At 40.6% G+C, this 266203-nt stretch overlaps 2 protein-coding genes across 2 annotated transcripts; both read left to right on the forward strand.

The window, feature by feature from the left end:
• The first annotated feature begins 68132 nt into the window (after positions 1-68132).
• On the forward strand, positions 68133-206062 carry MARK1 (microtubule affinity regulating kinase 1). The gene is made up of 18 exons (XM_052653441.1): positions 68133-68240; positions 144398-144601; positions 145851-145904; positions 159677-159725; positions 160821-160886; positions 164603-164673; positions 169224-169280; positions 176804-177040; positions 177128-177247; positions 182440-182539; positions 183580-183692; positions 186622-186775; positions 187083-187276; positions 190742-190842; positions 192260-192424; positions 194861-195112; positions 201317-201361; positions 205507-206062. Exons 1-18 carry the CDS (start codon positions 68190-68192, stop codon positions 205859-205861), a joined length of 2388 nt encoding a protein of 795 aa, XP_052509401.1. The 5' UTR covers positions 68133-68189; the 3' UTR covers positions 205862-206062.
• Positions 206063-223318: 17256 nt separating this feature from the next.
• Positions 223319-234496, forward strand: C16H1orf115 (chromosome 16 C1orf115 homolog). The gene is made up of 2 exons (XM_052653799.1): positions 223319-223668; positions 232079-234496. Exons 1-2 carry the CDS (start codon positions 223372-223374, stop codon positions 232196-232198), a joined length of 417 nt encoding a protein of 138 aa, XP_052509759.1. The 5' UTR covers positions 223319-223371; the 3' UTR covers positions 232199-234496.
• Positions 234497-266203: the final 31707 nt, after the last annotated feature.

The raw sequence follows: 266203 nt of genomic DNA on the forward strand, positions 1-266203 counted from the left end.
ACACGTGCAGAAATACACCCCACTTATGAATGAAGTGATCTTTTTGTGGTTAGCAATGCGTCTGTCTCAATGCAGAGAATTTGTTTCAGAGCTGAAAGAAATCAGATTGAGCCAATCAAAGCACAGAACGTCGTGTGCTGGTAAAGTTCCGAGAATAATTTCTTGAAGTTACAAATACAAGCAAACAGTGAGTTTGGCTATTGACATTAATGAATTTACCATCATAAAGATGTGTTTTAACTTGATTTCAACGGCTTTTCAGCCTAGAGTCAAGTGCTAAGGACTGGAAGGCTACTATTTTCCATGATGCCAGCATTTGAAAAGATACACTGTTATCAAAAGAGAGGGACAAAGAAAAGAGAAGAAATTCTAAAATAAATAAACAAAAGCGACAAGTTGCGGGTCAGAAAACTGAGAACCCAGTACACTGGAAATAATTTTGAGATTCCACATCTGATCAGTTGAATGTATAGATGTACAGGCAGGAGGAAGTGGCAGGCAGTGCACAGTATGTGCTACGTGAGGGCGGGCCAGTCCAGTGCCCCCAGGTCATGCTGGGCAAAGGTGCTGAGGGCAGGGCAGCAGTTGTCTGAAAGTTGCACGGTAAAAGGTTGACCCTGGGCTTCCTAACACAAGGACGTTGCTTCTTGAGTTTGTATATTCTTTTGCTTATATGGTCATTGCTGTCTAAGTCACACACCTGTGGATGACACTTTGGGATGATTTAAGGCAATGGCAACCCACTCCAGTACTCTTGCCTGGAAAATCCCATGGACAGAGGAGCCTGGTAGGCTGCAGTCCATGGGGTCGCTAAGAGCCGGACACGACTGAGCGACTTCACTTTCACTTTTCACTTGCATGCATTGGAGAAGGAAATGGCAACCCACTCCAGTGTTCTTGCCTGGAGAGTCCCAGGGACGGGGGAGCCTGGTGGGCTGCCGTCTATGGGGTCGCATAGAGTCGGACATGACTGAAGCGACTTAGCAGCAGCAGCAGCAGTCCCATGTCCCATTTCCTTCTTGGGATAATCCACTAGCTACCCTCCACAAAAAAGCAATGCATAAACATATATCTGGCTGGTTCTTTTCTGCAGCCAAAGTGGCATGGCTGCTCTACTGTGACATGGCACCCCCAATTCCCCCAATTGCTGAAGGGGTTTCCACCAGTCAATTCTCAGAGACCAGTCGGCTGTCCTACAGCTCAACTCAGTATCAGAGATAGTGTCAGATCCCACATCTTTTGTCTCTTTTTCAGAATATTTATTTATTTATTTTGGGGGGCTGTGCTGGGTCTTTGTTGCTGGGCACAGGCTTTCTCTAGCTGCAGAGAGTGGTGGCTACTCTTCGTGCACTGGCTTCTAATTGTGGTGGCTTCTCTTGGAGCAGAGCACCGGCTCTAGGTGCCTGGGTGGTTGTGGTGCATGGGCTTCCTGGCCCCGCAGCATGTGGGTTCTTCCCAGACCAGGGATCGAATCCGTGTCCCTTGCATTGGCAGGTGGATTCTTAACCGCTGGACCACCAGGGAGGTCCCAGATCCCACAGTTTAAGAGTTCAGTCCTACAAGACTGTCCCCCATCCTCACTTCAGATGCTACTTGTAAGTCTAGGCTATCACCTCTATTCAAGATCCACAGGCTATAGATCAGAGTTCCATGACCACCCCCTACCCCCTAACACCCTCCTCCAGCTTCTTGGAGCATTAATTTGCTACAGTGGCGCAGAACTCAGAGAAACATTTTATTTACTAGATTCACCAGATTATTATAAAAGGGTATCACTCAAGTGCAGCTAGATGGAAGAAATGCATAAGCATAGGGAAAATGTATGGGGGCTTCCATGCCCTTCCTTTTGCCATTGTCCTCCAATTTCCTCATGTTCACCAACCCAGAAGCTCTCCACAAACCTGACCTTCTTGGGGTTTTGTGGGTGCTTCATTACATAGGCACAACTGATTAAATCATTGGCCATTGGCGATGGATTTACCCTCCAGCCCCTCTTCGCTCTCTGGAGGTTAGCGGTTGGTACTGAAAGTCCCAACCCTTTAATCACATAGTTGGTTCTGTTCACATTCAGCTCCCACCCTTTTATACAGTCTCAGAGTAGTCTCATTAACTTAATAAAAGAATCTTTGCACTCTCTTCAGTTAGGTTATTCCAAAGATTTTAGGAGGTCTGTGCCAAAATTTGGGACAAAGACCAGATACATTTATTATAAATCACATATTACAACTACACACACCATCATATAGATACCCTCTGACCTCTCCCTTGCCCTAACCCTACTTTTTTCAGCCCCATCTAAGCAGTTGGAACTTGAGGGAGATTTGGGATGGGAAAAAACTGCTTGCCTAAAATTGCCCGAAGTCATCTCTCCTTAATGACAGCAGCAGAGGGATGCTGTCCTACAAGCTAGCATGGTGACCCAGAAAGTTTGAGAAAATGCATATTTTTACCTGCACAGGGTGATGAGAAAGCGTCATCACACTTAAAACAGAATTAGAAGTAGGTCCATACTCAACAAACACCTAGGGAATAAATTAATATGTGGATTTGTGTGTATATGTGTATGAAAGAGAAAAGAAAGAAAGGATTTAAACATTTGTTTCTTATAGAAGGATCTGTTCTGGACTACAAAGTATTTCATCGAATTATGAAACAGTCTCCTGATTGAGTAAAATGGGTCACAAGTAATTGTTCTTCATCATACCCACCCCCGACATATGCCCCAATATACAAATAGGCAGGCCCATACCATCTAATTTTTTTTAATACTTACTGCCTTTAAAAAATGCTGCTGCTGCTGCTGCTAAGTCGCTTCAGTTGTGTCCGACTCTGTGCGATCCCAGACACGGCAGCCCACCAGGCTCCCCCGTCCCTGGGACTCTCCAGGCAAGAACACTGGAGTGGGTTGCCATTTCCTTCTCCAATGCATGCAAGTGAAAAGTGAAAGTGAAGTCGCTCAGTCGTGTCCGACTCTCAGCGACCCCATGGACTGCAGCCTACCAGGCTCCTCCGTCCATGGGATAAAATGTAAATACATTCTTATTGTAAATGATTCAAATATTATAAAATAAAAAAATAAAGGGATGGAAATGTGAATATCTTGTGCTTTCCAATCTGATTCATTACCTAGAGGAGAAAATGTCAACATTTTGGTGAACAACCTTCTCGTCTTTTAAAAGAGATGCTCACAGACATATATATATATTACACACTACACAAATTCGATCTTGGCTGGTTGTGTTACACACATGTGATCATAATATATAGACAAACCATTCCTCAACTTCCTTTTTCACCTAACAGTAGGTCTTGTAGAGCTCTATACATCATTGCATGAGGCTCTTTCTACCTCCTTCTAATGACTACCAGTATTTAATATTATGGACACAATATACAGTGTAACACCACATCCCTATATAACTGATATTGAACATCTTGTGAACATATCTGAGTACATTTTTAGGGTGGGAAAATTGCTGAATCAGAGGTTATATGCTTTTTAAAAAATTTGTTCTTCCAGATTCCTCCCCACCCCCCACATATTTTATATTATGTACTGGGTGCTTAGTCACTCAGTCGTGTGCGACTCTTTCCGAGCTCAGGGACTGTAACCCGCCTGCCTCCTCTGTCCATGGGGATTCTCCAGGCAAGAATACTTGTGTGGGTTGCCATGCCCTACTCCAGGAAATCTTTCCAATCCAGGGACGAACCCAGGTCTCTTGCATTGCAGGCAGATTCTTTACCATCTGGACTACCCATATATGTATTATATATATTAACCCATATATCTTATGCATTAGTTCCTGGTTAAATATTTGATACTTCCATTTATTTTAATTTTTAACAATCTAATAGGCAAAAATTGGTATCAGTTCAGTTCAGTCGCTCAGTCGTGTCCGACTCTTTGCGACCCCATGAATCACAGCACGCCAGGCCTCCCTGTCCATCACCAATTCCTGGAGTTCACTCAGACTCACGTCCACGGAGTCAGTGATGCCATCCAGCCATCTCATCCTCTGTTGTCCCCTTCTCCTCCTGCCCCCAATCCCTCCCAGCATCAGAGTCTTTTCCAATGAGTCAACTCTTCACATGAGGTGGCCAAAGTACTGGAGTTTCAGCTTTAGCATCATTCCTTTGAAAGAAATCCCAGGGCTGATCTTCAGAATGGACTGGTTGGATCTGCTTGCAGTCCAAGGGACTCTCAAGAGTCTTCTCCAACACCACAGTTCAAAAGCATCAATTCTTCAGTGCTCCGCTTTCTTCACAGTCCAACTCTCACATCCATACATGACCATGCCTTGACTAGACGGACCTTAGTTGGCAAAGTAATGTCTCTGCTTTTGAATATGCTATCTAGGTTGGTCATAGCTTTTCTTCCAAGGAGTAAGTGTCTTTTAATTTCATGGCTGCAATCACCAACTGCAGTGATTTTGGAGCTGCAAAAAAAAAGTCTGACACTGTTTCCACTGTTTCTCCATCTGTTTGCCATGAAGTGATGGGACCAGATGCCATGATCCTCGTTTTCTGAATGCTGAGCTTTAAGCCAACTTTTTCACTCTCCTCTTTCACTTTCATCAAGAGGCTTTTTAGTTCCTCTTCACTTTCTGCCATAAGGGTGGTGTCATCTGCATATCTGAGGTTATTGATATTTCTCCCAGCAATCTTGACTCCAGCTTGTGCTTCTTCCAGCCCAGCATTTCTCATAATGTACTCTAAGCAGGGTGACAATGTGCAGCTTTGACATACTCCTTTTCCTATTTGGAACCAGTCTGTTGTTCCATGTTCAGTTCTAACTGTTGCTTCCTGACCTGCATATAGGTTCCTCAAGAGGCAGGTCAGGTGGTTTGGTATTTCCATCTCTTTCAGAATTTTCCACTGTTTGTTGTGATCCACACAGTCAAAGGCTTTGGCATAGTCAAGAAAGCAGAAGTAGATGTTTTTCTGGAACTTTCTTGCTTTTTCCATGATCCAGCGGATGTTGGCAATTTGATCTCTGGTTCCTCTGCCTTTTCTAAAACCAGCTTGAACATCAGGAAGTTCACGGTTCACGTATTGCTGAAGCCTGGCTTGGAGAATTTTGAGCATTACTTTACTAGCGTGTGAGATGAGTGCAATTGTGCGGTAGTCTGAGCATTCTCTGGCATTGCCTTTCTTTGGGACTGGAATGAAAATTGACCTTTTCCAGTCCTGTGGCCACTGCTGAGTTTTCCAAATTTGCAGGCATATTGAGTGCAGCACTTTCACAGCATCATCTTTCAGGATTTGAAATAGCTCCACTGGAATTCCATCACCTCCACTAGCTTTGCTCATAGTGATGCTTTCTAAGGCCCACTTGACTTCACATTCCAGAATGTCTGGCTCTATGTGAATGATCACACCATCATGATTATCTGGGTGGTGAAGATCTTTTTTGTACAGTTCTTCTGTGTATTCTTGCCACCTCTTCTTAATATCTTCTGCTTCTGTTAGGTCCATACCATTTCTGTCCTTTATCAAGCCTATCTTTGCATGAAATATTATTTTAATTTGTATATTTCAGATGACCACAAATTTAAATATATTTCATTACTTATCATTTATCTTCTGTAAATTTTTAAAATATCTTTTGCCTTCTTTTAAATAGATTTTTTTGAGATTTCCTTATTAATTTGTAGGAATTCAATATATACTAGGAGCTTCCCTGATAGCTCAGTTGATAAAAATCTGCCTGCTGTGCAGGAGACCCTGGTTCGATTCCTGGGTCAGGAAGATCCTCTGGAGAAGGGATAGGCTGCCCACTCCAGTATTCTTGGGCTTCCCTTGTGGCTCAGCTGGTAAAGAATCTGCCTGCAATGTGAGAGACCTGGGTTTGATCCTTGGGTTGGAAAGATCCCCTGGAGAAGGGGAGGCTACCCACTCGAGTATTCTGGCCTGGAGAATTCCATGGACTATTATAATCTGCAGGGTCACAGAGTTGGACACCATTGAGTGCTTTCACTTTCACTTTCAATATACTCTAGATGCTAATTATTAGTCCTTTAAACATGTAGCAATGTTTTCTCCCTGTCATGTAAGAATTTTACTCATGGCGTCTTTTGCTGTACTAAAATTTTTAATCAGACAAATTTACCAGTATTTTCCTTTATGGTTTTTCTGGCCTTTTTTTTTTTTTTTTTTTTTCCAGAAATTACTTCCTTATCCTAAAGTTGGAGAAATATTCTACAATGTTTTGTTCTGACATACATTTTAAGAATAACTCTGAATTTATCTGGAGTTTATTCCAGTAAGTGGTACTTAGATATGAAGATTAGTTACAAATATATCAATAGTTATTTCACTCAACATAATTTGACAAACTCTCCATTTTCCCAGTTTAAATGTCACTTTTATTATAAACTAAGTTGTTATTTACACCTGGCTTTGTGTTTGGTCATTGGTTAAGAATTATATGTTACAAGAAAATTTAGCACATAACATTCAACACTGGAAAATGAATTCCGCCCCCACCCCCCGGCCCCAACCAAAATTCCAAGAGACTTTTAAGAAACATGTAGAGAAAGTACAGATACACAAAATTTTAAATGATAAAGGGGAAATAACCACATTAAAAGAAACATTAAAGATGACTGAGATATATGCAAATGATTTGGAAACCTAGATTAAAATGAATAACTTTCTAGAAAATTTCCAAATTTACCGTAAATGATTCTAGAAGAGTTAGAAAATCTAAACAATCAGATTTTTGTAGAAGAAATGAGAAAGTTGTCAAAGAGCTACACCCTCACAAAAGCAACAGGGCCAGATAGTATTATAGGTGAATTTGATAAGACCACTAAGAATATTAGTAGAAACTCTCTCTTACTAGTAAGTCTAAAATTGTACATTTCTATATGCATGTATTTTATTTGGTAACTATTCAAAGAGATTGCCTGTTCAGTACTCATCAGTTAGGTTTCATTGTTACTTCTGTGTAAGGGGAAAAAAAATTGTACAAATTATCTTGTAAACTAAAAACAAAAAAAAAAATACTGAGCCAAAGTTACCTTCTGTAGGACTTCGCTTCAGCCCTGCTTCTCCACTCCCCAAAACACTTTTTACAAATACCCTCATCTGGAGAGCCCAACCCAGGACAGACACATGTTCTGTTATGGTCTAGTGCCCTTTCTATCTTTTGTTCGTTTTGTTTCCAGTTGTTTACTTGCATTCAGTGGTTGCAGTGAAGGGTTCCATGGGGATATGAACAGTGCACTGAGAGAATGTGGTTTTACCACATCTGTATACTATATACTTTAAACCAGTATATATACTGGTATACATACCAGGGCTTCCCTGGTGGCTCAGATGGTAAAGAATCTGCCTGCAGTGTGAGAGACCTAGGTTCGATCCCTGGGTCAGGAAGATCCCCTGGAGAAGGGAATGGCAACCCACTCCAGTATTCTTGCCTGGAGAATTCCATGGACAGAGGAGCCTGGCAGGCTATAGTCCATGGGACCGCAAAGAGTCAGACACAGCTGAGTGACTTTCATGTTATACTTCCCATGGTATAATTCTACGCACAATAGGAACCAGACTTTTTACTGATTTTTTTTCAACTGATTCTTAAAAACTGATACCAGATAGTCTCAGACTAAATGAAAAACCAACTTCCCTGGTGGTCCAGTGGTTAACACCTTGCCTTTCAATGCACCAGGTGTGGGTTCAATCCCTGGTCAAAGAGCTTAAGATCCCATATGCCTCATGGCCAAAAAATCCCATAAAGCAGAAGCAACATTGTAACAAAGATGGCCTAAAAAAAAATCTTTTTTTTAAGAAAGCAAACTCTCTCAGTAATGAAATATTTTAAAAACAAGATGCTCAGAAAATCTGCATATTTAACATGCAAAGGATATTACTCACAATTGTTAGAATTTTAATGTTATTTTCTGAATATAAAAATATTTTAGACTGATTTATAAAGATCAGAGAAAATTTAGGTTGATATGGATATTGTATGAAATTATTATATGGGTATTGAACAACTCAATATTGGGTATTGACATTTTAAAGTTGAAGTTGCTCTTAAGTATTAACTAGTGAACTAGTGAATAATTAAAATGTTGTTAGAATGAATTCAAGGCCAATTAGTTTGCTTGCAGACCAAAGATCCTAAGAATTCTGCTACTGTCAATAAGGGCAATTGATACACTTTTATTTGCATACTAAAGAAAAGTAGTGTGGATACCAAAATGTACATTTTCTAGAATATGGCAGTTTAGGCTTTCTTGCCTAAACTGGAAATGTGATACTAACAAATGAATCAATAATGGAAGTGCAGGAAAATTATGGCATAGTAATAATATCTGACATTTATTTGTATATGCTTTATTGCTTTTCAAATAAATTTCATAGCTCTTTTATTGGGATTACTGGACCTAAAACCTATTTAGACAGTTTATGCAGGCTATCATTTCCTTCACTTTGAATGGATTGATTTAGGAATTTCAAACAACCAGTCTGACATTTTTGTACTAAATTAACTGCTTTCTTGACCAAACACTGACTTAATTTTAAACTGTTGTCCTGGTGAAAGGCAGATGTTTCCTGAGACAGTTTTGGTCAGTTTATGCCAGTTCAGAACATGAATCTGAACATGACTATGTGTGGTACATATGTCTAACTCTGCATAGTAGGAAGACTTGGAGCAGAGGCAGGCCTAGTGTTAGGAGCTCTCCAACACCCATCAGGGGACTTGCATCTCCTTTACTCCTATTCTTTGTGTCCTTTTGCTCTACGATCTGTTGTTGTTAATATTCATTTATATGGCTGCTTCGGGTCTTAATTGTGACATGTGTGATCTAGTTCCCTGACCAGGAATAGAACCCAGGCCCTCTGTACAGGAGAATGGAGTTTCAGCCACTGGGCCACCAGGGAAGTCCCTCCATGATCTGGTTTTATACTCCTGCTCTCTTAACTGGTTTTCCCAGCCCTAGTTCTGCCTTTCTTCTCCCAGTTCCATTTATTGCTGATAGCAACAAACTCCATTCATGTCTTATGATAGGGTCTTTGAATTAAAAAACAAAAAAAAACAAACTATAGTCAAACAGTATCATCAGGAAGGTAATAAAATATGCAGGTGTCCTTTGGTTAAATGAGTCCAAAGCCCACAAGTGATGTTAAAATTTCTGTAGAAAAAAAGAGGAGGAAGAGAAAGAAATCTAGGAAGTTTTACATACATTTAAAACTAGACTTTCTCTTAGCAAATTGGAGAAGTTAGTTGAGGAGATTTTGCAGACAATGCAAGCTCCCAAATATTTCAATTTGAAATATTATGATGCATAAGAAAAATATTTGTTCTGCTGAGATTAAAAGGTTAATTTAAAAAATTTTTACTTTACACTTCCGTACTTTATAGAAAGTACATAACCTCTTACTGTCTACTCCATTCTCCTCCCAGACCTTTAGCCCACTTCACCAGTCTTCCAATGAAATACTGAGCAGCAAAACCTCTTGGAGAGACTCCTTCACTGGTGATGTGAGGCGGGAAAATTTGCTTTCCTTTCCCTGCGGAGGCATGGGGCAGCCAAATGTACATATTTTATTTTAAGGCTCCAAGAAGCATCTTCGTCAAATAACTGCTCACATGGATTTCTAACTGGAAAGAGTAGCTACTTCTCAGAGCCAAGTAAAGATTTTGTTCAACAGCTACATGTCCAGGGTGAAGGTGCTCAAGAGATCCTTTTTTCTCTTTGTGACAGGGGAATATCAAAGTCATTCATTGGAACACAGACTATGACATGCAAGAAACAACAGCGATCAGTTTCCTTCTTTGCCCTGAAGACACCTACAGGCTTGTCCAAGTACATGTAAGAGATACCACCCAGACTCACAGTTTGTAACTTGTCCCATTTATAACAACAATGGAATCTCACTGGATTCATCTTTTGGTTTGTGTTGCATTTTGACAAATCACTCAGAAGGTTGCCAAAGATAATCATCTCCCTTGAGGAATTAAATATTTTGTATCTTTGCTTTCTTCCCAAATGGAACCTGTGGATCATTAGGATCTGGTGTAATGTTTTTTCTTAACTCACATTCTGGCATCAAACTTACCCCCACATTACCCCATTAAACTTACCCCATATCAATAGAAAAGGTTTTTACCAGTTGTTTTCATGTTGGTATTGAGTTCCCCTCATTAATGTTTAGTTCTTTTGCCCCTTTTGAAGCCTCATCACTTATGAGTCTGTACCATGATAGGATGTCAGCCACTGTTAGATTATGTCTGGACAGGACAGTCAAACTGGCCAAGGTAAATTCAATATTCAGTCACTTAAGTGGATGATGGTGTGCTTGGCAACCTGCTGGACTGTGCAGTTGTTTGCTTCAGATTTTGCTGTTGAGACAGACCAAGAAGCCTTGTCAGCCATGTCATGATCTTTCAGACATGGTAGGAAATTGTTCATCATCGGAGAAAAGAAATTTCAAATGCTATTAAAGCAAATGGGCTGTTTCAGAATGTTCTTACATCAGTTCATATAGACACACCATCCTAAATTATAATAACATCTCTCATGACGGTGTGTACTGACTCAAGTGTCAGACATGAATCAACTGAATGTTTTTCATACATAAATTCAGTGAGCCCTTAAAAGACCCTATAAAATAGGTACCATTGTTATCTTTACTTTACAAATGGGAAAACTGAGACAGATATTAAGTAGTTTATCCAAAATCACACAGCTATTAAGTGGAAGGGTCAGGATTTGAATGATTCTTGGTACCACTTTTTGTAAATACTCATCTCAACATCTCAAAGTGAAATTATCGTCAAAATAGTCTCCTTAACACTTTTGGAGAAGGAAATGGCAACCCATTCCAGTATTTTTGCTGGGGAAATCCCATGGACAGAGGAGCCTGGTGGGTTACAGTCCAGAGGGTCACAAAAGAGTCGGACACGACTTAGCAACTAAACAACTAATGTACGCCTATAAAGAAAAGTTATGCGGTCCAGGTAATGGGGTCAGTTCTTCATTTTACCCATGTGTGTAGCTACAGATTCATTTTCTGGGTGCTGAGTTGTCTGTCTTTTCTATGCTGAACAGTACAGACACACTGGCTGATCTAGGAATCCTTCTATCATCAGAAGTGTCCTAAATGGAGTGTTATCTATAAAAACATTGATCACTATGCTGTACACCTGAAATTATATGATGCTGTAAATCAACTATAATTCAATTTTTTTTAAAGTATCTTTTCTAGTGGGAAGTCACAGCTTTCAGAAGACAAGTCTAACTTTTATAGGCTGTTCATATAGATAACCTCTGTTGCTGATCCCAATTGCTTGAAGCACAGAAGGTTACAAACATGTCCTGTAGGGAATTCCCTGGTGGTCCAGTGGTTAAGAATCCATCTGCCAATGGAGAGGACGTGGGTTCAATCCATGGTCTAGGAATATCCCACATGCCGCAGAGCAACAGAGCCAGTGCACCCCAACACCTGAGCATGTGTACCTGAGTCAAACCACGGACAGGAAGAGTAGGCCCTGCTCCCCATAACTAGAGAAAGCCCGGTGTGCAGCAAGGAAGACCCAGTACAGCCAAAAATAAATAAACAAATATTTTAAAATGTCCTGTACTATTTATCATACTTCTCTCACTTCTGCTGGTAAATCCACTGTTTTACTTACCACTCAGGACTGCATTTTGTCCTTGCAGGAATTACGTTTGAGTGGTTCATAGCAATTCATCCCCTGAAGAGTTAGCTTCCTTATCTATGAAACGGGTATAGAAATGTAGACCTTTGCATGTTGTCGCAAAAAAAAGATCAACAGACATCTAATCCTTTTAATAAGATTTAAGGTATGCACAGCATTCCATAGCTGACTGATCCAGAATTTCAACAAATGCCTTCACAAATGGAAATCCATTACTTACATGGTTAATCTTCACAGCAGAATTTCCTGGCTTTGATTACTGCAATCAATTCAGCCCCATTTAGGAATATTGCCTTCTTCCTGAGGTGATTTTCATATTGTCTATTTGTGTTTTCTCCACCAATACCCATTTTGGAATTTCAGGCAAAAAGAATTACGTACCCACTTCTCTCTGTACCCCGCTCACTAGAGTGTAAACTCTATGAGGCCCAGAAGTTTTGTTTAATTTGTTCATTAGGTTATCACAAACATCTGGCATATAGTAGGTGCTCAAGAATAAATATACAAATGTACATATCCAGATTTTAGAAGGAATCAAACTATTTTAGCTATTAGCCTTTGAAGTCACAAGCTTCTGGGTTAGAATTTCAGCTCAGTTTACCAATTGAGGAAGCCAGAGTAAATTCTTAGGCTCTTTGAAATCAATTTCCTCGTTTGAAACTTGGGGATGATACCTAATTCACAGGGCAAGTATGAGGATTAGAGGGTCATGCAGGCAAAGTACCTGGCTGAAGCCCCAGCCCCTGGGAGGGCTCAGGAAGGGTCAGCTTCCACCCATCAGCAATCTCAAAGCTCTTCTCAGTTATTAATGTGTAATAGGCTGGTGTTTGAAAAGGAAATGGCAACCCACTCCAGTACTCTTGCCTGGAAAATACCATGGACGGAGGAGCCTGGTAGGCTACAGCCCTTGGGGTTGCGAAGAATTGGACATGACTGAGCGACTTCATTTTCACTTTTCACTTTCATGCATTGGAGAAGGAAATGGCAACCCACTCCAGTGTTCTTGCTTGGAGAATCCCAGGGATAGCAGAACCTGGTGGGCTGCCGTCCATGGGGTCGCACAGAGTCGGACACGACTGAAGCGACTTAGCAGCAGCAGCAGGCTGGTGTAGTTTGTCTTATTTTGTCTATGAGGGAGAAAGAGACATGGTTTACTAATGGCCATTTAGTTACAGTTACATCTTGCTTCCCTCACTCTCTGGGATGCCCAGGGATGAGTCGGAATTTAGAATATACTTTGGGAGCTGAGGCAGGTGGTTTTGTAAAGACTGTTAAATAGTTTCTTGTGTCTTTGGAGTAATTTTCAGTGTTAAAGAAGGAAACATGGCTTATCAGCCTATGACTTGAGCTTCTACCCATCTGGGAGGGGGCAGGACCATTGCACGTTGAAAGACTCGAGAAGGAGAGCTGGTGACTGCATGCTCAATGCCTTTAGTACATGATTTACAGCCCACTGCACTGATCGGGATAATTTCCATTGCAACTTTCCTTTGGAATTCCTCGGGCTTGGAAGCAGCAGCTTCAGAGGCTCCTTAAAGAAAACTGAGCCTGTCCTTTTGCGGACAGTGTGTTTGGCAGGTTAGATTTGATGGCTGGGTGGCTGACTCCAGGTAAACACATCCCCGTCGTGGCCCAGCTTGCCCAGTCTTCCTGCTCCTGGCTATAGGGGATGCGGGGCACAGAGGAGGCCGGAGAGGAAGGACTGGTTCATATGTTTGCAAGATCATCTTACAGGTTCCAGAGTAGCGTCCTAGCCCCAGCTAAAGAGAAGCACGGATGTGCTGCCTAGTAAACTCCTCCTGAGATGGGGTTGGGGGAGGGGAAGCAGAAAGACAGAGAACTGTCTGGAGTAATGATTCCTAGGCAAGCTGGCTTTGGTTGTCACCAGCATCATCCTTGCACTGGCAGCACAAGTGCAGAGAAGGAGCATACTGCTGAGTCTTGGCCGAATGCTTTCCATTACTCAGTTTCACAAAACATGGCTCTAGATGCAGGTGTTTGGTGGGAAACTCTCTTAGTTGATCACTTCCATACCGTTAAGTCTCCACTGTAGTATTAACTGCACAGTCATCTGTTTAAGCGGCTCCTGTTTTTAACTGTGACATGTCTCAAGCAAGATGCTCTAAGAGCACATTGAATAAAGATATTCAACAATTATGACCAGGACAGTGAGGGTGACTTGATTCTTCCATTCCATCATGATTCAGGTAGAATTGGCCAAAGCTGGCACCTCAAGAACAGCGTGGTGGGACGTCCCTCGTGGTCCAGTGGCCAAGACACTGCGTTCCCAGGGGATCTGGGCTTGATCCCTGGTCAGGAAACTAGATCCCACATGATACAACTAAGTGTTCTCCTGCCACAGCTGAAGAGTCCACATGCCACAAGTAAGACTTGGTGCAACCTAATAAACTAAAAAAAAGAAAGAAAGTATGGTGAGCAGATGGAAGACGTCAAGACCAGAGAGGGGTGGGGTCGACTGACCACACAGAGATGGAGCGATCCATGCAGAAAATGCGGAAGAAAAGAGAAGCGCAGGCAAGTACAAGATGTGGACAAGTATTCATATCAGCAGAGGGCCATTCACAGGGGAGGAGAGGCAACCAGAGCTCAGAACATCAGGTTCTAGACTTTTACTTCCTTCACTGCAAGATCCCAGCCCAAAGCAGGGGTCTGAGAGACAGAGAGTGACAGAGACTGAGATGGTATCAGGACCCCAGCATGCCTCAGGCGGGGCTCAAAGCCCACAGCCAGGTAGAGCTGGACTGTGGGCTCTGGGAGGCAGGACCTTCTTTTCTTTACATCTGCATCCAGAAGGAAGGACACTGCCTGATATGAACAAGTACCTAATAAATATTTGTTGAGTGAACAAACAAAAGAAAACAAAGCAAAAGGCAAGCCAAGACATTCAGATTGAGTTAATACTGGGCTGGGCAGGCAGGCCGGAATTGTTTAGAAGTGCAGATGCTTAGGATACAAAGATCATAGGTCTCTTCCAAGGCAGCTGTAGGAATTAAGTGTAAACCCCACTAATGGGTGGACTAAGGTTGAAGGACTATGCCTTGTCGATGACAGACTGACTCAGGAACCACCAGGGTCAAAGCATTTGGTTAGAGGGCTGACAGAGGTTGATATCTACAGGTGAGCCTTGCAGGTGATCTCCCTGAAGCAGGTTTTATTCCCTTATATGACATCCTGTATGCAGATCAAGAAGCAACAGTTAGAGCCGGACATGGAACAACAGACTGGTTCAAAACTGGGAAAGGAGTACGTCAAGGCTATATATTGTCACCCTGCTTATTTAACTTATATGCAGAGAACATCATGTGAAATGCCAGGCTGGATGAAGCACAAGCTGGAATCAAGATTGCCGGGAGAAATATCAATAATCTCAGATATGCCGATGACACAACAATAATGGCAGAAAGCAAAGAGGAACTAAAGAGCCTCTTGATGAAAGTGAAAGAGGAGAGTGAAAAAGCTGGCTTAAAACTCAAGATTAAAAAAAAAAAAAGAAGATCATGGCATCTGGTCCCATCTCTTCATGATAAGTAGATGGGGAAACAATGGAAACAGTGGCAGACTATTTTCTTGGGCTCCAGAATCACTACAAATGGTGACTACAGCCATGAAATAAAAAGATGCTTGTTCCTTGGAAGAAAAGCTATGACCAACCTAGACAGCATTTTAAAAAACAGAGACATTACTTTGCCAACAAAGGTCGATCCAGTCAAAGCTATGGTTTTTCCAGTAGTCATGTATGGATGTGAAAGTTGTACCATAAAGAAGGCTGAGAACCAAAGAACTGATGCTTTTGAATTGTGGTGTTGGAGAAAACTCTTGAGAGTCCCTTGGACTGCAAAGAGATCAAAGCAGTCAATCCCGAAAGAAATCAACCCTGAATATTTATTGGAAGGACTGATACTAAAGCTGAAACCCTAATACTCTGGCCACCTGATGCAAAGAACCAACACTTTGGAAAATACTCTGATGCTGGGAAAGATTGAAGACAGGAGGAGAAGGGGACTACAGAGGATGAGATGGTTGGATGGCATCACTGGCTCAATAAACATGAGTTTGAGCAGGCTCTGGGAGATGGTGAAGGACAGGGAAGCCTGGTGTGCTGTAGTCCATGGGGTTGCAAAGAGTTGGACATGACCGAGCAACTGATCAACAATGTGACTTCCTTCTGTGAGTCTGTCATTGAGGACCCAGGAATTCAGACTACCCACAGCAGGACAGATTTAGAGAACTGGAAGGCTGGTAGGGGTTCTGAAGGCTATTTAAAACAGACAAGGAAATTGGGACCAAAAGGAAATTAATGACTTGGTGGACAGATTCCAAAATATTTTCTCTTTCACTCTGTTTGGTTTTCATACTTATGGTTTGTGCTTTGGTCTGTGCCCATAAGAGATTGTAATCTCCCCCAAGGAAGATATTTTTATAGCATCATTGTCCCAAGTACACATGGTATAAAAAATGATGGGCAAGCAGTTTCAAATACAGCTGTTGACTGATAGAATGAGTGAGCAAATTTTGTAAAAAAAAAAAATTTTTTTAAAGAAACAAGTGAGGGGGCTTCCCTGGTGGCTCAGTAGTAAAGAATCTGTCTGCCAATGCGGGGGACACGTGTTCGATCCCTGATCCAGGAAGATCCTACATGCTGTAGAGCAACTAGGCCAACGTGCCACAACTGTTAGTGACACAGTTGTGGCATCATTAGAGCCCATGCTTGGCAACAAGAGAAGCCATCTCAATGAGAAACCCACGCACACCACAACTAGAGAAAAGCCCACGCAGCAAGAAGACCCAGCACAGCCAAAAATAAATAAAAAGACACGGGACTTCTGTTGAAATTCAGATTCCCTGCATAATGAAAAATCTGTAAAGAGCTCAATGTAGCTGCTTTTCCTCTCATGCATCTCCAATCTTCAGGATTCAGATGGTAATACCACCTCTGGTTTAGGGCCTGATAATAGAAACAGTGGAGATGAGCTGGTCCTAGGTTTTCCTGGTGGTTCAGCTGGTAAAGAATCTGCCTGCAATGCGGGAGACCTGGGTTCGATCCCTGGGTTGGGGAGATCCCCTGCAGAAGGGAAAGGCCACCTACTTCAGTATTCTGGCCTGGAGAATTCCACGGGCTCTATAGTCCATGGAGTCTCAAAGGGTCGGACACAACTGAGCGACTTTCACTTTCACTTTGTGATTTTATTAATTCAATTTTGAAAATTATAGGCACAACTTAAAAATTTAGAGTGTGCCCTCAATATTCTTTTTAGCCATATGTTTATCATGCATAAATGAAAACTGATATTTTACAAATGACACATCCTGGTCAACTTTTGTTATTTTTAACAACCTTATTTTATAAGTTAGCCTTTTACATTTATCTAATAGTACATTAAAATACATTAGGAATCATTAGGTCATTTGGAGTTTAAAAACAAAACAAACCAAAACCAAGTTCACAGATACAGAGAACAGACTGGTGGTTGCCAGAGGGGAGGGGCTTTGGGGATGGGTGAGATGAATGAAGGGGGATTAAAGTTACAGACTTTCATTGATAAATAAATCACAGGGATGTAATGCACAGCATGGTGACAATAGTCAATAATACTATTTGAAACTTGCTAAGAGAGTCAATATTATAAGTCCTCATCACAATAAAAGTTTTTTTGGTAACTAGGTATGGTGACAGAGGATAACTAGACTTATTGTGATCATTTCACAATGTATACAAATATCATTATGTTGTACACCAGAAACTAAAGCAATTTTATGCCAATTATACCTCAATTTTAAAAAAGAAAGATGTAATTCCAGTGTTGTTGCTTAGTCGCTAAGTCATGTCTGCCTTTTCTGCAACCCCATGAACTGTAGCCCATCAGACTCTTCTGTCCATGGAATTTCCCAGGCAAGATTACTGGGGGGGGGGGGTTGTCATTTCCTTCTCCAGTGGGTCCTTCCAACCTGGGGATCGAACCCACATCTCCTGCATCATTGGCAGGCAGTTCTTTACCACCAAGCCACCAGGGAAGCCCCCAGCATTGATGGGAGGCAATAAAATTGAAAATCTCAAATTATTCTTTAAAATAGTTAGTTCTTTCAAAGTGAAAACTCTGTGATCGGGAAAGAAAGATTGGAACAGGGAAGAGGGGAGAGTGAATAGAGGGACTGGACTGACATATACACATGCTGCTGTGTATAAAATGGATAACTAATAAGAACCTACTGTATAGCACAGGGAACTTGACTCAAGATTCTCTAATGGTCTATATGGGAGAAGAATCTTAAAAAAGAGTAGGTATATGTATATCTGTATATATATATATGTATATAAAACAGAATCATTTTGCTGTACAGTTGAAATTGACACAGCACTGTAAATCAACTATACTTCAACAAAATTTTTTTTAAAACAAGGAAGAAAGTCTAGAACAGTGGTCATACTGGCTAATGTTCTTTAGCACACTGGTTTGAAAGCAAAGGTGCATATCCTGAGGAGTCCTCTAAAAACAAATATCCAGGAATTCCCTTGCTGTCCAAAGGTTAGGACTCTGTGCTCTCACTACCGAGGGCCTGGGCTCAATCCCTGGCCGGGGAACTAAGATTCCATAAGCCACACAGCCAATATAAAATAAAATAAAAAACATATATCCAGACCCAACTCTAAACAAGATTCAAAGATGGGACTCAAACATTTTTATTTTGAAAAATCTCCCAAGGATTTTGATGTACACTCTGATTAACAAACAGCACTAGAAGAAAAAACCAAGTTAACAAATTCTTTAGTGACTGCCCCAAGGAAAATGATATTTCCTCTGAAAATTCTGAATTTCTCTTTCAATTTCCTCTTTCATGTTTGAAGTCTCTCCATCCACTCTCACCACCCTCCACCACTACTGGTACCCAGATTATTCAGCTTCAACCCCTTCACACTGCTCTCATGGAGGGTCTCTTAAAGTCATTCACACTATGATGTAGATAACTGATAAGGCTTAGTACTTCATCCATTGACAGAAGCGGGGTCTCTGGACCTTGGCACTGCTGACGTGCTAGGCTGGGTAACTCTCTGCTGTAGGGGCCATCCTGGGTCTTGTAGGAAGTTTAGCAGTATCACCCGCATAATCTACTCACAAGATGACAGTATCACCCTCCCAGGTTATAACAATCAAAAGTGTCTCCCCACATTGCCAAATATCCCCTGGAGGGAAAACTTGCCCTGCCTTGAGAATCACTGAACTAGAAAACAACCCCAAATGTGTATCAGGAGGAGCTAAGGTGCTTTGTGCACAAAGATAGACCCTGTAGAAATTGAGAAATGGAGAAGATCATTATGGCTAAGAAATCTGGAGAACTTTATGTAAGAGGCAGAACCTAAGGGCCTGGATTAAGACACAGAGAATATTATTGTCTCCACGCACCCATCTGACCTCTATTTGTAGAGTGATTTGAGTTTTAACGATGATCAAAGGATGAGAAGGACTCTAATTACGGCATGTTAGGCCTGAGCTAATTCATGGCTGGAGTATTTGAAGAACTGGAGAGAGACTTTCCCTGTACTCACCCCATCCTGGCACTCTCCCAGAGGTAAAAATGGGCCTTGGGAATACTACTCAGCCATGATAAGAATGAAATAATGCCGTGTCATGGATGGGCCTAGAAATTCTCATGCTAAGCAAAGTCAGTCAGAAAGAGAAAGACAAATACCCGAGGATATCACTTACGCGTGGACTCTAAAACAGGACGCAGATGAACTCAGCTATGAAACAGACTCATGAGAACAGACTGGCGGTTGCCAAAGTGTAGGGGAGGCAGGCGGAGGAGGGAAGGACTGGGAGTTTGAGATTAGCAGACGCAAATTAGTATATACAGAATCGGTAACCGACAAGGTCCTACTGTATAGCACAGGTAACTGTATTCAATATCTTGTGATAAAATGTAATGGAAAAGAATACGATAAGGAATGTATATATACATATAAATGAGTCACTTTGCTGTACAGCAGACATTAACTCAACACTGTAAATCAACTCTACTTCGGTAAAAATGTTAAATAATAGCCCCGAGGAAGCAAACTCCGGTCAGAGAGAGTCTGGGAAGCTGGAGACAGTCCAGGTAAATTCCAGAAGTCAGGTCACTAAAGAGCTGCTCACTTCCGAGGGCCGTCACAACCCTCCAGTGCCCTGCGACACTGGGCTGAAGCCAGCCCCGGGCCCCCTAGGAGGGCTTTCCAGTAGACGCAGTCACCATTCAGAAGGAGTGTTGCTGTTGGCTGTGAAACAATAAAAAAGAATTACACAAAGGGTGCGGCGCCAGCAGGCCCAAGAGGCCTCGGTGAGGAGACATTTCTGAAGTCTGAAGGTGTGTGTGGGGGCTGTGTAAACGCCCTGGTTAATTTTTAACCTCCCCAAGGATGAGTACTGAATCAGAGGACAGCATTTCTAGCATTTCTATGGTGTCAGGCAATATTCCTATTGAGGCCAGGGTGCCACCTGACAGGCACCAGGTGAGTAATGCCCTGGGCAGTGGCACCACTGTACCCTAAGTCACCTCCCCCCCATGGCCCAGTTTAAATTACACCAGGATCCAAGGTTTCACACTGGTCCTGGCTGACGTGTTCCTTCCAGCTACCTTTCCATTGTTCCACCTTCCTCTTCTTGCAGCATTCAGGAGACTACCATTTCACATTGTTAACTCATTGCCATGGTTTCCATTCAATGAGCGGTGATGTCACAGCGATGAGAACTAGAGCTCTCTCTCTCCTCTGATTACAGCCTGCTACCGTTCCCTTGTCACATGCCCTACAATTCGGTTAATGCTCACAGCAATCAGTTCTCTTTTACATGGGTTCTGTCTTTCACTGGCCGTGTGATTTCCTGCTGATCACAGGGCAGGGGCTGAGCGGAGATGAAAACTGGGATGGGCAGGATCCATGGGTGGCATCCAGGTGCAGGCTCCGTGCCTTATCACAGAGACAGCCTCAGGCACGAGCAGTAAAAATGAAGGAATGGAAGATTACAAAGTCTGCAGCTCTTAAAAGTTTTATTTTTACATCAATAGCAAACTTTTCAAATCAAGGTGAGTGAAAAGATACCCACTCCAGTATTTGTGCCTGGAGCATCCCACGGACAGAGGAGCCTGGCAGGCTGCAGTCCATAGGTCGCAAAGAGTTGGACACGACTGAAGCGACTGAACAAAAAGATGTAAAAACTATCCGGCATCCCACCACATAGAGCTAAGCATTGTCAACATTTTCACTCTCATCCTAGACTTTATTCATACATATGGGTAGCAGGGAAGAGAGCCCATGAATGGAGACTGGGGATGTGGTAATCTCCTCACCTTAAACCTGATACAAAGGACTTCCAGGGTGGTCCAGGGGCTAAGACTCCGAGGTCCCAATGCAGGGGACCTGGGTTTGATCCCCGGTCAGGGAATGCCACATGGCATAACTAAGACCTGTCAAATAAATAAAGAAATAAAATATTTTAAAAATAAACAAAAGAACTGATAAAGATGCATGTTTTTTCTTGCCCATATGCATGGGGATCCCAGCGTTCTGGATGAAGGAAGAGGGAAGGGATTACACATGTCAATTAGGGGGAAAGAGATGAGGTTCTCCTGGGTTCTATGGAGTGGTTTGGAGGCACTGTGAATAAAAAGGGTTAGATGTAATCAGATCTTGAAGGAGCTAATTCTCAGGACAGCCTGGGACTCAGACCAAAAGCAGCCTTGGGGCCTCATTGGCAAAGAAGGACACAGAATACAGGGGACTCCCTCTCTCCCTGAGTCCACTGCAGACCACTGAGCAGCCTTGAGGTTCACACCTTCTGTAAACAACCGTGTGCTCAGGCATATCTGACCCTTTTGAGACCCATGGACTATTATAGCCCACCAGACTCCTCTGTCCATAGGATTTCCTAGGCAAGAATACTGGAGCAGGTTGCCATTTTCTGCTCCAGGGGATCTTCCCAACCCAGAGATCAAACCCGTGTCTCCTATATTGTAGGCAGATTCTTTACCACTAGTGCCACATGGGAAGCCACAGGCCTTCTGCGCCACTGGAAGGAATTGCCTTTGGGAGGTCTCCTCTGGGATGTCTCGCAGGTCCCTCTAACTCAACAAGCCCCAGCATGAACTCTTACCTACTCCCTTTCTCTTGCTGTGTTCCCAGCCTGTGATTGTCAGCACCATCATCTGCCAGTTGTTCAAGTCACACCCTTGGGAGTGATCTTAGCCTTTGTTCTCTCCCTCGCCCTCCATAATCCACCAACCATCAGGGCCTACTGAATCCATCTACACGCCAATTGTCTCTTGAATCTGTTCCTGCTGCCTCTGTTCTAGTCCAGGACGACGTCATCTCGTTACCTGTATGGCTCTGTAGTTTCCTAGAAGCTATGCAGGCTTTGGTCTCAGTCCCCCTCCACCCTTCCTCCCCGGGGCTGTCAGAGTGAACCTTCTAACGCAAAGATAGAGCCCTGTCTCTCTGCTGCTCACACGATGCCAGCAACACTTCATCCTCGATGGAGCCTGCCATCCCAGGGTCTACATAGCCAGGCCTGATTGTCAGTCTTGTAACTGTGCCTCACCCTTCATGCTTTTGTAACATCAAACCATGCGAAACTCTGCAAATACATGTGTTTTCTTTTTCCCCTCCTTCTCTCTCATCTGCACGTTGCTCAGCTTATCTTCCTAAAAGCTACTCTTTTTACAATTCTCATTTCTAGGGTTTCTTACCTTTTAAAGGATCTCTGGCCCCTCCAGGGAGATTTAAGTATCTCTTCTCCTGTGTTCTTATTGTAGTTTGTTCATAAATTCATTTTAGTCCCTTTACATTCTTCTATTATGGAGGGTTAGCAAACCCATGTCTCCATTAATTTGTAAGCTCCCTTTAGAAGAGGGACATGACTTTTGATCTTGAAGTCCTAGCATTTAGCAACATGATTAGCACCCATGAGGTGCTCAGTAAATGTTCAAGACACAGATGAATGAATGGATGGATAAACAAATGACAAACAACCTCCAACTCTAAAACTAAACAATAAGCCCAAACCTTTGCCCCGTCTGTGAACTGTTCTCTGGGTGTAGATTATCGTACATCAGCATAAAGCAGGTTCTACCCACTCCTGTTTCCACAACAGGAGGTTAAGACATGGAAATTGGAGGCACAGGCTTTGGAGTGAGACCACCTTGAGTTCAAATCTGCCTTCTCTCATTTATTAGCCGAGTGACAGTTACGCTACGTGAGCTTCTCTTTTCTACTAATTGCATAGCCTTACAGTCTTCCTCCTCTCCCTTCCCACTGTGCAGTCCAACTCCTTATTTGGTTGATGCTCCCAAAACATGCCAGACTTTCTCTTTCTTTCTGTTAAATGGGGGTATTATGGCATCCTTTATAGGACTGTTGGGGGGATGAAAGGATATATTTTATAAAAAGAGTTCAACATAATACCTGACAGGTAGGAATTGCTCAATAAGTGATGGTTGTTATTTCTATTATTTTTTCAGTCTTATTTCATTACTGTGTTATCCAACCACTGAAATAATTGCTCTTAACCTTTTTAGTGTCAAAGACTCTCTTAGTCTTTGATGTCAAAGAGTCTTTGCACATGAACACAAATTTTACATATAATTTCAAGAGTGTCAAGAAACTCTGCAAACAGTTCCTTGAATCCACACTGGGACTCCTGTCACTAGAAGGTGGAAAAGTAAACCAGATCTACTATTCTAACTGTATTCTGCTTTAAAAAATCTGAAACATAGCTGTAAACTGTCAATAACTGAGTGAAAGACAAGAGATAAACTTAATTTCTTAATACTTCTGGCAAAATGCCATCAGACTAAGGTAATTATTTGCAGAAAAAACTTGACAGGTTTCAAAAATGCAGCTAGGAACTTCTCCTAACTTTCTAGTGGACCCTATCTGCCGCTCTGGGCACTGGTTAGTGGTTCTCCTAACAGGTTCCAAGATGAATAAATCAATGAGGATTCATTAGCCGTGTGTGTGTGCTGAGTTGCTTCACTGTGTCTGTCTCTATGCAACCCCATGGACTGTAGCCCACCAGGCTCCTCTGTTCTTGGGATTCTCCAGACAAGAATACTGAAGCGAGTTGCCCTGCCTTCCTCCAGGGGATCTTTCTGACCCAGGGATCAAACCTGCATCTCTTATGTCTCCTGCATTGGCAGGCAGTTTCTTTACTATTAGGACCACTTGGGAAGCCCCTCATTAGCCATGAAAATGAAAGTATTAGCCGCTCAGTCATGTCCGACTCTTTGCAACCCCATGGACTGTAGCCCACCAGGCTCCTCTGTCCACGGAGTTAGCACTATCAAATAATTCAATAAAGGAAAATTTTTAAATTAATTAAAATTTAGAAATACTAAGCATAGTTCTGGGTCTCATCATGTCAGCTGGAAATCATCCACCATCAGTGTCTGGAAATGACGTGGACAACATGGCAATCAAAACCTGATCAGTGCTTGTCTTTCTAATAGAACTTATCAGGCCCCAACTTGTTTTATGTCAATAGGGGAATACAGAGTTTTTCCTTTTAGATAAATTATAACCTTTTACAATAAATGAAATGTACTAGGATCCCTCTTGATTTAAAGGATTATGATGATCAAATGTATAAAAAGTTAAGAATCCTTCTCTTTATTAGCAATTACCCAGTAATTTTAATATGTTATGTGTTTATATTTTATCATTTAGGATATTTTAGTAACAAAATATGGCCATACAGCATTGAGGTCATCTGTAAAGCACCTAATTTTTCTTTCTACTTTGGGAAAACACCACATTTGAACTAATCCTCTTTTGGGCTGGAACCAGTATTTTAGTGAAGCTTGAAATTGCTCAACTAGGATTGGCAGCTATGCCAGCCCACATACAGAATTTTCTAGGTAACCATCATAACTCCAAAGAGGATGTCAGCATCGCGAGGAATAAACATCTGTTGTGTGACCTGAAAGTAACAAGGTAAAGGTTCAACCCTCCTGTCATTCTTGGGCACTTTGGTGGAGACCACTTATTCCTCTCCAGTGTCCATTCTCTTCTCTCTCTTTAACAGGAAACTTCCTCTCAAGCTCTGACAGGCACATGGCTGACCAACAGAAAACTACATTTCTCAGCCTCCTCATAGCTATGGCCATGGGCCCCAGGTCCCACCCATGAGATGTGAGTAGGAGGGACCAGTGCAACTTCTCTGATGTAGCACATCCTTAAGATAAATTTGATTCCATCCTTATCTCCTCTTTTTCATTCCCAGGAATTAGATTAAGGATGAAGTATAAACCAGTTGTGACCATCAGACTAGAACAGCACCTTGCAGGAAGATTGAGCAACAGGAGAAAAGAAGCCTGGGTCCTTGGTCCTTGGAGAGGCACAACCTTGGACTGACTGGTCTATAACAAGAGAGAGAGAGAAAGAGAGCACTCAGTTTCTAGCCTTTAAGACACTGTATATGCACCTGTTTGTTGTAGCAGCCTAGCTTGTACCCTAATTGAGCTACACACCCCTTCAGAATGATACACGGCTTGCTAGGTATGTGCTAAGCTCGTGATCTCTGTACACTTTTGTGCAAACCCCGTCAGTTGAACATGGACTCTCTTCTAGCCAATAGCATCTGGCAAATATGATGGATGTCCATGATTATGTTTCAAAAAATGATTACTTCTCTAACAGATTTTTGCTGGTTTTGATGATGCAAGCTGCCAGGTTGAAGAGGGACATGGAACTGAAGGAACAGCCAGCAAGAAACTGAGAACGTAGGTCCAACAGCCCACAGTGGCCTCAATTCTGCCAACAACCCTAGGGGATGGGAAATAGATTCTTAAGACCGTAAGACAGCTACTCCCAGCTGACACCTGATTGTTGTCTGTGAAAGGGTCTGTAGTATTAGAACTAGGTAAGCCACGCTCAGATTTCTGACCCACAGGGACTCTGAGATAATAAGTGTGTATTGTTTTAAGCTTTGTGTTAATTTGTTATGCAGTAATAGTATAATATGCCACACACATAATTTTACTTCCACACAGTGCTACATCACAGACACGGTGTATTGACATCAGAATATTAGTTCTAAAATATCAGAGGAAGTGAGCCAGATACTCATAGGGCAAAGAGTGCAGTCACTGAGTTCTCAGGTGTGACCCTCTGCTTTGGGGTCCACAGACTTCATTTATTCATAAGCCCAGAGTTGTTCAGGCTCAGGGGACCTTAGCTGGCTAAACAACTCTCCAAAGACTTCTATCTAAATCAGAATGCTAATTTGTTAATTTACCTCGAGGAAGAAGACTTTCATATAGATCAGATAAATTATATCTTTATAAATTGGAGCTTTTTGAGGCTCAGTTAAATTGAAGAAAGTAGGGAAAACCGCTAGACCATTCAGGTATGACCGAAATCAAATCCCTTATGATTATACAGTGGAAGTGACAAATAGATTCAAGGGATTAGATCTGATAGACAAAGTGCCTGAAGGAAGAACTATGGACAGAGGTTTGTAACATTGTACAGGAGGCAGTGATCAAGACCATCCACAAGAAAAAGAAATGTAAAAAGGCAAAATGGTTGTCTGGTGAGGCCTTACAAATAGCTGAGAAAAGAAGAGAAGCTAAAGGCAAAGGAGAAAAAGATATACCCATTTGAATGCAGAGTTCCAAAGAACAGCAAGGAGAGATAAGAAAGCCTTCCTCAGAGATCAATGCAAAGAAATAGAGGAAAACAATAGAATGGGAAAGGCTGGAGATCTCTTCAAGAAAATTAGAGATACCAAGGGAACATTTTATGCGGAAAGGGGCACAATTAAGGACATAAACGGTATGGACCTAATAGAAGCAGAAGATATTAAGAAGAGGTGGCAAGAATATACTGAAGAACTATGCAAAAAAGATCTTCATGACCCAAATAACCACGATGGTGTGATCACTCATCTAGAGTCAGACATCTTGGAATGTGAAGTCAAGTGGGCCTTAGGAAGCATCACTACGAACAAAGCTAGTGGAGGTGATGGAATTCTAGTAGAGCTATTTCAAATCCTGAAAGATGATGCTGTCTAAGTGCAGCAATCAATACACCAACAAATTTGGAAAACTCAGCAGTGGCCATGGGACTGGAATATGTCAGTTTTCATGCCAATCCCTAAGAAAGGCAATGCCAAAGAATGTTCAAACTACTGCACAATTGCACTCATGTTACATGCTAGTAAAGTAATGCTCAAAATTCTTCAGGGCACCCTACTCCAGTACTCTTGCCTGGAAAATCCTATGGACGGAGGAGCCTGGTAGGCTGCAGTCCATGGGGTCGCGAAGAGTTGGACACGACTGAGTGACTTCACTTTCACTTTTCACTTTCGTGCATTGGAGAAGGAAATGGCAACCCACTCCAGTGTTCTTGCCTGGAGAATCCCAGGGACGGGGGAGCCTGGTGGGCTGCTGTCTATAGGGTAGCACAGAGTCGGACATGACTGAAGCGACTTAGCAGCAGCAGCAGCAGCAGCAGGCTTCAGCAGTAGGTGAATTGTGAACTTCTGGATGTTCAAGCTGGATTTAGAAGAGGCAGAGGAACCAGAGATCATATTGCCAACATCCGCTGGATCACAGAAAAAGCAACAGAATTCCAGAAAAACATCTGCTTCATTGACTATGCTAAAGACTTTGACTGTTGATCACAACAAACTGTGGAAAATTCTTCAAGAGATGGGAATACCAGACCACCTGATCTGCCTCCTAAGAAATCTGTATGCAAGTCAAGAAGAAACATAACTGGACATAGAACAACAGACTGATTCCAAATCAGGAAAGGAGTACTTCAAGGCTATATATTGTCACCCTGCTTATTTAACTTCTGTGCAGAGTACGCCATGTGAAATGCTGGGCTGGAAGAAGCACACGCTGGAATCAAGATTGCCGGGAGAAATATCAGTAACCTCAGATATGCAGATGACACCACCCTTATGACAGAAAGTGAAGAACTAAAGAGCCTCTTGATAAAAGTGAAAGAGGAGAGGGAAAAAGTTGGCTTAAAATTCAACATTCAGAAAACTAAGATCATGGCATCTGGTCCCATCACTTCAGGGCAAAAAAATGGGGAAACAATGGAAACAGTGAAAGACTTTATTTTCTTGGGCTCCAAAATCACTGCAGATGGTGGCTGCAGTCATGAAATTAAAAGAGGCTTGCTCCTCAGAAGAAAACCTATGACCAACCTAGATACCATATTAAAAAGCAGAGACATTACTTTGCTGACCAGATCCGTATAGTCAAAGCTACCGGATTTTCTGTAGTCATGTATGGATGTGACAGTTGGACCATAAAGAAGGCTGAGCACTGAAAAACTGATGCTTTTGAACTGTGTTGTTGGAGAAGACTCTTGAGAGTCCCTTGGACAGCAAGGAGATCAAGCCAGTGATTCCTAAAGGAAATTGGTCCTGAATATTCATTGGAAGGACTGATGATGAAGCTGAAGCTGAAGCTCCAATACTTTATTGCAAAGAGCCGACCCATTTGGAAAGACCCTGATGCTGGGAAATATTGAGGGCAAGAGGAGAAGAAGGTGACAGAAGATGAGATGATTGGATGGCATCACCGACCTGATCAACATGAGGTTGGCAATCTCCAGGAGCTGATGATGGACAGGGAAGCAGTTCATGGGATCACAAAGAGTTGGACAAGACTGATCAACGAACTGAACTTAATGCCTTCTTTTCCATTTGTCTTTTACCAAGAAAACTGCACTTGCACACATATATACATATAAATGTATAGACAGATGATAGAATGATAGATACGGATATACATGATAGGTAAATACAGTTATAAATAGATGATAAATATAGATAGATAATCTTATACATTTCTACTTTCAGACCACACTTCTGATATCAATCGTGATGCTATTGATTAGGTCACAGCTTGCTTTCACAATCAGCCATGCCTTGATTAGATTTCTAGATCTGGTTAAACCTGCTTAGTTATCTGAACGTCCAGATGAGCCTAGAGCTTCCCATCTCAGTCTCCTCCTCAGGGTTGAGTCTTGCTCAGCCAAAAATGACTTTTCATTCACTTTCCTTTGGCATTCTGGGCCAAAACGATCAAACTCTGGCTGCCCAAACCATCCGTCTGTGGCACCGTGAGTGCCTAGGCTTTCTACTTGCTCCCACCTACTGCTCATAGACAATGACTCTTTAACCCATTGTCACAGGCACCTCTTGCGTCCCACCTCACATTCTCTCTGCCCACCTTTTTCCTCCAGTACTGCTGTGCCAATCAGCTTCAGGCAGCTGGAAGGCTGATGGCGTATTGCCTCAGCTGCACTTTGTTGTCTTTTGACTTCTACCTGGGGCATCTTAGAAGCTTTAGCACAGGACACCTGCATCAACTTGCTTGGCACTCACACTAGCGCTGCCTCAGTGATGGGAAGTTTCAGCCACCCAGCATAACACTTGATGAAGGGGAGAAGACACCAGTGGATAAATTCTAAGGTTTATTCCATTTGGCTTCTCAGAAGATTTTGAGGGCAGGACTGAGTCCCCCCTCACTCACAGTGGTGCTCATTGCTTGCCGTCCCCATTATCCCATCCTATTTCTTAGGATTGCTTCTAAAATCAGTCAACTACAGGCAAGCTCAACTAACTCAGGCTCCACTTTCTGGGGGAAACCCTGGCTGAGACTCACTCTGAGGCTCATTCCACCTGGGCTCTCCCTCTCTGATGCTCACTTACTGACTTCCCTGTCAGTGCACCCGTGATGTCTTTGGCCTGGGGCTCTTCCCCTCCATTGCCAATATTGCCATTGTGCAACACAACAAAGGTGACCCAACCACCACCCAAGTGTTACATATTGCTTTGACCTTCTTTTCTTAAATGGAAATCAATCCTGAATATTCATTAGAAGGACTGATGCAGAAGCTGAAGCTCCAATACTTTGGCCACCTGGTGCTGGGAAAGATTCTAAAGCAGGAGGAGAAGGGGATGACAGAGGATGAGATGGCTGGATGGTACCACTGATTCAATGGACATGAATTTGAGTATCAGGAGATAGTGAAGGACAGGGAAGCCTAGTGTACTGCGGTCCATGGGGTCGCAGAGTCAGACACAACTGAGCAACTGAACTACAACTAACTCTGCATATCCACTGGAAACTGACATAATCCTCCATGGTTCCATTTCCCATTTTTATGCATACACATTCCCCTCTTTGTCCTGTTTCTTCATTTTAAGCCCCATTCTCCAATCTTGAAACTTCATGAAGTTTCTGGTTCACTGACCACTTTTTTATTGTCTTTGAGCTTCATTCCTTCTCTCTTCATTCTAGACTTTATGCTTCATTGCTTCAACTGCTTCCAGGAGGGCCCTTGACCTTTCTGCTCCTGTATATTTTGCTTTCTGGAACTTATTATGATCCAAATTATCCAATGATCCCATTCAAAATCGAGCAGTTGAACCCTGCTGCATAAATTCACACCATCAAGCAGAATGGTGCCACTCTAGACATGGTCTCCAAGCTCAGATGGACGCTCCTCATTCCCCCACCCTGAGTATGTGTCCTGCTTCCAAGCTCTGCATGTACATGAGACACACACATTTGACATATACCTGTTATATGTCAGGTGTTGCATTAAGGATGGAATTTTGAATACAAATATGGTCCCCATCCTTCCTGAAACTTATATTGTACTTAAATCATTATACTGTACTTGCTGACTCCCTCATTAGGCTCACCTCATTTTATTTATATTTTGGTTTCACAGTGTATGAGATATAGGAGGTGTTCTATATATTTTTGTTGTATAAATAAACAAATGAATGAAAAAGATAACTACTGCAGATAATTAAGACTACCTAGAATATCCAAATTTTCCTATTCAACAGTCAAAGGGCTATCTGTTCTCAGAGTGACTATAAGATGCATGAGAAGAAAAACAGCATCATTTGATTTGACTTCTCTACCTCAAAAATTTATTGCCAGTCTCCATTTAGATATCAAGTTTTAAAAAATTTGTCAAGTTGTTTAGGACAAATGCTGTCCAAGATAGTACCCTTCCCCTTATATAGTCGCGTGGGTGTCCCTGTCCTTGTCAGTTAAACTTGTATCTTTTGGTCTCTGCCTCCCTGTCTTTCTTTGTTTTGTTTTTTTAAATTCAATTATTTGGTTGCAATAGATCTTGGTTGTGGCATGCAGGATCTTTAATTGTAGCATGCAAACTCTTAGTTGCAGCATGAGGGATCTAGTTCACTGACTAGTCATTGAACCTGGGCTCCTGCACTGGGAGTGTAGAGTCTTAGCCACTGGACCACCAGGGAAGCTCCTTCCCTGTCTTTCTGAGGGTCTTTTCTGGTTAGCTGATCTCTGTCTGCTCTGGACATTAATTCCTGTGCTGGGGTGGGGAATGCCTGAATATTTAGAAACCATCTAGGTTACCATCTCATTGCCTGTTGGTCAGGGGAGATCTCCTTGGACAAAGAGGTCAATAAGTCAGGGAGGAAGACATGGCAATGGAAAGGGGCTTGAGACCGAGAAAGTGACCGTGAGCAAGAAAAAGCTCCTTCAAGGCTATAATTCAAAAAGATACATGCACACCTCTGTTCCGAGCAGCGGTCTTCACAATAGGCAAGACATGGAACTGTCCATCAACAGATAAATGGATAAGAAGATGTGGTACATATATACAATGGGACATTGCTGCTGCTGCTCAGTTGCTTCAGTCGTGTCCAACTCTGTGCGACCCCATAGACGGCCTCCCACCAGGCTCCCCCTTCCCTGGGATTCTCCAGGCAACAACACTGGAGTGGGTTGCCGTTTCCTTCTGCAATGCATGAAAGTGAAAGTGAGGTTGCTCAGTCGTGTCTGACTCTTCACGACCCCATGGACTGCAGCCTACCAGGCTCCTCCGTCCATGGGATTTTCCAGGCAAGAGTACTGGAGAGGGGTATTACTCGATCATAAAAAAGAATGAAATAATGCCATTTGTAGCAACATGGATAGACCCAGACTTTATTATACTAAGTGAAGTAAGTCAGAATGAGAAAGACAAATACCATATGATATCACTTATAAGGGGAATCTATAATCTGACACAAATGAATTTATCTACAGAACAGAAACAGACTCACAGACATGGAGAACAGGTTTGTGGTTGACAAAGGGTGGGAGGGATGGATTGGAAGTTTGAACTTAGCAGATTAGCAGATACAAACTATTGTATATAGAATAGATAAACAACAAGGTCCTACTACATAGCACAGGGAACTATATTCAATATTCTGTAACAAACTATAATGGAAAAGAATACTTAAAAGAATAGGTGTATACATGTGTGTGTGTATATATATATATATATAAAACTAAATCACTTCACTGTACATCTAAAACTAACATAAAGTTGTAAATCAACTAAATTTCAATAAAATAAAAATTTAAAAACCAAATGAAAAAGAACAAGTTTCTCTTCTTTGAACTCCAAACTCATATCCAGAATGCTTTTATTTCAGAGTCTTTTTACCTAATTACTACAGTGATGTGGTAATTGAGCACATGGTCCCAGAAATCCTGGGGGAATAGTAATAATCAGGCAATAGGAGAAAGGGAGAAAGGGCAAAGAGAAACCATCTTCCCTGATGTGAAGCATCACCTCCCCAGTGAGCCTGACCCAGCCGCTCACGTTTAACTCCATGCCTCATGTTTAGGTTCTGATAATGCCTTCTACATCTCTTCTTATCACAGGAATCTTTAGCACTGTTTTTTGCACGTTTCCTGAATGGTGGGCACTCTGGAGAGATATTTTCTTATGTAACCCCAAGATGTGGCTATTCCTGGTTATCCAGCTAGTCCTATGTTTAATTGTTCTCACCTCCAAAGAGCATAATATTCAGTTTAAGGAAAAGAATTTCGAAACCAATTTGTAACATACCAGCCTTTTTGCTACTACTTTGAAGGTTGCTCAAGATATCTCAGAAAAAATTCTTAACATGAAATTAATTTCTTTTGTATCAAGAAAATGCATGTATTTTGATAATACTGGTCAAACCATAGAAGGAAAGGTGGGTGTAAACACAGCACTCTGCTTTTTGAACACCCCATCAAAGTATATTATTTTCACTTACCGTCATACTTAATAGCTGTCAATCTTGTAATCAGCATATGAAAGAAAAATCCTGTGAATATAAAGCCTATAAAGAATAGTTCAAGTAGCAAACCACAAAGAGAGGAAAAAAAACCCCCGAAAGCTACAGTTAGTAAATGCAAGTTAATGTCTTATCTACAAATGCATTCTTCAGTTTTCAGAATTTACAGGAGGGTATTCAGAGATGAGAAATAATTATCTAAAAGGCAGGAACAAATTTAGAAGTCTTTGGAAGTAAATATTTCTACGAAATGGGTACAAATTAAAGTATTAGCTATTGGATACATTTTCTTATATATAGGTCAATTTTGCTGATTGATTAATTATTGATTTCATAGCTTATATTTATACCTTCTAGTCAAGGCTATGGTTTTTCCAGTAGTCATATATGGATGTGAGAGTCGGACTGTGAAGAAAGCTGAGTGCCAAAGAATTGATGCTTTTGAACTGTGGTGTTGGAGAAGACTCTTGAGAGTCCCTTGGACTGCAAGGAGATCCAACCAGTTCATTCTGAAGGAGATCAGTCCTGGGTGTTCTTTGGAAGGAATGATGCTAAAGCTGAAACTCTAGTACTTTGGCCACCTCATGCGAAGAGTTGACTCATTGGAAAAGACTCTGATGCTGGGAGGGATTGGGGGCAGGAGGAGAAGGGGATGACAGAGGATGAGATGGCTGGATGGCATCACCGACTCGATGGACAAGTCAGGAGTTGGTGAAGGACAGAGAGGCCTGGTGTGCTGCAGTTCACGGGGTCGCAAAGAGTCTGACACAACTGAGTGACTGAACTGAACTCCAGGAATTGGTGAAGGACAGGGAGGCCTGGCGTGCTGTGGTTCATGGGATCGCAAAGAGTCGGACATGACCAAGCAACTCAACTGAACTAAACTGAAAACAAAAATAATACAGTTGTCATTGTGTCTGATCTGAAATTACACACTAGATTTCAATTCATTCCACTAGCAAAAATAAAATGTGAAGGGTAAAAAAAAAAAATTAATATCCCAAAGTAAAAAAAAAAGATAATGCATGTATTTTTGTTAAAGACTCCAGCATCTTTTGGACTCGACCTAGCCTGCCCCACTCAGAGCCCACGTCAGAGTCAAAATGAGCCCTTTTCCTGACACGCTTCAAGCTGCCCAAGCTTCCTTTGCTTGCTCACCTGGGTACTTGCTGTTACCTTTGCTCAACAGCCCCTCCTCCTCCCCTCCCCACCTCTTTTCTATTTGTTGTGGATAAATGGTCAGGGGGGTGTCGACAGCTGGTCCATTTCACGCTGTACTTCCCCTGTCACCTACCACATTATATTCAAGTCGTTTGTTTAATTACTCATCTCTGTCACTAGACTACAGACTTCTCGACCACATCCACCTTGGTTCTTTTCATAGCCCCAGCTCCATATCTGACTCAGGGTAAATGTACAACTAATGCTTAGTGAATGAATGAACTTTTCAGCCACTCCTTCTCCAAGTGACTTATCCTTCTGAGCAAACAACTTTACCCAGGTTTTGCCCAGACCCTCCTGTCTAACCTGGATTTCAGGATGCCACTTCCCACTGGACATCATACTGTAAATTTTCCCAGACCACTGAGACATCAAAAGCCCTTTCAAATTCGAATATATTGATAGGTCAAGAGATGTAATGCAGGCTTGTAATGGGGTTTATATTCATATCATAAAATGACTGATAGAACAATTGCTATAATAAATGAGTAAAATAGGATCTGTGTTTATTTTAACTTGACGTGACAACAAAAAACATTTCTACATATTCCTACATGGATTTCTAAGGAGGGTGTTTTGTTTACCATGTAGGGTACTGGTAGGCAGGTCTAGAAGAGCTAGAGGGGTGTACCAGCAGAGGAAAGAGGAAGAAGCAGATGGAGAAACAGAGACAAGAAGACAGTCCTGGGAAGAGATGTTCCAGGGGACGTCTCATAATGAAGCTATCCATAATGCGAAGGAAACATCTCCTTGGTCTCCACCGTGAAAGCTTCAGTAAAGTCTACCTTGCACATTCATGCTCTGTTGAGTAGGTTTCCAACTGTGGAAATTGGGAGTGCTGTCCATAATGGCACAGGACAAACACAGAGGATGCTGAGCAGACAGGCCACTTTCTGTGTGCCCACTGGAAGGCCACCCCAGCACAGTGACATAGCTAAAAGGAACACATTAATAAACCTGGCTTCATCATGATTACTGTTGAAGGTTACCTTGAGGGGATAGCAAAAGAGAGGATTATATTGCAAAGCAAAGAGAAAAACTAGAACGTTTTTGTCCATCCTTCTCAATACAAAAGCACCGCTATTTAGGAATGCTGCCTCCAGCTTTCTTCTCTGTCTTTAAAAGTTCTGATGACCTCTCTCTGTCTCTAAATTTCTGTGTCGTTCTTTTTTTGTATGATCTTTTTCTAAGAATTCACTGACCTTATGGTTTCTACCACCTTTTTATCCCATCGATACAACAAAGGTACAAGGAACTAAACATTAACCATGGGATTTTCTTCAGAAGGTTTGACAAGGGCAAGAGTATGTCAAATTACATATTTTGTTACTTACATAAAATTGTCACAAAAATATTTTAAAAATGAAATACATTAAGAACAATGTATTGGACAATGAACAACGGAAACATTTAAGAACCTATTTTACATGTCAATATAAAATGTGAAATTAAAACTACACACTTTTTCAGTGAAAAATAGTGTTTTGTTTTTAATTGTTGTTTTTTCATAAGTTGCCTTAATTGTAAGAATATTGTTGACTCAAATCCAAATGTGAAGTGCAGCATTAAATCTTTTTACTGCAAAATTTCCATGTTGTGCAGACATGTTTTGGAGAAAGGCATTGCACATTTTGCAAAATCTTGGTATTCTTGACTCAGATTATTCCAGAAAAATTCATTGTTTTATTTCAGACAACTTGATTCCAGGCATTTTTAGAAAGAAAAAGTATAACCTTCATTTTGATATGCTCTTACTTTTGATTATTTGATTGTGGCACAGTCTGAGAAGCTCAAGACTCTCTTTTTTGTTTGAGAACATCCTTCCCTTCAGCACGGATCTGTGGAGAATGAGTTTGTGTAATATAAATATTTAATATATAAGAAACATTAAATATTAATTAATGTTGAAAGTGTAAAACAAGATCCATAGCATACATCATCATTGAATAAACAGCATGTATCAACCTGGAATCAGTGGCGCTTCAGCTTTGCATCAACATAGAGGGTGTACATTTTACATTCTTGTATCAAGTGTTAATCTTTCAAGGAAAATTTTCTTGAGTAAGGCAGATAATACGTCGTGTCATTATATAAAAGTATATTTTGCATTTCCCTAAGAACATCTAGATGAAAAATAATCATTAGCATTGGTTCAATTTACTTTGTTTTCCAGAGTATAGTTAATGTCTTGAGACATAACAGTGTTTCAGGGAACTTAGTTTGGGGAATGTGTCTATGGCAGGTCAACTCTAAGAGGGACGCCAATGACCCCTGCCTCCTGGGATTCATACTCTTGTGTAATCCCCTCCCCTTAAGTGTGGTAGGACTTGTGACTCACTTTTTTTTTTTTTAATTTTGGCTGTGTTGAGTCCTTGGTGCGGTGTCTAGGCTTCTCCAGTCACGGCTCGCAGGCTTTTTCACCTAGTGGCGTGTCAGATCTTAGTTGCCCAACCAGGAATCAAACCCATGCTCCCTGCACTGCAAGGTGAATTCTTAACTGTTGGGCCACCAGGGAAGTGTTGTGGCTTACTTCTATCCAGCAGAGAATAACAAAGGTGATGGGATGCTACTTCTATGATTAGGTTACACGTGACCGTGACTTCAGTCTTTCGAGCAGAATCTCTTTCTTGCTGGCTTTAATGAAGAAAGCTGACATATTAAAGAAGCCCAGATGACAAGGGATGAGGACAGTGGACTTGGCCTGAGCTAATAAGCAACTAAATCCTACCAACAACCACGTGGGCTTAGAAGCACATCCTTCCCCAGTAGAGCCTTCATATAAACTCAGCTCTAGTAGGCATCTCAATCAATCTCAGAGTGAGGGATTCAGAATCAGAGGACCCAGGCAAGCTGTGCCTGAATTGTCAGCCCATGAGAATTCAACCCTGAGATAGTAGATGTGTGTTGTCTTAAGCCACTAAGGTTGTGGTTATCTGTTACACAGTTATACTTAACAAATACACTGCCTTGACATGAGATCTGAGTTTGAATTTAAATACTAATGCTGAGAATGTTTCACTTTTTATTAGGAATGTATGTCAGGGGTTTCCAAGCAAAATCTGAATTATAGGTAAGTTATTTTCCTTTTTTTTAAATTTTTGAGCAAATACTGAATTTTTGGGATGACATAAACTGATAAATTATGGCCATATAATGATCTTGCTTTCAGTTCAGTTCAGTTCAGTTGCTCAGTTGCGTCCGACTCTTTGCGACCCCATGGACTGCAGCAAGCCAAGCTTCCCTGTTCATCACCAACTCCCGGAGCCTACTCAAACTCACGTCCATCACATCGATGATGCCATCCAACCATCATAGCCTCTGTCTACCCTTTTCCTTCTGCCTTCAATCTTTCCCAGCATCAGAGTCTTATCAAATGAGTCGGTTCTTCACATCAGGTGGCCAAAGTATTGGAGTTTCAGCTTCAGCATCAGTCCTTCCAATGAATATTCAGGAATGATTTCCTTTAGGATGGACTGGTTAGATCTCCTTGCTGTCCAAAGGACTCTCAAGAGTATTCTCCAACACCACAGTTCAAAAGCATCAGTTCTTTGGTGCTCATCTCTCTTTATAATCAAACACTAACATCCATACATGACTGCTGGAAAAACCATAGCTTTGACTAGACGGACATTTATTGGCAAAGTAATGTCTCTGTTTTTTAATATGCTGTCTAGGTTGGTCATAACTTTTCTTCCAAGGAGCAAGTGTCTTTTAATTTCATGGCTGCGGTCACTATCTGCAGTGATTCGGGAGCCCAAGAAAATAAAGTCTCTGTTTCCATTGTTTCCTCATCTATTTGCCATGAAGTGATGGGACCGGATGCCATGATCTTAGTTTTCTGAATGTTGAGTTTTAAGCCAACTTTTTCACTCTCTTCTTTCACTTTCACCAAGAGGCTCTTTATTTTTTGCTTTCTGCCATAAGGGTGGTGTCGTCTGCGTATCTGAGGTTATTGATATTTCTCCCAGCAATCTTGATTCCAGTTTGTGCTTCATCCAGCCTGGCATTTCACATGATGTACCCTAAGTGGATTAATAAAATACTAATCCTCAAAGATTGACCACAGGAGAATGACCAGCTCTTCTCTGGACTTTTAAAGGCACTGGATTTTTTTTTTCCCCTGTCTCCTCTGGCCTTTTCCAGGCAAGTCCCTTTCAAACAGCGTTGGTGCAATCTCCAATTTCTACTTAGCTCTGAAGCTAGACAAAGGCAACAGCAACTAGTATTTATCAAGACTATACAGGAGCCAGGCACTGTACTATATGCACTACCATGATTTATCCATTTAATGCTCATAGCTATCCCATGAAACAAATGCCACATCCATCTCCATTTTACAGATGTGAAGACTGAGATATATGAAATTAAATGACTGCTAGTCCTCATTCCTGTCCTGGTTGCCTCTGTCCTGGATCACTTCTTAATCAAAACTGAGAATGTCTTCCTGGGTGATGAATGATAACTAACCTGGGGTGAATATCACACTCTCGTGGGGTTTCAAGTACACTGAATCAGAGACTATGCAGTGAAAAGGGTATTTTGAAAATTCTCCCTACCTAAGCTGAATAATCACCCTCAGAGCTTCTTGTCCCATAGATATGGGACTAGAAGTCAGCAGTCCGAGGCTGACCATGACCACGTGGATTTCAACCAAACCGTCAGCCATAGTTTGTAGAAAGAAAAGCAAAGGTGAGATGAATTAGAAGATTGGGATTGATATATATACATTAATATGTATAAAATGGATAACTAATGAGAACCTACTGGATAGCTCAGGGAACCTTCTCAGTGCTCTTTGGTGACCTAAATGGGAAGGAAATCCAGGAAAGAAGGAATGCACACACACACACACACACACACACACACACACCTGTACACATATATATATATTCGCATAGCTGGTTCACTTTGCTGTAAGCAGAAACCTAACACCACATTGTAAAGCAACTATACTCCAAGAAAAATTATTATTTTTTTAAAAAGTCAATTAAAAAAATGTAGAAAAGGTACCTCGCAGACTTGTCAAATTGTACCAATGTATAAAAAGAGCCTGCTGTTCTGTTGAGTGGTCACATCATTTTAGCTACTTCCAACATAGACTAACACCTCCATAGGGACTTCCACCCATTTGGGAGGAGCTGTGCTTCTGGGAGGTGCTGCCCGCTCCCTCCCTTCCCTTTGTGGGGAATGATGGAGCCACACCCCTGGGGATTGGAGGAAGGGGACTTTCCCGTTCTTTTCTTCCATCAACTCGGGTTTTGACACAGTCTAAATTCCACTCATTCCTCCTGTCTTTCAAGTAATGTTGTACATATTATTGGGTATCAATGTTTCACTGCCATTTCGGGGAGCCACTGCCTTGAAATTAGAGTCAATATTAATAAATCCAAGTCCACAAAGTGTTCCAGACTCCTGTAAGTGTGTATGTAGGGCTGAGGTGGAGATAGCTTGAAAATATGAAAGGAAAAGCTGCTGACATCTTTTCTTGACTTGACCCCTGCCTAATCATCTCACCTTCTCTAACTGTATCAGAAGTTTCAGAATTACTGACCAAGGTGGGAAGACCATCCTTATGAAAGCAAGGGACAGATTTTCTTTCAAAAGACCTGTACTCTTTGCATATAGTGTATCTTTATCTCATAATGCATAGCAGGAGCACACAGGCACGTTTGCCCTAGCCCTAATCCTTTAAGGTGGAGAAGGCAATGGCACCCCACTCCAGTACTCTTGCCTGGAAAATCCCATGGACAGAGGAGCCTGGTGGGCTGCAGTCCATGGGGTCGCTAGGAGTCGGACACGACTGAGCGACTTCACTTTCACTTCTCACTTTCATGCATTGGAGAAGGAAATGGCAACCCACTCTAGTGTTCTTGCCTGGAGAATCCCAGGGACAGGGGAGCCTGGTGGGCTGCCGTCTGTGGGGTCGCACAGAGTCGGACACGACTGAAGCGGCTTAGCAGCAGCAGCAGCAGCAGTCCTTTAAGGTGGAGCTTCATCTAGCACCACGTAGTCTGTGCCCACCTAGGCCCTCACCAAGGCCACTGGTGTATTTACAACAGTGTTCTTGTGTGGTTATACTTGCCGCAGGTTCTTCACTTTGAATCCTTTGCAGGACTTTCTATAGTGTCACGACATACTTGGTTTTTCCCTAAAGAATTTATTTTCTTGTTTTTCCAGAGAAGCATAAGAACTCTCCTACTGAATACCAAGAATGTATATTAGAATTTTTAATTTTGAGAAGAAAGTTTCTCTCTCTCTCTCTCTCTGTCTTGATTCGGAATCTAGACCTGAAAAAGTGGGCTGCTTCTCTGTCTAGTTTTTTATCACTGCATTGGAACGCTTGGATGTGTACATAAAAACTCAGGTCATATTGATGATAAACATAAGTAATGTGCAAAGAAAAATCTACTAACAGATGTATCAATATAAAATGATATCCTGTATTTCTACAGTTCACTTCCTTGATATGCTAGGGTGTTGATAAATATTAGCAGATTTTCTCTATCTTCCAAGGTAATTGGAAAAAACTGCATTTGTGGTGGAGGCTAGATAAAGTCTCTGTTGAGTCACATACCTGCCATTTAAGAGTGACATTTTGAATAGCTTTCTCACAGGTATGATCTGGTTTCTAGTTCTTTTGATTGGAGAAGAAGAGATTGATGTCGCAGGGTAGGGATGCCATATTTTGGGAACACTTGGGGTATTTTGATGCCCTGAAAGTTAATCCTTCTCACAAAACTGCCTCTGTTATTGGCTAATATCTGTAATACAGAGCACTTTCTTCTTGCTCTGTTATGATGTCACATGTGGTTCTATAGGATCATAAAATTGGTTTAAATGCAATTATTTCAAGACTATTTAATGGACATTTATTATTTAACAGTGCCTTTAGGGTCACTTGCAGTCAGGAAGGAGAAGCTACCTTCTAGAACCTCTCTACTCTGCTAAGAAACATACATTCATTATTGAAAATACCCGCTAATGACTTGGGCTTATTTGTTAATTTAGGAGATTTATTTCTTGATGAAACAGGGGTGCAGCTATTTGGCTATCTTAATGGGGTGGCAAAGAGCCTTTTAAAGAGAAACATTCACTCTCATTACAGCACTGTTCCTAAAAAGCTAGAAGCTGCTATTTAGCGGTGTTCCCAGACGTTCTCCCCATATGAATTCATCATTCAAGCCACCCTCCTCAAGGTTATTATCCCACTCAGGCAGAGACTGCTATTATAGAAAGTCAGAGAGCTTTCTCCTATTCACTAGTGACCTCTAAGACGTCTTCACCAATTATCATTTCGATTCTAGTCTCTGCTAAGCCACTGCCGGTAAAATCTATAACAGTTGTTTGAACATCTTCTGCCCGTGATCCTTCATCCCAGGATAGCAGCTGGCCTGTCTCTGAATTGACAGCAGTTCAGCCCTCCCAGCTGTTAGGAGGTCCCAGGGAGCATTTATAACATCAGCCTTCAGATGTCTGTGGAGCTGAGGGCAGCTCTGTGTTCTCTCCTGTGGCTTCTCTTGTATAGAAGCAGGGCTTGGCACAGGAGAGAGAAAGGAAGGTGGCATCAAATGACATTTTAGATTTTTGGAGCTGGAGGGGCTCTTGGAGTTTATTTAGGCAATCTTCCTTATTTGTTGTCGTTTAGTCGCTAAGTCACGTCCAGCTCTTTTGCAACCCCAAGGACTGTAGCCCACCAGACTCCTCTGTCTCTGGAATTCTTCAGCCAAGAATACTGGAGTGGGTTGCCATTTCCTTCTCCAGGGCATCTTCCCAACCCAGGGGTCAAACCCAGGTCTCCCGCATTGCAGGCAGATTCTTTACTGTCTGAGCCATCCGGGAAGCTGCCCGATGAGTAAAGGAAACCAAATATTGGCTTCCTCTGTTGGCAGGCAGATTCTTTGCCATTCACCACCTGGGAAGCCCATATTCCTTATTTGTCTTTATCTTAACATGGAAACATGGCATGAAAATGTTTCTGCTGCTGGCAGCAGTGGGACATCCAATCACGGATTTCACCAAAAGCACAGACCATTAGAAGGAGGAGGGACCTAGGATATTTACACCCCACCCCCCTGCCCCCCAGGAAAGAACAGGGAGAGAAGTGATGTGAAATCTGCACAGCCCAGCACTGGACATTGGATATGAGACAGTGTTCTGGCTTCCACTGCTCCTAGCTTGGGAGAGGAAAACAGAGCAGTCAGCCAGTCCCTCTTCTGACCATGGTAATAAATGCTACTATAGAAGCCTGCACTTTGCAGAGAACAAGGTGGAGGGCATTTTAATGTGCTTGTGCAGCAGGCCTTCAAATGCTTCTTGTAGGAGGTAAGGCTAGAGCTCATTTTGAAGAATGTTAGAATCAGCTGCTCTGAGGGTAGAAAACCTGACTTCTGCATCCAGCAATGTCCCTCCTGTGACCTTGGACTAAAATCTCATGATAGGAAATGCATGTGGCCCAAAAACCTTATGTAAGAGCACAGAGAAAAGCAAGGCCATATTCCTTTCTTAACTGTTCTGTCTTTGGGCCTCGTAGTAGGTGAGAAGACTCGGAGAGGAAGTCTTCATTATGGGGCTTGTCCACAACACCGGGCCCTGGGAATCTGGTGACATTTTGTGTGTGTGTGTGTGTGTGTGTGTTTGAAGTGACAAGTGGAAACAATTGCTCTCTGAGGTCTTCCACCCAGAAAGCCATAAAGGTTTGCAAGTTGAGGGTTTCTCTGATTGCACTGGGCTCTTGCACAGGCTACTGCTGTTCACACTTTGGACACATGTGAGATTGCTTCTTCCAGTAGCTCTTTAACAGCAAGGTCAGGTCCTTTGTTCAGACTTAAAGGCTCTATCTTGTTATGGCATATTTACTAATTCATTATTTATATGTACTGTCTTCTTTGTGCCGTGTACTAGACTAGAAACTACTATACCAAAATGACACGATCACAGCCCCTAAGACACATGCGGTTCAGTAGGTGAGACTAACAGAAAACCCATGGTTACAAGACACTGGAATAAATCCTGTGACGGTCTCCAGTATTGGCAGGTGGGTTCTTTACCACTAGCACCACCTGGAAAGCCCTCCCTTCCTGTATATTCCTTTTATCAAAGAATGAGGCCATCATCAATTCTAGTGGTCCCTGAGCTTCTTAGTTAGAGAAGACTCTTGAGAGTTCCTTGGGCTGCAAGGAGATCCAACCAGCCAATATTAAAGGAAAGGGATTCCCTGATGGCTCAGAGGGTAGAGAATCTGCCTGAAATGTAGGAGACCTGAGTTTGATCACTGGGTTGGGAAGATCGCCTGGAGAAGAAAATGGCAACCCACTCCAGTATTCTTGCCTGGAGAATTCCATGGATGAGAGGAACCTGGCAAGCTACAGTCCACGGGGTCTCAAAGAGGTCGGACACGACTGAGCAACTTCACTTTCACTTTTCTAGGTGCTCCGTTGCTTCAGTTGAGTCTGACTCTTTGTGACCCATGGACTGTTGCCCACCAGGCTCCTCTGTCTATGGGATTCTCCAGGCAAGAATACTGGGGTGGGTTTCCATTACCTTCGCACTTTCCTATATCAAGTGTTATTTTGTTTAGATGTCTTCCCTGACTTTCTGCCCCTTAGGGTTGGGAGCCATTCTGTACGTGCTCATGGAGATGATTCCTCTGCTCTTCCCGCCAGAATCTTGTAATGCTGTGCCGTGATCGTCTGCTTCTTGAGTTGTCCGCCTCCCTCACTAGGAGGCAAACTGGGCGAGTAGGGCCGTGTGTACTTTGTTTGCCGTTACTATCTTTAGAGCATAGCAGAAGCTCTTGCACTCAGTAGGCATTCAGTGAACACTTGTGGATTGAATTAAGCCTTTTCAACAACTCAGATTCCTACCTCTTTTATTCCCTCCATGCATCTGCCTCGACTGCTGCCTAGCCTCTCACTGTCTCCCATATAGGTTATGGTAAAGCTTCCATCCCTCAACACCCCACCATTCTCACCTTCCCCATCATCATATGAACCAATGACAGATACTTATGCCTATGCTCTTGTGATAGCTTTCTTGAAAGGAGTTTGCTCTTTGTTGCCAATTCGATTAAATTCAAAGTCCATTCATCATTTCAAGACTTCGATGTTCCAGGCTGACATAAACATACAAACTAAGGTGACTTTTATTCCCAAATATAAACTCCTATCTTCAGACAAGCTGATTTTCTTACTCATCTTCCATGCTGCTGCTGCTGCTAAGTAACTTCAGTCGTGTCTGACTCTGTGTGACCCCATAGACGGCAGCCCACCAGGCTCCCTCGTCCCTGGGATTCTCCAGGCAAGAATACTGGAGTGGGTTGACATTTCCTTCTCTAATGCGTGAAAGTGAAGTCGCTCAGTTGTGTCTGACTCTTTGTGACCCCATGGACTACAGCCTACCAGGCTCCTCCATCCATGGGATTTTCCAGGCAAGAGTACTGGAGTGGGTTGCCATTGCCTTCTCCCCTCATCTTCCACACATCCAATCAAATTGCCAACATCCATTAGATCATTGAAAAAGCAAGAGAATTCCAGAAAAACATTTACTTCTGCTTTATTGACTATACCAAAGCTTTTGACTGTGTGGATCACAACAAACTGTGGAAAATTCTGAAAGAAATGGGAATACCAGACCACCAAAAATCTGTATGCAGGTCAAGAAGCAACAGTTAGAACTGAACATGGAACAATGCACTGTTTCCAAATCGGGAAAGCAGTATATCAAGGCTGCATATTGTCACCCTGCTTATTTAACTTATATGCAGAGCACATCATGAGAAATACTAGACTGGATGAAGCACATGCTGGAATCAAGATTGCCAGAAGAAATATCAATAACCTCAGATATGCAGATGACACCACCCCTATGACAGAAAGTGAAGAAAAACTAAAGAGCCTCTTGATGAAAGTGAAAGAGGAGGGTGAAAAAGCTTCCTTAAAACTCAACATTCAGAAAGCGAAGATCATGGCATCTGGTCCCAGCACTTCATGGCAAATAGATGAGGAAACAATGGAAACAATGACAGACTTTATTTTCTTGGGCTCCAAAATCACTGCAGATGGTGACTGCAGCCATGAAATTAAAAGATGCTTGCTCCTTGGAAGAAAAGTTATGACCAACCTAGACAGCATATTAAAAAACAGAGACATTACTTTCCCAACAAAAGTCTGTTTAGTCAAAGCTATGGTTTTTCCAGTGGTCATGTATGGATGTGAGAGTTGGACTATAAAGAAAGCTGAGGACCGAAGAATTGATGCTTTTGAACTGTGGTGTTGGAGAAGACTCTTGAGAGTCCCTTGGACTGCAAGGAGATCCAACCAGTCCATCCTAAAGGAAATCATTCCTGAATATTCATTGGAAGGACTGATGCTGATGCTGAAACTCCAGTATTTTGGCTACCTGATGCGAAGAGCTGACTCATTGGAAAAGACCCTGATGCTGGGAAAGATTGAAGGCGGGAGGAGAAGAGGATGACAGAGGATGAAATGATTGGATGGCACTCAGTGGACATGAGTTTGAGTAAATTCCAGGAATTGGTGATGGACAGGGAAGCCTGGCATGCTGCAGGCCATGGGGTCACAAAGAGTCAGACACAACTGAGCAACTGAACTGAACTGAACTTCCATATGTGCTGGACTCAAGCTTACCTTGTTCATGCCTTGTGTGTGCTTTCTCAGTCACTCAGTTGTGTCAGACTCTTTGCTACCCCATGGACTGTAGTCCATCAAGTTCCTTTGTCCATCTTTTCCAGGTAAGAATTCTGGAGTGGGTTGCCATTTCTTCCTCCAGGAGATCTTCCCAACCCAGAGACTGAACTTGTGTCTCCTTCGTTGACAGGCAGATTCTTCACCACTGAGCAACCTGGGAAGCCCTCTACTTTGTGATTTCCCCCAACTGTCTTTTCTTGTCTCCTTTCTATCTTTGTAAACTATTTCCATCCTCCAGAGTTCAATCCCAGGCCCACCTACAAGCAGCCTTCCTTCAGTCATTTGTGCACATATTAATCTTATAACTGTGTAACTATCTCTGAAATTTATAGCCAGTTATACAATGTCAGTACCCTCCAATATGTTTCTAATTTCATAGACAATTCTCTCAACTTGATTTTAAGATGCTTGAAAAATTATGCCTTGAAACAGTGTGCCAGAGCCTGACCTAACATGTAATTGATTGACATACTATTCTTCAGTCTGTGGACTGACTGATATATCAGAGTAGTCCTAGATATCAAGACATCCTCTAAAGTCACACAAGAAATTCTCCAGGCCAGAATACTGGAGTGGGTAGCCTATTCCTTCTCCAGTGGATCTTCCCAACCCAGGAATCGAACTGGGGTCTCCTGCATTGCAGGCAGAGTCTTTACCAACTGAGCTATTAGGGAAGCCCTGCTTAAATTTTAAGTACTTTCAAATTGTGTTACTTTGTTACCCAATGACATAAGTAGAAGTCCTACACATCTCAACTCCATCCCAGGAAAAAATATCTTTTTTCCTCTGTCATTCAGCGTATTCTTTTTTTAAAAAAAATTGATGTATAGTTAATTTATGATGCTGTGTTAGCTTCAAGTGTACAGCAAAGTGATTCAGTTATCCATATATATCTATTCTTTTTTGGCGTTCTTTTCCATTATAAGTTATGACAAGATATTGAATATAGTTCCCTGTGCTGTACAGTAGGTCCTTATTGTTTATCTATTTTCTATAGTAGTGTATGTATGTATTTACCCCAAATTCCTAATTTATCTTCCCTCCAGGCAAATATTTCTTAATGGAAATACAAGAATTGCAAATCATGACATTTGGATTAAGCCTCAAGAATTAAACAGCATTTAATCGTTGCAGTCACTGGGGTAACCAGAGCCTTACTTGGCAACCTGAACAAGCAGCAAGGAAGAGGAGGCGGAAATGCTCAAGGCAGGTTTTACTGTGTGCCCTCCACCCTCTATGTCTATGGAAATGGAGGATGGACTTATTTTATGCTGATAGGGCATTTAAAAAGAATAAATCACAGTTCCTGCCCTCTAGAAACTTGAATTCAGTAGGGTCAATAGAGGAGCACATGCATAAGTATAATACGAACAATGTGTATTATGTGTGAAAGGTGTATGTAGGAATAAGCTGGAGAGAAACCCGAGGTCTTGGGATGGGGTACTGCAACAAAATGGAAAGTCTGAAAGAGAAGCCATTCTGAGGAACCAAGAGGCAAACTTTGGTTTCAAGCCCATTTGAGATAGAAATATACTTAAATTTCCTTGGAGCTAGGTCAGAAATGAATGACCTTGGTGGGAGTGTCATTTGGGGAGTCAGGAGCAGAGAGATAATGACAGAAGCATGTGGCTAAGTCACCCAGAGGTTACGAGTGAGTTTTTCTACATGTTATTTCTTCATCTCTAAACCTATGTTAACCATACTTGATTTCTACTTCACATAAAGTTCTGAGAATTAGATCTTGAAAGTGCTTTACTGAACTTGTACTGACAGATCAAGGGGGTGGGCTTTCATCTTGCTGCTGCGAAGTTCCTGGAGACGAGGGGACAAGAGGTTGCTTTTCCCTCACACTCCCAGGTGCTACGGCTGAAGGGACCACTGTGATCCCTCCTTCCCCACGTCTAAGATGTGCCTGAAATGAGCCTGTGGTCTGTTGGGCTGGCCAAAATGTTAGTTCAGGTTTGCCATAATATCTTACGGAAAACTCAAATGAACTTTTTGTAACCCAATACATGCCCAGTGGTTCTTCTTTCAAACCACCTAACTACAGAACAAATCACCCTGACTAAGAAATTTCCAATCAACTCATATCAGCATTGTAATAGTTACCTTAAGCTCATAACCTACCTCCAGGAAGGTCACCCTGAGGTGCTTGCCCACCAGCAGATTTCTAGTAAGCAGCTCTTGTGTGGAAAAGGCCTGGGAATATGCATTTTAAGTCACTGCCCAGGTGATTCTTATATATACACAGGTCTGAGAACTAAATCTCTATATCTGCAACTTTTAACCCATTTTGGCCCCACCGTGTAAGAAATATATTTTACAAGATCTCATACACACATATGATAAAAGTGTCAGGAAAGAGTCATGAAATAGTGTAAACCCTGAGTACATGTGAGGCTGGTGATGATGACTGGTGATTATTTCTTTCATTCTAATTCATTTTTTAATGTCCATAGTGACTCATGGTACAGATCACAACTTACACTTTGGAAAATATGGTGTCTAGAAGGAGAGGAAATATTATATAAGGCTTGAGGTTAATACTGTAGAAAATCATTTACGATTGCTTAAGTTAGAGGTTTTAACTTTTTTTAATGCAGCTCTTGTAATCTGATTAACACAAAGTCTTCATTTTATAGCAAAAGTCACAAGCACACATACTTTCTCATATCTTTTCAGTGAGTTTTTGGATCTTCCTCTGTCTCAGAACTCTAGATAAACAACCGTTCATTTAACTGCAGCTCTATCAGAAGCGAGAGTAAAGAGTGGGCAACCTCCTGTTATGATGTCATGGTGGGGAGGGCTTGAAGGTCTTTTCATCTTACAGTCAAGAGACTGCTACCCATTGGCAGTTCTTTTTTTTTTTTTTATGATTATCTGATATCACAGGAATGTAGTCATTACAGAAAAATGCTGCCAGAGGATAAGAATGGCTGATGGGAAAAATCTTTTTTTTTTTTTTTTTGAGAAGAGGTCATTACCAAATGCCAGAATACTAGAGTGGGTAGCTGTTCCCTCCTCCAGGTGATCTTCCCAACCCAGGGATCAAACCCAGGTCTCCCGCATTGCCGGTGCATTCTTTTCCAGCTGAGCCACAAGGGAAGCCCAAGAATACTGAAGTGGGTAACCTATCCCTTCTCCAGTGGATCTTCCCAACCCAAGAATCGAACCAGGGTCTGCTGCATTGCAAGTGGATTCTGTAACAACTGAGCTATGAGGAAAGTGAAAGGAAAGTGAAGTTGCTCAGTCATGTCCGACTCCTTGTGACCCCATGGACTGTAGCCTACTACGCTCCTCCATCCATGGGATTTTCCAGGCAAGAGTACTGGAGGGGGTTGCCATTTCCTCTCCAGAGGCTCTTCCTGACCCACGGATCGAACCCAGGTCCCTTACACTGTAGGCAGACACTTTACCATCTGAGCCACTAGGGAAGCCCACCAAAGGTGGCAGAGGTCATTAATACAAAGGGCAGGAAGGAGGAGGACTTCGCAGAGTCTGACTCTCTTGAGCCCCTCTGGCTCTGGGTCAGGAATTAGGATGTGGAAGATCTAGCTTTAGACTGTGACTAAGCACCTTCGTGGCATGTCTCAGGAATCCCCAAGGTAGCCCAGCAATGGTATGTGACTTTGGAGTTGTTTGGGCAAGCCTAGAATATTTAGCTTTCTTTCCAAGAAGGCTATGTAATAAGGAAGAGTCAATTTTTACTCTTCCATGCTTGATCTTTTTCTTTGTCCACTTTTGTTATTATAATCACACATAAAGGCCTGCCTCAGAGAATCCAGCCCCTCTGCCTGACTATTAAGCTAAAGTGCCTTTGTTCAGAACACTGTTCTGCTGTAGATGGCAAGAAGGAAGAAAGTAACACATTCCTTGTATGATGCTTGCCATTCTAGGAGATACTTGCAAGATTAAATGAGTTTTTACTTTGTTTCCTCACCTCCCCACGTTTCTGATCCATAAAAGAACATGGCATCCAGATCCTAGGAAGATAGTTAATTTGAGACATTAGTCTCAGTCAGCTGGCTTTATGAATAATGTTATATTCCTTGCCTCAACACTTTGTCCCTCAGATTTATTGGCCTCTCGTGCAGCAAGCAGGGTGAGCTTGGACTTGGTAATAGCTATTTAATTAAGGAATGACTCAGATGTATCTCTGCACTTGAAATGGAGACAAAAGCTGAGAAGATGCTCTACCTCCCAGCACTAACTGAAAACTCCTCTGGGCATAGTCATGCTTCAGTGTTAAGAAGAGTTTCTGGGAGGGCACAGGACAGAGTAGAGGAAAGAGAGTTTGGGAAGTGCCAACTGAAAAAAAAGCACAACCTAAAAGTTGAGAGTTATGTTCTATATGGTGCACTTCCTGAGGACTTCAAGCCCAGGACACAGCATCTCAGATAATGCTGAGAAAGCCATTCTGAAGAGGCAAGGAGGGATGTCAGGATATATAGAAGTATTTGCAGTGAAAGACCAGGTAGTCAGTGCATCAAAGGATTACTGTTAATAAAACCTGAAAATTCAAGTTAAAAGAATTTAGCACTTTTCTACATACTGAAAGATACAAAGTCTGGACTCACTGAAATCATTCGTTTGATATGCACCTCAGCTATGGAGCAGCCGGGATCCTGTGTTTTCTCATCCTGAGTCTCCTCTGGGTACACTGTTGGGAGGTGGCTGCCATGGCTGATTGCTAGGTGGGGGAGAGAATCCTGCTTCCATCCTGAGTTCCCTCAGGGCAGAGGGCCAGCTGTAATGTGATGGCTTGATGGCCACAACACTCTTTATTTACTGATATGGCAGGCAATATTTCAGTTCTCAGGAGGGTGCTTTAGAGCAGTGCTCCTCAAAACACAGTCGTTCCCCTCACCAGTGCCACACCCAGAAGAATTCATCGTCTCTCAGCAACACGCTAAGTACATGTTGAGAATGCTTAGAAACATCTAGAATTGTACAGTGATTTTATGTCTGTGGGGTCTAATAATAAATTTAACCTTTCATTGCGTATGTCTAATTTTAAAATATTAGTATTTCTCTGAATAACATGTATTTTTACAAAAGTATCAGCTGGGACAGATTTGAAATTGGGATGAAGGAGGGAACAGAACAGGCTCTATCTTGAAAGCAGGACTCCATCTTGGGCCAGACTGTGGACTTCGAGCTATATGCCCAGTATCGATGGAAATGACATACCAACTGGAAAACCAGGCCCCTGGAAGGCAGAGCCTCAGGGCTCTCCATTGCCTAAAAAAATACCCTAATTATCTGTGTAACTGAATAGGATCATACATTCTATTAAGCTTATTGGGGTATGACCACAGGCCTATTGATAATTGTCCACTGTTAACTTCCTAACAGGCCTATCACGAGTTAACTTTGATTGTATCTTTCTTTTTCCTTTGTTCAGACTAGTTTCATGGAATTTGGGGAGGTGGGTTTGGGCACTTACACTTAGGGTATATAAGGTTTTCACAAAAACTGATCGGGGTCCTTGGCTAAGAGAAGACTCTGCTTTGGGCAAGCTGGTGTAATAAATTGCAGTCCACTATCTGCCTCGTCCTTCTGAGTGAGTTTGTTTCCCGGAAGTGTGGCTACAACAGGGGGCGAGGGAAACCTGGCCCTTGAGTGTAATTCGTTTGAAAAGCACTGTTCTAGAGCAGTAAGACCCAAGTTCAGAAGCCTAGCAGAATGATGCAGAGACCAGAGCAATGAACGCCTCTCTCAGAACCGGGCCTCGTCTCCATGAATGTGATTTCCAGTGGCACTTTGGTCGTCATCTGAGAGGGCTGAGGTGGATGAGGAGTGCTCTATTCTGGGAACATGACGTCATGGAGATTTTGAATTTTTACCATAAATAGAAGGGAGTGAGTACTTTAAAGCCTATGTGTGCATGTTTGGGTGGGTGTGTGTAATTTTTCTACTGTACCTCACGGGAGAAGGAAATGGAAACCCACTCCAGAATTCTTACCTAGAGAATCCCAGGGATGGGGGAGCCTGGTGGGCTGCCGTCTTTGGGGTCGCACAGAGTCGGACACGACTGAAGCGACTTAGCAGCAGCAGCAGCAGCAGCAGGGCTTTGAACATATTTTAAAAGCATTTATTATGAAGTGAAAATGGCTCTCTCCATTTAATAGATAGCAAAACTGAGACCCAGGGAACAAAGAGTTACACAGTTATATTATCTGTGTAACTGAATAGGATCATACATTCAGTGTGGCACACTGAAACCAGAAATCAGACCAAGAGTTCCGATCGTTCCATCCATCTGGTATGGCTTAACATCCAGACCCCACTTTTTCCCCAGAGGAGATTCTGGGGAGTCAGGACAGTGTTCATGTATTGTTTATCATTTAAAGTTCTTGCTATCACAAAGAAATGGTCTATAAAAATAACAGGCAGCAGAGCAAAGCAAACATTTCTTCAGTAATGCATGAAGCTATCTTAGTGAAATGAGTTTCCACATGTCGAACTGCAAAATAGTCTTGCAGTACAAATAGTTATGGTCTTATTTGGGGAAAGAATGTCAGAAAACACACAATAATACATTTCAATTTTAAATTGAAATTCTATTTACTCAAGGAAAGAGAGAGTTTTGTGATTTTTCTTTTTTTGGGTCTAATAGACCCAAGGGAGTAAGTTCTGTTAGAATTCAGAGCAGCCCAAAGACAAGGAGGATTGAACAGTCCCCCTGGGACAAAACTGTTAAGGAATTAAAAAGAGCAAGCAATGGTTCCCAGCATTATTTTAAAGCTGGCTCAGTAAAAGCTCATGGTTCTATTCAGGGAAAGACTGACTTTCACGTATAAGCACACAGAGTTGAGTCCTTAAATATTTTTGCACATGAATGATTTTTCCGGACTGCTGAAAACTCTGTGGCTGTCCAACAAATCTGCTTGTCATCTCCTGTCCCCAGCATGCTCATTCTTGTCTCCGTGCTGTTGCCCATCACTTGCTCTTCAGAGAATGCCTGATTCACACCTCTTCTCCTATATTGGTCTTTTTGTCTTTTAAAATGCAGCTTAAAGCTCTGCTCCCCAGAAAGGCATTTTTCATGAGCCCCATGTAACTCTGACCCACTTAGTTGTTTCCTCATGGCCCTGACAGGTGCCTTGTGTACTATCTTCCTATGCAGTTATTTTCCTTTATAGTTGCTTCTGTTGTTGTGGTGTGTGTGTGTGTGTGTGTTCAGATCCTGGTGGTAGATCAGGGTGAGTGGAGATGAGAGTAGAGCTCCTTGAGAGTAGGGACAATTCCTTCTGCTGGCATCTGGGCACAGTGGAGTCTGGCATATTCTGTGACAGCGTGCATGACTCTGGAGAAGTCCCATAGGGCTCCTGTGGAGATTAAACAAAATAATAAATGGAAACTGCCGGGTGTTCAGTAGGTTGTTAAATAATAGGAGCCTTCTATTTCTGTAGATTCTAGTCTACAAGGCACACTATGGGAGCTCTCACTTCCTGATGACTGGTTGTTTTGTTGCTGTTGTGGTTTGCTTACTAGAAATGGCCCGCATTTACTCTCCTGGGCTGGATAGATGGTCATTTAGTCTGACACTGGCATTTAGGACACACCTAGTCTTCCATTTATGGCTTATCCTTTGAGGCAAGTGGTTATGAATTTAGTGACGCTTGCTGGACTGAGGTCATTGCCTGGTTTCCCCGTATTCCAGGAGCAGAGCTAATAATAGTAATTAATAATAATAATAATGATAATAATGTAAAGCACTATAGAATTTAAAGAGTCTTTCATTCAATTAAAAGAAGAGGAAGAAGAAACAATAAATAACATTACTGAGAGGCAATTATGGTGTTTAGAACTACTTAATGTATCTTATTGGAGAAGATGATGGCACCCCACTCCAGTACTCTTGCCTGGAAAATCCCATGGAGGGAGGAGCCTGGTGGGCTGCAGTCCATGGGGTCGCTAGGAGTCAGACACGACTGAGCGACTTCACTTTCACTTTTCACTTTCAGGCATTGAAGAAGGCAATGGCAAGCCACTCCAGTGTTCTTGCCTGGAGAATCCCAGACAGAGGAGCCTGGAGGGCTGCTGTCTATGGGTTCGCACAGAGTTGGACACGACTGAAGTGACTTAGCATTTAGCATTAGCAATGTATCTATGTGTATTAATTTGCTTAATCCTCAGAACAACTTGGCAAGAAGGACTGGCTGTATGAACTGTGGGCTCAGGGCAAGTCCCTCATTTAAAAATTATTCAGAATTTCAAGACGGTGGGAGCAAAGTATTAACTTATGCTCAGGTTCAAGCCCAGGTCCTCATGAGTAGGGCCCCGTGTGACTGCAAGGGGTGTGTGCCCGCAAAGCCAGCCCAGCCTACATGAAAGTTATTGTTATTCTTACTTCTGGCAATTTATATCTTTTAGTCCAATTGACAAAGAGGACTGAAAGTTTCCTCAGTCTTCTGAGAGTCAGCCCACCCTGCCTGCCCTTTCTTCATTGTACCAGTTCCAGACATTTTCTCAAACATCCACCTACTGTAACTGCTAGACAGGAGTTCACATCCACAACCTTTGCCCTGTGGGAGCCTGTCTATTCATAAGTGTGTGCCAATTGAATGCACTTGGAGTTATTGACGCTTGATAGTTGCCTACTCCCACTAACAGTATAGATCTCACAGGCTTTGAAAACAAACTTACAGTTACCAAAGCGGAAAGATGGTGGGGGAGGATAAACTAGGAGTTTGGGATTAACATATACACACCGCTGGGTTTCCCTGGTAGGTGAGCTGGTAAAGAATCCGCCTGCAATGCAGGAGACCTGGTTTGATTTCTAGGTTGGTAAAATCCCCTGGAGGAGAACACGGCAACCCACTCCAGTATTCTTTCCTGGAGAATCCTCATGGACAGAGGAGCCTGGAAGGCTACAGCCCATGGGGTTGCAGAGTCAGACACGACTGAGTGACTAACCACAGCACAGCACATACTACTATACACAGACTGCTGCTGCTGCTGCTAAGTCTTTTCAGTCGTGTCCGACTCTGTGCGACCCCATAGACGGCAGCCCACCAGGCTCCCCCGTCTCTGGGATTCTCCAGGCAAGAGTACTGGAATGGGGTGCCATTGCCTTCTCCTATATATAGACTGCTGCTGCTGCTGCTGCTAAATCACTTCAGTCGTGTCCGACTCTGTGCGACCCCACAGACGGCAGCGCACCAGGCTCCCCTGTCCCTGGGATTCTCCAGGCAAGAACACTGGAGTGGGTTGCCACTGCCTTCTCCAATGCATGAAAGTGAAAAGTGAAAATGAAGTCGCTCAGTTGTGTCCGACTCCTAGCGACCCCATGGACTGCAGCCCACCAGGCTCCTCCCTCCATGGGATTTTCCAGGCAAGAGTGCTGGAGTGGGGTCCTAAATCAACAAGATAATCAACAAAGACCTACTGTATAGCACAGGGAACTCTACTTGATATTCTGTAATAATCTATATGGGAAAAGAATCTGAAAAAGAATGGTTATATGTATATGTATACAGCTTCCCTGGTGGCTCAGACAGTAAAGAATCTGCCTGCAATGCAGGACACTTGGGTTCGTATAACTGAATCACTTTACTGTACATCTGAAACTAACACAACATTGTAAATCAAGAATACTCTGAGATAGAATAAAAATTAAAAAAAAAATCTAATGCCTTTAACTATATAATTAGTGAACAAGCTCTCTCACAACCATCACCTAGGCACCTCCTCTCTCCATCTCTACACATAGGCTTAAAACTCAACATTAAAACACTAAGATCATGGCCTCCCATCCCATCACTTCATGGCAAATAGATGGGGAAAGAATGACACTTTATTTTCTTGGACTCCAAAATCACTGCAGATGGTGACAGCAGGAATGAAATTAAAAGATGCTTGCTCCTTGGAAGAAAAGCTATGACCAACCTAGACAGCATATTACAAAGCAGAGATATTACTTTGCTGACAAAAGTCCGTCTAGTCAAGGCTATTGTTTTTCCACTGGTCATGTATGGATATGACATTTGAACTATAAAGAAAGCTGAGTGACAAAGAATTGATGCTTTTGAACTGCGGTGTTGGAGAAGACTCTTGGGAGTCCCTTGGACTGCAAGGAGATCAAAATAGCCAATCCTGAAGCAGTGAGTGAAAGTCACTCAGTTGTGTTTGACACTTTGTGACCCCTTGGCCTATACAGTCCATGGAATTCTCCAGGCCAGAAAATTGATTTGGGTAGCCTTTCCCTTCTCCAAGGGATCTTCCCAACCCAGTGATCAAACCCAGTTATCCTGTGTTGCAGGTGGATTCTTTACCAACTGAGCCACAAGGGAAAACCAATGGAAATTACTCCTGAGTATTCATTGGAAGGATGGATGCTAAAGCTGAAACTCCAATACTTTGGCCACCTGATGCGAAGAGCTGACTCATTAGAAAAGACCCTGATGCTGAAAAAGATTGAAGGCAGGAGGAGAAGGGGACAACAGAAGATGAGATGATTGGATGGTATCGCCGACTCGATGGACATCAGTTTGAGCAGGTTCCGGGAGTTGATAATGGACAGTGAACCCTGCTGTGCTGCAGTCCATGGGGTCACAAAGAGCTGGACGTTATTGAGAGACTGAACTGAACTGAACTGAATCCTCTCCATAATCACACCCCCTCATACACAAACACATACTCTCCAGGCTGTAAGTTACATCTTTTTATTATTTCTTTCCTAATTCTTGTTTGCTCTTGGTTTTCATTCTAATCTGATATCATCCATGTAAGAACATCAAAGAAGCTACATAATACAGTTTTGGCCTGGATCCTGCCTGTAGGGCCAGACTTGCTTTTACTTTACGTGTAAGAAAGTAAACTCAGCTCTTCACATATATTCCTGTCCCTAACACTTACCTCCATGTCTCAGCTGCACTGATGTTCTCATTTTCAGAAGGCTAACAGTGGTTTTTAGGGTGAGTATAACGGAAGGTAAATGAGAGAGATGGGTGTGGGAGTCAGTAATCCTCAGGTAGATGCCTAGGTGTACAAGCAAGAGACTCAGAAATGAATGAAAAGAGGGCTTGATTTGGGGCTGGAGGATCCAGGTTTTCAGATGTTGGTTGTGAAATGTATGCTACCAGGCAGTCATTTGACCTTTGGAGACTTGGTTTCTCCTTTGGGGAATGAACTAAGAATTTTTGTCTGCTTATCAGACTTTCAGTGTGGATTACATGAGATAATGCAAAGAAACAAGTTTAGGAAATACACAGAAACATTGGGTTATTCTATTTTTATTGAGATATAGTTGACATATAATATTAGTTTCAGGTATATACCATAATGATATGATATTTGTATACATTGAGAAATGATAACCACAATAAATCTAGCTAACATCTATCACTTTACAGAGTTACAAAAAAATTTTTAACTTCTACTCTTTTAGTAACTATGATATATGTGATTATCATATTATTAATGTAGTATTATTGACTACAGTCACCATTCTGTACTTACTTTCCCATGACTTATTTAGTTTTAGCTGGGAGCTGGGAGTTTGTAACTTTTGACCACTTTTATCTACTTTTCCCTCTGTCACCCCTCGCCTCTGGCAACAATCAATCTGTTCTCTGTGTATGTGAAGTTTTTTCTTTTTTAAGATTTCACATGTAAGTGAGATCATATGATATTTGTCTTTCTCTGTCTGACTTTTTTCACGTAACATAGTGCCCTCAAGGTCCATTCATGTTATTGTAACTGGCAAGTTTCCATTCTTTTTAATGGCTGGATAATATTGCATTATATGTATATTCCCACAGTTTCTTTATCCATTCATCCATTGGTGGGCACTTAGATTGTTTTCATGTTTTGGCTATTGTAAATACTGCTGCAATAAGTATGGGGGTACATATATTTTTAATTCAAATATAATTGCTTTGTTGTATTCGTTTCTGCCATACAATTAAGTAAATCAGCTATATGTATACATATATCCCCTCTCTTTTGGACCTCCTTCCCACCCCACCCCACCCCTCTAGGTCATCACAGAGCACTAAGTTGAGCTTCCTGTGCTTTATAGCAGCTTCCACTATCTATCTATTTTACACATGGTAGTGTATTATATCGGCTTCCCTGGTGGCTCAGACGGTAAATCATCTGCCTGCAAAGCGGGAGACCTGGGTTCGATCCCTGGGTCAGGAAGATCCCCTGGAGAAGGAAATGGCAACCCACTCCAGTACTCTTGCCTGAAAAATTCCATGGACTGAGGAGCCTGGTAGGCTACAGTCCACAGGATCGCAAAGAGTCGGACACGAATGAGCAAATTCACTTCACTTCACTTCAGTGTAATATATATACACACACACATATATATGTCAGTTAGTGTTTTCACTTTGATGTATATACAGAAGTGAAACTGCTGGATCATGCGGTAGTTCTGGTTTTGATTTTATGGGGTATCTCCATACTGTTTTCCATAATTGTCACCAAATTTACATTCCCACCAACAGTGCACAGGTTTCCTTTTCTTCATACCCTCACCAGCGCTTGTGATTTCTTGTCTTTCGATAATAATCATCCTAACAGGTGTGAGGTGATATCTTGTGATTTTGATGAGCATTTCCCTGATGGTTAGTGGTGCTGAGTACCTTTTTGCATGTTTCTTGGCCATCTGTAAACACTGCCTCTCATACCCATTGGGCACTTAGCAATTAACACTGTATTTTGTTATTCGACTTCTCACGTCATTCTATCAAGTGTTCATGTTCCTTAACTTTATGAGCCACATAACCACAAGGGAGCCTGGTGGGCTGCCGTCTATGGGGTCACACAGAGTCGGACACGACTGAAGCGACTTAGCAGCAGCAGCAGCAACCACAAGCAGAAGTGATTCTGAAAACCATGATAAAACAATAAGAACATGTCTTTAAATAGTCACTTTTAAAGGTTCTATACTTATTCCAACAGGCTGTTATCTTTCAATGCTTTAAACACTTCTTTAAAACATGATCCAGCTTGAAGAATACAAGAAAATATTTTTCAAACATTATATTTCTAATGTTTGATCAAATGTGAGATTATCCAATTGAATCACCCATACTATGCGATGGAGTTTGTTCTGAATGACTCTTCATTAAAATAAACCCTTGAAAGATGGTGACTTACCACCACTGAGAATACATAATAGCTTGTGTCACAGGCTCCAGAGGCAATTACAAAAGAGGGGTTCCTAGTGTGTGACATCACAGCACTATAGACTTCTTCAGAGTGACCACTTGGAAAGCTCAACTCAGTTTATGCTATGTAAGTCTTGCTATATTCATGTAAAAATTATTTTTAACATGTCAGTGTCAGACTTTGGCATATCTCCTCTTAGCATGTATAGCACAGAGCATATAGTAGACATTAACACTCGGTAATGTGCAATGGATTTGTAGCATGGTGTTAAGGTGGAACTAAGATTTAATATGAGATAAGGAGGCAGCAAGAATGACTAAAAATATTACAAAGGAAATACATCTTTTTCACATAAAAGTAAACTTGGATTCTAACCATGGTAGTCTTCTAAGATGCATATTTCGTGGTTGTGATGCCTTTAAAAAGAGGCGTTTATAACTTTAGGAATTCGGATACTTGTTTGAGAACTAGAAAAGAAAGATACTGGCAAAGAGTGGGAAAATTTCATCCGGATCCTTGGCAACTGACCTATTAAGCAATGGAAGGGCCTAAGGGGTGACTATGAAGAGATAGTTTGAAAAGATTGAGGGAAACCTAAACGGGTTCCCTCATGTTAGAGTGGAAATATACCAAGGTTGTCTGCAAGAAATCTAGGATCTGAAAACATATGTTTAAATTCAGAGAAGTTATAAAACTGATGATTCATTTCTCCAATCATTGTTGAGTTATCCCCATATTCTAGGCATTGGAAAAAAAAAACACCCACAGAGCCTCCTTATCATCATTACTGTAAGAGGCTGCATAGGAAAATAGAATGTTCCATTAAAATGAGTAGTGGGGCTTTTTTTCTTAGGACTGACAGGAAATTTCCAAAACCATTTCTTTATCTGAAAAAAATTCTGCTAAAATGGTTATAAATGCAGATTCCTATCTATTATATAATTCTTGTTGAACTAAAACACTGACAGTTTATCTAGGGCTAATAGAAAAAGGAAAAAAAAACAACACTACCAGTGATTGAAGATAAAGCAGTCCCTAATGATGAAATGTGGTAAATATGCTGGTGTCACAATAATAAAGGATAATATTACAAAATGTAGATCAAATACAAGCCACCTGGCCATGAAGCCATCTTTATTATGATTTTAAAGTACCCACGCTACTTGTGGAACCAGTTGAAGCCATTTATACAAAAGCTTACTGGAGAAAGGCCAAAGTATTAAGAGAGAAAGCAATTACCTTTGGATTGAAGAAAAGATCTAACTACTGCAATTCATTACTTAAGAAAATAAATTAGACCTGGGAGCTTATGTTTGTTAAAAGCGCAAAATAACCAATGCATAGTTTCAGAAAATGTTATTTGTTTTATGGAAGCCTCTGCTTTTGAACTGTCTAGACACTGGAAGTGCCTAGCCAAATGTTAACTTCCTGTGGATGGGGTCTTTTGTCTATTTTATCTACTGCTCTTTCTGAAGAGCTTAATATAGTGCCTGGCATTAGCAGGGCTCAATATTTTTTAATGAATGAATGAATCAATGAAAGAAACGCGAAGTAACAAGTGGTGTCCATATTTAGGTAGGAAGGAAAGAAAATCATCAAAGTGTAAGTAACGTAACATTTAATATGGCAAAAACAGTTTGAAGGGATTGAGTAAATTAAGTAGAGTTTATGGAAAGAAGCTACAAAACTGATATTTCTATACTCAGAAAATAAGTATAAGAATTTAAAGGAACCATTCATCCAGTATACTATCCGTGAAGTCGGCTAATCAAATTACAGGTTGCTTAAATGGATGTTGAATTGCATTATGTGTCAGTTTGTAGTTGTAAAGGCCAAGTGAAAGATGACCAAACTCTTGTTTTTGGGTGGCTACCATTAGACTTTGAAAGATTGTTTAGCTTCCTATGTGACATTACAAAACTACAGTTTGAAAGGTACAATAGTGTGGGTGTATCCACACCTGTATGAGTCTATACATAACCAATGTCCCTTTACTTGAAGATGATGCTATTAAGGCCGATTTTCATCTGTGTTTTTTTTTTTTTTTTTGATGTTGCTAAAGACTCATGCATCACTCACCTCCAGTAGTCATTTTGCTCTTCCAATTTGCACGGCCAAGTGATACTGTGGCGCTCAGTCTGTTGTTTTTGCTTAGAAAGAGCCACCTGATTGCTGATGACTCCTCCCTGGAGTCGCTTTGCCAGCTTTATTGCTTTCAGCACTTCGTCATTGTGTTATTCCACTTCTAATTTTTCAGCCTACATTTAAGTACTTCCTCCTAAGACTTACTGTTAGCATACCTTGGTTTATGAAGATACTCATTCAAAAGATTGTTTTATTGAAGTATCAGTGAGCAGCAACTCTTCTGTATGGATAAAAATGAATGATTACAGTAAAATCACAAAGTACTAAAATTAGCAGCACTGCACTAAAATCACAAAATGCTGAAATTAGCAGCACTGCACTAAGCAACTGCTCTACAGGAGACAGAACAGTCTCTTCGCTACACAATCAGTAACATTTATTTAGGAAGATATTTTGTATACTGTGTGAATTCGGGTGTTCCTGAAGTCCCTGGTTGTAAACTTGAACGATTCTGCTGTAACATCTTTTCAATTCCCATGTAATGCTTCTTATAAACTCAGAAGAATGTGGAAGTGCTAGAAAATTTACAACAGGAGACAATTCAGTAAAAGTCATTCAGGAAATTGAGTATCTACTAATTTCTAGACACTGCTGCTAGGCGTTGGGTGAAAATTTAAATAGGACATTTTCCCCTCCTTGACTCAGCTCACAGTTGGGTGGGGGACCAGTCAGGTACACACAGCTCAAATGGACCAACAGAAGACTGGGCAAGGTATAGACACTGGGTCGACAGTCATGTCTGACTCTTTGCAACCCCGTGGACTATAGGCTGCCAGGCTCCTCTGTCCACGGAATTCTCCAGGCAAGAATGCTGGAGTGGATTGCCATTCCCTTCTCCAGGGGATCTTCTTGACCCAGGGATCAAGCCCAAGTCTCCTGCATTGCAGGCAGATTCTTTACCATCTGAGCCACCAGGGAAGCCCAGAGATAGTGGGCCTGGGGGAGATTAATTAACTCTGTGGTATGGGGAGGTGTCAGGGAAGCCTTCCAAAAGATGGTTTTTAAAAATCAACTTGAATTCCATCAGGCAGAAAAGAGGGGAGAACATTCCAAAAAGCGAGAACAGATGACAAAGGTGCAGAGGAATAAAGCAATATGCCACATGTGGGGAATTCCAAACAGTGAAATATTGCTGAGCCTAGAGTCCTTGTGGGGAACGGAAGGAGAGTAAATGTCACCTTGACAGTAATTGTGTTTGCAACGTGCAGAGTGGCCAACCTAAATAACAAAGACAGTTTATGAGATAAAATATATCTTTTCTTTGAGACCCTTTTCCATTTCAGTGATTCACCATTTTGAGTCGTGATTGTTGACATGCAATAAAAACTTACCTTGTTAACCATAGGAGAGCAATCAGGATCCAGTTTATTTTATGAAAGGAACTAACCATGTTTCTCTTTAGCTGGGATAACTCTTGGGTGTTTTACAAAACCTCCCATATTTTAGTTTCCTTGTTGTGGATTAAATGAGAGATTGGAGACAGCTTTGTAGCCTATTGAAACAAAGTATGCCCTCAACAAACAGTTATTGATTGACTGGTCAAGTCTATCAGACACTGGATACATTAAAAGCACATGATAAACAATGTACAGTTTCTGAATTTGTTATAAGTTCTGCTGAATCTGTCACATTTGATAAATTGTTTATAAATGACTATTATCTGTGAACATTTGTATGAATTCACCATGTTTTTTATTTAGCTCTGTAAAAAGAATATTATAATGCTGCTACTACTGCTAAGTCACTTCGGTCATGTCCGACTGTGCAACCCCACAGATGGCAGCCCACGAGGCTCCCCCGTCCCTGGGATTCTCCAGGCAAGAACACTGGAGTGGGTTGCCATTTCCTTCTCCAATGCATGAAAGTGAAAAGTGGAAGTGAAGTCGCTCAGTCGTGTCCGATCCTCAGCGACCCCACGGACTGCAGCCTTCCAGGCTCCTCTGTCCATGGGATTTTCCAGGCAAGAGTACTGGAGTGAGGTGCCATTGCCTTCTCCGATTATAATGCTAACTACCAGTAACTATTAGTTGAAGAATACATCCTTTGAGCAGTTCAGTGCTTGGGATGCGGTAGAGTAGCACTTAATAAGTGTTTGTTGAGTCAAAGAACAAATTATTAACAGCTTCTAATCAAGGCCTTTGATTCTTCAGCAATTAAATCTCTTTATTCTCATTTTTTACTTTATGGAGAAATGCTGACCAATATGATTTAAGTCACATACATAATTTTATATTTTTCAGTATCCACACTTGAAAAAGTAAAAGGAAACAGCTAAAATTAATTTTAATAATGTATTTTATTTAACCCATGCCAATATATTATGATTTTGATATATAATCAATATAAAATCTATTAAAGTGATACCTTACACTTTTTTCTCCTAAGTATTTAAAAATCAGCATGCATTTTATATTCAGAGCACATCTCAATCCAGATGATAAATTTTCTAAATTTATTTAAATCTGTATTTAGATTTCAGAATATTTGTAGTTGCAAAGATAGATTCATGTACCCAAGTTTTACCCAACATAATTAAAAATTTTCCAATAACCGAATCAAATATCAGTTTTCAAATTATTTGAAGTGATATCAAAAGAAAAAGTCAGTTCCTCACTCACAGGGGCAACCAGTCAAGAGCTCAGTAGCTGCCTGTAGTTAGTACCGGCTTTATACAACAGTGTAGTTCTAGAGAATTCTGCTCCAAGCTGGAAGACAGTGCTTATTCAGCACATTTCAGTGTGGGTTTAGCACCTCATATATATTTTAAGTTTTTCTTCTGTTTTTGCATTGTTTCATTTTTTTTTTTTCTGAAAGCTGTATTACCCTAGCACCCTAGAGGTTAGAAATCTCTATATTAAGCATGCCCCATTTAGTTAATAATCCTAAGGAAAATTACTAAAAGCCTTGACATTCCTTTGGTCATTTCTTCATAGTCACTAGCACAAGAAGCTATATATAGTGATACACAAAAAATTTGCTCATGAGCAGTCTCACTCTCAAGGACTATGGCTAAACAGTTTTCATTCAATCACAGCACTGCCTCATGCCATTTTAAGGGCGCGGGGTGAGCTCACATTGCAGCACACACTCAACTTTGTAGTTGTTTTTCAGTCACTAAGTCACGTCCAACTCTGTGACCCCATGGACTGCATGCAGCACATCAGCCTTCTCTGTCTAACACTATCGCTGGGAGTTTCCTCAAATTTATGTCCATTGAGTTGGTGATGCCATCCAACCATCTTATCCTCTGTCATCCCCTTCTCCTCCTGCCCTCAATCTTTCCCAGCATCAGGGTCTTTTCCAATGAGTCAGCTCTTTGCATCCGGTGGCCAAAGTATTGGAGCTTCAGCGTCAGCATCAGTTCTTCCAATGAATATTCAGGACTGATTTCCTTTAGGATTGTCTGGTTTGATCTCCTTGCAGTCCAAGGGACTCTCAAGAATCTTATCCAACACCACAGTTCAAAAACATCAGTTCTATTGTGCTCAGCCTTCTTTATGGTCCAACTCTCACATCTGTACATGACTACTGGAAAAACCATAGCTTTGACTATACAGACTTTTGTCAGGAAAGTGATGTCTTTTAAAAGACACAATGACTTTTTTCTAACCCAAGTAAAGTGAGATTTATGTACCAAGCCTAAAATTGTGGGTATGAATAGGATTGTTTGAATGCCATTTTTGGATAGAGTTGTTTCTAGCCTATTTTGTTAACCATAATTACGGATTTGAGTTATCCATCTAGTAACAACTATCTTTGAATATAGTTCCATTGCTATAAAGACATCTTTATGGGTTGATTAAAAAAATAAGTATCCCTCATTATAGTATGTAATATTCAGTAAGTTTCAACATGTGAGCACAGTGTAGCAAATATAGCTAGGGGATTTACTGAAGACTTTTAAAACAGTTTTTTAATTTAAAAAAATTTTTATTGAAGTATAGTTGTTTACACTGTGGTGTTCATTTCTGCTGTACAATGAAGTGAATCAGCCATATGGATACATATATCCCTTTCCTCTTGAACCTCCCTCCCCTCTCCATCCCATCCACCTAGGTCATTACAGAGCACCAAGCTGAGTTCCCTGTACTATACAGCATGTCCCCACTAAGTAGCACACATGGCAACGCACATATGTCCATCCCAATCTCCCAGTCCATCCCCCCACCCTTGCTCACACATCCATTCTCCACATCTGCATCTCCATTCCTGCACCTAGGTTCATCTGTACCATTTCCCAAGATTCCACATGCATGCATTAATATACGATATTTGTTTTTCTTTTTCTGACTTACTTCACTCTGTATGACAGACTCCAGGTCCATCCCTGTCTCTATGAATGACTCAATCTCATTCCTTTTTACGGCTGAGTAATAGTCCATTGGAAGGAAGATGTAGCATATACAATGGAATATTACCCAAGACTTTGAATGTGTACGTCAAAATTTTAGAAGCTATTAGGCCAGAATCCTGGGCGCTCCTTTGAGCTCTGTCTCTAATTAGCTATCGTATCTCAGAGGTATAATGACCTTACAGGGTCAAGGGAGGGCTGTTGATCTTTTGACCACTGCAAGATTGAACTGTACCATATTATCTTTTTTTCTGTACACCATTAACCTGGTGCATCCATGATTTTGAATAAGCCAGTTGAGTGGAAGTTTGTAAAATGGGAAGAAATATGCCTGTCTGGGTCACCATATGGATAGATAACATGTGAGTGGACACTGAAAAAACAACATCCAAGCTACCAGTTCAAGGACTGATTCATAGTCCAATGGGGTTGAACACCCTTTCACAGATGCTTGTTTCCTCTCATGTTAACAGGGTACTGTTGCCACATAAGTTACTCTTGAGTGGCTGCACCGTGGATTGTAGCAGTAACTGTAGTTGATCAGAAAAGCACAAGCTTCTATCTTGGCAACTTCAGTACATCTTGATGATTCAGGACCTCTGCAGAAGGCCTGAGAAAGCTTGGCATTCCTAATTGCACACCGATTTTTTAGTATGCAGCCTTGTAGTTCTGAAGCCTGAATTCTGTTTGAGGTGATGAACACTTAAGGGATCTTGTGACTTTTTTTTTTACTGGCTTTGTGAAATTGAGATGTGTCTACAAATAAAATGTTAAAGAAATAAATACATAGACGATGGTCTAGAAGCAAATTTATATGCTGGGTGAGATTTTTTTCCTCAGAGGACCTCCGTGTCTGCTATTTTTAAGTCTTTTGTACCATGTTTTAAGGGTCAAGTGTTAGGTTTTCAGAAACAACCTTTAATGAGTCAGGGTAAAAGCCATCTGGTGCAAATGGATGAACTTCAGGAGAAAGGAGGAATTTCCCATCATCTTAAGATTCCCATTGGGTTTGAGAAAGTAGCTCATAAACTGGATTTATCCCCTTCTATTTCCTGCTCCTTTTATCTTCCAGTTATGAAAGAATGTGAAAAAGACATACTGGAAAGACGAGGAATAGGGAAACGGTATGGTTTTTGTCCTAGAGGCTGAGTGTGCAAAATGTAAGCTTTCAAATTAGGTAGAAAGAAGTAACATTGCTTTTTAGGGGGCTAATGGGCCGTGGGTAACGCGTTACAGAGGTGGGTCTGCAGGATGTAAGACGTGGCAGGTGGGTGGCAGGGTGATAAAACCACCTGGAGGAGGTAGGACAGGACAAATTAGAGCCAGCTCTCCGCCCTCCCTAAACAAGCTCGCCTAAGTGACACTTCCTTGCGTCCCAGGAAGTGACGATCAGCCAGAGTAGACGTCCTGACTCCCGGGTCTCAGCCACTCCGGGGTGCCGCGGTGGGCGCCTGGCGACCTCTCCCGCCGGCCGGGTTCCCTAGGAGGCCATCCTGTCCCGGCACATCGGCGAGCCGTCTGGCCGGAGCCCATCGCACAGCGTCCCGGAGCACCGCCTCCGAGGCTGCTGGCGCTTTTAGGGGGACTTTTATGCCCTCTTCCCAACTATTAGGCTGACCCTGAACCCAACGGCTCCCGGGAGAGGGGGACCGACAGGGCTCGGGGGAGGACAGAAACCGAGAAAGCTGGGGAACCGTGAAGGAGGAGATGAATTTAAGAACAGGAGAAGTCCCGAGATAGCAGATAGGATCCAGCATAGGATCGTACCCATTCTCTCCGCCCTCCCCGCTCCCCGCCCCCCCCCCCTCCAATGAAACGGACAAAAAAGGACCACTCAATTGCATCAGCGCCCTCTCACCTCCCCACCCCCGCCGCCCCGGCAAAACCCAAACACTAATCAAAAATTAAATCCACCAGAAGCTCTGACAGACTACCGTACTCCGCGGGTGGGAGCGAGAAACAAAAATAAACACGGGGACAGACGGGCGATGGAGCGCGGAAGGAGGAGGAGGAGGCGGCCCCGCATCCCTAATGAGGGAATGAATGGAGAGGCCCCCCTCGGCTGGCGCCCGCCCACCCGGCGGCGGCCGCCAAGTGCCTCTGGGCGCAGCGTGCCGCGCCCGCCGCTCCTCGCGCAGCCGGCTCGGGCCGCTCCTCCCGGTTCAGGCGCGGCGGCGGCGGCGGCGGCGGAGACCGCGCGGGACTCTGAGTCTCGGCTGGCGCGCCGAGGGCGCGGGGGCGCCGCCGCGCGGGGCCCCGGGCGCGTGGCTGCGGCTCGGCCGGGCGGCGCCGCTCACCTGAGGCGGGGCGTGGGGGCGCGGCGCGGGCGGCGCTGTCAGGGCCGCGGCTCCCGGCTGCCGGCCGCGCTCGGCGGGACGAGCCGGGCAGAGATTTGCGGCGCCGCTTCGCCTTCGGCCATGGCCCGGAGAGCCTAGCGGGGCCCGGACCCCGCCCCCCCCGCCCTCACCGCCCCTCTCCGGCTCCCGCCCCGCCTCCCAGCCTCGGCGTCGCGTCCAGCCGGCCTCGCCGCCCGGCCCGCGCCGGGCAACCGCCCTCGCCCGGAGCCCTCCCTCGCCCCGGCCCGCGTCCCCCCGGCGGCGCCGCCGCGGGAAGCGGCTCCCCCTCCTCTTCCTCCGCGTCCTCTGTCCCCCCCCCCCCCCCCCCGCCGTTCGCCCGCCGCGGCCGCTTGTTGCACCGCCCGCGGCCTGCGGGAGCCGCTCTCCCCGGCCCGGCCCCGGCTTCGCGCGAAGCGGCCGCAACCCCTGCCTCTCGCCCCCGGGGCCCGCAGCAAGCCCGGGCCCGGCCCGGCCCGCGAGACCCCGGCCCGACCCCGCCGCCCGCACAAAATGTCGGCCCGGACGCCATTGCCGACGGTGAACGAGCGGGACACGGAGAACGTGAGTAGCCGGAGCCTCCCCGGCAGCGGTGGGGCCGGGCGCTGCCCCCCGACCGCCGCTTCACCTTCCGCGTGGGCCGCCCGGGGTCCTCAGGGCGGCCACCCGCCGCAGGGTCTCCACCCGGAGCCCGGCGTGACCCTCGCCCCCCGACTCAGCCCCTGTCCCCCTTTCCAGCCCCATTTCGCTGCTTTCCTCTGAAGGGCGAGGGTTGGGGGGCGCCGTCGGTGGCGCCCTCCCCGCGGAGGTGGTCCTCCGGGAGAAGGATGGGGGTGATGGAGGGCAGAGGGGCACAAGGAGATGGCAGAGTGGGCATCCCGGAGGGCTTTATTTCCACTCAGCATTCCGTATTCCCCACCCGAATGTTTGCTTTATGATCACAGACGAGCCGGCCGACTGCCTCTTCTCCCCTTGCTTTTCTGGCTCTTTCGGTCCTTTGCACCCCACCCCCCTGCATTGCCCCATGACTTTGCTTTTTATCACATTAGGTCCACAGTTGGGTCTTGGGCACCCAAGGGGAACGGTCGGGGATGGAAGGGACGAGAAGGGGAGTAGACGGGTGTGTGTGTGTGTGTGTGTGTGTGTGTGTGTGTGTGTGTGTGTTGGGGTGTGAGCTTATACTGCTGTGTGATACTCTTCCATAGAAATGAGTGGAAGAATTTCACCACCCGCTTCTGTGGGCCCAGGGTGACGGCAAAATGTTTAAAAGCCCAGTGAAGCCAACGGCTTTTACTTCTCTTCCTCGAGTCAGTGGTGATAATTCAGGGCAGGTTTTACTTTAAATACCTCTTCTTCTCCTCCTCCTCGGAGTGTCACAAGGTGCATTTCTTTGAAGGAAGGATTTTCTGTGCCTTTGATCAAATTGCCCTCAGGAGTTTTCATCTCGCTGCCGTTGTCCCCGGTGTTTAAACTTCTGAAAACCGAAAGAACCAAATCAGTTGTATTTCCATGTTCTGAAAAGTACAATTGTGTGTGAATGCATGAGTTCCTTTGTGGCAAAGGGTTTAAAAAAAAAATTTTCTTTTTTTTTAAAAAATTCTTCATGACCTGTAAAGAGGGCCTTGGCTGATTTTACTGACCGGTTTTGAGTACCCCTTAGAGGGGTACTAAGTTTTGGTCTGCTGTCCAATCTCTGTCAAGTCAACTCCGTGACTCTCCAGCTCTTGGTTGGAGAGGCTTCATAGGGTTGGTAAAATAAAATAATGAAGGGCTTTGGCATTCTTAGACAAAAGATACAAGAGAGAAGACATACAAACTCACCGCCAGAGTGTTGGAGGGAGGTATATAAACAGTTTATTTAATCTTGGAGCATAGAGGAACGCAGAAACTTGATAGAAGGGAGACCAAATTCTGGTAAGAGGCTGTCAAAGATCCAAGAAATTTCAGAGATGCTTATGTGCTGTTTAGTGTCCTGCGTTTCAGATGGTAAAGATACAGTGCAAGGCTGCTGACACCGTAAATTATAACTTAGTTTACAACATAACTGTTTTTTAAAAGCCTGTTTTTAAAAATATAATTGATACATCATTTTGGTTGAGAGATTGAAGAAGATGACGGGAGAAGACGCAAAATTGGGTTAAAGCTGATCTTAAAGCCAAGGTGGTACAGGATTTTTCTAATAGAAAATCTTCAAAAAACGGTGTCATTCAGTATGAATGAAAAGTAGGCAAATGATGACCTTTGCTTTTATGAGCAAAACACTGTGTTTTTAACCTAATATAGGTGGGAAAATACATTGTTCTTATTTTCTTTTGGATTGTGACTAGTACATCTTTTTCCAGAGTCTCATGTCTGCTTTATACAGACATGAGATAGCATTATACAAATATCTATCAGGGAATAGTACAAAATGCAGCATCACATGTAAACCACAAAAAGGGGGGAGTTCAGTTAAGCAATAGCAGTGTACTACATTTTGCTTCTGAAAATGAACATGCTGTGTAAACTCATCTGCTCTGTTTCTGGACATCATTTTTCTAAGTTGCTTTTATGATCTTGTCCCTTGTTGTTGGTTCTGTTGTGCATAACTATACTCTCTTAGGCTGTCTTTACCCACATCCTGATTTTCTCCTGATAGCCGTGGAAGGTATCTGTTGTACTATAGCTGTTAATTTATCAGCAAGTATGCACTCAGTTTTGTTTTTGAGCTACAAGGGGTGCGGAGGTAGTATTAACATTTAAGACGAGGCCTCTCCCCTCCAGGAACTTAAGAAGGAAGGTAAATAGAGTCCCAGAGAAATAATGTACAGTAGAAAGCTGTGTGTAAATATGGCTGAATTGTTTTATAGGTGCTATAGGTTTTTAATCAGCGGGATCACCAGTGATGGCTATTGAATCACCATTTGTGTCTGTCTATTCTCTGGTTGGTAGTAAATGTCATTACTCGTTCTTGGTTACTTGTCATCAGTGAGATAAAGCAACGAATCTACTTGTTAGCTAATATACAAAGACCAGTATAGTAATCAAAATGAACATTTGTTTGTAGCTGTTTTCAGTGAAATTGGCATTAAAAAAAAATTGTGAAAAATTTACATTCGCGTGACTATCAAATGCTGGTAAGCCTTTTGGAATATTAAGGACCTAACTAAACACCTTTTATGATTGCTAAAAATAGTTTAAACAAAATAATTAAAGAACCTTTGAACTTATTTGCACTTGTTATAAACATTTTAGTTATACATGAATGGATTTGGTATCTTTGGGAACATGTAATATCTACCCTTCACTAATATATATTGAGGGTATATAAGTAAACATTAATATTACATATAAAACAATTCAGAAGACCGATGTTACAGCACTGTAACATTAGTAGTAAATATTCTCCTCTTTACTACTAGTGTATAGTAGAATGAGAAAGAATTGCTTTTCTTTGAGAACGTTCTGTGTGTTTTTTCAGGAGTATTTTCTTAGATGAAGGGTTTGTATGTGCATTGTTAATAGGCCTCAAATGGCTAAATACAATAGAACAACTGATGATTAACTTTAAAGGCAATGAGTACTTCCTAGTGAAGAAGAAAACATGTTGAATATTGTAGAAATAATTTCTGCAAAATGTGTTTGATTTTAGGTTGTAAATAAGTCCAGAAAGAGAATGGGTATTTGAATGGATATTTCCTTATTTTACCTCTGTTAGATTATACTTGGATAATTGCAGCATGGATATAGAGAATATATTGCCATTACTCTTTTGTGCTTTTAAATGAAACAATTTTTTTTCATGTTTTAGGAAACAATTTTTCTACACAAATTTTCTAAACAATTTTCCTGCAATATGTTTTAGGAAACAATTTTTTTTTTCATGTTTTAGGAAAACTAATTTTGCTGATTGTTATGGATCCAAAGTGTCCCAGCTAGCTTTCTGTTGTGAAATTTTGATCAGTACGAAGGAAATTAACTTGATTCCTTCTTGGGATCTTGTAAAATGGACTTTGGATAAATTTATCTTGAAACTTTTAATAACAAAACTCTTAATGATGATTCTTTTCAAAAATCCGAAGTTCACTGTGGTGACCATAATGGCACTATTAAGGTGGACACCGGTAGTTTGCCTAATGGGAATAATTGTTGATTATGTGAAAAGGCATGAGAGAAGCATGCTTTTGCCACTACTGATGGGTTTTATCAGTACCATGTGCGTACATCACGTGTCACGGGACCTATCAAATTGCCTTCTAGTTGCTAATTTACTTTGTCTCCTTTGTTGTGTATCTCCAGTGCCAGCACAATGACTGGCAGTAATATATAAGAGAGCAGTCCTGTAATACTCCCCGTTTGAATTTTTTCCTTTGTCATCAAAATATGTTAGTGACAGTGGGAAGGGGACATACTACGAAGCCCTCAGAGAGCGAAGTGACCTGCCCAAGGTCATAACCCTTCTCTGATGTCTTCTACCGTTGCGGCGCTCATGCTGTTGCTTCTTCAGGTTTTTGTTTTGTTTCTGTCTCAGAGATTTTAAAAGAACATTCATGATGATATGAGATAATTAGAGGAAGAACAGGGTATGCCATGCTTATCTGATTCCTGAACCTTTGCTCAAAGAAGGCTTTGTTGTTTTCCCTTTGTCCCGAACTTTCTTTAAGAAGACTTTTGAAATGACTGTAGCCAACGTTGCTGTCCGCTGTAACTGAACATCTGTGTATGTATAGTCCATACCATTGGTTTCCAGAGTGGGTATGCAGGACCATCCCTTGTGAGAAAAAAAATGTCTTTGCCTTCTATCATCTTCCTCCTGACCTGAATGCTATTATTAACTCCCCGCCTTCTCTCCCTCCCCTCCTCCTCTAAATCTTAGGTTGTTTAGAATCAGCCACATATTTTAAAATGACTATTTCTTTGCCATTTCTTTTCCATCTTGGGTTTTCCTTTGGAGGTCATTTTCCCTTTTGTTTATAGATATCTTTTGGTGATATTATCATAAACTTTTTTTTAATATAAAAATATATTTTGCCTGTTTCTTGAAAGACAGCCTTGCTCAGTCTCCAATTCTGAGTTGCTTTTCCATTGTCTACTTATTACCATTGCTTCTGTTAAGAAGTCATCTGCCAGTATGTTGGTGTCTTTTCTCTCCCTCTTTTTTTAAGATTCTCTTTTTCTTAAGTGTCATACTTTCACTACAGTGTATTTAAGTATAGATTTCTTTTCTTCCTATTTGCATCTCCTGTCTTTGAATTCCTATTTTTTTTAAATTAAAAACTAGGATACTTATCAACTATTATTTTTTTTAAACATGGCCTTGCTTCTGATCTCCTTAGAATTTTATTTTGGTACTCTGATTAGATTATGGTGGACCTTAGCTCTTCCATGTCTTAACTAGTTTTTATTTTTTCAATTGAAATACAGTTGATTTATAGCATTGTGTTAGCTTCAGGTGTATACCAGAGTGATTCAGTCATGTATGTATGTACGTATGTGACACGCACACACATATATTTTCCAGGTCCTTTTACATGACAGATTATTGTTACCTGTGCTATACAGTAAGTCCTTGTTGTTTAGCTGTTTTGTATATGTATCTGTTAGTCCCAGACTCCTAATTTATCTCTCCCTTCCCTGCTTTCTCCTTTGGTAACTATAAGTTTGTTTTCTGTGTCTGTGAATCTGTTTCTGTTTTGTAATAACTTTGCTTATATCATTTTTTTAGATTCCATGTGTAAATGATACCATATGACACTTGTCTTTCTCTCTGACTTCTTCACTTGGGGTGATAATCTCTAGGTTCATCCACGTTGCTGCTGCAGATGGCATTATTTTATTCTTCTTTTATGCCTGAGTAATATTCCATTGTGCATATATACTCCATCTTCTCTAGCCATTCATTTGTTGATTGCTGTTTAGGTTTTCTTCCATGTCTTGGCTGTTGTGAAAATTGGGCTACATGTATCTTTTCAAATTAAAGTTTGCATCTTCTTTGGATATATACCCAAGAGTGGGATTGCTGGATCATGTGGTAACTCTGTTTTTAGTTTTTTTTCTGTAGTTAATCTTTATTGAAGTATAGTTACTTCACAGTGTTATTAATAGTTTCTGCTATACAGCAAGGTAAATCAGCTATACATATATATCCCCTCTTTTTTGGATTTCCTTCCCATTTAGGTCACCACAGAGCACTGAGCAGAGTTCCCTGAGCTGTATAGTAGATTCTCAATTATCAGTTTTACACATAGTGTGTGTGTATATATATACACACGCACACATATATACACGTCAAACCCAACCTAGAACTTCATACCACTCCCCATCCCCGCCTTGGTAGCCATATGTTTGTTCTTTACATCAATGTCTCTATTCCTGTTTTGCAAATAAGTCCCTCTGTGTCCTTTTTCTAGATTCCATATGTAAGTGATAGTATATGGTTTTGTGTTTATCTTTCTGACTCACTTCATTCTGTATGACAGTCTCTAGGTCCATCCGTGTCTCTGCAGATGGCACAGTTTCATTCCATTTTATGACTGAGTAGTATTCCACTGTGTATATGTACCACATCTTCCTTATCCATTTCTGTATTGATGGGTGTTTAGGTTGCTTCCATATCCTAGCTATTGTAAATAGTGCTGCAGTGAAAAGTGAGGCACATGTATCTTTTCAAATTATGGTTTTCTGTGGATGTATGCCCAGGAGTGGGATTGCTGGATCATCAGTCAGTCAGGTCAGTTGCCCAGTCATGTCCGACTCTTTGCGACCCCATGGGCCGCAGCATGCCAGGCCTCCCTGTCCATTACCAACTCCTGGAGTCCACCCAATCTCATGTCTATTGAGTTGGTGATGCCATCCAACCATCTCATCCTCCGTTATCCCCTTCTGCCCTCAATCTTTCCCAGCATCTGGGTCTTTAAAAGTGAGTCAGCCCTTTGCATCAGGTGGCCAGAGTATTGGAGTTTTAGCTTCAACATCAGCCCTTCCAATGAACACTCAGGACTTTTTTGCCTCTGAATGGACTGGTTGGACCTCCTTGCAGTCCAAGGGACTCTCAAGAGTCTTCTCCAACACCACGGTTCAAAGGCATCAATTCTTCGGCACTCCACTTTCTTTTAGTCCCACTCTCATGTGTGTACACCACCACCGGAAAAACCACAGCCTTGACTAGATGGACTTTTGTTGACAAAGTAATGTCTCTGTTTTTTAATATGCTGTCTAGGTTGGTCATAACTTTGCCTCCAAGGAGTAAGCGTCTTTTAATTTCATGGCTGCAGTCACCGTTTGCAGTGATTTGGAGCATATGATATTCTTTTTAGTTTTTTTTAAGAATCTTCATACTGTTCTCCATACTGGCTATACCCATTTATATTCCTTTTAAATCACAGTTTCAGTTTCATTACTTGAGATTGATTTGTTCGTGTTTCTGTGTCTTCCTGGTTCCATCTTGGAAAGCTGCACCTTGCTAGACATTTTCGTTTCCTCTAGGTCCTGCCTTTTGTTGGCGTGTAGTTGCCTTTAGTAGTCTCTCACGCTCCTTTGTATTTCTGTGGTGTCAGATGTAGTGTCTTCTTTTTCATTTCTAATTGATGGCTTGTGTCCTCTTCCTTTTTTTCCTCCATGAGTCTAGCTAAAGGTTTATCAGCTTTATCTTCTCAAAGAGCCAGATTTTAGTTTCATGGATCTTTTCTATTATTTTCTTTGTGTCTCATTTATTTCTACTCTTTTCTTTCTCATTTCTTTCTTTCTACTGACTCTGGGCTTTGTTCTTTCTCTAGTTGCTTTGGGTGTAAGGTTTGTTATTTGAGGTTTTTATTGGTTTCTGAGATGCTTTATTTCCTTTTGATTTCCTCAGTGATCTGTTGATTGTTTAGCAGCGTATTGTTAGCCTCCACATGTTTGTATTGCAGTTTTTTTCCCTCATAGTTGATTTCCGGTCTCATAATGCAGTCGGAAGAGATGCTTGATAGAATTTCAATTTTCTTAAATTTACCGAGGCTTGTTTTGTAGCCTAACAGGTGATCTGCTTTAGGTCTGTTGGGTCATTTAAGGCCAGTGTTTCCTTATTGATTTTCTATCTAGATGATCCATTAATGTCAGTGGGGTTTTAAAGTCCCCTACTATTACTGTGTTACAGTTGATTTCTCCCTTTGTGTCATTTAATATTTGCTCAAAGTATTTAGATTCTCCTACGTTGAGTGCATATATTTACGATGATTATATCTTCATGTTTGATTGACCCCTTGATCATTGCGTAGTGTCCGTATTTGTCTCTTATAATAGTCTCTATTTTAAAGTCTAGTTTGTCTGATGTAAGCATTGCTACCCTAGCTTTCGTTAAATTTCCATTTGCATGGAATGCCTTTTTTATCCTTTCATTTTCATTCTGAGTGTCTTTATATCTGAAGTGAGTCTCTTGTAGACAGCATATAAACAGGTCTTGTTTTTGTTTCCATTTAGCTATTCTATTTCTTTTGATTGGAACATTTAGTCCATTTAAATTTAAGACAGTTATTGATGTGTGTTCTTACTGCCATTTTGTCACTTGTTTTGGGTTGTTTTTATAGCTCTTTCCCCCACTTTCTTTTTTTTTTTTTTTGTGATTTGATGACACAAAATAGATATACACATTTTGTGTATATTTAAATTTTTTTGGTTCGTGGTTACCATGAGGTTTTCATCTAGCTATACACACACACACACACGCACACACACACACGATTGTTTTAATTTGCTGGTCTCTTAATTGTAAATGCAGTTTTAAAACTCTGCCTTTGTACTCCTTCCCTCACAGTTACTTTTTTTGATATCATAATGGGTATGTGTATATATATAGTTATTTTCTGGATTAACTTCTTATTGTGAATATAGATGGCTTTACTGCTTTCATATTTTAAACTTCCTACTAGTTTGTGTGTGGATGATTTCCAACCTTTATATTTGCCCTACTGATGAGCTTTTTCGTTTTTGTGATTTTCATGTTCCTAGTTGTGGCCTTTTCTTTTCTTGCCTGGAGAAATTCCTTTAACATTTGTTGTAAAGGTGGTTTGGTCGTGCTAAACTCTGAGCTTTTGCTCATCTGTAAAGCGTTTAGTCTCTCCATCAAATCTGAACAAGAGCCTTGTTAGGTAGAGTAGTTTTGGTTGTGGGCTTTCCCTTTTCACTGCTTTAGATATATTGTGTCGCTCACTCCTGGCTGCAGGGTTTCTGCTGAGAAGCCAGCTGATAGCTTTATGGGGGTTCCCTTGTATATTGTTTGTTGCTTTTCCCTTGTTGCTTTTAGTACTCTTTTTCTTTAATTTTTGTCATTTTAACTACTATGTGTCTTTGTGTGTTCCTCTTTGGGTTAATCCCCTATGAAACTCTGTGCCTTGTGGACTTGGGTATATGTTTCTTTTCCAAGGCTAGCAAAGTTTTCAGCTATGCTGTTTTCGGATAAATTCTCTGCCCCTTTTTCTCTTCTCTTCTGGGACCCCTATAATGTAAATATTGGTGTGCTTGATGTTGTCCTGGAAGTCCCTTGAACTATCCTCATTTCTTTTCATTCTTTCTACTTTTTTTCTCTTCAGCATCAGTGACTTCCCCTACTCTGTCTTAATAGCTCGCTAATCTGCTCCTCTGTATCATTCAGCTTACTGTTGATTCTCTTTACTATATTTTTCATTTCTGTTACCGTGTTTTCCATTGCTGTTTGGTTGTTCTTTATGTTTTATAACTCTTTGTTAAAAACGTCTAACTTCGCTCTGTGCATCCATTCTTTCCTGAGTTCTCTGATCATTTTTATGATCACTATCCTGAACACCTTCTTGGGTAGATTACTTACCTCTAATTCACGTAGTAGTTCTGGTTTTATCTTGTTCCTTTGTCAAGAGTTTTATCTCGTTCTTCTGTCACCACATTTTGCCTAAGTTATATTTTATTTATTTTTTTTGTATCTGGTGGGTTGGCTACATTTTTCAGTCTTGGAGAAGTGGCCTTTTGTTGAAGCCTTCCTGTGCGTCCCAGGAATGAAGTCCTCATCACCTAAGCTGTGTGCTCTAGGAGTTCCTCCTATGAGGGCTGCATGGATCCTTCTGTTGTTGTGGGCTGTATGGGCAGTCTCATAGTGTTGGTTGGTTCCCAGTCCAGTAGTTTGCTAGGCCCTGCCTCGTGGAAAGGCTGCTGGCTGCAGGTTAGCGGCACTGTCGTGAAGTGGCTGTTTGTGGAATCCCTAGGTTCCCCAGAGCTTATACTGGCTCATTGCTGAACAGAGTTGTAATCCAGAAGATTCTGGGGCAGTTGCTTGCCCACTGGTGGGTGAAGCCAGGTTCTGGGGTTGATGCTGGACTGCTGGCAGACAGCATTGGACCCTGGAGTCTGGTTGCAGGGCCTAGGGATCCCAGAGGTGGTGTCCGGTCACTCGTTGAGGGTCTGGTTCCTGACTGAGTTGGATATAAGGTCAGGGTGTCCTGAACTTGGCCTGCTAATGGGTGGGGCGGTGGTCCAACTGGTCTCCGGTCAGGGTCTGGACTGCTGTGGGCAGGCTGGACCTATAGGCTGTTGGATTATAGTTTTCTTAAATCTAGTGTCTGTCCCCGGGTTGGTGAGGCTGCTCCAGAGGCTAAAGCAGGCTTCCTGGAGTTAGGATGTGAGATTTGGGAACTGGTGGGTGGATCTGGTCCTGGGTCCTCTGGTGGACAGGGCCATGTCTTGAGCTGTGCTTATAGCTGTTGTGGGCTCAGGAGGTCCTTTTAGTAGTCTGTCTGCTGTTGGGTGGGGCTGTGTTCCTTGCCAGTTAGTTACTTAGAGGCCTTCCAGCACTGATGCCTACAGGCTGTTGGGAGTGGGGGCAAGCCTTGGTACTAATGAGTTAGAGGGAGGATCTTATAATCACCTGCCAGCACAAACATTCATGAGGTAAAAGCCATCCCTAGTGTGAGCTGCAGCTACCCTCTGCCTCCCTGGGAGACTCTCCAAGGTCAGCAAGTAGGTCTAGTTCAGGCTTCTATCAAGTAACTGCTTTTGTCCTGGGTCCTGAAGTGTGTGAAATTTTGTCTGTGCCCTTTAATGGTGAATTCTCTACTTCCCCCAGTCCTGTGGGGCTCCTAAAATTATGCCCTGCTGGCCTTCAAAGCCAAATTCTCTGGGGGCTTGTCTTCTTGGTTGTGAGACCGGGGGCTGGGGAGCATGATATGTGACACAGACCTCTAACTCCTATGGGAGAACTTCTGCAATGATTCTTGTTTGTGGGTCACCCATCTGGGAGTATGGGACTTAACTAGGTTTCGAGTCCATAGACCCTACCTGTCTTGTTGCGTTTCCTTCTTTATGCCTTTAATTGTAGATTTTCTGGTGGGTTTCTGATCTTTTTCACTGGTGGTTGTTGTGCAGATCATTGTGATCTTGGTGTGTTCTTAAGACGAGTAGAGCTTGGGGTCTTTCTGCTCTGCCATCTTGGCCCAGCTGAACTCATGCAGTATTATTCTGTGACTGATTTAGAATAGTGTCCTCTAAGTGCATCCATGTTGTGGCATAGAACAGAATTCCCTTCCATTTTATGGTTGAAAATACTCCATTGAATGTGTATTGCACATTTTCTTTATACACTTAGATACTGATGGACGTTTGGGTTGTTTTCATATCTTGGCTATTGTGAGTAATGCTGCAAATATCTCTTTGAGATACTAATTCCAATTCTTTTGAATAAATATCTAGAAGTGAGACTGCTGGGTCATGTGTTAGTTCTATTTTTAACTTTTTGAGGCATGTCTACACTGTTTTCTGCACCATTTTACAGTCGCTCTAACAGGGCACAAGGGTTCCAGTTTCTTCACATCCTTGTCATTACTTGTTATTTTCTTTTTTTTAAGAATCAAGTTTAAAACATTATTTATTTCTTATTTATTATTTTGCTGCTCTGAGTCTTTGTTGCTCTGTGCCACTTTCTGTAGCCGTGGTAAGTGGGGGCTTCTCACTAGTTGCAGTGCACAGGCTTCTCATTGTGGTGGCTTCTCTTGCTGTAGAATGTGGGCTCTAGAGCATGGGAGCTTCAGGAGTTATAGCACATGGGCTCACCTGACCCATGGCAGGTGGAATCTTCCCAGACCAAGGACAGAACTTGTGTTCCCTGCATGGCAGACAGTGGCATTCCCATTGGACCACCAGGGAAGTCCTGGTATTGGTTTTTGATAAACACATTCTAACACATGAAGTTATTCCTCATTGTGGTTTTGACATGCATTTTCCTGATGGCATTTTCCTAATCCTAATGATTAGTGATGTCAAGCATCTTTTCATATACCCATTGGCTATTTATACATCTTTGGAGAAATATCTACTCAAAAAAAATCACTTTTTTTTTTTTTTTGGCTGTGGTAGCAGTTTCTGAAATATTTTGGCTGTTAACCCCTTTTCACATATGTGGTTTGCAGATCTTTCCTTTCATTCCATAGGCTGCCTTTTCACTCAGTTGATTGTTTCCTTTGCTGTACAGAAGCTTTTTAATTTGATGTAGTCCCATTTACTTATTTTTTTATTTAGCAGTCCCACTTACTTATCTGTATTTATTTTTCTTGCCTAATTGCTTTGGCCAGGACTTTCAGTACAGTAGCCCTCTATATCTGCAGGTCCTGCACCTACAGGTTTAATCAGTTGTAGATTAAGAATATTTTAAAAATAAAATTACAGATTTTCATAAAGCAAAAGTTGAATTTGCTGTGCATTGAGCTATTTGTGTAGTTTTTATATACATTGTGCTATTATGGTACTTAATAATAATCTAGAGATGATAAAAGTATATGGAAGAATGTGTGTAGGTTCTATACAAATGCTCTGCCTTTCATGTAAGGGACTTTAGCATCTGGATTTTGGTAGCCTTGGAGGGAGGGGTCCTGGAAGCTATTTCCCAAGCATACTGAGAGACAAGTGTATGGTGTTGAATATAAGAGGCAAGAGTGGGTATCATGCCTTATTCCTAATTTTAGAGGACTTTCACTGAGTGTGATGTTAACTGTGGACATTTCATATGTGGCTTTTATTTGTTGTTGTTTAGTCAGTCAGTCAGGTCTGACTCTTATGACTCTGTGAACGGTAGTCCTCCAGGCTGCTTTGTCCATGGCATTTTCTGGGCAAGATTACTGGGGTGGGTTGCCATTTCCTCCTCCATGGGATCTTCCCAACCCAGGGATTGACCCCACGTCTCCTGCTTCACAAGTGCATTCTTTACCCCTGAGCCACCAGGTAATGTTGAGGTAATTTTCCTGTTCCTAGAGAGTTTTTATCATGAAAGGAGTTTGAATTTTGTCAAATGCCTTTTCTGCATCAGTAGAGATGATCATGTGTTTTTATCCTTTGTCCTGTGTGATGTATTACACTGATTATCATATGTTGACTCATCTTTGTATCTTGGGGATAAATCCAACTTAGTCATAGTGTGTGATCTTTTAATAGGCTTTTAAATTTGATTTGCTAATATGTTGCTTAGGACTTTTGCATTTATATTCATCAGGGTTCTTGGCCTTTAATTCCCCTTTATTGTAGTGTCTTTTTCTGGCTTTGGTGTTGGTGTTGTGCTGGTCTCACACAATGAGTTAGGAGGCATTTCCCTCTCTTCAGTTTTCGGATGAGTTTGAGAAGGAGGGTATAAGTTGTTTATGTGTTTTACGGAATTCACCAGAAAAGCCATCTGGTACCAGGCTTTTCTTTGTTGGCAGATTTTTGGTTACTGATTCACTCTTCTTTGTAGTTACCTATGTCCCTAGACTTTGTTTCATTATGATTCAGTCTTGGTAGATTTTGTTTGTAGGGATTTCTTCATTTCCTCTAGGTTATTGTTGGTGTGTAATTGTTCATAACAGTCTTTTATGTTCCTTTATATTTCTGTGGTATCCGTTGAATGGTCTTCTTTTTCATTTCTAATTTTATTTTCGTCTTCTCTCTTTTTTAGTTAGCCAAGGTTAAAAAAAAAGTCATTGGTTGATCTTTGCAAAAAGTTGTTTGTTGACTTCTCTATTTTTTTTTAATTCTCTATTTCATTTATTTCTACTATTCTTTTAGTTTTAATTTCTTTCTGCTAGCTTTGGGCTTAGGTTTCTTTCTTTTAGTTCTTTGAAATATAGTTTGATTATATACATATATATTTAAATCCAGGGATTTATTGCTATAAATGCCCCTCTTAGTACTGTTATTTCTGTGTCCCATACATTTTTATATGTTTTATTTGCCTCAAGATATATTTCTAATTTCCTCTTTGATTTCCTTCTTGATCTATTGGTTGTTCAAGACTGTTAATTTCCACATACATGTGAGTGTTCCATTTTTTTCTTCCTGCTATTAATTTATAATTTTATACCATCAATTTGGAGAAGATATTTGGTAGGATTTTAATATTCTTCTATTTGTTAAGACTCATTTTGTCACCTGGAGGCATACATGTGCTTTTGAGAAGAATGTGTATTCTGCTGCTGAGTAAAATGTTCTGTCTATTTCCCTTAGCTTCCTCTAGTGTATAGTGTTGTCCTCTTTTGTTTCTTTCTTGATCTTCTGTTGGGGTTGCATCCATTATTGAAAGAAAGGTGGTAAAATTACTGTGTTGCTGTGTATTTCTCCCCTCATTTCTGTCAGTGTTTGCTTTGTATTTAAGTGCTCTGAAGTTGAGTCTATAAATAATTGTTACATCTTCCTGGTGAATTGACCTTTTCATCATTATATAATGTCCTTCTGTGTCTCTTGTGACAGTTTTTGACTTAAGGTTATTTTGTCTGATATAAGTATGGCCACCCCTGCTGGTTACCGTTTACGTGGTTATCTTCTGTCATGCTTTTACTTTAAGCATATGTGTGTCCTAAAGTCTAAGTTGAGGCTCCTTTAGTCAGCATCTATTGGGAATTTGTTGTTGTTGTTTTTTTAATCCTTTCAGCCACTCTGACTTGATCAGGGAGTTTAATCTATTTATCTCTAAAGTAGTCATTGATAGGGAAGACTTTGCTGTTGCTATTCTGTTGTGTTTTGTCTTATTTTTCTTTTTTTGGTCTCAACATCTCTTGCTGTCTCTATATGTATTTTGTTTTATTTTTTGTAGTGACATGCTTTATTCCTTTCTATTTTTCTGTGTGTGTTTATCTTCTGTGTTTTCTTTGTGGTTACCATGGGACTTCCCTAAAATACTTCATAGTTGTAGCAGTCTGTTTTAAATTGATAACTTCAATTTCATACAAAAATTCTGCACTTTTATTTCTCCCACCTCAATGCTTTATACTATTGATTGTGCAGATTGGGTCTTTTTATATTGTGTGTCCAGTAACATACATTTATAGTTAGTTTTTTAACATACTTCTTTTTTAATGTATCAGAATTAAAGTGTGTTATGCACCATCATTACAGTATTACAGAAGTTTGTATTTATCTATGTATTTCCCTTTACTGACAGACTATATTTTTATATGCTTTCCTGTTACTATTTATTTCAGTTGGTGGAAAATAGCAGTACAGTGTGTTGGTTTCTGCTGTACAGTAACATGAATCTGTCTTATTATATATACATATCCCCTCCTTCTTGAGCCTGCCTTCGTGCCCCTTGTCCCACTCCTCTGGGTCATCACAAAACACCGGGCTAGACTCCCTGCGTTATTTAGTAACTTTCCACTCTCTGTCTGTTTTACACATGGTATTGTATATTTGTCAGTGATACTTTCTCAGTTCATCCCACCCTCTCCTTTCCCCACTGTCCCCTTTCCACAAGTCCATTCTCTGCCGGGTTCATCAGTACCATTGTTCTAGATTCCATGTATGTGCATTTGTGTATGATATTTCTCCTGTTCCTATTTAGTGTCTTTTTAATTTGAATGATTTACCTTAACATTTATTGTAAGAGAGGTCTATAATAGCAAATGAAACAACTGACAAACAACTAATCTCAAAAATATACAAGCAACTCATACAGCTCAATTCCAGAAAAATAAACGACCCTATCAGAAAATGGGCCAAAGAACTAAATAGACATTTCTCCAAAGAAGACATACGGATGGCTAACAGACACATGAAAAGATGCTCAACATCACTCATTATCAGAGAAATGCAAATCAAGACCACAGTGAGGTACCATTTCACACCAGTCAGAATGGCTGCGATCCAAAAGTCTACAAGCAATAAATGCTGGAGAGGGTGTGGAGAAACGGGAAGCCTCTTACACTGTTGGTGGGAATGCAAACTAGTACAGCCACTATGGAGAACAGTGTGGCGATTCCTTAAAAAACTGGAAATAGAACTACCTTATGACCCAACAATCCCACTGCTGGGCATACACACCGAGGAAACCAGAATTCAAAGAGACACGTGTACCCCAGTGTTCATCGCAGCACTGTTTATAATAGCCAGGACATGGAAGCAACCTAGATGTCCATCAGCAGATGAATGGATAAGAAAGCTGTGGTACATATACACAATGGAGTATTACTCAGCCATTCAAAAGAATACATTTGAATCAGTCCTAATGAGGTGGATGAAACTGGAGTCGATTATACAGAGTGAAGTAAGCCAGAAAGAAAAACACCAATACAGTATACTGACACATATATATGGAATTTGGAAAGATGGTAACGATAACCCTGTATGCAAGACAGCGAAAGAGACACAGATGTGTAGAACAGTCTTTTGGACTCTGTGGGAGAGGGAGAGGGAGAGGGAGGGATGATTTGGGAGAATGGCATTGAAACATGTATAATATCATGTAAGAAACGAATTGCTGGTCTAGGTTCGATGCAGGATACAGGATGCTTGGGGCTGGTGCACTGGGATGACCCGGAGAGATGGTATGGGGAGGGAGGTGGGAGAGGGGTTCAGGATTGGGAACTCATGTACACCCGTGGCAGATTCATGTTGATGTATGGCAACACCAATACAGTATTGTAAAGTAAAATAAAGTAAAATAAAAAATAAAGAGAGGTCTAGTGGTGATAAACTCTCTTAGCGTTTATCTTTGAAAATTTGTCTTTCCTTCATTTTGAAGGACAGTTCTAGATACAGCATTCTTAGTTGGCCGGTGGTGGTTCTTTTTCCCCTTTCACCTGTTTGAACGTGTGACTGCTTTCTCCCCCCTTGTCTGCCAGTTTCCTACTGGGAGATCTACTGCTAGGTTTTGGGGGATTCATTTGTGTGTGGCAAGTCCCTTTTTTCATACTGCTTTAAAACTTCTCTCTGTGACTTTTGAGAATTTGATTATAATGTGTCTTGGTGTGGACATCTTTGGGTTTACCATATTTGGGGTCCATGCTCTTTAAATTCTCTTGGGTTTCTTGAATCTGGATATCTGTTTCCTTCTCCATATTTAGGGATTTTTCTTCCTTTAAATTACACTTTGTTCGTTCTCATCTTCTGGGACTCCCATAGTGTAGATGTGTGTGTATTCTCAGTTCCTCAGTCGTGTCTGGCTCTTTCTGCCCCATGGAGCCCACCAGGCTCCTCTGGCCATGGGATTTTTCAGGCAAGAATACTGGAGTGGGTTGCCATTTCCTCCTCTGCTGGATATTCCCAACTCAGGGGTCAAACCTGTGTGTCCTGCATCTCCTGCATTGCTGGGTGGAATTTTTACCACTGAGCCGCATAATCTAGATATTGGTCCTTATAAATACCATAGGCATCCCATTTTTACTTTAGACTTTCTTCACTCTGTTTTATTTGTTGTTGTTGTTGTTATTTTGTTTTGTTGCTTAGTCGCTAAGTCATGTCCAAATCTTTTTCGAGTCTGTGGACTGCAGTCCTCCAGGCTCCTTTGTCCATGCTATTTCCCAGGCAAGAATGGTGGAGTAGGTTGCCATTTCCTTCTCCAGGGAATCTTCCTGACCCAGGGATCAAACCCATGTCTCCTGCATTGCAGGCAGATTCTTTCCCACTGAGCTACCAGGGAACTTATTTTGACTAGATAATTGCAAGCAACCTGTCTTCAAGTTTGCTTATTCTTTATTTTGCTTGATCAAGGATGGGTGAACCTCTTTACTGAGGTTTTCAGTTTAGTTATTGCATTCTTCAGCTGCAGAACTTCTGTCTGATTCTATATCTTTGTTGGAATTGTTATTTTCTTTGTGCACCATTTTCATAAGCTCATTGAGCATCTTTATGCCAGTTATTTTGAACCCTTTGTCAGGTAGTACATTAACTGTTTCTTTAGGCTTGATTTCTAGAGAATTGCTTTCTTTCCTTGATTGGGTCATGGTGTTTTTTGTTTGTTTTCTTAATTTTCTTTTCATGTTCCTTGTAGTTTTGTGTTATTCACACGATTTAAAAATGGCTACCTCTCCTAATCGTTCCGTACTGCCTTGATACAAGGAAGGAGTTTCGCTGTTCACCTCAGCTGGAGGTTCTCAGAGCTCTCAAATCTTTTCTGTAGTTGTCGTTTTCACTTGTCTGGGTAGACTCCTGATTAGAGAAATTTTAGGATTTTTTTTTTTTTTTTTTTTTTTTTAGGGTGGCAGCTTGCAATCTTTTGCTCCCTCTGGTGTCTGTTTGCTGTACCGTGGTTTCTCTGAAGCAGCACAACACACCGAAAGTCTTTTTGTTCTCAGCGGCCACTTGGCATCTAGCATATGCCAACTCTCACCAGCACCTGAGTAGAGCTGGATGGAAACCAGTCCCTTGGGCGATCCTCTGAAAAGCCAGAGTGTTGGATGCATGCTCCACTCTTCTCTTTCCCTATCTGTTGAATTTTTAGTTTTGTTAATTCATCTTTTCTTCTCTACCAGTTCTGAGGTTTTCTCTTAGGTCAGTCTGGCTTTTTAAATATTCTTTTCATCTTTGCTTACTTTTGTGATTTAATCTACATTTTCTTAAACATCTGATACATAGTTCCTTACATTCTGTATCTGGATATTCCACTGTCTCAAGTCCCTGGGGATTTAGTGCTCTTGTTTGTGTCTACTTATTGTGACTTTTTTCTTCTGTATTTGCTGATCTTTGCTGATGAACTCGTATTTGCCTCATTTTTGTCTGTGTGAAAGAAAGTTGGGAGACTAAATTGAGGATGATTTCCTGTGCAGAGGGTTTGTGTTTGTGTTTGCCCCTCATGGGAGCCCCTACTGACCTGGTACACTTCAGTCTCCTAATAGGGATCCTGGCTCAATGAGGGTGTTTTAGGTTCAGCTCTCTCTCCTGGTAGGGGGTCCAAGGCTGAGTATTTGACCCTGCTGCTGCTGCTAAGTCACTTCAGTCCTGTCCGACTCTGTGCAACCCCGTAGACGGCAGCCCACCAGGCTCCCCTGTCCCTGGGATTCTCCAGGCAAGAACACTGGAGTGTGTTGCCATTTAGGGCAATGGCAGTGCTGGCTTTTGTGGTAGCTTTTAGCTGAAGTTTGTTTTTTATATATTTGTTTGTTTTGTTCTTTTCTTAGATGTTTCTCTTACTCCGTTCAAGCTCAACAATGCATTTTAAAAAGTGTGCTTTATCTTGGAGGACCCACTACAGTATCTTGCCTATTATACTGCAGAAAGGCTGGAATAAGTTTTTTGAAAATGGGAGTTCAGAAATTTTTATACTCCTATAATTTATTACCCTAAACTGTATGTATCTGAAATACTCATATCTGTATACTTTAAACTGTGGACAGTTTTCCAAGCTGTTTATAAGTCTTGTAGATTAAAAAAAAAACATCTTAGTAGACTGTGGAAGCCATTTGTTACAATTATTAAAATAGTTACTTTTCAAGAACAGCTGATTGCCATCAGGTAGGTGTCTCCTAAATTACTTTTATAAAATTTTTTCACATAATTGGTAGATGAATAGAAATGTGGACTTTATAAATGACTAAATGTAACCAGAAATGAGCTGCTTTTATTTGTATGGGGTACTTTTTAAAAATCTATGATAGCCATTGAAATTAAATATTGACATAAGCTTAACTTATAATCAGTCCTTCAATCTCTGTATCACCAGTTGTTAAACCAAAATTTTAAAAATCAGGAAACATGTTTATACTGCATAATATTAGTAATAGTTTATTAATTACTATAAAATTTGCTCTACACTAAAGTTTTAGTGTATTTCCAAGAACCTTTCACCTGTTTTATGTTATGTTTTTTATGTACAAGCTCTGTTAGTAAAGTAATACGTATATAATTTGTGTCGGTATTCTTAAAGTGGTCTGTGCCTAAAGATTTTAAAGATTGGGCACTTGATCTAAATTTTGAAGGCCATTCTGTATCATAAAGGTTAAGATTGTTCTACAGTTCCTCTGTGTATAAATTTTATCTTCCTAACTCAACTGAAGGTTTTCTGAGGTTAGTGATTACTTCCAAATTACTTGTGTATGTTGTATGTTACCTACCATAGTATTTGGCACATTTTTGGTCCTCAGCATTTTGATAAGTCAGGGTTATTTTTTCTCAAATATAGTGAGTTTACAGACCAGCCGGGGTGACCATTTCAAATTCTCGTTCCCTAACCCCTGCTCTCTCCCAGTCATTATTCTTAACTCAGTTTCTCTAGGGTAGAGCCCAAGTAATTCTGATACTGATATCTACCACCTAGACTTTGCAAAACACTGAGTTAACGATGATGAGGATGTTGATGGTTACTGTGTAATAAGTCCCATCTTTTGACTAAAGTGGAAGGAAAATTACCTTTGGTTACTAAAGCAAGTGGGATAAGAGACATGATGAATCAGCCCTTTTGGTAGGTGATGACAGCAGTAGAAAATACTGGAATCATCTTGCTTGAAAATAATAAGGTACAAGTGTGGCGTTTGTAGGTGGAAGGTGGAAGGAGGGGACAATGAGGAATTTGTGTGCCTCCTATCTCCTAGCTTTATGTGGTTAACTGTTTGGGAGGGAAGGTGCCAACATCCAGGAGTCACCTGCACAGTGCCTTTGATTGTGGGCTGCCTCTTTCTTCTGAGGAAGTACTAGTTAATATTGTTTTGGCTTCTGTGAGTTTAGTTCAGGCTGTAAACAAGTTAGAAGCTGAGAAACTGACCAAAATCTTAATGAACTACCTGTAAGGTAAATAGTGTCAGGTTTATTTTGAAACTTTAAAGCATGACTACCTTTCCTTTGGGCTTCCCAGGTAGCATGATGGTAAAGAATCTGCCTTGCCGGTGCAGGAGATGCAGGAGACACAGGTTTGATCCCTGGGTCGGGACAGTCACCCAGAGTAGGAAATGGCAACCCACTCCAGTATTCTTGCCTGGAAATTCCATGGACAGATGTGCCTGGTGGGCTACCGTCCATGGGGTTGCAAAGAGCTGGACGTGACTGAGTGACTGAGCATGCGGTATCAAGCACCTTCCCTTTGGGGGCCAACAGTGCTGCTTCGACAGTTCCAAAAGAAGGTTTTCTTTATTTCCTTTACTGTTTATTTCAGCTCAGCAGTAGACAAGCGAGATGCAAAGGCAAATGAAACCTGCTCCCTGCTCTGAAGGGACTCAGAGCCTGGAGAGAGAGTCATAGAGACAAACAAGTGCAGTAGGAAGTTACAGCTCCTGTCGTCTGAGTGGTCAGAACACAGACTGAAGGAGGGTGGGGGAAGGCAGGAGGCAGCGCTTAAGAAAAGTTAGTAGCCTTTGAACTAAGGCTCGAAGGTAAGTCATCCTTTGCTAACAGCCGGCTCTGTGGAAAATTGAGTTGGTGGGAGGAAGAGAATATTGGGCTGAAGGAGCATTATGCTTGTGGAGTCAGTGGAGGCAAACAGTAGCCCGGGAATGGCTGCATTTAGTGAGGGCCCTGCAGCCTGCGGCAGCAGGAAGTGGTCCTGGGGACACTGGTGGCCCTTGGGTGATGCATGTAAAGGGTCAACATGATTAGATTTGTATTCTGGGCATGCTGGCATGTTTTAGAAACATTCCAGTTTCTAAATTGTGTGCCCTGCTTTCTCATGGCTCATGAAAGAGCTTTTAATAGGGGACTTACAAAAATTTTATAATAGGAGACTTAATTTAGCCTATTGGGAGAAGAGTTTGGTAAAGGAGAAATGCCAGTCCATCTTGGTCCTTGATCAAACTTCAGTTAGGCTCCTCTGAGCCTTCTTTTCAACTCGGCCTCCCTGTCTGTCCTGTCCTTGCAGAGCCTGCACAGTCCAGTCTCAGCAGAGTTCAGCGACGTCAGTTAAGTGAGAGAATCCCCAACTCTTGCTATCTGACCACCCTGGATATCTAATCAAGTTTCTCATCCCCTATCTTTGATGTCCAAGTTCTTGACGTGTAAGAATCCTGTTAGGCTAGTTTGGCAAGAATCCCCCTACCCTTGATGTTTCCTTGTAGTAATTTTTTTTGCCAGTGACACCCTCCCTGTGCCCCTTGGCTGTAAATCCCCAGGTGTCTTTGCTGCATTCAGAGGTGATGTCCCTTCCCTGTTGTAATATCCCTGTGCAGTCATCTTCAGTAGACTCTTCCTGCTGTTATAACAAGTATCAAGATAGTTATTTCTTTGACGCTGGTTAAGAAAAGACTCACATTTTATAGTGAAATCCCATACATATTTCACTATGGTAGTAGGTATTGAGAATAAGGTTAAAGAAGCCCAGAGTTGCCTTAAAGAAATGAGTAGGTCAGAAAGCAGAGCCTCTCTAGACTTAGGGCAAAAGAATGGCTTAGGACAAGGATTTAGCAAATGCTTGAGGTAAGTAACTCATTATCTGTTCCTGACACCCTGTCTTTGTGATTTTAATTAGTAGTGAATAGAGTTGACCTAAAGGGGAACATTATTTAGCTTCTAATGAGTCACTAGCTAGTTATCTTGGGTAAGTAACTTACCCCTTCTGTTGGCACTCATTGGTATACCAGGAAGATCCCCTGGAGGAGGGCATGGCAACCCATTCCAGTATTCTTGCCTGGGAAATCCCATGGGCAGAGGAGCCTGGTGGGGTTTCCAAGAGCCGGACATGACTTAGCGACTGAGCAGGCACATGAATTTTGGTAGTTCCCTTTTCTACAGAAATTATTTGTTGACTGAATAGCACTGCTAAGTCGTGCCATTGGTTCTTCTGGCCACTCTAGATTCTCTCTATTTACTGCTTAAATACCAAAGCTAGAGGGAAAGAAGTTCTGTGACAGTGGCCCCGTGTTTAAACATGGGGATTGATTCTTCAGTAAGTTCTTAAAGACCAGTGGCCAAAAAACATGCGAAGGAGGAAAGCCTTGAAAAGGCTGCTGCCACCTTGGTTGAGTAGTTTCACCTTTTTCTTCTACCTTCCCTTCCTCTCCAGGAGGGGTAGAACCAAGGAGGGACGAGTGTATCAGGCAGGAGACTGTGCCGCCTCCTCTGGTGGAGCTGAGTATCACGCCGTGGACTCTCCCTTGTGCGCCCTTAAAGGACAGCCCTGTCACACTGTGCTGAGATTTCGTCAGGTTTGTTCTGTGTGCAGTGCTGCAAACTCCTGGAGGCTGAGATCCCTGCTCCTGACTGCCGTATCAGTCAGGCAGTGGTGCTGGTATCGTTGGCTTTCAGAACCTTTTGGAATTGTTGCTGTGTCATATTAAATAGCAAGAATACGTCAGTAAAATACACCCTCTCCAGAAGTCCTTTGGCACACAGTCCTGTACACCTAGTAGCTACTTGATGGCACTCTGGAAAATGTTGAAGTATTTTAAGAATCTGAGGTGGTGCTATGTAGATAAGGTATTTGCCTTTTAAATTCTGGTCATTTTTAAAAGAAACTTCTGAGGTGTTTTGAAGATTATTTCCCCCTACCCCTCATGTTCGTGTTCATAAGTCATCAGTTAAAATTTTGCTATAATTTAAAAGATTTATTCAGAAAGTGTATTGACGTTTAAGTTGATATGATTATTAGCTGATTATATTCAGGAAAATTATGGAATTTTGTTAGCTTAGTAAATATATCTAAACTGAAAGTCTCAGACTAAAGCATTGACTACTGGAGTATTTTAATGTTTTAAAGAACAAACATCCATTGTCATTTCTGACATGAATTTGCCATATGATTTTTGTACTTGGGGGACTTGAAAGAACTAGAAAGTTTCTAAAACAGTATACCATATTTTTAGATATAATTTAGGCCCATGTTTTCTTGTATCCCCTGGTGACTCAGTTGGGTCAGCTTGTAAAGTCTTCTGGCAAGTTATAGTGAAAGCCCTCCCAGGGGAGTGTCCTGAGGTTTTGGGGAGTGTCTCAGGGAGGAGTGTCTCTAGAAATAAGACACAGGCTAACCACCCCCTGTCCACCTCCTGAAGAGGGGAAATCACCCTCTGTATACCCCAGCTCAGATACAAAAGCAATGTCACTCCAGAGTTTAGGGCATGTTCAAATCCAAGCTTTGCCGTTTACTAGCTCCGTGACCTTGGGAAGACACTTCATTTCTTTATGTTTCAGGCTCCTCATCTGTAAAATAGAGCGACAGTGGTGACCGTCTTCCCAGGCTGTTGTGAGGGTGGAATGATTGGGTGTGTATCGTGCCCTTGGAAGGGTGCCGAGCGTCTAGTAGCAGCTGTGTGATGTGGCCGCCGCCGCCACTGTTGCATTGGGATAAAGGAAGTGAGCACGCCAGCGTTTTAAGTGCTCGCCTTAGAACTGCGGGATCATACGTGATTTCAACTAGGATTTCTGTATTTTAGGTCGTGGATTTATTCCTTTTTATACCAAAAAGGTAGTAATTGTGGTACATTTAATACATTAAATTTACAGTGTGAAGGATAATGTTCTGGCTCATTGAAATGCTTCTATTAAGTATAAGAAAGCCAGATGGAAGTCTGAATTGTGTGCAGGTGGCTGGTAAACAAGGAATTGGAGCAGGGCACAGAGGAGGATAGGCGTGTGCTGACATCAGTGTTCTCAGTGGCAGTGGACGTACCTGTGATACTTGTAATGCCTAAGAGCATACATTTTGTAGACAGGACATCCTTGGGGTGGCTTATTCCCAGCCAAGTCATTTATGAGGTGTTGCATGGCATCTCCAACTCGGTGGACTTGAGTTTGAGCAAAATCTGGAGATGGTGAAGGACAGGGAAGCCTGGCGTGCTGCAGTCCATGGAGTTGCAGAGTTGGACATGACTTAGCAACTGAACAACAAAGGTGTATAATATTAGGCATATTTCCTTATCTGTAAAATGAATAAAATGCTTACCTGTTGGTTAGATTGTCATGTTTAAGTTATTAGATGCACATTACATACTTGTAAATAGTTAGGTGTTCACTAATGGTACCAAAGAAACAAAACCAAGGTGACAAGAAGATTCACAGTTGCCCATTAGAATGTATTCTTTCTTCTACCCCACAGTGTTGAAGATACACAATGAAACTTAATGGTGTTTGGGCTTCCCTTTTCCCCACGCTTACCATTTTCTTCATGTCAATCCACTCATTCTGCAGACTGAGTGCAAATATACTCACATTGATTACTGCTTTAAACATGCTAATGGAATCTCTCTCTCGAGACTGCATTGATTTTACTGAATCCAAATTTAAAGGCAGGTTTTAAGTCAGGCATTTACAAGTTGAAGATAATTTTGATAGTTTGACATCATGTATGCTGGAATATAATGTTCTTCCATTGTCTTTTTTGACTTGTGATACTTATATTTCGCCCCTTAGAAATGATGGATAATGGCTTGATGAGCAAGATTTTGGTGAAGTTCTGAGACGTTCTTCTCATTCTGTGTTGTCTTCCTTCTCTTTTAAGGAAATAATATTTATCTTTCTAAAAATAATGCTTGATAGCTAGTTTTCTCTTCAAAGGAATTAATTTCACCTTTGTGAAGTTTACATAATAGTGACTTAAATTAGGAATATATTTCCATGTTTGACTGCTTTTCACAAGTAAGACCATGCCAATCTTACCTATATTAAGTATATTTAGTTCATCTGAATTCAATCTGGGAAGCAGGATCCTATGATGATACAAATTAAGACTTTTGCTGCTGCTGCTGCTGCTGCTGCTGCTGCTAAGTCACTTCAGTCGTGTCTGACTCTGTGCGACCCCATAGACGGCAGCCCACCAGGCTGCCCCGTCCCTGGGATTCTCCAGGCAAAAACCTGGAGTGGGTTGCCATTTCCTTCTCCAACGCAGGAAAGTGAAAAGTGAGAGTGAAGTCGTTCAGTTGTGTCCGACTCTTAGCGACCCCATGGAGTACAGCCTACCAGGGCTCCTCTGTCTGTGGGATTTTCCAGGCAAGAGTACTGGAGTGGGTTGGCATTGCCTTCTCCAAGGCTTTTGCTATGGCATTAAAATTACGGAGTTGTGAGAACTGGCTAAGTGTTTTATATATGGTTGCTGCTTTGGAGTCTGGTATTAAGAGGCTGAAATTACAAGGCTTTCCAGTCAGGAAGGAAAGACGAATGTGAAAGTAGGGAACAAGACATACTGGTGTCTCTGAGGACAGACTAGAGCTTGTGTCTGTCCTTCCAGCCTCTAAGGAGGGTGGCCTGCAGGGAGCTGACGCCCTTCGTGTAGAGCTGCACAGCCACCTGGCTCAGTACTCAGAGCAGCTGAAGCACGTGGCCCTGTGGGGCTGAAGGAGCTGCGAAAGCCTGGCTGCTGCTGCATGCCTGCAGTCAGGGCAGCAGATTCTCTCGCAGCTGTGTCTGGCCCTGCAGGGACCTTCAGAGCAAATAAATGTGCCAGTATTAACCCAGATCATGGCTCAGTGAGTAAAGAATCCGCCTGCAATGCAGGACATACAGGAGACGTGAGTTTGATCCCTAGGTTGGGAAGATCCCCTGGAGAAGGAAATGGCAACCCACTCCAGTATTCTTGCCTGGGAAATCCCATGGATAGAGGAGCCAGGTGGGCTACAGTGTAAACGGTTATAGTCGGACATGACTTAGCAGCTAAACACTAGGAACACTAACCCAGGACCATAGAGGGAAGGGAATTCTGGGAAATATAATGAGCCTAGCTAAGTTCACATACCAGAAGCCACCACAGCCTGTCCCACGTCACCTTGGACTTGCCTTTTAAGTATGGGGTGTGGCCACACCAATCTTATCATAGTTAACTTCCAAATAAAGATAATAGCAAATTATGCTTTTGCTTAATATGACACAGCTCTCATAGGTAGACCAAAAACACATTAACTCTCTCCTTAAAAGAAGATAGACATGAAGTACCTTTATCCCTCTTTGGGTAATATTCACTTCTCTTCTGAGTCACATTCTCCTTTTATACCTTGTAACTTCAATATTCATATAAAAAGCTAGGGGAATGGAGAAGGGGAATAAAAAGGAAGAAATAGTTGGTTGATATATAGGCAGATATATTTATAGTAAAATAAGGAAGAAATATTCATAAGTATTACAGTCCTTGTTTTATAGCTAGTCACGTGGAGATAGGTGGTGTTTATAATTACTTTCTTCTACTACTAATTCCATATTCCCTTTGCCCTCAGTAAACACTTCAGTTGATTACAATTTCTTGCCTGATGAGGTAACCCAGGACTTCATTTCTGAAGAATCTGGGCCATCAGAAGCCTTACTTGTATTGGGTTATTGTAATTTTCCATTGACTTAATCTCAGGACATGAGAGTAATAAGAGGTGCCCCAGAGGAGCTTCTGCGTTTGGATATACTCCTCTTTAAAGCCTTTGCATAATAGCAACCCAGTTTCCCCTTGGTAGTCAGGATCAGTCGCCCTAGCTAGTATAATAACCTCCTTCTTTGCCTACTGATTCACTGCCATGAAGCAGTCTCAACTTGCAGTTTAATGGATCATTACTACGACATCTGGTGGAAGCATTCCTCCCTTAGGTGCTAAGACTTCTCTGGTAGCAGAACCCAAAGTTGTAGAGACGAGAAAGAAAAAATTCACAGGTGGATCACTAAGGGTAATCAAAAGAAGAGCTCCTCCCATTTCTGTCTCTTGATTCCTGGACCTATGAATTCTGACTATGGAATAAATAGCACCATATAATAGTCACTGATTCAGAGTACATATTGCATCCTGGAAGATGTTACTCTAGCTCTACAAAGTGTCACCCATCTGGCATCATAACAGAATCTTTAAAAAAGGCCATTCCACTGGTTTATCAAGCCAGCTGCTTCAGGATATTGGGAACATAATAAGACCAGTGAGTTCTTCAAACTTGAGCTCATTGTCTTGCTTCATTTGCTATAAAACAAGTTCTTTTCTTAGAAGCAGTGCTGTGTGGAATACCATGATGGCAAAAAATAGATTCTGTAAACCTCCTCATGGAGGTTTTGGCATAAGCATTGTGGACAAGGAAGGCAAATTCGTATCTACAACAAATATTTATTCTAATGAGAGCAAAGCACTGCTCCCTTCTATGATGTAAGTATAATCGTATAGCATATGATAATCAACCATATAATGAACCTGCTACCAGGCTACCCTGACTTGCTCCTTCTGGGAATTGTGGTGTCATTTGAGGACCTCAGTGTTATTCTTTGCACTTGGCAGGTTAGCCTTGGTGAATGTTAGTCTATGTTGCCAGGAAGATGGGTGACTAGAGAAAGAGGCTGACTGATACCAATCACATGAGTGATCCTTGGTGAGCTTTCACATGGTACAACTCTCCACATGCTGTGCTCATTTAGGGGGATCTATTAGCATACTTCTTCCTTGTCATTAATTTTCAAATCATGTTCCTTCCAGGTCCTTGATCATTCAGCCAAATAACGAGCACCAATGTGCGAATCTCTGTAGAATCTACACTCTTTCTAGGCAGAGGAAGCAGCCAGGTTCCCTGCTTAAAGTTCCACCCATGGGGAATTTTCTTTTTGCTACTCTTCCTTCAGTGCCATCACAAAGTGGGGCTGGAGTGCTACATCTGCGCACTTTTGGGTGGCGGCAGAATATTGTGCAGGAATGAGTGTGAACTAGGTGCGGATTTATTTTTCTTCCTCTATCAGGTGGCCATAGGAAGTGTCCCGTGAGACCATAGGTGTGGGTTTACGATAAATGTAGAGAATAAGCAGGGAATCTGGAGTATGGGCCAGGGACACGTCAGCCATGTGGATGCGGCTTGTGTATTCAGTGTCCACTCAAGCCTTATCTGTATACACCACTTGGATCTGATAGTGGAATGTTGCTGTACATGCCCAAATTTTCGGCTTGATGGGTTGGACAATACCCAAGTCATAATGGAAAACTCATGTTGAATGATCAACTATTCAGTCTCTCCTGGGGCTCAGTATCAAGTCAGAAGCAGTTTTCCCAAAAGAGAATCGTTATTTGCCAAGGGTGGCATAGTTTTGCTTCAAAGCCTTTAAAGTCTGCGCCGTGATCCACATGTAGGGGCCTGCCAAACGCCCAGTACTTGACCTCGCTTGGCCACAGATGCTTCTTGCACCAGTGAGTCTTCTGAGTTCCAGTGGCAGGGCAGCTTGACAAGAGCCTTGTATCTCCTACAAAGTCCTGCTTTTCTGGCCCCAGTACACAACTGGCAAGCTTTTGGATTGCCTGTAATGAAAATGAAGTATATGTGTTGCCTTCATTCTATGTCCATGGCTTCCCTTTCTTAAAATTTGGGGAGGCCAGGTGCAGCAATTTGTTCTTTACCCTGAAGAAGATATCTTGACACATCCCAGATGATTAAACTGTTAGAAGTTTCACTGAGGAGACAGGCCCTTGGATTTTTGTGGAATTTTTTTTCTCTGGCATACACATACCTTAATCAAAGTATCAGAGTAGTTAATTCCTGCTCACCAGATCCAGTCAGCATGACCTCATCGATGTAACAGACCAGTGAGATATCCTTTGGAAAGAAAGATAAGGTCCCTGTGGACTAGATCAGTGGTTCTCAATTGTGGACAGTTGGCAAAGGACATTTGGCCATGCCTGCAGACATTTTTGGTTGTCACAAGTGTGTGTGTGTGTGTGTGTGTGTGTGTGTGTGTGTGTGTGTGTGTGTGTGTGTGTGGCGGGGGGAGCTGCTAGTCATTTAGTGAGTAGGTGATGCACAGGACAGTCCCCTACAGCAAAAAATGACCTGGCCCCAAATGTCTATAGTGCCAAGGCTGAGAAAGTGTGGACTAGATTACAAGATAAGGCTGGAGGTTTGAAATATCTCCAAAGTAGCATAGTGAGTGGAGTAACAAACTGCTTCAGATATTCTAAGATGTATAGAGAAAAAAGCATTCATCAGCTCAGTAGCTGCACACTCAGTACCAGAGGGTATGTTGATTTGATTCAGCAGGGAAATCACTTCTGGAATAGCAGTTGGAATTGGAATTACCAACTAATTAAGTTTTGATAACTTAGTCATTTTTCAGAATGTATCTGTGTTTTGCTGAGACCAAATAACTGAGTTGAAGGAAGATGGGGTGGGAATGGATGTGTTGGGGGATTACTATCCCTGCATCTCTGTGCTGTCACTAATCTCTGCAGTCCCTCAAGGAGCCAGGATTGCTTTGGTTTACTGTTTTGGTAAGATCGCATAATTCTAATAATTTCCACCTGCCCTTCCTCTGTCTAATAGCCTTCATATTAATTCGCAGGCCTGGGAGCCAGTGTTTAGGTTCTGGCAGGTGCTGAGTTTGTGTATTCCAACTGTGTATCCCAGAACTGGGGAAATAACCACAGGACCCATCTGGGGAACCAGTGGTTCCACTGTGAAGTGAGCCCAGTTCTAAAGGTCATTGATCATCTGATTTCCTTAAGCCCCAGCTCTGACTGGGAGAACACGGTGGAGTTTTAGGTTTTGAGGAGTTATTGTTAATTTGGAGACAGTTTTTTTTTTTTTTTAACTCCACATCACCAGTGCATAGTCATACTAGTAAACTGACACAGCTCCATTTGGGGGGAAGCTAGGAGGAGGATTTACAGTATGCATTTGGGGATAAGTAATATTTTCTTTCTTCCAGACCTATCTTTCCCTTGGATCGAGGGGCTTTAGGTCTTGAAAGTACTCAAGTCTGGGAATTGTTTGAAAGCAGTAACTATGTTAATTCAAGTCACAATGTGAGCTACAAAAGCACCTGACTTAGAACCAGAATGTAACACTTCTGCTTTACAAATCTTGTACAAGTTTCTAATGGCCAATAATAACTCAGAAACATAGAGCGAAGGAAATTTGTGGGAAACATCACAGCTTAGTTAAAATGATGGCACAAAACCATCACAAGTTGAATACAGAAAAGCTGTTATTACTGATATTGACCTTGAGCTGACATATGTTGCTTATATATAGTGATATCTATTGCTGCCTCAGTTTATTTGCCTATTTGGAATAGCTGACATTAGGGCTATTGAGGGTGGCTGTGTATAAGTCCAGAGGTACCATTGACATGGACTGGAATGTGAAAGTTGTGCCCTGACTTTGTGCAGCGCAGCACCCTGGCCAGAGTTAGTGTGTGGCTTTGTGTGTGACCGACAAAGCTACTGATGGTTTGAACTTTTTTTGATCAGAATGTTGATTGGTGATAGCTTTTGATAGATTGTGGCTTTTGATGACTATACTTGCAAGGAAGTGAGAGTATACAGTTTATTTAGAAAACACATAAGAGATGTTTTACTCTATAAATTTTGGGCAGTATTCAGAATGGTAGTTTTGGCAAGTGAGATGCTTCTGAAAAAGTTTCCCCCCTTCTAAAACATGGCTGAAAATTTAAATATTTTAGTATATGTTTACTTAGAACAATTTGGTATGTATATTCAATATTCAACTTTGTGGTGTGTTTTAGCTCTCATTAGTGAATAAGCATCTAATGATCAAGTGAAAACCAGGCATTTAAGTTATAGTTAAGTAAAAGGATGATGGGTAGTTGTTTAAGTTAATATTTGCAAACACAAATACACAGATTTTTGGGGGTACAGTTTAGTGAATTTTTATAAAAGTATAAACCAGCTCAATCAAGATAAAGAACATTTCCATTATTCCAGAAATTTCACTTCAGCCTTTTTCTAATCAGCACACTCCCCTCTTTATTACTATAGATTTGGTTTACTTGTTCCAGAACTTAAGTGAATCAAACAGTGATTCTTTTTTTGTTTCCCAGGTTTCCTTATTTCATTCATCTGTGAGATCTATCCATGTTGTGTGTATATCAGCCAGTAATTAATTTTCATTGCAAAATAGTATTCTTTTGTATGAAACTACCACTATGTGTTCATCCATTCCACTGTTGACAAACATTTGGATTGTTTCCACTTGGGGTTATTAAAAACAAAGCTGTTATGAACATTTTTGTACACATCTTTTTTTAACTTTTATTTCTTCTGGGGAAAAACATAGGATTGGAACTGTTGAATTGTAGCAAAGGTATATTTTTAACTTTTTAAGAAATTGACAAGATATTTTCCAAAGTGATTGTACCATTTTACACTCTTACCAGCAAAGTGTGAGTTCTGATGATTTTTCACCAACATTTGATGTTGTCAGTTTTTATTTTAGGCATTCTGGTGGATGTTTAGTGGAATTTCCTTATGATTTTCAGTTTACAATTCATTACTAATGATGATGTATACTTTTTTAGTGTTCTTACTGTCCACTTGTATATATTCTTTTATGATGTGTATGTGCAAGTCTTTTGATTATTTAAAAAACTGGGTCAATTGTGTTTTTGTTCTTGATTTATAGGAGTTTTTAAAAAATAATGTATTTGTTATGCTCCGAGCCCGTATCTCTGAACTGACCAAGAGAGAGAGCAAGTCCATCACGGTAATGCAAGGGCAAGAAGGGAGTTTATCTCTAGCGCGCTAGGGCCCAAGTCTCATCCCACACAAGGGAATCCGACAAAAGCCCCGAATAAAGGAGTATGGCGGCTTATATACAGGCAGTTCTTTGTCTCAGTTACAGGAGTAGCTGGCGTTACATGATTGGCCAGGCAGGATGAGCGCATATCCTGTCTTTTTTTGGTAAACATGACTCAGGTCTTAGAGCCCGTCGTTTGGTCCCTAACAGTATTCTGTAGAAGTTCTTTGTCAGAAAATATGTCTAAAATTCAAAGGGGGATTGTTGGAGATAAAAATTTGGGAGTCATGTGGTATAGCTAATATTGAAAGTCACATGACAGTAAATTCACCTAGGGAAAATGTGTAGAAAATGAAGAAAGAAAGTGTTAGTCTCTCAGTCGTGTCTGACTCTTTGTGACCCCATGGACTGTAGCCGACCAGGCTCCTCTGTCCATGGAATTCTCCAGGCAAGTATTCTGGGGTAGGTTGTCATTTCTTCTTCCAGGGGATTTTCTAGAAGCCAGGTCTCCTTCATTGCAAGCAGATTCTTTACCATCTGAGCTACCAAGGAAGCCCATAAAAGTGTATATGGGGAGTACCAATTCTCTTGGTAGAAGGAATTGACATGGTTCCTTCCTTCTTGCTACAAAAACATGAATTGGCTTAAATATAACTTTTTAAGTGTGTTTATTACTGAGCTTTAAAGGAGGAAGGAATGAAAATAAAAGCCGAAAGGAAAGCACAAATTGACAGCATGGCAGCCCTTAAAGTGTACACATTGTGAAATGTGATTCCAGCACTGTTATGTGGATAGGAGATAGAACACAAACAAAGAAAGTCACTAAACCACAAGGGAAGAAACAAAATAGTTTTTGTTTAGTAAATGAATTAATATATATTTGAATAGTAAATGAACAGATAAAATCTACAAAAACAATTGGAAAACAAGTAAAAAGATGGCACATATTTGTTACTAATTACTTTAAATGTTACTGGATTAAGTGCTCCAAACAAAAGACATAGTGTGACTGATTGGATGAAAAAACAATAAACTTCAGTATGCTTCCTGCAAGTGATCTACTTTAGGCCAAATACATAAACAGGCTGAAAATGATGGGATGGAAAATGTGACTTCATGCAAACAGAAGTGACAAGAAAGCAGGGATAGCAATGCTCATATCAGACAAAATAGACTTTAAAACAAAGGCTATAACAAAAGACAAAGAAGGACTTTATATAATGATAAAAGAGTCAATGCAAGAGGATATTACACTTACATATATGCACCCAGTACATAGCACCTAAATATATAAAGCAAATACTAACAGACATAAAAGGAAAAGCTGACAATAATACAAAATAGTGAGATTTTGACATCCCACTTACACCAAGGGAGAGATCATCCAGGCAGAAAACTGGTAGGAAATGGTGATCTTAAATGACGCAATGGACCAGTTGGACTTGATAGATATCTATAGGATATAATATCCCAAATCAGCAGAATATAAATTCTTTTCAAGTGCACATGGATGAGTTTTCTAGGGTAGATCACATGCTAGGCCACAAAGCAAATCTCAACAAATTTAAGAGGATAGAAATTAGATGAAGCATTTTTTCCAACCACAGCAGGATGAAACCACAAATCGATTACAGTTAAAGGAAAATGAGAGAAGCACAAACACATGGAGACTGAACAGCACGTTACTAAAAAAGTAAAGAAATCAAGAAGGAAGTCAGAAATATCTCAAGATAAATGACTTGACTTGAAGACACAGCACTCCAAATCTATGGGATACAGCAAAAGCAGTTCTAAGAGGGAAATTTATAGTGATATCGGTCTTCCTAAAAAACAAGAAAAAAATCCCAAACGACCTAAGCTACTACCTAAAGGAATTAGAAAAAGAAGAATTAAAACCCAAAGTCAGCAGAAGGGAGGCAATAATAAATCAAAGAGGGAAAAAAATTAGGTAGAGATTAAAAAAAGAAAAAAAAAAGCAGGAAACATCAGTGAAACCAAGAGTTGATTTTTTGAAAAGATAAACAAAATTAATAAACCTTTAGCCAGGCTAATCAAGAATGAAAGATAGGGGACCCAAGTAAACATAATAAGAAATAAGAGAGGAAAGCTAACAACTGATACCACAGAGAAACAAAATATAAGAGAATACTATGAACAGTTATATGCCAATAAGCTGGACAACCTAGAAGAAATGTACACATTTCTAGAAACATACAGCTTGCCAAGACTGAATCAAGAAGAAACAGACAATTTGAAGAGAATGATCACTACTAGTAAAATAGAATTTGTAATTTAAAAAAAAAAACAAAACTACCAGCTAACTAAGGTCCATGACTGGATGGTTCATTGGAAAATTCTCCCAAATGTATAAGGAAGAGTTAATACCAAACCTTCTCAAAATATTCCAAAATCTCTGAAGAGGAGGAAATATTCCCAAATTGATTTTATGAGACCACCATTACTTGATACCAAAACCAGACAAAAACACTACAAAGAAAGAAAATTATAGGCCATTGATACAAAAAATACAGAATATTAGTTCACCAATGTGCAAAAAAGTATCATATGCCATGATCTAGGTGGCTTTACTCCAGAGATGCAAGGATAGTTCAGTATTTGCAAGTCATAAGTGTGATGCACCATTAACAAAAGGAATGGTAAAAAGCCACATGATCCTCTCTCAATAGATGCAGAAAAACCATTTGACAAAATTCAACATCCATTTATGATAAAAAAAAAAAACTTGCATCAAAGTGGGTATAGAGGGAACATATTTCAACATAATAAAGGCCACAGCCAACGTCATACTCAACAGTAAAAAGCTGAAAGCTTTTCCTGTAAATTCAGGAGCAAGATGGGGATTCTCACTCTTGCCAGTTCTATTTAAATGGTATTGGAAGTACTCGCTACAGCAGTCACACAAGGGGAGGAAAAAAAGGGAAGAAGTAAAATTCACTATTTGCAATGACATGATAATTATATACAGAAAACTCTAAAAGTCTCTATCCCAAAACTGTTAGAACTAATAAGTGAATTCAGGAAAGTTGGAGGATGCAATATTGATATACAGAAATATGCTGCTTTTCTATACACTAGTAGCAAGCTATCAAAAAGAGAAAGTAGAGAACAATCCTGTTTAAAAATCACATCAAAAAGAATAAAATACCTAGGAATAAGCTTAACCAAGGAGATGAAAGACTTATCTTCTGGGAAGTATGAAACATTCATAAAGGTAATTGAAGATGATACAAAGAAGTGGAAAGATATCCCATGCTTTTGAATTATAAGAATTAATATTGTTAAAGTGACCACACTACTCAAAGCAATTTGCAGATTTAATGCAGTCTCTGTAAAAGTACCCATGACATTTTTCACAGAACTAAACAGATAATCTTAGAATTCATATGGAACCACAAAGAACATGAATTGCTAAAGCAGTCTTGAGAAAAAAGAGCAAAGTTGGAGGTACCACCCTCTCGGATTTCAAGCTATACTATAAAGCTACAGTAATCAAAACAGCTTGGTACTGGCACAGAACCAGACTTAGAGATCAATGGAACTAAACCCATACACCTATGTTAATCTATGACAAAGGAGACAAGAGTATACAATGGCAAATATGGAATCTCTTCAATAAGTGTTGCTGGGAATACAGGACAGCTACATGTGAAAGATCAGAACATCACCTCCCACTCTGTATAAAAGTAAACTCAAAATGGATTAAAGACCTAACTATGCAACCTGAAACTATAAAGCTCCTGGAAGGAAAGATAGTAACAGCATTCTGTGACATAAATTATAGCACTTTTATTTGGATATGGCTCCCAAAGGAAAAGAACAAAGTAAACAAATGAGGCCTAATTAAACTTAAGAGCTTTTGCATAGCAAAGGAAACCACCAATAAAAAGGACAGTCTGTTGGATGGGAAAAAATATTTGTTCTTGATATGGCTAATAGGTCAAAATATATAAATAGCTGATACAACTCAATATCTCAAAAGCAAACTAATTATAAAATGGGCAAAAGACCTGAGTAGACATTTTTCCAAAGAAGAATACACATGGCTAACAGGCACATGAAAAGATGTTTAACATTGCTAATTGTTAGAGTAATGCAAATCAAAACAATGAATTATCACCTCACCTCACACCTGTCAGAGTGATTTTTATCAAAAAGCCAGCAAATAATAAATGTTGGAGAGGATGTAGAGAAAAGAAAACCCTTGTACACTGAATGGTGGGAATGTAAATTGATGTAGCCACTTTGGAACAGTATGGAGATTAGTCAAAAAAACTAAAAATAGAGCTACAGTATGACCCAGTAATTCCATTCCTGTATGTATATCCAGAAAAAAAGAAAATACTAATTCAAAAAAAGACATATACACCAGTGTTCATAGCAGCGCTATTTACAATAGCCAAGATATAGAAGCAACCTTAGTGTCTATCAAGAGATGACTGAATAAAGAAAATGTGGCATATATGTATGCGATGTTACTCAGCCTTAGAAAAGAAGGAAATTCTCTTTGCCACAGCATGGTTAGACCTTGAGAATATTACAGTTCATGAAATAAGTCAAACAGACAAAGACAAGTACTATGTGATGTCACTTACATATGAAATCTAAAATATGATACAAACACATGTATTTAGGGAAACAGAAATAGACTCCCAGAAAATGAGCTAGTGGTTACTGGAGGGAAGAGGAAAGGGGGAGGGCAAATTAGGAATGGGGGTTATAAGGTACAAGTACTACATATAAAATAGATACGCAACAAGGATATATTGTATAGTGCAGGGATTTATAGCTATTATGTTATAATAACTTTTAATGGAGTGTAATGTGTAAAAATACTGAATCACTTTGCTGTACACCTGAAACTATATAGTATTGTAAATCAGCTACACTTCAGTTTAAATAAGCAGCAAAATATACCTAATTGAAAATAGCCTTGAAGACTCAAATATACATCTGAGGAGATGATTTAGAGTGGAACGTGAAGAAATGGACATTGAGAGTACTGAAGAGTGATTAACAAATATGGAGCATAGAATGAAAAAGTACACTGTACCTTTAGTAGACATTTGAGAAGGAGATAAAGAAATCCTTGAGAAGCTGTTTTTGAAAAGACGATGGTTGAGAGTGATCCACAGTTGAGGACATAACGTGTCTTCAGATTGGTACACACTGAATACCTAGCAGAAAAGAGAAATCCATACCCAGTGGAATTGTTAACTCAAAATAGAAAATCTGAATAGCAGTCAAGAGGAAACATGATTTCTGAAGTTGTGACTTAGATGAACAGTAAGTTTTTCGTTAGCAGTAGTAAATATATAAAATTGATATAATCTCTTTAATATGACAGAATAACTATAAACCACAAATTATCTTCTTAGATGGTCCTTTAAGAGCAAGGACAAAATAAAGGTACTTTCAGACAAATAAAGACAGATTTTTCTACCCATATATTTTGACTGGCACAAAACCTGATGTAGAGATAAATGGAACAGACTAGAGCCCCCAGAAATAAAAACATGCTTGTATGTTAATCTGTGACAGTTAATCTGTGACAAAGGAGACAATGTACAATGGCGAAAATGGAATCTCTTCAATAAGTGGTGCTGGGAATACTGGACAGCTACATGAGAAAGATCAGAACATCACCTCCTAATCTATATAAAAATAAACTAAAAATGGGGTAAAGACCTAACTATGACCTGAAATTATAAAACTCCTAGAAAAGAACATAGGCACAGCACTCAATACAAGAAGAGGATATTACACTTACTAACATATATGCACCCAGTACACAAGCACCTGAATATATAAAGCAAATACCTACAGACATAAAGGGGGAAACTGACAATACTACAATAATAGTGAGACTTTAACATCACACATACATCAAGGGGGAGAGATCATCCAGGCAGAAAACTGGTAGGAAAACAGTGATCTTAAATGATGCAATGGACCAGTTGGGCTTGATAGATATCTATAGGATATAACATCCCATATCAGCAGAATACAAATTCTTTTCAAGTGCACATGGATGAGTTCTCTAGGGTAGATCACACACTAGTCCACAAAGCGTATCTCAACAGATTTAAGAGAAGTATGTTGTCTTTCTCAACAAATGTAAGAAATTACAATAAGCAAAGAATTTCAGGTTGATCAATATAAACATGGACTATAACACTAACAAAGGGTAATTGTTTCTTTTAGGATGCTGGGGAAAAATGAACAAAAATGCTAGATAAGAATACCAGGGGAATCATTGGAGTGAAAACTTCTGAGACCTTGGTTTACTGGGGAGGAGGATGTAAAATGGATTGTTTAAAAATTTAAGGCATATTGTGCATTTTAAATTTTAAATAAAAGAAATGGAATGTATACTAGCTTGTAGTGGGAAGGAAAATTAAACTAAATCCAGTAGAAGGAAGAAAAAGAAAAAAATTGATAGAATGATCATAGGATAGATATAAGGGGATTAAGCTCCCCATTAAAAATATATATATATATATATTTCTCTTCTTGTATAAAAAGTAATAAAGCCTAACTCCAGCCATTAAAAAGTAAAAAAATTTAAAGTTTAATGTGAATAAAATGTTGAAAAAGGTAATTAAACTGGCAAATTAAGATTAATATCAGATGAACCTCATGGCTCAAATGGTAAATAATCCACCTACAATGCAGGAGACCTGGCTTTGATCCCTGGGTCAGGAAGATCCCCTGGAGAAGGGAATGGCTACCCAGTCCAGTATTCTTGCCTGGAGAATTCCATGGACGGAGAATCCTGACAGGATACAGCTCATGGGGTCTCAAGAGTCCAGCATGACGGTGACTGAGCATGCCCACATGAACATAGGCTGCTCTCAGCTGGAAGCGATGTTGTAAGAATAATAAGAAAATAATAAAATAAGTAAAATTAAAAAATAAAGATAAGGAATATTGGAACAAGTAAAGTAAGTTTTATTCATGGACATGTACAGAATGTATACTCAAAACAGAATATGCTGTTTTTGAACATATGTAGAGTAGTTCAGCTAAAGTACAGTTAAGATGTAAATTTGCTGCTCTGAATACACATAATAGAAAACAAGGGACTAAGAATTAATTTAAAAAAAAACCCTGATGTAAGTTGAATTTTACAACTTAAATTTAACAGGTAAACATAAGGAACGTAGAAGGAAGAAAATAATGAAAATTAGAGCAGGTGATAAGGAAATGGAAAAACAAAAACAGGAAACATCGGTGACACCAAAAGCTGGTTCTTTGAAAAGAAGAATAGAATATGTTTAGGACGGGGCCGTGGTACATGAGAAGAGGAACAAAGGGCACTGAAGTAACTGTTAGTAGGTTAGGCAGAAAATCTGGAGCTGTGTTGCAGAAGCCAAGAGAAGAAAGAGCAGGCAGCTGTGTCAAATGCAACTGTTGGGTTTTTCTACACAGAAGTGCCTGGTATCCTTCACAAAACTAGTCCCAGTGAAATGGTGGAGACAATTCTGCTTGGAGTGGGTTGAAGCAAAGATTGGGAAGTGACAACAGTAATTTACCAGCAGTCACCAAAGCTTCTTTTGATAACTATTTTTATGTGTAGAGAGGGCTTCCCTGGTGGCTTAGATAGTAAAGAGCCTGCCTGTAATGCAGGAGATCTGGGTTTGATCCCTGGGTCACGAAGATCCCCGGGAGAAGGGAATGACTACCCATTCTAGTATTTTTGATGGAGAATTCCATGGACAGAGGAGCTTGATGGCTACAATCCATGGGACTGCAAAGAGTCAGACACAACTGAATGACTTAACATTTTTATGTATAGGAAGTAGAGTTAGAAGGGGCATATAGTTACAGGACAGTTCCCTCTTTTAAAATGAGATACAGGAGTATGTTTATGTGATATTGGACAGTCCGTTTGAAAACTGAGGACTCAGGTGAACAAGAGTAAGTTTAGGAACAAAACCCCTGAAAAGGTAACATTAAATGGAAGGTGAGTTGGTTTTCTGGTAACAGCAAGGACATTTCACAGAAGTTGTGGATAGGTCGTAGTTTTGATGTGGGTAGAACACTGAGTAGCTCTCTAATTGTTTCTGTATTATTAATGAACTATAAAACAAAACATCCTTTGGCAAGTGAGGATGTAAGAGGAGGGAGGAGAAAGTGTGAAATGAGGGTTTTAAAGGGTAAAATTAGTGTTCTCAAAGTATAAAGGATTGTCAGATGATGTTGAGTCCTCATTTGGGATTTGTAGCCAAAAATGTAAGTGAATCGGGTACCCCACTTGTAAATGTGTCTCTTAACGATGTTGAACGATGTTGAGCGGGTATTGAGTTGGAGCATGATTGAGTTTTACAGCAATGAGGGTTTGCCGTGCAAATGTGAAAGAGGTACTGAAAAGCAGAGGAGTCAAGGAATTTTGTAAAGGAGCAGTTACAGTAGAGAATCATAGCGTATTGCCTGGGCGAGGAGATACATGAAGACATGGCTGGGATGTATGGTGGTGAATGAGGAAGGGTCAGTGGACTAGAAGTTTTGAGGTTGAAGAAAACTGAATATTCCAGTGCAAGACTATTTGAATATTCTGGGGACAAGAGCTAATTATTTCAAATCGATGCTCTAAATGCTCTCAACACATCTATTACAAGACTTACTTAGGATACATGAAAAATTAAAATGTCACAAAGTTCAAGAATATAGTTTGATTATAGTGTTTATATCAGTGCATCATAAGATTTAAGAATTTTCTGGGAAGGTCCATGCCATTCTACTCTTAGACACATAAATGATGAGGAAAATTGTGTTTATATTGTTTATAAATTGTCTATAAGTTGTTTATAAATTGAGTTATAATTTCGATCTGCTCAAATAGTATAGACAGTGGTGTTGTTCATTTGCTAAATTGTGTCCAGCTTTTTGCAACCCAATGAATTGCAGCATGCCAGGTTTCCTTGTCCTTCACTATTGCCCAGAGTCTACTGAAACTCATGTCCATTGAGTTGGTGAGGTTTTCTAACCATCTCATCCTCTGCCACTTTTCTTTTTGGCTTCAATCTTTCCCAGCATCAGGGTCTTTTCCAGTGAGTCTGCACTTCATATCAAGTGGCCAAAGTATTGGAGCTTCAACTTTAGCATCAGTCCTTCCAATGAATAGTCAGGTTTGATTTCCTTTAGGATTGACTGGTTTGATCTCCTTGCAGTTCAAGGGACTCTAAAAAGAGTCTTTTCCAGCACCCCAGTTCGAAAGCATCAATTCTCTGGCACTCAACCTTCTTTGTGGTTCAACTTTCACATCCATACATGACTACTGGAAAAACCATAGCTTTAACTGTATATACCTTTGTCTGCAAAGTGATGTCTTCGCTTTTTAATCCGCTGTCTAGGTTTATCATAGCTTTCCTTTCAAGGAGCAAGTATCTTTCAGTTTCATGGCTGCAGTCACCATCTGCAGTGATTTTCCATTTTTTCCCCCTCTATTTGCCCTGAAAATATAGAAGGTATGTGCTGTGTGTGCCAAGTTGCTTCATTTGTGTCCAGCTCTTTGTGACCCTATGGACTGTAGCCCACCAGGCTCCTCTATCCATGGGATTCCCCAGGCAAGAGTACTATAGTGGGTTGCCATTCCCTTTTCCATGGGATCATCCTGACCCAGGGATGGAACCTGTGTCTCTTACGTCTCTTGCATTGGCAGTGGATTGGTTCTTTACCATTAGTGTCACCTGGGAAGTCCCTAGACAGACTATAGGCAATGGTTATTGACAAATGGTTAAAGAAAATTGGGCTTGGATGAGTGAAGAGCCAATGTGTTAACAAATAAAAGATCGAGTATTCTGCATTTGGAGTTTGGCCAGGCAGCTGTTAACTGTGTTCTGTTTACTTCTAAATGTTCTAGATTTCAGAATTTCACTGATAATTTTTTTTAAATAAGCGAAAATAAGAACTTTTTTATTTGTCAAGTAAGTGGTAAAAAACTCACCATGAATTACCAACATAATTACTTAAAAGAAGGGACAGCTAACTATAAGTAAAAGGCAGAGCTTCAAAATAGAGAATAGCCCTTCTAAGAGAGAGCATTTGGCAGTCTTACACCAACAATGTGTATTCATTCACATACATATGCAAATATGCAGTCCTTAGTTTGCTGAGGACCTGTGTAAACTTCCATCTGTTGGGGAGTATTTCAGAAACACTTGCCTTGCTCATTTGAGAATCTCGGCAGTAACCTAGTTTGTCTCTTGGTGATACTGTTATCAACAAAAACGGTAGTTAAGGGAGAAGTTTAGCATAATGAATTAAGGAATTTGAAGTTCCACATTCGAATCATCTGATGATTTCCATTAAACGGTTGGGACCTTTACAGACTCCCACTTTGCCCAATCCAATTACTTTCTGCACAAATCCCTACCTTCTCCTCATACTGCATTTAAGCAGGCCAGAGATAGGTGCAAAACTAAAGTATACATTTCTTGACTGGGTAGGACTGTCTTTCATTGCTGTATCTATGGAATGCAGGTCATAGCATATTGCTCAATAAATGAGATGAATTTCAGTGAAATAATCTTCTCCAAGGGCAACACCTAATAGTGGAAGGAAAAAGTCCTTTCAAGCTATAAATTAGTATAATTCTTGGTTTTGCAAAGACTGTGAGGATAATTATTTCAAGATATAACACCAAAGCCTGAATTATTTACCTGAATTCATTACCTAGATATGCTTACAACGTACATCTCCCATTGTTGTGTGTTATTCATCCATTGACTCAACAGATATTTATCAAGTTTCTACTTGTGTGTATTGTGCACTGCTTCTAGGCACCAGGGCTGTGGAAGTAAGACAGACGAGATTTTTTTTTAATACTTTTAATGGGGAGGTCATATGAAAACAAGTAGCTTTTAAAATAATTTTAGACAGTAGTAAGTGATATGAAGGTAATAATGGAGAGTTAAAGAATGGGGAGAAACTGGTGGGAGAATCTCAGACATGGTGGTTGGAGAAGGCCCTCAGTGCTGGTGCGAGATGGTTGAACATAGCGCTTTGAAACAGGTGCTGGTATCACCCTGCTTCCCAGGGCAAGTCACTTGCCCAAGGTTGCACAGCTGTTAAGTCCCAGGGCCAGGATTCAAGCCAGGCAGCCCCACTCCAGACCCATTTCCCTTAATCACTATGCTGGAGTTTGTGGACCTGAATTATCAATCATGTTTTCCGTGGAAATATTTTGTTTGAACTCAGCCATTTTTTTGCTTTAAAAACTGATAACCCACTTTCTCCAGACTTACTGCTCTCCTCCTTCGCGCACCGTCTTCCTTTGGGCCATTTCATTGTAAATCAGCACTTCTGTTTGAGGACAGCAGTAGAAAAGAGAAGGGCTGCCAAATGAAAATGGATTACATGCTTATTCATTAAAAACATTAGTTTGCTGAGGGACAGAGTAGAAACTATTGCATTAAATGGCTTTTAAGTGGCCTATGGATTTAATTTCTCTCTGTTCTCTGTAATTTTAATTTAATACAAGTGCTTTAGAGTCTTTTGGTTTATGATTCTTTGGCCTGTAACTTCTTTTTGTGGAGTAGAGTTTGAAACTCTGTTTAACTGAAGGCTGTGTGTAATCTAACGAGGATCAGAGACTGCATGGAGGAAGCCCCGTCTCAGGTCTTACATTTTTGGATGTTTACTTGTTCATTTCACACATGAAAGTAGGCCAGGTATCTTGTACAAGATATTTTGCTGGATGAGAGAGAAGCCTATCAGCATCTCCTTGGAGATGTACAATTAATTATTTAATTATAGTGATAATTGCTAGAAAGGTGAAAGACCAGATGTATATGCAAATTATTTCCTATATATATTTTCTGAATAGGTCTCATGTGGTACAAGAGGGATGAAAGAAGATTTACTGAATTATAGCTCAGGTGGCCCGAGAGAAATTGTCTGATGCTGGGAAACAGCTCTAGTGGGTAGAAAAATGGTACCCTGTGTATACCTGTTACTAATTAATTGCTGTCTCATATCAAAACTGTTTGTATTAGTTTTTCCCACTAACTTCTTATATTTAGAGTCATTTCTTATAATCATGGGGGCTTCCCAGGTGGCTCAGTGGTAAAGAATCTGCCTGCCAAGCAGGAGACCTGGGTTCGATCCCTGCACTGGGAAGATCCCCTGGAGAAGGGACTGGCAACCCATTCCAGTATTCTAGCCTGAAGGATTCCATGGACTGTATGGGTTCACAAAGAGTTGGATATGACTGAGCGACTTTCACTTCACTTCACTTATAGTCATGTTCCTTCAGCAATTGTAGGTTCTCAGTTAATGAATAAAAGTTATGACCAACCTAGATAGCATATACCAAAGCAGAGACATTACTTTGCTGACTAAGGTCCATCTAGTCAAGGCTATGGGTTTTCCTGTGGTCATGTATGGATGTGAGAGTTGGACTGTGAAGAAGGCTGAGTGCCAAAGAATTGATGCTTTTGAACTGTGGTGTTGGAGAAGACTCTTGAGAGACCCTTGGACTGCAAGGAGATCCAACCAGTCCATTCTGAAGGAGATCAGCCCTGGGATTTCTTTGGAAGGACTGATGCTAAAGCTGAAACTCCAGTACTTTGGCCACCTCAAGTGAAGAGTTGACTCATTGGAAAAGACTCTGATGCTGGGAGGGATTGGGGGCAGGAGGAGAAGGGGACGACAGAGGATGAGATGGCTGGATGGCATCACGGACTCGATGGACGTGTCTGAGTGAACTCCAGGAGTTGGTGATGGACAGGGAGGCCTGGCGTGCAGTGATTCATGGGGTCGCAAAGAGTCGGACATGACTGAGCAACTGAACTGAAACTAAACAATGTAATGTTGTGGTTTACAGATTTCGTTCTGTCATACTGTTTTTTCATCTAGAAGTCATACTATTTTTTTTCATTTTTAAGAAAGTTTATTCAAATTCTAAAGGGGGAATCCTCCAAAATAATTTCTTCTTTATTTTCTTTATTCTCATTCTCTTCTTTACAAGATTACCTATCTTTTTTTCTCTTTCTGTGTGTTTTGAGGGAGGAACATTCCTTATTATAATTCAGGCCGGTACAAAGATAACCTATTTTATGTAAAAGGATATAAAATTCCAAGTATGTACCATTCTATTTTATATCTCAGTAAGACATTGTTTACAGCAGTTCTTGAATAGAATAGTAGATGTGAAAAATGACTGGAATTTAAAGGAGAAATTAAATTACTACATTTTAATCACATCTGTCAGATATTTTCCCATTCCTCTCTAACTGAGCATTTAAACTGTAAAATAGATGATCAGTTTTCTTAGCCGTGACCATCCCTTGGAGCCTGTGAATATCTTTGATTAGCTAATGACTGATTTCCAGTGGTGCCACAATAGAGAAGTTATTCTGGGAGCCACCAAAATTCTGATGATGAAGTTGAGAGTGCTACTTTGATACCCCCTTTGGTAAACTGGTCCATGATCTCAGTTTGTTGACGTTTTCCTCAGGGTTTTGTAGGTATAGAAGGAAATGCTGGAAGATGAAAGTGTGCTCTTACTTGCATTATTCTGTGAGGGCTGGGTGCATGGGGAGACCTTGGTCTTGTGTCTACTGCAGAGAGGGGTGTTTGGAGCAACAGATTATACTGGGAGTGGGTGGAGGGAAGGCCTCCCCAGCCCAGAAGCTCCAGTCAAGGGAACTGCCCAGGTCTTGGTGGCCAGTGAGCAGTAAAAATGGGATTTCTCCTTGTCCACACCCTTAAGAATTCTCATTCTTTGCTCTCTTCCTCTCTCTGTCTTGTTTTTAACTATTGGCAAGACTGGACAATCATAGGCATCTGGCAGAGCCTGCCCTGCAGATGAATGAGAGCTGATAAGGACGTGTGTTCTCTCTAAGTGCTCACCTCTGAAAGGGTTCAGAAGGACTGCTTTTGCTATTTTCAGATACAATTAATGTTGGGATAGGAGGAACATTTAGGGAGGTAACGTAGCCTTCTAGTGAAGAGCATAGGCGTTAGTGTAAGCTGGGCCTGGCCTTGAATCCTACAGCTGCCATTTGCTAGGTGTGTGGGCCACTGGCAGTTTGTTTTGCTTGCTAAGTTTCTAGTTTCTTATTTATAAAGTGGGTAATGTAATCCACTTCTCAAGTTTACCCTAAGGATTAAATAAAATCATGTCTAATTAAGCACTCATCACAGAGGACATGGTCAATATTGAATAAATGATGGCTACTGTTTCTATTATTGAACTGGTATTGGGCTTCCCTGGTGGTTCAGACGGTAAAGTGTCTGTCTACAATGTGGGAGACCTGGGTTTGATCCCTGGGTCAGGAAGATCCCCTGGAGAAGGAAATGGCAGTCCCCTCCAGTACTTTTGCCTGGAAAATCCCATGGACAGAGGAGCTTGGTAGGCTATAGTCCATGGGGTCGCAAAGAGTCAGACGCAACTGAGCAACTTCACTAGTGATGTTATTCCTATTTTCAGGGATTATGAGTAGATGCCAGTGTATTCTGGTCATAGTAGAGTTAGGACAGAAAGAGTGAGGAGCAGCCAGAGGAGAGAACCACCATTGAAAACATAAATATAAGCTGTTTATTCTTCATTGGTCTGTTAATGGGTAATCTTGAGCACACCATTTCACAATAGCTCTAACCACTAGCATCTTCTAGTCTGGATCTTCATCTGTACACCAAACTAGTTGTGCTTAAAACTGTTACTGATCAAGCACATTACTCCTTGTGAACCATTGCTAGGGATTTATTTTATTTCATTTTGAAAGAGGAAGTGATACAAGTATTATATTGATAAATACACTGTGCTTGCCATGCTCAGTAAATATGGTATTTAGTTTGATGTAGTCCAGTTTGTTTCTTTTTGCTTTGTTGCCTTTGCTTTTGATATCAGATCCTAAAATTGAAGGTAAAAACATCAACATGTAGGAGGTATTCAGTTAATTTTTAGTGAATATTCAGGCAGAATTTACCTTGCTTGTCACTAATAGAAACTAACTTTCTCAATAGTCTTTTTACTTAAATATTTTTTATGACAGGTGATGCATTCGAATGGGTGAAAATTTTTTAAAGTTCAAAAAAGTATGCCTTTTGCTAGTCTAGTCCCTCGCCATCATAAGTTTTTTCTGGGGATATTTTATTAATATGAGCAAATACACATCTCCTCCCACCAGACTTTACACATGGGGCAGCCCTTGATTTGTTTTAAGACTATATCCTGGAGGTTATCCCATATCACTACATGAAGGTCTGCTTTAAAAAATTGCTTCATACTCTACCAAATGGATATGTTTAACCATGTTTCCTACTGATGGCTATTTAAGTTGTTTCTGGCTTTCTGTTACTATAAATGTTATGTTGTAGTGAATAAGTCTGTCTTATAAATGTCACTTCACGTTTTTCACATTTGGGAGTTTATTTGTATGCTAAGTTTTTTTGAGTAGTAGAGGATTGTTACCTCATAGAGAAAGTTTATAAGCAGCCTCTTAACAGGGCATAATGAATATTTGTGCTTTACCTGAGAGGAAAGGAAGGATAGTTAGGGCTGCTGCTGCTGCTGAGTCGCTTCAGTCGTGTCCGACTCTGTGCGACCCCATAGACAGCAGCCCACCAGGCTCCCCCGTCCCTGGGATTCTCCAGGCAAGAACACTGGAGTGGGTTGCCATTTCCTTCTCCAATGTGTGAAAGTGAAAAGTGAAAGTGAAGTCGGTCAGTTAGGGTAGGCTCTTGTAAAGTAAGCCTTTTAATATTGAATGCTTCTTTAGGCCTCTTCAGAAACCTGAATAGCTGCCTAAAAGCTAGAATTGTTGGCTCTGGTGTTTCCTCCTATTTTAAAACAACTCTTACAAAGACTGTATTTTTTGATATCAGAAACACTGAAAGATATTTTTTCCATTTTAGTATATGACAAGGTCATTACAGCATGTTCCAGTGTTGATTATATGCCAGACAACATGTTAAATGCTTTGTTTCATGTAATTCTCATTAAAAACCCTTTGAGGTATAGGTAATGCTGCCATTTTATAGATGACTCAGCTGAGGCTTAGTGAAGTGACTTCCCAAAGGTCACAGAGCTGCTAAGTGGTGTAACGGCACTTAGATCCTAGGTCTGTCTAGTTTTGAAGCTTATTTTCTTAATGCCCATATGACTCTTACTTTCTCTCAATTTGTATTTACCTGGTGTTTTGGTACATTCTGTTACTTTTAACTTTTTTTACTCCATTTGTGTTAAAAGTGTCTCTTACAGGCAGCATAGAGGTGAATTTAGGCGTACCCCTGGAGAATCCCATGGACAAAGGAGTCTGGTAGGCTACAGTCCATGGATTCACAGAGTTGGACACGATTGAGTAACCAACACTCCCCCAGTGTAAAAGTCTTTCTTTTGAATAATTTTAAATAACCCACTTAATGCTCCGATGATAGGATAGATTTAGCTTTGTTAAATTATTTTGTTTGAACCTTTTTAGTGCCGCTTGATGTTGTACATTGTCCGGCACTTTAGATACAATATTGAATAAACTAGACAAATACCTCTCTTACAGTGGGTGGTGGTGGGTGGAGGGAAAGCTGATACATTAATAAGTAAGTACAGCAGGGGAAGTGTGGTATCAGATAGATCTGAATGAGCCTCACTGAGAGGGTGAGATTTGGGGAAAGATTGCTAAGGAAGTTGACCAGACAGGTATCTGAGAGAAGAATGTTCCAGGCAAAGGGAATAGGTAGACCAAAGGTCATCCTATACAGGTGTGCCCCCATGCTTGAGGAGCAGCTGTGAGCCCACATTGGCTGAGCAAGGGGAGTGGAAAAGGTGGGATGGTAGCAAGTGAATTCAGAGAGGTAATAGGGGCCAGAATTTGTGGGCCTGTTATAAGGACTTGGAGTTTTACTCTTGAGTAGAATGGGGTACATTTAGAAACAGTGACCTGTTAGGAAGCTAATGCAGTAATCTAGGTAGCTTCAAACTTGAGTGGTTGCAGTAGGGATGGTGGGAGTAGCTGGATTCTGGATATATTTTAAGGTAGAACCAATAGGATTTCCTGACAGAGTGAATGTAGGATGAGAGAGTTGGAGAGGGTTGGAAGGGTCCAAGCTAAGATGACCCTAGAATTTTGGGTCTGAGCGCCAGAAAGGGTGGATTTGTCTTCACTGAGATGAAGAAGGCTGTGTTGGGGCAGGTTTTGTATGGGGGATGGAGATCAATTTGGGACAAGCTGAGGCTGGGGTACCAATAAACATCTATATGGATATGTTGAGGTGGCAGTCTAGTTGGAAGAGATAAAGGGAGATAGAAATTTAGGAGCTGTCTGCATATACAAGTTATTTCAAGCTATGAGGCTGAATAGGATCACCAAGGGAGTTAGTATAGTATGGACAGAGAAGACAGGAATACTAAGATCTGAATTCCTGGAGCTTTCAGTATTAGGAAGTGGAGAAGAAGGGAAGCAAACAGCAAACTCTGAAAAGGTGCAGTCAGGCAGGAGGAATACGTGAAAGCCAAGTAAAGAAGGAACTTAAGGGAAGGAAGGAGGGATCAGCTCATTCAAGAGGTGTGTGAGTCAAGATCTTTTCTCTCTGTTCAAGTCTCTGGTTTTCATCTCACTCCCCTTCCCCTCTTCATTGGATTTTTCTTGTGTGAGAGGTGGTCTAGAATAGTGGTTAAGAATGTGACTCCTGGAGGTACACTCCCTGGGTTTCACTCTCAGCTCTGCTTTGTCATAGACAGCTGAGCAGCACTGGGAGCCTGATCAGACTGGCTCCTGTGTCCTTTTGACACAACTTCATTTTAATAATTGCCAGCTTTTTTGCTTCTGGCACAAGATGTCTGGGGTTTATCTTGTAAATCTCCTGCCCGCCCCACCCAGACCTGGAATCAGCCAATTTTTTTTAATGAGAGTGCCATTGTAACTCAGTTATCTGTGTTATCAGGAAGTAGGCATTTTGCTAAAGTAAAAAAGCATGAGTTCATACTGATATTAGCACTTCAAATTTAATATTACATGATTTTACATTGATTTTATGATGACATTTTAAAATAACATGAATACATAATTACTTACATGCTTTATATATGCATATGTTCATATATAAAATAGTCTCCAAAAAATATCACTATTAATCAGACTACTAAATGGTATTTAACTGTTCTTTGCCTAAAAATGTTATTCCACTAAGAACATAGTAAAAATAGAGTTCTAAAGTCCTTAAATTCATGTTTTTCATTTTGTTTGCTTTACCAGTTTGATATATCGTTAAGTTCATTTGTTTTGTTTTAAATATTTCAAGATTACTTTTTAGTTTTAGTTTTGATTTTGTTTGTTCAGTGTTTAAAATATTCACGTGGTTTCTAAATTGAAGCTGTGTAACAAGGTATATTCAGCACTGTCTTACTTCCTCTCATTCTTGTTCCCTCCCTCCCCTATAGGTAACCATTTTCATTAATTTTCAGTTTATCTTAGTGTTCTTTTGCAAATATAAGCAAATGTGTATATATGTTATAGAGAAGGATTTATTAAAGTGTTCGGTGTTTTTTTTTCCCCCCTTCCTGTGTCTTAGAGTAATTCTTCATGATTTCTTCACAGTTCCCCCCCAACCTCCCCAGCCCGCCTTCCTCCAGTGTCTAAGCATAGGGACAGTGCAGGAATCTTTTACTTAATAGTTCATCCTCCAAATGGGGAATTTTATCTAAACTTGCTGGTTGCCTAAGAATGATGTATGTGGATTCTCCTTGACTTATTTCCCCTTTAGTATAAGTAGGACTTGGGCTGACAGCTGGGTTTAAGTATGCATGGGTTCATATTCTCTTTTCAGCTCTTAGTAGCTTGAGAGAGGTGATGAGTGGTGAGGGGATTAAGATTGTGGTGCAGGCTGGGGCAAGCGGTGTCAGGTAACCTCAGTTAAGGTGTATTTTTTTTAGACAGTTCTACTGAATTTTAAGGGTTTTAGAGTCACATCTAACCTGTAAGGAATACTCCTTCGATATTGGTCCTGAATGAGCAGATTTAAAACTCTTTTTGCTAGTGAGGAAGCTGAGTTGGAGAAAGTTAAAATAATCATACCACATGGTTCTTTTCAATATCAACTACTACACCTGCCATTTCTTCTGTGGTCTGCCTATGCATCTGATCATCAGCCCTCCTAGTTCGAGATTATTAATAAGGCCCTTCTGAAACTATTCACTTACCGTTTTTTAATCTGAAGTTTGAGGAATGGGGTTGTGGTTACATTAGTATACTCTAACTTGGTTCTTTCATATTTTCTACCAAAGGGTTATACTGAAGAAATTATACAAAGTACTGTCACTTACCATTTGCCCCCAAAAGCTTTACTTCAAATTATAATTTTAAAAAATGTCTCTAACTACATTTATAGTTTATTGCACCTGAGTTTTAAATCCCAATAATGGAATTTGTTATTGGATTGAATTGAGGTAAGTTATTCAACCAGTTAACTGGATGGCATCACCGACTTGATGGATGTGAGTCTGAGTGAACTCCAGGAGTTGGTGATGGACACGAAGGCCTGGCGTGCTGCAATTCATGGGGTCGCAAAGAGTCAAACACGACTGAGCGACTGAACTGAACTAAACTGAACATATGGTACCTAGTGGACATTCAGTAAATGCTGGTTCCCCCATCCCTGGCGCATTCTCTTAGATAAAGTGGTCCCTCTATTTTTTTCCTGATACCCTAGTTCCTACCTGAAGTAAGAACTACTTACATTTAGGTCACGTGTGTAATCTCCTAGAGATCTTCTTTTCTTATCAAAGCTTGGGGATGGTTGTACATGGGTACACACACATACAAAAACAGACCTACCATACGTACATGCATAACCAGTTCCCTATTGATTAACATTGATGCTTGTTTTAGCTTTTACTGTTACAGAAAGTGCTGCGATACATTACTTTGTATGCTGTCTTCTTTCTGACTCATTAGTGATCATGTGTATAGAATAAATTATTAGAAGATTTCTAGTCTAATTGTAAGAATTTCTTTGCTAGGTGTGACCAAGTTCCTTTTATATAGTCTGTATTAGTTTTCATTCATCTGTGCTATATGAGTGTGCCTATTTCTACTATAGCTTTAGCAGCTAATGCTGTCAAAGTCTAATCTGAGAAATGAGGAATAGTGTTTCATTGTAGCTTAACAAATTTGTATTTGACTTGTTATGATTGCTATATGAAAAATATTAATACATTAAAAAATGATGTATTTGTCCTTTCCATGAACTGTTTGTACCTATCCTTTGTTTATTTTTATTTTTTCTTTGAATTTTTTTTTTTTAATGATTTGCCAGAGGTTTTAGTATTTAAAAAATGAACCATTTGCCTGCCACATGACAAATATCTTCTTGGTTTATTATTTCTCTTTTTACTCAGGTTTGAGGAGAGGGTTTTTTTTTAAATTTTAGATTAATTTTTTATTGAGGTAATTTTGGTTTATAACATGTAAGTTTCATGTGTACAGTGTTCACTTCTGTATAGCATACATGTGCTCACCACTAAAAGTTTAGTTTCTGTCTGTCACCATACAGTTGATCCCCTTTACCCACTTTCCCCTCTCCTTCCCATCCTACCCCTCTGGTAACAGCTACTCTGTTCTCTGAGTATTTGTTTTTGTTTGGTTCTGTTTGTTCATTTGTTTTATTTTTTATATTTCACATTTAAATGAAAATCACACTGTATTTATCTTTCAATTTCACGATACTCTCAAGATCCATCCATGTTGCCACAAAGGGCAAGATTTCAGTCTTTTCTATGACTGAACACTTATCCCACTGCATATACGTATACCGCAGTTTCTTTATCCATTCATCTACTGATGGACTCTTAGAGTGTTTCCATGTCTTGGCTCTTATAAATAATCCTGTTACAAACATGGGCGTGCCCATATCTTTTTGAGTTAGTGTTTTTGTTTCTTTGGATATATTCCCAGGAGTGGGATTGCTGGATCATGTAATACCATTTTTAATTTTTTTTAAGCCATCTCCGTGTTTTCCACAGTACCTGCACCAGTTTACATCCCCACCAATAGGGTTCAAAGGTTCCCTGTTCTCCACATCCCTATCAGTGCTTGCTATTTCTTGCCTCTTTGGTAATAGCCATCTTGGCAGACATGAGGTGCCAGTTCATTGTGTTGATTTGCATTTTCCTAATAATTAGTGACTTTGACCATCTTTCCAAGTGCCTGTTGACAATCCATATTTCTTCTTTGGAAAACTGTTCAACTCCTCTGCCCATTTTTTAATGGGGTTGTTTTTGTGTGTATGGTTTCTTTGTGTATTTTGGATATAACCCATTATTGAATATATTGTTTGCAGATATTTTCTCCCATTCACTAGGTTGTCTTTTGTTTTGTGGGTGGTTTCCTTTGCTGTTCAGAAGGTTTTAGTTTGATGTAATCCTCACTTGTTTATTTTTGCTTTCATCTCCCTTGCCTGAGGAGGTATATCTAGAAACATATTGCTAAGACCAGGGTCAAAGAACATACTGCCTATATTTTCTTTAGGAGTACTATGGTTTCAGGTCTTAAATTCAAGTTTTTAATCCATTTTGAGTTGATTTTTGTGTATGGTGTACAATAATGGGCTAGTTTCATTTTCTTTGCATGTGGCTCTCCGATTTTCCCAGCTCCGCTTATTGCAGAGACTGTCCTTACTCTATGTTCTTTGCTTCTTTGTCATAAATTAATTGTCCATATATGTGTGGGTTTATTTCTGGTTTCTCTTCTGTTACTTTGATCTGCGTATTTATTTTTCTGCCAACACCAACTGTTTTGATTACTATGACTTTGTAATATAGTGTGAGATCAGGCAGTGCAGTACCTCCAACTTTGTTCTTTTTCTTAGGTTTGCTTTGGCTATCTGGGGTCTTTAGAGGTTCCATATAGATTTTAGAACATTTTGTACTAGTTATGTGAAAAATGTCCTTGGAATTTTGATAGGAATTTCACTGAATCTGTAGATTGCTTTCAGTAGCATAGGCATTTTAACAGTGTTAATTTGTCCAATCTGCAAATGCAGAATATCTTTTTTTTTTAGTAGTAGCTTTATTTATTTTTCTTAATATATATATTTTATTGAAGTATAGTTGACTTACAGACTTTCAGGTGCACAGCATGGTAAGTCAGTTATACACATACACGTATATTATTTTTGAAATGATTTTCCATCATAGATTATCACAAGATATTGACTATAGTTCCCTGTGCTATACAGTAAACCTTTGTTGCTTGAGGCATTTCTATTTTTTAATTAGGAATGTAGCATTCTATTCATACTAAGTCAAACAAGTGAAATCAAAATGTCATAAATTTTTTAGTTAGGCAAAAATTCATGTTTTCTAGAATATATACATTATATATATCATTTATGTATATATGGGAAATACCCTGGTGGCTCAGATGGTAAAGTGTCTGCCTGCAATGTAGGAGACCTGGGTTTGATCCCTGGGTCGGGAAGATCCTCTGGAGAAGGAAATGGCAACCCATTCCAGTACTCTTGCCTGGAAAATTCCATGGACAGAGGAGCCTGGTAGGCTACAGTCCATGGGATCACAAAGAGTCGGACACGACTCAGCAAATTCACTGTGTATATGTATACAAAAGCATTTCTACTACACTTGATAAGAGCTTAAGAAAACATAAAAAAAAAGAGATGGAGAAATTGGAAAACATAAACTAAATGAAATGGGAGCACTGATTATGAAGTGGAAAAAGTGAAACAAACTAGATAGAAGTAAAAGATCGTTATATAGTCCAGTTTTTAAATATGAATATTCTTTAGACACATAGTTTGAAGCTCCAGACGAGAAAAGCATTACCTAAGCATTTGTATTTTTCAAAAAATTTCAAGATAATTCTGTTACACATCTGGATTTTAAAAAGTGATTACAAGTTTTTCTATTAAATTGTAGCTTTGGTGATACAGAGTTCTATTATTTTTCTGCTGACCAGTCACGGTACAATGGCATTAAGTGAGTAATACTTGCATAATCACGATAGTAATAGATGTTTATCAGTTTTCACAATCAATAACCAGGCAAAAAATAAAAGATAATTATAATTGCAAGCTATAATGTGAACATGATTAACCTAACAATATAAAATAATTATATACTGTTCGGTGGAGTGGTCAAGCAGAGTGATGTGGTAAGTAGAAGTGCATGCACGCACATGTTTTCATTTGCCCAGCCAGTCTGTGTCTTTTGGTTGGTGATAATCTGTTTCCATTTAAGGTAATTATTGATATATATGATCCTATTACCATTTTCTTACTTGTTTGGGGTTTATTTTCTGTAGGTCTTTTCCTTTTCATGTGTTTCCTGCCTGGAGAAGTTCCTTTAGTATTTGTCATAAAGCTGGTTTGATGGTGCTGAATTTTCTTAACTTTCACCTGTCTGGAAAGCTTTTGATTTCTCCATCTGAATGAGACTATTATTGCTGGATAGAGTATTCTTGGTTGAAGGTTCTTTCCTTTCATCACTTAAAATGTATCATGCCATTCCCTTCTGGCTTGTAGAGTTTCTGTTGAGAAATCAGCTGATTGCCTGATGGGAGTTCCCTTGTATGTTATTTGTCATTTTTCCCTTGTTGCTTTCAGTATTTTATCTTTTTGTCTTTAATTTTGGTCAGTTTGATGACTGTGTCTTGGTGTGTTCCTCCTTGGGTTTATCCTACTTGGGACTCTGTACTTCCTGGACTTGGTTGACTATTTCCTTTCCCATGTTCAGGAAAATTTCCGCTATTACCTCTTCAAACATTTTTTCCAGCCCTTTCTCTCTCTCTTCTCCTTCTGGGACCCTTATAATGAGAATGTGTTTAATGTTGTCCCAGAGATCTCTTAGACTGTCTTCATTTCTTTTCATTCTTTTTTAATATTCTGTTCTGTGCCAGTGATTTCCACTAGTCTGCCCTCCAGGTCATTTATCTGTTCTTCTGCCTCAGTTATTCTGCTGTTGATTCCTTCTAGAGTATTATTCATCTCTGTTTGTTTGTTCTTTAGTTTTTGTAGGTCATTGGTAAACATTTGTTGCATCTTTTCCATTTTTTTCCTGAGATCCTGAATCATCTTCACGATCATTATTGTAAATTCTTTTTCTGGAAGGTGGCCTATCTCCACTTCATTTTGTTGTTTTTCTGTGGTTTTATCTTGTCCCTTCACCTGGGACATAACTTTCTGCTTTTTCATCCTGATTAACTTTCTATAATGTGATTTTTGTTTTAACCTATGGGAATGTGCTTCTTTTTGCTTCTTCTGTTTGCCCCCTGATAGATGAGGCTAAGAGGCTTGTGTAAGCTAACTTATGGAAGGGACTGGTGGTGGGAAAACTGGGTCTTGCTCTGGTGAGCAGGGCCTTGCTTGGTGAAACTTTAATCCAATTATCTGCTGATGGGTGGGGTTGTGCTCCCTCCCTGGGAGTTGTTTGGCCTGAGGTGACCCAGCCCTGGGCTCTATAGTCTCTATGGCAGGATTAATGGTGAGCTCCAAGAGCCAGGGGGGACCTTCCCCACCTGCTGCTGCCAGCGTCCCAGTCTCTGTGGTGAGACCCTGCCGGCCCGTGCCTCCACAGCAGGCTCCCCAGCTCTAGCAGGTAGTTTTAATTCAGTCTTTGTGGGGTCGCTGCTTCTATCCTCTGCGTCTTGGTGAGTGCAAGATTTTGTTTGTGCCTTCCAAGACCACTTGGCTTCCCTGGTGGCTCAGACAGTAAAGAATCTGCCTATAATGCAGGAGACCCAGGTTCAATCCCTGGGTCAGGAAGATCCCCTGGAGAAGGAAATGGCAACCCACTCCAGTATTCTTGCCTGGAGAATTCCATGGACAGAGAAGCCTGACAGGCTACATAGTCCATGGGGTCACAAAGAGTTGGACATGACTGAGCAACAAACACACACAAAAAAACCAGAGTTTTTCCAAGAGAATGCGCTGGTCATAGCAAATATCCTATTCCAACAACACAAGAAACAGCTCTACATGTGAACATTACCAGATGGTCAATACCGAAATCAGATTGATTATATTTGCAGCTGAAGGTGGAGATGCTCTATAGAGTAGCAAAAACAAGACCAGGAGCTCACTGTGGCTCAGATCATGAACTCCTTATCGCAAAATTCAGAATTAAATTGAAGAAAGTAGGGAAAACCACTGGCCCATTCTGGTATAAGCTAAATCAGATCCTTTATGATTGATTACCCAGTAGAAGTGACAAATAGATTCAAGGGATTAGATCTGGTAGAGTGCCTGAAGAACTAGGGACAGAGGTTCATAACATGGTATAGGAGGTAGTAATCAAAACCATCCCTAAGAAAAAAAGAAATGCAAAAAGGCAAAATGGTTGTCTGAGGAGGCCTTACAAATAGCTGAGAAAAGAAGAGAAGCAGAAGGCAAAGGAGAAAAGGAAAGATATACCCATCTAAATGCAGAATTCTGAGAATAGCAAGGAGAGATAAGAAAGCCTTCCTTAGTGAACAGTACAAAGAAATAAAGGAAAACAATAGAATGGGAAAGACTAGAGATCTCTTCAAGAAAATTAGAGATACCAAGAGAACTTTTCATGCAAAGATGGGTACAGTAAAGGACAGAAACCTTATGGACCTAAGAGAAGCAGAAGATATTAAGAAGAGGTGACAAGAAAACATAGAAGAACCATAGAAAAAAAAATCTTAATGACCCAGATAACCACAATGGTGTGATGACTCCCCTAGAGCCAGACATCCTGGAGTATGAAGTCAAATGGGCTTTAGGAAGTATCATTAATTACAAACAAAGCTAGTAGAGATGATGGAATTCCAGTTGAGCTATTTCAAATCCTAAAAGACGATGCTGTGAAAGTGCTGCACCTAGTATATCAGCATATTTGGAAAACTCAGCAGTGGCCCCAGGACTGGAAAAGTTCAGCTTTCATTCCAATCCCAAAGAAGGGCAATGCCAAAGAATATTCAAACTTCCACACAATTGCAGTCATTTCACATGCTAGCTTCAACAGTACATGAAGTGAGAAATTCCAGACGTACAAGCTGGATTTAGAAAAGGCAGAGGAACCAGAGATGGGGGGAAAAAGGAAGCAAAGGAATTCCAGAAAAACATCTGTTTCATCCAGTGTGCTAAAGCCTTTCACTGTGTGGATCACAACAAGCTGTTGAGGACTCTTAAAGAGCTGGGAATACCAGAACATCCTATTCCCTCCTGAGAAATGTGTATGCAGGTCAAGAAGCAACAGTTAGAACCAGACATGGAATAACACACTGGTTCCAAATAAGGTGTAGGTCAAGGCTGTACATTGTCACCTTGCTTATTTAACTTATATGCAGAATACGTCATGTGAAATGGTGGACTGGATGAAGCACAAGCTGGAATCAAGATTGCTGGGAGAATTATCAAACCTCAGACATGCAGATGATACCACCCATATGGCAGAAAACAAAGAGGAACTATAGAGCCTCTTGATGAAAGTGAAAGAGGAGAGTGAAAAAGCTGGCTTAAAACTCAACATTCAGAAAACAAAGATCATGGCATCTGGTCCCATCACTTCACGGCAGATAGATGGGGAAAGAGTGGAAACAGTGACAGACTTTATTTTCTTGGGCTCCAAAATCACTGCAGATGGTGACTGCAGCCATAAAATTAAAAATTGCTTGCTGCTTAGAAGAAAAGCTGTGACGAAACTAGACAGCATATTAAAAAGCAGAGGCATGACTTTGCTGACAAAGATCTGTCTAATCAAAGCTATGGTTTTTCCAGTAGTCGTGTATGGATGTGAGAGTTGGACCATAAAGAAAGCTGAGCACCAAAGAATTGATACTTTTGAACTGTGGTGTTGGAGAAGACTCTTGAGAGTCCCTTGGACTGCAAGGAGATCCAGCCAGTCCATCCTAAAGGAAATCAGTTCTGAATATTTCATGGGAAGGACTGATGCTGAAGCTGAAGCTCCAATACTTTGGCCACCTGATGTGAAGAACTGACTCATTTGAAAAGACTCTGATGCTGGGAAAGATTGAAGACAGGAAGAGAAAGGAATGTCAGAGGATGAAATGGTTGAATAACATCACTGACTCAGTGAACATGAATTTGAGTAAGCTCCAGGAGTTGGTGATGGACAGGGAAGCCTGGTGTGCTGTAGTCCACAGGTTCGCAAAGAGTCGGACATGACTGAGTGACTGAACTGAACTGAACATTGATGTTGGCATCTCGTAACTTCTTTGGATTTTAATCTGTTCCTTAGATAAAATTCTGTAAACATTTTGTCACTTTTATTTTGTCATTCATGGGTCACCATTTAATTGTAATGATTTTCTGGTTGTTAGTAAGTCATGATTCTATAAAATAAAACCTTCTGGAACAATCCAGAAATAAGTGGGAAAATGTTTCTTTGTATCTTCTGTATCCAAGTGAGTTATGATTTATAGAAATCAAAGAAAAATTAGCCATAATAATTTAGAAAGTGTATCACCTACACACCTATCTGAAAAAAAATTCACCAACTAGAAAAAGTGAACCAAAGAAAGGGAATTGTAGGATGTAAGCAACTACCATGAATAATGTAACCAGTAGTGATTATAGGTAATAATTTAAAATAATTTCTAATAGTGAAGCTATTATGTTTAATGCAGTTCTCTAAAACATTTTAAAAAATGGAATAGGCACATGTTAGAAAAAGAATGAAAATATGCAAAATAGTTCTCGGTGATGCCTTCTTTTACAAGGCATTCTATACTTACAGCATCTGGTTATTGTCCTTCCAGTTGCCGCTGCTAAGTCGCTTCAGTCATGTCTGACTCTGTGCGACCCCATAGATGGCAGCCCACCAGGCTCCCCCGTCCCTGGGATTCTCCAGGCAAGGACACTGGAGTGGGTTGCCCTTGCCTTCTCCGGTCCTTCAGTTATCACCAGCCTAATCACCTGGGTTTCTGGCTGCAAGTACTTGGCCATCTAGTGGTTTTCTTAGCTAGTCTCGCTGCCTTTCTTCTCTCATCTCGCTGGGCCCTCTGCTGAATTGGCTACTACTCCCTATCCAACAGTGTTTGTTTGTTTGTTTTTGTCTTCTGTTTCTTCTTTATCCAGCTTAGATTTTTGACCCATCATCTCAGTAACTTGCCAGTAACCTGTCTTGTCTTGCCACTTTCTCTTTGGTGGTACTTGTTTGAAAAACTCCAGGCCAGAGTTAACTCATTTATCTGCTTCCTCCGTAATCTGTCTGTGGGCCGTTGAATATTGCTGAAAAAAAAAAGACGACAAAACTAGACAGATTAGAGCCATGATACATTCATGATCATCGACATCAAGGAGTCTGTCAGTATTGCTCAGCAGCCCTACCAGGTTGCTTTGGTTAATTCATTTTTCGTTTTTCTAAACGGAGTATTTCCAGTCTTTTTTTACTCTCTGCAAACCTCTCTTCACTCTTAGAAGGTGACCTTATCTCCAACCACCCAGAGAAAGGAAGAGCTATCAGATTTGAACTCCCTCAGCTTCCTACCATCAAATGTATGCACCTTGCTACATCTAGATCTAACTTCTCTTCCTTTTTACTTTTTACAGAAGAAGTGATGTCTTTCTTCCTGCATTAAGGGCAATGTCTCCATCTGTGCCCTGAATCTTCTCACTGTCCATCTCGCTGGGAACTTTCCTTATCTTTTCCGTCTCTTGTCTCATCAGTGCCTCCCTCTCCACTGGATCCTTCCTTTGGGATTTAAACATGCTCAGGTCTCCTCCATCATAGAACAAGCAAATGAACAATAATGTCCTTTATTTCCACACCTTTTTTTCTGCTCCAGTTGTCCTCCTGCCTCTGATTCATAGACAGACTTAGCGTCATTAACTCCCCTAGCAGCCTCCATTCCTCACTTTCTACCTTCTGCCAGCTCACTGCACTTTGACTTTTACCCATAAATTTTAGAAAAGTAAAACAAACAAAAGCCTCTGTATGATATCATCTATTTATCTAGCATTCTAGAAAAGTTAAGAGTATAGTATTAGAAAGCAGATCAGTGAGAGGAGGGCGTTGACAGCAAAGGGGCACGGGGACCTTTTTATTTTGATGTGATGGTTTACATATTTGTTACTGTGTTTCATGACTTTCCATGTTTGTCACAACTCCTATGCTTAAATTTGGTGAATTTCATTGTGTGTTACTTATTCCACAATGAAGCTGACAGAAAGAACACTACTTGGTTTCTAATGATGAACTTCTTGAATTAGCAATGAAAGCATTTTATTTAGAAACATTTAAGCCAATTTTAGAAGAAAAAGCAAAAAGAGAAGGTTCTGGGGAGCAGGCTTGACATCTTAAAGGGTGGTACAGGGGACTGATATTTTTTGTTCACAGCCTGTTAGAGTTAGTTGACATTTTTGACCATATGCATGTATCATTTTGTTTGCATGCTCACTTGCGCCCGACCCTGCAACTCATGGACTGTAGCCCTCCAGGCTTCTCTATCTGTGAAATTTTCTAGGCAAGAATACTGGACCAGGTTGCCATTTCCTTCTCCAGGGAAATCTTCCCGACCCATATATTGAACCCATATCTCTTACATCTCCTGCATTGGCAGTTGGATTCTTTACCAGATGAGCTACTGGTGAAGCATCATGTATCATTTTAGTGAAAATTGACTTTTAAAATTTAGGGCAATGCGTTGCTAGAAATAACTGTAGAAAGACAATGGGCACGGAACTCAGCTAAGTAGAGGGGTTTGGAATAGAAGCTCTGATATGGTGTATGGCTTTTCCTGGGAGGAAATGCATAAACTGAATATGAAAGGATGAGTTCAGAGTTCACCAAATGACTCAGAATCTAACTGATTGTTAAGGATGTTTTCTCTCTTGTAACTTTGTTGAACTCAGGTAGTACTTCCAGAAGATATTTTATTATTTACTTGAATTTTCTAGGTTTGTATTCAGGTCAACAGTGGAGAAATGATACAAGTAAATCTTTCTGCTTTGTTTTTCTTCTTCAAAAGCATTACTGGTCTATCTAGCACTACTATAATGTTGAGTTTTTCATGAGATCTTGTCTTGTTTGTGTTTTTATGGATTATCACTCAGAGCTACTCTGTTTTTCAAATTGAAGTGGTAAGTTGTAATGTTTTTCTTATATAGAATTAAGTTTGCCTTTTTAGGTCAGTACAGTCAATATAATAATAATGATGAAGTTTGACATATTGCTAGAATTACCAAAGTGTGACACAGAGACACAATATGAGCAAATACTGTGAGGAAAAAAATGGTGTCAGTAGACTTACTCAATGCAAAGTTACCACAAAGCTTCAATTAAAAAGAAAACAACAACACAGCATCCATGAAGCACAGTAAAGCAGAGCACAGTGAAACAAGGCATGCCTGTAAACTGTATTGGCCACATTTCTTTATTAGCATCGTATATTTGAGGTGTTTAAAAATCAAACCCACTTCTGGTTCCTAAAAAAAGATCAGATCAGAGATCTCTTATAGTAAGAAAGTTTGTAAAATTACACAGTTACTTGTTTCAGACAGGCAGGGTCACTATGCTGTGCAGCTTTTGCCCCCTGGGTTCATGCAGTGCATAGCTTGGTAGCTATTGGAAAGTTTTGGTGATAATTTGTTTTAATAACTATTTTGTCATCTTTGTTGGACTTCATTTTTGTGGTTTATCTTTCTAAAAATTGATACATGACTGTCTTGTAAGATCTGTTGTCATCTCATTGCAATAATGAGATGTATAAAAGAGATGTACATCTTTAATGTATAAGATAAAATTGAGTTTTTAAATTTATATTTTAGGTGAGATATTTAAACTGTAACATGTTTAGTGGGTCTATTCATGCAACACTCACTATTTGAATGATAAAGAAATGTAAACGAAACCATGTAAACGAAACCGTGCTTGGTGACTTTGAAGCTCACAGTTTAAAAGGAGATAGTTTCCAAAGAAAAGGCAATTGTATCGTAAAGTAGTAATTGTTGTATAGAAGAATGTACAGGCATATCTCTCTCATTGTACTTTGCTTTATTTTGCTTCACAGATAATGTGTGTTTTTTACAAATAGAAGGTTTATGGCAACTCTTGAATCAAACAAAACCGATGGCATCATTTTTCCAGTAGCATTTGCTTACGTCCTTTCTCTCTTTCACATTTTGTTAATTTTTGAGCTCTTTCAAACCCTTCACCAGCGAAAAGATTGAGACTTGCTAAAAGTTCGGAGGATGCTGGCTTGCTTCATTGCAGTGCTTTATTATAAAACCACTGCTTTTACTGAAGCAACTCACCATTGTGCTATTTAAAAAGAAATTTCATCTTGAAACACTGAAATTGTGGAATGAGGGAGGCGTCATTATATGATAATACAATAAAGGAAGCATACCATTTGAGAGGATTTTTCTGACAATTAAATTCATTTATTGCCTGATCCTTGTGAAATAGGCATCGTCATTATTAATGATATTTTCCGTCATGCTTTTGTACGACATGTAGCTGTTCTTTAAGTCGTTCTTTGATAAGCGACAGTTGTTAATATCTATACGCAGTTTTCCAGGAAGGTAATTTGATACTTAAAGCTTAAAAAATCTGGAGTAGGGTTCTTGCCTTGGAGACTGTGATTCATGTGCTTTAAGAAATCTGTAATCTACCTCAAATTAATAGTGTGTTCAGACCTTCCTTACTCATACTGGGTTTTGAGTAAAGTTCTTTAAACTGTTGAGAGAGTGTTGTTAAAATCTCCAGTCATAGTTGTGGATTTGTGTATTTTTTCCCTTTGCTGTTAGTTTCTGTTCACTGAAACTCAGTTATCAGGCACATACATATTTAGGATAGTTATGTCTTCCTCAGAGTTGATCCTTTTATCATTATCAACTGTGTGTCTTTATTTTGTTAGTACTGCTTGTTTTGAAGTCTTACTTTGCCTGACATTATTATAGCTTCTTTAGCTCTCTTTTGCTTATTACTGTTTGCATTAGTATTTCTTTTCTCATAGTTTTACTTTCAGCCTATCTGTATATTCATAATTAAAGTACATCTTTTAATTTGAAAGCTCATTTAATCCTGTCTTTGAATTGAAATTCTTGTTTACATTAAATATAATTATTAATGTTTGGTAAGGCTTTAATTTTTTTCTTTTGTTTTTCTTTTAGTTTCATTTTGTTGTTTTCTTTGGTGGTGTTCCTCTCTTCTTTTGTTCTTCTCAACTTTTGAATCAATCAGTTAATTTTTAGTATTCCATTTAAGAAATAATTTTATTTATTTATTTTATTGCAGAGCAGGCTTCTCTGTAGTTGCAGTGAGTAGGGACTCCTCTTCTTTGCAGTGTGTGGGCTTCTCATTGCAGTGGCTGCTCTTGTTGCCAAGCACAGGCTCTAGAGCTCGTGGGCTTCAGTGGTTGCAGTCCCCTGACTCTGGAGCACAGGATCAATAGTCGTGATGTGTGGGCTTCGTGGCATGTGGGATCTTTCTGGACCAGGGATCGAACCTCTGTCTTCTGTATTGGCAGGTGGATTCTTTACCACTGAGCCACCAGGGAACCCCTAGTATTTCATTCTAATTCCTCTGTTGACTTACCTATGCTTCTGTATCTTTTCCAGTGCCTTTTCTCCCCATTGGTTGTTTTAGAGATTACAGAATGCACCCATGTATTACTTCAGTCTACATAGGGTGATTTTGCAACAGTTCAGATAAAATTAACTCTTAAAAGAACCTTTTAATTCCGCTGATCTTTGTGTTTTTTTTTTCACATATATTACTTCTTATAAACTCCACAATATGGTGTTACACCTTTTTTGCTTTATATAGTCATATTTCTTTTAAAGAAAGATGGCAAAATATGTATTATTTATATTTCTCATTTATTTACCATTTCCAGAGCTCTCTTTTCCTTTCTGTAGGTTTAGATTACTATCTATGGTCACTTTATTTTAGCTGGAAAAATTATCCTTAGCTTTTCATATAACATATATCTTCTGGCAGCAAATTCTTTCAGTTCTCGTTCATCTAAAAATATCTTTATTTTGTCTTCATCTTTTATTACAATTTTTATTCAAGTATTATTGATTTACAATAATTGTCTTGTTTTAAAGAATATTTTCACTGGGTAAAGTATTTGGGGTTGCATTTATGTTTTTTCTGCAGTACATCAAAAATCTTTCGTTGTCACCCGATGGCCATTGTTTCTGATAAGAAGTGAGCTACCATTTGTATTGTCACTCCTTTGTATGTATTGTGTTGTTTTCCCCTAACTCCTCTTAAGGTTCCTCACCCCACTTCACCCAGCTATACATAATTTTTTAGTACTTAGACTTTGTGATGTAGCTCCTTTTGTTTTTCTTCAAACTTATCTGGCTTGGGGTTCATAGTTTGGGGGAATTATATGACCATATTGCTTCTAGTAATTTTTCTCCCTTCTTTCCTTCTTATTCCTTCTCTAGTACCGCATTTACACATGTGTTAGTGTGTGTTATTGACCCACAGATCATAGGGCTGTCTGCTTTTTGTTTAATCTTCCTAGTTCTTTAGATTGACTAATTGATACTCAGTTCTTGCAGATTGGCTAATTTTTATTCATCTGTCTACAAGTTTGTTGACCCTTTCTCTTTTGCAGTCTGCTATACACCTGCCCAGTGAATTGAGTTTTTTAAAAAGTATCATACTACTCAGTTTTGGAATTTCCATTTACTTCTTTCTAACTATAGTTTCCATTTCTCTGCTGATATTTCCCATGTTTGTTTCTTCTAATCATATTATCCTTTACTTCTAGAAACAGTTATCATAACTGCTTTAAAGTTCTTGCCTGTTGAGTACAACTTCTAGAACATCTTGGTGTCTATTTCTATTGACTGCTGTTTCTCTTGACAGTCTCATTTTTTGTTCCATCATGTATTTAGTATATTTTGATTGTATATAGGACATTGTTGATAGTACTAAACAGAGTCTCTGGATTTATTTATCTTCCTCTGAAAAGTGTTGATTTGACAGGAAGTTAATTTGGCTTAACTCAGACTTCAAATTCAGCCTTTCCAGTAGCATGCAATAGGCAAATCTATAGTTTCCCTAACCTTGTATCTGTCTCCTTCTGACACGTTATTTGGAGTTTCTCTTGCTGACGTTTGGTTTAGGGCTCAGCAAGGGACCTGTAGTTTGTGTGAGGACTTTAGAGTTTTATTCTCCATAACTTTATTTTCATCAGAGTTTCCTTTTTCACTCTTAGATCAATTCTTTTTTTTAGCTATCAGCTCCATCCTCTGACTCCTTAAGTCAGTAAGACTGTTGCGTTGCTTGAATTTCAGTCACTGGGAGCTTGGTGGATCAGAGTTTGCCCCAGGTGGAAACTAAAAATTTCACCCTATGTGGTTCCGTTTTTACAAAGATCAGTCTCCTTCCAGTTTTTGGCTTCTTTCTGTGGCTCTTCAGGGCCACCAAACAATTGTTTTCAATATTTTGTCTGGAGATTGTATTCTTATTTACTAGTAGATTAGTCAGATACAACTATTTATCCATTATTAGAACCATAACTTCCCTACTTTTTTCTTTTAATGATTTTGAGAAATAGAAATTTGGCTATTGTTTCTAAATTGTTGTGGCCTGTATTGGTGTTAACTGACTGACGAATAGTTATGGTGTGCAAAGTGGCATGTTCTAGAGTCCTGGGAAGTGAGCTGTGACATCCCCAGCTTCAGGTCTAATATATGATATATAGCTTCTCAGGAATATTCTTTCTTTATCATGTATTTGTCATTTGATTGATTCATATATTCATTTATTCATTCATTACCTAATAGGTTAGCCAAGCTACACCATCTTTTGCCTTCTAAATCTGACTCTGTATGGTCCAGTGTGCAGGGGCTCTATATCCATAACTTTAACAGTTTGAATTCCAGTAGTATTCAGTTGGACAACTGAATTTTCAACATGTAGGCCTTTGCAAAAGATCCTCCATTTAATATACCATTTTCCTAGGTACCTTTTTTCTTTGACTTTCCAAAGTATACTCTCACCTTGGGGGTTTTTCTTTTTATTCATTTCACTGCCTCAAATGCTCTTCTCCTGTTTATCTAGCTCATTGCCATCTGTTGGGTCCAGCTCAAACATCATTTATTACATCTAGTCCATTAGTAGCATTCACCCCAATTCCCTCCCTAGACGTTTTTGTCACATCTCCTCATTTTATTTCCGTTTTACTCCATATTACCAAGTATAGTTATTTTATTTTGGCTCTTTGCATAGTCTTGTCTTCTTTCACTCGAATACAAATTTATCCTTCAGAATTTTTTTTCAGGCTACCAATAGACTTCAAAAAAAAATTCCCCCTTTTTTTTTTTTTTTTAAACTTAGCCTAAGTTGGTTTCTGTTGCTTAGAGACAAGAAACCTGACTGTACGGAAACTAGTACAGTTTCTACACAGTCAGGTTACAGGCAACCTGACTGCCTGCAACCAGAAGTCATTGCAGGCAACAAACACTCAGGGAAATGGCAGAAATTTGGGATTGGTTTTCTGGCCTAGGAGATGGGTCTTTTTTTTGTTTGTTTGTTTCTTTGGTTATGACCAACCTAGACAGCATATTAAAAAGCAGAGACATTACTTTGCCAACAAAGGTCCATCTAGTCAAGGCTGTGGTTTTACCAGTGGTCATGTATGGATGTGAGAATTGGACTATATTGAAAGCTGAGCGCTGAAGAATTGATGCTTTTGAACTGTGGTATTGGAGAAGACTCTTGAGAGTCCCTTAGACTGGAAGGAGATCCAACCAGTCCATCCTAAAGGAGATCAGTCCTGGGTGTTCATTGGAAGGACTGATGTTGAAGCTGAAACTTGAATACTTTGGCCACCTGATGCAAAGAGCTGACTTCGTTGGAAAGGACCCTAACGCTGGGAAAGACTGAGGGCAGGAGGAGAAGGGGATGACAGAGGATGAGATGGTTGGATAGCATCATCGACTCGATGGACGTGGGTTTGGGTGCACTCTGGGAGTTGGTGATGGAAAGGGAGGCCTGGCGTGCTGTGGGTTCATAGGGTTGCCAAGGGTCGGACACGACTGAGCGAATGAACTGAACTGAATCAATAAGCACTTGTATGGTTCTTCAGTTCAGTTCAGTTCAGTCGCTCAGTTGTGTCCGACTCTTTGTGACCCCATGAATCGCAGCACACCAGGCCTCCCTGTCCATCACCAACTGCGGAGTTCACTCACACTCACGTCCGTCGAGTCAGTGATTCCATCCAGCCATCTCATCCTCTGTCATCCCCTTCTCCTCCTGCCACCAATCCCTCCCAGCATCAGAGTCTTTTCCAATGAGTCAACTCTTCGCATGAGGTGGCCAAAGTACTGGAGCTTCAGCTTTAGCATCATTCCTTCCAAAGAAATCCCAGGGCTGATCTCCTTCAGAATAGACTGGTTGGATCTCCTTGCAGCCCAAGGGATTCTCAAGAGTCTTCTCCAATACCACAGTTCAAAGGCATCAATTCTTCGGCGTTCAGCCTTCTTCACAGTCCAACTCTCACATCCATACATGACCACTGGAAAAACCATAGCCTTGACTAGACGGACCTTAGTCAGCAAAGTAATGTCTCTGCTTTTGAATATGCTGTCTAGGTTGGTCATAACTTTTCTTCCAAGGAGTAAGTATGGTTCTTACTATGTGCTATTCTGAGCACCTTTACAAAAATAATTTTATGTAATCCTCAGAATAGCTATGAGGTAGGAAAATCCCATGGATGGAGGAGCCTGGTAGTTTGCAGTCCATGGAGTCGCTGGGAGTCAGACGCAACTGAGCGACTTCACTTTCACTTTTCACTTTCATGCATTGGAGAAGGAAATGGCAACCCACTCCAGTGTTCTTGCCTGGAGAATTCCAGGGACGGGGGAGCCTGGTGGGCTGCCGTCTATGGGGTTGCACAGAGTCGGACACAACTGAAGTGACTTAGCAGCAGCAACAGCAGCAGACTTTATTATTAGTTCCTTTAATAGACGAGGAAACATGCACATAAAGATTAAACAACTTGCCCAAGGATGCATAGCTAGTGAGTAGAAAAATTTCATTTCATTGGGTATTGAAAGCAGGGAAGATTCTATTATTATTCAGGAATTCTAAGTCTGATAATCCATGGGATTAGTTCCTTGAAGAGCTAATGAAATTGCTGCCTGTAATTACTTTGAATACACTACATCTCATACCAGATTTAGGTTCATGTTGCCGCTGCTGCAGAAAAATGAAGGAATTCAATGTCTACTGGATTGAGTGGACAACTTGAAGAAAGAAAATAAAATCTGAATTTGTATTTTCAGCTAAAGATGAGGGACTAGAATTTATAGCCATTATATTATTGAGCTTGCATAATATCTTGTACCTATCAGCCTTATGGTTGAGACAGTTCTTAATTAAACTTAACTATGACCTCAGCCCGATGAGGGCATGGCAGCCCAGTCCAGTATTCTTGCCTGAAGAATCCCGATGGACAGAAGAGCCTGCCAGGCTGCAGTCCATGGGATCAGAGAGTTGGACACGACTGAGTGACTAAGCACAGCACAGCATGACTTCAGCCCATGCTGGATAAACATTTTTTTCTAGGCTTCTTGTTTGAGAGTTAATATATTGATCAGCGTGGAGTGAGATCAGTTATCTCAAATTACTCTGCAGAAAGTTCCTTTAGGGAAAGATTCTGCTGCTGAGTGGTGCTATGGCAGTCCTGAGGAAAAATGGGGGTTTGAGGGGAGGGATATTTGTTTGGGTGGGTGTTTTATAATTAGAATCATAATATAAAAAATGTGCTTTATATTCCATTGTAATTTCTAATTTGAGACTCCTCTAAATGCATTCTGAGAGAGTTGGATGGCTCCTAAAAAGGGTCATACTTAATGTGGAAAGTTAGGAGATCTCATTTTTAAAAAGGATTTTGGAGAATATATTACCTTTTCCAATTCTAGGAGTGGGAAAAGAAAGAATAGTATTTTTGTAAGAGCCTTCTGTCCCCTCCTCTCCTAAGTAGACACTGCCATACCTATATTTTCCTAGAATCTCCTTTTCTGTTGGTAGGATTGGCCAGAAGCAGTTAAGTTCTGCCTTTCATACCATGACGTTTTACAGTAGGGGTTGGCTAGCTGCATCCTATAGGCCAAATGCAGCCTTTGGGTGTGTTTTTATATGGCCCTGAGCTAAGAAAGTTTCTTTAAAAATGAGTACCCAACAGGGACAGTGGAGTCTGCAAAACGTGAAATATTTATTGTCTAGCTTTTTATAAAAAACTTTGCTGACCTCTGTGTCTCACCATACTTGTTGAGGATATACAGAACAGTCAAGAATGCTGCCCCTAAATATTGATAGGTTACCTGATCGAGAGTTTCTCCTTCAGTTCAGTTCAGTTCAGTCGCTCAGTCGTGTCCGATTCTTTGCAACCCCGTGAATTGCAGCACGCCAGGCCTCCCTGTCCATCACCAGCTCCCAGAGTTCACTCAGACTCACGTCCATCGAGTCAGTGATGCCATCCAGCCATCTCATCCTCTGTCGTCCCCTTCTCCTCCTGCCCCCAATCCCTCCCAGCATCAGAGTCTTTTCCAGTGAATCAACTCTTTGCATGAGGGGGCCAAAGTACTGGAGTTTCAGCTTTAGCATCACTCCTTCCAAAGAACACCCAGGGCTGATCTCCTTTAGAATGGACTGGTTGGATCTCCTTGCAGTCCAAGGGACTCTCAAGAGTCTTCTCCAACACCACAGTTGAAAAGTATCAATTCTTCAGCGCTCAGCTCTCTTCACAGTCTAACTCTCACATCCATACATGACCACTGGGAAAACCATAGCCTTGACTAGATGGACCATTGTTGGCAAAGTAATGTCTCTGCTTTTAAATATGCTGTCTAGGTTGGTCATAACTTTCCTTCCAAGGAGTAAGCATCTTTTAATTTCATGGCTGCAATCACCATCTGCAGTGAGTTTCTCCTTAGGGAATTGATTATACTGCCCTCTCTTTTGTTGTTTGTAGCTTAGCTAAAAGTTGAACATGTCTGATAAGAATCTCCTAATTATTCATTTTTCCTTTATGACCTCTTAATTAGAAAGTAGTGATTGCTCTTGTGTATCAGCTATTGTATTGCTCTGTAACAAGTCATCCCAACACCCAGTGGTTCAAACTCACAAGCATATGTTGTTTCTTAATGAGTCACCGGGTTGTCTGGGGATCAGTTGAGTTAATCTGACCTCAGCTGGGAGTGGCTCTGCCCAGTGTGTTTCTCATCTTCCTTCTGCTTTCAGCCTGGACACACCCTTCTCATGGGGATGGCAGAAATGTGAGAGAGTAAGTTGAAACACAGCAGGGCCTCTTGATGACTAGTATGGGACTGGCTTATACCACCATTTTGAACTCATTCTATTGGCCAAAGCAAATCATATGACCGGATGCCCAAAGAGTGTAAAACTATATTCTGCCCTCAGCAGGAGGACATTGGAAAGTTACATGGCAAAGGATGTGAAAATTTGGAGCTAATAATTCAGTCTATCAGTTTGATTTATAGTCAGAATATGCTCTGCAACCAGCATTGAGATATAACTCAAATATCTTAACTCATTCTGCTGTTAAGAGATCTGGACAGCAAGACATCATTCCTCATAAGTCATCCCGAGTATAGGTGTCAGGAGCACAGGGACCATAAGTTTCTTTACTTGGCTGCTTTGTATTGTCTTTGTTTGTGCCTAACACCATATTCAGTATTGACCATTTCGTGATGTCCATGTGTAGAGTCTTCTTTTGTGTTGTTGGAGGAGGGTGTTTGCTATGACCAGTGTGTTCTCTTGGCAAAACTATATTAGCCTTTGCCCTGCTTCATTCTGTATTCCGAGGACAAATTTGCCTGTTACTCCAGGTGTTTCTTGACTTCTTACTTTTGCATTCCAGTCCCCTATAATAATGAAAAGGATTTTCTTTTGGATGTTAGTTCTAGAAGATCTTGTAGGTCTTCATAGAACCATTCAACTTCAGCTTCTTCAGCATTACAAGTCAGGGCATAGACTTGGATTACTGGATATTGAATAGTTTGCCTTGGAAATGAACAGAGATATATCATTTTTGAGATTGCATTGCCAAATTCAGACTTAAATTGAAGAAAGTAGGGAAAACCACTAGACCATTCAGGTATGACCTAAATCTAACCCCTTATGATTATACAATGGAAGTGACAAATAGATTCAAGGGACTAGATCTGATAGACTGCCTGAAGAATTATGGACAGAGGTTTGTGACATTGTAGAGGAGGCAGTGGTCAAGACCATCCCCAAGAAAAAGAAAAGCAAAAAGGCAAGATGGTTGTCTGAGGAGGCCTTACAAATTAGCTGTGAATAGAAGAGAAGCAAAAGGCAAAGGAGAAAAGGAAGGATTTACCCATTTGAATGCAGAGTTCCAAAGAATAGCAAGGAGAGATAAGAAAGCCTTCCTCAGTGATGAATGCAAAGAAATAGAGGAAAACAATAGAATGGGAAAGACTAGAGATCTCTTCAAGAAAATGTGAGATACCAAGGGAACATTTCATGTAAAGATGGGCACAATAAAGGACAGAAATGGTATGGACCTAACAGAAGCAGAATATACTGAGAAGAGGTGACAAGAATACACAGAAGAACTGTACAAAAAGATCTTCATGACACAGATAACCACGATGATGTGATCACTCACCTAGAAGCCAGACATCCTGGAATGAGAAGTCAATTGGGCCATAGGAAGCATCACTACAAACAAAACTACTGGCGGTGATAGAATTCCATTTGAGCTGTTTCAAATCCTCAAAGATGATGCTGTGAAAGTGCTGCCCTCAGTATGTCAGCAAATTTGGAAAACTCAGCAGTGGCCACAAGACTAGAAGATAATCAGTTTTCATTCCAATCCCAAAGAAAGGCACTGCCAAAGAATGCTCAGACTGCCGCACAATTGCACTCATCTCACATGCCAGCAAAGTAATACCCCAAATTCTCCAAGCCAGGCTTCAATAGTATATGAACCGTGAACCGCCAGATGTTCAAGCTGGTTTTAGAAAAAGCAAAGGAACCAGAGATCAAATTGCCAACATCCGATGGATCATCAGAAAAGCAAGAGATTTCCAGAAAAACATCTATTTCTGCTTTATTGACTATCCCAAAGCCTTTGACTGCTTGGATCACAACAAACTGTGGAGAATTCTGAAAGAGATGGGCATACCAGACCACCTGACCTGCCTGGTGAGAAATCTGTATGCAGGTCAAAAGCAGCAGTTAGAATTGGACATGGAACAACAGATTGGTTTCAAATAGGAAAAGGAGTACGTCAAGGCTGTATATTGTTACCCTGCTTGTTTAACTTATATGCATAGTACATCATAAGAAATGCTGGACTGGATGAAACACAAGCTGGAATCAAGATTCCTGGGAGAAATATCAGTAACCTCAGATATGCTGATGACACCACACTTATGGCAGAAAGCGAAAAAGAACTAAAGAGTCTCTTGATGAAATTGAAAGAGGAGAATGAAAAAGTTGGCTTAAAACTCAACATTCAGAAAACTAAGATCATGGCATCTGGTTCCATCACTTCATGACAAGTAGATTGGGAAACAGTAGAAACAGTGAGAGACTTAATGTTTTGGGGCTCCAAAATCACTGCAGGTGGTGACTGCAGCCATGAAATTCAGACACTTGCTCCTGGGAAGAAAAGTTATGACCAACCTAGATAGCATATTGAAAAGCAGAGACGTTACTTTGCCAATCAAGGGTCATCTAGTCAAAGCTTTGGTTTTTCCAGTAGTCATGTATGGATGTGAGAGTTGGACTGTGAAGAAAGCTGAGTGCCGAAAAATTGATGCTTTTGAACTGTGGTGTTGGAGAAGACTCTTGAGAGTCCCTTGGACTGCAAGGAGATCCAACCAGTCCGTCCTAAAGGAAATCAGTCCTGAATATTCATTCAAAGGACTGATGCTACAGCTGAGACTCTAATCCTGTGGCCAGCTGATATGAAGAACTGATTTGATTTGAAAAGACCCTGATGCTGGAAAAGATTGAAGGCGATAGGAAGAGGGGATGACAGAGGATAAGATGGTTGGATGGCATCACCAACTCGATGGACATGAGTTTGACAGGCGTTGGTGATGGACAGAGAAGCCTGGCATGGTGCAGTCCATGGGGTCGCAAAGAGTTGGACACGACTGAGCACACACTAACTAACTATCCATATTAATTTCTGGAGTTTAGGGAGATTTAAGTCTAACAATGAAAATTAACCATAGACCAATACTTAAGAAGATGGTGTGATAGTCCAATAGTAGAAGTTTTTCCTGGATATAAAAATAGCAACAGAAAAGAGGGGTAATCAGTTCTGCTTTGTGAAAGACATAGAACACTTTGTTGACGAGGAGATAAAACTGAATTTTGAACGATAGAGAAGTCCATAGTCCCATTGGACAAGTTCAGGTAGAGAAGTACTATTTGTAGTAATTATTATAATGATCTATTGACTCTGAGAAAATGATTATAATTAAAATCTCTTGTTTATGCTCAGATAATAGAAACGTCGCTAAGAATCGGTGAGTAACTTTGTGATTACTGCCTAATTATATTATTTATTGCAGTAGTTTTCAAATTTGCCTGCATCAGAATCACCTGGAGGACTGGCTTACTGGGTTCCTCCCCCAGAGTGTTCTGTTCCGTAGTTCTGGAACCGGGTCAGAGAATTTGCATTTCTAGCATGTTCCCAGATGATGCTGATGTTGCTGGTCTGAGGACAGCACTTTGAGAACTGTTGGTTTATTGAACTTTTCCTATATATCTGGCACTCTGCAGTGTGGTAAGTGTATAAAAGTGGAAAGAAAACCTGTCTCCTCACGTTGCTCACGGTAAGGTGGCAGACACAAAGAAGTGAGTGTATGACCGTGCAGTAGATCGAATCACATGGGAGTACAGTTTGCTGTGAAAATACCCCAGGGTGACTCTTAACTCAAAATGGCTGCAAATGTGTGTGCAACACAGAAAATCCTTTAATCCTGAGCCAAGTTTTTTAAAAATATCAAAAGTAAAAACAAACAGAAAAATGATCTTGAGTCCTGCTTTGCATGAAATTAGTAAATGGTGTCATCTTCAAAGTTGCCTTTAAGAAATTTCTGATCAAAATTTTTTAGACATGCTTTTGGTGGTATAGGTTGGACAACATATGTCTGAATTACTTTGCAGATAAAAGCTGCCCCTTCCTTTCTTTTGTTAATTTGTTGTACTCATCTTCAGCTATTTTTAAGATGTCAGATAATGATGTTATGTTTGTCATGAATAATTCTACATTTTTACAGAAAATGCTACAAATTTTATTTACTTCAGAAAGCAGACAAAACTAGCCAAGAGCAGGGACACTCAGAGCTGGGCAAACAGGGTTCCTTAGGCAGCCTTACCTGGGACTTGAGGTGCTGAGCCCCAGGATAACACAGTCGGTTACTGTGATTGTGAGACGCTGAGACAAAGTGACGTCTCTGCCTTGAAAAGGGCACGATTTTAATGTGGGGAAGAAGGCAGTGGGTATAAGGTCATGGATCCAGAAGGGCTATCGATGGCTCCTCCTTGGGCATGGGAAACTGGGTGAGGGGCTGAGGAGTTGATTAAAGGTACCTGTCGTGGGAAACGGCTGGTTAGTTGGCCAAAGTTAGGTGCCCAGCAAATGAAAGAGTGACCAGGACGAGTAGCTGGACTGGTTTAGAGAAACAGAGCTGTACTCGTGAAGTTGTCTTGGTGCTGAAGACATTCTGCCATTGTAATGAAGCAATCTGGATCTGGATTGTCACTGCAGCCTACAGGGGTAACACCCTTAGGAGAGTAATGATCTGTGGGGCTCCTGGCTATCTAACCATTTATGTCTTTTTAAAAGCAAAAGCATATGTCTAAAGCTATGCAGAACATTTCATTTTAAGTGATTATATTCCCCCTGGCAAAGGGAACTAAAGTCAAGTAGAAATTGCAAACAGAATGCCTAGAAATGGTGTAGTGCAATCTGTTTTCATTAGAGATGCATTTTTTTGCCCTCTTTATCTTTAATTGAAGAATAATTACAATACTGTGCTGGTTTCTGCCATACATCAACATGTATCAGCCATAGGTTTACATATGTTCCCTCTGTTTGGAGCCTCCCTCCCACCTCCTAACCTATCCTACCCCTCCAGGTTAGAGAGGAATTATCAATGAAAATTGTTTGTAGTGTTATTTGAACTGTCCTTTAATTATATAGTTTAATTAATGATGAAATCTTCTAACCTTTTTCTTAGCATACATCTGTGGATGGATATACTGAACCCCATATCCAGCCAACCAAATCAAGTAGCAGACAGAACATCCCTCGGTGTAGAAACTCCATTACGTCAGCAACAGACGAACAGCCTCACATTGGAAATTACCGTTTACAAAAGACAATAGGGAAGGGAAATTTTGCCAAAGTGAAATTGGCAAGACATGTTCTAACCGGCAGAGAGGTAAGTTTTCACGATGCCTTTTAATAGTTACTTGGACCTCTCCAGAGTCTTACTAAAAAACGCTTTCCTATAGCTGATTCTGGAAATAAATTAACAGTTGTAATATAGTAAACACTGGGGTATGTGTGAATGAAATGTACATAGGTAGCACAGAAAAACTGTCCTTACGTATTAGCATCTCTTATAAATCAGATGTGCTGCACATGAGGATTTCTTAGCCTTCTGTCTTTTTATTGTATGGGTTCCATAAACATTTCAGATTACCCTTGCTATCCAACCCCAGGAACAGGGCTAGGATAACTTCTTATTAATTACTGCTTAAGCTGTACTGTATATAGGAATAGAAATCTGAGGTTGTACACGTGAAACTTACATAGTGTTAAAAGCCACTGTTACCTGAATAAAAAATAAATCTAAAAAACCACTACTTGAAGTAAATTAGGTATAAATGTATAGGAAATTAGCCACTAATTTTTCATCTATTTAGAGATTACATTGAGCAAATGTTACAGATGTTTTTCTCAGATAATAAGAGAATCAGGTTTCTAAAATCCTGTGTGTTTCAAAGTAGGTATATTTACATAGTAAAATATATGTTTTAATAATAATATATTTAATAATTTATATATTAAAGACTCAAAATAGTTAAACATCTAACACTCTACATTAAATGATTGGATCCAATTAGGACATCATGAAAAATCTGTCATAAAACATTTTTGCTAAGTTTCCATTTTGTTTTATACATAATATTACTGTCACTTATGGTTAAATTTAGTCTTCTCTGTCTGTTTTGACCCCAGGAGCTATTAGGACACAGGCTATATTAGACAAAGACTTAGAGGACATTTAAACCTGTTTTGTTAGTTTGCTGTAAGTTTGGGTGTCCAGTCTCTCTCCCCACGTATTACTTAACTTACTAAAAGTTTGTAAGCCTCTCCTGATAATTATGACTTATCAAGATCATGAGTCAAATATTAAGGTACAAATGATTTTTACTTTAAAAGGGGAACCTTGGAAGAACTTTAACAAAGGTGTAATTTCACTGACTCAGAATGAAATAGGTTACAGACTTGGGCCAATAGAATATATTCTAAGGCTGTCTAGTTATCAAAACTTTACCATCCAATTATGTTAACCCCCAGTATAGCTATAACTAGTTAGGATGAAACAAAAGATGTTTTCTTTATAAATTTTATTCTTTAAGATATGTATTCGCAAATTAAAATTTAATGATTCTCTTTTTCAGGTTGCTGTGAAAATAATAGACAAAACTCAGCTAAATCCTACTAGTCTACAAAAGGTATTTAATTATTTTCATAGTAAGTAATTATAATGTGAGTTTATAATGAATATATGACACTCTGTAGAATCAGTTATTCTAAATTTCCCACTAGGTACAATTCTACATTTCATCAGTATATGAAGAAAAGACTTGATATCAACATAATATTTACATTTGTTAATATTTAAGTATTAATCAAATGTTTGAAAAATATCTACTCAAATGCATTTACTGTGTCAAAGGAACTTACGTCTTTTAATACAGTAGGATAAAACTTTTTGTATCAGATATTTTGAAGTACTTAGGATTCTGCTTCAGTCTAATCAACTTATGAGATACTGTTGTCAGTAGGTGGCTTTCCTATTGCTTCAGTTGCTTCTCTTCCTTCCTCCACAAAAACTGCAGTAGATTACTGTAGAAGTTACTGTAAGCTAACTTAGAGTAGAAGTTACTCTAAGCTAACTTATAGTAGAAGATACGAACATTTCTTCAAAGGGTGAACATAAAACAGCATAGGGACCAAAAAAAGCAAGTAGGATGGGAATTGACCTGGTAAATTTAGTAGAGCTGGTTTGTGTTGCTTCATTAATTATTTATTTGGGAAAACTTTCTCAGATACACATTTTAGTACTTTAAAAATGAAGCAAATATTTTAGCGTTTGTGCCATATATGTTGTTTATATATAGCTCACTGTGTAATATATAAGATATATATGTATGATTATGTATAAAGTACATTATTATTTTTATGAGAATATAATGGGATCGTGGTCATATATGTAAGTGTGGTGTAAATAACTGGATTTCTAAAACAGAATTCTATAAGAAAGTTTTAGTGTGGTATGTATAACTATACCTGCTGTGATTCTAACATTAAATGAAAAATTTGGGTCAGTGATAATCAAGACTTCCCACTTGTTTCAGTACCAGATAACTCAGTTTATTTTATATATTTCTACTTCAGAGATTTAATTCTGTCTTTTTACTTACTGAGAATCCTTTTAAATTTCCCAACCAGTATAGCTTTTCATAGTATGGGTATTTCTCATCTGTGTGAACATGATAGGTTTGCTAGATTTTTTTTTTTTTCTCTGTGAGTGTGAGATGATATATACCTTGTTGGATATTTTTTGGGAGAAACTTCCAGTACCTGTCTCTCAGCTAATCATGACTTAGTGGTATGAGTTATAAAAAGGCATCTTCCTTGGGCAGACAGATTATCCAAAGATGCTGTTTCTTCCTGTATTAGAGCCACAGTGGGGCAAATTTTTACCCACCCTTCTCCTGGGAGTCCCTTTAAAACACAGAGACTGCATAACAGCCCAGAGGCCCTGTTCATGGCCCAGCTAGCCTTTTCTCTTTTCCAAGGTTAATCTGTGTGATCTTCTGGTAAATTAAGGGATTTTGAGTGACATGTAGAACTAGTCCAGGCCTGTTGTGCTTGTTGGATGCAGGGCAGTGTGACCCCCACTCTGTTTCCCAGAGGGGCCCAGAGAAAGTTGTGGAACGAAAGTCACGCTTGTTGAAACATGCAGACATGCAGATGTGAAGCTGGAATGTTATTCAGATAAAAAATATACTTGGTGATGTAATTTCTGTTCTAGATTCTGCTACATTCGGCTAATCTTGCTGATAAAAGGTTGCTTTTCCAAACAGGCATATAAAAAATGATGGCAATTTTGTTTTCTTATATCTATGAAAATAAAAGCAAAGATTGAAATTTACTAAATGTAGCCAGTACACCATGTGTATTTTGTTGTTTTCAGAATAATTTTTATTTATGTTCATAGCTTCGCTTTTTGTTAAAAGATTTAGAAAAGAACAGATCAAGGTTTGCATAGTTTTCATGCATTGTAGAATATTCAGCATTTGGCCTTACTCATTGAATGCTAGGAGCATCTCATATGCCAGCCAGTCATATCTAAGAAATAAATATATAAAACATGAAATTAAAAGTAATCATTTTTTTCCCCTTAGCACTGATAGTCAAGTAATAGTAAAAAACAGCAAAATGACTTTCCATGCCTTAGGTGTCCTGCTTAAAAGGCAGATTATGACAGCACATATTTGCAGTAAGGATTCATTTTAATCTCATCTCAACCCAAAAGTATTTGGTTAAGTCTTGTTCTGAACTTGATCTGAATTTAAGCTGGTCCTTCTTGTTTATTCTTTTTTGTATAGCATATTAAAAGGGAATATTACTTTCCCTTGCCAACATTAGTGATAGATGAAAGTAATCTAAATTTGATACCCCAGTTCTTCCAAACTTCTGAAATATAGACTTCTTAAAAACAGTTTGGTCTTTGGAATTGTTAGCATCTTTAGTTTCAACATTGCTCACATAATATGCCTGTGTTATTTGTATTCAGTTCAGTTCAGTCACTCAGTCGTGTCCGACTCTTTGCAACCCCATGAATCACAGCACGCCAGGCCTCCTGTCCATCACCAACTCCTGGAGTTCACTCAAACTCACGTCCATTGAGTTGGTGATGCCGTCCAGCCATCTCATCCTCTGTCTTCCCCTTTTCCTTCTGCCCCCAATCCCTCCCAGCATCAGAGTCTTTTCCAATGAGTCAGCACTTCGCATCAGGTGGCCAAAGTATTGGAATTTCAGCTTTAGCATCAGTCCTTCCAATGAACACCCAGGGCAAATCTCCTTTAGAATGGACTGGTTGGATCTCCTTGCAGTCCAAGGGACTCTCTTCTCCAACACCATAGTTGAAAGGCATCAATTCTTTGGTGCTCAGCTTTCTTCAGAGTCCAACTCTCACATCCATACATGACCACTGGAAAAATCAAAGCCTTGACTAAACGGACCTTTGTTGGCAAAGCAATGTCTCTGCTTTTCAATATGCTATCTATGTTGGTCATAACTTTCCTTCCAAGGAGTAAGCGTCTTTTAATTTCATGGCTGCAGTCACCATCTGCAGTGATTTTACATATTTTAAATTAATGGAATCCAGTTTAATACATTTTCATAGTTTAAGACTGTTTAGCATAGATGTTATATTTACTTTTTCCTCTTTGTAGCATGACTCCCACCTCACATATTAGTGGTTTTTTAGAGTAGGGTCTATGAGCTATACTAGTGACTGGGGATCTTTTAAGCAGCCTATTACTGATGGAGAAAAAGCAGAATGATGAAGCAGTTTTATTCATAGTTCACTTACTTGAAATGTAAGATTAGTTGTTGTTTTCTCTGAAATTCCACCAAGTTTGAAACTTGGACATATTAATTTATACACAGATTGACAAAGTTTGTGTTAGTTTGTCTCAGCTCACAATCATCAGGGTGCAGTTTATCTTTTGTATATTACTTATTAATTTGTATCTTTTATTATTTTACTGTGTTGCATTGTATTTCAAAATCAGAAAAATAGCACAGTGGTTCAGAAGTCATCTGCTGAGTAGTAAAACCTGCAATGAAAACAGAAATAAGACTACTGAAGCTCATTAATAATGAGAAGTGCTGCATCCCAGTTACATAGAATAGGAATCCTTATGACAGTGATTTTGCACAAGCAGGGCAAGTATAAAAAGTTTCGATAATTGACATCTAGTAGTTAGACTTATTGAATGAATAATTCATTTACTGCTAGTGTGTTATCTGTTGTGTAAAAACATTGTCAAATGGTAACAATCCTGAAAGATGATGCTCTGAAAATGCTGCACTCAATATGCCAGCAAATTTGGAAAACTCACCAGTGCCCATGGGACTGGAAAAGGTCAGTCTTCATTCCAATCCCAAAGAAAGGCAATGCCAAAGAATGCTCAAACTACCGCACAATTGCACTCATCTCACACGCTAGTAAAGTAATGCCCAAAAACTCCAAGCCAGGCTTCAGCAATACATGAACTGTGAACTTCCGGATGTTCAAGCTGGTTTTAGAAAAGCCAGAGGAACCAGAGATCAAATTTCCAACATCCGCTGGATCATGGAAAAAGCAAGAGAGTTCCAGAAAAACATCTATTTCTGCTTTATTGACTATGCCAAAGCCTTTGACTGTGTGGATCACAATAAACTGTGGAAAATTCTGAAAGAGATGGGAATACCAGACCACCTGACCTGCCTCTTGAGAAACCTGTATGCAGGTCAGGAAGCAACAGTTAGAACTGGACGTGGAACAACAGACTGGTTCCAAATAGGAAAAGGAGTGCGTCAAGGCTGTATATTGTCACCCTGCTTATTTAACTTCTTGCAAAGTACATCATGAGAAACGCTGGACTGGAAGAAGCAGAAGCTGGAATCAAGATTGCCGGAAGAAATATCAATAACCTCAGATATGCAGATGACATCACCCTTATGGCAGAAAGTGAAGAACTAAAAAGCCTCTTGATGAAAGTGAAAGAGGAGAGTGAAAAAGTTGGCTTAAAGCTCAACATTCAGACAACTAAGATCATGGCATCTGGTCCCATCACTTCATGGGAAATAGATGGGGAAACAGTGGAAACAGTATCAGACTTTATTTTTGGGGGCTCCAAAATCACTGCAAATAGTGACTGCGGCCATGAAATTAAAAGACGCTTACTCCTTGGAAGAAAAGTTATGACTAACCTAGATAGCATATTGAAAAGCAGAGACATTACTTTGCCAACGAAGGTCCATCTAAGTCAAGGCTTTGGTTTTTCCTGTGGTCATGTATGGAGGTGAGAGTTGGACTGTGAAGAGAGCTGAGCGCTGAAGAATTGATGCTTTTAAAGTGTGGTGGTGAAGACTCCTGAGAGTCCCTTGGACTACAAGGAGATCCAACCAGTTCATTCTAAAGGAGATCAGCCCTGGGTGTTCTTTGGAAGGAATGATGCTAAAGCTGAAACTCCAGTACTTTGGCCACCTCATGCAAAGAGTTGACTCATTGGAAAAGACTCTGATGCTGGGAGGGATTGGGGGCAGGAGGAAAAGGGGACGACAGAGGATGAGATGGCTGGATGGCATCACCAACTCGATGCACGTGAGTTTGAGTGAACTCCGGGAGTTGGTGATGGACAGCGAGGCCTGGCGTGCTGCGATTTGTGGGGTCACAAAGAGTCGGACATGACTGAGCGACTGAACTGAACTGAACTGAAGCCATTTATACTTCAGTGCGTTTTCAGATGAAGCCCAGAGACCTCTCTGGTAAGGTAGTTACGTTTTCCAGAATATCTTCACAATCATCTGTATCATGTTGAGGAATTTGGTCAGTAAAAGTAGAGAGGAAGACAGAATCTTGGAAGCAATTCAGAATTACATTTCTTTTAACAAATAAAAAGACCGAACTTGTAAAGGCAATCCTGTAATTATTGACAAATATTTTGGATCAAGAAGAAAGCAGAAGCTCCTTGGCAATATTCCTTACCAAATCTCCCTGTTGAACATAGGTTGAAAACCAGTTACTCTCACATATGCTTGCTCTCTCACATGTTTCACTTTGTAGCTTCAAAAACCACTTACGCGCTGAGTACTTCTTGTGTACAATTCTTTTCATGTGTGTAGATGATTTGAAGGAAGAGTCTTGACCAGTTCTTTCGTGGATAAATGAAAACCTAAGTCATAAGAGAAGAATTAGCACTTAGTAAGCTGGCACCCCACTCCAGTAACTCTTGCCTGGAGAATCGCATGGACGGAGGAGCCTGGTAGGCTGCAGTCCATGGGGTCGCGAAGAGTTGAACACGACTGAGCGACTTCACTTTCACTTTTCACTTTCACCCATTGGAGAAGGAAATGGCAACCCACTCCAGCGTTCTTGCCTGGAGAGTCCCAGGGATAGCAGAACCTGGCGGGCTGCCGTCTATGGGGTCGCACAGAGTCGGACATGACTGAAGCGACTTAGCAGCAGCAGCAGCAGCAAGCTGGTTGTAGACTGCAAAAGTTGTCTTTGAATCATTACTGAATTTATATATATAAGTTCACACACCTACAAGGAGTGATACTGCTGTGTGAATATATAGGATACACACAAGTCACTCACTGCTTCATTCTCCATGAAATTTTTGGTTGGTAGCATATCTCTGACCTTGATTTGATATTAAAGGAATGCTGGAAACAGGGACTCTCATAAAATCTCGGCTATTGGGAGATGTCTGTGTAGCACACAGTGTGGAGAATTGAGAATTGTATCTTTCACACGGAAATATGTTGAATTTGAGGGAGCAGGTGTTCAAAGAAGTTTCTTTTTAAATTTATTTTTAATTGAAGGATAATTACTTTACAATATTATGTTAGTTTCTAAACAAGTTTCTTTTAAAAGGTGATACCAATAAAGTTAATGTCTAACTAAAATATCAACAGTTTAAATGTTGAGGATAACCAGATTTTCTGGAGAATTGCTCTTGTTTAATCGCTCGCTAGGTTGTATCTAACTCTTTTGCAACCCCATGGATGGCTTCTCTGTCCGTGGAATTTCCTACCAAGAATACTGGAGTGGGTTGCCATTTCCTTCTCCGGGGGATCTTCCCGATCCAGGGATCAGACCCACGTCTCCTGCCTTGCAGGCAGATTCTTAACTGCTGAACCACTGGGGCAGCTCCTTTTTGGAAAGACCAAACTGTATTTCAGGCAGTTCACTGACCAAAACTCTGACTTTTCTAAACCCTGTTTTAGCCCTCAGTTATTGGACAAAGAGTTCAATAACATAGGGAGGTTTAACATACAAATGTTACATCCAAATATGAAGACTACTTTCCAGAGTAAGCACATCCAAAGAGTATATTAAGAACCATTTGCTATTATCCTTCAGATTGAAATTTCTAGTCTTTTGACTTTTTAGTGTGATTATATCAATAGCCTAGAATCTGTCTGAGAGTTGTGCATAATCTTCTTAAAGAACTGCTTTTATAAGGTTGGATGCACTAATTAATCTGAATGTCTTTGACATACCTCCCAGTATTTCCTTCATTTCTTTCACTGGTCAATCTGTTGTTATAATTTAGGATTTTTTAAATTTAGTAGAAATAAGGGGAAAAAAAAAGTAAAGCTATAAATGGAAACTGCCTTATGATTAAAGCTGCTTGACAATGTATTGAGTCCCATACATGTGTTAATTAATTAATTCTTAATATAGCAAATATGTATTGAGTGAAGATTATATTTCCCCTTATGTTTTCTTCTGTGTTTTTGGCTCCCCCTTTTCTCTTTCCTTTAAATGGAGTCATATTCCTTTTTGTTGGCTGCTCAGTGTTGGAGTTTCACAAGGCATGGCCCTAGAACTCTCAATGTTCTCTTCCAAGGCTGTGTCAAGGGTTACTCTGGTTTAAATGATCACCTATAAGCAAACACAGATTTATTTCTTCAACTCAGAACCCCTCCTACATGTGCTTGTAATCCTTCAAAGATAACCCAAACTTATATCCAAAGCTGAACTCATGACCTCCCCCCACCTGCTCAGTATGTTGCCCGCCTGTTGCTCTTCCAGTGTCCTGTCTCAATGAGTGACACTGTCCCCAAGTTGTGCAGGCCAGAATCCTCAGAACTATCCTTGGCTCCTCCCTCTCCCTTCCTCACCATCTCAGTCCTTGAATTGTTCTGATTTTATTTCTTACATGTCTTTCTCGTCCCGATCTTCTGGACACCACTGCTCTTATCTCTTCCTTGGACTACACCCTAGCTTTCCAACCAGTTTTTCTGCACTTTGCATCCCCCACCCAACACTCCCTGCCCCCAACACACACACACTCACTCACTCACTCACACACGTATATATCCTTTAAAAAGTCATCAAGGATGCAGAGCCTGTCTGATTATATTGTCTGTCTATTTAAACTTTCAAACGGCATTCCATTTTTTGTAGTCTGGAAATCAACTTCATTAGCATGGTGTTCAGATCCTTCCTTCTCTTTTCAACTCATGGTCCCCCAACTCTCCCCAGCTTCTCCCTACTCTCCTCATCCCCTCCTCCTCCAATTCCACTGCCTTTCTTTCATCTGGTCCTATTCATACTGTTTCAGCCATCAGGCCTTTGCAGCTTTTCACCCCACCCTGTTCTTAAGCTTTTACCATTCCCTCTGAGCTTCCCTGATAGCTCAGTTGGTAAAGAATCTGCCTGCAATGCAGGATACCCTAGTTTGATTTCTGGGTCAGGAAGATCCTCTGGAGAAAGGATAGGCTACCCACTTCAGTATTCTTGGGCTTCCCTTGTGACTCAGCCGGTAAGGAATCTGCCTGCAGTGTTGGAGACCTGGGTTTGATCCCTCGGTTGGGAAGATCCCCTGGAGAAGGGAAAGGCTACCCACTCCAATATTCTGTTCTGGAGAATTCCGTGGACTACAGTCCATGGGATTGCAAACAGTCGGATACAACTGAGCGATTATCACTTCACTTCATTTAATTCTTGCTCACTTCTCACATTTCAGCCTTAAGAGTAATTTCTTCAGGGAAACCTTTCCTATCTCCACAACAGGTGTTAAATCCCCCTGCCCTTCTTAAAGTTAAGCACCCAGAACCAAGAGTTATCCATAAACCATCTCTTTAGTTTTGCTTGAATAGTACTATTTGGATTTTGCTTTTGATGCTTGTATTTCTGCTTCTGATTCTGAAGACCTCTTTTCTAATTTCTCAGTCTTTTTTGGCTGAAAAGTGTACATCTATTTCTGTATTCTCAAGAACTATGTAATATTTTCACAGTTATTTTAAGAGTCATACTCCTGGCTTTTCTAAGTTGGGAAGTTTGTTGATATAGTACACTAGTCTATTTTTAATTTTTGGATGGAGACTTCAAAACATCTTTCCCATTTTAAAAAAGTTGCTTTCTCATGATATTTATTTATTGGACTGAAATGTTTCATTTCTGATCTTTTTTTATAAGATAAAACTAGAGATACAGTTGAAGCCCTGTGTGTCACTTCTTGGTTCTATTCCTGTCTTTCTACCTAGAAATAACTTCTATTCTGAATTTGGTCTTTCTTATTCCCATTCATTTGTTTAAAAATTTTCACATGTGCATCTTTACATAAAATACTATATGTTATTTATTTTTAAGCTTTTTATTCTTCTGCAACTTACTTTTTTCCATTTAGCATTGTCTTACAGTTTTATTGCTGTTAGTATGTCTAGCCTAGTTCATTTATTTTCACTATTATTATATGCCATTGTACAAGTAAGCCAGTTTACCCGTTCTCTCAGTAGGCATCTACTAGTTAGCCCAGCTTTCTGTTTGTATTTAGACTGTTCCTGTGGCTTTAGCGTTTCTTTTCTTTTCTAGTTAGCCTTTTGTTTTTGCTGTTGCAGACAATGCAGCAGTGTTTATTGTTGTGTGCCTCTTTTTCTAAAGAAGTATAGAAGGGTATATATCTCTCCAAGTAGAATTGCAAGGTTGAAGGGCATGCATATCCTCAACTTTATTAAATAATGTCAAATTGCTCTTAAGTGGCTGCACCAATATCTACTTCTGCTAACTTTGTATGAGATTTACTTTTGCTCCACATTGTTGTCAACACTTTATATTATCAGATTTCTTAATTTTTGCCAATCTTGTAGAAGGGATTTTGTTTTGATTTTCATGATTTCTGCCTAGTGAGATTGGACACTTTTTCAAAGTTAGTCTATTTAATGTTTAGTATCTTCTCTCTGAAATTATTTGATTTGATATCTCAAACAATTGTATTTACTTAACAGCAACTTGAGCCCACAGTTGTATGCATATAAGCCCTTGGGAAAGACTGTAGCACTATAAAATTAGTACCAGTTCATTTAAAAAAAAATTATCATTCATATATGAAGGTAAAATTTAGGCAAAGTGCCAGAGCCTATTATTTTGCATTTAATAATTGATGACAAGTTGTCAAGTTTAGAAGTAATACTAAGCATTTTGTGTTTTTTTGTTATAAATCATCTAATATATACTAATTTAAGTATATTCAGATTTCTTTTTCTGAACTGTTTCATGGAGAGAAGTTAGCCTGAGTTTTAATACTGGTACTAGCAATAACTTCATAAAATATTTGATGTCCTAATAATAATGTCTGAAGTAAAAGAGGAATGAAATGGTAATGCTAGAAATTAAAAAGCTGAGAGTTTAATCTGTAGGGTTCTGTTAATATAGGCAAATTGTATATAAAATCCCTCAATGACTGGTGTCTCTGAGAAGGTATATACAAAGCCCTTTCTCTTAGAATGGAACACCACCTACAGGGTACAGCAGCACCCACCCTTCACATTACTAAGCCAGTAAACTGTTAGAAAGATACAGTTGAATTTTTATAAGGTTTGAGGTGAAGGCAAAGACGGGCTTCTGCCCTTCCTCAAACCCAAATCAGAGCAAAATACTTGAAAGGCCAAGAAAGCTGTGTTAAAAGGCACAAGAAGATATGAATGTCAGCCTCCTCTTATGAGCCCAGCATACTGTGACTCTGACGACAGCCTAGAAGAGCTCTCCTTGGGGGGAACACGATTGCCCACTGCCTTTGTCAATTTCTCCATGGCCAGAGTACTTCTCTATCTGCCCAAGAACACGGAGATGATGATGAAGTCCTTAACATTGACAGGTCCCGGGACAGCACAGTGAGCAGGTCTGGTAGAGATGATGATGGGAATTTGACTGGTCCCTGACTATGATGCTTTGAGAATAAATAGGATGAGCATTGTCTTAGCCATGTCCACTTGACTACTAATAAATAGAATAGACTTTTCCACCATCAAAAAGTAATAATAAGCAGAAGGAATGGAAGAGGTCGGAAGGAACAGAGTAGTTGAGAGAAGAAATAAATAAGGCAAATATGTATTGATTTACACTAATGGGGTTTTGCCTAATCCTGATCCTTACCTCTAACCAGGAAGGACTGAACTGAAAAGTGAATACCTCTCCACAGAACTGAGGCTTGTTCACTAACTTCAGTTATCTAAAACAGTCAAGAATCAAGGAGGAAACCACAAAAGCCTCTGAACAACTAGAACAACTGTCACAAAGTCCAGACAGTGAAGTCCCTGCCCTTCAGTCATAGAAGACCCATCCATCTCAAGCCTTTGCTCAGCACTTACTTCTGTAATTCAACAGTCTTAAAACCCTGGCCTTAATTCCCAGCCAACAGAAAAGTCGAAGCAATAGTTTGAAAGGTATTAGTGAATCCAGAGCTCTCCTGCTAAATTTGTATATGTTAGGAACATCATGATGTCACAGTTTCAAGAGGAAAAATAGGACTAGAAATTAGAATCAGAAACTGAAATTGTAATGTGGGACTATTTAATATGTTCACGAACTTCTGTTTTTTCCCTGGTTAATTCTCATGTGCATTTTAATCACACTGAAATTTTTAAAGGTAGGGAAGCTCATATAAATGCTGATCTAAAACAATGGCAAACTTTTGTTGTCCTTACCTGGCCTGCATATATGATGCTTAGTTCGCTCAGTCGTGTCTGACTCTTGGCAACTTCATGGACTGTATAGCCTACCGGAGTCCTCTGTTCATGGCGTTTTGCAGGCAAGAGTACTGGTTGTTGTTGTTCAGTCACTCTGTTGTGTCTGACTCTTTGAGACCCCGTGTACTGCAGCATGCTAGGGCTTCCCGTCCTTCACTGTCTCCTGGAGTTTGTTCAAACTCATGTCCATTGAGTCAGCGATGCCATCCAACCATCTCATCCTCTGTCACTCCCTTCTCCTCCCACCTCAATCTTGCCCAGCATCAGGGTCTCTTCCAGTGAGTTAGTTCTTCACGCCAGGTGGCCAAAGTATTGGTGCTTCTGCTTCAGCATCAGTCCTTTCAATGAACACCCAGGACAGATCTCTTTTAGGATGGACTGGTTGGATCTCCTTGCAGTCCAAGGGACTCTCAAGAGTCTTCTTCAGTACCACCATTCAAAAGCATCAGTTTTTCAGTGCTCAGCCTTCATTATGGTCCAACTCTCACATCTGTACATGACTACTGGAAAAACCATAGTTTTGACTAGTGGGTTGCCATTTCCTTCTCTGGGGGTCTTCCCAACCCAGGGATTGAACCCACATCTCCTGTGTCTCATGTAATACACAGGCGTGCAGTGATTTTTACATTTCTCCATCTCCTTCTTAACTTGGTCTAAATGTTCAGCTCTCCTTTCTGCCTCACCTCTCTCCCCCTTTACTAAGGAAGAGCAAGCATGGATAAGATTAGCATCTTTGCTAATAAGGATGTGTTCTGGGTGAGAAAATCACATATGTGTAAGGAACTCACTGTCTCTCCCCCTTCTGCTCCCTTTGACTCAAGTGACTGGTGCAGTTGTCCAGTCTCTCTTCTGTGCAGCCAACTGGAATATTAGACTTTAAGAAGGGATTATGGCGAGTCATGAAGAAGAGACGACATAAGCCTTTACTGAATCCATGTGCGACTCCTGTTCAGTTGACCCAAATTCTCTAGGTTTGGAAGGTTAATGACAAATCTAGCTGACAATTTAAGTGTTTCTTTAAGAATAAGGGTGATTGGCAGGGCACGATTCTGGCACTTCATTGTTCCAAGTCAATTAACCACTTAAAACCCCCATCATCACTTCTTCCAGCAGCGGCTGCTCTTCTTCTGTCCATAGCTGCCTGTCACTTTAAGCCAGCACATACCCAGCTTATACACACATTTATGCTGTTGCTTGTTTTTGCTTTTTTCCTCACTCCTTGTCAAAAACTATTAAAGGATAAAATAGATAACCAACAAGGACTGACTGTATAGTACAGGGAACTGTGCTCAATATCTTGTAATAACCTATAATGGAAAAGAGTCTAAAAATGAACATATATGGAGATATATATATATATATATATATATATATATATATAACTTAATCACTTTGCTGTATACCTGAAACTAAATTAACCATATTTGTAAATTAACCATATTTCAATAAATTTAAAAAGAAATCCACCTGAAGAAGAGGAAACTGTGCATAGAACAATATATTCTAGACATCTTTGAGATGTAGGAACCTGATGGCTGTAGATTATTGCTTTAACTAGAGTAAATTAAAACAACAGATACCACTTCACACCCATTGCATTGCATGTGTGTGCTCAGGCATGTCCACCTCTGCGACCCTATGAGCTATAACCTGGCAGGCTCCTCTGTCCATGGGATTTCCCAGGCAAGAATACTGGAGTGAGTTGCCGTTTCCTTCTCCAGGGGATCTTCCTGACCCAGAGATCAAACCCAAGTCTCCTGCATCTCCTGCATTGCAGGTGGATTCTTGACCTTTTGAGCCATTGGGGCTTCCTGCACACCTATAAAATGGTGAAAATCCAGAACAGTGACAACACTGAATGGTGGCCAGGATGTGAAACAACAGGGACTCTCAACTGCTGATGGGAATGCAAAATGGTGCAGCCACTTTGGAGGGTAGTTTGCTGGATTCTTAGAAAACTAAACCTCTTCCACTATACCATTCAGCAATCGTCCTCTTTGATATTTACCCAAGTGAATTGAAAATTTATGTCCACACAAAAGCTTAATGGTTTATATACCTTTATTCTTAATTGCTTATAGTGTGATCAACCAGTAGAGATAACTAAAGAGTCAGGCCCCCCACCTCCTAAGAACGTCGTTTTTGGATAAAAGTTACAAGAATGTACGTTTAGTTTCATTTCCGTAGTATTTTTCTTTTATTCCTAGTAATGAGTATTTGAATGTTTTTTTATTGTATATGGTATATTCACACACACACACAGAACCATTTGAGTTCAATTAGTTAACATTGTCCTGGAAACCAAGTCTTAGTAGAATTGGAATTGTGAAATAAATCTCTTATTTAACCACTATTAAATCCTATAGTGTCTTACAAGAAGATAAATTTCTTCAAATAGATGTTTTGATTGGTTCTCTGTTGAGTGTTCTCTTTTAGCAGAAATGTTTCCTGTTTCCTTTCACAGTTGTTTCGAGAAGTACGAATAATGAAGATATTGAATCACCCTAACATAGGTATGAAATTTATATTTCACAATTAATGATAAAATATTTTCCTTAAATACTGTTGAGGCTATTTGAAATGATACAGTTTTAAGGATGTTCTGTATAAAAAGAAGAAAAGTGAAAACCTAAGTGATAATCTCAGAAAGTGTTACTTTGGGTATAAATATCATAAAGAAGTTAACTAAAGGCTACAAATTGTATTTTTCTACTACCTTGCTCTCTTCTACTCTTCACTAAAATAATACATATGACTTAGAGTTGCTGTATACAGGTGTTTCTTGTATCTCCTTACTAAATCTCTCTAAAGGTTGCATGCCATTTAGATATGGATAAGAAATAATTCCAGATATTTTGGCAATATGGACTTGGGTTTGTTCATAGTCCATAGGCAAAATAACTAGTTTGAATTTTAAAGAAAATAAAGATTTTATTTCAATTTTAGTGAACTTATTTCCATAAGTTTTATTTCCCCCCCATATTTACAGATAAATTTATTTGTAAATTAATTTACACATATTACTCAAAGTCATTGGATTATAAGAAGTAAAAAGCAATTCTTCTTTTAATCTGTTTATTCTTGAAGTGTGTTTCTTGCACACTAAAAAATCTTATGTTTGTTAGAGATACAAGTGCAATTCCCTATGGTATATAATTTCAACTACAGAAGTCTGATAATCTGGTAGATTTTAATCAGAAACTTAAAATATCACATAATTATAAAATTTTTATTTCTGTACCAAAGATTATTTAACATTCTCGATTGAATCATTATGATAATAGTTATCTTTTTAAGCGTTCACTAAATTTTATTATTCTAATAAATTTTTTTTATTTTAAGATTTTCCTTTTTATTACCTTATTCTAATTTGAAAGGGGATAAGGTTTTTAATCCTAGAAACTTAAATCTCTTTTGACCCAGCAGTTGGTTCCAAATCATTTTGTGATAGATCTACCATGGTAGTAATAATCCTTGGGAAAAGTTAAAACTTTAAATTGTAAGTAGTAATTTTTAGTAAATGCTCAACTTTTCCTTTGGTTTAGTGTTACCTTAAATTTTCTTAAAGCATATCTATTACAGAGTTATATCTCTAATTTCTTTTTCAGTAAAATTGTTTGAAGTTATTGAAACAGAGAAGACTCTCTATTTAGTCATGGAATACGCAAGTGGGGGTAAGGATGAGGGGAATGAAAAGTTACCTTTGATGAGACATGTAGAATTATTAATACCTGAAAGCTCATTATAATATATATGTCTTTATTGTTGTTAATGAATCTGTAGTTTTATTAAAATGCCTTTCAATGGTGTCTTTATGAAAATTCATTGTTTGATTTCAAGACCTATTGATCCTACATTTAAAAATTGAACTTTGGCTTATTTAAAAATTACTTAGAGGTATTTTTCAAAATTAAATTTGCATTGTTATCTATGAATGTAATCTATGAAACATTCATCTTAATATTATATTATTATTATTATTTTCTAATACTGTTTTCTCTTGGCTGTAAATAGGAAATCTCAAACCCAGAATGTTTTTAGTAATGTTTGTAGTAAAAACCTATTCTAGGTCACATTTTTGTTTCAATGATCACATATCACAGATTCTCAATATACATACATCTTCAAGATAATCTATAAAATGTTTCATTTTAAACAAGTATTGATCTATATATTTTATAAATTAGAATACTGAGTTGACAGGGGAATGGTAAGATATACTTCTAGTAGAATACAATGTTTATTTTGACTGTCTAGCATCAAAATAAACACTGATTATTAGGAAATCATTTTCATTTCCTGCACTTTCCTCAAATGAGAAATACATTGCTGTAGAATCACTGTTCTTTTAGGCATAAGCCCTAACTTTCTCAGACACAGGTTTAAAATTTATGGAGTTAAATAATTTAATAAGTAAAAAGAGGATCTTGAAGGTTTAAAGGACTCCTAGAATTTAAGCAGTTAAAGAAGGCATTGGAAATGATTTAAACCAACTTGTCTAATTAACCTTTTTTTGCTAATCAGTAGGAAAACTTAGTGGGGAGTCTAGTTTTGAGTCCTTTTAGCTAAAAAAGGGTGTAGATTTTTATGATGTTCTGATTTTCTGTAACTTGAATAAAGACAATTTATTTTAATCTACAACATTTAGACTATGTATTTTTATACTCTCTTAGATTTTTTAAAAATTTACTACAAATACTAAATATTTTAATTACTTTTTTAGTTTTTTAATAGATTTGGGTTTTTGCATCGCTTTTTAAAAACCCTAAAAATACTTCATGTAAGATTTTTACATAAACCAAAAACCTAGATCAATAATGTTTTTTATTATCATAGGATTTTAAAAAATATTAACCATCATGCAAACTTGCATGAAATGTTAGTCTATAATAAAATTAATGAACCTTCAGATACCACATAATGAATTCTTTGTTCACTTAACACTTCTTAGTTAGATGTAAATTAACAGTTCATCAGTACGGGAACCCTGTGTGTTTATAGTTCAGTTAAACTTTTTTTAGTGATCTAGTCTCAAGAGAAAGGCTAGACATGGCTTTGATATGAGAACTTATAGACAGCTGAGGATCGATGGGCATTGTTCGATTTTTATGAAGGTCCACCACAAGGCTGGGTTAATACGAATGTGCGTACTGCTTTAACAATTAATGGTAAGTACAGTCAACTCTCTGTTGGTGCTAATGAAGGGGAGCAATGGCTGGAGTAATAGACAGCACCTGGGGTCCTCACTGCTCTCCTTCAGTAGCACTGGGGGGCAGTGGGGTGTAGTGTAGGGTAGAGGGGTGTGTACTTCAACTCATCCCAAATCAGGTGGTCTCTTACTTAATTCTAATTCCTGGTGATGGGTTTCCTTCGAGTCTTGCCAGTCAGTGGTCCTGTAACAAAACCATCACAGTTCTGTAGCAGTAAATATAGAATCGACCTGTGGCCTTTTAAACCTATGAATGACAAGATGACTCTGGAAAATAAAACAATGTGTTTCCTCTAAAATTTATAGATATTTTAGGATTGAATCTGACATGCACACTAGAAACTTAGCATGAAAAATGGCCTCTTTGAGGAGTACATCTCTTGACTCTGGTTCATTCATAGGGCAAAAGATCTTCAGTGATTAGAAGGGCAGGGAACTCCTATATGAACCATGTTTTGTTCAAAGGAACCTATTAAAAGTAGGCATCAGGGCTAATCCACAATGGTGTGTATATTTCTTCTAGTGTTCATGCAGACATTATTTATTAAATATTTACTATGTACTAGGTGATATTCAAGGTGCAAGCAACACGTGGATGAACAGATAAAACGTCATTGCCATCAAAAAGATGACATTCTAGTTGGGGAAGCGTATCATAAACAAGTAATATATAATCAGTAAAAGACTGGGTCATGTAAACATCTGGGGTATGAACATTCCAGGCAGAACTTGAGGGCAGTCCAGATTTTTGAACCCCTGCCGTATATATCTTTCCCAGCCTAAATTCACATATCTAGAGTTAACTGCTATGATGGGTCAACTAGAGCATCTATTCATTTCTCTGTTTTTATCATCCCATTTAATCATTTAAGTATGCTTTATATAATCTGCTAACATTGTAGATGTATTAGTTTCATCTGACATACATACATCATTGCATTTTAATTTTTAACATTTTACTTACGTCCTAGGATTGATATTGCATATATGTATATGTAATATATCTGTATACCTAGATACAAATATATAATTTATTGAGTGCTTACTATATGCCAGTCACTGTGCTAAGCACGTGCATTATTTCGTTAATCCTCACAATGGCCATGTGAGATAGGCAATAGGGAGAAAAGGAGTCTTAACATAGTTAAGAAATCTTCCTAATATCTCCCCATAGCAACTTAGGGCTAAATCAGGATTCATACCAAAATTAGTCTGATTCTAAAACCTGAGTTTTTAACCACTTTGCTGTACTTTATAAGAACTCTTTAAGCCACTTGGTGAATTTTTAATATACATGTATGTCTATATGGTACAAATTATAAGGATATAAAATTTTTATCCCTTACACTGAGGTATTTTATCTTTCATAATGTAACTGAACATTAGGTTTATTATTACTAATTAGACAAAAATGAAAAACTTACATGTAAAGGATCTGTTAGAAAATTTTTACAGTTTCTAATATCTTTAAATTATTTCAACAAGTTTGTATTGTCTCTCCACTTTGTGTCCTATCATGTGATGGGCATGCAGGTAAAGTACGGGTGTGATGACAGCATTCAAGAAGGTTGCAGCTCCTCTAGGGTAATAGGAGATGCGCACAAGGATGGTTTCATTCGGTACAGTAAGGAGTTAAGTACCAGTGCAGGTGAAATGAGTATCATGAGAATGAACATGATCAAAATACGAAGGATAAGAATGAAATCAGTGTGGATGGAGATAGAGAGGTGGAATTTGACCAAGATTAAACGATCAGTAGACTTTAAGAGAGTGAGCCAACCTAATATGGCTTTTGGTGTTTTATTTGAAACGTAAGCCCCAAATACAGAACCAAATGTAATTTTTGGTTGCCTGTGCTGTGGCTTCCCTTTATCTGAATGGATAATAAAGAGTTGACTGTATTTTCACATAGGACTGGAAAGAAGAAAGAAAGTTTTCTTAATGTTTTCATGATTTTTTTTATTAAAGGAGTTTTGCTGATTCATAAGCTGCTACCAGTATTTGGTTTTATATGTCTTTTTCCCTTTTTTTCTATCATGTAATAGTTTTAATTTATGTAGAACTATCTGAAAAGTGTGGGCCAAAAGCTTCTTTAAAAACGAGGCAAAAACTTGACATTGCATATATTGTTAACTGAAAATCTGTGTATATTTTACTGCCTGCTTTACCTTTCTGATTCAGGTGAAGTATTTGATTACTTAGTTGCCCATGGAAGAATGAAAGAAAAAGAGGCCCGTGCAAAATTTAGGCAGGTATGGAAAGTAGTTTTCAACTTTGTTTTGCTGATATTTTTAGTGATGTACAATGGACAGTATCACAAACCAGAATTCAGAGTACATGGTACTTTAAAAAGAAAAATTGATACTTTCTTTTTAAAGATGGAAACCTGAAAAAGAAATTTGTAAAATAGTTATATTTGGTTATTTTTAGATCACCATAAATAGTAAAATGTTTATAGTTGAGACTTTTATTAATAACTCTTTGATAGTCTTGGAAGTAGAGACCTAGAGTGAGATAGAAAATAAATACTTAAACATTTATCCAGGAATTATTATTATTATTACCTTTATATGTACAACATAACTGTGTACTGTTTAAAAAGGTTTTTGTATTTTTTTAAGTAATTAAAGATATCTTGCTTTTGGAACTCCTATTTTTGTAGGTTTAAAGACTATGATCAATTTTATTTAGTCGAGTAGGGAAGGAACCTTGCCAGTATGAAGAATATGGTAAGATATTGGTATTTCCAGGTCGACTTGATTATGATTTGTTACCTAAATGATAAAATAAGAAAAAGCAATTTAAGTTCATGTAAGCTTTTGTTTCTAATTTTTAGGAATGAAGTAATTAAAATTAGCATACTTTAAAAATTACTGTAGCAATGCCAGATTAATAAATTGTAAATTGTTCATAAAATTTACTGAAGTTTCAACAGATAACTTTCTATATGCCAAACTTTGCCTTAGTGAATTTAAAATACTCACTTAAAAATAGTTCAATATCTCTTTTCTAAGCATGATTCTGCAATTAAAGTGATCCTGTAATCAGTAAGATTGGGTCATACTAATATGAAATGTTCCACTGTGAGATTTCTACATATATGTTAACATATAAACAATTATAGAAGTCCTAAAGAAGATGGGAGGAAAATACCTTTTTGACTATTTTATTGACATAGCACTCTCCGAATTAATCATGGAGTGAGTTTATTTTGGGAAACATCTATTTATTAATATCTCACAGAGTCATTATTTTTTGGAACACAATATATAAAATGCTTTAGACCAAAGATATATACAGCCATTCATTATATTTGAAATGGATCTTAGAAGCATTTGACTTAAAATAGCTGGATCTAAAGACAACTGGTAATGAGGAAGCAACACTGCGATTAGCCACATACTGTTAAGTTCTTTTCTGTGCTGGGTTTCAAGTCCAAGTTTACTTAAGTAAAGAACTGCAATCATCACTTCAAATGTTGTCGTTCTCTCCATCTCAGTCACTCTAGCTTTAGTAGCCAACTAGGAAGAAAATTCCAATTGACATTAGATATTTCCATTGAAATCTAAATCGGTATTTGAAGGACTGTCACTGCTCACTCTTCTTTTTAGTTGGTTGGTTTTATTTATTTATTATTTAAAACATACTGTGGTCGAAAATTGTACTGGGTACTATATGGAATTAGAGAAGGTGAAAATGCCTGCTGTTTCAAAGAGCTTACTCATCTTTACTGACAGGTGTGAGCAGGATAGGAGGCTAGGACACAGATATTTTCATAAAGATCCAAGTAATTATTAAGTGGCTCTTTTTTTTTTTTAATGAAATCTGGATTACTTTGAAATGAGATCAGAGGTTGAATATGAAATGAATTCTATTTAAAATGTAAAACAATGGGAGTTTAAAAAATAATTCTCTATTATAAATATTAAATGTATTTTGCTATCTATATGTGTTCCCCCCAAATTAAATAGGTAACCAACTCACATTTTAAAAAACAATGAAAACACATATACCATTTGTAGTTATTTGTCAAAAACTTGTTTTTGTTTTTATATTTATTTTTGCTGTTTATTTTTCTTTATAGGTTTAATTAAAACTCTAGTTAATGTATATTTATTTTATTTTTATTTGCTCTATATTTCATGCAATTACTTTTAAGAGTTTAACAGTGAAGGGGAATATACTATATTAGTAAGGGTATATAGACACCTATACATGTATGTCCTTGACTCTACCATGAATTATAGCAAAGACACTACGACAGTTTAGGACCAGTTTAGCAGCTATCGCTCCTCTGCATTCCCTTAAGATTTGAAGGCCTACAAGAAAATCTTAATGTTGATTCAGCCCTCCCAATATCAAGGCTACGACTTAAAGCTTGGGAATTCCTGACCCACTTCTAAATAATTGCAAAGCAAACCCCACAATTGCACCTCATGGCAAAACATTGACATGTCTTGTCTTAGGGTCAGTGCAGGACTTATTGTCAATTATGTTTTTGAGATCCGTAACAAAAGGATCATAAAGAAGTTCATACATTACATTTGTGGAGGTACAGAAGGTTTGAGATGGGAGGGTCTGGCCATAGATTAATGCAGTAAAGCTTGGATTTGTGGATGCGGATTCTTAAAGTGAGTGAGTCAGAAGCCAGAGCTGCTTTCATTGTAGAAATTGTATCCTACTAGATCAGTGTGGTGGTATTATAAATTGTCTTTCCCTTCTTAAGTCTTTAAGATGCAGGAGATTTTTATTGCAGAAGTGCCTATAGAACTGCTTTCATAGAAACTATCCTGTCTAAGGTGAAGTTCATGTTTGCTAACCAAATCATCTGTAGCATGCCTTCTTTATTGTATCAAGAGAAGATGACTTGAAAAACATAATGTTATCAGCAAAGTTCTGTCATCTGTGATACAAAAATAGCCTTATAGTATGAATATCCTATGGCCTATATAATATATTCAGTAAGTTGAATTAATATTTACATATAAATGTATATCTCTTAACTAATGAACATATTTTGGTGAAAATTAGATATTACAATTTGAAGCATATTGCTTAAGAAAATGAATGCTACATATTACTTGTAGGGTTCTGCTGTATTTGGGGGACTCACACTTAAAATTGATTATAATCATTCACAGTTGTTCTGCTCAAAAACATTTCATGGTTCTGTAGCACCTGCTTAGTTTGGAATTCAGAGACTTTTACCAACTTGTCTGTCCAGGTTTAACTCCCAGTATTACCATTTTCCAACCTACTTTTCAGATACATTGTGTTGCCTCCACAGTAGGCATTTTACCCCCTTAACCTCTATATTCCCATCCCCAAGCCTCCACATTTTAAAATATTTCTGTCCTTCATGTTGGCTTAGGTCAAATGTTAATATCACCTACCAACTGGAAATTATTTTTATGATTCCTTCACTTCTTTGTACATCTGCTTCTATGATTCTGCCTTGTTATATATATAGTTACTTATATACATATTTTTTCCTCCTAATCAGACTGTAAACTCCTTAAGGACAGGGTGCACATTTATTGTTCATTTTTGTGTTCCCCTTGCAACTAGCACATTTTCTTGCACATAGCAGGTACTCAATAAACTGTTGGATCAAACTGACTTTAGTAGAATTACATCTTACTCATTGTATGTTGATTTTGTTTTGAATTCATGTCTTCTCTGTCTTTGAACCATTTTAATATACATTAGAATAATTTTATAATACTGAAATAGCAGCTTCACTTGTACTACTTCGAAGTTTTTTTTTTTTTCCCCTAACCAATATCCTATTAGCGTGGTCATACTTCACATCACCTTTAGACTTTTAAAAATCTCATTTCTGTCCCCACTTGTAAATGCCTAACCAATACTCAACATTCAGACTGTGTTTACATTTAACTGACTCCACAGACCTGAATGTTCTGCTGTGCTAAAATGGCCATACATGTATGTACAAAGTAGCTCTTACCTGATCGCTATCAGATAGTTTCCATTTCTGTATTTTATGTAATAAAAGTATATAACTATCATAGAATTGCTTATAACCTGTTTCTCACTTGTATCTTTGGCCCTTAAGCCATTGGGTTCTTTCCTGTTTAGCACTTATCCCCGAAGAGCCCTAGGTAATAGAAATTAAGACCGCATACAGAATCTAGTTACAAGGGTAGAATACTTTGCCCAGCTGAATTAGTGACAGGTTTAAAATTATATTTTGTTTTTATCCTTTTTCTTTTGAAAATTAGGTTTCCTTTTAAGGCTCAAAAATTTTCCCTTTGCTTTGTAATATATGAACAGACAAAAATACAGTTTTGCTAAATGCCCTGTTGATAAATTTTTAAGTCAGTTGACCTCCCTGAGAAACATGCCTTGAGCACATTTAATGTAATTCCTAAAATAGAGTTTTGCATTTTGAACTTGAGCGAATTATCTTGAAATGCTGATTCATGTGTGCCAAAATTCTTATTCCAACAGTGGAGTAAACCATTTGACCTAAAACTATGAAGTATACATTTGATTTTGTAAACAGAGAAATATAACAACGTATATGAAAAATCTTCATGCACTCTGATAAATATTTAGTATATTTTAGCAAGAGAACACTACTTTTCCACATTGTCTGAATTTAAGAGTGAAAATTTCATCACTTTAGCATGTATGGTTTTCTGAACTAAAGGAACAGTGAAATTACTAAATGTAACTTTGAAATCCAAGCTAGTAACTTCTCTAACTGGAATAATAATTTGGAAAAATGTATGCTTTTACTATAATAATCTTGAATCTTTTATCCAAATATTTATTTCAGATTGTATCTGCTGTGCAGTATTGTCATCAAAAGTGCATTGTTCACCGTGATCTTAAGGTAAGCAACTGGTTTTATAACAAAAATTTCTTATTATTAACAAATATTTGATACTGTTAGAGCTATTTTTTTGATTACATGATTGTGCCAGACATTATAGAAGAAAATTCACTTTTATTTAATTTTTACAGCAGCTTTTTATAAAAGGCAGTATTTTCTTTCTTTTTTTTTAAATTGAAGTATAGTTGGTTTACAGTATTATGTTAGTTTCAAGTATACAGTCATTCAGTTATATATTATACATATATTTTTTTCAGGTTCTTTTCCATTATAGGTTATTACAAGATATTGAATGTAGTTCCCTGTGCTATACAGGGATCTATTTTATGTATGGTATTTTGTATCTGGTAATCCCATACTCCTAATTTATCCCTCCCCTCTTCCTTTTCCCTGTGGTAACCATAAGTTTGTTTTCTGTGTCTATGAGTCTGTTTCTATTTTGTATATAGATTCATTTGTATTATTTTTAGATTCCACATATAAATGATATTATATAATATTTGTGTTTCTTTGACTTACTTTATTTAGTATGATATTCTCTAGTCCATCCATATTGCTGCAAATGGCATTATTTCAATCCTTTTTATGGTGAAGTAATATTCCATTGTGCGTGTACATACACACACACACACACACACACACACACACACACTCACTCTCTCTCTCTCTCTCTCTCTCTCTCTCTCTCTCTCTCTCCCCCCCTCCCCTGCATCTTCTTAAGCCAGTTATCTGTTGATGGACACATGGGTTGTTTCTGTATCTTGGTGTGTGTGTATCTTTTCAAATTGAGTTTTTGTGTTTTCTGAATATATGCCCAAGAGTGGGATTGCTGAGTAATGTGGTAGCTCTATTTTTTAGTTTTGTAAGGAACCTCCTTACTCTTCTCCATAGCTGACGCACCAATTTACATTCCCACCAACTGTGTAGGCAGGTTCTCTTTTCTTCACACCCTTTTAAGCATTTATTAATTGTAGTCTTTTTGATGATAGCCATTCTGCCCATGGTGAAGTGATAACCTCATTGTGCTTTTGATACACATTTATATACATTTTTCTAATAATTAGCAGTGTTGAGCATCTTTTCATGTACCTGTTGGCCATCGTGTATGTCTTCTTTGGCGAAGTGATTGTTTAGGTTGTCTGCCCATTTTTTGATTGGCCTGTTGGTTTTTTGTATTATTGAGTTGTATGAGCTGTTGATATATTTTGAATATTAACCCCTTGTTAATAAAAAGTTTAAAAATTTGCAAATAGTTGATCCCATTCCTTGATTCTTTTTTTGTTTTGTTCATGGTTTCCTTTGCTGTGCAAAAGCTTTGAAGTTTGATTAGGTCCCCTTTATTTTATTTATTTTTGCTTTTATATCTTTTGTCTGGGGGAATAAACTTAACTAAGGAGGTAAAAGACCTATATGCACCTATAACACTGAAAACTGTAAAATATTGATAAAAGAAATTGAAGATGATCCAAAGAAATGGAAAGATACCCCATACTCTTGGATTGGAAGAATTAATATTGGTAAAATGCCACACTCCTCAAAGCAATCTACAAATGTAATGTAATTCCTATTAAAACTTCCATGACAGTTTTCACAGAACTGGAACAAATAATCCTCAAATTTATGTGGTACCACAGAAGACCTAGAATTGCCAAAGCAATCTTGAGAATAAAAAACAAATCTGGAGGCACAGCCCTCCTAGACTTCAGATGATACCACAAAGTTACAGTAATCCAAACCGCTTAGTTTTGGCATAAAAGCAGACATATAGATCAGTGGAACAGAATCAAGAGCCCAGAAATAAACCCGCATACCTACAATCAATTAATCTATGGCAAAGACAAAGGAGGCAAGAGTATACAGTAGAAAAAAGACAGTCTCTTCATTAAGTGGTGTTGGGAAAGCTTGACAGCTACATTTAAGTCAGTGAAATTAGACCACTCTCTCACACCATATAAAAAAACAAACTCCAAATGGTTTAAAGATCTAAATACAAGGCATGACACCATAAAACTCATAGAAGAGAACTGAGGCAAAACACTCTGACATAAATCATAGGAATATTTTCTTAAAGGGCAGTATTTTCACTGAGCAAGTGAAGAAAATGTGGATGAGAGGTTATCTAGCATTAAAGGTTAAGAGGATTTGATTCTGTTAATTAGCTTCTCTTAATGCGTAAATGTGTAACTTTGTCCCTAATTAAAAATGCCGGAGGAGGCCCCATTCCATCAGAAGCAAGGTCAGGGTACAAATCCAGGTTTGTCTGATGTAAGAGCCAGTGCTCATCCTTACATTGAAATTCAGAGAAATAGTAGGAAAATTTTAAATGTTTCTATGAATCCCTGGTGGCTCAGTTGGTAAAGAATATGCCTGCAATGCAGGAGGGCCCGGGTTTGATCCCTGATTTGGGAAGATCTCCTGGAGAAGGCAGTGGCTACCTGTTCCAGTATTCTTGTCCAGAATCCCATGGGCAGAGGACCTTGGCAGACTACAGTGCATGCGGTCTCAAAAGAGTCAGACACGACTGAGCGAATAACACTACTACTATTATGAATATCAAATGCATATGATTAGTATAAACTAGCATACTTTTGGAGAAGGCAATGGCACCCCATTGGGGTCGCACAGAGTCGGACACGACTGAAGCGACTTAGCAGCAGCAGCATACTTTAGACTAAGTTATGTGTGATAGTCAAGAAATGATGGTGGCAATGAACATGGGAGGGCAGATACATCTTGGAGGAACTGATTTCATTTTCTTTAGGTAGACTGAGAAGGCAGATGGCTGGATCACTTGGTAGTTCTAGTTTCAGCTTTTGAAGAACCTCTGTACTGTTTTGCAGAATGGCTATACCGATTTACAGCCCTCCCAACAGAACACAGTGTTCTAGTTCCTCACACTATTGATGACACTTACCTTTTATTTTTTTCATATAGCTGTCAAGTTGTGAGATAATACCTCATTGTGGTTTTGATTTGCATTTCTCTGATGAGTAGTGATGTTGAGCAACTTTTCATATACCTGTTGACTGCATGTCTTCTTTGGTAAAATGTCTATGTAGATGTTTTGCCAATTTTTTAATCTGGTTGTTTGGTTTTTTGGTTATTGAGTCACGTGAGTTTCTTACATATTTTAAATATTAACCCCTTTCAGATGTGTGGTTTGCAAATATTTTCTCCCATTCTGTATGTTTTCTTTTCATTTTGTTGACGGTTTCCTTTGCTGTGCAGAAGCTTTTTAGTTTGATATAGTCTCACTTGTTTATGTTTGCTGTGGTTGCCTGAGCTTTTGATATATAACCCGAAAAGTTGATTATTGGTAACTTCCCTGGTGGTCCAGTGGTTAAAACTCCAAGGTTCCAATGCAAGGGGCACAGGTTGGATCCCTAGTCAGGGAACTAAGATCTCACATGCTGTGCAGTATGGCCCCACCCCCCAAAAGTTAATAATACTGTATTAAGTACTGGAGGTTTGCTTAGAGAGTAGATTTCAGGTGTTCCCATCATTAATACCCAAAAAAAAGGTAACTGTGAGGAAATATGTTAATTAACTTTAGTAATAATCATTTCACTATGTGTATGTATATCAAATCATCATGTTCAGTTCAGTTTAGTTGCTCAGTCATCTCCAACTCTTTGCGACCCCATGAACCGTAGCACGTCAGGCTTCCCTGTCCATCACCAACTCCTGGAGTTCACCCAAACCCATATCCTTTGAATCGGTGATGCCATCCAACCATCTCATCCTCTGTTGTCCCCTTCTCCTCCTGCCCTCAATCTTTCCCAGCATTAAGGTCTTTTCCAGTGAGTCAGCTCTTCACATCAGGTGGCAAAGTATTGGAGTTTCAGCTTCAGCATCAGTCCTTCCAATGAACACCCAGGGCTGATCTCCTTTAGGATGGACTGGTTGGATCTCCTTGCAGTCCAAGGGACTCTCAAGAGTCTTCTCCAACACCACAGTTCAAAAGCATCAATTCTTCGGTACTCAGCTTTCTTTATAGTCCAACTCTCACATCCATACATGACCACTGGAAAAACCATAGCCTTGACTAGACGGACCTTTGTTGGCAAAGTAATGTCTCTGCTTTTGAATATGCTATCTAGGTTGGTCATATCTTCCTTCCAAGGAGTAAGCGTCTTTTAATTTCATGGCTGCAATCACCATCTGCAGTGATTTTGGAGCCCAGAAAAAAAAAGTCAGCCACTGTTTCCACTGTTTCCCCATCTATTTCCCATGAAGTGATGGGACCAAATGCCATGATCTTAGTTTTCTGAATGTTGAGCTTTAAGCCAGCTTTTTCACTCTCCTCTTTTACTTTCCTCAAGAGGCTCTTTAGTTCTTCTTCACTTTCTGCCATAAGGGTGATGTCATCTGCATATCTGAGGTTATTGATATTTCTCTTTAATTATGTTTTTTTATTAAAAATAATTTTTAAAAAAGAAATGATTGAGGCCAAATTGATTTTTTTTTAATAAAAGTAAGAAAGTTCCTTGTCTAAAAAAGTTTTTTTTTTCCCCTTTTTCTCTATTTTTCCAAATTTGATTTGCATGTTCCTTATCTAGGAGTCTTTTTTTTTAAAACTTCTTTTCTCATTGCCTAGGTCAGTTACTAGCTGTAATTTGTGTTATATTTGAATATACTGTCCTAAATAGTTGTTTAAAGTCTAACACTGTATTTTGCTCCATTTTTCTGAGGTTTTAGAGTTTCTACTGCTTCAAATATTTCTATTTCTCAGTTTCCTCCCTCAGCTATTTTAAGGGAAATCACTGCTGCAAAGAAAGAGAAAGAAGACAGCTATTTATTTCCCTGCCTGGGTATTTGACTCCTAGTTTGTTGTCTCATTTCTTAAATGGAATATATCTGCAAAAAAAAAAAAATTCATCACCTTGTGTTTCTCCTCTAGTCCTGTGGAGGGAGTTTCCTGTATGCACTTGGGAGGAAACCTCAAAACTCTCCAGCTCTCGCCTTCTTGGGCAGCCTTGGATACTTTGCTATCTATCCAGACATCTTTAGAGAGACTGAGCTAAGTCTAGCTTGCTCCCAGAATGCCACAGAAATTTACAATTACCAGACCCTTAAATCAGAACATCAGAGTACCCTGGTTTTGTCACACAGTCCATAATGTGATGAACTAATATAAATCTTCCAAATCTGTGTGCTGTTAAAATATACCACATTTTTTGCATATTTTGGGTATTATCTGTATCTTTATTTCCTAAAACAGGATGAAAACAAATATCCCAAACTAGTATTCCTTAAGAAAAGAAGGAGGTAAGGGAAGGAAGAAAAATATGATGGGCTGAGTGCTGAGGTCTGCTGACTGTTGGACCCTTAAGTGGTATAGAGAACTCTGGATTTATTTTAGTAAAATTTTACTCCTTTTTGTAACCTGATAAAACACATCTACAAACTAAGTGATAACTTTGTTAGTCTGTCAGTTTAGCATAGAATGAAACAAAACATGTACAAAACCAAATCCTTTATTGAATTACTTGCATGTATAAAAGGTACCTTTAAATATTTTTCGTTAGATGTTTCTGATTCAGGAATATTTTAGAAAACCCAATTTTTCAAAACATAGGGAGAAATCTCTTCTTTCTACCATAATAAACCTCCAGTAAAACAATGTAGTTTTAGAAAATTAAAGAGGCTTAAAACAGATAAAACCTAATGGAGGCTAATGTTGTATTGTTTTCTTTTACTGGAAGAATAGAACTTTGTTGAGGATGCATTTTGCAAGAGAGGACAAGGAATGAATTCATTAGTCATGGAACCCCTGACTTGCTTTAACTAGTGATACTCTATTAAAACAGCATATTTGGGTAAATTGGTTGGTTTAACCCCATAGTGTATTAGTGTTTTGTTGACTTATGTTCTTTAGAATAGGTCATATTAAGGTACAATTCCAGGATGTTTCTTACCGTAAGGAAGAAAATTAGGCTTAAAATGACCTCTGGGAGAAAATAGTTTTTAAATAAACTTTCTTAAACAGTTACACACATGCGTGCATACTGAGTTGCTTCAGGCATGTCCAACTCTTTGCATCCCTATGGACTGTAGCCTGCCAGGCTTCTCTGTCCATGGGATTCTCCAGGCAAGGATACTGGAGTGGGTTACCATGCCCTTCTCCAGGGGATTTTCCCGACCCAGGGATTGAACCTGCGTCTCTTACATCTCCTGCATTGGCAAGTGGGTTCTTTACAACTAGCACCGCCTGGGCAGCCCAGTTACATACATGCATATAAACGAAACCTTCCTATATAGTGTTAAAATTCAGTCTTTGTCGTTGTTGCTCAGTCGTTCAGTCGTGTCTGACTCTCTGCGACCCCATGGACTGCAGCATGCCAGGCTTCCTGTCCATCACCAACTCCTGGAGCTTACTCAAACTCATGACCATTGAGTCAGTAATGCCATCCAACCATCTCATCCTCTGTCGTCCCTGTCTCCTCCTGTCTTCAATCTTTCCCAGCATCAGGGTCTTTTTCAATGAGTCAGTTCTTTGCGTCAGGTGGCCAAAGTATTGGAATTTCAGCTTTGGCGTCAGTCCTTCCAGTGAATATTCAGGGTTGATTTCCTTTAGGATTGACTGGTTGGATCTCCTTACAGTCCAAGGGACTGTCAAGAGTCTTCTCCAGCACCACAGTTTGAAAGCATCAGTTGTTCAGCACTCAGCCTTCTCTGTGGTCCAACTCTCACATCTGTCCATGATTACTGTAAAAACCGTAACTTTGATTATATGGACCTTTGTTGGCAAAGTGATGTCTCTGCTTTTTAATACGCTCTCTAGGTTTGTCATAGCTTTTTTTCGAGGCGTCTTTTACTTTCATGGCTGCAGTCACCGTCTGCAGTCTGTCACTGTTCCATTTTTATACACCATCTATTTGCCAGTCCTATAGAGATGTAATTCTGAACAACTAGATGTTGAAGTAGTCTACTGGGCTTCTCAGTTTGATGTTATATTTTAAAATGAAAGACAAGAAATTAGGAGATTGAGACCGACATATATACGCTATTATGTGTAAAATAGATAACTAAGGAGAACATACTGTATAGCACAGAGAACCCTACTCAATGCACTGTGGTGACTTAAATGGGACGGAAATCCAGAAAGGAGCAGATGTATGTGTGTGTATAGATGATTCACTTTGCGGTACAGCAGAAGCTAACACAGAACTGTAAAGCAACTAAACTCCAATAAGAATTAATAACAAATTTTTAAAAAGTAACTGTGAGGTAATAGATGTATTAATTAACTAGATTATGGTAATCATTTCACAATCTACAGGTTTATTAAATTATTGCTTTGTATACCCTTTTAAAAAGTAATGCTGTAAAGCCTAAACATATTCAATTTTTATTTGTCAGTCATACCTCAGTGAAGCTTGGAAAAAGTTTTTAAATAATAAAAAATTCACATAATCTTAAAAAGAGAGACAACAATACATGTTTAAGATCTGAATAATTATAATGAACATTTTATTTTACGTAGGCTCTTTACATTGTCCTTTTTATTATTTTCTTCTTAGGCTGAGAACCTTCTCCTTGATGCTGATATGAATATTAAAATTGCTGACTTTGGTTTTAGTAATGAATTTACAGTCGGGAACAAGTTGGACACATTTTGTGGCAGCCCACCTTACGCCGCACCTGAGCTTTTCCAAGGGAAGAAGTATGACGGGCCTGAAGTGGACGTGTGGAGCCTCGGCGTCATTCTCTACACGTTGGTCAGTGGCTCCTTGCCTTTTGACGGCCAGAATTTAAAGGTATTGGCTAAATTCGATATTAATGTTCTATCTCCAATCACCATGATCTCATCAGCCAGCAATAAATGCTTTCTTTTGCTTTCTAAGGAACTGCGGGAGCGGGTCTTACGAGGGAAGTACCGTATTCCCTTCTATATGTCCACAGACTGTGAAAACCTTTTGAAGAAATTATTAGTGCTGAATCCAATTAAGAGAGGCAGCTTAGAAGTAAGTAATTTTTTCCACCCTATATTTAAAGTTTGACAATTAAAATATTCGAGGAACTGGCCCGTGTTCTTTTAGGAAAATTGCCAGATCATCTCATTTGTCTTCTGTTCAAGCTAGAGAAAGTAACATGATGCTTTCACTGCCCAAAAGTTGTGCAGTGGGTTTCTCTAGAGACTCTTACTTCTTCTTCATCCTGCAATGAAGTATTCAAACAACATCACAATAGGGATAAGATTGATTTAGTTGAAGAAAAAGGAAAACCTAACCTTGTATTTAGGAAGTACAGATATTTCAAGGATGAAAGAAGATAGTGAAATTTGAATCCAGTGAATACTCCATGACTGTATGTGATAGTAAAAAATTCAGTAGAACCCTGTCAACATCAGTACAAAAAATTTGATATATTTAATAACTAGAGCATGTTGGAAACAGGTATTTCATTTCTTACCACACTGTTTTGTTGCCTATATACGTTCCATATATGTGAGATATTTATAATAATAGGTGCTATTATAAAAGTACTAAGTATATTGCACCCACTGATGTCAGAGGCTCATGTAACCAAAAAGGTCTAACATTTTTTCCTTCTGGTGCTGTAATCTGAACAACTTATTAAGTATTTTGCCCATCTGTTTTTAAGAATATTTTCACCTGTTCTAAAGTAATTTCAGAGTTCAGCATGTATTATTCTCTAGTACTTTTTTGTCTTCATTTATTTGCCTTAATAGATAGGGTAGAAAATTCAGAGAATTAACCTCATTTAAACTGTACTTTTTTAGTGTAGCAATGGGGCTTTCTGACACGGACTCCATGCTGGTTAGGAGGCAGCCTTATAGTGAGCCATCCCTGTGTACAGAGCTCTCAGGTTAGTTTGGGCTTTGTAACTTTATTACCACAATACTTTTCACTGAAAGATACAGTATGTTTGGATGGAAGTTAAGGGATGGTGACTTCCACGGGGAAGTTAAATGCTTTATATCAGTGAATCAATCATCAGATGTTTTTTACTGAATTATTTGTTTAAATGTGATTAGTTCCTTCCTATAATTCTTTTCTGCTTTTTTTTTTTCCTTTGGGGGTCAAGCGACATGTTAATAATTTTTAATAGATAAATCTATGCAGTAAAAAAGCCCACTTTCATATTACTGCTCTTCTAAACTTACTTTCAACTATTATAATAGAAAATTAAGTGAAATAGTTACAATTGTGGACACTTATCAGTTCTAAAATTTTATAGGGACAAAAAACTTCTCTTAACCCTGCTTTGTGACCCCTTTTTATCACTGGAGTCAAATTTATATGCATGTCACTTAATTAAAAAAATCTCCAGAATTGAGGCATCAGCTCAGCTAATCAGCAGAACAAAAAGACCAATAAAAATTATTTAAGGGAAATAGATGTTAAAATCTGTGTGTACAGTTGATAAGATGTACTTGATGTCTTAATGATGATTCATTTACAATAGTAGCCAAATATTTAACTCTTTTATCCTTAACATTAAAATGTGAAGGATTACAGTATTAGAATTCTCTGAGTAGAATTAAAAATCCAAATTATTATTATGAAAACATGTGCTCATCAGAAGTTCAACTTGATGTATTTGAGTACAGTCTGGAACCTCCTGTTTCAGCTTATCAAAACTGTGTTTTCCAGCTATGGAACCGTGAGTCTACATTGGAAATGCTACCATAATATTGCAGATATCACTATACAAAGGCTGTTCTGCTTCACAATTCCCAGAACTGACTTTCCAGAGAAATCTGATACCAATTTAAATAAAAGATTTCTTTTATCAAATCTTAAGAAACTCCCTTAGAAATAACAATGTTAAAAATTGTGTAAGTCTTCACTTTTATTTTCATATGAACTTTATTGTCAACTTTGCAATTAAAATAAATCTATGAACTTTTAAAAACAGCCATTTTCAAAACACCAGTCTGCAATATGTAAACAAATTTTTATACAGTAATGTTTTCATGTCATATTGCATTCTTTTTTTTTTTAACTTAAACGTTTATAGTTTGTACTCTTTGCTTTATCATAAGAATGACCTCCTTCCCTTTATGTATCAAAGTTTAACTGTTTTCTTGCTTGTTGCATATTTGAACTGTTCATTATTTTTGCTAAAATTAATGTGATAAACTTTTTTCCTTTGGGATATATGCTTAGATAAATACTCCAAGCCCATAGTTTCTGAGTCAGAAGGTATAAGCAGTCTGCTAGGTCCTGTGTAGCATTGCCAAAAGATTGTATGTGACCTAAAGCACTTGAGGGTTTCTTCTCCACAGCTTGTTTCTATATTGGATAGAATAATTTCTAGTAATTGGTGTCTTTATTGTAGTAATACAGTCATAATCGCCTTAATTTGTGTTTCTTTCATTAGAGATAATGCTCAGTGTTTTTAATGAATAGGTTAAGGGTGCTGCTTCATGTCTAAGCTCTCTGTGTCCCTTTAACTGCTTGACTGAAGGAGTCTGGTTAATCAGCTTTACAGACTTATATCAACTTAGTACATTTTGATATTAAATATTTCCCAATTCCCATTTTTAATAAATGAAATTTGATGGGGTTTTTTTCAGTGTTATTTGAGTGTCATGAATCACTGACTAAACTTTAGTCTTTCCTGACTATATAATTTGCTAATGTTAAAATTTGATTTAAAGAATCTTGATTCAAATAATCTGCTTATTGTCTTATTAACTTCTTATTTAACTTACATACCTTCCTGTTGCTTCTTAGATATGACTGTGTATTTCTTAGGGCCTTATAAGTTATGTGCCTTAATCCTCCATGAGAACAAAATTAATGAAATTGATTTTATATTATCCTTGCTTGACCTTTGGTTGTTTCTAGATCTAAATAGTTATATAGCTTTCCTAGGCTGTGTATATGAATGCTTTCAGCTCTTCCTAACTGGGATCATAATGGGAGAGACAGGATCACACATGATTTTAAAAGGATTTGTGTTTCATGCTGTGCACTGGTTTTCTTTTTTTTTTTCCCTATTTATTAGAATATATATGTCTGAATTTTTTTTTTAGAAAGAAGTCGAAAAACTCTTCTGCTGTCTCATCTTTGTATATTTTCTTTAATTTTTCCAGTCCTTAACCAAAATGTTTAAAATAATAACAGTTTGAGCCTAAAGCAAAGCCCTTCCTTACTGCTTTTTCTGTCATTTTTAGTCCTCAAGAAGTATTTTTCTACTTTTAATATTTTTTCAGCTAAGATAATTTTAAAAATCTTGCTTTTGTCTGCCTAGTACAAGTGGTAGTAAAGCAAAAAACAATAATAATAACCATTTTTGAAATGAAAATTTCTGAGTACAAATTCAGATGTATATGGGGTATACTTTACAAAGGCTAAAACGATTTAAGAAAAATTATTTTCATGTGGCCAATCTAAAGTCCATAGTCTTTTAATGTGTGGACCTATGTGTAGGGGTTTTTTTTCCTACTGTTAATTTGTTTAATTCTTCATAATTGATCTGTGTCCATTATTTTGCTAGAGTTTCTCAGCAAGTAGTCATCTCCATTCACTGGCAGTGATGGCTAAAGTAAACTTTCTTCAGTTTTGGAGTCTTGCTTGTCCTCTTGTTTCTTGTGTTGAGGTATCTCAAATGAAATCTGAAATGGATTAGTTTGTTCACCTGGTCTAGTGTAGCGTATTGGCCATTGAACAGTAGCTTCCTATTGCTCCTTCCTCCTAACGCAGGCAAACAACGTTCTACTTCCTGTTTCTATGAGTTTTATTTAAAACCATCCTTTATATAAGTAGATCCTTTATTTAAAGGATGTTATAAGTAGATCCTTTATATGAGTAGAATCATGCAGTGTTTGTTTTCCTGTGATCGGCTAATTTCTCTTAACAGTGTCCTCAGAGTTCATCCACATTATAGCATATGGCAGAATTCCCTTCTTTTCTAAGGCTAACACTTCACTGTATGTGCATATCGCATTTTCTTTATCCATGCATCAGACATTTAGATTCTTTCTACATCTTGGCTATTGTGAATAATGTTGTAGTGAACATGGGTATGAAATAGCTCTTCAAGATCCTGTTTTCAGTTACTTTGGATATATACCTAGAAGTGGGATTGCTGGATCAGATAGTTGTTCCGTTTTTAGTATATTAAGGAGCCTCCATACTGTTTACCGTAGTAACAGTACCATTTTACAGTCACACCAACAGTGCACAAGGGTTTCAGTTTCTTCATATTCTCACCAACACTTGTTATTTTCTTTTTTTTTTAATTTGACAGTTGTCATCCTAACATATATGAGGTGATATCTCACTGTGATTTTGATTTCCCTGATGACCAGTAATGTTGAGCCTCTTATCATATGCTTATTGGCTACTTGTATATATTCTTTGGAGATATACCTATACAGGTCCTTTGCCCATTTTTTATTTTGCACAATTTTTTGTTGTTATTGAGTTGTAGAAGTTGTTTATATATTCTGAATATTAACCCCTTATGTGATATATGGTTTGCCAATAGTTCCCTCGTTCCATAGACTGCATCTCCCAGGTTGCCTTTTAACAGCCCAGGGTTGACTGTTGCTTGAGTGTCGGCTTAAATTTGACTGGTAATGCACACCAGTGCCTGTTTTCACACTGATTCTTAATAATTCCTAGTTCTAGACTTAAATCTTAACTGTCCTCTCTTCCCATATTCTCTAAGCTATCATCATTGACTAACCCTGATTTCCATCTCCAGTGATCTCTTCTTTCCTAATATTTTAGTGAGGATTTTAAAATATAGCAGATGATTTTAAAATCAGCACAGTAGATATTTGGTAGAGGACCAGGAGAAAAATCTCTTCATTATTCTTAACTATAAAAATACGAAGCAGAAGTTAAAATCAGTAGGTTTTTAATGTTAAAATTTTTTAAATGTGAAAATACTCCTTTTAGAGGAACATAGGCAGCAGGCAGTGTATTTTGAGTCAGTTCATTTGGTGAGTGTGCAGGATGATGGGTATAGTTGTCATAAGATAGATTAATACAAGTATGTCTCAGGCCTGTACCTTCTGTTGGCCTGCTTATTAAACTAGAAACAGTAACTTTAGTTTGAAAATGTCACATGATTCTTGTTGATTAAACTAGCAAATTTCACATTTACTTAAAAAAGAGCTAATATAAGTGGTTGAATGTCCTGATTGACCAAACATAATGTAGAGTTTATTTCCTAGCAAATAATGAAAGATCGGTGGATGAATGTTGGTCATGAAGAAGAAGAACTAAAGCCATATGCTGAGCCTGAACCAGATTTCAATGACACAAAAAGAATAGGTAAGCATTTAAGTATTGTGAAAGGTGCTGTCCTCCCTAGGCTAAAAGTCAGGAGTCCTTTAGTCTACCAAAATTGTGTTTAAAATGTAAATGGGAAGGAGTTTTTATTTGAAGAATGCTGCATTATCATCTTTTCTTTCTGCAGATATACACTAAACATTGCAAAATTCAAGTTCCTTATTTTGTTCTCATATATTATAATCTAAAACATTTGTTGGCAACAGTGATATATAAATGGAAACAATGTAAATAAGCCTCATTCTTTTCTTTCAACAGTTCCTAACAAGAGGAATGACTGATTTAAGAATCAGCACTGTTCAGACTGATAAATATCAGCAAAATATAGCACATATTTTAACCAAAAATACAGAGGCACTGAGTTAGCAGGAGGAGCCCTTTGGTCCCCTCTTGGTTTCCCACTAACTCAGCAGGGTCCATCCTCCACACCCGGTCAGTGTCTGCTTCGAACCTCCTCCCTGTTCCTTCTCAAAGCCATCAGAAACTCATAACTGAGTCACCTCACCTATGCTCCTGTCTTGCTTGAGGGCAGAACGGCAAAGGAGGAGCATTTGAGGGAGTTAGAAATCTGATCAGAACTGTGGAATTCAAGCCTTCCAAAGAATCAACCTGCCTACAGTTCAGAAACCAAATTTGTCAAGCGATGAGAGAAACTGCTCCATGAGTGGCTGAGTATGTGTTGCAAGAGAGAGAAGGTATTCTGTGTATGTCACAGACAAATACTGTGTCTATTTGGACAAAGGAACTCAGCTCAATAATATGCTAGGCAGAGAGAAATGGAGTAGGCTCGGGAGTATGTTGACTCATGAGAGTGCTGCTGCCTGAAAAATTGACGGTGTACAGTATCTAACTACACAGAATCTATATATTAGTAGTCCAGAAGTTTTTATATTAAAGTTACACTTTAAAATGTTAGAACTTAGTTTTCATATCTAATGTGGACAGACTTGCCCATTTTTGTTGGTTTGTTTACTAAAATAAACTTGTTTTTAGAAATTTCACATTTTGTTTTTTATTTCTAGATATCATGATCACCATGGGTTTTGTACGAGATGAGATAAATGATGCCTTAATAAATCAGAAATATGATGAAGTCATGGCTACTTATATTCTTCTAGGTAGAAAAGCACCTGAAGTAAGTTTTTCACCTTTTCACATTAATGTGAATTATTTTTTAAGCTAAGTTACAGCTTCAGTATAGATATAATATTAGCAAAAATATTCTAGGTGGTATAAAAAAATAAACACTAACAATCTTATTTATTAGAATTCAAAATTCTCAGTGCTAAGTTATGAACTAATCTTATTTCTAAACACGAAGAGATTGTTTTGAAGGAGTAGGTGTAGTATCTTGCTTAGCTCTGAGAGGCCCCGTTTCAGTCAGGTCCTTGAGAACAGCATCCCCCAAATGCAAGAGCCCTTCCAAAGGCAACATGGTTATTTCAGGTGCACAGAATACACAGTAACTGAAACAAAGGGACATAACACCATTTAAAACAAAATATAGGTGGGAACCCAGGAAAAGGTCATCTTGTGATATGTTTTGCCTTGTAGAGGGTCAAGTGTTTTTATACATCAATCAGGAATTCTCAAGTCCAGTCGAGATCTATCGTAGGGAGAGAGAGAGTAAAGAAGTCACTATGCCAGTGGTTATTGAACCATAAAAGCAAATGATCCTTTGGGCCAGCAAATACAAAGGTATAAATTGAGAGTCAGGAATAGCCCAGAGCTTTGACAGTTGGTGGGAGGCATTTTGTAGAATAGGATTAAATTATTTATAAGTAGATAGTAACTATTAGTGCTCTCAGGGTGGAGGGGAGGGAATCAGTCCGTAGTGTGGTACGGTGTGGGATACGCTCTGAGGAGAAGGTGCACAGGAAACGCTGGGATGTAAGAGGACAGACACCCACATCAAGCCAAGGCGCGTAAGAGGTAGAATTAACAGTGTTTGATAACCTGTTGGAAATGAGTGAGAAGGGACCCTCAGACTTGTAGCGTAGGCGACTGGTTTTGTAGGATGTATTTGTCAAGATAGGAAAAGAGTGAATCTCAGGGGGAAGATGGGAGGCTTGTTCAGTTCGGGGTGGTTGAATTTGAACTTCCTGTTGGTTGAAGCTGTTCAGTAGTCATTTGGATATAAAGATCTGGATCTGAAGGGAATGAGTTGAATAGCATTAATAGATTTGTGAGTTGTCATCAGAGAACCACCCAGTAATGTGCCAGGAGCTGTTTTAAGGACTTTACTTTTTAAATTCATCTAATCCTCTCAGGTAGGTACTGTTACAGCAGAGGAAAGGGACCTTCAGTAGAAATGCTAAGAGCTGGGGCAGTGGTGTCAGAGAAGCCAAGCCAAGAGAATTTTAAGAAGTGGGAAATAGTATAAATGATTATTTCTAAAGACTTCGACCTGTTTTTACTTGAATTTTAGATTTTACTCCTGAGATCTTTAATTTTCCTATTAATTTAAGTTTTATAAGCATACAGCCTAGCCCATGTGTGAATTAAAATGACGTTTGAATTGCATTGATATAAATTAGTAAAACTGCTGTAAGTAGTAGTAAGAGCCTGAGCTTTGGAGCCAGGGTCATTGGGTTTGAACTCCCACCCATCCCCTACCCTAGCATAGCCACTATCAAGCTGTGTGACTTAGGCAATTTACTTAATTTCTCTGTGCTTCAGTTTCCTGGTCTATAAAATGAGGATGTAATGGCATCCTAAAGATCAGTCCTGGGTGTTCATTGGTAGGACTGATGCTGAAGCTGAAACTCCAATACTTTGGCCACCTGATGTGAAGAGCTGACTCATTTCAAAAGACCCTGATGCTGGGAAAGATTGAAGGCAGGAGGAGGAGGGGACGACAGAGGATCAGATGGTTGGATGGCATCACCGTTTCAAAGGACATGGGTTTGGGTGGACTCCAGGAGTTAGTGATGGACAGGGAGGCCTGGCGTGCTGCAGTTCATGGGGTTGCAAAGAGTCAGACATGACTGAGCGACTGAGCTGAATGGTACCTACCTCTTAGCATGACTGAAAGAGTTTAAATGAATTAATACTTCTCAAGTCCTCAGAACACTTTCTGGCACATTACTATGTCCTTTGTGTTAGCTGTTGTTTTTTAAAATTTTCATTATCAGTATTACTCTGCTCTTTATCATTAGCAGCTTTGCATATTAGATTTCCCATTGGAAAGTCAGTGATTCAGTCAGAAGTTACTGGCAACAAAATACTTTTGTGTTCTAGTGAGAAGGATAGTGTATCAATCCCCAGTTTACCATGCTTAGTTCTAAGAAATTTCTGAGTCACAGCCAATAAACCACATTTTTTGTTCTGTGAATGTGGTGGAGAAAGCCAACAAAACAAAAAATGTGTGTGTATGAAGTAAAAATTCTAGGTTTCATCCTAAGTTTGAATCCCAACCACATCTGAGTTCGAATCCCAAAGAATTCGAACTTGAATCTCTTAACATCAATTTTTACATCTAAAAAGTGCAGGTTAATAGATCATAGGTTTGCAGTAATGATTAAAGAAAGTAACACATATAGCAACTTTAGCATGGCAGCTGAGTGAAGTCACTCAGTCGTGTCCGACTCTTTGTGATCACATGGACTGTAGCCTACCAGGCTCCTCAGTCCATGGGATTTTCCAGGCAAGAGTACTGGAGTGGGTTGCTATTTCCTCCTCCGGAGGATCTTCCCGACCCAGGGATCAAGCCCAGTCTCCCGTATTGTAGGCAGACCCTTTACCATCTGAGCCACCAGGGAAGTCCTCCAGCATGGCAGCTAGTATATAATAACCATTCAAGAATTGGTAGCTGTTATTTGGACCCAGAAGGACCCAAAGCCATTTGATCAAGATAACAGAAGATGACATATTCTTGTGGAAAGATGTTCTAGCTGGTCCTCTCCCTTCTTGTTTGCCAGGTTTCAGTTCTGTATCCAAACATTATTTTCTTATTTCTGACTGCTCCTTGTATGACTTGGAATAAATTGAAAAATCAAGAGTGTATTTTGTTTCTATGAACTTGTTTTGTTTTAAAATGCTGGCCGTCTTTCTTCTTCTTATAGTTTGAAGGGGGTGAATCATTATCCAGTGGAAACTTGTGTCAGAGGTCTCGGCCCAGCAGTGACTTAAACAACAGCACCCTGCAGTCCCCTGCTCACCTGAAGGTCCAGCGGAGCATCTCAGCAAACCAGAAGCAACGACGCTTTAGTGATCATGGTGGGGCAGAGTCAAATAAGTGCAAAGACAAACCAAGTCTGCCCAAACTTGCATTTTTGTTAAGCATTATACAGTTCACATGTTTATGTCTTTGTGTCATCCCTAGTTACCACAGATTTATATTACTGAATGATTAATATAATCCTGTTTTCAGGGGCTGACCTAATTTTTGTAATCAAACAGTTTAATCTTAGCTCAAAGTGTAAAGTATGCAAACAAAGATTATTTTTAATACAAAAGTTTCTGTTTATGAGAAGAAAATATGTCAGTTGCTTTTCAGTTGATTATGCTTTTTTAAAAATTACAGCTGGTCCATCCATTCCTCCTGCTGTATCATACACCAAAAGGCCTCAGGCTAACAGCGTGGAAAGTGAACAGAAAGAGGAGTGGGACAAAGATGTGGCTCGTAAACTTGGCAGCACAACAGTTGGATCAAAAAGTGAAATGACTGCAAGTCCTCTTGTAGGGCCAGAAAGAAAAAAGTCTTCAACTATTCCAAGTGTGAGTAATTATTCTGACATATTGCAATATGCTGTAGTTATTTGTTGTTGAAATTTTTTAATTTAAAGGTTAAAAATTTTGTTTTCAAGTTTCAAAATTTAAAGTGAATCATACATGTAAAGAATACGCAAAGGGGGCCAAGCTCCTAATAAATGTAGTTTAAGAACAAAAAAATATGAATTCTGTAAATAACGTTTACCTTATCACAAGGAAAGTACATTAAACTTTCCTGCCTCAGTTTTCCTGTTTGTAATATTTACTTGATAGTATATTTCATTGGTGCATTTAATTTTAAGTTTACAAATAAGCTGTTCAGTGCAGGCAGACTACAGCAATAGTTAATTTACAGAGTTAATTCACATTATCTACTTAAAACAGAAAACTATAGAAATTAGATAATGAGAGCTGGAAGATAGATTGAGACATCTACCTTAAGGCAGCAGCAAAGAATGAAGAGAAAATGTAAAGGAAAGCCAAGATGTACAAAGGATAGAAGTAGAATTAGTATCATTTAGGAAGCGTGAGTTTAGAAAGGAAAAGGGGCAAAATGAAGGGGAAGAAATATTTGAAGGAATAATAACAAAAAAATGATGGGAAACTTAATATTAAAAGGACTCAAAAGGCATACAGAAGACAGGAGAACTTATTCCTGGGCTCATTAAAGTGGGATATGTGGATACCAAAAACAAAGAGGAAAAACTTTAAAGGTTTCAGAATGAGACAGGAGGTGACCTAGAAAGGAATAAGATGCACACTGACGTCAGATTTCTCAACATGGGTGCAGAAGATAAATGGATAAAAAATATTTTTTAAAAAAATATCAAAAGCACATTGAACCCAGAATTTTATACCCAACGAAACTGTCATATAAACGTCAGTCATTTCAGTTCAGTTGCTCAGTCATGTCTGACTCTTTGCAACCCCATATGTAAAGTCTAAAGTATATCAACTCTTGTGATACAATGACCTACTTGAAAACACTGCTGTCTGAGGAAATATTCTTATAGGAAGAGAAAGGTATCTACAATACTCTGTAAAATATATGGAAGTTGAAAGCAATCAGCTAACTTATTACAGTATGTATGGTGATAACATACACAAAAAAGAAAAAAACAGTAATGAAAATTCAGAACTAAAATTTTGGACAATATCCAGGAAGCGAAGATAGGGATAGAAATTAAAGGAAAAGGCATATGCCTTAAAAGGGAAGATGAGAGGGAGATTTAGGAAATCAGTATAGTCAGCCCTTGATTTCCATCTATGACTGGTTGAATCTGTGGACAGGGAACCTGTGGATACACGGAGGGCTGACTATACTCAGTCATTTTATATGAAAGACTTGAGCCTGCACAGATCATGGAATCTGCAAGGGTCCTGGAGCTAATCCCCATTGAATAACAAGGGACACCTGTAGCAGTAAGCAAAAATGAGTTCAGAAACTTAAGGACAAAAAATATAAGAACAAAAATAAAATGTATAACTTTTAAGCCAACAGAAGAAAAAAAAAGTGATTTAGCTTATGGAAAGTAGGGAAGGAGAGAAAAAAGAAAAAAGCAGTTTAAATAGAAGCATGAAATAAGGTACCAGAAAGCCTAACATAATTGTAATTGTAAATGGGTTAAACTCCCCAGTACCTATTGTTTTATACACGTAATGGAAACCATATGTTTTAAAAATATGTAATGTGATCGTTACCTTTGGTCTATGAAATAGCTGTATATAACCACTTTAAGAATTAATGGATATAGCCACTTATATTTGGAAATGATGTAACTACAATAGGGTTTAATATATTTTTATAAGCAGTTTTTTAGACAAATCACTTCCTCTTACTTACATATCAACTAGAGGACGGTTGCCAGAGTGTCATCACCTCATAGAAAGAAATAATTTCACCTTTTATTGCATGGCATTCTGCTGTGTACCTGTCATTTCAACTCAGCTTGGTCTTATTTTCCCATAAACATACTCAGCGGTTTCCACCCGTCTCTATGTGGTGCTCTTGCTTAAGGTTCCCCCTCACATTATGAAAATCCCTTTTGTGTAGATCATTTCAAGTCCTGCCTTCCGCCTGGAGCCTCCTGTAACTGAATACTCTAAAATTACCTTATCAGCCTTTCTGATCACCAGACCACATTATGTACCTCTTAGTTATATGCTGCCTTGCATATAACTATCTCCCACCTCTCTCTCTATGTGCTGGTATATAGCAGCACACTTGCTTCCTTAGAATCACTAGTGGTCACGTGCGTAGTGGGTATCCAAAGCACATTTTTTTTCATTTAAAGAAGGCATTGCCTTAAATTCAGATTTACTATGCCACACTTTTTTTTTTTTTAACATAAGCCAAAAGATTCTGGTTGTGAAATTTTTCTCTTGGCCACTTAGTATTAGCGTCAATGGCATGAAAGGGACAAGGCCAGGGAGGCAGCCTGTGGCAGCACAGATTCAGAAGGCCGAGTTTTGAAGAAGCGCTTCACCCATCACACTTTGAGAAGGAGAGTGGTGTTAACTGAAAACAGCCAGAAACGTTTAAGAGATCTCTAAAGGGGAGGTATGATAGCATGTCTGACAATGAGTTTATTCAAAATAAGATTTTTGTTTAAAATTAGGTTACTCGGGTGACAATTCGGCCAAGACAGTGAAATGATCAAAGATGGATTCTTAAGTTGCTACATTTGGTTCCCATGGGATAATTTTACAGGCTTGTAGTAATCTCTTTGTAGTTTTATAGTTTTCCAGGATTTTTTCCCTCCTTTCTGTTATTTATTTCCAGGATTTTTCTTCTAAATTTTTAATTTTCAGTTAATTTCCTCTTAAATTTTAATCTTCAGTTAAACCTCCTGAGTAGTCTGTAAAAGCAAAGTAAGGAATAATTACATGTTCAAAAATTAGAGATTTATTAAGTAAAAGAAAACACTGTGTATCTATGTAGTTGGAAAAAGGAAATATTCCCCTGGGTGGCACAGCACACGTTTTGGTCTCTTCACATGGCCAGTGGCTATGAGGGTTTCCCAAGCAGGTGCAGAATGGACACCCACAGGCTTCCAAGTGGCCTTCCACTATCAGGGCCCCAGGGTTCCTGTTTGTGATGATAACTTAGTGTGGAGCTAAGTGATACTTAGTGTGGGGCTGTCTCTGGTGCATGGTCCCCTCAAGCTACCTGTGTACCGCTCCCGTCACCAGCAAACAGAGGCATGAATAAAGCCCAGCTTTTTTGTTGCTTCCAAACAACTGCTGCTGCAGGACAGTCAGCTAAAAAATGGTGAGGCACTTGCTATGCTCTGCCTTTTACTCCTTCAAGAGAGAGGTGGGAGATAGAGCTTATTAATACAAGATTCTGATAAGTTAAAATTCCACCATGGATTTTTCCAGAGTTACTTGCCGTTTGAATTCATTTCTTCGACTTTCCACAACTACAGCTAGAATTTTTTAATGTGTGTCATTTTTTTCCCCTCCTTAAAGAACAATGTGTATCCTGGAGGTAGCATGGCAAGAAGGAATACGTATGTCTGCGAAAGAACCACAGATCGATACACAGCGTTGCAGAACGGAAAAGACAGCAGGTAACTGTCGCCATGCAGGTAGGACTGCCGTTGTCATTGCACTGCGTTAGTAGTGCTCTTGGTACAACTCCTATAGCTGAACAGGTGAAGAGGAAAGGAAACAGGATCGCTAGTTAGATGGCAACCAGCCGTGCTTCCTAAGGCACCTCCTCATGTGTAGCAGAATGGAGCAATGGAAGAATATTTAGGGAAAATAAGAGGTAAATCTCTTAATCTATGATTTTCTAAATAAAATCTGATAGTAAATAATTCCCTATAGCAAAACCTATCACAGTGTCCTAATCTTATCTTCATTATTTGAATCTTGTTCTTTTTTTTAAAAGTATTTATTTTTATTTAAGTATTTGACTATACCGGGTCCTAGTTGTGGCATATGGGATCTTAGTTCCCTGACCAAGGATCAAACCTGAGATCCCAGCATTGGGCGCTTGGAATCTTAGCCACTGGATCACCAGGGAAGTCCTGAATCTTATTCTGTTATACCTCTGCTGCTTCCTCCTTACCTCCTCCCTTCCCATCCACCCTGTCTAATCACCATTTTATACAAATACAGAAGACTGTGTTTTCCTTCCGCTAAAGAAATGTGGCCATCTCAACTGATCATTGAGACCACACTGTTCTCAGAGTGTTTTATTTCAAATAATGATAAATCATGTGTTATTATTTAAAAGATTTGATTTCTTTTCATCGTGAGTTGTAAGGACTACTACTCATCAGTAGGTCACAAAATGACGGAGTTTATTGTAATAAATTCTGTTTAGTTCCATCCCTAGTCATTTTAGTAGACTTGACAGACCATTCTTAAACTTGTTTCCTCTCAGTTAATAGGCACTTAAAGTAAATGTTACTATGAGGCATACAAAGGTAAAGGAATCTTCCTCAGACAGAAGAGCCTTTAGGCTAGAGAGGTTGTCGGGAATTGACTTCTGTTTTACTCTTTTCCCTTTACTAAATCTTAATCTGCAGCTCCTTTAATCTGTAGCAGTTTAACCTAAAACTGAGCTAAAAGCATTTTGATGATGTTTCAAGAGAGAGGATTTTTGCTATAGTTATGAATTCTTATTGAATAGTGGGCAGTGAGCCACATCAACACATCACACCAAACTGTGATTGATTTTTTTTTGGAAAGTGTGAAGTGTCTCTGGTCAATCATTTTACCCATAAAAATAATGTTATAGATATCAGATTCACATATATAGGACAAGAGTGTATGAAATACTTTCCATGGAAGGTGGTGATAAATTCACCCTGTACACTTTTAAAAATATTGTTGTTAGTAATAATACCATTGTTATTGATTTCAAGTGTTTGTCATGAAAGATATTAGACTTTTAAAAATCTAATTCTTAAATTTTAGTAAACTACAGCTTTTCTTTTTTTTATCTCCATGGTCTTCTCAACCGGCTTATGTTGAAAGCCTTACAGAGATGTCCGCAAGCAGCATGTCCGCTGCAGGCTCCGCTGTGGCCTCCGCTGTGCCCTCGGCACGACCCCGCCACCAGAAGTCCATGTCCGCTTCCGGCCATCCTATTAAAGTCACACTGCCAACCATTAAAGACAGCTCTGAAGCTTACAGGCCCGGGTAACATGGGGTTGCATTTCGTTTGTCATCAAGAGTTTTAAAAAAATATAGCACCATATAAAAATACCTGATGGCTATCACATTTTAAGAGCTTTTTTGAGAAGACTCAGTGTTTATGGCAGAGGTAAAATATTATAACATAAACTTACTACATCCTCTAGCTGTTATCAGAAATGTTGCTTATAATTTAAGTCATTTTCTAGAGGAATTTTCTTCAAGGATTTTGTTTTAAACCGATCCATGAAATAAAGGGTTGTTCCTAATTAATCATTTAAATAAATTGAATTTTTATGGTTTAAAAACAAACAGAAACATTCCAACCCACAAGACTAGGGGTTGAGACCTGATTAATCTTGGCTCCAGCCAGTCACTGGTACTTAAGAAGAACTTTAAATTTTCCTATTAGTGAAACAAATAATCTCAAAGATCCGTTTCAGTTATAAAATTAAATTATTTTCTGGTATTTCTGCATGTTAAGAATTCTCAAATTCAGAAACGTGTTTGATAGGTTTGTTAATCATATTCTTGGTATGTGGTAGCATTTACTGTCACTCAGGAGTGAATTGTAAATAGGAAATAAGCCTTCAATTCACAGCCTTTTGATAAACAATAAAATTTGTGTTCCACATTGCTGACTGGTTTAAGAGAACAGTGGAGGGACAAAAAATTGCATGCAGTGCCCCTTGTTTGGCATTCCTGATACTGAATTCCAGTATCAGGAATATATATATATATATATATGACATATATCTTTATATCCCTGTTTCAGTAATTTCTTTTTTTTTCTTAATACATATATTTTATTGAAGTATAGTCGACTTAAAATGTTTCAGATGCACAGCAAGGTGATACAGTTATACATCAGTTCAGTTCAGTCGCTCAGTCATGTCTGACTCTTTGCAACCCCATGAATCACAGCACACCAGGCCTCCCTGTCCATCACCAACTCCCGGAGTTCACTCAAACTCACGTCCATCAAGTCGGTGATGCCATCCAGCCATCTCATCCTCTGTCGTCCCCTTTTCCTCCTGCCCCTAATCTCTCCCAGCATCAGAGTCTTTTCCAATGAGTCAACTCTTCACATGAGGTGGCCACAGTACTGGAATTTCATCCTTAGCATCATTCCTTCCAAAGAACACCCAGGACTGATCTCCTTTAGAATGGACTGGTTGGATCTCCTTGCAGTCCAAGGGACTCTCAAGAGTCTTCTCCAACACCACAGTTCAAAAGCATCAATTCTTTGGTGCTCAGCTTTCTTCAGAGTCCAATTCTCACATCCATACATGACCACTGGAAAAACCATAGCCTTGACTAAACGGACCTTTGTTGGCAAAGTAATGTCTCTGCTTTTGAATATGCTATCTAGGATGGTCATAACTTTCCTTCCTAGGAGTAAGCGTCTTTTAATTTCATGGCCGCAGTCACCATCTGCAGTGATTTTGGAGCCCCCCAAAAAAAGTCTGACACTGTTTCCCCATCTATTTGCCATGAAGTGATGGGACCAGATGCTATGATCTTAGTTTTCTGAATGTTGAGCTTTAAGCCAACTTTTTCACTCTCCTCTTTCACTTTCATCAAGAGGCTTTTTAGTTCCTCTTCACTTTCTGCCATAAGGGTGGTGTCATCTGCATATCTGAGGTTATTGATATTTTTCCCGGCAATCTGGATTCCAGCTTGTGCTTCTTCCAGCCCAGCGTTTCTCATGATGTACTCTGCATAGAAGTTAAATAAGCAGGGTGACAATATGCAGCCTTGACGTACGCCTTTTCCTATTTGGAACCAGTCTGTTGTTCCATGTCCAATTCTAACTGTTGATTCCTGACCTGCATATAGGTTTCTCAAGAGGCAGGTCAGGTGGTCTGGTATTCCCATCTCTCTCAGAATTTTCCACAGTTTATTGTGATCCATATACACATTAATTTTGAAATTATTTTCCATTATAGGTTATTACAAGATACTGACTATAGTTTCTTCTGCTATTCAATAAATCTTTGTTGCTTGTTGTGTATCTATTTTTTAAATTAGAAATCTAGCCTTCTATTCATACCAAGTCAAACAAATTGAATCAAAATATCATAAATTTTTTAGTTAGGCCAAAATTCAATAGGTTTTTTAAAATATATGTATTGTGCATATTATTTTTATATAAGTATGCAAAAGCTTTTCTACTATGCTTGATGAAGGCTTGAGAAAGAACATCAAAAAAAAGATGGAGAAATCTCTCCATCTTTAGTAACTAAATTTTTATAAAAGGCATTTAGTCTGAAATGATAGTGTCTTGGTAATTACAGTGAACACATGCATCACATCTGTCACTAGAACGAATAGAACAGGGCCGATTAAAAGTAGCCATGGCAACTTTCTAACAGTTTTTAGCATGAGCAAAACTGTTCTCTGTGGTTACCCTGTGTAACGCATCTTCCTGTGTCTCAGCAGCACAACCCAGCGCGTGCCTGCTGCATCGCCATCTGCTCACAGTATTAGCGCCTCGACCCCCGACCGTACCCGCTTCCCCCGTGGCAGCTCCAGCCGCAGCACCTTCCACGGGGAGCAGCTGCGCGAGCGCCGCAGCGCCGCCTACAACGGGCCGCCCGCCTCCCCGTCCCACGAGCCGGGGGCCTTCGCGCACGCCAGGAGGGGCACGTCCACTGGTATAATAAGCAAAATAACATCCAAATTTGTCCGCAGGTCAGTACCAACACACTATTTTCTTTCCTCTAGGGGGTAACGGATATTTGCTTTTTTTTTTTTTCTTTCACCTCTACACTGATTTTTTTCCAAAATGGGTTTATGACATTTCATTAAGACATGCTCTTTTTACAGAAGCTTGAAGAAAAAGATCAAGGAGGACATAGTCTTTTTCCTTAAGAGAAAAAAAAAAAAAGAACAAAATGAGAATTTTAAAATTCTGTAAAATAGAGCAGGAGGAACATAACTTGGCATAAAAAAAATGTGTGTTCTAACAAAAAATGTTCCCTACTTAAAAGCCTCTGTTTAGAAAATGGAATTAAATGTGACTACATTTGTCCCTCAAATGGTACTTAAGAATACTTTTAAATCGCTCACTAATGACACACATACACACATGTAGTCCCCCTTTTATTCTGACTTATAGAAAGCCTATTATGCTCTAGAGTCACAGATATTACTTATGTAATTTAACATCATAAAATCTTAACATCAAAACACAGTAAACACAAAAGGAATACGAGTGTAGTAATCTAATTAAGTAACACTGTGAAATTGTACTCCTTTCTAAAAAGTAACGTAAGTGTATAACACCCATTGATTATACGAGTGCTGAACATAGTGCAGGTTGATGTAAGTTTGGTCCACTATCAGGTCCTGCTAAAGCCCCACAAAAGTCCCGTAGGTACAAAGCTTTGTGCTCAGTGCTGAGCAGGTTTCAAAGATGAAGAGACAGCATCTGTGCCCTCAAGATTCAGCCCCAAAAGGAGCAGACTGTCTGCCACCGGCCACAGTACAGAATGAACCATGAATGGAAAGAGACGTGTGGGCAAGGCCCTGAGGGCTCCCACTAGGGAAGAAGTTAAGTCTCCATACTGGGTAGTTATTTGAGCAAATAAGAAGTTATGGGTAAGAAAGTATTATACTTATTCTAAAAAATATTGCTTAAATACTTAATTTTCTATGTTTTTAGTGTTCCTAGGGTTTCAGAGAGTAGGTGTAGAAAAGAGAAGCAGTGTCTATAGTCTCTTCTCTTTTTGTGGAACTGTATATAGATTCTGTTCATGGATTGGTTTGCCCAAGATGACGCAGCTGCATTTGTATCTTTAAATACCCTCATGCAAAGTCAGTTTCTAACCATATCAGACAGTGATTTTGTACCATTTGGGCGGTTACCACGCCACAGTGATAAAGACCTGAAAGCTCCCCCACAGTCACCATGACTGTGGAAAGTGCTGGATGACCCTCTGTGGGGCACCAGTTAGATTATCCGTAGTTGGCATTTGACTGGCAATTTAAATCCATTTTTAAAAGCCAGTACTTTCTTATGGTTAAGCCAGAATTGATTTTAAGGTGAAGGAAAATAGATTTTTAGTTTAATGCTTGATTACTAGTTGTACATTAAGCATCATGGAAAATATTTCTATTTGCAGTGAAATTTAGATCATAGAGAGAAACATACTAAGGAGCACCGGACAAGAAGTCAGGACCAGCTGTCAGAGCCAGAACATGCCTTAGAGATCATCATTGTGAGGTTAGGATGGAAGATTGCCGTGTAGGTGTTCAGCAAAGGTGGATACCTCCCGTGGGCCAGGCTCTCTGCCCGGCGCTCTTGACACAGCCCCTCCCTTCCTGCCAGTTCCTGATGGTCTTGTGACCCCCCCAGACTGCTGAACCCTTTTCCTCACTTGGCCTTCTGCCCCTCTGGGCTCCCTGTCCCTTCTGAGGCCCCTTTGCTGGTTCTGTTAGGTCCCCCCAGCCTTGCCTGACCTGCCTGCCTCAGGGCGTGATTTTTGGGCGCATTGTCTAATCTGGTTCTCCTTACTCTTGGTGATCTCATTCAGGCCCATGCCATTAAATTCCATCGTATGTTAACAGTCTCAGTTTATATATTTAAGCCACACCGCCCTTCTGAAGGACAGACTTGTATCCAATTGTCTACTTGGCCTCTCCACCTGGTTGTGAAATAGACTCTCCAACAGAACCTGTCCAGGATTCAGCCCTTGTTTCTCTTCCCCAAACCTGTCCCTCCCTCAGCCTGTGCCATTTTAGGTCACGGCGACACTGTCCTTCCGGTTGCTGCAGACCCTGAGCCTGGATTATCCTTGCCTCCTCCTCCTTTCTTCACACCACACGTCATTCCATGAGCAGTTGTTTTGGCGCTGCCTTCACAGCATTTCCAGGATTTAGCGGCGTCCAGCCCTCCTACCACTGCCCTCACGGTCTCAATCACTGTATGTCTTCCAGCTCCTCACAGGTGCCCTAGCTTCTGCCCTTGTCCTGTCGTGTCCCCAGCAATGTAAGTCCTTGATTTAAAATCCTCAGCTTGCTTTTTGTCTCATTCAGAATACAATTCAGAGCCCTCCCAGTGGCCTCCATAGTCTGGCCACCCATTCCTGCTCTGACTCTCATCTTCTCCACTCCACCCCTTTCCCTGCCAGCCTTTCAGGGCACCTGACTGTCCTTGAGCGCACCAGGCATACCCGTTCAGGATTTCGTACGCCCCTGACACCTGCATGGCTGGCTTCTACGCCTCATTCATGTCTTTATTGGACTGTCACTTTCTCAGGGAGGTCTTCCTCAACCCCCTGTTGAACATCACCACCTCTTCCTCCCAATACTCCCTCTTCGTGCTTTATTTTTCTCCACAGCACTTGATTCTACCTGAAATAGTGGATTTCCTTGACTGACTTGTTCGTCATGTGTCTCTCCCAAGGAGAAGACACTCTCTGTGAGAACAGGGGCTTGTGGTCGGTTTGCTCTGTTCTGTGCTGAATCAATCTCCTGCCGAAGAGTGAATGCTTCCTCTGACATGTGGTGTGGCATTCAGTAGATGTTTATCCCATGAGTAGATGAATAATGTGGAAGACAGTTTAAAAAGTGAAGAACGTTATTAGACGTTCTGATAAGTGCTCTGAAGGAAGCAGGTCCTGAAAGAGAGGACGAGGTTGAGGGAATGAAAGTGTTCAGAGCCAGCCTGTGGGGGGTGCTAGTGTGAAAGGGTCCCAGGCTCCACCGTGCCCTTATTCCCCTTTGAACAGTGTCATCGAGTAGAGGGCTTGAGGGGGCAGAGAGAAAGAAGCGAGGGAGGAGGTTGTTTGCTGCTGTTTGTCAGAAATTAGAGGGGGGGTTTTTTTGCTATGCTGGGTCCTCTGTGCAGGCTTTCTCTGGCTGGGGCGAGCAGGGCCGGCTCTTCTTTGCAGTGTGTGGGCTTCTTACTGCTGTGGCTTCTGTTGTTGCAGAGCACAGGCTCTAGGGCACCCGGGCTTCCGTAGTTGCAGCAAGTGGGCTCAATAGCTGCGGCTCGTGGGCTGTAGAGTTGGGGCTTGTTATTTGTGGTACAACAGCTTAGTTGCTCCAAGGCATGTGAAATTTTCCCAGGCCGGGGACTGAGCCCATGTCCCTTGCATTGGCAAGTGGATTCTTACCCACTTATCACCAGGGAAGTCCAATAGGGTTTTTTAATGTCTTGACTTTTAACATATTTTAATTAATTCTGGATGTGGTTAGAGAAGAGAAAAAATGCTCAGTTCTGCTCTGAGGTCACTTGTCACCCTATGAGCAGCTTTGGCTTTACAAATATATTTGTGTTCACAACAGTGCCATAAGGGTAGCATCTTGTGGCTCGAGGTGGGGCCATCTAATTCTGCTTCAGATGACTTAATGCAGGAAGACAGGCAAGCAGGAATTTCCATCCCAGGGATGTACCCACTGAGCTCTTTAGCAACAGACAGACTGGACATGCAGCTGATCTTTATGCATTTGCAGCCTGTTGAGCTTTTGGATGTTGGAGGCTTGGCAATGAACTAGAGAACTTTTTCAGTGCCTTGTTTAATATCCTCAACTCAACTGTCAAGTGATCATCCTTCCCACTTGTCTTCTTAAACTTGTCCTGGGCTCAAGCCCGGCCTTTCTCTGTGTTCCCTTTGGCTTCCTCACCTCACTCTACCTAAAGCTGGAAGAAATGGAGCAACACGCTGACACCTCCACGGGATCCACACCACACCCCGTGTGCTGGGGGCAGGGCTGGCTCACGCCCAACTCGCAAGCCAAGACACCTCACAGGTTCAGGAACCAACTCAGTCGATGTGCTACTGAAGGCTTTAAAAGATGGGGGAAAATGTAGGATTTTATAGGGGAAAAGTAAAGGAATTTGGATTATTAAGCTTTAAGAAAAGAAGGATACAAAATAGTTCAGAGTTAATCATTCATGTATTTGAAAACCATTATCACAAAGAAGCCAACTAGTAGTTCTCCTTGGCCAGTAAGAAGCTGGACGCCAGAATGACCACATGAAAGAGTTGTTTTCTGGGCTTGACAAAGAACTTTCTAAGTAAAGTGATTTACACTAGAATAATCCATCAGGGGAGGATATAGATTTTCTGTTTCCAAGTGTTTAGAATGATTTGTTTTGGAGGAGTTCTGTGTACCTACTGTATAGACTAGAGATTATATCCAACCTCATAGCTCTTATATAGGGAATAACCGGATTAGTTCAGCTGATTATATATAAGGCATGTGGCCTTTTTAAACTTTTAAATATTGGAGAACCACGCTGCACGCACTGCATGTGCTGTTACAGCCAGCTCTTCTCTAACCCCAGTGCCTCCCTCTGGGGCTGCTTGGAGCTGACTTACGCACTATTTGAAACCATTGCCAAATAGCAGAAATTCTTCCAGTCAGTCTCTTTGTGGCATCCAGGCAGGCACAAACAGGATATGGGAAATGATGTGACGAGTCAGTTGCAAATAGTTACTGCAAGGGAAGTAGGGCCTAAGGTGTGTTTCATTCCTAATGCTTCCAGTTGGGCATCAGTCTGCCAGCCGTAGAAAAGTCCAGTGCAACGTAGGTCCCTTCCTGTTAAAGGAAATTTATCTTAGCAGTAGGAATCAGCAGCATTATTATCTTTCGTGCCCAATCGAAAGACTGCCCCTCAATATCTATCATTATATCCACATGTAACTCAAAATGCACACTTCGTTTGAGCCTCCTCAAAAATGTGTTGTATTTCAGTGTTCTGTAGTAAAATAGGTTTGTGTAAATGGCTTTGAACTTTTATTATACTTCCCAAGGAAGATGCCAGTTATTAAAAATAGAAATTTAAGAAAAACCTGTTTGAATGTGAAAGTACATCTTACTATCCTTTTTAATTCAGACAGGAAAATGGTTTTTACCGAATATGTCTGTCACGAAATTCCTATAGTTAAAGACCCTGAGAAGTATATAAGGCATTCATATTTTAACCAGTTGAAATTTTAGAGCTTGTTGTACTGATATACAACATTGTTATTAATTTGAGGGATGAGGAAAGTGGTACGGATTTTATTCCTGTTGCATTCATTTTACATAAATAATGTTTCTGGAATGGTTAAAACATTAAGAAAATGTTAACTTAAGGGTTCAAGTTGTTGATTTTTCCCAGCTATTTAGTACTGTTTTGCTATCACAAGTCATCTCAGTCTGTTTCATCTCAGCTGGTTTATAACTTGATACTCCTATGTAGATACTTAATTACCTTTGAATATGACAAATTACATTCAACAAAAGAACAGTTAGTAGAGTTTTCCTGGTTTTATTTCACAGGTGGATATACAGGTAAGATCAGTGTTTCTTTTAAGATTGAATTCATGTTTTTAGACTCATCTGCTTGGATAGGCTGTTTGGTGTGCTGTAATATTTTATCATGTGCATGAATCATTAGCATAACTTCTGAAATAAGTTACTTGCATATTTAAAAACTATATTTATTTTCAGAAATACTTAGATGTTAAGCTTTATTTCTCACTGCAAGGTTCATGTATATTTTTCTGAATTGAGCGACTACTCCAATTATGGTTAATAACCATTATGAAGTTAAATCTGGCTGCTGATAATTATTAAGTAGTTTTAACTTTAGATTGGACTAAAAGTGAAAAGATAAATTACGACCTTAAAGTCACGGCTGGAAAGTGGAAGATCACGTAAAATTCCTAAACCATCGCTTCGCATGTCCTCTCTGACAATACCCAGTAGACGCTCAATAAATGATAGTTGAGTGTGGTTATGATGAAACATAAATGATATTAGGCTGACTAGTAATAGAGATCTGTCATGCTGGAAATTTGCTCAACAAGTTAATTTTAAAATCATTTTAGATACAGGTTTTCTTGGTAATTTTTTTTTTTCACTTTTATCATTAAATCTCAACCTTCACTTTGTTTTGAGGGATCCAAGTGAAGGCGAAGCCAGTGGCAGAGCCGACACCTCAAGGTGAGGAGCCACTATTAATACTTCGCTGCTAGGTCCCTGTGTGTGAAGACGTTCTTTTGAAATACTTAACAGCACTGAATAAACATGGAGAGAACTAATAACTAGATAGAATGTGCATTTATAATTTTTATGTTGGTATGGGCTTTCCTAATGTTGCCTAGTATTTATTATTAACTTTGTTTGTGTTTCCTAAACGTTATTTTGAATTGTATGCCTTATAGCCTTTCTGTCCTATTAAAAAACGTCTTAAACATGCAGAAGAATTAATAGATTAAAATGTACTGATCCTTTTCTCACAAAAATGATGTAAATAAAATTAGTCAAATAACCCAGAACATTGAGGTAACCAAATACATAGGAAGCTGTGATATTAGAAATATATTTTAAGGGACTATTCATTGGTGGACCACATTTCAAAACTCTCAACCTGCCATATTTTATGGCTTTTTTGACACTTAATACTGCTTGTGTATTCATTTGGTGATGGATCACAAACTTGAGCACAGTCAGAATAGGGTGGAGAGCTGGATGAAACAGGTGCCTGGGCCCTACCCCCAGGGTTTGTGATTGGCAGGGAGGGGCATTGATGCCACTGGTGTGGACCACATTAGTGACATGTTAGTGCTTGTGTTGTATTTATAAATGGGAAGTTTAAGAAACGAAAATGTTTGATTATTTTGAATGTACACCAGCATTAAGGGGTAACGCATAAACCTTAGAACCTTGACAAGCAGTTCCTCAGTAGGACAGAGGACTGGCTTCATTCAGGGAGTATATTTGACCAGCTAAGCACAGGTCTCAATTTAATTTCTTCTTTTAAAATTACTTGAAAAATAAGGCACCATGAGCTTTGGAAACCCTGGTGGTTCAGTAGTTACGACTGCACTTCCAGTGCACATGTTTCAGGTTTAATCCCTGGTTGGGGAACTAAGATCCCACGTGCCATGCAGCCAAAATGAAAAACCACCGTCAGCTTTGGAAAAGCTGTATTGAGCATCCCTATGTAGTCTTTTCTACAAACTGTGCTGTGTGTGTGTTTAGTCATAATTGAAATGTTTCTCTTTTGGGATTAGGTACCCAAGTCACCTTAATAGGGAGCCAGAGGGAGGCAGAACAGTTTTCAGCCTCCTTTTGCCTGTTAGACATGCAGGACTCTTGCGGTTAGCCCCCTCCCTCGCTGAGTCACTTAGTCTTGAGCCCCCTTCTTGCAACTCATCCTATCTTTCTCCTCGATTTTCCTCTTGAGATATTTAATAGCATGTAAGGTCACAAGTGGCCACTGATGTTGCAGTTAATCTGCATGCATTTATCTTTTTAATGTGACTATATGTCTATCTCTTTTTTTTTTTGCTTTTGAACAAACTTATCAGATACCTACTATCTGTAAGGTACCAGCTGTTCATTTAATCCTCATGACAACCAAGTGAAAGGTGGACATTTTACAGATGAAGAAGCAGTAAGGAGCCCCGGTGGGACCCAACCAGTTACAGTGAGGTTCTGTCCTATTCATGGTGGTGAATAGCGCTGGCTTCGAGCCAGACCTCATGGGTGTGAGCTATGCTGTGCCACTTACCTCTCTGTATACCTTTAAGAAAGTTACTTTAACTCTTCACGCCCATGCTTCCTCACTCTGACTGCTTCCTAGGGTTGTTGTAGGGGGTAAAGGAGTAATTAGTACATGTTAGGCACCTAGAAGGCAATGGCACCCCACTCCAGCACTCTTGCCTGGAAAATCCCATAGATGGAGGAGCCTGGTGGGCCACAGTCCATGGGGTCGCTAAGAGTCAGACACAACTGAGTGACTTCACTTTCACTTTTCACTTTCATGCATTGGAGAAGGAAATGGCAACCCACTCCAGTGTTCTTGCCTGGAGAATCCCAGGGACGGGGGAGCCTTATGCGCTGCCATCTATGGGGTCACACAGAGTCGGACACAACGGAAGCGACTTAGCAGCAGCAGCAGGCTTCCCTTGTGGCTCAGCTGGTAAAGAATCCACCTGCAATCCAGAAGACTTTGATTCAATCCCTGGGTTGGGAAGATCCCCTGGAGAAGGGAAAGCTACCCACTCCAGTATTCTGGACTGGAAAATTCCATGGACTGTATAGTCCATGGGGTTGCAAAGAGTCGGACATGACTGAGCGACTTTCACTTCACTTCACAGTACGTACTCCTCCTAAGTCAGTGTTAGCTGTTACTGTTGATGTCAGTATGTCCAGGCACTTTGTAGAGTTAACGTTACAACAGTGGTGATGCCTTTGAGATACAGGTAGAAAAATACCTTGTATGTGCCTATTGTCTTAAGGTCACCAAGTTTCCTTGATGGAATGGAAAGAAAACTAGACTTGGAGTAAAACATCTGATTTCTAGTCTTTGCTTTTCACCGCGGAAAAGTGATTCAAGTTTCCCAGTTGTCAGTTCTGTTTTTAAAATGAGTGTTCAGTCACATGATCTCCTGGGTACCTCCCTGCCCTAGCACACTGATCCCATGGCCCATGTTGTGCTTATAGTCCTGGTGAATGATTCTGTTTGGATCTGCACACACACCCAGAGACCTGTGATGTCATAGCTTAGATTTAGTGAACGAATAAAAGAGATTAATAGAGAAGACACTGAGATAAGTACTCTCCATAGTTGCTTGATAGTCTTTGGAAAATTATTTTCTACACTTAATCTTTTCCCAGTTTTCTCAAGTTGGCATAGTTGGCAGAGGTTTGTCTGTTGAAATATCTAAGAATGAGGAGGAAAACATGTAAATGAATACATAAAAATGTATAAATATAAATGTATACATGACTATACATTATATGATAATATTGATGTAAAATGTGTATACAGACATAAAATATTTATATAGTAGAATATAAATTCCTTTCAAATTGTATCCTTTTTTTTTTTCTTTAAATCACACACAAGTTAGTTAGATTAGCAAGTTAAAATTGTAACATCTATGTTTGGATAACTGCTCAACAAATTTAATTATAGCATCTTCTGAGTCATAAATAATTATTAATTTTACCTGTCTTTGCTTATTTGAAGTAGGTTTTATGATACTATATTATTTATGGGGAGACCTCCAATAAGGAAAATCCAGTAAGGTTGACTCATTTAAGTCAATCTCTTGCTATTTGCTTAGCCCAGTTCTAGATGTATGAGATACATCAGTGAACAAAACCAACAAAACTTGCCCTATTGGAATTTACAATCTAGTGATGAAGACAGATGATAAATATAATAAGTGAGCTAAATAGTATATAAGAATGTGATAAGTACGAAGAGGAAAAATAGAGCAAGGTAAGGAATTGGCCATGCCAGAGTAGGCATAGTTATTATAGACCACAAGGAGAAAGTGAGCAGCCATCTGAGGGAAAAGCATTTATGGCAGAGGGAACTGCCTGTGTAAAAGCCTTAAGGCAAAAACATACCCTGTATGTTCAGAGAACAGTATGGAAGCCAGTGTCTTGATGGGTATGAGCAAGGAGGAAAATAATAGATGGAGGGTTAGGGGTGGGAGTTGGAATGTAATAGGTCACCTGGAGCCCTGTAGACTATTTTAAGGATATGTTTAGCAGAACATTGAAGTCTGATGTCTGCACTCCTGCATGTTACCCCACTGCAGAACCACATTCTTTCTCCACATCATCAGGTACAAATAATCCCACAGTAGCCATTACTACTCTTCTGGTTCCCAGACTTCCTATGCAAAAAAAAAAAAAGTAGAAGAAAAGGAAAATTTTTCTTTATATTTCAAAAATGTGTGTTTATAAGCAACTTGCTTTTGGTCTCCATTCCGTATAAATGTATAGAAAATGGAGAATCTGCATTTTCAAACAAATATGGAGGAAAAATATCAAGTTGTTTGCTTTCGGATGCAAACATTTCCCACAAACAAATATATTTAAGAAAATAAGCTGTTTTAATTGGAAGATACTAATAAGAGTCAAAACAGATGGCAACCTGGAATCTGATTTTTGTAACAGCAAGATGATACAAATCTTTGTATCTACTTGAAGGTAGTCTACAAACTGGGTCATTTTATTAGTCACTGAGTTGTGACTGCTTATATTTTGTGTGTGTTTTGATGTCTTTGCTGACAGGAATTTTTGTCTTCATTTTCCCCCCTTCCCCCTCCGTCCCCTAATTCCAGAAGTACAACAGGGGAACCAAAAGAAAGAGAAAAGGAGGAGGGTAAAGATTCCAAGCCACGTTCTCTGCGGTTCACGTGGAGCATGAAGACCACTAGTTCAATGGACCCCAATGACATGATGAGAGAAATCCGCAAAGTGTTAGATGCAAATAACTGTGATTATGAACAGAAAGAGAGGTTTTTGCTTTTCTGCGTCCATGGTGATGCCAGGCAGGATAGCCTCGTGCAGTGGGAGATGGAAGTCTGCAAGTTGCCACGACTGTCCCTCAACGGAGTCCGCTTCAAGCGAATATCCGGGACATCTATTGCCTTTAAAAACATTGCATCTAAAATAGCAAATGAGCTTAAGCTGTAAAGACACTCGAATTTACAGGATCAGGGAAGATACACCCATATATGAGGTACAGTTTTTGAATGTACTGGTGATGCCTAATGTGATTGGCCTGTGAATCTCCCCTTGTAGAATTTGCCCTTATTGCAATAAGGTTATACATAGTTACGAACTATAAAATTAAAGTCAGTATGAACTATAATAAATATCTGTAGCTAAAATAGTAGGTTCACATGTACAGGTAAGTATATTGTGTATTTCTGTTCATCTTCTGTTTATAGAGTTGTATAATAAAACAGATGATTGCTTAAAAACTTGTATAGTTGTCTAGATTTCTGCACGTAAATGTACGTTTGATGCTTTGAGTTGAAAATGTTCTTTCTGTTATTTACATTCTGGTGGGTTTTTAAAATTCTTATCTCCATCATGCAATTTTGAAAATTGTGTCCAGAGTTTAAAAAGTGCACAGAAAACTAGTCTTTACAATTGTAGCATGGACTTTTAAAAGTTATTTTTAAACCATATTTAAATTTGAACCAGAAGCTGATAAATAGATCAGCTTTGTTATACACAGAATTACTTCTGCTTATCTTTGCTCTTATCCTTGTTATCAGACAAGGTTTAGTTAAGATACAAAATGTTTACAGTGTTGGCACTTAAAGGTTTTAAAATAAAGTACATGAAAATAATAATAGCTTTGCCTTGAGCTAACTAAGAAGTCCTGGGGAAGAAGTTAAGTCTACATAAAATTTCTTTTGAACTTGAAAGTGTTTCCTGGCCCACTACTAATTGGAGCGGCAAAATTAAAGTGAGTCAGTATTTTACTTGGCTACTATAATGTGAAGTGTCACTTAGGTTTGCTGCCTTCCAAATCCCATGACATTAATTGTGAAAGTATAATATAATATTGGGACCATTTCATAGCACAAACTCATCTTTACAGTGTTGAACAATGCATCAGTTAAGAAATAATGCCACCTCAGGAATTAATGGGCATTGGGAATGTTTGCCTCATGCTCCCTCCAAGCCTCTCCATCCACCCCTGACATAGTACTATCTGTCATTACATAAAAGACTTTGGAGCAAAACATGCTATTTATAATAGTATATTATTGATTTACGCTTATGTGGTTGTTCAGTTGGTTCCCATGTGACCTGTTTTTAGTATTTTGCCAGATTTCTTGTATTTATTCCACATCATTATGCCTATAATGTGCAGCTTTGTAATTGGGCAATTGCCTACTTTTCTTTCATAATTAGTGATATATGCGATGTAAAACCACTAGTAAAGGTACATTTTAATACTTGTTGTTTTCTACTGAATTAGCCTTGGAGGTTGACTGTGCAATGTTATTTAATGTTGTAATTACTGTAATATCAGCATATGGGCCCCATCTGCACACTCCTGAGAAATAGAAAGTGTATTCCAATTTCATCAGTTTAAAGAGAAATAAAGCTGTGACAAAATACTGTAATTCTAGCCTGCATCAGAAAGCTGTAAGCGCAGGTGATGTGCCATTCCATGATGGCTGCCAGACTAGGGTGATCTGTACTGTACTGTGATGTAGCTTTCTTCTGTAACAGCTGTGTTCTAAAATGAAGTGTATTTTTGCCTTAGCAGAGGATGGTGTTTGGAAACAAAAACAAAAAACAACTGTGTAGCCCCCTTTTAACCTAGTGTTCATTCAAAAGAAAAAAAGATGCAAATCTTTATTCACTTTCACTGGTGCACACTGAAATTTTACTTGAACAGTTCTCATAATAAAGCACTTGTCTTTTGCTCTTTATCAGAATGTGAATTACCTGTTTTCTAGTGCAAAAGTCTTCTGTATGGGGAGTTTCTTTTGTGTGTGCTAAATTTAATTAACAGGGTAAAATCTATATAGATTTTTGAGATGTCATTATGACATGACAAGAAAAAATTTAATCTTTTTATTGGAATTCCTATCAATTAAAACATTTTTTGAAAAATAGACATGCTTTTTCCAAAGTAGAAACTGATTGATTTTTTTTTTGTTTTTACATTTTCTCACTCTGGTTATCTCTTCTATGTTTGTAGAAAGGAATTTTACTTCAGTACTTTTTAATGAGCTAAAAATGAAATCTTAATATTCACTTTAGGTTTTTCCATTTTATATGGCAACACAACATTTTTTGAAGGTTTAGAGGAGTTTTATGGTATGTTTGCATAAATAAATACCACATTATGTTCACTGGCTATGTGATATCAGGATTTCCTTCATTTCTGCTTAAATATTATTTGATATAACATCACTAATATTAAATTATTTTGTATTAATTTGATAAATAATAAGATGAAATATGCTCCAGAATCCTGACTCGATAATATAATCTAAGAAAGGATTTGATTTAAAACCCAAAATACTTTATTGTGAAGTGATTTTCACCAACAGTACCATTTCACAATGTGGGTAACAAAAAGGACATGTGATGGAGTGAAATACCAATTTACTGTAAATAAGTGATTTAATGCATGTGTCTGTCCATCAAGATCTCTGCTTCCACTTTAAAAATATCTACTGAGGGATCTCCTGTGTCTTAAAATATATAAAGGAATTGTAAAAGAGGGTTTCCTACTTCTGCAAGATTTTGGTCCATTTGGGAAGACAAAATATAAACACACCCAAACCAAAAATACACACCCAGGTAGAAAACAGTGAAAGTGCTCAAATAAGCACAAGGAATAGATGTTGTAAGAATTCAGAGAAGGGTGGGTTCTGTATCAGTATGAGAAAAGAAGGGCATTTGAGGGATTTGAGGATGGATAAAATTCAAGAAGATGAAGGAACATGTGAGAAAAGGCTGGGAGTTAGTAAGGCTGTAAGACACATTTTAGAAATGAACCACTTATTCTGTGGTGTGACAGGGTTTACCTAGGTTGATGGATAGAAGATATGTAAAGCATTGATTGCAGCCTCAGCTTGAACTTGACCCATGATTAGAGGGAAGTAATTTGGGCTTTTGAAGCCCAGGAAGTACCTAATAAATTGATTGAGCAAGTCATTAATTTGGCAATTTTTTCAAGTACCAATATACATCAGATTCTAGGTTCTGGGGAAACAGCAGTTAAAAAAAAAAATCTGTATCTAATAGAAATCTGTGGGATGATTGAAGGCTAGATAGAGCCAGGAAGATCTTTTCAGAGGCTATTAGCTGTAAAGTGTGGATGAAATAGTCTAGATAGAGATGGTTAACATAGTATCGAAAGGAGGGTATATTTGAGAGACGTTTCTAAAGGTGTATCAACAGGATAGCATAAGTAGAATGTGGCCCATGTTCTACTGAGTGGAATGCAGAGAGAGCTTCCTGGCATGATGATTCAAGTTGTCAGCTTGCACATGAAGACTTCTGCTTTAATCCAACATGAAGAAGTACTAGAGTCATCCTTCCACCTAAAACAAGAAAACAAGCAAAGGCAAAACATGAAACAACGGATTCGGATGGAGTTTTCATTTTGATGGGGTGTTTCCAAGACATTGTATATCAGCCAATGAAGGACAGTGATCCTTAAGAGGAAACAAGTGAAATGAACCTTGTGACTGACCCAGCTGTCTGCCTGGAGAGAGTTTCTAGGCTGTGATACATGGAGGGGAAGCCACATGGAACCTGGTGTACACCCTCATTAAGGAGTCAGAGCTGGGAGACCAGGGAGACTGAGGCAGCTAAAGTCTGGAGGGAGACAGCTATACCAAAACTCCAGAGATGCGCAGAGATCAGCACACACATGGAGAAAACTACATGAAACCAACGAAAGGACCACCTGAAGTACTGGAAGGATCCTCAAGTCTCATACAGAAGTAGTGCCTGCTCCAACCAGCCGTAGTGAAAAACCTCATAATTCATGGGTCGTGGGGAGAATACTCAGAAGTTTTGCCTCAGTAGTGGAAACCAGTTAACCCTAGATTAAATACTGTGTTGTTCCTGCTTAACAAAGTTTAGCAAGCAGTATCCAGAAGAACTATTTCTAAGTAACTGTTCCAGAACAGAGCTCACGAATCACCTGACATGGTAATAGTCATAATATCTAGCCTCCATTCAAAAGTTTTCCTGCATGCAAATATTAATGTTCTAACTGAACTATTTTAAAAAATTAGATCACACATTTATGTAGAAAGTTGTCTACATTGCATTTTTATTTTTTTTAAGCCAGCATGGTTAAAAATTAAAATTTTTTCATTCATCTTATTGGTCTGTAACATCATTGCATTTTCTGTACATGTTCATGAATATAAAGCAAGAGATGTGTAAAAGAAAAGGGTATATGATGAGGAATTATCTGAAAAAAAATTTATAGTACAGCCAGTGCATATTTCAGTTTTTTTCAATGCTCTTGGCACATACTGTATGTTTTGAAAATATATCCCCCAAAACTATTTGTAGATATGGAATATCATATGTAAGAGACATCATCTTTAAGAAAAAGAAACTTAGATGACTACTGCTGTACTGTATTATCATTGCAAATAGACATGTTCTGTAAAATTTCCTAAATAATTGCTGCTTGCTTAGGTTACCCTTAGTGGTTTGATGGTACTACATTTGATAATATAGACCAAATGTATGGAAATGATATTTCAATCTTGATCTTAATTTTCTAAGGAAGAAAAATGTTCAATTTTAGTGATACTCACTTTGAAATATGAAATTGAAAAAATCTGAGGAAGACTAATCTCAGATCATCTCTAGGTAAGTCATGTTTTAACTTAGATGATGTCACAGAAATAGTAAAGCAAGTAAAACAATAGAAAACCATCAATTAACACCTGTTTATTGTGAGAAATCAAAAATTTTAAAACATAAAATGTCCAGCTCATGTCTTCAGTTCAGTCGCTCAGTCGTGTCCGACTCTTTGTGACCCCGTGAATCGCAGCACGCCAGGCCTCCCTGTCCATCACCAACTCCCGGAGTTCACTCAGACTCACGTCCATCGAGTCAGTGATGCCATCCAGCCATCTCATCCTCTGTCGTCCCCTTCTCCTCCTGCCCCCAGTCCCTCCCAGCGTCAGAGTCTTTTCCAGTGAGTCAACTCTTCGCATGAGGTGGCCAAAATACTGGAGTTTCATCCTTAGCCTCTTTCCTTCCAAAGAAATCCCAGGGTTGATCTCCTTCAGAATGGACTGGTTGGATCACCTTGCAGTCCAAGGGACTCTCAAGAGTCAATTCTTCGGTGCTCAGCTTTCTTCAGAGTCCAACTCTAACATCCATACATGACCACTGGAAAAACCATAGCCTTGAATAGATGGACCTGTGTTGGCCAAGTAATGTCTCTGCTTTTGAATATGCTATCTAGGTTAGTCATAACTTTTCTTCCAAGGAGTAAGCATCTTTTCATTTCATGGCTGCAATCACCATCTACAGTGATTTTGGAGCCCCCCAAAATAGGTCATGTCTACTTACATATAAACAAAACCAACTGAAGTTAACTACGGATTCTCAAAATGTTAATTTTATTAAGGTGGAACCTGATTCATGGGGTCACAGAGTCGGACACGACTGAGTGACTGAACTGAACTGAGATATATTGGGTTTATTGTTTTCTCTTTATGCCATCAGTAGCTAATTTGTGCTGTGTGAGATATTTTAAAATTTGATATCACTATACACATTTGATATAAAATTTTCAACTCTAATGAAAATTTGTATAGGAAATTGTTACCATGTCTAGATTAACTGATAACAAACTTGGTCAAAGAATCAAAATATCATGGATTGAAAGGCTCTCACAGTGCTGAATCTACTCTAAGCTATCCCCCCAAAACTGGTCATGCTACTGCTGCTACTCCAAAGACAAGGCTAGCCTGCTCTAGATACTTGCAGGGCCAGATGCAAAGCACAAAAAAGACCATGTCCCAAAGCACACCCTTCTTTCCCATTCTCATCTCTCCCAGGTGCATCCTTCACTGGGAACGGCTTGAAGCACATGGAGAAATGAAGATTGCATATATTTCATTTAACCAATTATGAGTAATTACTATTCACCTTACTCATGTTTTGATTTTCCAAAATGTTTAGCTTAAATTTAGACATACTTCCGATGACACGCATTAATAATAACAGCAACAAAACAACAAAAGGAAAAAGAGAAAGGTTATCTGGTACAAGGTTTTCTTAGTAAACCCATGCTAATTGCTAATAATTATCTTTCATTTTCCTTCTTAAAGTAATTACTTCCTACATTACTAATTTTTATAGAGACCAACATTTACCTGCTTTGGTAGTGTCTTGGTTGGAGAAGGAAATGGCAACCCATTCCAGTATTCTTGCCTGGAGAATCCCAGGGATGGAGGAGCCTGGTGGGCTGCTGCCGTCTATGGGGTCGCACAGAGTCAGACATGACTGAAGCGACTTAGCAGCAGCAGCAGCAGTGTCTTGGTGCCTCTGTTATTTCTTGGCTCAGTTTTGCAAAGGACATTTATAGCAATTTGGAAATCTCACCTGTTTAACTGTGTCTGTTCCCTTGAATGTTATTTCTCCATCCAGGAGTTATAAAATAATTTTTAATAGCAATAAAAATAATCATATACACTATCCTGTTAGTAAAGCCTTTTATTCTTACAAAAGCAGCATGTGTTCACAATTTTAGAAAGTATAGATAAGCTGGTTCTTGTTCAAGATGTTGTTGTGGGAGGATCCTGAACTTGGCTACTTCCATGGATACACTATCTACAACTAAATATGTAACCAACCCCCTATACGTCCCACTCCATGGCTCTGTGAATCACAACCAAGCGTTAACTGAACCAGCTACTCCTGAGGAGCAAAGAGATTGAACCTCAGGCCCGAAATGATAAAAACTTCTAGAAGAAAACATAGGTGGTCTTTTTGAACCGCAACACTGTCAAACTGGAAATCAGCTACAAAAACTGTAAAAATGGAGGCTAAAAAAATGCTACTAAGTAATCAATGGCTCACTGAAGAAATGAAAAAGGAAATTTAAAAATAACTGGAGACAAAAGTGGAAACATAACAATCCAAAATCTATGGAGCACAGCAAAAACAGTTGTAAGAGGGAGGTTAATGGCCTACCTCAGGGAATAAGGAAAATTTCAACCAACATTGGAAGGACTGATGCTGAAGCTGAAACTCCAGTACTTTGGCCACCTGATGCAAAGAACTGACTCACTGGAAAAGACCCTGATGCTGGGAAAGATTGAGGGCAGGAGGAGAAGGGGATGACAGAGGATGAGATGGTTGGATGGCATCACCCACTCAATGGACAAGAGTTTAAGTAAACTCTGGGAATTGATGATGGACAGGGAGGCCTGGTATGCTGCGATTCATGGGGTCGCAAAGAGTCGGACACGACTGAGCAACTGAACTGAACTGAACCTTACACCTAAAAGAACTAAAAACATTGAGCAACAACAATCCCTAAGACAGTAGAAGGAAAAAATCATAAGAACAAAAAATAAAACAGGCCAAAAAAAAGAAAATATGAAAGAATGAAACTAAGAGCTGGTTCTTTGAAAAGACAAAATTGATAAGCCTTTCACCAGACTCATCAAGAAAAATTAAGGCCTGAATAAAGTCAGAAATGAAAAAGAAGTTATAACCAACACTACAGAAGCACAAAATATCCTAAAATTACTACAAATATATGGCAGTAAAAATGTACAACTTAGAATAAAAAAGGGATAAATTTTTAGAAACACCATCTCCCAAGACTGAATCAGGAAGAAATAGAAATATGAACAGATCAATTACCAGTGTTGAAACCGAATCATTTTAAAAAATACCTCCCAATAAACAAAGGTCCAGGACAAGAGGGCTTCACAGGTGAATTCTAGCAAATATTTCAAGAATAGTTAACACCTATTCTCAAACCGTTCCAGTGTACCAAAGAGGAAGGAACATTTTCAGAACTTATTCTATAAAGCCAGCATCACCCTGACACCAAGCCCAGACAAAACACCACAGGAAAAGAAAAGTACAGGCATGAATCAATGATTAACATAGATGCAAAAATCCTCAATAAAATATTAGCAACGTGAGTTCAACAATACATTAAAGGGCTCATACACCATCATGAAGTGAGTTTTGTCCCAAGGATGCAAGAATGGTTTGATATCCATAAATCAATTAATGTGACATACCATATTAACAAACTGAAGAACCAAACTCATGTGCTCAATATACGAAGAAAATGCTTTTGACAAAATTCAACCTCCATTTATGATAAAAATTCTCCTGAAAGTGCGCAGAGGGAAACACCTCAACACAATAAAGGTGGTATATGACAAGCCCACAGTTAACACCATACTTTACAGTGAAAACCTGACTTTTTTTCTCTAAGACAGGAATGAGAAAGGAAGCCCCCTCTCATTGTTTGGAAATGGCATTATACTATATGTATAAAATCCTAAAAATGCCACCAAAAAAGATTTTAACTAATAATTCAGTAAAGTTGCAGGGTACAAAATTAACATACATATTTTTTTTTGCATTTCTATACACTAACAGCAAACTATCAGAGAAATTAGGAAAACTATCCCATTCACAATTACATCAGAAAGAATAAAACAGGAATAAATTAAGCAAGAAGGTAAAGACCTACACATCAAGGACTATAAGACCTTGCAGAAAGAAACAGATGACTCAAACAAATGGAAAAATGTACTGTGCTCATGAATTGGCAGAATTAATGTTGCTAAAATGACCATACTATCCAAGGCAATCTACAGATTCAAATGCAATCCCTATCAAAATACCAATGGCATTTTTCGCATAACTAAGACAAATAATTCCAAAATCTGTATGGGGACACAAAAGACCCCAAATAGACAAAACAATCTTGAGAAAGAACTAGAGGTATCATGAGCCCTGATTTCAAACTATATTATAGATCTACAGTAATCAAAACAGTATGATATTGCCACAAGAACAAACACTCGGCTCAATGGAACAGAATAGAAAGCCCAGAAGGAAAGCCATGTATTTGTGGTCAATTTATGACTAAGGAGGCATACCAATGGGTAAAAAACAGCCTCGTCCATAAATGATGTTGGGAAAATTGTACAGCTACATGCAAAAGAATCAAACTGGACTACTTTTCTTAATACTATATAGAAAAATAAATTCAAAATTGATTAAAGATTTAAATGTTAAGACCTGAAACCATAAAACTCCCAGAAGAAAACACAGGCAGTATGCTCTAAAGTGAAATAAGCCAGTCACAAAAAGAAAAATACTGCTTCATTCCACTTACGTGATGTATCTCACTGTCAATTTCATAGGGACAGAAAATGAAATTATGATTGCCAGGGGCTGGGGGAAGGGGAAGCGGAGAGTTGCTTAATGGGTATAAAGTTTCACTTCTGTAAGAAGAAAGTAATTCTGAACAACAACATGAATATACTCAACAACACTGAACTCAATACTTATAAATGATTGAGATGGTCAGTTGTATATGCACACTGCTGCTGCTGCTAAGTCATGTCAGTCGTGTCCGACTCTGTGCGACCCCATAGATGGCAGCCCACTAGGCTCCCGTCCCTGGGATTCTCCAGGCAAGAATACTGGAATGGGTTGCCACTTCCTCCTCCAGTGCATGAAAGTGAAAAGTGAAAGTGAAGTCGCTCAGTCATGTCTGACTCTTCCCGACCCCACGGACTGCAGCCCACCAAGCTCCTCCATCCATGGGATTTCCCAGGCAAGAGTGCTGGAGTGGGGTGCCATTGCCTTCTCCGTGTATGTGCATATCTTATCACAATTAAGCAAAAAGAAGAGCAGCAACAACGAAAAGGGCAGAAATAAACCTAGCTCATAGGAGTCATGTCTTCACTGTAGGCTTACATGTTCTTAATCACTATTGTTTTCTAAAGTCGGCATATATAGTTTAATGGCATTGGCTTAATTTAGCAGGCATCTTCCAGTGTTTCACTTTCAAGACAGGTAATTCCAATTTTGTATACTTTCAGGTAACTTTGTATCTTAAAATCACCTTTTCTCCCCTCTTTAAGTGTACTGATTTGTGGCAAGAATACCTGCCAAGTACTAGAAAACAAGATGCTGGAGATTCTTCCCTAATGGCATTTCAAATTTACTAGCATCTAAATGGTTTCTGTTCTTTGTTTAAAAAGACAGCACCAATTCTTGTTGATGTATGACAGAAAACCACAAAATTCTGTAAAGCAATTATCATTCAATTAAAATTTTATTTTAAAAAGGCATTCCCCCAGTACTTCCCTGGTGATCCAGTGACTGAAAATTCACCTTCCATGTAGAGCTCTTAGAATATGCCTGGCTGTTTGTAAAACCCTAATAAATGTTAGACACAATGAAAGTTTGCTCTCATTATTTTTCTTATTTGTTGCCAGTATTTCTCAGCTTGCTGTTTCCCTTTTACTTTCCTTCTGCTCTCTTCTGAATTACTAGCCTATCCATTACGATTTCTTTCATCACTCAACCATAAAAAAATCTCCAATCCAGAGATTTAATAAACATTTATTTTCTTGCAATTATTAAGAAATCCAGACTGAGAAATTGGTTCAGATTTTAAAACTCTTGTAAACATTGTATTCACAGAATATCATGGACAGATGTGGCCTGAGAAATCATTTCATTCACACCCTCATTGATGAGGAAACAGAGATCAAAGATGTTGTTGTAAGTGGTTTCGTCCAACCTGGTCCAGGAAGGTTTAGCACGCTGGACTCTGGAGTCCCAGCTTGCTGTTTTGCCAGTGCTTTCTAAATCCTTCACCAACAAAGTTGAAAAATGTGAAAGTGTTAGTTGCTTCAGTTGTGTCCTACTGTTTTGGACTGTAGCCTACCAGGCTCCCCCGTCCATGGAATTCTCCAGGCAAGAACACTGGAGTGGGTAGCCATTCTCTTCTCCAGGGGATATTCTCCACCCAGGGATCAAACCCAGTTCTCCTGCTTTGCAGACGTTTTCTTTACCATCTGAGCTTACAAGGAAACCCAAATAAAGTTAGTCACTCCGTCGTGTCCAAATCTTTGCGACCCCATGGACTAGAGTCCCCCTTTATATTCCTGTTTGTGGAACCAACTTTAGAAGTTTGTTCTATTGAGCTGCATTGGAGTGATAATGCATTTGTCAAAGAGTCAGGTCAGGGTGATATAACCCCTGCCCCCATATTGAATGGATATTCCCAGAATTTCTTTAAAAATGTTGACATATTGAAATTGTTATTAGTTCCAGTTATGTGGGCTTCTCTCACAGCTCAGCTGGTAAGAATCCGCCTACAATGCAGGAGACCCTGGTTCGATTCCTGGGTTGGGAAGATCCACTGGAGAAGGGATAAGCTACCCACTCCAGTATTCTTGGGTTTGCCTTGTGGCTCAGCTGGTAAAAAGAATTCACCTGCAATGCAGGAGACCTGGGTTCTATTCCTGGGTTGGGAATCCCCTGGAGAAGGGAAAGACTACCCATGCCAGTATTCTGGGCTGGAAAATTCCATGGACTAGACTGAGCGACTGAACTGAACTGAACTGAAATACAGTCCATGGGGTCGCAGAGTGGGACAAGACTCACTTTCCAGTTATTACCAGAGAGAACCACTAGAGGGCAGAGAAACCCCCTGTCTGGGATGCAGGGCTTGTGCCCTACAACCCACAGTGGTTGGAATCCTAGGGACCTGCCTGCACAACAGATACCCCATTGCCCCTGAAAAGTGCTTGTTCTCGTGGCCCACATTCTCTAGATTTAACGAAGAGCATATTTATTTCTTCTGCCTTCTGGATTTGAGGCTAAAGTCCTTTGCTGCTTCAGTTGAATTTTGCCCTTTGATTCACTCAGGTTGTTTAATCTGGCTACAAAGACACCTCAGTTTCATTCCATTGGATCTCTCATATCAAACTGTAATGCTTTCATAAATTTTCTGGAACTTGATAGAATTCTGCATTCTTTTCACATTTTGTAAGTCTAACAAGGTCAAATCCCTAGGAATATTAAAATAACATTTTTTAAAAACCCATATCTTTTATAACTACATTCTTTTATACTGCACATATTTTTCCTCTTAGACTACTGTGATGAGCCAATGGCTTTTCATTGACTCAATTGGTTTCAATTATTTGTGGTCATTAGTTTTGTGTGTGTGTGTGCATGTTGAGGTTAAAAAGCAGTCTGGCTTTGTAGCCTCCTGGCCCATGTAACCTAAAATGTACAATTTAAAAAATACTATTCATTTAATATTGGCTGTACTGGGTCTTTGTTGTTTCACGGTCTCTACTTGCAGCAAGTGGGGCCTACTCTAGTTGCGCTGTGCAGGCCTCTCATTGCTATGGAGCACAGGCCTGTGGCATATGGGATCTTCCTGGATCAGGGAATGAACCAGTGTCTCCTGCACTAGCAGGCAGATTCTTATCCACAGAGCCACCAGCCAAAATGCACAATTTTTAAATGTGTCTTTGCTTTCTAGTAACCAGATATCGCAAGGCCGTCTAACACCTTCCTCATCCCAAGCATGCAATCAGCCAGTTTTTCCTAAACCCCATTACCTTTCCATGGAAATTGATATGAGACCAAACTATTAGCAAGAGAGGTGCTTATCTGATTTTATGCTACTAGGATGATATGACCTATAGGCCATTTCAGTAGACAGAGATGGAAAAAAATGTCCACCTCCCAATCTATCTCTCTATACACACACGTGTGTGATACATTCATAGGCATTTTTAATTTAGTCCTTATATTACTTCACAACCATAGTATTTAAATTATTAATTCTATATTTAAACTATAATTATGCCTTCTTTTCTTTTATCATAAATGACACATATAATTGTCACTGTGAAGCTCTTGATTTATAATGAAGCTAACAGAATTACTAATTTATTTTACTTGCCAATAAAAGGAAAAAGATCCCAAATAGTGATACAGTATGAATAGTAATTATTAAACTGCTAAATGAAAGTAAAATTTGTATTTGTACTTGCTTTTGTACTTAGAGTGCACCAGAGGTTATAGAGTAAAATTACTTTGGTTTAGAGAACTCTGAAATAATTCCTCATTCTGTGGCTTAGTGAAGTTCTGTCCAAATGTTTCCATTTATTTTTGGTTTGAAAGGGTCAGCATTTGACATTTCTGAGTTCTTAATATTTTAGTTCTTGCTTTTTACTTTGGGCTATATTCAGCCACAGGCAAAGAGTAAGTCAGTTTTATAACTTCATATCATTAAAATAAATAGAAATAACCGTTACATTTCAGTCTTCTGAGTATTGACCAAGAATTTCATTTAGTTGTTTTATGGCTCACCTACAATGACTCTAGGCATAGCTATAGGTGTAAAATTTATATATGTGCATTCTGGACAAACCCAGACAAGCCCATGATGACAAATTCATCCTATTCAATTTCTCTTAATATGTTTAGAATCTTCATGTCTCTAATTAAATTTTCATGTCTCTAATTAAATTTTCATTGTACTAAGTTCTATCCTAATATGAGTTTTTTAATAATCTTCTCTGTTCCCTACCCCTACCAAATTCACATTTCTTCCCTCTTCCTCCTTTCTAATTAATACATCATTCGTGCTAAGTATTATTACATGAAATTAAATAATTACTTGGTTTTACTATATACAAGCCGAAACAGTTTTCTGTGTTGCCATTTTCTAAATATAGTACCAGTTATTAAGATATTTTAACACACATCCAGGAAAAATGATGTTATTTATTATATTAGAATGTATATATATATTTACTATGCATATTATATTTATATATATAAATATTTGAATGATGCACTGTTGGCAAAGGAGAATGCATATCAGTGCAGATTTTTCAGGTTTAGTCAGAAATATTCTTTTAACTCATAAGGTCATAATTCTGACTTTTTTCTCTACACATACATTTTTCTGTTATCAATATTCAGTGCAAATAGCTTGGGAGTTTTCCAAGTCATCGGTGGCTTTTGAATAAATCCAACCAAATAAGATACAATTTTATTATAGTGTTGAAGGATGATTTTGACTATTACATGTTCTACTTTAAGGCTTTATCCACAGGTGAATTCTGATGTAGAATGATGCACTAGTGGTGGATACAGGGGAGTCTTGGTGAATGGAATTCCAGAGAGTGACAAGCTCTCACGGACAGGCAGGCAGGCGTGCAGCCTGCATTTTCTGGGCAAGTCGCTGAGCTGTGCGTGGGGACCAGAGAAGGGGGCCTGCTTGGCACTGAGAGGCGATGCATGCGGGTGAGGAGGAAAGAGCCAAGCTTTTAGTTACGTGGGGCTGGCAAGCTAGACTGGAATCTGGAAATGCCCCAAATAGAAAATAAATCACTTAGCCCTGCGATGGTTCTCTTATCCCCAGAACTGTGCTGAGAAAGCGGCAAAGGGGCTGCGCTGGGAAGCACGTGGGCTTTCTCGAACTTTCCAACCGTGGTGGATGCCAGAGCCCTACTGGAGTTGAAGCCAGGGGTGAACAAATGCTGACGCTGTGCGCCAGTTCCCTTCCAGCCCCAGTGCCTATAAGATCAAACACCTTGGCCTCTTGACGCTGGTGACCCAGAAGTTTGAGGTTTGGGCTAATCAGAAGTGTTATTGTTGCTGTTCAGTCGCTCAGCCGTGTCTGACTCTTTGCGACCCCATGGACTGCAGCCCACCAGGCTCCTCTGTCTGTGGGATTTCCCAGGTAAGAATACTGGCGTAGGTAGCCATTTCCTCCTCCAGGGGATCTGCCCCACCCAGGGATCAAACCCAGGTCTCCTTTGTTGCAGGTAGATTCTCTACTGTCTGAGCCACCAGGGGAGCCCCTCTTTCTTCCCAAATTCATATATTTTTTGCAAAACAAAAGATATAAAACCTTTATAGGTCTACATATGGAAACTTTATTTTCAATTAAATATCTGTAACTATCTTAGGCAAGTTAATTCAAATAAACAATTGTTTTTAAGACTCTGAGATAGCTTAAGCATTTTTTATTTTAACATTTTTTATAATAACCGATGATACATTTTCACGAATCTGTCTGCGATTTAGGAGACCCAGGTTCAATCCCTGGGTTGGGAAGGTCCCCTGGAGAAGGGAATGGCTACCCACATCAGTATTCTTGCCTGGGAACATGCTATCCCTTGGGCTAATTATTAGCAGGGTCTGAATTATTACCAGGAAGGAAAGATTCCTAAGGATGGGCTTTCAGCCCTTTCCACTCCCTTTCCTGGGAGCAGAGGCTGGGAGATGAGCATCCCCCAGAGTCCTTTGAGTACTGGAGGGAATTTAACAAGTTAACTTATAATCGGGGGCACTTTTGAGAGTTTTGAAAGACAGATTAGAGTGAAAGCCCTGTTTCTGCTGTTTTTGCTGCTTCTGCTAGTAAGCACAGCCCTGCAGGTGTTGAATTTCTCTGAGGGAGGAGAGAGGATTAATTTTAAATCAAGTTCAAGTCTCTGGGTATTACATGGAATTGGATATTGTAAGATTTAAAATTATATAAATTGAGAACATATTTGCAACTTTGGGCTTTGATTATGAGATCAGAATATATATATATATAGTACTGTCATGTAGAAACAAGCCATGTAGAAACAAGGAAACCACATCCCACTATGAATAACTTCTAAAGAGATGATAGTGAGCAATGTAACATGGGTTCTGATTACATGTCTTTGAGTCCTGTTTGCTCAGTGATTATAGAGACTTAATTTGGGGATCAATTTTCAATTGCTCTAGTGTTTTAACAGGCAAGCTAAATGTTGTTGTGATATTAAAAAATTATTTTGTTTGGACAAAAACACACCATATGGGGACTTTCCTGGTGGTCCAGTAGCTAAGAATCCACTTTGCAATGCAGAGGCTGTGGGTTTGATCCCTGGTCTGGGAATGAAGATCCCACATGCTGTGAGGCAACAAGAGAAGCTCATGTACTGTAGCAGAGACGCAGTATAGCAAAAAAAAAAAAAAAAAAAAACCCACAGGAAACAAACAAAGCACATTCCACAGACATTTCACCTATATCTCCATTTGTTATGTAGTTGGGAGTGGAAGAGTCTCTGAAGTCCATTTTTCACATAGAAGAGGGACAATTAGAGTCTGTTTTTGTTTATAAGTTGATAGTTTAGTTACAACTCCATAGATCAAGTTTCCCATAATCTTTTAACCGTCAGTACTGTTTTATTTCATTTACAAACTTAATAAAATTTAACAGTCACTGTAATGGGTTTTTATCATTCACTTCATTTAATTATCTTAAACATTTTAAGTGACTTTTATAAACAATATAAGTGATTTTCTTTTCAAGTCCTTCAACTTTGTACAGGACTATTAACTCATAAATGTAGTAAATTAATTTATTTTTATATTCAAGTTAAACTTATCAGTCTAAATAAATTATTTGATTTTAGAATTTAAATTGAAATAAAAAAACTAATTTTTGATACTCTACTATGTTAAATTATGACTATTGTATATACTTCTAGTAGTATATTCCAAACAGTTCTTAAACATATCATACATTTTGATAGTATTAAAATATTAATGAAATAATAATACATTGTTTTTATACTTAATGCTAAATTTCCAAGAATTAACAGGTATTCACCTACATAAGAAAGTAAGATATCCCAAACAGATTGAGATCCACAGTAATCTGAGAATGCATGTCTACCAGAGTGATATTCTTGAAAATTGTGATTTTAAAGATTACTTCATATGATGTCATATGCTCGCGCCAGAATTAACTTTTCCAGCCCTGTTGGTTTGCCTCCCTTTTTCACTGGAGTCAGACTGTGATGAACACCATCCATTCACTGGTTTGTGTTTCTGAATGTTTCCTTAGCATAGGCACGTGGAAAGTTACAACTGTTTTTCAGAACTCAATAAATATTTTCTGATTGCCTTTCCAATAGCCTATCTCTAGTTTGCATTCCATTGAATACTGTACTATAGCCATCATTTCACCATATCCTCACCAGCACTGAATATTGCTCAGTCGTGTGGGACGCTTTGCAACCCCATGGACTGTAGCCTGCCAGGCTCCTCTGTCCATGGGATTTCCCAGGCAGGAATACTGGAGTGGGTTGCCATTTCCTTCTCCAGGGGATCTTCCCGACCCAGGGATCGAACCCAGGCGGGTTCCATCCTGCATTGCAGGCGGACTCTACCATCTGAGCCACCGGGGAAGCCCACGATCTTCATTACTATCATCTTTTCCATCACCATTATCACCATCATCATCATCTCTGCCAGTCTGCACGTGGGCAAAGGAAGTCTCACTAGTTGGGGTTCACTTCTTTCGTTGTAAGTGTGGTTGAACGTGCTTTGCATGTTAATTGTCCATTGACCTTTCGAGCTATCCCTCACCCAGTGGCCGGGATCCTGGCCGCTGGGGCCTACCAGCCGAAGGCCAGGCCCGGTGGAGCCACCGCCATCCCAGGCCCCACGGCCAGGGGGCGCTGCGACGCCAAGTCCTCCCGCCCCGTCCGGGTTGGCCTGGGCTGGGCTGGGCCGGGTCGCGTTGGGCAGCGGTGGGCGGCGCGGCTAGAGGTGCGGGCTGGGAGCAAAGGTTGGTGTCTTTACGCCCCGACCTCAGCCGAAGGGCCCGCAGCATCATGACGGTGGGAGCCAGACTCCGAAGCAAGGCGGCGAGCAGCCTCCCGCGCTGCGGGCCCCTGGCCCGGGGGCGAGGGCGGACGGAGGGGGACGAGGAGGCAGCCGCTATCCTGGAGCATCTGGAGAGCGGGGCGGAGGCGGCGGAGAGCGAGGGGAGCGCCCGGCGCCCGGAGTCCCGGGGCGCGCGGAGGGTGCACCTCGCCGTCCTCCCAGAGCGCTACGAGCCGCTGGAGGAGCAGGTGCCAAGCGAGAAGCCCAAGAAGAGGTACCGGAAGAAGCTGAAGAAGTACGGCAAGGTAGGCATTCAACCGCCACCAGTGCCCTGGGTGGGGCATCCGCCGTCCGCCAGAGAGCTGAAGTCCGATCCCTACAGCCTGACGCTCTCAGCCTCTCTGCCCTGCCCTGCTCCCGCGCCCGCCACCGCCCTCCCGCCCCCCGCCATTCTCTCCTGGAGCCCCGAAACGGCTCCTTGAACTGGGCGGTGGGGCGAAAGTGACTGCGCAGAGGGATCGTAACTAAACGAAAGGTTTCCCTGCTCACAGCTCCCCGGCTTCCCCCATGCTGGCGTGTGAATAACATTACCAAGGGTCGATTACCAGGTGGTTCTGGCCCTAGGGGTGTCTTCCCACTCTCCTGTGTAGTCGGGAGGACAGGAATCAGTGTCCCTATTTTACAGATGGGAACACTGAGGGATTAGCGTGTTTCGGTGACTTGTAGAAGATGGCCCAGTTGGAAAGCAGGGAGTTACAACCCAGTTTATCCTCTCAAGGACATCCCACTAGCTGAGAATTGTTGGCGTTATTCCCCTAAATATTCTCAAGGTGATTTGCAGGGCCTGGGAGCGCAACAGTCCCTAAGTATTCACTCACTGAATCTACTTTTCTCCCAGTGTGTTTCTCTGCAAAAATACTGTCACTTGCCTGGGGGTGGGGGTGGGGAGGGGGAAAGACAGTGAGAGAATAAGAATATAGGATACAACGGGAGTTTCTTTCTCAGAGATCAAAGCCCCAAAGCAATTCCCAAGTTCTTCTGCCTGCAAACCCTTAAAGCTCCTGCTGCCTCAGGCCCCTGGAGCTGGACAAGGCAACAGGAGTTCACTCTGTCTCGGCCAAAGGGCAGGAGCTCCACCTCATTTTTGTCCCTCCACTTATCTGTGTCCTCCAGCAATCTCTTATCATACCTGAAATTGACCAGTCTCCACACCTAGCAACTGAGCTTTGTCATCTTCTTTAAAGGTGCGTCAGCAGCTCTGGGACCAGTAAACAAGTAGGCAGTGGTAAAGTATATTAATAAATGTATATTAGCAAAAGTATAAAATTGGGACTTTCAGGCTTAGAGTCATGCGAGGATGAATCATCCTTTTTCCTTTTTTACCCAGTTGAGCACCAAAAAAGTCATTGTTTGCCTCAGTTGGTGAACTGATAAATGTGTGAATCCCAGCTCAGAGGCTGGCTGAGCTGAAGATGCTTTGGGAGTTCTAACAATGTGCCAGACGTTGCGCTGAGCACTAGAGATCTAAAATGGGTATGATGTAGTCGTGCCCTAGTGGAGTCTTCCTGGGGAGACGCTGGCATATGGGTCACTGCCCTGGAGCTACATGGAAAGAGCCTGGGCATTTTATCTTCAGGAACGAGGTTGTAAAGTCAAGTTTTTCAGATCAGTGGTGACATGGAAACTGGGCACAGAAGGATGAGTCAGGGTTTCACAGGTTAATGATGAGGTACTGGTTCACATTCACTAGCATGATTATTATTAGGAAAAAAAAAAACAGAAAATAGCAAGTGTTGGCGAGGATGTGGAAAGTTAGAATTCTTGTGAGTTGCTGGTGGAAATGTAAAATGGGGCAGCTGCTGTGAAAAACAATTTAGCATTTCCTCAAAAAATTAAACACAGAACTAACATATGGCCAGTGTATAAATACACAATAAGGACCTACTGTAACTAGCACAGGGAACTATAGTCAATATCTTGTAATGACCTATAATGAAAAACAATCCAAAAAGGAATATATATATTGGTGGCACAGTGCTAAAGAATCCGCCTGCCAACGCAAGAGATGAAGGAGACTTGGGTTCGATCCTTGGGTTGGGAAGATCCCCTGGAGGAGGAAATGGCAACCTGCTCCACTATTCTTGCCTGGAAAATTCTATGGACAGAGGAGGCTGGCGGGCTATAAGCCCGTGGAGTCACAAAGAGTTGAACACAACTGAGCACGTATGCTCTCATGCTCACACACATGCACCATATGTAATAGTAGTTCCAGTAATTCCACTCCTAGGTGTATACCCAAAAAAGAACTGAAAATAGGTACTCAAACAGATATATATGCATACATGTTCACAGCAGCATCACAATAGCCAAAGAATGGCAACAACTCAAATGTCCATCAATTGATAAGCGGGTAAACAACATGTAGTACACACGCGGTGGAATATTATTCAGCCATGAAAAGGAATCAAGTGCATGCTACAACATGGATGAAACACGGTGCTAGTTGAAAGCAGCCAGACATACAGGGTCACATATCATGCGTATGATTCCATTCATATAAAATATCCAGAATAGGTAAATCAAGAGAGACAGGAGGCAGATGGTTGCTTGCCAGGGACTGGAAGGAAGAAGAAATGCAGAGCAACTGCTTGCTGAATGTGTGTGGGTTTGCCTTTGGGGTTGATGGAAATATTTAGAAGTAGATAGGCCCCTTACCCTATGCTAACCTGTGTCCCCGAGTAGGGTCACCCCAGGGCTGTTTTGGGTCCAGCGTCTGGCAGGAATCTCTGGGCTCTGAAGGCTGGGTGCCCGGGACTCTTGGTGGTCAGGGGCCCCAGTTGATTTTGAAGTAACAGAATATTCAGATGGAGCCTGGGTTGCTGGGAAAGTCCCTGTTTTTGGAGTGAAGGAGGTGGAAGTACTTTGCTCTTACAGTCTGCTGGGTGCTCCGTTGCACACACAATGTGCCAAAGCTCTGACTCTTCTTAACGACCTTGGAAAGCCCACAGACTCCCATTATGCAGTGAAGGAAACTGGAGTTTCAAGAAGTTAAGCTCTTTGTTCAAGGCTGCACAGCTTGAGAGAAGCCGAGCTGGGCGTCAGGACCCTCTCCTGGCCTCTGCCTGTGCGGAAGCAGTTAGGATGGAGGCAGGAGGGGGTTAAGGGCACCAAACCCCAAATCTACATTCATATAGGAGGTCGTCTTTCCCAGGCACCTCTGGGAGCCACAGGGAGAGGTGTAGGTTAAAAAAGTTACTAAATTTTGTTAATCGGGCTGCTTGAAGGGAGTTAGGAGAGGGGAAACACAGGGTGTGGAATGCCCTTGAGCTCAAGAAGGTATTGGCCACACGTCTAAGTAGAGGGTTAGGACATGGGCCCTGGAGCCGGACTGCCAGGTACAAGCTGTGCTCAGCCTCCTACTGGTTGTGTGACCTTGGGCTCTGCTCTCCTTTCTGCCTTGGTTTCCTCTCTGTCACATGGACTGTGGTAAGGAGTGAATGAGTTCATCCACGCAGAGGTCTTGGAACGCACCTGGAATGTGATGACGGTCCTATGACTGTTGTTGGCTGTTTTCTAAGAGATGGACGAGAGGCCCCATACGACTGGTTCTTTTCTGATTTTGTTTAATGAGCTGTGTCTCAGGGGGCAAATATCAGCTCCCTGGAGACGGAAATGGCAACCCACTCCAGTATTCTTGCCTGGAGAATCCCGTGGACAGTGGAGCCTGACGGGCTACATACAGTCAGTCCATGGGATTGCAAAGAGTTGGATAAGACTGAGTGACGAACACTTAGTTGACCAGCCACCTCAGCTTTGTGCCTGGGATGTGAAGACTGGATTTTATATTCCAGGGAAAAGGGCCTTTGTTGAGAACTGGTTTCCTTTTGGAAACTGGATGGGGCAGGAAATCCCTGACATCCTTGGGGATTAGTTGAATGCCCGGGAACCCCTAGAAAAGCCACATTCCCTGTATTAGATTCCCTGTAACAGATTACCACAAATACAGTGATTTAAGACGACACAAACTTGCTTTCCTACAGTTCTGGAGACCAGAAGTCCAAAACCGGCCTTTCTGAGCTTCAGTCGGCAGGCTGATTCCTTCAGGAGGCTCCAAGGGAAACCATTTCTTTGCTCTTTTCAGGTTCTAGAGGTGCCCCCCTCCCTGCCACCCCACTCCACATCCAAGGCCACTGGCATAACATCTGCAGGTCTCTTTCTCTCTGTCCTTCTGCTTCTGTCACTGCAGTGCCTTCTCTCTGAGTCCTCCAGAATCACTTTTATAAGACTGGCTCTTCTTATTTGCATCCTTATGTTAATAAAGATATAAGAATCCTTATAATGATCAGGCTCCCCTAGATAATCCATAATCCATGGTAGTCCCTCCAATTCAAGATCCTTCATCAACTGATGTCTGCAAAGTCCCTTTTGCCAAATGAGGTGGCCTATACACAGATTCTGGGGATTAGGGCTCTTGGAAGAAGGTATTATCCAACCCTCCACACTGTCCTGTGATCCCCCAGGCCCCTCTGCCCTTCTGAGAGATCATTTGGTTTGAAAAAGCTCTACTCAGATCAAAGATTGCAAAATCTGCTCCCTCCAGTGACACTGAATTGGTCGATGGTAATATTTCGCATTTCTTTGCATCACATTTCTCAAGTTCTGTGTTTTGACTATGTTCTAGCTAATGAGCTATTTTAGTAACATCTTTTTCTCATTGGCAAAGATGAAGTGACATGCAGTTTTTTAAAAATAGCAGGCAGAAGGAAGTGGATGTACAAATACCCATAATGTCAAGTTTAATGAAGGCCATCCATGATTCTAGGGGCTTTGCTTATAAAGGGTGCTCTGGACTGTTAGAGGACAATTTTTGTGGTTATTTCAAACAGGTAAGTAAAATTCTCCCACTGAATCTTATCACACATTTATAGAGATGTATCTTTTAGTAGCATCACCTCCCTACCCTGGACATACACCCTAATGTCCCATTGAGAAGTTGATGACACCGTGTCCCAGGAATCAGTGTCTAAAAAAGCCATCAAAATTACCTTCATCTCCCAGAACTCCTCCTTTGGCCTGAGAGCAACCAAAGGAAACACCCAGGCCCTTTCTGGGTGCTGGGCATACAGTATTGAGCAGGACCTCATTCTGTTATCCCGAGGCCAATGAAAGCCGAGATAAGCCAGACATCATAGGAAAGTACAGTCTTAAGAAACTTCCCTGAACAGACAACAAAATATCTTAGATTTTAAAATTACTACCACAAACCTAAACTACTATAAAGTAAAAAGAAGCAGAAGTTATTTTCCAATAAAGCTAACTGATCTTTGGGGGCATTTGTACTGCTGGATTTGGTGCCAGGCACTGTTCTAGTGGGCTTCGCTCGTAAAGAACCCGCCTGCCAATGCAAGAGACAGGATTCAGTCCCTCCTGGAGAAGGAAATGGCTACCCACTCCAGTATTCTTGTCTGGGAAATCGCATGAACAGAGAAGCCTAGCGGGCTGCAGTCCATGGGGGTCTCAAAAGAGTCAGACACAACTTAGCAACTAAACAACTGTTCTAAGTACTTTCCTTGCACAAACCCATTTAATCCTCTTTACCCAGTGAGGTGGTTACCAAATATTCTCATTATATAGGTGAAGACACTGAGGCCAAGGAAAGTTAAGTAAGTGACGGGGGTGGACTTTATGCCCAGGCCGCAAGCAACTGCAAGGTTACATCTGCCTTCATGAAAGAAGGGAAGTGTGTGTGGGGGTGAAGGACACAGACCCTGAGATGAGATTTCTTTGGGATTGAAGTTCAGCTCTGCCTCTTACCAGCTGTATAATCACAAGTAGACTTAACTCCTTGGTGCTTCCTTCTTGTTGAAGCCTAATAACCAAAGGCCTCTAGGAACATACGAGTAGCCAGTTGAAGTTAGATTTGTCTATTTGTTGCAGCAAGGAAGAGTGTTTGCCAGAGGAATCATGAGTCCTCAAAAAGGAGAGACCTCAAATAGAGAGGTAAATATTTGAGTCAGAGCCAAAGATATAAATTTGGAATTTATCAGCATACAGGAAATACTCAAAGTCACTGGAGATGGGTGACATCACCTGTGGAGAAATTCTAGGCCAAAACATGTTTTAAAATAAAAAATAAGGAACAGTACTGAAGAATAACATTTTTAAGTTTGATTGAAGGAATAATCCAGTGAAGAAACCTGAGGAGGGCCATTAAAAAAAAGAACAAAATAATGCCATTTGCAGCAACATGTGTGGGCCTAGAGATCACCATACTGAGTTGAGTAAGTCAGAGTCGAATATCACATGATGCCACTTACATGTGGGGCTTCCCTCGTGGCTCCGCTGGTAAAGAACCCACCTGCAATGCGGGAGACCTGGGTTCGATCCCTGGGTTGGGAAGATACCCTGGAGAAGGGAAAGGCTACCCACTCCAGTATTCTGGCCTGGAGAATTCCATGGACTGTGTAGTCCATGGGGTCACAAAGAGTTGGACACGACTGAGTGACTTTCACTTTCATATGTGGAAACCAAAAAAAAAAGAGAGAGAGATAACAAATGCACTTATTTACAAAATAGAAATAAACTCACAGGCATAGAAAACAAGCTTATGGTTACCAGAGGGGGAGGAGGGGTAAGTTAGAAATTTTGAATTAGCATATACACTACTGTACATAAACTAGATAAACAACAAGAACCTACCCTATAACATGGAACCATATTCAATATCTTATAATGACCTATAATGGAAAAACATCTGAAAAAGTCTATATCTATCTATATAGATGGATATATAATATATCCTTTTTACAATGTTTCAGACATACAGCACATGATCCTGTCATATATATATAAATTGCCTGGAGAATCCCCATGGACAGAGGAGCCTGGCAGGCTGCAGTTCATGGGGTCGCCAAGAGTTGAACACAACTGAGTGACTAAGCACAGCACACACATATATAGATATATTTATATGGAGAACTGAACCACTTTGCTGTATATCTGGAACACTGTAAATCAACTATACTTCAATTTTTAAAATGTTAAAAAAAACAGAATAGAAAGCTGAAGAAGGGCTTCGTGTGAGGTAAGGGGAAAGTCAAAATGACTGTTTGATGAAGTATCCAAAGCGGCCGAGAGTCAGGGGGAAGACAAATAAGTGCTCATTGGCTCAGGCAACATGGCGGTGGCGGATGGCCACGGCCAATCCGTCCTGGATGGGTCAGAGTAGAGGACAAAGGAGTAAGGAGGGGGAAGTAGAGGCAGTGTGTGCAGATGACTCTTTCCATTGGCTTGGCGTGACGCGGGCAGGGCCTAGAGAAGGCTGCCGAGTCAAGGGGACAGCTGAGCATATGTGTAAGCTAAGGGGGGTGACCCAATGGGGAGGAAGAGGGTGATGATGTTGGAGAAGGGAAAGCTGAGGGCAAGGGGAAGAGGGTAACAGCAGCAAGTGTCCAGGGAGTGGCCGTAGGGGTACCTTTGCCCACTGGGACAGGGCTAGGTGGGAGGAGAAGTCAGGGTGGGTGTAGACAGTGGCAGATCATGACTGGGTTCCCCAATGACTTCTGACCTCCTCATCTAATGAGCATATGGACACAGTGTGTGTTCGTGTGCGCTGGGGGCTTGTGGAGAAGGGAAGAGGTAAGAAATCCTATCTGGGAGAGAAGGACAGTCGGCCTCCTGGACCAATGGACCAGGCTGGGCAGGCAGTGTTGGTGTCAGAGGGAGGCTTGCAATTGTGATCAGGGATTTTGAGTGGTCATTGGAGCTGGAAGCATTGAGGATGGACAGACAAGATGTATGATGACGTCCAGGTCACCTCCACGAGTGCCGTCGTCATGGAGACAGAAGTTGGGGTTGGGGAGAGAAAGGGGAGGGGCAACAGCACGGCCAGTATTAGCTGGTGGTGGTGGTCTTCATTCCTCTGTTGCGACTGCACTTGAATCCCTTGGATACCCTCTGACTGGCACCAAGCCTTGAAGACAAGGAGGAGGGAGAATGGATACCAAGAAAGTAAGGCCCAGCCCTTACCATTAAGGAGTGTAGAATTATATCAGGAATCCCAAACCATGGGCGCAACAATGACAGAGCTGCGGGAGACTTTAGAGACACAAAATGTGGGTCAGAGGGGGCGTGTCCTGGGCTTAGAGGGAGGGCGGGGTGGGCTTTCAGCTCAGGTGAGTGAAGGAAAACTTGACCCAGCCCTCCTCCGATCCTGTAACTTCGCTTGAACAGAGGAGAGTGGGCTTTGTTTCAAATAATACAACACTGTTGGTTTGGTTTAAATTGTTAAAAATATGTATTTGGCTGTGCCAGGTCTTAGTCGTGACATGTGAGATCTAGTTCCCTGACCAGGGATTGAACCCAGGCCTCCAGCATGGGGACCATGGAGTCTCTGACACTGGACCACTAGGGAAGTCCCCTGGTTTGGTTTTAGAACTAGCAGCTTCATGGTTGTCTCCAAGATCTCTGAATTACCTGGAAACTTGTGGGGCTGGAAAGCCCTTGTCAAGGTGCTGAGGTCTGGTCTGGTCTCCCGCATGTTCTTCTGATGGGGTTCCATGTGGGGTGCCAGAGAGGTGGGAAATTGCTGACTTGCTTGTTTGCCCTGGGAAAGTGAGGCGACATGACTCTGTATGTATGGCACAATTGTGCACGAAAGATCACAAAGTTGCCGCATCTAACCCTTTGCTTTTCATCTCTGTTCCTAAAAAATAGAACGTTGGGAAGGTTATCACCAAAGGATGCCGCTACATCGTGGTCGGCCTGCAGGGATTCGCCGCCGCCTACTCCGCCCCATTCGGGGTGGCCACCAGCGTGGTGTCGTTCGTCCGCTAGTGGGAGCTGCCTGGGCGGACCCCGCAAAAATAATCGGAAGCCTCTGTTCTGGGAACAGTGTGAACCCAGGAGCATTTCAGACTTGAACCCACAAAATACTCGGAAGAGAAAAAACTGTCTTGGTTGAACTGGACGAATGTCGTGGATGAGTCATCCCCATCCATCTGCTGAGCTTCCACATCTCTCGGACACAGGTGGCCCTGGTGGACAATCCTGCAGAGAATTAGGCCGAGGCCAGGTTTGGGATTAGCAAGAGTTTGCTAAAACCAGAGCTCCCCATGAAAGAGGCAAACACTTGGCAGGAGCCAGTCCTCTGGGGGGGCAGCAGAGTGGTGATTAGGGATAGAGTGGGAGGTGGGGGATTTTGATTTGGAGTGAACCAATTTGCTCGATTCTGGAAAGTTCTCAGGCTGACAGAGCTCCCAGCCCGTGACTGCCTCAGTTCTGAGGGCACCCAAGGAAATGTTTGTTCCTAAAGTCATCCCCCCATCTCCTTTCTGCCCTCCTTTGCCACTAAAAGTTTAATTACAGGCTTGAGAAGAAGGAGGAAAGAAAAATCTCTTTGAAGGTGCCGGTGCTTTGAAAACCATGTTGACACTGTGTCACGACTGTTTCAAGTAGATGAAGGCTTGTCACTTTCACTCTCTCTGACATGAATGTGCAGGTGGTGATGGGGGAAGGAGGATCAGCAAGTTCAAGTGCAGGTTGTTTGAGGGAGGGAGGGCTCCTAAGTGCTGCTGGGCCCGGCCCAGCCCATTCCAGCTTGGCCACACGTGGGGCTGGCCAGACCCCACCTGCAGGCAGATAGCCAGCTGAGGTCGTGGGCTTCCTGACCCAGCTATCAGGTACCATCAGCCCCGTCATCGTTGGCGTCAAACCGACAGCGGGTGCTCTGTCTTGAGAGAGAAACACCTAGAAAGGAAAGTGTATGATTTAGAAAAGGAACCAGAAAGTAGGAGAAGGTATGAAGGAAGCAGAAGAAGGATGCTGGATGAGAGAAGTGGAAGCACGGGGACCAGCTCTGGGTTATCAGTGTTGGAAAGTCTTAGGCTCTGGATGTGGGCGAGGGGAGGCTAGGTGGTCAGCGGTGCCACGCTGATGCTTCCAGACCCTCTGAGGCCCGTGAGCTCACATTGGCTGCCCTTGGAGTAGCCTTTCCTCTCCTGTGCTGCCCAGTTTGACATCATCTCAGCTGGGTTCAAAAAGTTGGGGTGGGTGAGAGTCCTCGGCCTGGAGGATGATCTGTGGACTGCCACTGAGTCATAGGATAGGGAGGTGCCCACTGTCAACCCCCACAACACGCCCCTGTTCTGACCTGGTTTCCAGAATAATACTTCCCAATTCGAAATAGTTATTATGAACCAGTCTGCAGGCTCGGTGACGACACCTACTTGTTTCCCCGTGAAGTTTAACTGGGGAATGAAGGCTCAGTTGCTCACGCTTCACCCGTCAAACCTAGCTAGGAAGTGGAGAAGGTTGGAAGACAGACAGACAGATGGACAGAAAGAGGAATGAGTGGAAGGGAGAGTGTTGTAGCTGTAAAGCTAGGTTCTGCTTCATATCCTGGAGGCTCATCACTGAAGGTGAGCTGGGACCTAATTCCTGCATCATTCTTATTTGTGAGGAAAAGAGAATAGAAATGGCCCTGTATTAGCGCCAATTGGCACATTTTCACACATGTCAGATAATTGTAGCATGCCCGGCCACACTGGGAGTCGGGGAAAAGGCGACATCAGTGAAAAGAAAAGCAGAGCTTCGTTTAGTGGAAAAGAGAGTCACAGGAAAGGCAGATGGGGGAAGCAGCCCGCGTGGGTTGGGAGCACGCCTTCCTGTTGGCCCAGCGCTGCTGACTTGACCCAGAGAACCCTGTTGAGTTTCTCGGATGTGACCTGGGAGGGACAAGAACGGCCAAGGCCCATCCAAGGGCGAGCCGCCCATCCGAGGGCGAGCCTCCCACCCCAGCCCCAAGTTAGAGACACTGCAAGGGCAAACACATTTGGCCCTGACGTTTTGGAATTCTGGTTAAGAATTAACCCAGAAATTTCAAAAGTCGAAACTTCCCAGAACCATCCCTGTGAAGGTCTGTGCACAGAAGATGAACCATTCTAAACAGTCACTCAGCTGAGTTGTCATTTCCTCCGAGACAGGGTACCCATGCTGCAGCTTACCTTTCTGCCTTTTCTTTCTCTTCAGTTTTGTTTGTTTGTTTAATATCAGCATCCACACTCTACTAAAAATTGAATTTTAGAGCTTTCCCTTTACATGATTGACCAAGAGGCTTCTTTTGTATGCTTTTCTCATCATAGTCTGTAAATAAAAGACCTGATTTGTCTAATGTTTCTGTGTGTGAAGTTTTACTCCTCCACCCCAGAGAGTGAGGGACACCTCCCTGGGGCCCCCAGCAGGAGCCCAAGGCTTCTCCCCAAGACCAAGGGAAGGGGTAGGGACTCTGACTCCCTGGACAGAAGGTGGGGGTGGTGAGTTCTCCAGAAGCTCAGTAGAAGAGGTGTCTATGTAGGAGCCTCAGCTCATGTGTTGGTTAAAAATGAAGATTTCCAGAACCTCCAATTTGGATTTAGAGAGTCTAGAGTGGGGCCAGGAATCTGCATTTTCTACCACAGTCTAGAAGATTTTGGAGTAGTCATTGATCTGCCTGAACTGGGAGATGCTGGTGCCAGAGACAGCTGCAGGTTGCATGGGCCAGTGTACTCCAAGACGGGACCTGGGGTCAGCCAGGGGTCAGTGCTTGATGAGCCCATGAAGCATGCACTCACTCAGCCCTGCTGGAGCATCCGGACGAGCTGACGGACCATCCAGGCAGGGTAGGGGCCACGCATGTCAACCCACCCTGAGGCTTATTACAAAGCAGAAGCCAGATCCCTGAGGTCCTCCGTTGCCTTGGAATCACCCATACTGGCCCCCTGCTCAGCTCCTGTGCTTTGTCAGAGAAGCTCCAACTGGTGTCTGACCAAGAAGCACCCTGAAGCAGGACTTGAACTCACACCTCCCCGTGCGTTCACCAGTATTCCTCCTGGGCATGCAGTGCCCTCAGCAGAAAGTGGTTGTGGGGCTGGGAAGCCATCAATGCAATTTTAGATTCAGGCAGCTGCTGTGACAGGTTTTGCACCTGTCATGCCTCCCCCATCCTTCTGCAAGAGCAGAGATGAACTGAATTTAACTTTGTGATGCCATCATCCCCCAAAATGTTGTGAAACGGTTATAGGCGTTCCTGTAAGTTTATTTTATAATGCCATGCCCTCCTCCAGGGGATCTTCCCGACCCAGGGATTCAAACCAGTGTCTCCTGCAGCTCCCGCATTGCAGGTGGATTCTTTATAGCTGAGACACTGGGGAAGCCGAATACAAATTATACACAGAGTTAAAACAAATGCCCTCAGCATCCTTGTATAGGCTGCATCCGAGAGGCTCTGTGATTTTGCCAAAAGCCTAGATGGTTCCTGAATAAGAAAAGCTCAAACTCCCTGACCACTCAGAGTGGAAATGGGGGAAAATTAATAATGCATGGCCCAACAATCCCACTACTGGGCATATAGCCTGAGAAAATCATAATTGGAAAAGATGTGTGTACCCCAATGTTTGTACTAGTCCTATTTACAATAGCTAGGACATGAAAGCAACCTAGATGTCCATCAACAGATGAACAGATGAAGTTGTGGTACATATATACAATGGAATATTATTTGGACATAAAAAGGAACACATTTGAGTTAGTTCTAATGAGTTGGATGAACCTAGAGCCTGTTATACAGAGTAAAGTAAGTCAGAAAGAGAAAAACAAATTTTGCACATTAACGCTTATATATGGAATCTGGAAAAACGGTGCTGATGAACCTGTTTACTGGGCAGGAATAGAGGCTTAGACATAGAGAGCAGACTTTGGACACAGCAGGGGAAGGAAAGGGTGGATCGAACTGAGAGCGTAGCATTGAAACATATACACTGTCACAAGTAAAATAGATAGCTAATGGGAGGTTGCTGTCTAACATAGGGAGCTCAGTCCAGTGCTCTGTGACAACCTAGAGGGGTGGGATGGGGTGGAAGGTGGTGGGGGGGAGGTTCAAGAGGTAAGGGACATGTGTATATTATGGCTGATTCACACTGCGGTAAGCAAGACAATATTGTACATCAATTATTCTCTAATTAAAAATAAATTAAAAAATAAACTACAAAAAAATAATACATGGGATATTGTTTTTAAGAGGCAAAGTTGTTTCAAGCCAAGCCACTCCATCATAGCCAAAGAGAAAGAAAGTCTCTTCAGATTTTCTAAAGTGGGCACTGCTGGAACCCAGTGGGTGCACAAGCCACATAGGAGCGGAGGCAGAGGGAAGAAGAATGGAGGCAAAGGCATAGGCTTGCCTGCCCAACTCCCCAGGGGTGCCTGGTGCCCTGCACCCTGCAGTTCCATCTAGAGACAGACTTTTGGACCAGAACCCACCACCTTCAAGCACTGGCTTTGCTTTTTTTAAAGGTGTTTCTCGGGTGATTCCTCTTGCAGCATCTGTTGACAAGGCTCTAAATAAATGTATCTGGTTCGAAGCAGACAGAAGAATCAGGGCAAATGTGCTAACAGACAAAGAGCTGAGAGGGCATGCTTTCTTCCCTTGCTTGCCCTGTAATTCCAGACTGAATCACTTCCATGCAGACTAGCCTTCCTCATTGAGAGTGAAGGGAGATGACTTGTATTGTTTTTGTTTGGGTTCGTATGGAAGATATTTGGAATTGCTGCAGAAGTAGAAAGTGCTGATATAACCTTTCTTTTCCTTCCCTCCTTTCCCCAGGGAGACCTATCCATCAGAAAAACCTTTTACTTGTTCAACTTCATTAATCATTTAAAGAGTCTTGAGTTAGGTATTTGGCTTCCCAGGTGGCTCAGTGGTAAAGAATTTGCCTGTCAATGCAGGAGACACAGGAGATGTGGGTTTGATCCCCAGTTGAGAAGATCCCCTGGAGTAGCAAATGGCAACCTGCTGCAGTATTCTTGCCTCAAAAATTCCATAAACAGAGGAACCAGGCGGGCTACAGTCCATGGAGTCACAAAAGAGTCAGGCATGACCTAGCGACTGAGCAAGCACGCACAAGTTAGGGATTATCACGCCCACAGGAAAGGAGCTAGGAAGCAAAGACATTTTATATTGCGGGTGATGGTTTGTGTATTTTGAGGTCTTTGGAGTTGAAAAGGGCATAGATGATTTATGCATTTTTTGTCATCACCATCGTTTTTCCAAACAAAATCAGACTTGAATTTCTCTTTCTTCATTTTCATTTCAGTGAATCAATGAGCTGCTCCTGTGGTTGGACTCCATGCTACCTGCTCCCCCAGTCGTGGCTTTGTTGTCAGCAGGATCAGAGAGGGGAACAAAGATGCAGCAAAAACATCTACTAGATACTAGGCTGTAAAGAAAAAAATGTCACCTGTCATTCAAGTTCTGCAAGGGTCAAGCCATCGACCACTGCAGATGCCCAACTATAGTGCACTGCCCCGAGGGGAGTTCAGGATGGAGAAAAGCAGGAAGCAACCTGTGCTTTGGATATACTGGCTCAACAGTTAACATGCATATCTAAGGAAAAATTTCAGTGACCTAAGATTCTCCCATCTTCTCATGCATCAGTTCAGTTCAGTCGCTCAGTCGTGTCCGACTCCTTGCGATCCCATGAATCGCAGCATGCCAGGCCTCCCTGTCCATCACCAACTCCCGGAGTTCACTCAGACTCACGTCCATCGAGTCAGTGATGCCATCCAGCCATCTCACCCTCTGTCGTCCCCTTCTCTTCCTGCCCCCAATCCCTCCCAGCATCAGAGTCTTTTCCAATGAGTCAACTCTTCACATGAGGTGGCCAAAGTACTGGAGTTTCAGCTTTAGCATCATTCCTTCCAATGAACACCCAGGACTGATCTCCTTTAGGATGGACTGGTTGGATCTCCTTGCAGTCCAAGGGACTCTCAAGAGTCTTCTCCAACACCACAGTTCAAAAACATCAATTCTTCAGTGCTCAGCTTTCTTCAGAGTCCAACTCTCACATCCATACACGATCACTGGAAAAACCAAAGCCTTGACTAGACAGACCTTCTCATGCATAGAAAAGCACTAAAATCATTAACTTGAAACGTCTGATCTTTGTGATTATCAATCATATTTTTATGCTTGATTGCATGTTTTCCCCAGCAAAAAGAAAAGAGCATACATTTTCGTCTTTTAACTTGGAATTTTAATTATGTGCATAAATAGCAACAGGGGAATGAGGAGTTCTAAGGTTTATACTTTATCTTCAGGTGGTTAGCTCACTTATGGTATGGGATCACTCCAGATAGCAAAGAGACCCAGTATAATTCTCCTGCCTCTTCCCTTACCTCTTGGTGGGCTGTCCTGAGATCAAAGACTGAGCCTGGAGTCAGTGACAGAGATATCAATGGTTCGAAGGCTAGGGGAATGTCTGAAGCAAGGTCCTGCGGTGACACGCTTTGCTCCCATGGGCAGAAGGAGGTTAGCAGTTACAGGGGGAGTTAGGTCAGGTTGGCACAACGGTTACCAGGGAAATCTGCAAGGGGGTATGCCCTTCACTGCCCCTTTCATAAGCTGTTGGGAACAGTCATTCGCTGGGGCCTGAGACAAGTATGTAAGAAGCTCAGTCACATGAGTAGGCTGTAGGTGAAGCAGGCACTGGTCCAGCAGAAGGTGGGGGTGGGCGGGGATGCACAGAGAGCAAGAGAACAGCCTTCTTGAGTGGCCTGACCATACACCTCTTCAGAGCAGTTCCTCAGAGCTTGCTGAGAAGCTGTCTCCTGGGCTATAGTCCTCAGTAAGATCCATGAATAAAACTTAACTCACAACTTCTGCTTTTTGCATTTTTCTTTCAGTCAATAAGGCATTGTGCTGGGTGGCTTCATGTTATGGTTGTTTAGCCACCAAGTCATGTCCAACTCTGTGACTCCAAGGACTGTAGCCCACCAGGCTCCTCTGTCCATGGGGATTCTCCAGGCAAGAATACTGGAGTGGGTTGCCATTTCCTCCTCCAGGGGACCTTCCCAACCCAGGGATTGAAAATGCGCCTCCTGCATTGGCAGGTGGATTCTTTACCACTGAGTCACCCGGGAAACCCATGGTTTCATGACATCCATTTAATTACCCATTTTATCTCCTTATCATTAACAAAATCAACATGATAGCTATTATTATTATCTGAGTTTTATGGATAATGAAACTGAAGCTCAGAGAAGGTAAGGAATTCTGCTCTGATGCTGTGGCCAGGAAGCCTGAAACCAGGACCCGCAGCTTCCCTTTTTGGCCAGTTTCAGTGGCTTCTCATTTCCTTTCCTCTCAGACTCCTGTTACCACCAGCAACCATGAGGAAGAGCGATGCTTTAAATGGAATTACATCCAACGTGCGCTCCTGGTTCTGACATTATGGATCCAGGTAGTTAAAAAACCCTCCAAAAAAAAAAAAACCATGAGGGAGACTTTCCCTGGTGGTCCGGTGGCTAAGACTCTGAGCTTCCAATGCAGGAGGCTCAGGTTTGATTTCTGGTCAGGGAACTATATCCCACATGGTGTAACGAAAGAGTTCCCATGCTACAGCTAAAGATCCTGCATGCCACCACTAAGACCCAGCACAGCCAAATTAATAAATATTTTAAAAATATATTTAAAAATTATATTAAATTTAATAAAATTTAATTTAATTAATAAAATTAATACAACTTAATTTAATTAATAAAATTTAATTTAATTAATAAAATTAGTTTTATTAAAAATTTAAAATATTAAAATTAAATATATTTAAAAATACATTTAAAAACACATCGAGGTGCTTACCCTCCCATCATACTCTGGATTCTTGAGATGCTGTGCTTGCTGGGTTGCCACTTTGCCATGGTCAAGGCACAGAGTGGGGACAAGAGGCTGGACAGCAGAAGGGATCTGTGACCCCGAATCAGTGTGGTTGAATTTATTTTGCCATACTCAAATCATGCTTGGCATGATTTCTGCAGCCACAGATACTATTCTCATTGACTGGTAACTATGCGTCCATGGAGCAGTCCTCCCCTGTTTGTCCCTGGGTCCCTGGGCCACGTGCCAAAGCCCCAAGGGTAGCAGGAAGCCGCCCGGTAGGACAGGAATAGTGCTGGCATCCTCCAGCACTGTGACCCTGGGCAAGCTCCTCTCCATGTGTCCTGACCTGTGGGAGGGAAGGAAAAGAAGGCCTGGGAGATGGAGGAGGTGTGGGGGGAAACTGCAATGGAGGAATTCGGCAGCGTGGAGGGGTGGGGAAGGGGAGACAGCCTGCCATCCCATTCGCCCTTAGTGTTTTTCTCTATTACCCCGAAACACATCCTTTATCTGCTTTGAGTGGCTTCCAGGGTCCTCCAGATCACATGAGAGCCCCAACTAACCCTTTACTGGAAAACAAACCCAGGCTGCAGGAGAGCTGGGCTGGGCTTGGGGTGTGAGTGCAAGAGTGGTAGGAGGGACGGGATCACCGGCTGCAGAGGACGGACAAGGACAGGAAAGGGTCTGTTTACAGCTTCTAGTCTCTTCCAGCCACGAGGAAGGACTCTGAACTTTCACCCTGAATTTTTTTTTTTTTCAGTTTGGTTTGCCAGTGGCCTTGTTTCCAAACACCTAGACTGGCCTCATCTGTAACATGGGGATCCAGAAGTCCTGACAATCCTCTGGGGCACAGAGTGTTCAGAAGACAAACAGGCAGCCTGAACACCAGTGGGAAAGCTCAGGAGGATGCAGGAGGGTTGGAGACTCTTCCCTCCCACCATATAGCTGCAGGGGAACTACTAGCTAGGTATTATAAACTGTGAGGACCGGGGAGGCAAATACACACTTACGTTAAATCACCCAAGGAGTCTCTTTGCTTATGTTCATTCATTTGTTCAAAACATATTTTTGATTGAAATATACCTGACATATTGTGTAAATTTATGGTATACACTATGTTGGTGTGATACATTTATATACTGGACTATGATTGCCATTGTAGCCATAGTTAGCATCTCTGTCACCTGTCACATAATTATCTGTGTGTGTGTGTGTGTGTGTGCGCATGTGGTGGGAGCAATTAAGACCTAGTCTCTAAGTTGGATCATTGCAGTACAATATATATATATATTTTTTTAACAGCACAATGATGTTGTCTATATTCACTAGACTGTGCATTAGGTCTCCAGGACTTAGATATCTACTAGTGGCAAGTCTGTGCCTCTAAACAGGTGGTGCTAGTGGTAAAGAATCCTCCTGCCAATGCAGGAGACACAGGAGATGCAGGTTCAATCCCTGGGTCAGGAAGATCCCCTGGAGAAGGAAATGGCAACCCATTCCAGTATTCTTGCCTGGAAAAATCTCATGGATTTTTTTCTTTCCCTCCCACAGGGCTACAGTCCATGTGGTCACAAAGAGCTGGACATGACTGTGCCACTAAGCACATATGCCCTTAAACAACATCGCTCCCATTCTTTTGCCCCTGGGCCCTGGAAATCACCATTTTGCTTTCTGTTTTTACAAGGTTAGCTTTTTTTTTTTTTAGATTCCACATATAAGTGAGATCACACGGTATCTGTTTTTCTCTGTCTGACTTAGTTCACTCAGCGTGAGATTCTCAAGGTCCGTCGTGTTGTCACAAATAGCAGGATTTCCTTCTTTCTCATGGCTGAATGAATAGTCCATTGTATGTGGATATCACGTCTTTACTACAAATACATTTCGAGTGCTTGCTGTGTTCTGTGTTGACTGAAAAAAGAAAATACATGAGACCTGTGAGTTAAGTTTTACTGGGGGCAGAATGAGGACTCTAACCCAGAAGATGGCCTCTCAGATGGCTCTGGGAACTGCTCCAGAGAGATGGGGGAGGTCAGTATATATGTGATTTTGATGAAGGAAGATGCAGGCAAGCTCACATTTTGGCAGGTTGCTGCTAGTCACCTGGAGCAGATGTCTTTTGTGCTTTTCTAGATGGGACAAGATGCAAGAATTTGGGTTCATAAAATCTTCTCCTGAGTATATCTAATTATCTGAGAGTCTGTTCTGCCCATTTTTCCAAGAGCACATCTTGCTTCATTCCTGATCTCCGCCCTGAACTCCTTTCAGGGGGAGTGTTGAAAGTCAGCAACTACAGGGGCTGTTGACTTCATCCTTGCAGAAGCAGATGGCGAGTGCCAGTTTCTAGTCAGCAGCCGGCACCATGCTAGGTGCTGGGACTGCTCCCCTGCAGGCATCAGGACGAGGGGTTCTGCTCTGTACCCCAGTGGCAGACAGGCCATTGCAGATTCATGGGCAGGGTGGTTATTGGGGCCGCCTTGGGATCAATCCCCAAGGAGGAGGGGGCATGCACCTTTAGTTGAAGCTGCTCTCAGGGCTGAGGCAATCCTGAAAGGGCTCTTCACTGAAAAGCTGTCTGCACGCAGTGCTCCCTGCAGACACATGTGGGTGGTACCTTGCTGTGTCTACACCCTCTGACACCGCCCCACTACCCACGTTGTAGAGTTATTAGAAGGAGTTGTCCTTGCTGTTGTTCAGGCACTCTTTGTAGCCCACCAGGCTCCTCTGTCCATGGGATTCTCCGGGGGAGAATCCTGGAGTGGGTTGCCACTTCCTTTTCCGGGGGATCTTCCCTACCCAGGGACCGAATGTGCATCTCATGCTTGGCAGGCAGATTCTTTTTTTTTTAATAATTAATTTTAATTGGAGGATAATTACTTTACAATATTGTGATGATTTTTGCCATACATCAACACGAATCAGCCATGGTTACACATGTGTCCCCCCCCATCTTCAACCTCCCCACCTCCCTCCCACCTCCCACCCCACCCTATCCCTCTGGGTTGTCCCAGAGCAGCGGCTTTGGGTGCCCTGTTTCATGCATTGAACTCACACTGGTCATCTGTTTTACATATGGCAATATACCTGTTTCAGTGCTATTCTCTGAAATCATCCCACCCTCACCTTGGCAGGCAGATTCTTTACCACTGAGCCAGCAGAGAAGCCCATCAGGAGGAGAGAGTGAGTTAATTCTCACCACAGTGAAATGCATAGAAAGAGCTCAATATCATGTCATTGTGGTGTCCCTATTTCTAGAATAAACAAAGGAAAGTTTGGCCCTGAGGGAACTTGCAGTCGATTGAGGGGTTTCAGACAATCCCATGTGATAAGCATGTGTATGTGGGGGCCCAGGGACTCAAAAGGAGGGCCCCTCCACCCTTCTTGAGACGGCTTTCCAAAAGGCAGGGGTGAGACAGTTGGGGCCTGCAGGTTGAGCAGAGCTGCCCAGGCAGAGGAGGAAGGAGGGGCTTCAGGAGATGGGAGGCCCCATGCAAAGGCCCAGATGTGAGTGCCCCAGGGTGGCTGGAGAGGGGCCACTGGCAGGGCCTGGGGAGTGGGTAAAGGCTCCCATCTGAGTCATTGACTCTGGCAGTTGAAGGCCTTTGCCAAGGATGTGCCTTCTGCTATGAGTGCAACCATTGCCCTTCACTCTCCTGATTGGCGGGGCTGGAACCTGGTCTCGCAGACACCCTAGGCTTTAGAGCAGGGGAGGCCAGTGGGCAGGAACGGGGTGAGGGAGCCGCCCCCACCTGAGAGCTGCGCTGAGCCGCTTCCTGTGACCGGAGTTTCATGGGCACCTGGGAGGGGTTGTCCTGTTGGCTGGCAATTGTCCATCCTCTGCTAACACAGGAGGGAGGGAGAAGGGGCCTGGGTTTTCCCTTTCGCCTGCTCTCAACCTCAGGAAGCAATCTGAGCACACCACAGGGAGTCAGGAAAGCAATCGCCTGCGTGGCCTTGAACCAATCACGTCACTTTCTGGAAACTGGGCATCCTTTTCTGTAAAATTATAAGTTTGAAATGAATGGTCCCTCTTTGCACTGGTATCTGAGTCAGAGGAATTTTCTCAGAGCCTGTTTCTTACAAAACCACGGGCACTGTCGTTTGATCCTTGTTTAGCTTTTATATCTTCAAGGGGGTCGTTTCCTATTCTGCCTTCCCCTTGAGCTCTTAAGAAGCTCTCAAGGCCACTGACGATCAGAGGCCTGCCGCCTGCCCTCAAACTGCCCCCCACGGAGGAAACAGAAACAATGGGAATTGCTTCTCCAGCAGCCCGGGTCCCCAGCCAATGAGAGGTGTCCAAGTTGTTTGTCTGGAACTATGGCTGTTCTCCCCAGCACCCCCACACCCTCTGCCCCCTCTCCCTCTAGGCTGAGGTTCCCCATGGCCAGGACTGCCAGGATTGGTCAGGACTGGCCAGGAGAGGCCAGCTTCTGGTCTTCGCCCCTTTCCATCAGCCACCTCCCAGCCCTGCACCAGGAGTTATCTTATCTTTCCCAAGGCTCAGCTCAAGGCCTCCTCCTCCATGCAGCCTTCCCTGAGCTCTGCTGAATGAATTGGTTCTTCCAGACACAGCAGCAAGTCTTCACCCTGTTTTTTCTGCCCTCTGTAAGAGTTAGCTATTAACACAGGTGATCCCACAGCCTTATGCTTGCATACAAATGGCAACCCACTCCGGTATTCTTGCCTGGAGAATCCCATGGACAGAGGAGCCGGGCGGGCTACAATCCATGGGGTTGCCAGAGTTGGACATGACTTAGCAACTTAACAGATAGAGAGAGAGGGGCTCCCAAGTGGAGCCTGCTAATGCAGGAGACATAAAAGACACAGGAGACATATAAGACGCAGGAGACATAAAAGATGCAGGTTCGATCCCTGGGTCAGGAAGATCCCCTGGAGAAGGGAATGGCAACCCACTCCAGTATTCTTGCCTAGAGAATCCCACGGACAGAGGAGCTTGGCGAGCTACAGTTCCCGGAGTAGCACAGAGTTGGACATGGCTGAAGCGACTTAGTACACACATACAAACGTGCTGGATGAATGTTACTGGTGGGAAAGGCAGGGACAGAAACAGCACAAAGCTCTGTAGGAAGGCTGGTGGTGCATCTGGGACAAAACTGGTCCCTCTTTACTGTTTTCTGGCCGAAATAGAACAGAAATCTGTGCCGAGTGCAGTCTCCAGACACCTCCATGGGATAGCCCTGCTCAGGAACAAGGAGGTAGGCGATCATGACGTTCTCCTTGTGTGACTCCTGATAGCTCTAGAAACGAACCTGCTGCTGCCCTCAGCTGCCCGTCACCCTGAGCGTGTGGACTGTGTGTCTGAGTCACAGGGAGGGTGGGACCCTGAGTTTCAGTTCAGGGCTCTGGTCACGGGCCTGCCCTAGCTATGACCTGGGAGGGAGTGGAGTTTGTTCCATGCGCTGCCCAGCCTGCCTGACCAGCAGCAGGATGCCCAGAGGGAGTTGGGAGTGCAATAGGAGCCGATGAGTTCAGGGAGGTGAGGGCTGGGGGCTGTGGAGCTGGCGATGGGGATATCCTGCAGGGTTCTTAGTGACAGAAGGCATGGCTGCTGGCTTTGAACAGGTGAGGGTGGGACCTGACTTCTGTGATAAAGTCCCTATGAGGAGGGACTGTCATCAGCCCATTTCACAGATGAAAACACCAAAGCAGAGAGGGTGAGAGCCTTGCCTGACCCCTCTCCCTCCCCCCCACCATCAGCGGGTGTCACCTCCCTCCCAGAGCCCTGCTCCAGGCCATCCCAAAAGGCATTTGCTTCACTCTCAGCTGTTCCCTCCTTAGGGGCTCTCCCTTGCCGCTCGAGTCAGGCTCCATGGGAGCTGGGGCTGCTTGCTTCCCGGCTGCATCCTCAGTGCCTTGAAGATGCCTGGTGCACAGGACGAGTTCAATGAGGCTTTGCTGATGAGGGGATAAGGAGAGAGGGAGTGCAGACAGCCTGGAGAGGGGCTGCTGGAGCACCTGATCCTGAGTTCTCGCCAAGGCTCGGTAGTCAAGGTTCCCATGGGAATTCCTGGGGGTCTAAGCCAGCCTGCGGTCAGGTGTGTGGGTGTCTGCCTGGGACTTCTCTCCACCCCGCCAAGGCTTTGCCCCTCAGAGAGTCAGAGAAGGGCGCTTGGCTGCCTGCTGTCATTCATTGTTCAGTTTCTTCCGTCTTTCACGTATTCAGTCATTCAGCTGTCCACTAAGCATTACCTTCACACCTATTCTGGGTCGGACACTGCGTTAGGAGAGCCTGCAAGTAACCAAGTTCGAGTGTCTGCCCCTTGCATCCTTGGGGGGAGACCAAAGGGGAAAACAAATGAGTGCACAACTGCTACGGGAGAAGGACGTGAGGGACCTTGAGAGGGTGGGCAGCCAGGCCTGTAGGAGGGCAGGGCAGCCTTGGGGCAGGGGTTCCCACCAGGGAGAAAGCTTTGCAAAGCTGTCAGAGCAGGGCAGTCTGCAGGAGGTAGGGGGCTCAGAGAAAGGGGAGCCAGCGTGGCTGGAGCACCCAGAAAGGGAGAGGATGGGAGGGGAGTTCTGGGGAGAGGTGAGAGGCAGGCAGCCAAGGGCCCCCTGGGCCTCAGCAGAGAGGGTGAGTGGAGGGGCTCGTCCTCAGAAGGGATGGTGGGTGGTGGCGGTGGGATCCATGGTTTGGAAAGACCATTCCCCCTCCCCCCCCCCCCCCCCCCCGCCCTTAGTTGCCATGGGGACTGACTGGGCCTGGGCGGACCCTGCCCTGAGGGGCCTTCTGGGTCATTCTGCAGGCCGAGCCTGTGATCAGGGTCCCAGAAGGACAGCGCTCACCAGAGTCTCATTTTTTTTTTTTCTTTTGTGTGTATGTGTTTAATTGTTTGACAATGTTGTGTTAGTTTCTGCTGTACAGCAAAGTGTCCATGTATCCTCTCTCTCGGTCTTCCCCTGTCCCCATCCCCCCAGGTCATCACAGAGCACCGAGCTGAGCTCTCTGTGCTGTGCAGCAGCTTCCCACTAGCTATCTATTATTTTTTTTTAATGAACTGTTTCTTATTCTTGTATTTATTTTATTTGTAATTGGAGGATAATTGCTCTATAATATTGTGTTAGTTTCTACCACACCTCAGCCTGAGTCAGCCATAGGTAGACCCCTGCCCTCTCCCTCTTGAACCTCCCTCCCACCTCCCACCCCATCCCCCACCTCTAGGTTATCCCAGAGCACCAGGTTTGAGCTCCTCTCCTCACACTGCAAATTCCCACTGGCTACCTACTTTACGTATGGTGTATATGTTTCACTGTTGCTCTTTCAACGCATTCATCCCTCCCTCTCCTTTCCCCATTATCCACAAGTCTCTACCGGCTTCATCTCTATTGCTGCACAAGGCAGTGTCTATACGTCAATGCCACTCTCCCAATTCATCCCATGCTCCCCTTCCGGCTCTGTGTTACACGTCCATTCTCTGCCTCTTCGTCTTTATTCCTGCCCTGCAAATAGGTTCCTCAGTACCTTTTTGCTAGATTTGATATGTGTGCATTTTTAGAAGACAGAAGTGGCGGGACTTGCCAGGATGGATGGAGAGGAGAGGAACTGAAAAATTCTCTGGCTTCTGGCCCCAACAACAGGGGAAGTACCAACTGGGGAGGGGGGTAGAAACAGAAAAATGCCAAAAGTCTTTTGAGCTCAAGGCCAAAAGGGCCATTTGTTTGTTTAATTTGTACAATGCCTATGTGCTGGGCCAGAAATACAATATACACAAAGCAGCCCTAGGTTTTTCTGCCGCAGCCACAGTATTTCCTGCACGGTTGTTGTCTTTTTTTTACCTTGGAGCCTGGGCAGTCACATGACTGCCCCCGTCCCTGCCCTTGGCCTCCCAGAGGGAGACAGGGACTCAGTGTACACTCTTCCTGCTGGTCTCTGCTGGCACCGAGTTTGCTTAAAGGCACATTCCAGGCCTGGGGGTGGGAGGGAGGGCAGGGAGGGTTGTTTGTGTGCGTGCACCTGAGGAGGGCCATGTGGAGGGAAGGAACACATGTAACTCAGTAAAGTCCAGGCCCTGCTGGGTGCTTAATATCACTGTGTTACTTAATGATCTTATAACTGAGCACGACCCTATGGGGCCTCCCCAGGACATGTCTTCCCCCTTATCCTCTGCTTTAGCTCCTCTCTGAGGAGAACAGTATCTGATGCACATTTCCTGAGTTGTTTCTCAGATGTGAAAACCCCCACCAAATGGAAGATGCTGACGACATGATGACCATGAGTACACAGCCCCAGGACTGATAATGTTAACTCCTGTGACTCCACCCTGTTCCCTCATCATCAGCCAATTGTGCAGGATCTAATCACATACCCTGTGACCCCTGCCCTCACCTGGGTTTTTAAAAAATGCTTTGCAGAAACCCTTTGAGAAGCTTGGGGCTTTTTGGAGCATGAGCTACCCTCCTCCTTGCATGGCCCCACAATAAATCTTTCTCTGCTCCAAACTTGGACGTTTTGGTGTGTTTTACCTCACTGTACATCAGGGACATGAACCTGTGCTAATGATATAGATATTGTTGTCTCCATTATTTAAATAAGGAAACGGAGGTGGAGAGGCCTCACGAGTGTGCAAAGTCCTACATGAGACTGCTTAATTCCCATAAATCCAAACCCCACCTTCTTGGTCATGTTTTCCTTCCAGGTGGAGACTGACACTCTTTCTGCCCTGTATCCTTTCTTCCCCATCCTCCCACATACCTTATGCTGGATATCCAAGTGATCTTTACAGTCTACAACCCCCTCCCCCCAGCACCTTCTCATTGGAGGGTATCTGGGTCGCCATGTTGGTTCTCCCCAAGCTCAGGTAGAAGCTCCTTTAAGTGGCTTCCAAAACAATTGGCCCTCACCAAGAGGAGAGTGTGTGGACTGCCTGCTCCCTGAAGAAAGGTGTGTCCTGCTTTCTTCCCACCCCATTGCCTGTGTTATGCAATTAAGGGATGCTTCCCCTGGTGTTGTCTCAAGAGGAGGAGGAAGGGGAGAGCCAGCTGTGGGAAGTAGGGTTTGATGGGTCAGGATGAGAGGGCCTCAGGGGTCTAAGAGAGGATGTCCCTTGGGGAGCCTGCCATGTGGACTTTGGCACCAACAGCTTCAGCAGCTGCTGAACCCAGCATAACTCTGTGTGCTGGACCCAGATGTACCATGCATGAATTATTTTAAACCGTCAAGGATTTAGATTCTTGAAAGGGCTTTTGTTTTATTAACATTTATTGTTTGTCTTCGGAATATTTTAGTCACTGAAGATTTGAATGGAAGAAAAGAGGAAAATGAAAAACATTGGTAATTCCACGAGCCAAAAAAACTACAGTGGGCTTTTGCCCGATCACTCTAGGTCAAGTCTTCAGCAGCATTGTGTGAAGTGATTGTGTGGCCTGCACCATAATCTATTATTATCACTTATTTAGGAAGTTTCCAACTATCTCTTTGAGAAAAATCTTTGCAAAGTGTTTTCCAAATGGTGTGACACTGTGGTGTGCCACAAAGCATGAAAAACCAAAGACTAAGGGGATACATAACCCACTCCAGTGTTCTCGCCTGGAGAATCCCAGGGATGGGGGAGCCTGGTGGGCTGCCATCTATGGGGTCTCACAGAGTCAGCCACAACTGAAGCGACTTAGCAGCTGGAGGCATTTTTCAACCACTGTAGAAGGGATGCATTGCTTGATAAATGACGCTGGGACAATTTGCTATTTATACACATGTGTGCTCAGGCGTGTCCTACTCTTTGTGACCCCTTGGACTGTAGCTCACTAGGCTTTGTCCATGGAATTCTCCAGGCAGGAATATTGGAGTGGGTTGCCATTTCCTTCTCCAGGGGATCTTCCTGACCCAGGGATTGAAACCGAGTCTCCTGCATTATAGGGAGATTCTTTACCGCCTGAGCCACTCCACTTTTAGATTCTTTTCCAATGTATATCATTACAGAACATTGAATGGAGTCCCCACAATGAGATAGCATGTCAGGCCCACCAGTGGCTATAACCAAAAAGGTAGATAATAACAAAATTGTTGAAAATGTGGAGAAATAGAAACCCTCATACATTTTTGGTGGGAATGCAAAGTGGTACAGACACTATACAAAACAGTTTGGTGACTCCTTGGAATGTTATACATGGAGTTGCCACATGACCCAGCAATTTCACTCACAAGTATATACCCTAAAAAATGTGAAAATGTATGTCCACACAAAACATGTGGACTTCAGCATCACAGTTATCCAAAATGTAAATCAAACCCAAGTGAAGATTAGAGCAAAGAAAGATAATGTAGCAGGGTGTTCTTTTGCCAGTACTGGACCATCACCCTGAAAGAACTGACAGTTATGAACTGACTGGTTTAGCCAGACGTGGGGAACAGTGGGCTAAACTGAAGAGGAATTATGCCAAAGAACTACTGCTGGAACTGGCTTCACTGCAGACTTCCTTTGTTCCTTTGGATGAAGCTATTAAGATAATCAATAGGTGTGTAAATGCCATTGAACATGTCATCATCCCCCAGATTGAATGTACCATTGCTTATATCATCACAGAATTGATGAGAGAGAAGAGTTCTGCAGGTTAAAGAAAGTGTGCACACGTGTTAAGTCACTTCAGTTGTGTCCAACTCTGTGCAACCCTATGGACTATAGCCTGCCAGGCTCCTCTGTCCATGGAGATTCTCCAGGCAAGACTACTGGAGTGGATTGGCATGCCCTCCTCCAGGGGATCTTCCCAACCCAAGGATTGAACCAGTGTCTCTTATGTTTCCTGCATTGGCAGGTGGGTTATTTACCACTAGTGCAAAAATACAGAAGAAAAATATTCTTAAGGAAAAATCTGAGATGGACTTGGAGCATCGAAGTGCAGCTGAGAGGTGATGGAGCCTGCTAAACTCTTGGCTGAAAGAAAAAGATAAGGACCTTCTGTTTGAATAAGCTTTCCTGCTCTGACTCTTTCAGAAGGCCTAACATGACATGGAACAACAGACTGGTTCCAAATAGGAAAAGGAGTACGTCAAGGCTGTATATTGTCACCCTGCTTATTTAACTTATATGCAGAGTACATCATGAGAAACGCTGGGCTGGAAGAAGCACAAGCTGGAATCAAGATTGCAGGGAGAAATATTAATAACCTCAGATATGCAGATGACACCACCCTTATGGCAGAAAGTGAAGAGGAACTAAAAAGCCTCTTAATGAGAGTGAAAGAGGAGAGTGAAAAAGTTGGCTTAAAGCTCAACATTCAGAAAACGAAGGTCATAGCATCTGGTCCCATCACTTCATGGGAAATAGATGGGGAAACAGTGTCAGACTTTATTTTGGGGGGCTCCAAAATCACTGCAGCTATGAAATTAAAAGACATTTACTCCTTGGAAGAAAAGTTATGACCAACTTAGATAGCATATTGAAAAGCAGACATTACTTTGCCAACAAAGGTCCGTTTAGTCAAGGCTACAGTTTTCCCAGTGGTCATGTATGGATGTGAGAGCTGGACTGTGAAGAAAGCTGAGCGTCGAAGAATTGATGCTTTCGAACTGTGGTGTTGGAGAAGACTCTTGAGAGTCCCTTGGACTGCAAGGAGATCCAACCAGTCCATTCTGAAGGAGATAAGCCCTGGGATTTCTTTGGAAGGAATGATGCTAAAGCTGAAACTCCAGTACTTTGGCCACCTCATGCGAAGAGTTGACTCATTGGGAAAGACTCTGATGCTGGGAGGGATTGGGGGCAGGAGGAGAAGGGGACGACAGAGGATGAGATGGCTGGATGGCATCACGGACTCGATGGACGTGAGTCTGAGTGAACTCCGGGAGTTGGTGATGGACAGGGAGGCCTGGCGTGCTGCGACTCACGGGGTCGCAAAGAGTCCGACACGACTGAGCGACTGAACTGAACTGAACTGAACATGACACCATCTTAATCATGGTGTGTAGGTTAGGTGTGTGTGGCTATTTATTTTTGGCCTAAGGCTTTACAATTTCCCTAGATGTCCATTTATGGAATTACCTTTGCAGGATCATATTCAACAACGATTTATCACCAGTGAGAACTTGCCCAGAAACTTGTAGAATTTGTTCTGCAGAAGTGTCACCCTACTTCACTTACCAATCTGTTGGAACTGATTTGCTTACCAAACATGTTAAGAAATTCCCCTTAGGAAACAGCAGTGGTCTCAGGCCAACACACACAGGCCAGCAACTGATGGAGACTCTTTGTTCCTATGTACTCACACACTTTGGCACCACACCCTGACACTGCTACAGCCACTCTTGTGTTTCTTACTGTGGGACTGTCTCCTCAAGCTTCATGAAAACCTTCACTTGTTTTTCCTTGATTAACAGTCCTCTGTCTTGTCTGTCATGGGAACAGTTCTGTGAATTCACATGTGACTATGGTATAAACAATAAAATGAATTAAAATGAAAAAAAAAAATTGTAGCAGCTCTGGATATTGACACACATTCACACAATTTATGTATCTGTTTCACCACTGATGGACATTTGGTGGGTTGTTTTAAGCTATTACCAATAATGTTTGCAAAAATATTCTTGTACGCATCTGAGTTTTCTAGTCCACTATTACTGTAGCAGACTACTAGTCCACTATAAACCAAACTGCTGTTTTTATAACGACCGATGCTACGACTGTCAGAGACTCTACTTTGAGTCATTGCTTTCTCAGATCTTCAAGATACTGAAAAAAAAGGGAGTGATCAGTTTGGTCTACAGGAACTTGAGAAATGTTATTGATCTCATCATGGTCACTTGAAGGCAGGACTGTTTCTGTTTATCATTAGATGCTTAGCATCTACCAGATATAATTGGTATGGAAGTGGGTTCCATACCATGTCAAGTCAAGCTAAAGTGATGAACCTTTCCTGAAGGTTTTAAAGATGAAGCTTATGTTTCCTTATTGTAATATCTTCTGCTAATTAACCCACTCTGTGGCATGCCCCCACAAACCGTCCAATGAGTCTTAACAAAAACAGCCAGTGTGGGGAGATTTTGATACTTATATTTTGAGTCCTTTGAGTCCTGAAGTCTTAAAAAATAATATCTTAATAACTAGCTAGAAAAGTTCTAGACTCTAGCCTTGTGGGTTCCCTCTGTAACACTTGAAATCCATAAGACCTTCCCCACAGAATATAAACATCCAAAAACACACACATTCCTGTACATATAATTGGGGAAAGCTGGTCCTTTCTTCATTGTTCTTCAATATTAAAACAAGCTGTAAAGGTGGGAAGGAGGTTCACAAGGGAGGGAACACATGAATAGTTATGGCTGATTCACATTGTTGTATGACAGAAACCAACGCAAAATTGTAAAGCTATTATTCTGCAATTAAAAATTTTTTAAAAAGAAAAAAACCAAGTCATAAATACTTTGAACTGGAAGAAGTTATTTAGAAGCAGTGTAAATAGATTAGGAAAAATGTAGAATATGAGAGCAAGCGTTTGTCATTATGAAACTTTTAACTAGGGGAACAATTGGACAAAAAGTAGGCTTTAGGCCTTAAAAAAGCATTATTCAAGCCACAAAAGAGAGGAAACACCCCTAGGTGTGACATGTGTAAAAATCCTCTCTTCCTCTAGCAGCAGTCACCCAAAATTTGATTATGGGGTTGTGCATTTCCTTTTTAAACTTCTCTAAATAACTGTATTATGGTGCTATGGTGAGTTCCCCCATTCAAAAGTGTGCCTTAGAGGGGAATTCCCTGGTGGCCCAGATGGTAAAGAATCTGCCTGCAATGCAGGAGACCTGGGCTTGATCCCTGGGTTGGGAAGATCCCCTGGAGAAGGGAATGGCTACCCGCTCCAGTATTCTTGCCTGGAGAATTCCATGAACAGAGGAGCCCAGTGGGCTACAGTCCATGGGTTCGCAAAGAGTTGGACATGTCTTAGCAACTAACACTTGAATCACTAGATTCCAAACTCCCACATAACTTTACTGATTTTCACCTTGTATTTTATTTATTTATTACTTTATTCATGCATTTACTTTACACACTTGATTGTAAGTTTATAGGGAGAAGAATGCCTCCAAATTCATTTTGTAACCCTACTGAATCCTGCATATAATAAACATGTGCGTGCATGCTCAGTAGCTTCAGTTGTGTCTGAATCTTTGCAACCCCATGGACTGTAGCCCGCCAGGCCTCCTCTGGCCATGGGATTCTCCAGGCAAGAATACTAGAGTGGGTTGCCATGCCCTCCACCAGGGGATCTTCCCAACCTGGGAATCGAACCGGTGTCTCCTTTGTCTCCTGCATTGCAGGCAGATTACCCACTGAGCCACCTGGGAAGCCCAATATAATAAATGTTCAACCATAATTCATGCATATCAATATTAAAGATTGTGATGGAGAGACAAAACTAAAAGAGATTCACGCAGGGAAGACAGATGGGTTGGGGTGGAGGGGACACTTTACTAAACCTACTGGTTCTCTATTCTCATTCTGAGAGAGTGAGATACACATTTTCAAGCTATCAGAGGCTGTTGTCCAAAGTGAGAGTTTATTTGTCTTCCTGCTTGTCACGAAAGATTCTTTCAAAGGTAGCAATTGTGGAGTTAGTTTTAAAGTAGCATTCTCTGCCCAAGAACATTCATTCTCCAAAGCTCCTTTGTCAGAAGTTTTAACCTAAAATCAGCAAGGACTCCTTCTGTCAATGTTTTGGCACATCGTTCAGGCAAATGTACTTCCTGTTGTGTTTCACACATCCGGGATGATCTCCGATGGACACCTTACCCACAGTATCAACATTTCAGTTCTGTCCTCTCATTCCACATCTATGAAAACACACAACTCTGGCTACTTCTCAATGGATGAGCTGTGCTGTATATGAGCTGTCTATTAAGTTGATGGAATTTCTATAGCAGGATGCATTGAGCCGATTTTAACAAAAATTAGCAGTGATATCAGCTTCCCTTGCAGCTCAGATGGTAAAGCGTCTGCCTGCAATGCTGGAGACTTGGGTTCGGTCCCTAGGTGGGGAAGATCCCCTGGAGAAGGAAGTGGCACTCCACTGCAGTACTCTTGCCTGGAAAATCCCATGGACAGAGGAGCCTGGTAGGCTATGGTCCATGGGGTAACAAAGAGTCGGACACAACTGAGCGACTTCACTTTCAGTGATGATATCAGTGTTAAGTTTCATTGCACACTTTAAGGGGAACATGAATAGAGAAAGATCCTCTCTCATTTCTTCATTCTCTTTTTGATCACACTTTAGCCAGGCTCCTCTGACTTAACGAGACCTTAACCTTGGCCTGTAAAGACTGAAGCAAACACTAAAACATAGTTTCTAACAGCTCAAGGCTAAAAAGCAAGCGTGAGCCTAGCTCCCCATTCACGTGCCTGCCTGAGAAACTCAAGGCTACTGAAAGAATTCACTGTTTGTTCCAGCCAACATCTAAAGATACAACCTCTGTGTCCCAGTCTCTGTGGGAGGGAGACAGCGGGCAACCCAAATGACTGTCACATTTGGGTTTTGTAGTTTTTCACTTTTTGTGGTTTTTCACTCCTATGATTCTTCCAAGACCAAGCTCTCTCCCTTCCCTCCTTTCTCAGTCTCCTCTTACGATTCCCAGTCACCTCTGGACAGACCAAAGCTGGATTCAGTTCAGGTTGGACTCTGCCTTATTACAACATCTATTATGGATTAAAATCAGTCCTTACCATTTTAACTGGTGTCTGGCTTTGTTTAATCTCTTTGACAACAAAAGTTTACCTAAGATTGTCTAGACCGTCCCTTAATGGTTTTGTTTAAGAATGAAAGGGGTATTGGACAATAAGAGGTAAGAATGAAAACAGTTAAAAAGTACAAACTTCTGGGACCTCCCTGGTGGTCCAATGGATAAGACTCTGAGTTCCCAATGCAAGGGGCCCAGGTTCGATCCCTGAACAGAGAACTAGATCCCGTGAGCTGCAACTAAGGCTCAGCACAACTAAATAAATAAATGAAAATAAATGTTAAAAAAATACAAACTTCCAGTCATAAGATAAATAAGTCCGGGGATATAATGTACCGGATGGTGACTATAGTTAACAATACTGTATGTCAGAAAAAGAAAAATATTGTACATTAATGCATATATATGGAATCTAGAAAAATAATCCTGATTTACCTCTTAACAAAGAAGAAATGGAGATGCAGACATAGAGGATGGTCTGGTAGACAAAGCAGGGGAGGGAGAAGGCAGGACAAATTGAGGAAGCAGCATTGACATGCATACGCTACCATGTGTAAAATATATGGCTGGCAGGAAGCTGCTGTATGGCACAGGGAGCCCAGCCTGGCATTCTGTGATGATCCAGAGGGGTGAAATAGTAGGGAGAGGGAGGCTCCAGAGGGAAGGGAGATATATATGTAATTATGACTATTCGAGTTGATGTATGGCAGAGACCATCACAACATTGTAAAGCAATTATCCTCCAATTAAAAAAAGGTTAAAAAACCAATACTGCATTGTATTTTGGAAGTTGCTAAGAAAGTGGATCTTAAAGGTTCTCACCATAAGAAAGAAAAAAAAAAAGTAACTATGTGAGGTGATGGATGGTAACTAAATGTATTTAACAATATACACATATCAAATCATTATGTTGTACACTTTAATAAAATGTCATAGTCAGTTATATCTCAAGAAAACTGGGGAAAAGTGGAAGGGAAATTTATATATCACTGGTGGGAAATGTAAAATGATACAGCCACTGTGGAAAATGGTTTAGCAGTCCTTCAAAAAGTCAAACTATAATTACCATATGACTCTCCCAATTCCATCTCAATATATCCACGAGTGAATTGAAAACTGTCTCACAAAATTTGTGCAGGAATATTCAAAGAAGCATTATTAATAACAGCCCAAAGAGAAAAGTTACACATAGATAAACAAAATGTAGTACATACATTTATACAAGAAGGAACAGAGAATTCCTGATGATCCAGTGGTTAAGGTTCCTCACTTCCAATCCAGGGGGCATGGGTTTGATTGCAGGTCAGGGAACTAAGATCCCACTTGTTGAGTGGCATGGCCAAAAAAAAGGGAAAAGGGGGCTTCCCTGGTTGTTCAGCGGTAAAAAAAATCTCCCTTCCAACGCAGGAGACACGAGTTCAATCCCTGACCTGGGAAGATCCCATATGCTATATGCCGTGGAGCAACTGAGTCCACGTGCCACAACTGTTCAGCCTGTGCTCTAGAGCCCAGAAACCGCAACTGCTGAAATCCACATGCCCTCGCGCCTGTGCTCCACGAGAGAAGCCACCGTAGCGAGAAGTCTGCACACTGCAACTTGTGAACAACCCCTGCTCACCACAACTAGAGAAGAGACTGAGCATCAGTGAAGACCCAGCACAGCCAAAAAGAAATAAATAAAATTATTTTTTTTAAAAGAGAAAAAGGAATGAAGGGCTGACACAGGCTGCAATATGGATGAACCATGAGAACATCACACTAAGTGAAAGACAGCAAACACAAAAAGTCTCATGCTATATGATTTCATTTACATGAAACATGCAGAACAAGCAAATCCATGTAGACAGCAGATTAGTGGTTGTCAAGGGAGAGGGAGCGGGGGGAGGAAGTTGGAACTGACTCCTGACAGGTACGGGGTTTCTTGCTGTGGTGATGGAAATGTTCTGGAATGAGTTAGAGGTGATGATTGCATTACTAAAGCCTACTGAATTGTACACTTTAACAAGGCGAACTTCATGGTATGAGAGTTGAACCTCAGTTTCGAAATAGAAACTGGCAATACTTGCAGCTCAAGTGTTGTGGAGTAGATCATACCTACGTCATTATTTTCTGGTCATACTCACTAAAGGTGTTTGGGCTTCTTCTGTGGGTCAGCGGTAAAGAATCTGCCTGCAGTGCAGGAGACACAGGAGACTTGGGTTCGATCTCTGGGTCAGGAAGATCTTCTGGAAGAGGAAATGGCAACTCCACTCCAGTATTCTTGCCTGGAGAATCCCATGGACAAAGAAGCCTGGCGAAGGTGCAGGGAGTCCATGGGGTTGCAAAGAGTCGGACATGACTGAACCTATGACTAATACTAAAGTGTTCAAGACTTTGGCAGGCTAAATTAAAAAAAAAAAAGTAGAATGAAAGGGAGCCTGGCAAATAGGTTATTGTGTGACCAGTTGTGAGTGAGGAGACATCTTGCATATTTATTTTCTTGGGGGATTAATGGGAGAAAGGAACTTTGGAGAGACACGGCGACAAGCACTTACTGTAGAGCAGAGCAGCTGTGTTTGGGCAAGGACAACCCCAAACAAGGAGATTCTCTTCCCTTCCCAGACAACCAAATCATCCTTCACTCCAAGCAGAGCACATGCTGCTCAGATGAGAAGCAAATCTCCCTGTAGCAGCCAAAGAAAACAAACACAGAAAAAGCAATTGAAAACTGAGAGAGGAAGCAGGATTCTGCAGCCTAGCTGATAACATCCTTAGAATCAAACCCTCCAAGACGCATGATCATGGCCATTACAGGAGACTGGGGGACACCCAGGACCAGGCTGTCCAGAGGAGATGGCAGGATGGGTCCCTGGCCCTCAGGGTCGTTGGCTCAACCCCCTCCAGCTTTGCCTTCGACATCAAAGGGATATCAGTGCTCTTCCGGTATAGAAAGAGGCCAGTGAGTTCATTTGATCATCTATTTATTCACCAAATATAAACTGAGATTCTACTGTGCCCAAGATACACAGGTGGGCACCCAAGCCCAGCGATGGAAGGCCAGTCTCACAGTGAGGAAGTCAGCCATGACAGACACATCTCAGCTTTTTTCTCAGGTCTGCCCAGTCATTGCTTCCTTCCTTCAGCCACATATTCTTGGTATCCTGGCTTCTTCCGGGGTCTTTGTCTCACCATCAAAGGGAAAGTGTGAGGAAGCAGCTGTGGTGGGGCACCTGCCTCTTTCTTGCTGGCTAGGTGCTTTTAGGCAAGACATGGGATCCTGTGTCACTGGTACAGGGACAGTGGACAACATGCCCTTTTTCTGACAGAGGACTGCTCAGAGGACGGAGTAACAAGGTGTCTCTAACAGGGTTGTATTGACTACAAAGTAGTATTCAAGTGTCAGGGGTAATAGAAAGTGTGCTTTGTTTCTCCACCTTTTATTTCAAAACACGTGGTTTGCAAGTAGCTCTTGGTCCTGACTTTTCACTGAGCTAGGTCAAAGGAAGTTGTGCCTTAGGACTTCTCTCCAGGAAGGAAAGGAGGGCTTCCTTTCCCGCCTGTGGAACCAGCTCCCAGCACTTCCTCCCCGCCCTCCTCGCCCAAACGCTGATCACAGCGCCCTCTGGTGGAAATTTAGAGCAATTGCCCTATAGACCCCGGGCAAGCCCAAAGGCTCAGAGGAGTACGGTGGAACTCAGGGCAGGCTGGAACTGGGGTGCTACATGGTGCGGCGCGGGGCGGGGTGGGGGGCGATGCCTACAAAGAACAGGCTCCAGTCAGGTCCTACTGATTATTGTCATGCGGAATATAGACCACACAATACCAGTTATTTTGGATTTCCAAGACAAGCCAGAAACTTCTTATTGAAAAACCAAAACCAAAACCAATTGTAGGAGCCAAAGAAATCAAGCGGTGGGCAAGAGTTTGGGCCTGCAAACCGTCAGGAAGCTTTGATTTCCGTGGAAAAGATGAAAAGCATTGGTATTAGTTAATCCTGACATATAAACAAGGAACAGTCTTGGTAACAGAAAATCTTATATAAAATGTAAAAATCACAACTATGAAAATATTTGACAAGGAAGAAAAAGAACAAGTTTATTCACATGCTTCTGAGGTTTCCCATCATATTTACTTGTTACACCGATTTTTAAAATTTTTTACATTAACCAGGGGAAACTAGGAGATTCATTAAAAATTTTGAGAGGAAAACACAAAAGAGAAAAAATTCTTTTCATTTTTTTTCTGTTATTTGGGGAAAAAAAATTATCTTAAAGGTACCTATTCACCAGCTTCCAGAGAACCAATGTCCATGAGGGTGTTTTTGAATATTTTAGGAAAGAAATCCATACTCCCCAGTACAACATACAAAGCCTGGACAATTTAGCCTCATCCAGCCTACTGGCCTTACCTCCTACTATTTCCCACAGTGTCCTGATCATCATACCAAACTATCTTCCTCCAAGAGCATTTCGGGCCTTTTCAGAAAAGCATATTTCTTACTTCTCTGGTGGTACAGTGGATAGGAATCCGCACCTGCCAAATGCAGAGACATGGGTTCAATCCCTGGTCAGGGAACTAGTTCTCACATTCCACAACTAAAGATCTCCAATGCTACAACAAAGACCCGACACAGCCAAATAAGTAAATAAGTAATAATAATAATCCTTAAAAAAAAAAAAAAACCTCCAGTTTCCATGCTATCTCCTACCAAAACCCAATTTACAGGATATGTCCTGAAGCCTACAGGCATGGTAAACTGCCCACTCCCAATCTCTGCTTTCAAAGTTCCAAGCCCATATCTCTAAGATAACAATCATTTTGCTTATATTATAATTATTTATCTATACATCTTGGGCACTGGAATCTACCCACAGGGGGGCAGTGTCTCTGACGGAATATAAAATGTTGAAAACACCTCATAGATTAGAAGCTGATAGGGTAGGTTTTGCTCACCCAAGACCTGGACAAAACTAGATTTGTTGTAAGTAGGATAATTTAAAATACATTTTAAAATGGCTTTATTTTTTAATTTTTTAAAGAAATCATCATTTTCACTGTTCAGAATGCAAAGGGTATAAATGCTGTACAAGTTGAAAACTTTTCCTCTCTCCCATGTATCCAGCCACCTAGTGTCTCTTTGAGTAAATTATGTTACTCATTGTTTATATCTTCTGGATAAAGTCCACATTCCTTTACACACAGTGTAAATTGTTTTCTACTTGGGCTGGTCTGTCTTCCCAGTCCTCTCTCTACCTCCAGCCTTGGCCCTCTACTTTCCAGGCTATGCTGAATTTAGCTCCTTAAAATGCCCTGCTCTCTGTCACCTTCTTCCCTCACCCCATCTTCATTTAGCAAAATGTTCTGTCAGGCTGGCTTCAGCAGGTCTGTGCTGGTGTCTAGTGGGTTCCAAGACTCCCCTCCCCTCATTTAATTCTTCTCCCCTAGAACCTAATTCCCTGTTTACCGATGTTTATCTTTTGAAGGCTCTGGACCCCTTGAGATCTGAGACTCTACTCATTACTACAGCCTAGCAACCAGCGTCTAGCCCACAGCAGGGTGGGAATGAAAGCTGCTCTCCTCTCACTGGACTCGTTCTCGGGGATTTCTGAGCTCTCAGCCTCTGGAAGTTCTGGGATTCACGTTTTCCAACCGAGGCATAACTTCCAAGGGTGTCTCTACCACAACGCCCCACCTTACCTTGCCCCCCAATTCGGACGCAATCTGGATGTGTTTCCTCCGCGCAGCCTGAAGGAGGCACCGGACTGACACACAAGTAACTGTGAGGGCTGCTCTCCCAGTTCAGTCCCCATCGGGAGGACGACGAGTGTTAGTCACGCAGAGGCACAAGCTTGTGGGCCTGCAGAGCTATTTCTCTTCGGGAGAAGATAAAATAGCAGAGTGCTTTCATCATCAGCCTCTTCCCTGAGTGCAGTCAGCTTTTGGACACTGAAAAGTCAGAGATTCTGCTTTAAAGGGCTAAAAGGAAGATTCTGGGCCATAGTGATCCTTGCTGCCTCCTCTCTGTGGGGACTTTATAGACGGACACTCAGCTGTCTCCCGATCATCCACCCCCTTCCTCCTGCCTCCACAGGGCAACTTAACCGCCTTCTCTCAAACTTCAGCCCCCACCTCACTGAATGTCAACTTACTCCATAAATTGTAAAGTACTGTAAAATGCAAGGTGATTGTTACCATTACTATTATCAATATTTTAACTCAGATTCTTAATGGCACCAAAATTTACATATAAGATAGTGACTCTGGTAGTGTCACAAACACCTACGATTCGTATATATATTTTGTACAAGGAACCAGGGGCCCTAAAGAGGCTATCTTTTGTATTTAATTAGCGTTTTATTTGCTCAATTTTCAAAATAAAATCTCCCTACAGTTTTAAGCTCACTTTACATAGCTGCTTTTTCTTCTTTCTTTCTTTTTTGTTACAATCACTTTTTTAAGGAGATCTTTGGTTAATGTTTGGCCTTACAGACTTTTGAATTGCATTCTTCAACTTCCTGTTTTTCTGTTTAAGTACTTCAGTTGTTTGACTAACAAGCAGGCATTCCAATGCATTTCAATAGCTCTTGTAATGTAATAAATTCAGAAATTATATTTCTTATAAATAAGAAAATACTTAGGTTCCCTTATATTTCCCAACACTGTTTACAAGCCTAGAATTTTTTTAGTTATGACACTTGTCATTAAAAAATCTGAATCAATTACATAATTTAATTTAAATTGGACTCTTCAAAATTCCCAACTACTCTCTAATATATTAATCTCTCTTAAGTGCTATGAATTCTTATGATATCAAATATACAAAGATCATTCCTATTTTAACATTCATATAGTAATGAATGTAATGACTGTTTACTTCTATATTATCTCTGTAATTAATTCTAAATCTTCCAGTTATTCCACTGAATAATTTAAAATATCTATTCATTTATTTTATTTATTTGGTTGCAGCATGTGGAATCTAGTTTCCTGACCAGGCACTGAACCTGAGCCCCCTGCAATGGGAGCTTGGAGTCTTAGCCACTGGATCACCTGGGAGGTCCCAATATCTGTACATTATCAGATGGCTTCCCTGATGACTCAGTGGTAAGGAAACCACCTGCCAATGCAGGAGATGTAAGAGATATGGGTTCGATCCCTGGGTCAGAAAGATCCTCTGGAAGAGGGCATGGCAACCCACTCCAGTATTCTTGCCTGGAGACTCCCATGGACAGAGGAGCCTGGTGGCTACAGTCCATGGGGTCACAAAGAGTCGGACATGACTGAAATTACTTAGCATGCATGCACATTAGTTGGAATAAAAAAGGACAAGTGATCACCAGGCTTAAGTTCAACTAAGGGAAAAGACAGGAATGTTCTTGGGGTGCACAAGTTCTTGGTGAGCAGAAATCCAGGACATGAGGATGGAAACCATATTGTGCTGGTGGGGGGTGGTAATAAGTGAGGGATGAGAAAGTGTTTATAGATGGTGACTACAGATAGCTCATTTAAAGGTGTGATTGTAAAGACAAGGGGAAAAGGTAGATCAGGAAAGGTCTTTAAAAGATGAAAAATACTTCTGTACTTTAAGTGTGTTTAAATGCTGGAAGGACCTAAGTCAGTGAGAAGAGGCTGAAAGTTCCATAGAGAAAGATGACAATGTGCTGGTTGGAGAGTCCCTAATTTCAGGGTAGAAACAGGATCCCATGCACACAGGCTGAATGAGCCTCCGGCAGCAGGAAGGAAGAAAGGGAAAGTCACTCAGTCGTGTATGACTCTTTAGTCCATGGAATTCTCCAGGCCAGGATGCCTTTCCCTTCTCTGGGGAATCTTCCCAACCCAGAGGTCGAACCTAGGTCTCCTACATTGCAGGAAGATTCTTTACCAGCTGAGCCATAAGGGAAGCCCTCCAGCAGCAGGGGAGAACTGCAACCCACAGAACAGGAGGAGACGGAGAAGGTGGACAAGTGGGTGGTGTGAGAGTGTGTACACTTAGGGGCTGGATTGAGGGAGCCGTGTCTGATGCCTTCTACTGCTGTGAATTCAGAGGCCAGGCCATCTACTCAGAGCCAGACAGGCAGGCAGAGGGAGGAGGACGTGAGCAAAGTCATGAGCCAGAGAAATCACCAGGGAGAAAACATGGCTTCCCTGGCAACCGTTCAGTGAGCCTCCTTTCCTGTGTGCATCTCCCAATTCCAACTTCTCAGATCTCGCTGGGTCGCTTTGTTGCTATACAATATGGATTTTTCTTATTAAATAAGGTTTTGGGTCAAGCCATTTTATAGATGGTTGATTCCCTTATTGTTACTTCTGGTTTCGTGATCAGGGTGGTAAAGGTGATTCCTTCGACCCACGGGACACATTTGTATGGAAATCACGCCAAGGGGGCTTTTCTCAGAAAGGGACTGTGGAGGTGGCACCAGCAGTGGTAGAGCTCACTCGCATCTTCAATTCCAAAGTCGCTCTGTTTGCTGGGAAGAGAAAGACTACATTTCCTCCTGTCTCCAACAGCCTGCACACTTTCTAGGCTCTCTTCCTCTCTACCCGTGTGGCTGTGGGACTGGGTTCTGGCTTCTGGATGTGAGTAGAAGTGAGGTATGGATGGGCCTCTGGGTTGCACAGCTGGTATTTGTCAAGTGGAGTAAAACTGAAGCTTTGTTCTCATCCAGACACCCCAAGGTCAAAGCTAGTGGTAGAACCTGAGCTCTGCTGAAGAGTAAAATGAAGATGACTACTCCTGAGGTCAAGGAAAACTTTCCTTTTTGCCCTTGCACAGGAAGGCTCCTTGGGGAGTCAAAAAAGAAGGGGCGCCACCCCATAATAAGTTTGGACATGTATCCATAGACCTCTGAAATGGGATTCATCTTAGGAAAAAAAAAAGTTGCCCACGCATATTGGGAAGGGTCCTAGGACCAGTCAGTTAGGTGTGAAAAAAGAAACAAGATAATTGGCCAAAGGTAAGCCCGGAAGGACTGTCCTATGTAAGTGATTTAAATCACCTCTAAACTGTGTTCCTCATTCAGGAGGCTCTCACTCCTTTCTGAGTGTGTATTTCTGTCTAGTTTCTGGCTCACTGTGCTCCTCCTCCTTAGAGAGGATGCCCATACCCTTTCTCTCTGGGGTTGTATTTCTGTCTTGCTTCTGTCTTAAATAAACTTCTTCTCTGTGTGCTCTCCCACAAGTTATGTTTTGTCTCTATTAGTAAACTTTGTACCTGTTTTTTAGAGTTTTTGCCTCTTTGAAACATTCTTGACCTCAAATGGAGGAAAGAGCCAGGGCCTCTTTGCTTCTGACCTCTATCCCCTGGTGGTCTGGTGGCTAGGATTTCTTGGTTTTGATCCACCGGGTTCAATTCCTGGGCAGGGAATGACAATCTCTCTTCAGGACTGCTCACTGCTATCTCTCTGAGATTAGAAGCATTTGCACTACTTCCTAGATCAACCCACTATAAAACCTCCCACACAAGAGCATTGCTTGCTTTCTCCTCTCATTAACTGAATAGACGGGAGAGCAACCACCTAGAAGAAGCCCAGGTCAGTGAATTACTGGTTCCATTGTCCATCTGCCTTGAATTGGGATATGAGTGAAAAATAAACTTTTACTTTGTCAGACTGTTGAGATTTTGAGATGGTTGAAATATTTTAGCCTATATGACTCATAAGACTTATTATGTGAGTTGAAGGCTGATTATCATCGCATTCTGATAATCTAATTTGTACATCTGCTTAAGAGATACACTGCTGAGTGGCCCTAATTAATAATTCTGTTGGCTGGTGGGGACCCACACTCATGATAAAGGCTTGACTAAGCAAGAGCAAATTTGGAAAACTCAGCAGTGGCCACAAGACTGGAAAAGGTCAGTTTTCATTCCAATCCCAAAGAAAGGCAATGCCAAAAATGCTTAAACTACCACACAATTGCACTCATCTCACACGCTAGTAAAGTAATGCTCAAAATTCTCTAACCCAGGCTTCAGCAATATGTGAACCGTGAACTTCCAGATGTTCAAGCTGGATCTTGAAAAGGCAGAGGAACAAGAGATCAAATTGCCAACATCCGCTGGATCATGGAAAAAGCAAGAGAGTTCCAGAAAAACACCTATTTCTGCTTTATTGACTATACCAAAGCCTTTGACTGTGTGGATCACAATAATTCTGAGAGAGATGGCAATACCAGACAACCTGACCTGCCTCTTGAGAAATCTGTATGCAGGTCAGGAAGCAACAGTTAGAACTGGATGTGGACCAACAGACTGGTTCCAAATAGGAAAAGGAGTACGTCAAGGCTGTATATTGTCACCCTGCTTATTTAACTTCTATGCAGAGTACATCATGAGAAACGCTGGGCTGGAAGAAGCACAAGCTGGAATCAAGATTGCAGGGAGAAATATCAACAACCTCAGATATGCAGATAATACCACCTTTATGGCAGAAAGTGAAGAGGAGCTAAAAAGCCTCTTGATGAAAGTGAAAGAGGAGAGCGAAAAAGTTGGCTTAAAGCTGACCATTCA

The sequence above is a fragment of the Budorcas taxicolor genome, chromosome 16 (genome assembly GCF_023091745.1).
Source record: "Budorcas taxicolor isolate Tak-1 chromosome 16, Takin1.1, whole genome shotgun sequence".
Taxonomy (NCBI): domain Eukaryota; kingdom Metazoa; phylum Chordata; class Mammalia; order Artiodactyla; family Bovidae; genus Budorcas; species Budorcas taxicolor.

What these genes read in the sequence shown, in the direction of transcription:
- C16H1orf115 (XM_052653799.1), top strand. Translation starts at nt 223,372, where the DNA reads ATGACGGTGGGAGCCAGACTCCGAAGCAAGGCGGCGAGCAGCCTCCCG. An exon ending in AGCTGAAGAAGTACGGCAAG is followed by an intron (nt 223,669 to 232,078) that starts GTAGGCATTCAA and finishes CCTAAAAAATAG; the next exon opens with AACGTTGGGAAGGTTATCAC.
- MARK1 (XM_052653441.1), top strand. Translation starts at nt 68,190, where the DNA reads ATGTCGGCCCGGACGCCATTGCCGACGGTGAACGAGCGGGACACGGAG. An exon ending in ATCCTACTAGTCTACAAAAG is followed by an intron (nt 145,905 to 159,676) that starts GTATTTAATTAT and finishes TTCCTTTCACAG; the next exon opens with TTGTTTCGAGAAGTACGAAT. An exon ending in CCCGTGCAAAATTTAGGCAG is followed by an intron (nt 164,674 to 169,223) that starts GTATGGAAAGTA and finishes TATTTATTTCAG; the next exon opens with ATTGTATCTGCTGTGCAGTA.